This window comes from Hemiscyllium ocellatum, chromosome 3 (assembly GCF_020745735.1).
Source record: "Hemiscyllium ocellatum isolate sHemOce1 chromosome 3, sHemOce1.pat.X.cur, whole genome shotgun sequence".
In the NCBI taxonomy this organism is placed as follows: Eukaryota; Metazoa; Chordata; class Chondrichthyes; order Orectolobiformes; family Hemiscylliidae; genus Hemiscyllium; species Hemiscyllium ocellatum.
In genome coordinates this window covers 122,433,387-122,682,372 of record NC_083403.1, presented here as the reverse complement: position 1 = coordinate 122,682,372, position 248,986 = coordinate 122,433,387, and the positions used below count along the sequence as shown (strand labels likewise).

The window sequence follows — 248,986 nt, the reverse complement described above, 5'->3', positions numbered from 1 at the left end:
TTAAAAGTATATCTCTGTTTACAAAATTATGTTTACTCTGCTTGATTACCTTGAGTTTTTCTAAGTGCCCTGCAATAATTTCTTTAATCATAGCTTCAACGTTTTCACTCTGTTCAGATATTAAAATAACTGATCTGTAGTTTTCTGCTTTCTGTCTCCCTTCTCGAGAAAAAGAATGAAATGTTCACTATTTTCCAATTTAAATGAACCTTCCCTGAATCAAAGGAATTTTGAAAAATTAAAGCCAGTGCATTGACTATCCCATTCACAACCTCTTTTAAGTATAGTGTCTAGGATGAAGTCTGTCAGGATCCAAGAATATGCCAGCACATAGATACAATAATTTGCGCATTCTCACTTCCCTGGTAACTGCAATTTTCTTGGGTTCCTCCCTTCTACCTGATTTCCAGCTATTTTTAGGATGTTACTTATTCTCCTTTGTAGTCAAGATTTATACACAACACCTGTTCAATTAAATTGCCATTTCCTCATTTTCCATTATTAATTCCCCAGACTCACTTTCTATAAAACCAAAGCTGATTTGTTTTTTTTCCAACTTTATATATCCATTGAAACCCATTTTTTGTTGTTTTTCCAGTTGGCTTTTTTCTCATACTTTCCTCAATCTTTTGATCTTTCTTTGATTTTTAAAAAATATATATTCAACTCAATCTTCTGATCTGCCACCCATCTTTGTGATTGCTGGCAACGTTTGATACCATCTTCAACTTTTAGTTAGCCATGGATAGTGAGTTCACCCTTTAGAATTTTTTTTCTCTTTTTCATTGGAATGTATTCTGCAATATCCCCATAATTGTTTACCACAGTATTTGTACTGACTTATCTCAACTTAATTTGCCAGTTGACTTTGGCTAGCTCTGCTATTATGCCCTTATTAAAATTTAAAATACTAGTATTCAACCCACGCTGCTCCCTCTCAAGCTAAAACATAAAATTCCATCTTTTTGTTGCTGCTACCTAAGAACACTTTCATTCTGAGGTCATTGTACAATACTGGGTCTCATACAGACTGATATCTAGTTGGCTTCAGAATGTGCTGTTCTAAGAAACTGCCCTGGAAGCATTCTATCAACTCTTCATCTGTGCCAACTTGACTCATTTATTTTATCCAGTCTATATATTCTTACACTCATGAATAGCTGTTAATGGCCCCTTAATTTGAATCAGCAAATTGCATTTTAATTGAGTTATTAGAGAGCTGCAAACTAAAAAAAACGTTAAACATTGTTGCGGTCAATCAGGATCCTTAAAAATAGGGGAACTGATTTCCCCGTCTCATCTAGTTGCAAAACATCCCATAATTTTATCTGTGTTCAAGTGTAAAATGTTGGGTGGTAATTAACTGGACTAGGGATTGAACCTGCTTTGAGTGGATAGTCAGATCATACCTGCAAGGATCCTGCTCAATCAACTCCACTCAGCGGCTGAGGAACACCTAGATTCACAATGAGGTTCTCACCCATCAAAAGGCATGGGATGTCATCGTTGCTGTGCAGCAATTTCATGAAAAACCACAAGAACCAGGATCAATCGCTGTTTATCACCTTTTTCAACCCTACAAAACCCTTTGAATTTGTCAAACATTAATGCTTATATAATATCCTCATGTTGGCTGCCCTCAGAAAATTGTCACTGTCCCCCACAAAATCCGTGATGACATATATGATCCTTACCAATGGAACTACCAGAAACCCTATCTCATGGAAAACTGGTGTCAAGCATGGCTACCTTCAATCCAAAACCACTCAAACTTCAGTTATAAGGCTTGAGTATGCAGGTACACATCTACGTGTGTACTTGTTCAGACTCCAAACTCCAGGCCAATGTTGATTCCTTTTCTGAAGTACGTGAGAAAATGGAGTTTTCAGTAAACACCCAGAAAACTAAGGTCCTCTTCCAACCAACTTCCATAGCAAAACACCTGGACACTGTCAAAAAAGATCAATGACACAATCCTAGAAAATGGGACTATTTTCTACATCTTGGGAACCTCATCTTGAAGAAGACAGGCTACAAAAGTCATCATCACTTCCAATGTGCCAGTTTAGCCTTGAGCTGACTGACGGGGGAAAGAAAATAATTTGGGGTCAAGAAACTGAAATCCAAGTCTGAGGTTGCATTTTAACAAGCAGCAGTAAATTTGTATTTCTACAAGTTTCAGACAGTTGAGCAACTTACAGCAGGTACCTGATAACACCAGAGCAGTCCCATCAGCGGTACCTTCAAACGATCCTCCAACTTGATGGGGATAAAGGCAGTCCAATAACAGTATCCGCTTCCAAGCCAGCTTGCTCAGCATTAACAGTCCATTGGGAAGACATCTTGTTCATATGCCTGATGCTAGATTCCCAAAGTTTGTGCTCTTGTTATGAAGTTGAAGGTGTGTAATGCACATTTAAGAGAGAGTGAAAGCTGTTTTGGCAGTGAGAATTTGCAGGCAACTATCATGTGATTGACTAGAAGTCTCAGAGTATACTGGAAAATTGAAAATATGTAACATATGTCTGTAAACTACATACCTCAGTTGTTTAGACCAACATTTGAATTTAATCAGTTTGAATTATGCCCCAGGATACTAAAACACAATCAACTTTGAATTTTACTGTTGTGACAACATCGACCCAATGAGACAATACGATGTTTGGGGTATAAAGTAGCTGGCATTTTAAGAGTTAGTTCATGAGAGAGAGTAACCTGCTATCTAGAGAGAGACTGTCATCCAAAACGGTCTCTATCAAAGGTACCTTTTTCATATGAAACAATTTGCAGCCAAGGACCGAAGACAACCCAGGTAGATCTTCAGCCACAGGAAGATAGACACCAATGACAGTCGCTGCCTGGTTTTGAAAATAAAGTTGATGTAATTTTAATAGAGGCTTTTATTGGATCAATATATTGTTATAGAGTTGGAGGCAGATAACCAGCAGTTAGGATAAAGGAGGCTTAGAGTTGCAAATATTTGTTGCTTTATGTTCACTTTTAGAGTTAAAGAATAAATTGATCATTTTTTCTTTAAAATAGTAGTATTTGGGAGTTCTCTATTACTTATATTTTAGCAGATTATGAGGCGAGGTGAGCTTTTCTGTGTGTTTGGTTTAACTAGTGGAAGGATTCACTGCTTTGTCACAACACTTTACTTGAAACTTGGTTGTAGATGAAGACTCCCAGAAGGACATCAGAAATGCTCTAAGGTTTTCCTTAAAGCATTCCTGCTTATCAACCATCTCAGAATCCATTGAATCAAAGTCAAAGCCGGTCATCCTTGATCCTGAGGCACTGTTTGAGAAGGGTAATTCTCTACATTGTAGTGTAGATACCCGAGTTGAGGTTGTATTGAAACAACGTGGTGAGGACACAGATATCTGCAGTGACATGCTGGGTGTTGTCAGGGCCCATAGCCTTTGTTGCATTCAGTGCTTTCAGATGTTTCTAGATGTCAAGTGGAGCAAATCTTCTGTGGGGACCCCAAGATGTATCAACTATTCAGCACTTCTGGCTGCAGTTAGTTGAGAAAAGGCTCAGCCTTCTCTCTTTCATTGATATGCTGCGTTCCAATCTTATTGAGGATGGACCCTCTTCCTTCAATGAGTTGTCCACGACCATTCACAACAGGATGGAGCAGTTCTGCAGACCTTTGACCTGACCTACTCTTATGGGACTACTCTGTCTGTCAGATGCTGCTTCCATGTTTTGCATGCTAATAGTCCTATATTTTAGTCTCACCAGATTGGCACCTCATTTTTAGGTATGCCAGACACTCTTAGCATACCTTTCTGCACTCCTGATTGAACCAGGCTTAAACCCCTGGCTCAACAATAATAGTAGAGTGCAAGATTTGCCAAGCCACGAGGTTACAAATTGTAGTTGAATACAATTCTGCTGCTATTGTAGAAACACAGACCTGCATGAAAATCCAATTTCGATCTGCTAGATCTATTCTGGATCTGTTCTATTCAGCGCAGTGGTAGTGCCACAAAACATGATGGATAATATTCTCAGTGTGAACATGGACTGAAGAACTGATAGTCAAGATGCCTAATACCATCATGCACAGATGCCTCTTTTAAATGTGGAGTGGTGAGAGTGAAATTAAGTTGGATTTTCACTTGTTTCCCTCACCATCTGCTGCTGGCCCAGTCTGGCAGAACAGTCCTTCAGGACTCAGTAAGTAGTGGTGCCAACTTGTTGATTTTCTGTGTGGTATCTAAAAATATCATTACATTTGGATGAGGGTGGGTATTTTCACCCATGGGTTCAACCAGCTGCTGTTGTGTGAAAAATGTCAAGAATCTATGAGGGTGAAAGGGAGGGTCAGGACAGGGAAAGAGGAGAATCAGGGACTAAAGTGAGGGCTCAAAGGAAAATTGTGGAAAATGAGAGAAGACCGGCAGTAAATTTAGAAGTTGTGGATAGTGTCACTGAGGGGAAATGATGACCAAGGATTTTTTTTGTGTGTAAACCTCAGTCACCACACAAGGCACAAAGGGAAACTATTGAAGTAGTTCTACTGGGTGCACTCACATCTTTTAAGCATCTGTGTAATTGTTTTGGTGTTGCCAATTGTTTCTAATCCTATTCCACAGCTTAATTCAGAAAAGTTGAAACATAGCCAGATCATGTAATGCAGCACCTTGCACTGCACATACAGGAGAATTATAACAAATGCCCACATCTGTCCGGATTTCAGAGTGTGTCCATGTTTGTGGGGGTTCCACCAGCAGCCATGCGGAAAGGCAAGTGCTGAGGATAACACAAGAGTCTGCAGAGGACGACAGACAATTAAGTGAGTGGGCAAAAAATTGACAGATAGAATATAATGTGGGAAAATGTATAGTTTTGCACTTTGATAGAAAGAATAGAGGGGCTGCATTGTACTTAAATGGAGAAAGACTGCAGATAAGGGATTCAGGTACCCTTGTGCAAAAATCACAAAAAGCTAACATCCAAATTCAGCAGGTGACAGGGAAGGCAAACTGAATGTTGGCCTTTATTTCAAATGGAATGTAATACGAAGATTTGGGAAGCTTTGCCAAAACTACACAGAGCAAATAGGCCACAGCTGTGAACAGTTTTGTGTCCCCTACCTAAGGAAAGCTACACTGGCATTGGAGGCAGTCCAAAGAAGGTTCACGAGATGGGTACTAGGTATGGAAAGACTGTCTTATGATGAAAGTTGTTGGGTTTGCACTGGAATTTAGAAGAATGAAAGGCCACCTTATTGAAACAGACAAGACTCTTAGTGAACTTAACAGGGCAGATGTTTTCCCTTATGGGCAAAGTCTAGGGCCATTCAGACAGAGACGAGGAGTAATTTCTTCTCTCAGAAGTTAGTGAATCTGTTGAATTGTTCACCAGGAGGGCTGTCATGGGTGGGTGGTTATGTATGTTCAAGGAAGAGATAGATGTTTTTTTTTAAATCAGTAAGGGAATCCAGGATCATGGAGAAAAAGCAAGAAAGTGGAGTTGACGATAATTAGATCTGCCATGTTATCATTGAATGGTGGACTCAATAGTCTGAAGTGGACCAATAGTCAACCCAGAAGGGTAGTTCTTTAAACTTTCCCACCTGTTCTATGATGTCAATGTTGATGTTTACAGAATACCTTTGATTTCCACTCAGTCCTGCCCCCAGTTTTCCTCTTCACTTTCTGTGGATGCCCATCTTCCTCCACTCACTGGTGATCACCTGGATCCCGGATGATGATGGTGCGAAACAAAGAGCAAAAGTACTTGATTACAGAGAACCTAGTCATCAAATGGTAAACTCAACAATATTGTGGTGGTCATGTGAGCAGAATGCACACAGTCAAGCCCCTCAAGGCGACAATCTGAATTGTAAGAGGAATGTAAGGCTGCTTCGACAGCACTTTCCAAACCTGTGATTGCCATCACCTGGAAGGACAAGGGCAGGACATACATCGGAAGAACACCACCTCCAAGAAACTTACCCAGCCCACTTGGAACTATATTGCCCTTCCTTCACAGACACTGGATCAAAGATATCTGGTCATTCCCTATCTAGACTCACGGTGGATGTTCCTATATCGCACAATCTTCAGCAGTTTGAGGAGGCCCATTCGCGCCACCTTTCCAAGGGCAATTCAGGATGGGCAATAAATCTTTGCCAGCTACCGATTCCCACATCCCATGAACAAATGTTTATAAATAAGGAACGTGCTTGGAACAGTTCACCAGTAGAATTGTTTTTTTTATTCATTAATGGGATAAGGGGGTCAATGGTTAGATCAGCATTTATTGCCCATCCCTAATTGGCCAGACCCTGTTTTTCTTCAAATAGTGCCATTGAATCTTCTATAACAACCTGACAACAATGCTGCCACTAAGAATTTTTGGCATACAGATCTTGAATGGCGATATTTTAAAAAATATGTTCATTCATGGGATGTGGGTGTCACTAGCTAGGCCAAAATTGTTGTCCATCCCTAATTGCCAAAAGGTGGTTAAGAGTCAGTCACATTGGTCAGGAGACACTAGGCCAGATTGGTTAAGGTTGGGAAATTCCTTCCCTGAACATTAGTGAATCAGGTTTTTTTTTCTGACAATGGTTTCATGGTCATCATTAGACCCTTAATTCCAGATTTTTAGTGAATTCAAATCCCAACAGGGTGGGGTTTGAATCCTGGTCCCCAGAACATTAGGTTGGTCTCTGGATTGAACAGTTTAGTAATAACACCACTATGCCATTGTCAGATTATCACAGTGTCAGCCTTCAGTCTTTGTGAAAGAAGATTGTGGTTTCAGGACTCACTGTAAGCGCTGAGCACTAAAACTAAGGCTAACAGTGCAGTGCAGAGGGAGGGTGAGGGAATGCTAACTTTGAATGAGACACTAAACCAAGGCCCGGTCTGCCTTCACAAGTGGACGAAAACATCCCAAGGCACCATTTGAAAGAAGAGAAAGGAGTTATCCCTAACCAGCCTAATATTTTTCTCTCAAGCAACATCACCAAAACAGATTGTTGTTTATGGGAGCTCACTGTGCACAAAGTGACTACCACATCCCCAGACATAACATAAAAGGAGGTTTCTGTTCTACCATGGTGGCACAGTGGTTAGCACTGCTGCCTCACAGCGCCAGAGACCCCGGTTCAATTACCGCCTCAGGCGACTGACTGTGAGGAGTTTGCACATTCTCCCCGTGTTTGCGTGGGTTTCCTCCGGGTGCTCTGGTTTGCTCCAAAAATGTGCAGGTTAGGTGAATTGGCTATGATAAATTGCCTGTAGTGTTAGGTGAAGGGGTAAATGTAGGGGAATGGGTCTGGGTGTTGTGGCGCTTCGGCGGGTCAGTGTGGACTTGTTGGGCCGAAGGGCCTGTTTCCACACTGTAAGTAATCTAATCTATGGACTGGAAAATCCCAAGAGGGTTCTCCAGTCTCATCTCATCACAGATACGGCGTTTGACTCTCGGTTTTCATGACAAAGTTTGTGCGCGCACCATTTCGGGTTGCAGCAAAACCTTTTACAAAACAAAAACATTTCACCTGGCAAAATTGAAGGAAGGGAACCCCGAGCACGTTTTAATACAAAGCTTCATGCGTTGAAACTAACACAACGTCCAGAGTGAGTCAATGTCACCAGCACAGACTTACAGGATAGGTTGAAAAGTTTCAGCTCCCCCCTCCCCTCGCTTTGCGGAGTTGAGAGTTGGTTGGTGCCTGTGATCTCCGCGCAAACCCTTCGCTGCAAAAGCAAAATCGACTCCCCTCGAAGGGAAAAGGCCGTCCAAGGGAAGCCAGCCATGGGCATAGAGGCCTGGTACATGGACGACTCGGACGATGACCAGCGGAAGCTGCACAAGCGGCAGCCCAACACAGCCGTCACCCTGCAGGAACTGGAGAAACTCGGTGTGTTGTACTGGAAGGTAAGGTCGGGACTACAGGCCAGAGTGACAGTGCAGTGCTCAGCAAACCTCACCCTTCTCAGAGGGAGCTAAATACCCGGTCTCTCTCTCTCTCTTTACTGATGAGTCGACACAGATATCCCGAGCTGCACCTCTAGCGTCCGCTCTTAAATGTGTTTTTTTAAAAAGTCTAACACTACACAACGTGTTGAACAAGTTGGCGGAGTCCGCCACTACCAGACCACCCAGCTCCCCCACTCCCACTGAATTTTCTACACGTCCAGATGTTGAATTGTTCCACTTTTTTTCTCAATCACCCAGCCAGCCATCTGTCGCCTGGGTTTAGTAGGAGTGCTGAAGGTTCCCTGGGATAAATGCTTGTTTCTACCCAATCCAATACAGGTCCCTTTCGGTCAGGGCTGAAAATGTGTTGCTGGTTAAAGCACAGCAGGTCAGGCAGCATCCAAGGAACAGGAAATTCGACGTTTTGGTTCCTTGGATGTTGCCTGACCTGCTGTGCTTTAACCAGCAACACATTTTCAGCTCTGATCTCCAGCATCTGCAGACCTCACATTTTACCCTTTCGGTCAGGGCTGACCATGCGTTGCATCCAATCTCTTTGCTTCAGGGAAGCAGAAATTTAGAACAATGTTGCTTGTGACTGAAGAGACAATACTGGAGTGACAATCCTGGTCGCTGAGGTCACATCTGTATGTGGTCATTGATCTGCTGGAACTGCTGCACTCATCAGCTTCTTGTCCTCTGTGAGGTGTTGGCTCAAGGTGCTTCTCCACCTCGTGCGGTCAGCTACAAGCCTCTCCCAGGACTCTGTAACAATATCAAGCGCCTTCATGTCCCTCATGCAGACGTCCTTGAGGCGCATCTGGGGACACCCAGTGGGTCTCTTCCCAGACGCAAGCTCTCCAGAGAGGATATCCTTTGGGATGCAGCCATCCTCCATGCAGTGGACGTGGCCCAGACAGTGCAGTCTCCGCTGTCTGAGCAGAGTGTACAATACCGCTGTTATCCAAAACAAGGGGTCTTTTTCGTATATATTCCCTTAAAATATACTTTTTGTAAAATTTATAAAAGTAGATTGTATCATTATTCAAAATGGGCATTATGTGAAGGTGCGATTTCTTCCAATATATGTTATTCACTGGATGAATGAATTCCTGACTTTGTAGATACAATGAATAATTTACAGATTAATTACACAATGAAATACTCCCAACTTGCCTGAATGCATGCAGCTGCACCAACACTCAAGAAACTTGATACCATCTTCTATTTTTATACTTTGGATCTACCCAGAAAACCTCATTTGACAATCCTTCCACCTCTCCTTACTGCAATGACTGACTCTTTAATTAAAAATGTCACACCGTCACCTCTTTTACACACTCCCCATCTCACCTGAAGAACCTATACCCCTGTTAAAGTGGTGCTACACTGTTTAGCATGTATGTTGTTTCACCAGGTTGACATCTGATTTTCAGTGAGTTTTGCAGCTACTTCAGCCCTTCACTACTGCACTGCTTATTTGAACAAAAGTTGGCCATTAGGCTTTGTGGAAGAGTGGGGGAATATGCTAGCTCATAGGTTTACAAATGGTGCTTTGTGGTTCAATAGTTGTGATGGCTCACAGTGGTTTATGGATCTCCAGTTTCAAGCTGCTGAATCTATTCCTGTTCAAGTGGTGCTACACAATGGAAGTTGTGTTAGTGTGACGGTGGGACTTCATTTCCACAAGTACGATGCAGTGGGCATTTATACAAATGCCATTATAGTTATGTGCATCTACATCAGATAGATTGACAAGGATGAAGTGTAAGTGTATAGGTCCTGCTAAGTTTGCTTTCCCAAAATGCAGCACTTCATATTTATCTGAATTAAACTCCATCTGCCACTTCTCAGCCCATTGGCCCATCTGATCAAGATCCTGTTGTAATCTGAGGCAATTTTCTTCGCAGTCCACTACACCTCCAATTTTGGTGTCATCTGCAAACTTACAAATTATACCTCTTATGCTCACATCCAAATCATTTATAAAAATGTTGAAAAGTAGTGGACCCCACACTGATCCTTGTGGCACTCCATTGGTCACAGGCCTCCAGTCTGAAAAACAACTCTTATTCTTTCATCTCATGTTTCAAGTCCGATATGACCATTATGTCTTTCAGGGCCTGGGCACTCTTGGTGATGGACATTGAAGTCCTCCATGTATGGTACATTTAATGCCCATACAACCCTCAGTTATTCTTTAAGGTGATGTTCAACATTGTCATAAAGTTGTACGGCATGGAAACAGACCCTTTGGTCCAACAAATCCATGCTAAATATAATCCCAAACTAAACATCTGCCTGCCTGCTCCTGGCCCATATCCCTCCAAACCTTTCCTATTCATATACTTATCCAAATGTCTTTTAAGGAGAGAACTTCTGAACCTTTCTGAAGCAGAATCATACTGAATTTGAAATGTTAATTCTATTTCTCTCTCAACAGACACTGCCAGACCTACTGAATTTATCCAGCATTTTCTGTATTTTTTTCTGTTTTTCAGCATCTATTGTATTTTCCTTTTAATACAGAAGTACTGACTCATTAATGTGTGAGGTGGTAGCCCAGCAGCGAGTTTCCTTACCTACGTTTGATATGATACCGCTCTGTAACATTCTAAAAACAAGTGACTTTTACAGAAGGTGCATTTCCTCAGGCCTTGTACGTCTCTAGATCTGTAAATAAATTTGACAATCACAGATATTGACTTATTGTCACCATACTGCTGTGCCTTTGTTCCTGTGAACACAAAATTCAGAATATGGGAGCAGGGAACTAAGAAGATGAAGTGCTTGGGCAGAATATATCATGTACTCTGACCTCCTACATTCAACACGGTCTCCATTCCTATAACATGCCAATGAATGGTAATAGCAGATTTGTAGCACACTGACAGACACAAAGAGATGAAAAAATATACTGAAAAGCAAATGTGACATACCCAGGCTGTAATAAGTTGCTGGAAATATCAGCAGTGTAAGCAAAAACAAGCGTGGAGAAACATAATTGAGAACTGTTTAGTTCTAAGGATGTAATCCTAAGAAGATTGCCTTGATCTTTGTTCCACTGCCAACTAGGACACTGTAATATACTTTGGTCATAGTCATCGCTGCATAAAATGACATAATTGGCCAGGGAGTGTTTAAAGGATTTGTTTTTTCATATTTCCATGTGACGGCTTCTTTGAAGATCTGAAGCAAATTTATATCAGTGAAGAATGTTAAAATAATTGAAAATAAAGAATATAGAAAGTATAGACAGAAGTTTGCATTAAAATGATAGGAGATACGGTAGACTATACTGAAGGAAAAGTCTGAGATTTTGGAAATAAATCAAGATGCAGTTAATTTAAACTTAGATTAATTAGCGTAGGCTCAATTGGTGAGACTCTAGATTGTATTCTTCTGGACATGATACTTATAGTTTAGTTAATAATTGGAAAGATCCATGATACTGCTGACATTTCAGTACATAGAAGAAAATCCTACAAAAACACTCCCTTGCAAAAGGTTTCCTCAGGTAGGTTTTAGGCCATCATTTATTTTTAAGCTTTTAAGTGTTTTTTTAAAATATAGGGAGCCTTCCTACTGTGCAACACTTATGATACACTCTATGTTCTTGTTCTACAGTTGGATCCTGATAAATCGGAGGATGATTCGGAGCTGCAGAAAATCCGTAAAGAGCGGAATTACTCCTGGATGGATATAGTAAATCTACACAAAGATACAATGCCAAACTATGAGGAAAAGGTAGTTCTTTTATGGTTTTCATGATTGAGGTTTCTTTTTATATACAAGCAAATTGTCAGGCCTGTCATCCTTAATCAGAGGCTGTGGTTTACGTCTCAGTCCAGCGATTTGAATACAATCTCTGAACTGATCCTCTGGTGTAGTACTGTATACTGAAAGAGCATTGCAGTGTCAGAGATGTGATCTTTCCAATCAGTTCTTAAATTGTGAAGCCATCTGCCCTCCTGGCTGAATGTGTGGTTCCTATGAAGATGTTGCAAAGAAGAGCAGGGAATATCTCCCTAGTGTCTTGGTCAATAATTGTCCTTCAGCCTCCTTAAAAAAGGAACAGATTATCTGGGCATTATCTCATTCCTGTGCACAAATTATAGGCATGATTCTCCTTCAAAGGTACTGTGTTCATTGGCTGTAAAGCACTTTACAACATTCAATGGACAGGAATGTTGTTATATAACTGCATGTCTTTCTTTAAATGTCAGATGAGCTGAATTGGTGGTGCCCTTCCCTTTATGTGAGAAGCATAGTGGTTTAGCCCTACGACAGAATAAAACACATCATTTAAACTGACACTCCTGTGAAGTACTGAAGGAGTGCTGCTTATGCCTTTCGGTCGATGGTATTAAAGTCCATGTGCTCCAATAAATGTTAGACAGCGTAAACATGGGGTGCTATCTGGGTGATCCAACTCTTTTCACCTCTCAAATGCCACAATCTAATACAATAGCGAACCGTTTATTTTGTCAGTATTTAATGGCATTTTACGATGTACTGTGACAGTGGTGCCACATTGCCTGCATAACAGCTAGTACTTCAGAGTAATCGGTTATATGCCAATAACCAGTAAAATGGTATCAAACTGAACACTTTATTTTGTGAAATGTACAATATCCTAGTTTTGGAAATTGAGACTGTGTCTTGGAAGTGAAGAAGCCTGCTGTTTGATGGTGTAGCCAGCAGGAGTCAGCACTGTGCTGTGTGACCGCAATGCTGCGGCAGTTGATGATTGATTGGTTAAACCTTTTGGCACCCTCCGCTGTGCTTGATGAAAAAAGGTTCTCTCCCTTCAAAATTGAGTTAGCCCTGAACCGAATCAAACGGATTATTCCAGCACACTGAAACGTGTGGCGTCTGCATTTTGAAAGAAAATAATTAAAACAAAATGATAGAGCTGCAGAGCAGAGTGACCTCAGCCTGGCAACTGCAGCCTGTATTGTCAATATGTCTCTCACAAAATGCAGGAAAAGTATAATTGCAAATAATTCCGAGCTGAGCCTGAATCACTGCTTCACTGACATCTGAGCTGAACTCTCCTCAGTGAATCCTGAATGGGTTTGTAAGGTTGGCTCCACCATTGCTGTGTAGCAAACCAGCCATCCTGTAACAGAAACTAGAAACTTCTCCTCTGGGCCATTCTGCTGTGCATCCTGACAGCCATCAATGGAATAGTACAAGTTCAGACTGGCTCACTCTCCTTGCTTAAGCAGACACCAATCATGAGAGTTTGTTTATGACATCAGATCTCTGTGGAAAGGTAAAACACTCGCGAATGAATGGAAGTGAATTAAAAACTTACAATCAAACTGTCCCACGGTTTTACTTTTGACATCAATGGTGCATTTGTTTTGCTTTAGATCAAGTCCTTTTACCAGGAGCACATTCATCTGGATGAAGAGATTCGTTACATCCTAGCAGGGAGTGGATACTTCGATGTGCGAGATAAAGATGACAAATGGATCCGAATTGCCATGAAGAAGGGAGACATGATAACTCTTCCTGCGGGCATTTATCATCGATTCACGTTGGATGAGAATGTAAGCTCTAACAGACAGCATCGCTGAGTTTATTGATTACATTAAGAGTTTAAACAAGTGATGCTAATACCATTGATGGTGGCAGCTTCTCAAAAGCATCAAAACAAGCTTTGAAAATGTAGCATGTTGGCCCAGCTGACTAGTGTTCACCTGGAACCTTTCTCTGCTTCACTCTTCGATGGTCTCATTTGTATACGGTGTCTGCTACTGATACCAATATCTGCATGTGTTATATGATATGTAGGAAGGAGCTGCAAGGTAGTAATGAAATTCAGAAATGTTGATTTCCCAGCATGCATTGCAGCAGGTTATAGGATTCCAGTTGCCCGTGATATGGATCGAGATTGTTGTCCTACATGGTTTGCAACAGCAAAATGATTATTGAGAAGGCTGAAGTGTTCTCAGTTCTCATTCACAGAACTATCGGCTCTCATGCTCCTTTGTGCAGTTATTTGCAATCTGATCCCGATAATAGCCTGTTGTTAAGGTGTTGTAAACTCTCTGCAATAAGAGCTTCCACCTGGTTAAACAGAACCTTATTAAGTAGAGGATCAGAAAATAGAGAAGATGGATTGCTTTTGTTTATTTTCTTCCTCTTTCTCATTAATTTCTCCAATTCCATGCCCAAAGGTGGTTTCTCCTAATTGTGAAACAAGAACCAGTTTCCCCTCAGATACCTTACTGAACATCTCTTTCCTGGTGCAGAATGCTTGACAGAATTTTAACAGGCTGTGAGACAGAGATAGGACAACAGAGTTGAGACTAATCTCCTCCAAAATCCCTACCTTCACCAGGAGCCACTCAAAAATGAGAAGGAATGGAAGTTAAACTCCATTATATTCCTCCTCTTCCTCAGCTGCATCTCCAGTCTAGTGGTACTAAGTCCCATTTTACTAAATCACCATGAGGTTGTTTTTTATATTCATTTACAGGATGAGGGTGTTGCTGGCTAGCTCAGCATTTATTGCCCATCCCTAATTGCTCAGAGGGCAGTTAAGAGTCAACCACATTGCTGTAGGTCTGGAGTCATATGTAGGATGTCACATTCCTTCCCTAAGGGGCATTAGTGAACCAGATGGATTTTTCCACAATATTCCAGATTTTATAGAGTTCAAATTACACCATCTGCTGTGGTGGGATTTGAACCCAGTCCCCAGAAAGTTACCTGAGGCTCAGGATTAACAGTCTAGCAATAACCCCACTAGGCCATTGCCTCCCCCCTCAGCCAACTGTTTGGGTCAGAGATTACTTTGACATTTCTGGTCTGCATAGCCTTGCCATCCCCAAACACATTGAAACAAAGAAGGTGAAGAGAGAGAGTGCAGCTGATTCCATAATGATAACGTATAGCTTTGTTACAATTCCCTGGAAGAAACAAACTAAAATGGCCAAATTTACTCTGACTCTCAAATGAAGAAAATACCAAGAAGTTTCCCATTTTTATGGCTTTTGCTTTAACATGAATTGAAACCACTGAAAGTTACATATGAATGAGAAGCAAATAACATTTCATATCAAAAGTAAATTTCACTTTAAATAGTAAACACAACAAAGATGCTTAGAGTCAATAGAATTCTGCAGCATGGAAACAGACCCTTCGGTCTAACCTGTCCATGCCAAATGGATATTTTAAACTGATCTAGTCACATTTGCCAGTATTTGTTCATAACCTCTTTATGTGCCACATCACCCCCCCATACAAATATGCAACAGCATAAATGCACAGTTTTGCAGTATGATGTTGTTTATTCATGCAGAGTAATTCAGGAGCACTACCCAGCAACAGGTTTCCCCTTCAAGATTCCCTGAGTAGAGTTATCATCTGCAAGACGCCATTCTACAAACCCTCAATCCCTTGAGTCAACAACCACTGCTAGTGTAGCTTTCCAGAATTCCTTTTGAACTGACCAAGTAAGAACACCCCAGTTAACAGTTTGGCCATTTCTGGGAAAACATCTAGTTATTTTGCATTTCTAATCCACTCATACAGCTTTTCAGGTTTTAAACCTTTTGTAGAGAAAGTGAGGATTGCAGATGCTGGAGATCAGAATTGAGAGTTTGGTGCTAGAAAAGCACAGCAGGTCAGGCAGCATCCGAGGAGCAGGAGAATTGACTTTTCGGGCATAAGCCCTTCAACAGGAATGAAGGGCTTATGCCTGAAATGTCGATTCTCTTGCTCATCAGATGCCGCCTGACCTGCTGTGCTTTTCCAGCATCACATTCTCAACTTTAAACCTTTTGTGTTAGCTTGCACAGCACCTCTAAAGGTTCTGATTAACTTTAACCAGTAAAAATGACAGTGATTTTCTAGTATTCCTCACTAGAGTTCTATGTTCTTCTTTCTCTTTCTGTCTGGTTCCTCTTTTTGTCTGTTCCTGGGTAATTTAATTTTTTTTTATGCAAAGGAACAATGCTGGCAAGCACTTGTTGTCTGTTCTGTATCTGAGTGGTTTGCCACACCATTTCAGAGGCAATTAAGAGTCATTACTGTAGATCTGGGCAGCCAAATGGAGTCACATGTAGGCCAGACCAGATAAACATGGTATATTTCCACTTCCTAAAGAACATTAGTGAGCCAGACCATGTTTTTATGGCAATCGATGACGATCACGATGGTGACCTTGACAATCAGCTTTGTATTTGTATTTATTCATTGAAATTAAATTTCACCAGTGGCCGTCGTGGGATTTGTATGCATGCTCCAGGCAGTTAACCTGACTCTCTGGATTACTAGGTTTGTGACATTACCATGACACTATCACTTCCACAATAGTACCTCTTCCTCCAGCTTCTCTGATTGCAGCTCTCCTTTGTGTCTATGGCTTTACCTAGTGTCTGCCTGCTACACCAGCTTATTTCATAACCTCCTTCCTGCTGATTTTGTTCTCAGGTCAAGGTTAGCCAGATTTTATGCATCAGAATTTCTTATTCATAAATCATACAATTCCTGCAATATATAAACTATTCAACCCATTGTGTTTATGCTGACCTTCCTTGGGAGTAATTCACTTACGGCCCTTTCTCTTCAGATCAGTTTGTCTACATTTTCTATATATTCTAACTGTGTTACAGATGGAAACTACACTGCCTATTGTGTGTGTGCCCATTGCAAAATGAACCATTCAGACTAACTCAATTTTCTAACATTTGGTTGAATACCTTCTAAGTGAGTTCAGGGTTTCTGTTTCTTTTAACTTTCAGACAGTGAATGCCGGACTCTTGCCACATTGTGGGTGAAAAATATTTTCCATCTAATTGTTCTACCAATCACATTAAATCTATGCCGTCTATGTCCCTTTGGAGGGGGGAATGGCCTCTCAGGGGAAAGCCACAGCAGCATTCATGTACAGAGGGCTCTGTGGTACACCTGGGAGGGTCGCAGCACAGATGAGCAGTAGTGATAGGGGACTCTATAGTCAGAAACACAGAGAGGCATTTTTGTGGTCACAGTGAGACTTCAGGACAGACCCTGATGGTGAGGTCAAGGATATCTCTGAGCAGTCACAGGATATGCTGAAGGAGGGGGAAGAGTGAACAGCCAGAGGTTGGTGTCCATATTGGTACCAATGACATAGGCAGAAAGTGAGGTGAGATCCTGCAGAAGAGAATTTGGTGAGTTAGGTAGTAGGTTGAAAAGCAGGACCTCTGGGGATTGTAATCTGTGGATTACCTCCTGTGCATAGTGCCAGTGCCAGAAGTAGGAAGATAATATAGCTGAATGTATGACTGAAGAGCTGGTGTAGGAATGAGGGCTTCCAATATCTGGATCATTGGGATCTCTTCCACAACCTCTACAAGAAGGATAGGTTGCACCTCAACTGGAGGGATACCAATATCCGGGGAGGGAGGTTTACTCGTGCCACTCAGGAGGGCTTGAACTATCTTGACATATGGCTGGGAATGAGAACATTACGTTGGCCTGTAGTGATTGAGGAGAAGGTCAATGTTCAGTCAAGTAAGTCTGATTTGAAGAACAGTCAGGCCAGGTTGATAAACACAGTGGGAGTGGTGGTCTGAAGTGTATTTATTTTAATGCAAGGAATATCACAGGTAAGACAGATGAGCTTAGAGCGTGGATTATTACATACTATGATGTTGTAGCCATGACAGAAACTTGTTTGAGAGAAGGACAAGACTGGCAGCTCAATGTTCCATAGTTTAGATGTTTGAGATAGGAAAGGGAGGGATGTATAAGAGTTGGGGAGTTGCATTACTGATTTAGTCACAGCTGTGTTAAGAGTGAGGACATTTTGGAGGGCTCATGCAGTGAGGCCATATGGTTAGAACTCAGGAATAAGAGCTCTACAATCACTTTGATGGACTTGTACTTTTGGTCTCCCTACAGCCAGCAAGAGATAGAGGAACATATCTGTAAGCAGATTATGTAAAACAACAGGGTTGTTGTAATGGATGATAGTGACTGGGACTTGCTTAGTGCCAGGGACATAGATGGGGCAGAATTTGTACAGTGCATCCAGGAAGGTTTCTTGGAACAATTTGTCATTAGTCCAATTGGAAAAGGGGCTATACTAGACCTTGTACTGGGGTATGAGCCCGGCCAGGTGATCGAAGTTTCAGTGGAGGAGCATTTTGAGAACGGCGATTATAATTCTGTAAGTTTTAAGATAATTATGGTTAAGCATAAGAATGATCCTTGGGTGAAAGTGTTAAACTGGGGGAAGGCTAATCACAACAATATTTAAAAGGATCTGGAGAAATTAGATTGAGGGCAACTGTTTGAAGGTTAATCGACATCTGACATGGAAATTTTTAAAGGCCAGTTGATCAAAGTTCAAGACCAGCATGTTTCCTTTGAGGATGAAAGATGAGGATGGTAAGATTTGTGAACTTGTTTGCCGAGAGATATTGAAAGTTTAGTCAAAAGGGAACAAAAAACATATTTAAGATTTAGAGTACTGAAATCACACAAGGTCTTTGAGGAATATAAAGGGAGCAAGGATTTGGATGAGCAGAGAAATTTCAGATTTCCAGCACTCACGGTCTTTGTTTTATTTTCGTGTGGCCTAACTAGTTATTTCATGAAGCTCCAGCACAGTCTCCTGCTCTTATTTTCTGTGCCACAGCTTAGAAATGGAAAATATTCCTTATACCTTCTTAACCACATTGTCAACCTGCTTTGTCACTAACTTCAATGTTTCTCAGTTCCTCTACACCTCTCTGCATCCTTCCATTTATTGCATATTCCCTTACCTCATTTGACCTCCTCAGACACGTCACCTCAGAATTCACTGGGCGATGAATTCCATTTGTCCAAAATTATTGCTGAGATTACTCAAGAAAATGACAATTAATCCTTTTTAGAATTGATTCAGATGCTGAAGACATTCCAAAGATTTCTTAAAAATAATTGGATATTTCACCTACCCATTGAAAAATAATCTGATCTTTTCTCACTATACTACTTCTGGTTCAGAGTTCGTCATGCTTCAAATCCCTACGGCATGTAAGTCATTTGGACCATCAGGTTCACACCGACCCTTGGAAGAGCATCCCATCTAGATCCACCTCCATACCCTATCCGTGTAACTCTGCATTTCCCATGGCTAATCTACCTAGTCTGCACATCCCTGAACACTATGGGCAACTTAGCATGGCCAATCCACCTAACCTTCACATCTTTGGATTGTTGGGAGGAAACCAGAGCACCCAGAGGAAACTCACACAGACAGGGGAGAACGTGCAAACTTCACACGGACAGTCGCCCAAGGGTGGAATTGAACTTGGACCCCTGGTGCTATGAGGCAGCAGTGCTAACCACTGAGCCACTATGTCACCCATTAAAGGGTTAGATGCAGCCAAGATGTTTCCCCTTTTTGGAGAGTCTAGAAGCAGGGGGCAGAATTAAAAGTAAGTGGATATCACAAAACTTTGAGATGAGGCGAAATTATTTTATTCAGATTGATGTGAACCTTTGAAAGTCTCTACCTCTTAGGTCTGTGGACGCTCAATTCTTAGAGTATGTTTAAGATTGAAATTTATCGGTTTCCGATTTCCAGTAGTGTACAGGGTTATGAGGATGGAGTGTGTAAAAGGCATTGAAATATTCAACCAGCTGTGATAGTAGTGGACAGTGAGACAGAGTTGATGGGCCACTTTCCTGCTCCTATGTTCCACAGTATCTTTAAAGTAGGAAGTTATCCTAACACACTTCCCCAACATCTGTGGAGAAGATTTCATACTGAGCTGAAGCAGCAATGATTAGAATACAGAACAACCCTGATTATCCGAAGGACACTGGTGGGGAGTATTTTGTTCAAATAACTGATCTGATCTGATCGTAATCAAAGGAAGCATTCACAGGACTTTGAGAACTTGTTTGGATAATCTGAAATTCGGATTATTGATGTTTGGATAACCAAGCTTGACCTGTAATGTGATCTCCTTGGATAGATACATTTGTTAGAGGGCTCAGCAGTGTTGATTTTGTGAGGTTTTATCTCCTGTCCTGAAGAAGTGGTGGTAGCCTCAGGAGAAGGGTCAGTCATTTAGGACTGAGATAAAGATGAATCTGTGAATCATTTTAGTTGTCCACCTTAGCAGGCCCAGTGGATACTCAGTATTTGAGTGCATCGCCAGCTGTGATTAATGGACTTTGGAGCTCTAAGGAAATTGAAAAATTATATGGAGGTTGGGCAGCCAAATGGAGTTGCGATCAAAAATCTGTCATGATCTTAACAAATGATACAGGAGGCTTGAGGAGGCGGTGTGGCTCTCTCCTACTTATGTAGCTACAAAATAACCTAGAATTAGAGTCTGCTTCGCATGCTGGAGTTCCCGCTTGGTTGACATTGACATAATTCACCCAAAACTAGCGCAACTGGTACAAAAAAACCAAGGAATGTTTAGAACAAATTGTGCACAACGTAAATAAAGTTTCTGCTGACCTTTTGCACTCATTTATAAAGCATTGTGTGGAAGCAGTCCACACTCACCAAATTAATTAATCGCTGCTGACAGTTTTCTCTAATTGCATTGGTTGTGTGTCTTTCTCAGTAGTAACATTTAAAAAGCTTCTGCGTTTAATTTGAAAGAGGTACTAAAATCAACTATTGCACTTCAATATAGCTGCAGAATGGTTCTTTTTAAGATACATGCAGGAAGTAGTTGGACGCTATCATTAAAAATGCTATTCTGTTCATTTTCTGCTGCATTAACTAAATTGCGTAAAGTTACTGACTTTGTTTTGGAAGGCAGTTTGTAAAATATTACTTTTTTTTAACTCTTTTGAAAATAGTGCAATTTTGGGTGCAGGTTGTACACATTTTGTTGACTAGCCAAAGTGGAATCTTTTGGACCATTAACAAAGTTGTGACTTTTGTGATGTTTGATTAATTCTGTTTTAGTATAATGAAGCAAATATTGAGCAGAAATTTATCACGAAAAGAATTTCAAAGGCAACGAATCATTGAGTTTTGCAACAAGGAAAGCAGTCATTCATTTCAGCATGTCAATGCTAGTTTTTAATTGAGAGAGCTGTTCAAATGAAGCTGGTCGGCTTGCTCTTTGTTCACCTTTACTTCAAGTGTTTAATTTTCCATTAAAAGACAAAATGGCCTCCGCTATAACTGCTCACTGTGACACAGCATTGTCTGCTCTAATAAATCGGTGTAAAGAACATTTCCACTAACCTCTCCTTCAGTAGCACATTGAAAACCTCTCATTGCTGACTCCCCGGGAGAAGAAAATTGAATCATCAATTCTCTCTGTGCAAAAGTCTCTATAATTTGAAAAGCAAAAAGTCTAATTAGAATTCTGATGCAGTACAAACAATCCTAAAAGAGTAAATCCTCCATATCCGCAGAATCATGAATTGTGAATTCACCTAACTGCTGGAAAACATAGGTAATAATAAAGACCAGCGTTCATGGGGAAAAAAATCACATATCCATGACATTTTTAACAATTTTAACCTGTTTTTAAACCTATTTCTAATGAGTTCCGTATTTGCAAATTTAATCATTTACTTTTATTCTCAGGAGTTGAACTCTCATGAATTCGGAGGAATTACTGTATTTCCTGTGATTGTTTGTTCTTTCCCAGTGTAGGTGCTGATCCACAAAGCTGTAGCCTTCTTCCCTTTTGGAAAGGGGAATTAGAGAAATTAAAGCTGCCAGTCACAGGCAATGTCCACTTAGAACAACCTATCTAAAAAGCAATTATCTCCCTTCATTTTATAGATTAGCAAGGTTACTGGAAATTCTTTTTGGAATATTATTCCTGTTAACCTATTTATAGTTAGTTATTTTACTGACTTTAGGAATAAAAGAGTAACCTGCTGTAAATCAGACTTGACAGCTTGTTAGTTTTATAAAATTTGAAGAATTTAAGAATTTGGAGCTGAATCCTCAGATTTTTTTTTAAAAATGTGAATATTTCAGCAGCTGAAATTAATTGGTGGCTCGTTGGTTAGCACTGCTGCCTCACAGCATGAGAGACCCAGGTTTGATTCCAGCCTCGGGCGACTGTCTGGCCAGAGTTTGCACATTCTCTCCGTGTCTACGTGGGTTTACTCTGGGTGCTCCGGTTTCCTCCCACAATCCAAAGAGGTGCAGGTCAGGTGAATTGGCTATGCTAAATTGCCCATGGTGTTAGTTGTGTTAGTCAGGAGTGAATATGGGGTGGTGGAATGGGTGTGGGTGGGTTACTCTTCAGAGGATTGGTGTGGACTTGCTGGGCCGAAGGGCCTGTTTCCATACTGTAGGCAATCTAATCTAATCTTTGCCTAGTATTTAAAGTATGCGAGTTTGCTTAGTGCAATGTTAGCAAGTATTCTGAAATACAATGAATCGCAGTCAAGATGCAGGTTGAGCTGTAAAGGTCTACTCTGTGGTAACTGAATGTTGCTTTATGAGTATATACTACTCTTCCTGGACTGAAGTACAGTCTACTTTTACTTATGTTGTGAAGGTGCTTTTAATTAACAATTGCTGAGGACTTTGTTTGAAGGATTATGGAACTGTCCTGATTGTTTTAGTTTTCTAAAGTGTTGATAAAAAGACACATCAAAACCTTTTCTTAACACATTTCTGGAAACTACAAGGTTCCAAGTAATTACTCTTTTGTTCATTTGAACTTGCTTCAAGGAAAACACCTGACAGGGTTTTAAGCAGTGTTTTCAGGCATGGAATTTGTGTTTGCATTTTCTATTGAAGGAAGTCTGCAACAGAGCAACATTTTTGTGCTTTCAAGAGTAACCATCACTGGCCTGAATGCCATTTTTTTTCAAGTGGAGAGAATTTTGTTTATTTGAAGTATGCGTGTGTTTAGGTTATTTAGAGCAGGAATCATTTATAATTCAATCCTAACGGTTGTATGTTGTGGTTCTGTTCGCCGAGCTGGGAGTTCTTGTTGCAAACGTTTCGTCCCCTTTCTAGGTGACATCTTCAGTGCTTGGGCTCTTGAGGCTCCCAAGCACTGAAGATGTCACCTAGAAAGGGGACGAAACATTTGCAACAACAACTCTCAGCTCGGTGAACAGAACCACAACAACGAGCACCCGAGCTACAAATCTTCTCACAAACTTTGAACACCTACGGGCGAGAGACGCTAAGACAAGCCAGGAAATGGGAATCCTGTGCTAACCGCCTAAGCGCCACATATGAACAACTCCGATAAGAGGCTCCCAAGCACTGAAGATGTCACCTAGAAAGGGGACAAAATGTTTGCAACAAAAACTCCCAGCTCGGCGAACAGAACCACAATGAGCACCCGAGCTACAAACCTTCTCACAAACTTTTAACAGTTGTATGGATTATCAGAGCAGCCATGATCTCATTGAATGGTGAACCAGACTTGGTGGACCAAACAGCCTATTTCTCCTCCTACATCTATGACGTTTCTAAACAATTCTGGACTATATTGAATGGGATTTGTTTTATAATAAATTGGTTTTTTTTCTGTATAGTTAAAAACATATGATTGATGGATCTTTATATTCTAAGTCTAATACAAAGATATGAAATGATTGCCCATGCCAGAGATTGGGTAAAACATATTTTTATTCGATTTCTTTTGATTTGTGGAAAGTAGGAATAGAGTGAGACTGCAGTCCTCTCCTGTCAGATATGATGTGATGGTGCCGGTGTTGGACTGGGGTGGACAAAATCAAAAATCACACAACACTGGGTTATAATCTAAGGTACCTGAAGAAGGAATGAGGCTCCAAAGGCTTGTGGTTTCAAATAAACCTGTTATAACCCGGTATCGTGTGACTTTTGACCATGTAAGATGTAACCATTGAGACCAGAATAATGTAGTAACTAAAAGTTTACTCTTATGCAGGTGTCAGTGGCAGATCTGAAGACTTGCATAACCCTGTAAATTGTTTGATATAATGGAGGACTTAAAAAAAAATAGCTGTAGGGTAATTGAACACACATTTCAGCATTCTACCATCAATTTCTGGGCCTGCAGGTTAATGGTGGACCTTGATTTGAACTGTATCACAGTGAGAGACATTTGGTATGCATGGTGACAGCACTAACTCTCTGCACCTTCCAATATTTGCAGCCATTGTAGGTAGGAAGGTGTGAAATCTGTTCCTTCTTTTTTGAAAAGGCAAGTGAATACCTGTGTGTTGTCAAAGAACGCTTTGTTGCACTTCATAGTCTTTGAGGTTTGTTGCAAGTTCATTAAAAAGTGCTTTGGATTGTTACTGGGCTGTGTCATGGAGTCAGTCATTGGGCTGAAATGAACAGGTAGGCACATTGATCATCCCCTCCATTAATTAAAAAAAAAAGCCTGTTTGTAGTGTGCAAGTTGCCATTGGCCTTAGTGAGTGGGAATTCGTAATGTCCATTCTAGGTTGAGATAGACAGATATTAATCAGTAATGCAATCAAAGATGAGAGGGAAAAGACAGGAAAGAGGAGTGATGCGTTATCAGATCAGGCAAACTGAATGGCTACTCCTGCTACATCTTATGGCCTTGCATGCCTCATTGGGAGGGAGTCTTACCCTCGAGTGTTGTTAGTTAATCTGATTGGCAGGAGGCTCTAAGATTCCCAGCAATGTTGGGATATAGTCGTGTTGGGATACAGTCATGGGAGGCTCATTTCAAAAAGGGAGTAGATTCTAGACTGAGAAGTTCCAGGTTTTTAGGGCTGTACAGGTTTGAACCATCTAGGAAGGAGGGGCTGGGAGCCAAGGCAGTCGGAGGATGGTTTTGGCGGCCAGGTGGCAGCACCAAATGGGGTTTGATCTTGGGGGTGTGGGTGGGCATGTGTGGAGTCTATATGGGCCTGAAATGTGCAACATACACAACCCCTTGCTTCCTGCTTTTTCACTTCAGTTGGTGAAGTCCCTGCTGCGGTCAAGCCGAAAAGACATTTTGGCTATTACACAAATGAGTAATGAGCATTGACGTTCACCTCTAATATGATGCCAGACACATAGACCGTACATCTCAGACTGGTAGACTGTAGTGAACAGTACATTTCATTGACCAAACACAGCAGGCAGCAGAGCCACTCATGTTCAATCAGTCCAAGCTTGCATGTTTTAGAAAGGCATATTCACCTTGAGATGTGATTCTGCCATTTAAAATAATTTATTAAATAATCCATACTGTGCTAAGCGTTACCCCGGAAACCAATTTAAGATAAATGAGTCTTCCAGATGACAAGATGTGTTTACATATACTTGACACTATATATGTAAATACACAGAATCCTGATTTATGTGGATGTATATAATTTTTTACGTGCGCTGCATCTTTTTCAATAAAAGGAGCTATGAAGGCATCCAAAATTTGCTGCCTTCCCATAACAACATCCTGACCAATTACAATCTACCTACCAGGTTTGAGAATTAAGCTTGACGGTAAACTTTTTCCTGCTGGGTCTCTATGTCAGTTATGTTCTAACCAATCCATACCCTCTGTATAAAATTGTGTCTTTTCCTTTCCAAATGTTTCTCGTTCTTAGTTCTGATGAGCACAGGATGTAAGCATCTTAACTTCTACTTCTCACAATGTTTGAGCTGTGTACCCCTAAACATATATGTAATTTTGTTTTTATGTTGCAGAATTATGTGAAAGCTATGAGACTATTTGTTGGTGAACCAGTTTGGACTCCACATTATCGCCCAGCTGATGAATTTGAAGCTCGCAAGAAATATGTTCAATTTCTTAATGAAGGATTTTGAATTCTACATGGTAGCAGAGAAATACATGTTATTTTATAATTTGAAATCATGCAACTCAACGATAACTGAAGAACATGTTACCGGAACTCATTTTGATGCTTTTCAGGCATTGCTGACAAGTCCTTCAACACTAATGAGTTTAGAAATTTAAATTTCATGACAGAAGAAATAACTGGCTTTGTTAAAAATTAACTGTGGGGGGAACATCCTCATGATTTTTCACTGTGAGCCCAGATTGCTTAGTTTAATGTACTTCATATTTGCTTTGATTTTTATTTTGGGTGTTCCACATTGGTAAATGTCTTTTTCAATATATTGACTTAATATCAGCAACCACTACTTTTTCAATAATAATGGGTATCGTAGTATGACATTGATAGAACGTTAGTTCAAATCCCACCATGCCATCTGTGAATTTACATTCTGTTAATAGATCAAATAAATATTTATATAAGCGAAGCTATGAAGCTACTGGATTCTTGTTACAAGTATAACTGGTTCACCAATTGCTGTTGGGAAGGAAATCCATTGTCCTTACATGATCTGGCTTATATGTGAGTCCAGATGTGCAACATTATCCTCTGACATCCTCATAACTGCCATCTGGAATGCCGCAGCAAGCCAGTCAGTTGTATCAAATAGCTTTAAAAACTGGACAGATCACTGAGGATTGACAATGTCACACCATCCTCTGCCATTTTCACCACCTACCGTCAGACCCCACCACCAAATATATATTTCCTTCCCCACTCCTATCTGCTAATCGAAAGTGAGGACTGCAGATGCTAGAGATTAGGGTCGAGAGTGTGGTACTGGAAAATCACAGCAGGTCAGGCAGCATCCGAGGAGCAGGAGGATTGACATTTTGGGCATAAGTCTACCTGCGTTCCGTAGAGACGGTTCCCTCCACGATTCCCTCATTGGGTCCACGCTCCCCTCCAACCCCCACTCTCCACACCAGGCACCTACCCCTGCCACCACAAGAGATGCAAAACCTGAACCTGCCCCCTCACGTCAGTCCAAGCCCTCACATGATCATTCCAAGTCCAGTACGGATGTACTTGCATATCTTGAACCTCACTTACTGCATCCGATGCTTTCAATGTTGTCTCCTCAGAAAGACCGAGTGCAAACTCGTGGAACAGTTCAGGGAACATCTCTGATCCATACGCACCAACCAACCCCCACCTTCCTGTGGCCATCCACCTCAACCCCACCTTCCCATTCCCCCCATGACGTGTCCATTCTAGGCCTCCTCCACTGCCTAAACACGGCCACCGCAACCTGGAGGAGGAACACTTCATCTTCCACCTCAGGAGTCTACAACCACATGGCTTCAACATTGAATTCATCAGTTTCCAAATCTCCCCTCTCCCCACCCCAGATCCAAACACACCCAGGAGAAAGTGAGGTCTGCAGATGCTGGAGATCAGAGCTGAAAATGTGTTGCTGGAAAAGTGCAGCAGGTCAGGCAGCATCCAAGGAACAGGAAATTCAACATTTCGGGCATAAGCCCTTCTTCATTCCTGATGAAGGGCTTATGCCCAAAACGTCAAATTTCCTGTTCCTTGGACGCTGCCTGACCTGCTGCGCTTTTCCAGCAACACAATGACTGATTGATCGATGTCAAGCCTCTCCTGAGGCCCCAGCATCATAGAATCAATCAGTTTAATCCATTCCACGTGATACTAACGATGATTGAGCACATTGTACGAAGCAAAGGCTATACACCCCACAGATCGAGTGCTGAAGACATCTAACCTAAGCCAAGGTGTTCTAATACAGCTACAGTTCTGTCATCTACAGGGCATGTAGGGAAATCACCTAGCCCTGTCCAGAAAAGGCAGGAGAAATGCCTCATCAAATCATTCTTAGTCATCAGAATTAGTTGAAGTTGTTATTGACAGTGCTAGCACATAGCATGTACCACTCATCAGTCTGGGTTTTGCCCAAGCTCCGCAGCTCCACACATCACTCCAGTCATGGTCTGAATAGTTCCAAAGGTTATTCCACAGGTCATTGTTTCATTTTAAGTGAGTGATCACCCTTGACATCAAGGCAGCATCTTCCTGAATGTGTCATCATGTGCTCCTTGAAAAATTGAAGTCAATGGAGATCAGGGGAAATATTTCTGTTGGTTGGAGTTGTACCCAGCAGAAAGATGTGATGATCATTGCAGACCAATCAACCTGAGAATTGTTGCAGCAGTTTGATAAGTCAGTGACTGCTTCAATTACAGCACAGGAACAGGACTTCGGCCCTCCAAGCCTGCATCTCTATCTAAACCTGTCGCCTATTTCCCAAGGATCTGTATCCCTCTGCTCTGCCCATTCATGTATCTGCCTAGGTACATCTTAAATGACACTATCGTGCCCATCTCTACCACCTCTGCTAGCAATGCGTTCCAGGCACCCTTCACCCTCTGAGTAAAGAACTTTCCATGCATATCTCCCTTAAACTTTTCCCCTCTTGAGCTCATGACCCCTAGTAATCGAGACCACCACTCTGGAAAAAATCTTGCTATCCACCCTGTCTATCACTCTCATGATTTTGTAGACCTCAATCAGGTCCCCCCTCAACTTTCGTCTTTCTACTGAAAATAATCCTAATCTACTCAACCTCTCTTAATAGCTAGTACACTCCATACCAGGCAACATCCTGGTGAACCCCCTCTGCACCCTCTCCAAAGCATCCATATCCTTTTGGTAATGTGGTAACCAGAACTGTACACAGTATTCCAAATGTGGCTGAACCAAAGTCCTATACAATTGTAACATGACCTGCCAACTCTTGTAGTCAATACTCTGTCCTGTGAAGGAAAGCATGCTGTATGCCTTCTTGACCACTCTATTGACCTGCATTGCTACTTTCAGGGTACAATGGACCTGAACATGCAGATCTCACTGTATCGAAGAAAGTGAGGATTGAAGATGCTGGAGATCAGAGCTGAAAATGTGTTGCTGGAAAAGCGAGCAGGTCAGGTAGCATCCGAGGAGCAGGAAAATTGACGTTTCGGGCATGAGCCCTTCTTTAGGCTCATGCCCAAAACGTCAATTCTTCTGCTCGTCGGATGCTGCCTGACCTGCTGCGCTTTTCCAGCAACACATTTTCAGCTCAGATCTCACTGTATATCAATTATCCCCTAGGGCTTTTCCATTTACCGTATAGTTCACTCTTGAATTGGATCTTCCAAAATGCATCACCTCACATTTGCCCAGACTAAACTCTATCTGCCATTTCTCTGCCCAACCCTTCATTCTATCTATATTCTGCTGCATTCTCTGACAGTCCCCTTCACTGTCTGCTACTCCACCGATCTCAGTATCATTGGCAAACTTGCTAATCGGACCACCTATACTTTCCTCCAGATCATTTATGTATATCATAAGCAACAGCGATCCCAGCACGGATCCCTGTGGAACACCACCGATCACAGTTCTCCATTTTGAGAAATTCCCTTCCACTACTACTCATTGTCTCCTGCTGCCCAGCCAGTCTTTATCTATCTAGCTAGTATACCATGGACACCTTGCAACTTCACTTTCTCCATCAGTCTACCATAGGGAACCTTATCAAATGCCTTACTGAAGTCTATGTATATGACATCTATAGCCCTTCCCTCATCAATCAAATTTCTCAATCATTTCCGCAAAGAATTCTATTAAGTTGGTAAGACATGACCTTGCCTGCACAAAACCATGTTGGCTATCACTGATAAGCCCATTTTCTTCCAAACGTAAATAGATCCTATCCCTCAATATCTTCTCCATCAGCTTCCCTATCACTGACGTCAGGCTCACCGGTCCATAATTACCTGGATCATTCCTGCTACCCTTCTTAAACAAGGGGACAACATTAGCAATTCACCAGTCCTCCAGGACTTCACCCATGTTCAAGGATGCTGCAAAGATATCTGTTAAGGCCCCAGCTATTTCCTCTCTCACTACCCTCAGTGGCCAGGATAGATCCCATCTGGTCCTGGGGACTTGTCCACCTTAATGCCTTTTAGAATACACAATACTTCCTCCCTCCTTATGCCAACTTGACCTTGAGTAATCAAACATCTATCCCTAACCTCAACATCCATCATGTCCCTCTCCTTGGTGAATATCAATGCAAAGTACTCATTAAGAATCTCACCTATTTTCTCTGACTCCAAGCATAACTTTCCTCCTTTGTCCTTGATTGGATAACCTTGAAGGATAACCCTTTCTCTAGTTATCCTCTTAGTCTTTATATATGAATAAAGGCTTTGGGATTTTCCTTAAGCCTGTTTGTTAAAGATATTTCATGACCCCTTTTAGCCCTCTTAATTCCTTATTTTAGATTGGTCCTACATTCCTGATATTCTTCCAAAGCTTTGTCTGTTTTTAGTTGTCTGGACCTCATGTATGTTTCCTTTCTCCCCCTTAACTAGTGTCACAATTTTACCTATCATCCATGTTCCCTAATCTTGCCATTTCTATCCCTCATTTTCATAGGGACATGTCTATCCCACACTCTAATCAATCTCTCTTTAAAGTCCTGCCACACATTAAATGTAGATTTACCTTCAAACAACTGCCCCCAATCCACATTCCCCAGCTCTTGCCGAATTTTGCTATAGTTGGCCTTACCCCAATTTAGCATTCTTCCTTTAGGACCACTCTCATCTTTGTCGATGTGTATTCTAAAACTTACCAAATTGTGATCACCCTTCCCAAGGTCATCCCCTAATGAAACTTCAACCATCTGACTGGACTCATTTCCCAGCCCAAAACTTGAAAATGGATCCAGAGGTTTACTTGATGTGAAAAACAGGGATTGACACTTGGGGAAGCTTATCACAGAGAGCTTAACATACTGCACTTCAAATTCAGTTGTAAGAAGCATGTTGTATATGTCTCACAGTTAGTTTGTATTATACCTTAAACAGACATGCTCATGAGATCACTGTATGGTAGAATGTAATCTGAGGGTATAAACATATTAATCAAAGAGCTTAATATTGCATATTAATATTCAGTCCATACATTGAAGTGCATTTAATATGTGTATAAAACAAGAGATATAATAAATGTCTGCTGAATGCTTCAGGACTGTGTTACCCATGACAAGTTCATAATACTGGAACAAACATTAACATAGCCCCATCAGATACAAATGCATTACTTGAGGCAAATCCCACATCACAGTGGTAATTTGTAAAAGAGTCCAAATTCACAGTGGTAGACATTTGGAAACATTATTTCCCCCCACCTTGTCTCAGTCGATTCCCTTGAACTCAGCACTGCCCTACTAACCTGCAATCCTCTTCCTGACCTCTCCGCCCCCACCCCACTCCGGCCTATCACCCTCACCTTGACCTCCTTCCACCTATCACATCTCATCGCCCCTCCCCCAAGTCCCTCCTCCCTACCTTTTATCTTAGCCTGCTGGATACACTTTCCTCATTCCTGATGAAGGGCTTGTGCCCGAAACGTTGAATTTCCTATTCCTTGGATGCTGCCTAACCTGCTGTGCTTTAACCAGCAACACATTTTCAACATTATTGAACACCAGCCAAATGACAGCCTTGCACTCTCAGCATTTAGAAAGCTAACAGCATCAATTTCTCTGAGTAGAGATTGCTAAAGAAGACAGAGCTCCATTTTAAAGCATGTTTTACTGCTAAAAATGAGATTTTCAGTTGAGAAATGCTGTCGTTTCTCTTTAAAAAACTGAACTGAAACTATCATCCAATTTAAAAAAAAAGAACACAGTCAAAGTCTATTTATGGCATAAATATAGAGCTGTCCCAAACTAAACACAACTTTTAAAACAATAAAAAAAATTCTAAACTAAGAAAGCTCATCTGTTCAGAGGTCAATTGGTTCCACCATTTTGTCTTCCCATTTTGCTGCAAAAGCCGACGGAATCCCATGTGATGTCATCATTCCTTATTTGGCATGAATGTAATAGTGGGAATCTGCTACTACAGCCAACATCTCTGAAAGGAAGAGTCTAAAACTGGTTAAAACTTACAAAAGGAGCAGCAACAGTGAAACATGCACAGAATTGTTAAAACGCAGGAGGCAATTCGGCCCATTATGCCTAACTCTTCAAATGAGCATTGTTACCTAGTGCCAATTACTTGCTTTTTACCCGATACTCTTGCACACTACATATAATCATCCCATGCCCTGTTAAATACCTCAATTAAACCTGCCTCCAATCACATTTCCAGGTATTGCATACTCTAATTATTTTCTAAGTGGAAATGTTTTCACTGACATCACCCTTTTTTCTTTTGCAAATCGCTTTAAACATTTTGTTGAACAGAAACAGAAAAGAGAAAAAATAAATGGAAAGAAAAACAAAACAAGTCAAAGAAAGAAATGAACAAACATTGCACTTTAGTTCTAAAAAGACCTAAAAAGCTTTAACATGAAATGGAAGGCAAACACTTAATTATAGATTTGGACAGCCAATTAAAGCTTACAGAACTACAGCTACTTAAACAGTTTATACAGCTTTAGTCTATCACTCGAGTGATAAATGCTCTCAAGAAAAGATCTTTTTCACATTGGCTCTTTTCAAATGGTAATCTTGAGAATGCCTTAGAATGATTTTATTGTGCCTGGTGAGATCTGTTCCACCACAATGTGTACAGATTGAGTTTAATGAATTTAGATTTACTGAGACCTGTGCATTCCAGTAGGTTTTCCTGTGGTTAGGCTTCTTGAGTGAACAGGTAGAAAATTTCCTGCTTACCGTCAGGAAGAAAGAGTTTCACAAAACTAAAACATCTAGTTGTTCTATGGAAGATCTAAAAGATCCAGAAAAGACCAAAGGGGGATTTGAAGACCAGCTTAAGTCAGGATTCACATCAGGATTGATAGACTCCAACTCATGTCATATAGACAGGAACCTCAAGAGTTGAGATCAGTTTATCACAAAGTGCCACACAGCAAAGACAAATGGAGGTGTGGTTCTCTGAAGAAGAACTGTCAGACAGGCTCATAGAATTAGTGATCACCTTTACAATTACTAAAGGATCTTCTGGGCGAGGATGACAAAACCAACAAAATCTTTAACATAAATAGTTTGTCACACATAGCCAAAGGCTGTCCTGTGTTTTGTCACATCTGCTAAGCATGCAGCATCAAAGGACATTGGGTGTGCATACACAGGAAATCTAATTCCAAAGACCAAGCCAGATCCCAGAATAGAATACAAGAGGGCACTCACCACAACACTGGCAGCAAGCAAAGTGAACATGCACAAATGCAAACACAGTAATGTACAATCAACCAGGTGAAAGGCACATTTCAGAAGATGACTGAGCTTTCCATGTTGTTAATCTCTCACACTTTGATGGCAATCATACGTTTTTACAACCATTTATACGTCTTGAAAAGGAAGGATTGCACATACATACAGAAAGCTAAATTTGACATGGAAGCTAGTGCCACCTTATCTTCATACGAATTCTGGAGGACATTTACCTCATCTAGTGGCATTTCACAATACTATCTACAAGATACAGTTTCTCAGCATATAACAGATCATCAATTGCATAGATTGATACAATCATACTGCAGTGCCAATATGCATGTTTATCTTTACTTCCTGAAATCTTCTACCTGTTCACTAGAATAGCCTAGCCATGGAAAAACCTACTGGAATGCACAGGTCTCAGTTAATCTCAATTCATTACACTCAATCCGCACACATTGTGGTGGAACAGATCTCACAAGGCATGATAGAATCATTTTAAGGCATTCTCAAGATTACCATTTGAAAAGAGTCAATGTGTAAAGCAGCTGACAATTGCAAAGGTGGGCAACTACAAGAATTGCAAAAAGACCATGATCGTGGGACGGCCTGACAGTTTTAAAGTTAGAGGTCATAGAGACGTACAGCACAGGAAAAGGCCTTTTGGCCCAGTGAGGTTGCACCACTCAAAAATAACCACCTAACTATTCTAACTACATTTTCCAGCACTTGGCCCATGTCCCCATTACTTGTCCGGACTTGTCTTACCAGCCTATCTCCTTTTCCACCTATCCACTCCACCCTCTCCTCCCTGACCTATCACCTTCATCTGCAAATGTGTTGCTGGTCAAAGCACAGCAGGCCAGGCAGCATCTCAGGAATAGAGAATTCGACGTTTCGAGCATAAGCCCTTCATCAGGAATAAGCTTATTCCTGATGAAGGGCTTATGCTCGAAACGTCGAATTCTCTATTCCTGAGATGCTGCCTGGCCTGCTGTGCTTTGACCAGCAACACATTTGCAGCTGTGATCTCCAGCATCTGCAGACCTCATTTTTTACTATCACCTTCATCCCCTCCCTCACTCACCCATTGTACTCTATGCGACTTTCTCCCCACCCCCACCCTCCTCTGGCTTATTTCTCCACGCTTCAGGCTCACTGCCTTTATTCCTGATGAAGGGCTTTTGCCCGAAACGTCGATTTCACTGCTCCTTGGGTGCTGCCTGAACTGCTGTGCTCTTCCAGTACCACTGATCCATAGACCTGTGTGTCAGGGCATTACAAGTACACATCCAAATACTTCTTAGATGTTATGAGGTAGTTTGCTTCTACCAGCCTTATTCCCACCACCCTTTCCTCACAAGGCCTTTAAATCTCCTGTCCTTTAACATAAATCTATGCCCCTGGTCATTGATAACTCCATCATGGGGAAACATTCCTTCCTGTCTACGCCTCTCAAAACATTATACATCTCAATCATGGCCTCCCACAGTCTCCTCTGCTCTGAGGAAAATAACCTCAGTGCATGCATCCAATCTCTTCATAATTAAAACTCTCCAGCCCAGGTAACATTCTAGTAAACCTCCTCTACACACTCTCCAGTGCAATCACATCCCTCCTGTAATATGGAATGCAGGACTGCACACAATATCATCGCTGTGTCTTAACCAACATTTTATCTCGTTCCAGCATAATCTCCCTGCTTTTAAATGCTATGCCTCCACTAATAAATGTCCTCACTTTATCAACCTGCCCCATCATCTTCTGACCCTCGGTGCTCATTATGTATTCCCTTGCCTTGATTGTCCTACCTAAGCGCATCACCTCACATTCATCTGGACTGAAGTTCATTTGTCACTGATCAATCCATCTGAACAGCCCATCTATAGAATCATAGAATTCCTACCGTGGGGAAACAGGCCCATTAAGTCCACACCGACCCCCCCAAAGCGTAACCCACCCAGACCCATTTCCCTACCCTATTTCTTTACACTTAACCCCAACTAACACACTTAACCTTAACATCCTGAACACTATGGGCAATTTAATCAGGCCAATTCATCTAACCTGCACATCTTTGGTTTGTGGGAGGATACTGGAGAACCTAGAGGAAAACCACACAGACAGAGGGAAAATTTGCAAACTCCACATGGTCTATATGCTCTTAATGTTCCTGAGAATGTTCTATTTGTTCATTTTGGCCAAACACAGGCTAATTTGGTATACTATCAGATAAACGTTACTCACGTCTCATTCATATGTTTATGGAGCATACTTAAGCATTGCCCATCAGTACAAATACTCTGCTGGAACCAAAGCCCGCACCCTGGTGGCAGTTCAGAGTATTTCTCCATATTTTGACACTGAACAAATTATGCAATTTTTCCTCTGTCAAATGAGCGAAACATAATTTGTATTAAACAAGATTGCAGAAAAAAGTAGTTCTGTTTATGTCAGTTTTATTCTTCTCTGCGCTGGAGGGGTACAATTTATTTCACTTAGAAATTAAAGCAAGTAGTAGTGGATTTTCATTAAATGTCATTTTGTATTGTTCATGGAGCAATTACAGAACAATGCACACTGAAACTGAAATTTACAATTGTCACTGCACTAGTCACAGAATTACAACAGCACAGGAGGCCATTTAGCCCATCATGTCTGTGCCAGCCCTCCTAAGCTTCTCATCCAGTGCCATTTTCTTGACTTTTCTCTCAAACCTCTTTTCAACCCTTCACAGAATTCCTACAGCATAGAAGCAGGCCATTCAGCCCATTGAGTCCACACTGACCCTTTGCAGTGCATCCCACCCAGACCCTGTATTTCCATGGCCAATCCCATGATTAACCTGCATACAATAAGCAATTTAGCATGGTCAATTCACCTAACCTGCACACCTTTGGATTGTGGGAGAAAACCCACACAGAACTGGGGAGAATGTGAAAACTCCACACAGCAAAGTTAATGTAATGTGCAAAGTCCCATGCAAGGACTGCACAAAACACTACATAGGGCAAACAGGAAGACAGCTAACGATCCGCATCCATGAACACCAATTAACCATGAAACAACACAACTAGCTATCCTTAGTAGCCACACACGCAGATGACAAGCAACATGAATTCAGCTCGGACAACACTACTATTATAGGACAAGCCAAACAGAGAACAGCCAGGGAATTCCTAGAGGCATGGCACTCATCCACAGATTCAATCAATAAGCACATTGATCTGGACCCAATATACCGACCACTGCAGCGGACAGCTGGAACTGACAACCGGAAGCGGCAGATTCAAACCACTACAAATGGAGGAAACATCACAAAAGCGCTTCACAGGAGACTCCCAAGCACTGAGGATGTCACCTGGACATGGGACGAAACGTCTGCAACACAAATTCCCAGTTCGGCGAACAAAACCACAGTTACCTGAGGTTGAATCAAACCCAGCTTCCTCAAGCTGCAAGGAAACAGTGCTAACCACTGAGTTGCCCTTTTCTATTTCAAATAATCCTCTTGTTCAGTTTGAATGTATTCAGCAATGCTACGTTCACTACACTCTCAGGAAATGCATTCCAGACCGAGAAATCATGAGTGTTTTGAGATATTTTCTTCACAGGTTTCTTTCATTTATAAACTGCTTGGGGTCTGCACCCTCTCATTCTCAAGCTTTTCACAAATCAGGACATTTCCTCCAAATTAGCTCTATCCAGAACTTGCTGGATCCAGAGGCTTTTCAGGGCTGAAATAGATTTTTAATTAGTAAGGGGATCATGGGTTAGGATGAAAAGATAGAAAAGTGGAGTTCAGAATAATCTGATCAGCCATAATCTCAGTGAGGTGGAGCAGACTTGATGATTGAATGGCCTACTTATATCTTATAGGTAAAAACAATGACTGCAGATGCTGGAAACCAGATTCTGGATCAGTGGTGCTGGAAGAGCACAGCAGTTCAGGCAGCATCCAACGAGCAGCGAAATCTTATGGTCTTTTATCCAAGGAGAATAGTCCCATCTTCTCTAATCTATCTACATAACTGAAATTCCTCAATATTTCTGCTTGTCTTGCAAACTTCTACACTCCCATCATGCTTTCATATCCTTCCTATAGTGCAGCATTCAGAGCTGGATTCAATACACCAGCTGAGGCCGGACGAGTGTCTTATACAAGTTCAACATTACCTTACACTCTTGTACTTTATGGCAGCATCAAAAAAGCCAAGGAAGTCATATGCTTTGTTAACTTGTCCCTTAAGTCAATAAATACAGCAGGATAGGTTATGCACATGTATAGCCTCTCATGTGCACCCCTCTGCTCCTGGCACCACTGGAGTCTAAGGATAGTGATTAGTAAGTTAATTAATGGGGTCAGAGTGATAGTAATAAAGTTGAAAGTATGGTTATTGTGCATGAGCATGCAAGAGGTATAGTAAATACGATTGATGTAAAGGCTGTTGTGCACAATGGTAATGTCCCCATCTCTCAGTCAGGAAACATAGGTTCAAATCCTGAAATGTTGTAACTCTGAACAGGTTTTTAAAAATTTCTAAATATGTTCATTGACTTGCAGGCTCAGATTCCTAAGTGGAAATATAATGATGTGGATGACATTAATAACAGGCACCCAGCAGGATTGGGTGTTAAATATTCCTGGATAGAAGATGCTCCAGAAAAGAAGGGAATGTAATCAAACTGTCAGCCTCCTTACTTTTGAAAACAGCATTGTAATTCTGTAAAAAGATGTCTAAAAGGAGTAAAGAACAGAATTAATTTGTTTGAGCTAAGAAACAAAAATGGTGCTATTAAATTTCTTGGTGAAGATTTGGCCTCTTGACTAGAGGAAGGTATATCGAAGAACAAATTTGCAAGGATATTACATCAATACATAAAGATTATACAGTAATTATAATAGGGGGTTGTAATTATCTGACTGGGGTTGTTCTAGTGTAGGGTTTAGGAATTTGTGGCCTTTTGGAGTACTAGTTGCAGCCTTCTGCCTACTTGTCCACAAATACTAAATTCGCCTTTTTAAACTTGTCTAACATTTTAAAAAGACTTTTACTGATAACCCAGTCATGTCAAAAACTAAGAAAAGAATGTTGAAGGAAGAGAACATTCAATGAAGAATGGGACATCTTGCAAAATGTCCAGATTACAGAGGAAGTGCTGGATGTCTTGAAATGGGTAAAGGTGGATAAATCCCCAGGACCTGATCAGGTGTACCCTAGAACTCTGTGGGATGCTAGGGAAGTGATTGCTGGGCCCCTTGCTGAGATACTTGTATCATCGATAGTCACAGGTGAGGTGCTGGAAGACTGGAGGTTGGTTAACGTGGTACCACTATTCAAGAAGGGTGGTAAGGACAAGGCAGGGAACTATAGACTGGTGAGCCTGACGTCAGTGGTGGGCAAGTTGTTGGAGGGAATGCTGAGGGACAGGATATGCATGTATTTGGAAAGGCAAGGACTGATTAGGGATAGTCAACTTGGCTTTGTGCATGGGAAATCATGTCTCACAAACTTGATTGAGTCTTTTGAGGAAGAAACAAAGAGGATTGATGAGTGGTAGATGTGATCTATATGGACTTCAGTAAGGCGTTCGACAAGGTTCCACATGGGAGACTGATTAGCAACATTAGATCTCACGGAATACAGGGAGAACTAGCCATTTGGACACAGAACTGACTCAAAGGTAGAAGACAGAGGGTGGTGGTTGTTTTTCAGACAGGAGGCCTGTGACCAGTGGAGTGCCACAAGGATCAGTGCTGGGTCTTCTACTTGTTGTCATATACTCGCATCCAAATTGTTCATGTAAAAGAGGTATAGTTAGTAAGTTTGCAGATGACACCAAAATTGGAGGTGTATTGGACAGCGAAGAGGGTTACCTCAGATTACAACAGGATCTTGACCAGATGGGCCAATGGACTGAGAAGTGGCAGATGGAGTTTAATCCAGATAAATGCAAGATGCTGCATTTTGGGAAAGCAAATCTTAGCAGGACTTATACACTTAATGGTAAGGTCCTAGGGAGTGTTGCTGAACAAAGAGACCTTGGAATGCAGGTTCATAGCTCCTTGAAAGTGGAGTCGCAGGTAGATAGGAGAATGAAGGTAGTGTTTAGTATGCTTTCCTTTATTGGTATTATTGAGTACAGGAGTTGGGAGGTCATGTTGCAGCTGTACAGGACATTGGTTAGGTCACTGTTGGAATATTACATACAATTCTGGTCTCCTTTCTATCAGAAAGATGTTGTGAAACTTGAAAGAGTTCAGAAAAGATTCGCATGCATGTTGCCAGGGTTGGAGGCTTTGAGATATAGGGAGAGGCTGGGACTGTTTTCCCTGGAGCGTCAGAGGCTGAGGGGTGACCTTATAGAGGTTTACAAAATCATGAGGGGCATGGGGATAGGATAAATAGGCAAAGTCTTTTTCCTGGGGTTGGGGAGTCCAAGACTAGAGGGCATAGGTTTAGAAAGGGGAAAGATATAAAAGAGACCTAAGGGGCAACTTTTTCACACAGAGCGTGGTACGAGTATGGAACGTGCTGCCAGAGGGAGTGGTGCAGCCTGGTACAATTGTAACACTTAAAAAGGCATCCGGATAGGTATATGAATAGGAAGGGTTGGGAGGGATTTGGGCCAGGTGCTGGCAGGTGGGACTAGATTGGGTTGGAATACCTAGTCAGCATGGACGGGTTGGACCGTAGGGTCCGTTTCCATGCTGTACATCTCTATGACATATTTGCTCCGAGATGCCATAATTGCAACGATGAAGATGTACAATGCCTATCAGCATTATGCAACTGATAAGGACTACAAACATGCTATACTGGAAAGAGAACCCCGAAAGTCTACACTTAAGAAAATAAAAGATCAGAAACAGCAGCAAATATTTAAAACAATGTCAGGATAAGAGACTGATATCATGAAGCAACTTATAAATTAGCATATATACTTGGCAGAGGAGGTAAGCCAGTTAGCAGTGGAAATCATAAATTAACGTCCTACAACTTCAACAATGCATTTAGATTCAGATAAGGTTAATGAGAACAAACAATTATCTCTTTCAAGAAGGACCATAACCGATCGGCAACAATGAATTTTCCCTCAATGTGACAGAACAACTTCATACAATATGGAAAAATGAAGATATTTATTATTCGATTGTCATGGATGAATCACTGACATTACTGACTCAGCACAGGTGTTATTTTTGATTCATGTTATAACTGTGGATTTTCATTGCCACGAGGAGTTACTGGGTTTGGGTACCCTTACGGCAAGGACATGTGGAATTGACATCTTCAAAGAAAACTGCCGAAACTAAATTACACAAGTTCAGTTTCGCAAATGTATGAACAGACTATGCATCTTCCACAAGGAAACCATTTAAGATTTGTTGTGTTACTACGAAAATAATTGCCTGATCCGGACACTTGGTTTCCTTTCACTGCCTTTTGCATCAACAGAATCTCCTTACCAAATCTGTGTTTTAAGTGACACATCAAAAGAAAGTTATAGGTATTGTAAACTACATTCAAGCAAATGCATCACGGCATCGCCAATTTTGCAACATGCTTCAGTTTCATGATTCAGTGTGGATCTACCACATCATTCTAAAGTGCGCTGGTTGTCACAAGGACAAATACTTGCACAACTTTTATCTTTGTGAAAACAAATTGAGATTTTTCTTGAGGAGCTGACTGAACCATGTCAATCGTACAAAGAGAATTTCTGCAGAAATGCTGCATTTTTGTGATATAATGTCAAAGCAAAATGATCCATATCTTTGTTTTTTTTGCAAGGTAAAACTAAACCTATACGATATGTAGCCAAAATTCCAGACATTTTGGAAAAAGTTAACATTTTCAAAATGCTCTTTACCTGATCAGAACTTTCAGCTGAACACTTTCTTGAACTGGCAAAGGTAATTAATGAACAGGAGACGAGCAAATGCCATGTGAAAGAATACACAGCTGCTCTAGATTCCCTGATTGAAGAATACAATGAAAGGCTTGAGAAATTTTGAGAAATACTGAAACTAGCTTTTCAACCACAACTGGTTAATGCCTCCAAAGTACCGGATAACTTACGGATACAATTGGTTGGGCTCTCTGAAGTCTCTATTTAACGCTAAGGAGGATCCCAATGAAACATGGAAAAATGCCATTGAATACCCATGTCCATGTCGACATGCTCATTGATTTTGGCACAATGTACTGTTATTAATCAACATTTTCATATATGACATAAATTAAAACACACTTGAGGTCTCGGATGATGGATATTCACCTGGAGGACCAATTAAAGCAACCGTCAACGATGTTGGAAGCAAATATCCAAATCCTATGTCGCAATAAGCAATCATGAAGAAGTCATTTGTTGTCTCAGTTTTTCATTTATTATTAGGTCTTTGTCAACTTTGCCAAACAAATGAATGTGCCTTTACTGAATTTTTATTTTGTTTAAAGTCCTTATATAACATAAAGTAAGCACGTCCACACAAATACGACATCTTGTCGTAAATGTTAAATTCTCAGCATGTAGCTGAATAGCATCTTGGTTAAATAAAATATGGCCTTCCAAAAGAAAAGGGTTCCCACACCTGCTCTACCCTAGATAAATCTTCGCTCTCATCAAAATTTGGAAGGTAACAGTGGTTGGATAGCAGGGGATACCTTAACTTTCTTCCTTTTTGACTGCTTGGTCACTCATTCCTTTTCGATGCACTGCAGTAAAGCCAGCTACTGATTGAAGCATGGAGCTCAAATCACTAACTGACACGTCTGACACAGGATGTGGATTCTCAGGGTTGAAGCAGCCTCATGTCTTTATTTATCAATTAACCTTGTTCCTGCTTTAAAATCTTTTAGCAATTATAACAAACTTTGCAACTATTAATAAAATCTGACTAGTACGGTCAACTGTTTACATCAAACATTACTTAATACAGCTTTTGCCCATTGCATCAAATTTCCACTTCTACCCATATTGTTCTTGCAGTCCTTATGCCTCATTCTAATTTCCTGATTGCAAGTTCCTTACTGACCATGTGATTTCAAAAACCTGTCTCTGATATAAAACCTTTGATGATTCACTAGCTGGTTTAGCTTCATGCTCAATAATTAAGACCAATTCAACCAACTTTCAGCTGATTGACATAGATGCCACTACCAGTCCCGATTCAACATTCTTAAAGGTCGGTAGTGGTGTCAGAATTTGACTATTAATCTATATTTAAGACATATCAAACTACTAAATAAACCAGAATTGTTTTATTGCTTGGTTTGTCTCAATCAGATGGTCTCTTTGATTGCACACCCCTTAATCCTGATGAGACACTCCTGTTTTATCTAATTCCAGAGATTCTAGATATTTCACAACAAACTTAATCAGGATACCAAATAATTTTTTTTGCCCTGGACAATAGATTAACCTTCCTAAAATAAATCCTGCGAGATTGGATTTGGATATTGGTTCTAACATCGTTGACTGTTGCTTTAATTGCTCCTCCAAGTGAACATTCATCATCTGAGATCTCAAATGCGTTTTAATTTGTCACATAAGCTGTCTCTTATTTATTGAATAGATTGAAGTTGAGTTGATGCATAGATATTCTCTTTTCAGAAGGATGAAGCAGTGCTCGAACTGTCCACTAAGCAATGAATGGCCTGTAACTTGATTAATCTTGGTCCTGATGTCCATGTTTCTCGTGTAACATAGAAACCTACCTCTTGCAAGGAGCTTGTGGTGCAGTGATAGTGTCCTTACCTCAAGACTAGGGGGCTAGAGTTCAAGTCTCACCTACCCCAGAGGTGCGTCACAATTATCTAAACCTACTTGAAAACATCAAATCCACTGTGATCTTCTAAAAATCCCACTCATCAAGCAAGGTAAAACAGGGAGAAGTGTGTGAGGGAAAGACAATACCAATGAATGACAATTATAAATGAGATTTACATTTTTGGATTTATTTAAAATAACAGCATTATTCTCGTTCCTCTAACAACCAATTCGGAGCAGCACTGTCAGGATGCACAGTGATATGACACAGAGGTGGAGCAAACAAATACAAAATGGAGCAGGGATTTGAAATCTTAAGTGTTTCCTTATCTCTCCAAAAAGAGAAGCTGGTTGTTGCAAGGTATCTCATATATAGGTCATTTACTTGCAATATAGACAATAGAGCTGCAGTTAATTAAAATACCTGTAATTACATATTTACATCTTTAAAGTTACAATGGCTGAAAACAAACAGGAGAGAAAGCAGTTTCACAGTAACTTCAGACACTGAATATTAAAGCTATCTCCTTCACGAGAAGCCACCGACTCCAGCAAACTCTGTTTTTTCTGCATACTGCGAGATGATTCAAGCTCATACATAGTGGTCAGGTTAAACAGAACACTTTCATGCAGGTAGTGTTTGGGATCCTGCTGTACAAGTCCTTCCAGCTGCCTGAGGGAGTCCTTCAGTTTTCCCAAGTACAACAAGCAAACGGCTGCATTATTATTCGCCTAAAGAAAAACAACGTGTGAAAATGACAGGAACATGCCTGATGATTGATTTAATTAATGAGCACAGCCGCAGCTGGGTGCAACATCTATCACTTGCTCTATCATTCAGTCTCAAAAGTTATTTTGTTAGAACAGTCTCAGATTTTAGTTTCATAATTTCAGCAAAGAATGAAGCCTTTTATCCTCACACAGGGTTCACATTCTTTTGCCCTTCCCACATTCCATTGGATTTTTTTAAAAAAGCATTTAATTCTCTAAAATGTTGTAATTTTCATGGCTTCGGCAGCCATTTGCTGAAATGGACATCTCAGTCTAATAATGGGGTAGGGTGGGGGTTGAGCAATACTTTAATAATTTTAAGTTAATTCTACTGGTTCTTCTGCTATTGCAAGTATAAATTCAGTGAAAGACAGATTCCCAAAGTGACAAAAAAGTGTGCAATATAGCCAGATGATTAACAGACTGATATTACTTATCACGCCCAAGAGGATTTGGGGGAATTTGGGTATGAAACGTGCATAAATGGAACAGGAGTTTACTGTGTACAGAGATCTTGAAGTAACAAGCGACAATTTGTCCAACACCAAAAGGTAAAACGGCCTAACACGAGAGGAATAGGAGGCGGCAGTTGGGGGGAAAAAAACAAACTTGGGAATTTTTCTTCCTCCCTGAGGTGGGGTGGTGTGTTGAAAGAGGAGTTTGTGGCACTTGATCCAAAGAAGAGCAGGCATATTTGGCAATAAACAGAAATGAAGGAACTCTCAACTTGAAGACAGGCATGTTAGTTGAGGTTTAGCACTGGGTAAATGCACAGTTGAATACCAAGGAGCTCGAGGGTCACCATCTTTGGGCGCAATTTTAATTCAGTTATGTACTTTTGGTTCCATCGGCCGATAATGATTTTGTTTAAAAACACGGGTGGCATGGTGGCTCAGTGGTTAGCACTGCTGCCTCACAGCGCCAGGGATCATGGTTCAATTCCCGCCTCGGGCAACTGTCTGTGTGGAGTTCGCACATTCTCCCCGTGTCTGCGTGGGTTTCCTCTGGGTGGATTAGCTGTGGGGATTACAGCGGTAGGGTAGCAACCTCTGGGTGCTCCGATTTTCTCCCACAGTCCAAAGATGTGCAGGTTAGGTGAATTAGCCATGGTAAATTGTCCGTAGTGTTAGGTGCATTAATCAGGGGTAAATGTAGGGAAATGGGTCTGGGTGGGTTACTCTTCGGAGGGTTGGTGTGGACTAGTTGGGCCGAAGGGCCTGTTTCTACACTGGAGGGAATCCAATTTAATCTAATCTAATCCACAATCTGCAGCAGGGCATTTTGACTGAAAGGCATATATTTGGAAATTGAAATATCATAGATGATAGAATCCATACATTGTGGAAGCAGGCCATTTGGTCCATCAAATCCTGATCAACTCTCAAAAAGCATTCCACCCAACCCTGCCTTACCCCTGTAATCCCCACAGCTAGTCCATCCAACCTACACATCTCTGATCATTATGGGCGATTCAGTATGGCTAAGCCACCTAACCTGCACATTCCTGGACTGTGGGATGAAACCGGAGCACATGCAAACTCCACACAGACAGTCACCCGATGCTGTAATCAAACCCTGGTGCTGTGAGGCAGCAGTGCTAACCACTAGCCACTGTGCTGCGCTCGGAATTTAGATACAAACAAATAAACTAACTCAAAACACTTCATGTAAGATACAGCATTTCCTGTTACACAAACATTGTGGACTTGTAGCTGAGTTTCTAAAGCAGACTTTTTTGTGGAACATGCAAAAATAATCTCAAAATGCCAAAACACGTAACTGAATACTACTGAACGAAGTTACTACATTGATAAAATTTTAAACAGCACACCATCAACTCTTACCACTGGATTGCTTGGGTCCAATTTGGTAACTTCAGTGAAAAATTTGTGGGCTTCAGCAAAGTTATTTTGACCAAGATGGAGGAATGCCCTAAAAATAAATTAAAATCTTTAGTGCTTTTTGTTATTAATGCAATATGATGCAATAGAGGCAAGAAAGTCACAACAGTCAAATAATTAGGGACATTTAAACAACTCTTGGATAGGCACATGGAAGGTAGGTTAGTTTGGTCTTAGTGAATGATAAAAGGTCATCACAACATCGAAGGCCGAAGAGCCTATACTGTGCTGTATTGCTCTATGCTCTAACAAATTAAACCAGACAGAAGTGAAATACTCAAACAAGCATGTTTGCTAGGTGCACAGAAGGGTGGGACTGGGAGGAGCTGGGTTACTTCATAGTTTTCATTGTTGTTATATGAATAAAATCATAGCTGGATACTTTTTGCAACTCCCAAATACACTTCACTTTTGAGTGCATGTGCACGGTATACTATTTTCAACATATATAGTGCTACGTACAATCAATATAAATGCTATGGAAAATCAATACGTAGAGCAGAATTTAGTACAAAAATGCATTAAAACTTAAACACCCTTTGGGAATTGAAACATGCCAATGATTATCAGTAGCCATGTCCTGGTGTACATATCTGAGCTGTCACCATGCTTTAAATTGGAGTACAAAAATAGAAAATACACAAGGTAGTGGAAGATGATGCAAAAATGTGGTTTAGGGAAAGTTGACTCCTCTGGGATGGGTAGGTAGCCAAAAGTTGTTTACGTCATCATTTGGCCATCAATCCAGCCAATGCCTTTTGCAGGTTTCCATCCCGCTCCTTCAGAACTCCTAAACAACCAAAAGACAAACTTCTACCACACATCAAAAGTATGTTGGAGACAGCTTCTAAAACCCCTCAAAACATTCTAGTCTGTGGGAGCACAATTCTGTAATTATGCACCAAAGACCTGCATTAATTTGTAGACAGTCCTTGCCTATGCAGACAGCCAACTGATACACTACTACCATGTTATTCCACACAAAAAATTGATTGGAGATGTGTCAAACAGTCTGGACTCTGCCTGCCCCAGCCTACTGAGATTGGATTCTATAATTTTTACCTCACTGTAGTGAATCATTCAATATATACCAATAAACTATCTGGTCTCCCCATTTTGATGCATTTTAGTGAATTACTTGAATAAAATCTTCAACACTGTAGTTCTAGTTAATATGTACTTAAACTTTGAATATCTTCAAACTTGACTGCACATGTGTGTGTTGTTACAAGTGAGGGTTTAAAAAAAATGGAACAAAAAGCCAGTAAAACTGAAATATGTAACAAGAAGTACATTAACATTACAATATAACTACAGAAAACAAAATAGACTGCTTTCACTCAGGACTGCAATCAAATATATAAATCAATTGAATGAGCAAACAAGTTTGCTAAGGAGGTATTGAGATATAGTGGAAGACAATAACTGACAAGCTACTCCTTTTTAACAAGGTTATGCTGTCCTTGGTTTTTTTTTGAGAGGTCGTAAATGATACAGACACTGAAAAGTCTGAGGTGAGGCGTTTTAGGGCCAATTTGATAATAGCTAACAGAGACTGCCTGAGGCAGAAGGCTTTCATGTTTAAAAAAAACTTGTACAATGAAAGGGGTGTGGCTAGTTCTCCCAGTTCAGCTTGTCTCTGGTTTGGTTTGATTTGAGCAGGTAGTGAGAAGAAAGGCTGCTGGACGGGGAGAAGCCGGTCCAGGCTGGTACTCTCCCTCTGACCTCTATCATGTAAGATCATGGGTTTGATTTTACCTTTTGTGCCAAGGGGTGTTTATGGGGATTGTTGCAAGTATTTGGAACAGCATCATTACATTGGGATAGTCTGTTGGGTTTTTAGATTGGATAAGTATTCGGTATTCTGTTTTCTGTTCATTGCGTTTCATTCAGTAAGCTTGTAAATAAATTCTGTTTTGTTTAAGACTAGTGGTTTGACTAACTGCATCACTCCTGGAGTATCTGCATTACACCTGCTTAAAACTACTAACAACGTTAGGATCTGGGCTACCTTCTTGAAATGCTTTGAGGGGGTCTGGCCTGGTCCAGAACAACAAGCTTTAGTTATGATCAACTCCATCAAGGTTGTGACAAGCAAGCTCAGTTAGCAACTGATTAAGTCCCACTCAGGACAGTGGGATGCATCTCTTCCCTCTGTGAACCCCCAGGCTGCGTTATAATCTCTTATCTATGGTTACCTATAGACAGGTTACCAATGATCAGCAAATTAATGCCTCTGATTCTGCAGTCGTAAAAACAGCAAGGCTGTTAACAAGCATCATTTTGAAAGTTTTGGACAGCAACTTCTGGCATCTACATTAGTTAGGAGTGGAAATCAAGAGGTAGTTTCTCCACTTCTTGTGACTTCACAGACTCTGCTGTCATATCATTGTTCAATACATAGTCGTGGCTGAGCGGCAAAGGCAATGTATTAGAATCCATCGGGGTTTCCCTGCGCAGTTTCAAATCCTTCTAAGTTTCCTCAAATTGCAAATTTTGAATGACTTCCAGCGGGATGAATTATTCGTCAAACTTCAAAAACCCTTCAGGGGCAGCATGGTGGCTCAGCTATTAGCACTGCTGCCTCACGGCACCAGGGTCCTAGGTTCGATTCCCGCCTCGGGTGAATATCTGTATGGAGTTTGAACATTCTCCCCGTGTCTGTGTGGGTTCCCTCTGGGTGCTCCGGTTTCTTCCCACAGTCCAAGGATGCGCAGGCCAGGTGAATTGGCCATGCTAAGTTGCCCCTAGTGTCAGGTGCATTAGTCAGGAGTAAATATAGGGTAGGGGAATTGGTCAGGGTGAATTACTCTTCGGAGGGTTGGTGTGGACTTGTTGGGCCAAAGGGCCTGTTTTCATACTGTTGAGATTCTGATCTAATATTCAATGAATAAAGGATGCGAAATTGCAGCTTTCGCCCGTTAAAAATGCCAGAATTATAGCTCATGAATCCATTTTTTTCCTCTTGTGTATGGGGATTCTTAAATTACAAAGATCTGACTTACAACTCCTCACACTTATTGGTGCAATCCTATATTGGGATGGCATTTTCAAGATCGAACATACAAACATTTCATGTACTTACAAATGGCTACTTTACATTGCCCTGCATTGTGTTCCAACTTGCGTACAAATCAACTTGCAAATGAACTCAAGAACTGGATCTATTCACAACCTGGGACTGCTTGTACTTAGAATAATTTCCTCTCATACAACTTATGTAGTGCTGAAAATTAACTTTTAATTAGATTCCTCCACATTTAAAACAAAATAAAAATCATGTTTTGTCTCATTTTTCACAATACCATCTTGTTTCTCTTTCTGATGTTTTCTGTACATAATTTTATATTGGTTCGAATAGTCTAACACTCACTTGCGAGATTAGATTATATAATGTGGAAAAATTAATCAATCCACTTGGTTCAGCAGACTCAAAATTGCCTCACTTATTTAATCAACCTCTAATTCCTGTATCATACTTCCGATAACCAGGGCTTACAAACAAATAGCTTACACAAGTTCTGGTCCAGATGCAGTAATAATGAATAATACAAGCCACTCATTCGCCACTGACTGCCAAAGCCATTTTCCACGAGAGGTAGATTTTTACCCTGTGAACTGTGCCATCAGCAATTCTTGTTGAAGTACAGGAAGTTGTTTCACATGTCCTAAATACTTAACACAGGGGTGTGGAATATAAAATGATGGCTCCCCAGTAGGGTGAATTTGAATCTACATAGATGAAAGTATACCTTGTAGGACTTACCTGTTCATCTGAATGATTACATTCTGCTGCAATTCATTTCCTAACTTTGGAGAAATTTGCTCAACTTCTTGAAAATATTGCTCAGCTGTTTTGATGTCACCAATCTAAACACAAGGTAGAAATGTTAAAAGTACACAATTTAATTCACAAAACACACATACATACAGAGAGATTAAAAAATTTTGACAGTTCAGTGACTTACTACCCAGTACAAATAGCTATCCACATCTACTTTGCCACATTGGTTTATTCATGTAAAGGGCTTCCTGTCTGAAATTGGGCATGTACAAGACTGCTTGAAAATTGCTTTTGGTGGACCTTAATATTCCACTGATCAGATGATAATGGAAAAATAGCCCGGCTACCTCTTTGATCATTCTGCTCTCCAAGTTCAATGGCAGTGAACTGTCCACAGATAACCAAAATATGTCCCACAATATAATGATTTGTATGATATTCAAGTATCTCTGCTGGCTGTCTTAAATAGATAGGTTCTTGCTTGTTCAAAGGAGAGGTCTAGTGATAAAATAAGGACCCTTGCCTTGGAAAGTGGTCAGAAAGGGAGATGTTTTTCTCTGTAACTTAAAAAGGAGCTCTTAATAAAGCGTACCAGCCCAATGCAGGATTGGTGTCTGAGAGCGTGGAATGAACTGCGCAAATGACTTCCACGGTGTCAACTGAATCTTGATCACATTAAGAAATGTAATATTTCAGGCGATACATCTGATGCCTTGGTCAGGTGTTAGAAATTGATAGTGATTGACAGGGCTCGAAATATCCATCTTCCTATGTACTGCACTATCCAAAACACAAAACTGATGGGTTAATTACTAACTTGCCCATTGCTAGATGGCAGACATTTACAATATCCTATTCAAACAGTTTTATAATGAAATCAATGTTTTAATGCAATATTCCTTGCTTGCCGGCAACTTACGTTAAGAGAAAAAGAAATACTGTGATGTCACAACTTTGCACATGCACATATTGTTCTTTACTTAGCATTGGTGTTGGCCATAAGCACAGCCATCTCTTCAAGAGATTGCTGGAAGCTACCAATGCAAAAGGTAATTTTTAAACCTTCCATTTCATGGAGCCAGTCAGGGCTCAAGTGCTCAGGCTACATTAGCAGCACCACTGCCTGCTCCTACCATTTAATGCTGACCTGCCGACTACTCTTTCACCTTGAGCATTCACTTGCTTCTTAGAATAGACCCAAACCACTACCCTATCTTGAGAGGCATGTGCAACTTACTAGTGTGATACTGCAGAAGCTTGAGGCCAAATTTGAACAACTCTTGAGTTTCTGATGTGATGCCTAAACTAATTTTCCCCCATTTGCTTTGTCACCGTCACGTTTGTGCATCATCATCCAAACATACGCTACATCACACAAACATACCTAATCCATAATAACAGAGAAATGATTTATTGGCTTTTACCTAAGGAGGGTAGAGGTTCGATTTTATTTTGAACTCATGAATTCAATTGTTGTAATTCCAGTTACTCAGCAGTCTAAGCCAGCTCAGTGAGAAAACTGAATTGTTAGAAATTTTAAATGAACTCTCAATTAAGTAGTGAAGCAGAGTAATGACAATCAATTATCCATATCTTTCATGAGGTTATCAGTGGAAGGGTGTGAAACTAGTAAGAAACTCCGAGCTGATGTTCTTTCAAATACTCATTGAGATTGAGTAAAGACATTACTAAACCATCATTTTGTAATTCATGGATTTGTCAGTTGCCTTAATGATGATGCATCTTATATAAGCATAATCCCAAGAACACCAAAACCTTTTGTAATGAGCAGATATTACTGTAAAAGGATAATGAAAAATTATGCACTTCTCTTTCCGCCCCGTGCTCTAAAGAAACCAACAACACGGTTGCAACAAATTAATAATCAAGAATTTTTTTAAAAAGCTGGAAATAGGAGGAAATCAATGGAACTTGTTCCAAATATGTACCATAGTGCAACGTAAGTATGCTTGTGACCTCAATCTCTTTATTGCCCATACCAGCCATTCCTATGGCTGCTCTGTGTATGAATGTCTGTTTAGTGCAGAATTATTGGCAGTTTGGTGCTGTGGAACTGAACTCAAACTTCCTAAACCATTTCTGCTTAGAAACTTTACAGCTGTCAGGGAGCTGATTTTCATTATTCAGGGGTACATTCAAAGCCAGACCTCAGCGGTGAATCAAGAGCATTCCAACTCACGGCACCATTTTAAAAAAACACCAGCATAATTGTGTTTTTGCCAGTGTTTGCTTCTCTGATGCATTGTAGAAATGTTTTGGGGCTTTTAAAAATTTTGTTTTGATCCAATAAATCTGCAGCCTAGCTTTGTGCAGAAGCAATAACACTAAATTATTTAGTTACAGCTTCCTACATGGAGATCAATAACTCTCGTATTCACAGCTGCACCAGAATACAGCGTGCTTGCAAGGATGAAGCATGTTGATAAAAGAATGCTTCTAGGCATAACAGTTTCTTATCAACCCAGCTGCTGAAAATGCAAGACATTTAAGGTATATGTTCATAGTTTTAAGTGATCTCTTCAGGGAAAAAATATATATTTTAAACAAAAAGAAATCAAAAACAAGTTCACAAACTACTTTTACTAATTTTAGTTTAAAACTAAAGTGCCTATGTTTTTAATATGTACCAGTACATGCTTGGTTGGCTTAGAGTAAAAGGTGCTTCATTGCAACACAGTTCATGAAGGTGCAAAAAACAGGTTCACAAAGGTTAAAAACATATTGCAAAAAGAAAGAACTTGGTTTAAAACTGAAGGATTGAATTTTCTTGCCTAGACGGTTGCTCTGCTCTTTTATTTTGCACCACAAAATAGCTCTGCACGTCTGACAGGAGATTCTGATTAAGGCTTCTTCAGAAACGCAGGTCCCTCGAGGTGTTGAAGAGTCATGGGAAGGCAAACCATACTCAGCTTTATATTCTGGAATCTAAAAATCCAGTATTGCACAGACAGCTGCAGAAGCAGAAATAGAGCAAGTGAGGGGGTAGGGTACCAGGACACAGATGGATTTGTGCATGGTAGTGCAGGGTATGAGAGTGGGAAATCTAAGGTTCGGCACGGGTCAGAGATCCATTGGATCCAGCGACAGTGCAGGGAGTCTTGGGTTCAGCAGTGCAAGGTCATGTACCAGCACAGAATGAGTGCTGGGAGTTGGATATTGAGGATGACGTGAGTGCCAGGTCTATTGACAGGGCACGTCAGGCTCAGGAGGAAAAGATTTAGACCAGGCTCTTGATGGGAAAGGGGTCAACTGAATCGGAGTTAAACCAGGTATTTAATAGTCATAGGTTCAGAGACTGATTTGCAGCACATCATGTGAAGCAGCTGGTCTCCTCTATATTGGATCTAGATTGGTCAATCAATAAAAGTTGCAGAAAATCCAATAGCCAAGTTCACTTTCAAACTCACAAGAATGGAGGAGGGATTCTTCATTCTGATCTTGAGAATCAGCAATCCTATGGAATAAAAAGGAAATGGCAAGCAAAAGCCTCTTGTCATGGATGAATTGAATATCTTACACTATCACCACCTTGGGAGCAACAGAATTCTGGCAATCTCTTTGCTATTATGTCTTGTGGATGTTGAAGGAAGCTATGCAACCCATGGTGTCTGTGCTAGCCAACTAAGATCTAATTACACATTCTATTTTCCAATTGTGGCTCAGTGCCCTGGAGGTACTAGCTAGTTCCATTTGATTAAAAAAAAATAATTTTTCTTAGGTGAGGGTTCCATAGTGTGACGCTTCTAAAGCGATTGAGAATCAAAATGCCATAGTGCACTTATTACACGTAACTAGTATCAACACAAGACTTGAAACATCATAGTTCACAAAATGACTGGCCTGCCTAATATATTCAGTTTGCCATCTAGTCCGAGAGAAATCTGCAAGTATTAACTAAACCTGTGGAATTAAGGTGAGTTTTAGCATGATAAAGTTAACCAGCTGTAATTGAAAATTGAACTGGCACACAGCAAAGCTGATTTGTGATTGACAACTATGCCCCAGAATTATAAGAACAGAAACAAAATCAATAATTGGCTGAAGGCTTTTTTGACCGATTGGTGACGAGGGATTTCCAATTATCAAGTTTTATTGGTCTACCTACGCAATGTCGATTGATCAAAGCCAGTAGTCCCAAAGCTTGACTCCATAGCAGAGGCCTCAGCACACAAGATTTAAATAATGTTGACAAACTAGCCAGTGCTGCTTTTTTATGCATTATAAAGAATAGGTGAGGTTTGCAAATTGTGGAATTGCATCATCCAAGAATTTCTGGGAGATGTGCACTGTTGCAGCGAAGCATCCATGGCACTGTGTTGGAAGCATGCCATAAAAAATTGCAGGAAACCATGTTGTAGAATGAATCAGAAAACCTAAGTGGGATACATACTGCTCAAACATCAAACAACTGCAGGAGGGACTCCTATACAGATATTAACTCTCACAGTAGCATCTGCAAGATGTCTAATGCTCAAATATAGAAGCCATTAATAATACCTAAATATTGTCTGAGCCAAAACAGCATCAGAAATACTCCAGATAGCCCTGCGACTCAGGAAAAACCCTATTTTCAATCCAACCAATGCAAAGTGAAATAAAACACACTTCACCACAGTTTGTATAATTTGAAATGGAGTAATGCAGAATGTCAATCAAGGAATTTCTGGGCCATGGTACCGAATGTTGCTTAGATTACCATTTACTTGTTAGCTGTTAAATAAACTGTCTGAAGGCCCAAGCTTCAACCTAACAATACTGGCTTGTCAATCTATCAAAGATTGGGAAGATTCAATGATACATGACAATCTTTTTATAAACAGGTCCACCGACACATTATATAGACACAGGATTGAGAAGGCACATCATCCATTTAGGAAGTGGCAGTTAAAAAATTAAAGAACAATTGCTTTGAATTTGTTTGATTTTACTTTGAGTTTATTTCTGCTACATGACACCTCGTCTCTCCTCTCCAGACAAATTCCAGTGGGCAATTATCACCCAACAGAAAAGAATTCTCATCTCTTCAGTAAAGGAGACCCACTTAATTACACAGTCTCTCCTACAAAGGGGTACATCCTTTCAGCATCTGCTCGTCAAGTCCACTCAAGAATCTTAGATATTTCAAGATCACATTTCTTTCTTCTAAACACTAATGGATACATGCACAATCTTTCCAACCATTTCTCATAACTAGTTCCTAGGATGATGGTGTTATCTTAGGTTAACTTTTGCTGAATTGCTTCTAATGGCATTGTATCCTTTCTACAGTGGCACAGTGGTTAGCACTGCTGCCTCACAGTGCCAGAGACCCGGGTTCAATTCCCACCTCAGGCGACTGACTGGGTGGAGTTTGCAAATTCTCCCTGTGTCTGCGTGGGCTTCCTCCTGGTGCTCTGGTTTCCTCCCACAATCCAAAAATTTGCAGGTTAGGTGAATTGGCCATGCTAAATTGCCTGTAGTGTTCGGTGCAGGGGTAAATGTAGGGGAATGGGTCTGGGTGGGTGCGCTTCGGCGGGTCAGTGTGGACTTGTTGGGCTGAAGGGCCTGTTTCCACACTAAGTAATCTAATCTAACATAAAAAAAAAGGTGAACAGTACTCTAGATGTGGTCTCAACAACATCCTACACAACTGTAACAAAGCATCCTGACTTTAATTTTTTAGATTAGATTACTTACAGTGTGGAAACAGGCCCTTCGGCCCAACAAGTCCACACCGACCCGCCGAAGCGCAACCCACCCAATACCCCTACATTTACCCCTTACCTAACACTACGGGCAATTTAGCATGGCCAATTCACCTGACCCGCACATCTTTGGACTGTGGGAGGAAACCGGAGCACCCGGAGGAAACCCACGCAGACACGGGGAGAACGTGCAAACTCCACACAGTCAGTCGCCTGAGGCGGGAATCGAACCCAGGTCCCTGGCGCTGTGAGGCAGCAGTGCTAACCACTGTGCCACCGTGCCGCCTTTTCTATTCCCCTTGTTACAAACAATAACAATCCTTGTGCCTCTTTCTTCATTAGTTGTACCTGGATACTAATCCTTCATGATTCATGCACCAGAACACACAGACCCCTTTGTACCAAGATTGATTTACAACTTAAATATACTGCTTTCCTCATCTCTGTCAATCGGGATTACTTCACATTTTCCCCAGATTATACTCCAGTTGGTAATATTTTGTCCTCTCTTACCCGATCCAAACCTCTATGTAAACTCCATGTTTCCTCACTAACAATTTGACTCATGTTTGTCTTCTCTGCAAATGTAATGACCTTACATTCTCTCCCTGCATCCAAGTCATTTATACAGATTTCTGTCAGTGACCTACAGTTTCCTGCTAGGCCTGTTCACTATTGTGACCAGACCCTAGAAATATGATACAGATAGACTTTAATCCAAAAATGGCACTGGTTGAGAAGAGGTGAGAGATACAGAGGAACCTCGATTATCTGGTAGGTGACAAACCGATTTTTGGATTATCCAAACAAGATCGCAAGGTTCCCATGCTTGGCTAAACTGTTATCTGGCATTTGATTATCCAAACAAAATATTCCCTGCCTGTGTCATTCAGATAATTGAGGTTCCTCTGTAGATGTCAGTATGGGGAGGGTAAAAGGGAGAAATGAATAAAAGTAATGCCAAACAGTGAAAGAGAAGGGATAACACATTACCATCAAGATCAGCACAGAGGAACATAAGGCTACGAGACAAAAGAGAACAGAAATAGGAAAAGAATTGCATAGGAGATCAAGTATAATACTGCTACACAAAAAAAAAGATGAGGGACAGGGAGCAGGCTAACATTAAGGGTTGGAGAAAATACAGTTTCGTCTACATTTTCAAACGAAATGGGTGGACAAGAATAAGCCCAGAGGGATTAAAAGGTCACAAATCAAGGGAAATCAACACAGTTGGATTGTTCTAATGAAAAGTCATCTCTATCTGAAATGTTCACTTGGTGTCTGTTTATATATGCTGCCTGACCTGCTGAGTATTACCAGCAATTTGTTCGCTTCTTTTTCATTTGGAATAGAATGTGAGAAATTGACACAGGGTAAAAATATATACGAAAGTTTGGGAATTACATTATTATAGAGATATGTACAGACTCCAAGATCAAATATGCAGAGAATGAATGACACTAGCAGCAGAGAGAGAGAGATAGTTCTATAACTTTACAATAACAAAACAAGGTTGCTGTCATCAATTTAAGGTCTAGCCTGCTCTGGTCTCCTTTCATCTTTCCAGCTTATCTACTTTTTCCCTTGATCTTCATTCTCTACCTCAGTGACTTTTGTTTTTAAAATGGGCCTCTTTTGCCATCTTTCACTATCGTCTACCTTCCAAGCTTTCCTATAGAGAACTGAACAGAAATTTACCTTAAACTCCACTTTCTATGCTACTGAAAATTGCTCGGTCACCTTGCTCAAATCATTTTGTCTATTGGTCCCAATTTGACATCCAAAAATAGCTCTCATCACGTCTTTACCTCACACCCTAATTGCATTACTATCGCCTGCATAAACTGCCTGATATTCACCTCACTTTCAGTTTTCTCTGCTCTGCCCAAAAGCAAGGATCAAAACAAAATGTAGGTTAACAAGTGCACAGATGGAGTCGTAAAATCTACATGCTTCTGTATTAATTTATTGATTTGCTGCTGTCTGCTGGCGTATGAATTTATTCAGTGGCAGCAAGTGCAGTTAGATTATTAATTAATTCATGCCTGCCTTTGTAGTATTGCTTACACTGTCAGTGAATTGTCATATACTTGGCATGTATTTTTTGAGCACATTGGATTTTTTTTTCCTTCTCGAATTACATAATTCAAACAACTGCAATTAAACTTACCTTTTATGTTTTAACTTACATGCTGTTTTACAGCAACCTTCTCTCAATTATTTTACAGCTGACTGTCATTACATCGTTCAGGAACATTAATTTAAAACATTTTCAGAAGGTATAGTTCTCAACTTCCCTGTATTAGCCACAGAATATCAATTAGTGTGTTACAAAATTCCCTAAGTTATTGCTTCAATGAACAAGGCTAAAGGATAAAAACAATGGTGACTTCTTCCATTGACCATACCTGCAAAAGTAGCCTTCCAATGCCACTTAGAAGCTGAGGCTCTTGTTCTGGTTGGTACTGGATGACTGAGTGGTACATTTCAATTGCAAGTACATAATCCTGATATAGAAGGGGGGAAAACAAAGTTACCAACTTGCTCAGTTTAACATCTTAAAAACAATATATCAACTTTAATCTCTACGTAACTGCAATAAATGGTGAAAAGGAACCCATTGTAATTTACTGAAAGAATAGCCTGAACTAGCCTGGCATGAACAATATTTATGAGACAAAGGACCATTTGTGCATGGTGCATGAGTGTAACCACAGAATTATGCCCAGAAGTAGTGAGCACCTTTAGGAATATGGGAGAAAAGGAAAGACAATGAGAAATTTGATAGGTAGAAACAGAACTGAGACACACCATATTTGAAGAGGAAATCAGTGCAGCACAAGACAAAAGGTACTTGTGGAAACTATCTGAAATTAAATACCTAGTTTCAAATTTAATGGGAAGATTGAATAGTAGCTTCTGTTTAAAGCTTTAATAATGTGAACTACTCAATATAGTGCAGGATAGCTTTGCCTACTAAGATGATAGAGGAGGTCTTGACTCAATATTTCAATAGAAAATGACGTGGGAAGCCAAAAGTTCTACATACACAGGTTATTAGACGTGGAATAATTGAAACAAATGGTTAGGAGCATACACTATAACATCCTTTAATAAGGGTATTGCTTGAAGTGTATGGGAATCAAAGATATGAAGAAAAACATGGATGATAGATTGAGATCAGAGTATACAGCTTCTGATGAAGATTAGTACTGATGAACTTTGGCTCAAATTTCTTCCTTCTGTGCTGCAAATTCTATGGTCCTTTGCTTTGTTCACAAGGGCTGTCTTCAGACCCAACATTACATTTAACCTATGTACTGTATTCTACTTAAAAAGATTACACTCCCACTTGTTCTTTCTGGTTGAACATAATTTCCTTTTTATTTCTAATTTAACTGCTTAATCCAGATACTTTGGGGATTACATGTCCAAATTAAAATTTGCAAACAAAATATTTCAATTTTTGCCTCAAAAAGGAGCTTGCTCAGTAGAATATCACAATTCGTTATACCTCTGAAACTTACATTCCTGAAATTATATGCGCTGCTCTGGTGAACACACACTTGTGGTAAAATAATCTTAAATTCAATCACATTATAATTCATAGTGCCATAATCTATATTATGGATATTTTGTGATCAAAGTTTCATGTACAGTGTATGGTTACGCAATGATGTACCCAACCATTATCACCTTTAAGATGCCTCCATGAAATATTCCTAATTCGGTTATGTTGCCTGAAACCAATCCTACCACCCAACATGATCACATACTTATGTAGTTGATTAAACTGCTTATAGATATGCATAAATTACAGCCATAAACAGCATTAATTATATTTACTTTGCATTTTCCCATGCCACAATGTTCTTCACAGCCAATGAAATATTTCTGAATCTTATCCTTGTAATGATAAAGCTGGCACCTCGACCACATTAGTGTGCAATGACTAATGTTGGCTTAACCCAAGAGTCACCTCAAGCAAGGGGAGAGGCTTAGAAAGACAGACCTTCATGGTAACTTCAGCCAGTGCTGGAACTGAACCAGCTGTGTCAACAGCTACAATCATCTTCCTCTGTGCTAGCTATGATTTGAACCAGAGTTTTCTCTGATTCTCATAATCAAAGAGTGCAGAAACTGACCCTTCAGCCCTCCATGTCGATACCAACCAGCCCACACCAAAACTACACTAATCCCATTTACCTGCACTTGGTACATAGCCTACTATGCCCCCTGTCATTTTAAGTATTCATCCAGCTGCTTCTTATAATGTTGCAAGGATGTCTGCCTCACTATCCTCTCAGGCAGCACGTTCCATAAATCTACCACCCTCTGGGTGAACATGTTTTTCTCAGATCTCCTCTAAATCATTTGGTCCTCACGTCTGGTCTTAGACATGTCTGTTGTGGGAAAGGGATTACTTGACAATGCCTCTCGATTTTGTATATGTCAATCAGATCCCTCCTTAGCCTCCACTATTACAAAGAAAACAAACCCAGCCTATCCAGTGTCACCTCAAAACAAACTTTTCATCCCAACTCTGACTCCAGTTTTCTCAGGGCTCTATTCATCCTGATAGTTCTTTAGGGATTAAGTTAATCTCAGACTAACTAGCATAGGGGCGGTATAATGTGTCTCAAAGACCTTAAGCATTACCAGATGCACTGCTTTGAGAAATGTCCAGTATTAAGTTTGACTGAAAAGCTATCATTTCTTTTCTGCCAATAATCACATTAACTGTCTGCATCTAAAAGTTTCAACATCTTGATAATGCACAATTCCAGAGTCACAAGACCAGTAATCTAAGTAGCCATTCTTTGCATACAAATCTACACAAGTTTCACTAAGTTATTCAACCATTCAGGAATTACAAGTGCAGAGACAATTGTGATAACTCTGTCAATGTCCTATCCTGACCAAGATTAGTTGACACCACAAGCTTATATAAACTCTGACCTTCCAACTGAATATTATCACATTACTTGCGTAATAAGCTGAATCAAGATAAATGAATAACAAAGCTTCATATTGCATTAAAACCTTTCCAGATATGTCAAAATCTGCTTCAGCAGTGGCCATTATGACCTCAAACTATGGACAAAACTACAGAATCAACAGTATTTCCATGACCATTATTCACCTACAAAGTTTCAGAAGTTAGCCCAACATCATAAAGGTGCTTATACCTGTTAATCAAGACTTAAACTGCTGCTTTTTAGCCTCCAAATAAACTTATAACAATAAAATTCAGGCACAAAGTTTTTCTGATGCAGCCAGTCAGCTGCCAGTGTCCTGTTCATTTGTGTTCACGTCATGATATCAAAAGTGTTCCTTTGTGATTACTGAGTTTCTCCCAATTCACTTTACTAAAGTCAGACAAATACAGAAGCTCCCAAAAATATATGGAGTAAATATTCTCCAATGCCTCGTATTATGCAGGATGAAGCTCAGTGAACAGATCTGGTCTTGATCTCTAACTGTGCTGACTTCCAAATAGGGGCTGGAGTTTCATGGGGGAAAAAAAAACAGGTGGACATCATGAATCATTCTCACAGATCACTGTGCAGTAACTGCTATTGGGAAATATATTAAAACAAAGTCCAAATGAATTCATTGTGACAATGACAGTTGTGATGCTTTTATAAACAGCAGAGGGCGATATTCTGCACCATAATAAACTGACCTATATAAACCTCCACTGATTTCTCATGCTGAATACCACAGCTGGGTGGCCTGACACAGTACACATTCGTAGCATTTCTAATATGAAAACCTGAAATCTGGCAAAGAGGCACTTTAGAAAACATGCCCTTTCAACTGCATAATTGGACTGCTGGGTTCTGAGAAACCATTTCTTCTGTGCTAAAGTAGATTGATTTTATTTTCCTAAACCTAATTAGTCAGCAATGTTTGCTTATCTAGTTTTACAAATAAAATGTTTTGTTATTCTTCTCTGGTTATCTTTAAAATATTAGATAGCATCCCATAAACATTTATATCTTATGTATAGCTAAAAACAAAGAAGCTCATTAATTAAAACTGAAATACATCCAAGGGGTCTAGATATAGTAATTCAACCAAGGCTTTAAAAATGATCTGAACAGCAAGTGTTTCCATACCCTTCCCATGGTCCCCGACCTCCAAAATATTTAATTTTTTCAGTAAATAATTACGCATTTGGTCAGGCAATATACTTCTCACAATTGACTCTGGATCAGTCATCGTCGATCATCTATTGTGGTGCTGAATACTGGGTCCATGCATTTTCTCATTTTAAAACATGTATATTTCAAAGCAAGATATTTATGCATGAAAACAGATCCTGACTTCATCCTGAGAGTATGGTTTCAAGTCACTATACATCCCCAGTTCTTCTACCTCCTACAATTTACACTGACAGGAATTGATTAAACGGTTGCACTGTCAATAGTAGTGCTCAGATTATAAGGTACATACGGTAATTCTGCAGCTAACAGCCACCCACGTACCTTCATCATCAGCAGGCAGTTTGCCATGGAGTACATCACACGCCCCAGACGTGACCTCCACAACTGCATAGAAGCTGCAAGACACAGGAGCATCTCATGAAGATATGGCACACAAATAATTGCTTTTTGTTGCTGTTTTCATTGAAACACTAGCTAGTTGAAGCAGTCAATGGATGATATTAATTCACGATTAATTTACCATTATTACATCTAAGTGGTTTGGGGGGGGGGGGGGGGGGGGGGGGGGGGGGGGGAAAGAGTGGAATCCATGTTTCTTTCCTGCAAAAGAACAATAGATCAACAAACAGATTTATAATGGCAATGTTGTCTTCTGTGCAGTCCATGTAAAATTTCCTTTAAAAATCACTCGGTTGCCATCAGGCTGTCTGCAGAGTCATCAGAGCCAGAATAAAAGTGATTTAAATTTTGCGACTTGATTCATTTCATGAAAATAACTTATTTTGTTTTCAAATTCTATTGCTAATTGGTTAAGAATTGTATTTCAGAATATATTGTAAAAGTGAATTGGGAATGGATAACATAAACCCATACAACACCAGTGTGCAGAACCAAATTACATCCTTTGGTCACACTCTTAATATTGACATGAATGACACTGATAAATAATTAAACTTTCGCAGCTTACCAATCGTGTACTGATACAACTGTAGCCTCAAGGGTAGCTACAGTATTGTATTACTTACACGGATTACATGCTTGCCTCAATACTCACCTATTTATACACTGAGTCAGAATTCTGAATTCCAACTTCCCCCATTTTAGCTTTCTCCAGTTTGATTTTATTCCAATCCCATTTCTCCCAGTGTTCTTCAAGGGGCAATCTTTTTTGATGGCGATCACAACTCTTCCTAACATTCAGGCAACATTATATCATTGACCTGTTGAGCCCTGTTAAATAACAGGGATACTGGTTGGTTTCCTCTCTCTGGATTCAGAGATGCCAAGGACAGCTGTGGTCCCTCTATAATCACCACTAGCTGCTCTCCAAAGCAACCCTTTGGCTGGATTTTCCAGTAAGTAGCAATCCCAAACAGAGTGCCAATGTAGTCCTCCTTCTCCACAAAAGGAAGGGAGTTCCACATCTTGGACAGGGCTCCTTAAAAAATGTAGCTGTACTTCTATTCTGACAGTTCTTTTATAGCACAGAACTGTCAAATGAAGTGTTAAAGCCCCCACTGATTTTTTTTTCATAATTTTCTATCATTTTTAAAAAGAATTTGGTTTGGTGTTGGTGAACTAGGAACTGTAATCTAAAGATGGCTTTTGGACAGTGCATAACAGCTTGCATCACGAAGAAAACAGACCAAAACAAACTGATATTTAGGATGCCAGATCTGGAAATTAATAGCAGGTTGGCTACTGATCAAAGGTTTCTGTAGACATTTAGTCACCAGGGAAGAGCGTTATATTTAAACAGACAGAAGGTAGCTAATAACAGGTCTGTACCTGGGAATTGGTTCCAGCAAATCCAGAAAAGACCTTATGCTCAAACACATGTTGAATGGTAACTGGGACTTCATGGAGGAGTTGGTCAGTCTATTGTGGTGTGGTCAAAATTTATACTGAGTTTTGGATTGCGTTTTCTGTTAAAGAGGAATTGATTGTTGCGGCTACAGCACAAAGATCTGATAGGCTCTCTGCCTTATCTCCCATGTTAAAAATCACATGAGGTTTTCGTCCAGATCATAGTGTCATACACTGATGCAATATATTGAACAGGAATCTACGTTTTACTATAAATTCTCTGTCCAGGATTTTACTCCAGTAGTTACCTGACGAAATAGCAGTGCTCCGAAAGCTTTTATAACCAAATAAACCTGTTGGACTATAACCTGGCCTCAAGTGATGTTTTTAGCCCAACACTGGCACCTCCAATTCAATCCCCCAGGAGCAGCTCTCCGAAAGTCACAGAATAGAAAACTAAATATGAAACAGTGAATTTGATCAATATCTTCAGGAAACTAAGAAACAACCATCTATGCCAGGAAACAATGCATTGTGAAAACTGCTTATGTAATCTGGCCAATTTTGTTATCTTCTTTCATTTATCCTTTAAATGTACTTGTTTGTCTTTCCTTTGTGTGAATGAGGCTGAAAACAATGGCTACTGGGTTTAAAGCACAGACTAATTAGATTACTTTGTTGCTTAATTTTTGCTCTGCTAAAGTTACCACATTGTTAATAAATTGCTAAGATGCAAAATGGTATCTGGAATTGATTATTTACAAAATGTGGGATTAATTACACAAATGTTTGGTCAGGAACCACTGTGGTCAATTTTGAAGACCTTAATTTTACTATTTTGTGAATATATAGGTAGCAAGGTTGATTTGGTTCAGCTGTATGTGTGGCAACACAAGGCAACGCCCTTTTCACAGCAGTCGGCTGCCCTCTTGTCAAATGTAAAGCTCCTGACAGCTGCTGTAAAACCATCAGTGCAGGAGGTAAGTGAGACCTTAGGGTAAGCTGGAAAAGGTGGGCTGCTCGATGGTTAGGTGCCAACTAAGTAGGATTGCAGCTGAAAAAAGTGCCAGATGAGTATGGGTCAGGGTGCCAGTTAAGTTGGGTGACAGCTGGGTAGGGTGACAGGATGCAAAGATGGAAAGATGTACAATGCAATGCTCAGGATAGAAGAAATTAGTGTGCCAGAATGGGACAGGGATGGGTCTTCAGGTATGGTAATGGGGGTGATTTGGAGTCAATGGGTTGTGTCAAGGATGTGCAGAAGATGATCCCCTGGTTTACTGGGTCAGCACCTGTGGGTATGTGCGCACGTGTACACATGATTGGGTGGTGAGCTCAATATGTGGACTGTTGAACAGATACTCAGGAGTTAAGACGAGCAATTTAATAGTCTAACACTTCCTGAGTAACATTTTTGCTTAATTTCTTAGAACCACCTAAACTCTCTGATTTTTGAAGTGTTACAGGCATGGATAATAGTCGAACAAAAAATTAAATTTCTTGGGAACCTACTACAACCAGAATGCTGCAGGGTCAGTGCGTGGCTCCCATCTGACACAAGAACAACTGTCTGACAATGGAATATCTGAGTGATGTTTTAGGTCACAGGCCTTTCATTAGAAATAATGTATGCCTCTAAGCAGATGCTGTCTCACCCAAGTATTTGCAATATTGTCTGGTTTTATTCCAGATTTGCACTTCACCTCTACAAAGGGATACCTCAATCCAGGCCAAAGATTGTTCCAGCATTAACCTGAATTGAAAGGTCCACCCAATTTAATTGCTTCTTGGTGCTGCCACCTTATTTTATTTCTATTCACTTTTAATCTCACCTAATACTTCCATTTCATTACTTGGCTTCATTAAAGAGCTAACCCTGTCTTGAACCAATCCTCCAACATTTATCTTCAAAAGCAGAATTCTTGGGCCTGTCTCAACACAGCAACATTTGAAGACAAAGAACAGAAAATTCATACACCAGTCAAAAGTAGCTTATTCTTCTATAACATTATATCACGCCTTGCATCTTGCGCAACAAACAATAAGTGCGATGATAGGCAGAAAGAAAAAAAAATTGAAAGGACACTAAAATTAAACTTGAAGGCAATTATACATTAAGTTAAAATTAAATCTGAAGACAACAATTATGCATTAATTTAAAATTACATTTAAGTTACATGTGAATCCGACAGAACAAGGTCAAATAGTAACCTTTGTATTGGAAATAAATCAAATTGTCATTATACTAGGATCATTCTATTCTTTAAAACTCCACACATTTCTTCAGTGGCTTGCTGCAGAGTACAACTCCCACTTTTCAGTCACATTTCCATTGTTTAATCGGCTTGCCAAAAACAATACTAAAGTACGTTATTGCATACATTTTCTATCTGGTGTAGCTGACAAGTAACTCGAACAAGAAAAACAACAACCCAAGTCTCATGCACAAACTTCAATTTAGTCTTTAGGTGTCACTTATGAGGAGTGCATACATCAGTACTCTTGAATTACAAAAAACAATGAAGTTTTGAAAAAAAAACCTGTTACTTAAACAAGGGACACATCAACACCTTTACAACGCATCTAAACTTGGGTACACTTTAATATCAAAGTCTGAACATTTACAATTTGTTTCATTTTTAATACAAAATTAAATAAATTGCTTGTAATAAACTAGATACTGAACTTTTTTCTGTTCTTAATATCAAATAGATTTGCTGTTACACTAGGAATCGTCAATAATATAGTGCAGCATACATTTCAGATGGTCAAATCACTACATGTACTGGCTGCCATATTTACCTGTATGGTAGTTACTGCACATCAACATTACTCATTGTATATGAAGCTCAGAATTTTACGTCTACAAAGCATAGATTATTTGCTAAATAAGAATGACATATTTAAGAACTGGGTTTGGTTACATTTTCTTAACCACTTTGATGGGTACTACAATGCACATGGCATTGACTACTGAAAACAGGATCTGTAACAAAATAATACAAGTCCTTTTTTCAAGAATTGTTCAACAGATTGGTGTTCGCTGAACAGATACTTTAGTCAGACTTCCCATGTACAGAAGTTGTGGGGTGTTTCATTTTATCCCTTACACTGCTTTGCTTTAAAAACCTCAAAAAAGGTGCCACAAAAGGGCATTTACTACTACTGCTCCTGAAAATAGGAAACGCTCTGTGTTTGAAATTTATATCAGTAACCCCTCTGGATATAATTTTGCACAATCAAACCTAAAGATAAACAGGACCTAAATTTTGCTAAATAGCTTGTGTACAAGTTAGAGTACTGCATTTTCAAAACATTAGGAAGCTATTTTTAAGATTAGTAAAACCTAACAAATAATGTTTAAAGAGACATTACGTAACTTCACATTTCCAGAGAGATTCATTCCAAATTACAAAACCTTCAGCCTCCAGTGTTTCTTGTATTCACCACCTGTCTGCGGCAGGAAGACAAGACTGTAGCAGGCTAGGGATATGTCATGACAATAATAGCATACTTCAGCCAAATGAAATATGGTTCTTATGAGAAAGACTGAACCTCAACTTTTATTTCACATAATGAACAAGTTTTCCCTACAGTTCCAGAGGATCTACACCAACTGAAAATCTCATGCACTCCAACATCTCACCAAAATCAGCTCCACTGGCCTCCCGTTGACCTTGATCTCAACATTCGGATTCTATTTAGTTTTTGTGACTTTGCCCTTCGTTTTCTCTAACCTTCTGCAATCCCCAAACCCCAAGTATTCCTCCAATCCTGGCTTCTTACCACTTCAATTGCAGATGCGCTTTCAGCTGCCTGGACCCCAAAGCTCTCCCATTTCCTCCTAATTCCAGTCATTTTCTGCTCTTAAGGTATTTCTTAAAACACAAGTCTTTAACCCCCATCCTAGAATCAGCTAACTGTGGTGACATCTGGGAGGTAATGGTCTAGTGATATTATTGCTTGACTACTAATTCAGTTGAATCCTACCATAGCAAATGGTGCAACTTGAATTCAATAAAAAGTTCTGGAATTAAGAAACTGATGACCATGAAACCATTGCTGATGGTCGGGAAAAATCCATCTGGCTTTCTAATGTCCTTCAGAGAAAGAAATCCGTCAGCCTTACTTGGTATGGCCTACATGTGACTCCAGAGCCACAGCAATGTGTTGATACTAAACTGTTCTCTGAAATGGCCTGGCCAGTTGTATCAATTACTACAAGGTCTCAAAGAAATGAAACCTGATGGACTATTTGACCAATACTGGAAATGACAACAGCAAAAAAAAAGTCTTGTCAACCCTGCAAAGTCCTCCTTACAAACATCTGGGGCTAGTGCCAAAAATGAGACAGCTGTGTCACAGACAAGTTAAACAACATCCTGACACAGTCATAGCTTACAGACAATGTCCCAGACACCACTGTCACTATCCATGGACATGTTCAGTCCCAAGGGCAGGACAGACGCAGCAATACTAGTAACACAGCAGTACACAGTTGAGAGGGAGTTGCCCTGAGAGTCCTCAACATTGATTCTGGACCTCATGAAGTCTCATCACCACAGATTAAACATAGACAAGGAAACCACCTGGTGATTACTACAGTATTATGGCTCCATCTGACTGATGAATCAGAGTCTTAGAGATGTACAGCATGGAAACAGACCCTTCAGTCCAACTCATCCATGCTGACCAAATATCCCAACCCAATCCAGTCCCACCTGCCAGCACCTGGCCTATAGCCCTCCAAACACTTCCTATTCATACACCTATCTAGATGCCTTTTAAATGTTGTAATTGTACCATCCTCCACCACTTCCCCTGGCAGCTCATTCCATACAGGTACCACTCTCTGCGCGAAAAAGTTGCCCCTTAAGTCTCTTTTATATGTTTCCCCTCTCACCATAAACCTATGCCCTCTAGTTTTGGATTCCCCCACGTCAGGGAAAAGACTGTTTAATTATCCTATCCATGACCCTCATCATTTTATAAACCTCTATAAGGTCACTGCTCAGCCTCAGGCGCTCCAGGGAAAACAGGCCCAGCTTATTCAACCTCTCCCTGTAGCTCAAATCCTCTAACCCTGGCAACATCCTTGTAAATCTTTAGTCCTTCATGTTGAACACCACTTGGAGGAAGCACTGAGGGTGGCAAGGATGCAAAATGTACTTTGATTGGGGAATTTCAATGTCCATCATCAAAAGTAGCTCAGCAGTAGTCATAGAGATGTACAGCATAGAAACAGACCCTTCGGTCCAACCTGTCCATGCTGACCAGATATCCCATCTGCCAGCACCCAGGCCATATCCCTCCAAACCCTTCCTACTCACATACCCATCCTAATGCCTTTTAAATGTTGCAATTGTACCAGCCTCCACCACATCCTCTGGCAGCTCATTCCATACACGTACCACCTTCTGCGTGAAAAAGTTGCCCTGTAGGTCCCTTTTATATATTTCCGGTCTCACCCTAAACCTTTACCCTCTAGTTCTGGTCTCGCCCACCCCAGGGAAAAGACTTTGTCTATTTATCCTATCCATGCCACTCAATTTTTTAAACCTCTAAGGGGTTACCCCTCAGCCTCCGACGCTCCAGTGAAAACAGTCCCAGCCTGTTCAGCCTCTCTCTATAGCACTAATTGAGTTTGCTGGGTCCTTAAGGACACAGCTGCTAGACTAGGACTGTGTCAGGTGAAGAAGGAACCATGAAAAGAAAAATACTTGACCTCACCCTTACCAATCTGCTGATTGCAGATGCATCTGTACATAATAGTATCGTGAAGAGTGACCACCATCCAATCCTTGTAGAGGTGAAGTCCCACTTTCACATTGGGAATATTCTGCATCATGTTGTGTGGCATTACCACCATGCTAGTGGGACAAACTTCAAATACATCTAGAAACGCAAGATTGGGCATCCATGAGGTGGTATGGGCCATCAACAGCAGAAGAATTGTACTCCAACACAACCTGCAACTTTATGGCCTGGCATATCCCCTACTCAATCATTATCATCTAGCCATACAATCAATCCTGGCTCAATGGAGAATGCAGGAAAGTATGTCAGGAGCAGCATCAGTATGCCTACAAGTGACGTGTCAACCTAGTGAAGTTACCAAACAGGACTACTTGTGTACCAATTAGGATAAGCAACCAGGGACAGGCGGAGCTAAGTAATGGCAGAGCTAAGTAATCCCACAACCAATGGATGAGATCCAAACTTTACAGTCCTGCCACATCCGGTCATGAATGGTGGTAGACAATTAAACAACTCACTGGAAGAAGTGCTTTCACAAATCCTTCCACCCTCAATGATGGAGGAGCCCAACACATCAGTGCAAAATCTACTGCTGAAGCATTTTCAGCAATCTTCACCCAGAAACGCGAGGTCGACGACCCATCTCTGCCTCCTACAGTAGTCTCCAGCATCACTGATGCCAGTCTTCAGCCAATTCAATTCACTCCACATGATATCAAGCAGCAGTTAAGGTGTGTTGGATTGTGCAAAGGCTATGGACTCTGAAAACATTTCAGTAATAGCACTGAAGACATCTGCACAACTTGCCGCTCCCCTTGCCAAGTTGTTCCAGTACAGTTACAACAATGGCATCTTCCCAATGATGTGACAAATTGCCCAGCTATGTCCTATACATAAAAAGCAGGACAAATCTAAAGCAGCTAATTACCATCCCATCAGACGATTCACAATCATCAGTAAAGTGACAGTGTCATCAAGGGTGCTATCAAGCAGCATCTGCTCTAAAATAACCTACTCACTGACAAGGCCACTCAGCTCCTGACCTCATTACATCAGGGAGACCAAAGGTAAACTAAGGGAACAGTTCACTGAGCATCTCAGTCAGGCCCACAGGGGCCAACTGAACCTCCCTTCCCACTCCCTTTCCGACATCAGCATCCTTGGCCTCCTCTATTGCCACAACGAACCAAACCGCAAATTGGAGGAATACTATTTCATCTTCCGCCTGGGCAGCCTACAGCCCGGAGGGCTCAACAGAGTTTTCAAATTACAAATAACCTCCCTTTCCATCCCTTGTCTCCTACCATTCCGCCCAGCCATCGACCAGATTCATTCCTCCCATTGACCAATCAGGTTGTACCCTCTGCCGGTCTTCACCTACCCCCACTTCATGACCCTGCCCTCGCCACACCCTATATGTGCAGCTCCCCCTACACCCAACCCTAGTCCTGAAGATGTGTTACACCCGAAACATCTACTTCTCCACCTCCTGATGCTGCCTGGCTTGTTGTGTTCTTCCAGCCTCCTGCTGTCTACTCGTTTCAGCCTTGGTTGAAATATGGACAAAAGAGCTGAATTTCGGTGAGGTGAAAGGGACAGCCTTTGGGATCAAGGCGCCCTCGCAAAACTAGAATCAATGGGCTAACTCTCTGCTGATTGGCTGGCATGGTGGCACAGTGGTTAGCACTGCTGCCTCACAGCACCAGAGACTCAGGTTCAATTCCTGCCTCAGGCAACTGTCTGGGTGGAGTTTGCACATTCTCCCCATGTCTGCATGGGTTTCCTCCTACAGTCCAAAGATGTGCAGGTTAGGTGAATTGGCCAGGCTAAATTGCCTGTAGTGTAAGGTGACGGGGTAAATGGGGAATGGGTCTGGGTGGGGTGCTCTTCGGAGGGTTGGTATGGACTTGTTGGGCCGAAGGGCCTGTTTCCACACTAAGTAATCTAATCTAATCTAATCTAATACCAGGCACATAGGAAGATGGCTGTGGTTGTTGGGAGGTCAGTCATCTCAGCACCAAGATAGCTCTGCAAGAGTTTCCTAGGGTAGTGCCCTCAGCCCAATCATCTCTAGCTGCTTCATCAAAGACACTCCTTCTGTCAGAAATGGGGATGCTCACTGGTGATTGCACAACGCTGAGCATCATTCACAACTCCTCAGATACTGAAGCAGTCTGCATTCAAATGCAACAAGATCTGGACAATATCCAAGTCTGGGCTGACAAGAGCCATGTGGCAATATATCATTGTTTGCTTACTGCCATTGGGTCAAAATCTTGGAATTCTCTCCCAAAGAGCATTTTGAATCTCCATACAGAACATGTACTGCAACTGTTCAAGAAGGCAGTTCACTCTTACTTTCTTAAGGGCAACTAGGAATGGGCAAATAATGCTGGACAGCCAGTGACATCCATGTCCCATGAGTGAATTTTTTTTTAAAAAAAACTGAAATTTTGTTAGATAATTCTGTTTTGAAATGCCTATGTTTTAATACATTAAAAGGGACTATATATGTAGTACTGCAACTGTACTGAATTTAACATTAAAATGGTGTTATACAATTCAAGTAACATCACTGTCCAATTTAATCCTGCACATGTTCAGTGGTTGTTTTTCACTGATCAAAGCAGGAATTCTGACTGTATCCTTTTCCTCCTCAAGCACTGTTTCACTTACCTCCAATGAAGCTAAAATCAGCCAAACCAACGCAGACAGAGGACTGAGAGCAGTACTTTATTGAATTTAGATGGAGCTATGCACTGGATAAAAATCTTACTGTCTTAAAATCTAATATTGCAATTCAGTGATAACTGTTGGCAATGATTAAATTATCCTGACAAAACCTGTAAATAATCAATAAGACTGCTTTCACAAACAATGAGTGTCCAATTGAACTTGCATGAAGTAATTTTACTAGACTTCTAATCAGTCTAAACTTCAGGCAAGAATTTCTCATCCTGAAATAACAGATGGTCTATGATTGGGGTTAGTGCACTGGTTAGTTTGTGACAAGAAAAAGATATGTAGTATTTCAAAAGCAGTGCCAATTTGAGATAAATTTAGTTTGTTCTATATTATCTGCTGAATTTAAATTCTATTGCCTCTGGACACCTGCCCACTTTTCTGTCTCAATGTTCTGCTATTCTCTACTGGACCAGAATTATCACATTCTTTCTCTCCTGTCCAAATTCCCTCATCCCAATATAGAAATAAAAAGGAGATAAAGGAATAATGTAAATAGAGTCATAGAGATGTGACAGCATGGAAACAGACCCTTCAGTCCAACCCTTCCATGCCGACCAGATATCTCAACCCAATTTAGTCCCACCTGCCAACACACGGCTCATATCCCTCCAAACCATTCCTATTCATATATCCACCCAAATGCCTCTTAAATGTTGCAATTGTACCAGCCTCCATCACTTCCTCTGGCAGCTAATTCCATACCATACCACCCTCTCTGTGTGGAAAAAGTTGCCCCTTGGGTCTCTTTTATATCTTTCTCTTCACACCCTAAACTTAGGCCCTCTAGTGCTGGACACCCCAACCCCAGGGAAAAGACTTTGCTTATTTACCCTATGCATGCCCCTCATAATTTTGTAAACCTCTATAAGGTCACCCCTCAGCCTCCGACACTCCAAGGAAAACATCCCCAGCCTGTTCAGCCTCTCCCTGTAGCTCAAATCCTCCAACCCTGGCAACATCCTTGTAAATCTTTTCTGAAACCTTTCAAGTTTCACAGCATCTTTCTGATAGGAAGGAGACCAGAACTGCACGCAATATTCCAACAGTGACCTAACCAATGTCCTGTACAGCCCCAACATGACCTCCTAACTCCTGTACTCAACACTCTGACCAATAAAGGAAAGCATACCAAATGCCTTCTTCACTCCCCATCTACCTGTGACTCCACTTTCATGGAGCTATGAATCTGCACTCCAAGGTCTCTTTGTTCAGCAACACTCCCTCGGACCTTACCATTAAGCGTATAAGTCCTGCTAAGATTTGCTTTCCCAAAATGCAGCACCTCGCATTTATCTGAATTAAACTCCATCTGCTACTTCTCAGCCCATTGGTCCATCTGGTCAAGATCCTGTTGTAATCTGAGGTAACCCTCTTCGCTGTCCACTACACCTCCAATTTTGGTGTCATCTGCAAACCTACTAACTACACCTCTTATGCTCGCATCCAAATCATTTATGTAAATGACAAAAAGTAGAGGACCCAGCGCTAATTCTTGTGGCACTCCACTAGTCACAGGCCTCCAGTCTGAAAACAACCCTATGCCACCACCCTCTGTCTTCTACCTTTGAGCTAGTTCTGTATCCAAATGGCTAGTTCTCCCTGTATTCCATGAGATCTAACCTTGTTAATCAGTCTCCCATGGGGAACCTTGTCAAACGCTTTGTGAAGTCCATACAGATCACATCTACCACTCTACCCTCATCAATCCTCTGTTACTTTCTCAAAAAACTCAATCAAGTTTGTGAGACATGATTTCCCATGCACAAAGCCATGTTGACTATCCCTAATCAGTCCTTGCCTTTCCAAATAAATGCACTCCTTTTCCTCAGGATTCCTCTCCAACAACTTGCCCACCACTGAGGTCAGGCTCATTGGTCTATAGTTCCTGCACTGTCCTTACAACCCTTTTTTAACAATGGCACCATGTTTGCCAACCTCCAGTCTTCTGGCACCTCACCTGTGACAATCAACAATTCAAATATCTCAGCAAGAGGCCCAGCAATCACTTCTCTAGCTTCCCACAGAGTTCTCGGGTACACCTGATCAGATCCTGGGGATTTATCTACCTTTACTCATTTCAAAACATCCAGCACTTCCTCCTCTGTAATCTGGATATTTTGCAAGATGCCACCATCTATTTCCCTACAGTCTATATCTTCCACATCCTTTTCCACAGTAAATACTGATGCAAAATACTCATTTATTATCTCCCCCATTTTCTGCAGCTCCACACAAAGGCCGCCTTGCTGATCTTTGAGGGGCCCTATTCCCTCCCTTTTTACCCTTTTGTCCTTAATGTATTTGTAAAAACCCTTTGGATTTTCCTTAATTCTATTTGCCAAAGCTATCTCTTGTCCCATTTTTGCCCTCCTGATTTCCCTCAAGTATACTCCTACTTCCCTTATACTCTTTAAGGGTTCACTCGATCTATCCTGCCTATACTTACATATGCTTCCTTCTTTTTCTTAACTAAACCCTCAATTTCTTTAGTCATCCAGCATTCCCTATACCTACCAGCCTTTCCTTTCACCCTGACAGGAATATTCTTTTTCTGGATTCTCGTTGTCTCATTTCTGAAAGCTTGCCATTTTCCAGCTGCCTCTTTACCTGTGAACATCTGCTCCCAATCAGCTTTCGAAAGTTCTTGCCTAATACCGTCAAGTAAATATTAGAAATATTTTATTTTTACGTTGACATTTGGTGAGATTTCATTGGCCAAATGAGTGATGTAGCTTATATATAATCAGCTGGCTGAATGCGATCAAAGATCTTTCTTTAGTTCTTATTAGGAAAAGTATGCTGCTTGCAATCTACACAGTCTCAGATAAAGCAAGCAATTATTTATAATAAGAGTGGACTTCTCTCAATCATTCAGATCCAGTCCATTAATACCATCAGATTAAATTTCCTTTTCGAATGGGTGGAAGACATTTGTTTCCTTTTTCCTGTTTGAGCCCATTTATTTGCATGGATTCAAAACAAAATAAAAAAAGCACCTTGTTCATTTAATGGTGCACATTAATCCTACAAACAGGCATCAGAACCAACTTTTCTTGTCCACCTCCTAACAACTGATTCAGAGGTTCAATACTGCTCCAAAGAAATTGGCACAGATTATCAACAGCCTTGCACAATTTTTCTGAATCCCTACATTCCTAGAGGAGAATTTAATTCTAAAGGCTGCAATGAGTAATAAACTAAGTATTCTACCACTGATGATTTCTACCAGGAGAATTTCTACCAGGTACAAAAGTGAAAACATGCCCAATATTAGCATGGTAATGAATTTTAAATATTCTAACTCAAGCAATGAAAATCATATGCAAATGATGGCGATAAACAATTATCAGGTTTGCCATGAAGTCACATCAACAGGATTCAGACCTATAGTTGAGCGTCTCAGTTTTGTCAGTTTTCCAAGTTGCATAATTGGCTAAACTGCGTGCATACAGTATTTCACAGATATGCAACAGACTGTCAATTTTCACTCAGCCTAAGTTATCTCCTCTCTGCAGCTGTGGAATGTCTGCAAATCAAGATTGAGATTGATGTGCAATTGCAGATTTTATTGACAGGTGATAGGAAAGCCTTCAAATACATAGAAGTTTAAGGTTTTGTGATTTTGAATTTAGTTTTTAATATTACTTTTACGTGCAGAATTGTCTTAGGAAAGAACACTTAAAATCTTTATAACAATTACAAGTTGAAACGAAGCTCAATAATAAACCTCTATTTCAATTGCTCAAAAAGAATGTTATTTATGCAATGTTCTTATCCTTGAAATGGACACTACTCTCTAATCAAATAATATTAACAAAATTCACACCTTGCCTGTTTTCAGAGGATACGCTGATCATACTTCCATCTTCAGCTAGTCCATTTTCCAGGTTATCAATGATCTGTGCAAAAGGCAAGTAATACTTTTCAAAAAAATCACTAGTTGCAAACTGGATAATCATTACAATAAACGATTTTCAGTGACATCTCACAGCAGATTTTAGTAGGTATCCTTGCATGTGGCGAGCAATGAAGTTGCATTCCAAGGTTAAGCAGATAAAAGATACGAACTAGACAAAATAATCAATGTCTACAGATACATTGTTTTTGAAAATTTAAATTCAGGTGAAATAAATTTTAAAGCCTCTCTTGTTTTATTAAATTATAAACAATGATCAGGAATACAAAACACAACAAGAGTTTACACGAAGGAAAATAAACGACCAAATGAGTTTAAGTGAGATGAATAATTTAAGATAATGATATAAGGCAGACTGCTCATTTTAGCCTTTCCTTCAAAGCACTGGGAATTTTAAAAGTATAGGAAAAATATTTATCAAGTTTCATCACCATTTAAAACAAAAATGCATCCAGAATACATCCATGAATCTTTATTTCAAGTGTCAGGACTGTGCAGCTCCATTATTTATTTTGTAAAGGTGCTAATCTGTCTTTAAAATGGACATAATGCCACCAAATGACTCCCAAAAGTCACATGATACCCTTCTGGATTGAGCTTGTTTTGGAGCTACAAAGTGTTTATCTCCTCAAGAAATCATGTGTTCAAAACTGAAAGAATATTTCCACAGTAAGCAGAAATTCCCTGACAAAATGTTCTCCCACAGGTGTGAATAGCTCTTCTTAGCTCATTACAACCTGACAACGGGAACCATCCAAAAATGATGGATGAGACAGTTAAAAATCATCCTGGCTAAAAACAATGGACAGATTGACTACCTAATTTTGAAGGATGATACAGCAGATTTGGGATAGCAGACGTTAAATTTTGGTCTAGATAAGACAGGCTGAGAGACACCATTTTAACAGGACTCGAAGAAAATCTCAAACAGCATCAGAAAGAGCAGGTTCTCAACAGCGAGACGGAAGGAGACAATCCAGCTGAAGGATTGCTATCCTTAACCAGGCTACCATAAACCTGCAGTGTTACCAAGTAAATCTTTTTTAAAAAGGCTCCGTTTCCTTCTGGAACCTGTTCTGCTCAGTCTGCCAGTGGAAAAGAAAACCTCAACTGTTCAACTACAGAAACCTTCAGAGGGATGGGGGCAGAGCAGTAACATTTAAAATATGTGGTTAATCAATGATGATCAAATGTTACACTTGATGTCAACTGTGGAGAAACCACGCAAGAAACTTTACAAATGTACAATTGAGTAATAGGACTGCTCCAGCTGTAATTTCCTCTCAGGACTAATTTTCTGAGTTGTCTCTGGAAAGATATTAAGACAGACCAAGCCTTTCCCCATTCAAAGTCATGAATGATTTGGTGGTGATTAGGGTGGGGGAGCAGAGTGTCAATGTCAGCAAGCCCTCGTGATCTACATTTGTGACTTAAACATTAACTCAAAAGTAGCAATGGGACAGACCATCGACTTACTGTCAAATACAAGCTTTGACTTAAAAGAAAAAAAAAGTCTCAACAAAAATAAGTTCAAGATTCTGAAAATTTCACAGTAAGTATGGAGTATAATCAACTCAATAATGCAACAGCATAAAAAGGAGCTCTGTGACAACCATTCCAAACACGCCAATTGTTTTGACTTGTGAACATATTTCATATATGGTTCTCTCACATGATCATTTACAAGAAAAAATAAATAACTCCAATAAAATTTTTCACATGTCATATAACTTTGCAACATGTTCCACCTTGGATGTTTCTACAATGGCAAACCTTAACAAGCAGATGGCATTTCTAGGGAGGACTCAAATGGACAAACACACAAATGTCTTTAAAATCACAAGCTCCCACCTTTATACACGTTACTTTCATGGCGTGTAGCCTGTCCAGTGATTCCTGTGGCTTCCCTAAATACTGTGGAAGTTCTGCATGCAGGACTCTCATAGAAAATGGTATCATGGACCCTAAAAATGGCATGAAAACATGATTACACTACAACAAATTTTGCATTTACCTTTTCATGTTGTCAAATACAATTGTGAATGGATTCCTGATTTCTTTATTAGTCTGTTGCATTTAAGAATATTCGCTTGAAGATCAGCTCTGGTCATACCTCAAGCTTAGGCAAATTTCTCATTAAAGAAAATCTCTATGCTCACTTCCAATCAAATCATCTGCACAATCAATCAATCAATGATACTCATGGTCACGGATCTTTGGTTCATCTTTCTAATCCTCCGACAAATTCACTCCATGTACAGGAACTTTGAGGCGATAAACTACAAACATTGTCGAAAGCTTTTATAGGTTTGTTTGGTAGGAGAGGGTGGGGGGGTTGGGGGAAGAAAGGAGGAAGGGAGAGAAAAGCAGGAAGATATATTGAGTGGAAGACGGGTCACACTGTGGTGTGCACAGAAAGGGACTTGAGGATGGAGAGGGTGCAGGTAGTGTGTGCAGGGAAACAGATGGTGTGAAGGAGGGAGAAATGGAGGTGTTGAGAGGGTAGAATGGGGGGAGGAAAGGAGAGAAGTAAAAGGAAGAAATAGTGACAGCATATGGGTGAGAAAGAGAAAGAACAGCACAAAGATGACAAATGTTACTAAGAGCTGAACCTTCTCATTTCTGCACCTGTTCCCTGAAATACTCCTCTTCCAATGGAGGAGAAAACGCACAGTGGTACTATCACACTAACATTAAGTGCTTTAAGATCAAATCAGGCAGAAACTATCTACCAGATGTTGATATTTGGTGCTAGCTTTGTTTTTGGTGTCAAAACATAACGAATCGATATAATGGCAATGATGAAGTGTTTAGACATTACTTTTATGTTATTCCTATAGGAAAATGGCCATCTCCTGCAAAATTACATTAGCTACTAAATTTTCAAAACCTATCATCTGGTGTTTAGCACAGACTTCCACTCAGTTTGCACAGTCTCTTTTCTGCAATTATTCAGTTGCATCAAGAAATAGTTCACTCTTGATACCCTACAGTTGCGGTTTCAGACTGGATTTAAGTTATTTTAAATAGATAGTTACAGTACTCTTTAATTGTTCGTTATTACAGTTCATAGAATAACAGAAAGCTCATCCAAAGTTTCTTGGGACAAAACAGTCCCAACTTGGAGTGAATGTTTGCATTATTTTTACTTGCCACTTTCTTCTGCATAAGGTGTAAACATCTCAAGTGTCTCAAAACAACTGACAAGTTTGTAACACCAAATGGGAATGGCCAAAACTTAATTCTAAACTGGGACACTTAAATACAATTCAGATTATGATTATTTTGGCTCAAGAACTAATCACTTAAATAAAGATGAAAGCACAGCCCATGATAGAATTAATTACATGAGCACCCTGATGCATCCATGCCGAGAAAGGAGAGTACCCTCCTGACAGGAGATTGAGCTTTTTGTGTTGAACATCAGTAGTGGTGAAGTTCTTCAAGTACCAAAACAAGTCTCTACAATAGAATGAAGAAAATAATTTGAACCTTTTATTTGACAGGAAAAATTTTATTTCAAAATTCCTTTGATGAACTCAAGAACATTACATTTTTCCCATCTACATATTTCTATCAAAATATACAAAGTATGGGAAAGAGGTTTCTGATGTACAATAAAGTACATGAATAGGGCAGCTCCTGAATTCCAGTACGTGGCTGGGCATGCATGCATGCAATTTTTCTCATGACCCTAGATTATTGGTGGGGGGAGCAGTCAGGGAAAACATAGCAGCTCAGAAGTCAACTGTTCCTTACAGTAATTAGCTTTACAAATTTGATGGGACATAAAGCGATTTATTTTGTTGATTGGCCTCTACAAAGACTAAGAGGTCTGGTAGTTGGCAGCAGATACAAATCAATTCTAATAATTGATGACAGTGTTAATGAAAGAACAATCAGATAATCTGTTACTTTTAAGTTACACACTTATTTGTACATTTTCCTGCTGATTGTGAAATATTGTTCTTTTCAGTTCTAGTCAAATGACCTATCATCACAAGAGTACTGAACATTGAGATTGCACAGCACGACTACAGTAAATCACCCTTTATTACATTTTAACCATGTGCCTTGATGGGCCTGGAAAGTTAACAATTGTAACAGTTTGCCAAAGACATTGAATACATAAAACTCCTTACAAAAGAATTGCACCTTACATCTATCCTATAAGATAATTTGGCGGCACGGTGGCACAGTGGTTAGCACTGCTGCCTCACAGCGCCAGGGACCTGGGTTCAATTCCCACCTCAGGCGACTGACTGTGTGGAGTTTGCACGTTCTCCCCGTGTCTGCGTGGGTTTCCTCCGGGTGCTCCGGTTTCCTCCCACAGTCCAAAGATGTGCGGGTCAGGTGAATTGGCCATGCTAAATTGCCCATAGTGTTAGGTAAGGGGTATATGTATGGGTAGGGGTATGGGTGGGTTGCGCTTCGGCGGGTCGGTGTGGACTTGTTGGGCCGAAGGGCCTGTTTCCACACTGTAAGTAATCTAATCTAATCTAATCTAATCTAATAATGCATTCATGACTTTCCGCTTAACCATCTGGGATGGGCTATAGATAGTTGCTTATCTGTCATGAAAGCTTCTGTCTCGATGGTAATTGATTATTTCTCCTCCCCCCTGCCAAATACAGAACAAAAACACCTTTTAACCATTCAATTTTGAAATACCAGCTGGTTGATGGTAAAGATTGCTACATACTGACTGGCAGTAGCAAATCCCTACCTCCATACTGCAAATAAAGGGAAAACAAAGTCTGGCCTGTACAAGTGTGTATGAAATAATCCTTTCTCTTGTTACCTTTGAACTGTTGTTCCAGCCGTTACAAAGACAATTTAACTGAGGAATTTGAGGAAGTATACTGCCACTCTTAAAAAGACAGAAAAAGTCACTATCTGCTCAGAGATAGGTGGTGAGAATAAGGTAAAAGATATATGTTAAAAATTACATTGTCTTAAACAGGTTATACTCCAAGTCAGGAAGGTGTATTTCATGGAGCAGAATCTTAAAGATGGTGGTATTCTCATATTCATGCTGTCATTATTGTTATGAAACAGAGGGTGTGTATTGTACTTTTAAGAGAGTGTGAATGCTGTTCTGCACTGAGGGCTTATAAGAACAATCTCAGTATACTGAAAATTGGAAAATTGAAAATATGTAACATTTGACTGGGAAATAGATTTCCGAGTTGGTTGTTGCTTTGACAACAAGTTGAATTTAACCAATTTAAATTATGCCCTAAAATATGAAAATCCAATCAAGTTTGAATTTATTGTTTTATTGTTTTGCCAACATCAAACCAATGAGTTGATGCGATGTTGGGGATTAAAAAAAAGGCATTTTGAAAATCAGATAGAGCAACTGCCATCAAGAGAGACTCCAGACATTGAAACATATTTGCAGTAAAAGACAGAAGAAGAAAGATATCGAAGACAACAGGTGTTGTGTGGTTTTGAAATTAACTTTAATAAGGGTTTTATTGGAACAGTATATAGTGATAGAATTGGAGGCAGTTAATAAGCAGTAATGAGCAAGGGGGGCTCCGAGTTGTGAATAGTTGTTGCTTAATGTTCATTTTTAGAGTGTTTTTTTTTAAAGTTGTAGAATATAGGAGTTCTCTGTCACTCATTTTAACAGATTACGAGGTGAGGTGAGCTTTTCTGGGTGTTTAGTTTCATTAACAGAGTGGCTCACTGCTGTGTCAGAACATCATCCCTTGAGGGTTCATATTTGGAAGATGCTGTTGAAGGGGTTTTGATGAGTTGCCGCTGTACATTTTATGGATGTGCTCATTACTGCCATATTGCAAAGAGGTGGAAGGTTGAATGATAAAGATGGAGTGTCAATCAAACAAACCACTTTGTCCCAATGATGTCAAGGTCTCATATTGTTCCACTTGTCCAGACAAGAGTTTCTTTCATTTTCTTGAAATCATTGGTTGACAAAACTTTTGAGATGTCTTTTTCAAAGAGGAACTATTATTTGAAAGACATCCTTTTGATCTCAATACCATTGCAAAATTGTGGGAAAGACATTGGAATACAATTCAAATCTCTTTAGGGATAACATTATAGGACATTTCAAAAGTATTTGATTGGCTGCAAAGCACTTTGGGATGTCATGATATAATGGAAGGCACAATGTAAATTTCTTTCTTCCTCCCTAATTGAGTAGCCGCGTCACATGCATTTTAGAAGGCCTGCACCTTTGGAGAAGTCACTGACATTCTTTAAAGGCATAGAATAAATGGGATTAAACCGATCAGATAGGAATTGGCAAGGAGCTATTAAATAGTCACAGCTCATTATTCCTCGCGGATGTTGAAGACTGCTGATTAAGCATCTGAATTCATCTAGCATTTTTTGCTCCAAAATGATTTTCTTTCCAAAGTTTATCACCTTTCATAGTAAAGTAGTACCATATGAACCATGATTATGAATAAATAAAACATTTTAAAATGCCCAAATAATTGTCCTTATATGATAAAGGACAATCCTATATTTTCTTTTCGAAGAGACAAAGAGCCTTGAATTTTCTTGGTTGAACGACAAAAACATACACCTCGTGGTTTATGAAATGTTACAGAAGAGACAATGATTTCTGCCAAAGTACTGTTTAAAAATGGGCAATATTCTACCGTGGCCCTCTCGACTAATACTTGAATTACTAAAAATAAAAACCTCAGATATTCTAGCCAGGGTTAGAACCTGAGCTTCAGACGTTGATTGGATTAAAAATCTCACTTACCTTTTAATGACTGCTGTGTGGTACCACACACATCATAAGGAGATATTGCAAATATCACATGAAGGTCCTACAGCAGTATTAAACAAAAACTAAAATGTCGATAACCAAGCATTTTACCTGTCTCAGACTTTAAGGACATGTGCAGTACTGTAAAATATGCCATGCCTGTCAGGTAGGAGGAAAACCTCATTGTCAAAGCAGCATCTTCAATCCCCACACCAGTATTTGAAGAACCATTTCGTTAAGTGTTAATACATTGTGAAGGACCTTTAACCAAAATTAGAGCAGGGCACCGGTGTATCCTCAGTTATGGACATAGAACATGGAACATTACAGTGCAGAACAGGCCCTTCGGCCATCTATGTCATGACCTGCAAAATTAATCTAATGCCTACACCTCCCATTTTAATCCATATGTCTGCCCAATGCCCATTTAAATGCCCTTAACGCCCGCAAGTCTATTGTTGTAGCAATGTTGTTACACGCCCCTACTACTCTGAGTAAAGAAACTACCCCTGATATCTGTCCTAAATCTATCACCCCTCAATGTAAAGCCATGTCCCCTCATGTTAGCCTTCACCATCCGAGGAAAAATAATCTCACTGTTCATCCTATCTAACCCTCTGATTATCTTACACGTCTCTATTAAGTCACCTCTCAACCTTCTTTGCTCCAATGAAAACAGCCTCAGTTCCCTCAGCCTTTCCTCATAAGACCTTTCCTTCCATAGCAGGCAACATCCTAGTAAATCTCTGAACCTTTTCCAAAGATTCCACACCCTTCTTACAATGCAGTGACCAGAAGTGCACACAATACTCCAGGTACGGTTTTATCAGTGTCTTGTACAGCTGAAGCATGATCTTGTGGTTCTGAAACTCAATTCTCCTACCAATAAATTCCAACATACCATATGCCTTTTTAACGATCCTATCAACCTGGAGAGCAACTTTCAGGGACTTATGCACCTAGACACAAATCTCTTTGTTCATCTACACTGTCAAGAATTTTACCATTAGCCCAGTACTCTGCATTCCTGTTATTTCTTCCGAAGTGAACTACCTCACACGTTCCACATTAAACTCCATTTATCACTCTCAGTACAGCTCTGCGTCTTATCTATATCCCTCTGTCACCCACAACAACCTTCGGCACTATCCACAACTCTACCTATCTTACTGCCATCTGCAAATTTACTAACCCATCTCTCTAAACGCACCTCCACATCATTTATAAAAATGACAAACAGCAATGGCCCCAAAACAGATCCTTGCAGCACACCATTGGTAACTAAGCTCCAGGATGAACATTTCCCATCAACCACTTCCTCATGTCTTCTTTCAGTTAGCCAATTTCCGTTCCAAACTGCTAAATCACTTTCAATCCCCAAATTCCTTATTTTGTGCAATAGCCTTACTGAAGTCCATATACACCACATCAACTGTCTTACCTTCATCGACCTGTTTTGTCACCTTCTCGAAGAACTCAATAAGACACAACCTACCCATCATAAACTCTTGACTATCCCTAACCAGACAATTCCTTTCCAGATGATCATAAATCCTATCTGTTACAACTTTTTCCAACACCTTTCCTACAACCGAAGCAAGGATCACTGGCCTATAATTACAAGGGTTGTCCTGACTCCCCTTCTTAAACAAGGGAACAACATTTGTTATCCTCCAGTCTTCTGGCACTATTCCTGTTGACAAGGATGACAAAGATCAAAGCCAAAGTTCTGCAATCTCCTCCCTGGTTTCAGAGAATTAGAGGGTAAATCCCATCTGGCCCCAGGTCTTCTCTATTTTCAGATTTTCCAAAATTGCTAAAACTTCCTCTTTGTCAATTTCAATTTCATCTAATCTTGTAGCCTATATCTCTGTATTCTCACTAACATTGCCCTTTTCTAATGTGAATACTGACGAAAAGTATTCATTAAGCGCTTTCCCGATGTCCTCAGAATCCACACACAACCTTCCACTACTATATTTGATTCGCCCGAATCTTACTCTACTCATTTTTTTATTCCTGATATACCTATCAAAGGCCTTAGGGTTTTCCTTCATTCTATCCCCCAACAACTTCTCATATCCCCTCCTGGCTCTTCTTAGCCCTCTCTTTAGATCTTTTCTGGCTAACTTATAACTCTTAAGCCCCCTAACTGAGCCTTCATGCCTCATCCTCATATAAGCCTTTCTCCCCTTCTTGACAAGAGCTTCAACTTCTTTAGTAAACCATGGCTCCCTCTCTTGACAACTACCTCCCTGCCTGATAGGTATATACTTATCAAGGATCGCAGTAGATGTTCCTTGATAAGCTCAATATTTCAAGTTTGTCATCCCTTGCAGTTTCCTTCCCCATCCTATGCATCCTAAATCTTTCCTCATCACATCAAAATTGCCTTTTCCCCCACTTATACCGCTTTCCCTGTGGCATATACCTATCCCTGCTCAGTGCTATTGTAAACATAACCGAATTGTGGTCACTACTCCAAATCTAACATCCGGTTGGGTTCTTTCCCCATTACCAAATCCAATATGGCATCGCTCCTAGTTGGCCTGTCTACATACCATCAGAAAACCTTCTTGCACACACTTGAACAAAAACTGACTTACTTAAACTACTTGAACTATAGTATTTCCAGTCAATATTGGAGAAGTTAAAGTCCCCCATAACAACTACCCTGTTACGCTCGCTCCTATTGAGAATAATCTTTGCTACCATGACACCATCATTTGACATCACATTTTCAGAAGCAGTTATTTTAAGGATGATTACAGTAGTCGTAAGTATTTCTTTCTTGACAAAAATATAAATTGCTGGATAAATTGTTGGTCACGTAGCATCTGTGGAGAGAAGTCAGAGTTAATGTTTTGGGTTGAGTAACCCTTTCTTAGAACCAATGGTACCTAGGAAAATGTTAGTTTATATGCGGGAGGTGCAAGGAAAACACATCTCTCGTTCTCTCCTTACCCCCCTCCCTTCCACATATAAACCAACATTTTCTTGGGTATCATTAGTTCAAAGTAAGGTTTACTCAACCCAAAACATTAACTCTGATTTCTCTCCACAGATGCTGCCAGACCTGCTGAACTTATTGAGCAATTTCTAATTTTGTCTTTGATTTACAGCATCTGCAGTTCTTTCGGTTTTAAAAAAAAGTTCTTTACTTTTCTAATTCTTTTTTGTTTCCTAAGAACTTAATCTTAAATATCTGTGCCTGAGTACTTTTGAACCCAAGTGCTGTAATCTGGCAATTGTAAACTGTTCACCATATTCATTTACATACATGTGAATAGAACTAATTATACTGAATTGAAAAGTATTGGCTTTTCTTTCCAGACAGGTACTGTCCACCAGTTTACCAGATGTTATGAAACATCTCTGCAGCAGTTGGTACACAACAGATTTCCTGACTCAGATGTAGGGACACGACCACTGCACAATTTTCCAATCGATATTTCAAAGATGTTATGACACACATCTGGAGTAAGTGGGACTTGAAACTGATCTCCTGGCACGGAGGTAGGCACACTAATGTGCTACAAAATGCCTATTTTAAAAAAAACTCAGCTAATTTAGGTCAATTGGCATACCTTAATCATATTGCTACAATAAACCACCATTTCAGTCAAGATAAAGGGTGTTAGTTGACTCATGATGGATGTACTCACACAAGTAGATTAAGCAATTAATTTATTTATAAGATATGCAGCATTCAACAATAATCACCCTTAACACTTCCTGGGATTTGTACACCAAGATATACATGCTGTCCAAGTAGTGCCTCCTGAACCCATACCCCTCTGGTAAAAGGCAAGCCCCACTCCACAGACATGAACAGAAAAATCTCCAGTATATTACAGGGACAGTGCTATATGATCAAAGGCGTAATCCTTCAGATGCATTAAACCAAGGTTTGTCTGTTAGTTCTCCAAGATGGACATAATAGATTTATCGGATAATCTTGAAGAACAGTCAAGATTCTCCTTGCCACCCACACTTGCCAACATCCATCCCTCAGCTAACATCATTAAAAGACTAAAATAGATTACCTGGTAATTATCATGTTGTTGCTTGTGAGACCTAGCAATGTAGAAATTGACTGCTGCAGATTTTCTATTATATTAACTACATTTTGAAGAATACTTCATTGTCCGTACAATGCTTTAGAAAGTCCTGAGGGTGGGAAAGATACTATATAAACCCAATTCTTCCTTTCTTCTTTCTCCAGCACCACTGACACGCTATGTCAGAGCTGTCCTAATCTGCAGTTCCATTCCATCCATTGTCACCTTTATCCATTTTAACAATCTTTGAAATCTGAGAAAGATAAGTTTCAAATTCTGACATATGAACATATGAATCAGAAGTAAAGGGATGCCACTCAGCACCTTCAGCATTGTTCTTCCACTCAATAAAATCATAGCTGATCTGATTGTGGCGTCTACTTCACTTTCCTGTTGACCCGCTATATCCTTTGACTCCCTTATTTAGTTAAGACTTTGTCTACCTTTACTTAAAAACATTCAATGACCCTGCTTCCATGTGTTCTGGGAAGAGAATTCCACAGATTCTTTGAGAGAAAATAACAAATACACTAATTAGAAGTTCAAATGCCCCTCTAGCCTTTCATCTACCGTTGGTTCTCCCAATTATACCACCATCTGGTTTTCAACACCCTCTTTAGCCTTCTTCTCCCTGATCTTGAATGGTCTTCAAGAAAGGCCTCAGTGTCACTCTATTTCCCTACCCCAATGAATTTCAAGAGTGGCACAGTGGTTCTTCTCACACTTCTGCTTCCACATCTACTTCTTTGGATAGGTGTCTTTCTTTCACACAGCAGACCCATTTTATCAGTCTTCAAAATTCTCATTCCACCTAACTTTTACTACTTCTGGATCTTTTCACTGACATGTCACATCATCAGTTCCCAACTTCTTTGCTCTTCCTCACCCACTCTAACTTATCTCCCTCTGAACATCCCATGCTTCATTCTCTCAGGTCTAACTCTGATGCGGACATTACATTTGCTGATGGGTGGCATCATTATAGCTGTGCTCAGAGACTAAACGGTAACTCTCTTCAACATCTTTATCTCCACCTGGCTTGTGAACCCATCAAAAACATTAAGCTAGCATCTGACAGATCATCACTTACTTCATTCCTGCCGTAGTCTTCTCTTCCCAATTCCATCTCAACACATTCCCATCTCACTCCTACAAACTTTGAATCCACTTGATATTCCTGATGAAGGGCTTTTGCCCGAAACGTCGATTTTACTGCTCCTTGGATGTTGCCTGAACTGCTGTGCTTTTCCAGCACCACTCTAATCTAGACTCTGGTTTCCAGCATCTGCAGTCATTGTTTTTACCTTATATAGCTGCCTCTTCTTCAAGATTCCATAACAGAACAACCTGCTGAGACCCACGTTTCAGCACCCATCTTGCCTTATCTTACCATGTGTAATCTCTCATTCCATACATGCACAACTATTTAGAAATCCTTCGCCACTTTTAACAATTTTCAGCTTCCCAACCATCTCCTTTCTATCATGGATGCGGACATCAGGTCCATCCACCACAAGGATGGCATACAGTACCTCTGGTTCCTCCTTGAATACAAGCTTAGATTGGAGAAAAATTTGTTTTTCCAATTTGGGGAACGTTAACTTTCTTCACGGATGTTACAAGACCGCCTGAGCTTTTCCAAATTAGAACAAAAAGTTCAGTCAAGTAAAGTCAACGTTTCGGGTCCAGGGACCCTCCCTCAGAACAGGACCCAAAACATTAACTCCGGTTTCTCCTCACAGATGCTGCCAGACCTGCTGAGCTTTTCTAGCAACTTTTGTTTTTGTTCCTGATTTACAGCATCCACAGTTGTTTTAGTTTTTGTTCTTATTTGGGTTTTACTTCACTTGCATTCCACAAATAAAAGGGACTTTGAATCACTTTCAGCTTGCTCTGTATTTTGTGGGATATGTGCATCATTTATTTTGTCAGTCCTACTCAGGACCCCTCCCATATCCACCTTTCCAGTATATTGGTCGCCAATAGTTCTGCTTCTGCCTTGGCCCCAAATTGAAAAACAATTTTTCCTACAATTTGTCAGAGTCTTTCATTCCTCAATATGATTAGATTTGTTAATGATTTCTGCACCTCTGCTCTCCCTCCAAGATCTTTCATGATTTCTAATCATTAGCACCTTCCACATCACAAATACACAATAGATTATCCTCAATAATTGGGCTCTTCTGATTCAGTGATCATGCCCCTACCTCCGTCATTCTAACTTAAACCCTCTCCCACAGTATTAAAAATGAACACCCGAGAGGATATTGGGCCTAGTCACTAGTGGGATGCAATCTATTCAACTTGAACAGATCTCTTCTTCTACAGAATCAATCCCAATGTCTTAAGAAGCTAAATCACTCCTTTCTACACCATCTCTCCACCATACATTCAATCAGTCTATTCTCCTATTTCTGATATGGCCACCACGCGGTACTGGGTATTAACAAGTTGAGGTCACTATTCCTATTTTTCACACAGCAGTGACTGGGGGCGTTTCAGCGATTAACGTGCCACGCTCCTCTAAATCCTCTGACTGATCGGAGCCCATTATCATTCCCTTTTGTCTGTCAGCATCATCACATTTGATATTTAATCAATCAATCAGTTTTGCTTTCTATTCGATCACAGATCTTCCTTATTATTTACTCCTCCCTTGCCTGCCTCCTTACTTGCTTCAGAGCTATTACACCTTTAAGTGGTCAAAAAGTTAATCAAGCTGAAACATTAACTGTGTTTCTTCTTCCACAGATGTTGCCTGGTCTGTTAAGTATTTCCAGCACTTCGTTTTAAGTTGATATTCCTCGCTTGAATCAGCTAATTGATTTAATATTGAAAATCCAACAGTAACACAATCACTGAAGTTCAGAGCATGGAAAAAGACTCTCTTCCCCCGGGGACCCATGATTTTTACCTTAAAAGTATTAATCCAGTTCCTGTTAGGAAGTTCCTTTCAGGTACTTTAACTCACATTGTTATACTTCATGTAATTTGCTTTAAATATTATTTCATATTTCAAGGCCTGTTTTCTTGCATTATGTTCCCAATGTTGTTACCTCTCCATCTAATTGCACAATCCCCTTGAAAATGGCCTTTCCTCCCAGGGTAATCCCCCACTACCCTTGTTTTCCATTTGCACTGTCTCCCTATGTCCTTGCACTGACCCTGCATTCTCGTTTGCACATACACACCCTACCCAAGGCACACAATTAGCCAGGTTTCTTCTCCCTGCCTTTGGTCAGCTACTTTCTGTGTGAAAGCATTTTTCACTCATACTGAAAGACTCTATCTAGAGATAGCGGTAAGTGAGAACAGCAGCTCTGTAACTCTGTGTTGACTACCTTCTGCCTATGCAGGTGAGAAAGTATGTAAGGTATGATCAGATAGAGAAAGAGTTACATTTTGCGTTGTGTAACAAAGGCTCAGCTATCATGACTTTGACCAGATAAGAACTTGCAGTAAACAATGAGGTCCTTGAGGCAAGGGTAGTAGGTTAACAAGAACATCCATTGTATAATGCCAGATGGCTTAATCTTTACTGTTGATACTTTCATAGTCATCCTGCAGCAAATCAGGTTCGCTTGTGTGATCATCCCCGATACTGAAGCCTACACCTACATTGTGTGGGGAAACGGCGGAGCCAGAATACGTTTGCAAGGCAACCCCAAAGTGAGGACAGACCACACCTACATTGTCTTGGGGAATCAGTCACCTGAGGCGGGTATTGAACCTGGGTCTCTGGCTCTGTGAGGCAACAGTGCTAACCACTGAGCCACTGTGCTGCCCTACTATACTGTAATTACTGATTCCCAAATGCGATCAAAATATCCACTTCCTGTGCCAGAACTAGTATTAATCCATCAACACTACTTTCTTGTACTTCTAACTTTCTGAAATGTACATGCAAAGTTGCTTCTCCATCATCTTTCTACAATTTTACTGTAGTTAAAGATGGCCTATAGTGCATACTTACAATGTAGCAAGAACATTCAAGGAACCTTACTCCCCCCATATTAGCTTTTAATTCTCAAAAGCATTGTTCTTTTCCCAGTTGTTACATCATGCAAAGTTAACAATGATTTAATAATCTTTAAAGCTTCAATAATCCTTTGCACCATCCTTCTCTCTCTCCAAAACGCACTCTAAACATAATGCATGCATGCCAATATTTTTAGTTGTTGAGGCAATTTTAAAGATATAAATGCATTATCAATGGAAATATGAAAAGTTGGCATTGGCTATTTTTTCCACATTAAGAAAACTAGTAATTTAATGAATGATTTCTACCATTGGAATAAACCAAACACACGACATTAACTTTGAATGTAATAAAATGTAACCTCTGCGTCCTGGGTATACATGCGGATAGTACTCGTAGTACAAGTCTGGCTGGTCGAGATCCCCAAATGGCTCAAATTCCGTCTCAGCATTTTGGAACAAGCTTAGCTTCATCAGCAAGGCTAGTCTCACAAACCATAACTGTAAAAATAAAAATATTGCTGTCATTGAGCTTGCACTAATAAAGCAATATCATAAAAATGTTGAAAGTATGTGTAAATGTAACACATATTCAGTACCAAAGTGCTAATTGCATCATCATGGCACAGATTTAATCTGATAAACAACTGAACTATGCAAAAGAAATCTTGCAATGAATCCCATGTCGGAGTCAAATGATCAACTTGGATACAGTTAGATCAAAACAATTAATCTCAATCTTTCTGAATTAGCAAAGGTGGGGGAAATAAAAGAACGTCACCAGGGTCTCTACTGTTGAGCAACCTATCCTGCAAGTCTGCAGCATCAGGTTTGCTTCAAATGATCTTGGCATTGTCGATGACTTACCATTGGGTAAGCTTTTGGAAAATATCACCACCTATTTCACTATTCTGGATAAAGGCAAAATGCATTTGTCTAAAGATGGGAATAGAAAGAAAAATGACAAGAAAATATAGAAGAAAATATGTACTTAAAATGTTCATTTTCAACTATTCAAAACAAACAAATCCAGAATGCAAGCACAATTCTAAGCAATGTACAATAGTGAGGTATCAAATGTTATGCCATTTAGGTAAGCTTTGCTATTCTTTCATGGAAAAAGGGTTAGTAAAGAAAAACAAATTTCCTTCAAAGTCAGTAGGATTGTAATGGAAAGCAATGCAAGTGTTTCTTATATTTTAGTTTCTGACCTAACTCAGGCACAGGGCCTCAGCTTCAGCCTTCTCATGCAATGTTTAAGCAACACTATATGGTGAGCCCGACAGAACGATCTAATAGCTACAGTTAACATTGAACAGACGGGACATAGCCAATTGTTAATCTATCAAGAAATTGGCAATAGACGATCCCAAAGGGTAACTGGAAGTGATGACAAAATGATTTCTTCTATTGACCACTGCACCACTGGGAACAGAGTCAGAGAGTCATCCAGCATGGAGACAGACCCTTCAGTTCAACCAATCCACGCCAAATATAATCCCAACCTAAATTGTTCCTACCTGCCACTTCCTGGCCCATACCCTTCCAAGCCTTTCCTATTCAAATCTTCCTTAAATGTTTAACCATACCTGCTGCTACCACTTTACCTGGCAGTTCATTCCACATACAAAACATCCTGTGTGAAGAAGTTGCCCCTCAGGTTCATTTTAAATCTTTTAAATCTTCTCACCTTAAAAATATGGCCCCATATTTTGAACCCACCCACCCTAGAGAAAAGACCTTTGCTATTCACTTTATCTATGCCCCTCATGATTATATAAACTTCAACAAGGTCAACCTCAACCTCCTATGCTCCAGTGATAAAGGCCCCAGCCTACCATTATAACTCAAACCCTCCAGTTCTGGCAACATTGTGGTAAATCTTTTCTGACTCCTCTCCAATTTAATAATATCCTTCCCATGGCAGGGTGACTAGAACTGTGCACAGGACTCCAAAACTGGCCTCATCAACATCTGTACAACCTCCTATTTTTAGTGGTCTCAGCAACAAAGGCAAGTGCACTAAACTGCCTTCTTAACCACTGGCTTCCTGTGATGCAACTTTCAAAGAACTATGTACCCGAATCCCTAGATCTCTATTTAACAGCATTACCCAGGATTGTACAATTAATTGTATAAGTTGCTCTTGTTTGTTTTACATTTATTAATGATATCTTTTCGCATTGTTCATTTATATTGTTAAACTCGGGCAAACAGGAGTGCACAATACGAAATCCTGTACAAATCTGATAATGTAACCCTGTTTTACTCTGGACTAGATTTAAAAGGCAGACACATATAGTTACTTCCAGCAGTTCCACAAACAAATCACACAAAGCTGTCCCTCAATTCAGCTGCCTTTATTCCAAATTGTTTCTGGAGGTAACTTTTGTAAAATGTAAATTGGAATATCCTGCGTTTTTAAGGTTTCCAAACTTAAGGCCAGGTTATTACCTTTCTTTTAAAATTGAAGTCAAGCGACTTGTTTTTATGATAGAAACAATGCTTTGACGGAGAATTCCAAATGGGTCCCAATATTATTTATACAGAACGAATCAATTACCAAATGAAGCGTGTTGCTCAACATCTGATGCATATTCAGCTCTTCAGAAAATATGGATCAATATTTCTTTTCTTTTGTATTTTGAATGAAATTACTAACAGCAAAATGTCCTGAGCGTATTTCAATGAACATTTGAATTACTTCAGTACTGACAATCACGAGCTGTTATTTTTCCTGAACCTCCATTGCATTATTGTAAAATGAGACTAACGTAATGTAAATGTTAGCATAGCCTGGTTTACAAGATAATGTCTAAAGTAGACAGCAAATCAGATTCAGACTCAGGACAAGTGCCAGCCAGAGACACTGTCAAAGGATTCTGTCTAATGAAACTGAATTTCAGCTGGAGTGTCTATATTTGCCCAGGTTTTGGAATAGAGAGACAGCGAGCGCATGAGCACGCTTGGGCCATTATCTGGATAAAGCATGTGAGGACTGATTAAATTAAAGTTGGGTCAAGAGCCAGGACACTATGCTCCAGGATTGAGAATTCGAATTAGAGGAAAGAAAAGTGTGATGTAAAACTTCTTCTCTTGCTTCCTCAGTGACATGATTTAGTGCACTGAATCAGTTAGTAAAACGTTGTATTCATGCTTCCTTCGCATTTCAATTTTCTCCTCAATTCAACATGATGTACAACATGATGTACATGATTCAACAGTACCATATCAATACAGTACACGCATCTTTAAAAACTGCTCAAGGTAAAATGAACTTGCAACTTGATAACGTGAAATGTCTTTGGTCAGCTGACTATGAAGAAAGGAGAACCTCAGTCAAAGAAGACAGACGAGCCAAAACAGAAATTTCTGGAGAAATTCAGGAGGTCTGACAGCATTTGGCAACATTACAATAATAACAGTTATTATTTAGTGTCCAGTTACTCTTCTTCAGAATATATTCTTTGTTAATGTTAACTGTTTTCTCTCCAAGTGCCACCAGACCTCCCGAGTTTCTGCAATGATTTCAGAGTTTTTGTTTCAGATTTCCAGCATCTGTCATTGTTCGTTTTACATTAGAAAAGACCATCGAATACTCATCAAGATAACCATTAAGATTGGCTCTTCTGCAGAATAACTGTTATCCACTTTTTAAATTTGGCATTCCTGCAACTGTCCTGATGAGTGCAAGGTGAAAAGAATCAACAATATGTTGGTCTCTCAGAAATATTCAAGTTCTATACAAGCAAACAATTGTTTGTTCGCAAATTTATTGGTATAACTAATTTAAATACAAAAAAGAAAGCTGGTTGTGTTTCAGGAATCCATACCACTTTTCTTTCTGAAAAGAAACATGATCTGACCTGCACAGAATCTGTAGTGTGGTTAGTTGGCTGACCACTTTTGCCATAGCCTTGACCATGTGCTGTGAGTAATCTTCCACAAAGATCAACTGCAGCTCTCCAGTTTTTTGTATTCTGTTAATATAGAAAGAAAAGTATCCCAAAATCACCATCTAATCAGAATATTGCCATCAGGGGTACATATCACAGCAGTGAATTCTGCCTTACACAAAGGTTACTGTTAAGAAAAATTGAAGGTTTTTGTTGGGATAAATGTGCAAGTTATCCAATAGAGTAAAACACAAACTAACTTAAATGTCAGTCAGAAATGTCAGAGTCCTAGGTAAGGAAAAATCTGTTTTAATTCAGCCAGAAAAATTGAACAGAGCACAGATATACAAACAAATGACACGGAAAAGGGAGGCCATTTGACATCTTGAGCCACCCTTGCCATTCACTTAGACCATGGCTGATTGGTTTGTGTTAGACCATAGGATGTAGGGGCAGAAGTGAGCCGTTCAGCCTAAACAGTTGGTCGCATTATTCAACAAGAATATGGCTGATCTGATGATCTATAACACTGCTTTTGTCTTTCTGCTGTAACCCTCAATTCTCATACTGATTAAAAATCTGTCAACCTCAGGCATAACGATATTTAACGATCCAATGTCAACAGCCCCCTACAATAAAGAATGCCACAGATTCACTATCCACAGAAGTAATTCATCCTTAAATGGCTGATTCCCTTCCTCAGATTATGCTCTCTGGTCCCTGACTCCCTCACAAAGGAAAAGTAACACTCCACAGCACATCTACCCTGCCATGCCACCAAACTTTTTCATATTACAATTAGGTCACCTCTGATTCTTTATCTCCACAGACCCAAACGAACTTAAACTCTCCTCACATGGGATCGATCTAGTGAATCTGCTTTGGACTGTCTCCAACATCAGTATATCTTACCTCAGATAAGAGCAAAAACTATTCATAGCATTCCGGCTGTCGTCTGAACAATGCCTTGCATAATTTTTAGCAAGACTTCCACAATTTTATACTCCAATTCCTTGGAAATGGAAGTCAAAATCCCAGTTGCTTTCCCTATTACTGGCCAAAGTTATATGCTAGTTTTTTTTGTGATTTATGCACCAGGATTCCCAAATTTCTCTGTTTTGTAACTTTCTGCAGTGCTTTTCCTTTTGAAGAGAATTCAGTTCCTCTGTTTTTCCTGTTAAACTGCATAACTTCACATTTTCCTACATTATATTTGATGTCTTTGCCCATTGGTCTATATTTTGCTGCAACTCTTAGGTATCATCCTTACCATTTGCCTTCCCGCCTAATTCTGTGTCATTCACAAACTTAGCTAAAGTACTTTCATTTTTATTCAAGTCATAAATATATCTATATATATTGAGGTGCTAACACTGATCACTGTAACCCTGAAAATGCCACCCTGATCCCAACTCTGCCTTCGGCTAGTTAGCCAATCCTCTATCCATACTAAAACACAATGGGCTATTTGAATTCCACATTCTCACCCACCCTAGTTAACCTTCATTTCCACTGCCAACTGATGGACAAAGTTCCAAAGTGTCACAATTGTTATGAAGTTGAAGGCGTGCATTGCACCTTTAAGACAGAGAGAATGCTGTTCTGAACTGAGAGATTACAAGCACCTGTGTATATGACTAGAGGGCAGTCTCAGAGTGTAGTGGAAAATTGAAAATCTACACTTGGTTGTGAAATGGATACCAGAGTTTTGGCCGGTGTATTGACAACAACTCGAATTCAACCAATTTAAATTATGCCCCAGCAATACTAAAACCCAACTGTGATTGGTTTGACATTGGCAAACCAATAAATAAATGAGACGATCCAACGTTGGGGATTTAAAATGTGGACATTTGAAAACTGGAGACAGAGCAACTGCCATTGAGAGAAACCCAAGAAATTAGAAAACACTCCCTATCAAAGGCATTTTTACTGTGAACGTGTTTCATTTGTAAGAAGAAAGGAAGATCTTCAGCCGGAAGAAGATAGACATCGAAGACAACAGCCACTGTGTGGTATTGAAATGAAGTTGATGTAATTTTAATGAGGGTCTGATTGGAACAGCATTTTGTAATCGAGTTGGAGGCAGATAATGAGAAGGGGGGCTGAGAGTTGTGAATAGTTGTTGTTTAATGTTCACTGTTAGAGTTAAGTTAGGGGCAGTATGGTGGCTCAGTGGTTAGCACTGCTGCCTCAAAGCCAGAGACCTGGGTTCAATTCCCGCCTCAGGCAACTGTCTGTGTGGAGTTTGCACATTCTCCCTGTGCCTGCGTGGGTTTCCTCCGGATGCTCTGGTTTCCTCCCACAGTCCAAAAATGTGCAAGTTAGGTGAATTGGCCATGTTAAATTGCCCGTAGTGTTAGGTGAAGGGGTAAATGTAGAGGAATGGGTCTGGGTGGTTTGCTCTTCGGAGGGTCGGTGTGGACTTGTTGGGCTAAAGGGCCTGTTTCCGCACTGTAAGTAATCTAATCTAAATTGACATTATTTTCTTTTAAATAGTGGAATTTGGGAGTTTTCTGTCACTCATATTTTAACAGATTACGAGACAAGATGAGCTCTTCTGCACGCTTGGTTTAATTAACAGAGGGGTTCACCGCCATGTCATAACACAATTCTCAAAGAAAGGTCATCATATCCCCACCCACCAACCCCTCCCCCCGCCCCATCCCCAAATCCCTCTTCATTTAAAACAATGACCCCTAGCTCCAGACAAAGGGTAATATCATTTTCCTGTGCCCTTTGCCAAGACCATTCAATATCTTACATATTTCAAACAAGTCTTTTGAACGTCAGTGGAAACGAGTTCAGCTGTCCTGACAACTCAACCTACACATTCAAAGTAACAATATAGCAAACCTCAGAACTACCACCGCTGATGTTACATCCTGCTTTAAATATGGAGGCCAAAGCTAGACCCAGTACCGTACTTGAGATGTGATCTCAGCAATGCCATGTATAATTAGAGCATAACAACTTTATGTTTATGTTCAATTTTTCCCATAATACTGTATAGCATCCTATTAGTCTTCTTAATTACATGGTGTAAGTACACACTAACATTTTGTAACATACACACACCAGAACACCAAAATTCCTCTGCACATCAGAATTCTGCAGTTATTCACTATTTAATTATGATGTGGAGGTGCCAGCATTGGACTGGGGTAGACTAAGTCAGAAGTCACACCATACCAGGTTACACTCCAGGTTCATCTCAAATCATAAGCTTTGATTTCAAATAAACCTATTGGACCTTAATCTGGTATTGATTAGATTAGATTCCCTACGGTGGGGAAACAGGCCCTGCAGCCCAAGTCCACACCAACTCTCTGAAGAGCAACCCACTCAGACCCAATCCCCTACGTTTACCCCTGACTAATGCACCTAACACTGCGGGCAATTTAGCATGGCCAATTCACCTAACCTGCAAATTTTTGGACTGTGGGAGGAAACCGGAGCACCCGGAGGAAACCCACACAGGCATGGGGAGAATGTGCAAACTCCACACAGGCAGTTGCCTGAGGCGGGAATTGAACCCGGGTCCCTGGCTCTGTGAGGCAGCAGTGCTAACTGCTGAGTCACCATACCATCCCTAAGCTGGTATTGTATGACTTCTATTTACTTAAACTCTGCCAGAGAGAACTGCACATTTTACAGCATTATGTTTTACCTACCAGATTTTTGCCCACTCTCTCAAACTATAACTATTTGCAGACTTCAAGTTTTCTTCACAATGTACTTGCCTACTTAGCTAAATTCACAGAGGACATTAAGATATGCCTTCACTTCATCAAAGTATTTGTATCAAATGTCAAAAGTTAAAGCCCCCACTTAACTCCAATTGTCAAATCTTGCCAATCAGATAAAGCATCCTACAAAGTATACAATATGTTTTCCTAACAGAAAAATCCTTCAGGATAAGGAATAGATAAGCCAATAAGGACAATGCTATACGTTATTAAGAACTTAAGACAAAAATAACAAAGGATTCCTTCCTCTTCTATACAATCTCAAGTAACAAGTCATCCAATGCAATATCAAAGTGGAATACCTAAAAGCACGTTACCTTCCACGATAAAATTTTAAATAGAGTCCTTTACTTACTATTAATTGCTTGAGTCCCACAAAAGATTGCTCCACAGCACTTGCAGTCAAAGCTTGTCTCTTTGTTGCAGCCTGCTCTCCCAAAAACCGCAGCATTACTTCTTTGACTGCATCACCCTGAAAGGATCAGAAGGCATTGACGCAACTGATTAACCAGTTATTTGTGCCAGACAAAGCCGCTTTTAAAAAGTTATCTTAAGTCTGTCCTGGAACTTTGAATTACACATGCTATTGGGAATGGAGGAAAACAAGTCTTTTTTAAAAATTTGATATTGAATAATTTCTGCGCATTTACATTTAACTTGAGCAAATATGTAAGAATGATTCATAAACTGTAACAATGATAATAAGAATATTACACTAGATACATTTCCTTTGTTATAAATTCCATGTCAATACTTGAGACAAACTACCCATATAAATTTGTCATAATGCCAGGAGTAATAAATGCCAGCCACGCATTTCCTCAGCCTCAAATAACATTGGATTTTCAAATTGCCACCTGCCTTAATAATAATAAAATTCAAATAACAAAAACAACAAAATACCTAACTTCAAGATGTATAATGAATTACACCTGCAATATTTTTATTATAATTCTGTGTAACTACATTTAATCAAAAAATGAACTTGAACATGATCGTGTCTGTAATATTGCTTTTCAATCATCCATGGAACGTGACCATCATTGGCTAAGAGGTCAGCATTTGTTTTCCAACCCCAAATGTCTTCAAGAAAGTGATGGTGAGCTGTTTTCCAAACCAAAGCAGTCTTTGTGGTGTAAGTACACTCAATGTGCGGTTGTGGATTTGATCCAGTGACTGACAGAATGTTGGCATAATGATAAACAATGAACGGTTGACTTGTTGATGGCATACTATGTAATGGTGGAAGGAATTAACAAAGGGGATAGATAGATGTATTGATCCTGATTATGTTGAGTGTCAAAAAAGTTGCCCTGATCCAAACAAGTAGAGTGTATTACAGGACACTGCAGATTTGTACTTTGTTGATGGAGGGCAGGTTTTAGGGAGTCAGGGGACGAGTTGTCTGCCACAGATTTCCAGCCCCTGGGTAGTAGTTGTACCCACAGAATTTATGTGGTTGTTTCAGTTCAGTTTCTGGTCAATGGTAAACCCAAGATTAATAGTCAGGGATTCAGCTATAGAAATGCAACTGAATGCCATCAAGAGGGTGAGATGCTCTTTTGGAATTAATCACTGCATACCCTTTGCCACATATACTCAGCCCTAGCCTGGATGCCGTCCAGGTTCTTGCACAACATTCATGCACAAACTGCCCCGTATCTGAGGAGTTGTAAAAGGTATTGAGCACTGGGCAATCATAAGGGAACCTTCCCATTTCTAATATTAAGATGGAGGGAAGGTTCTTGCTGAAGATGGTTGGGCTGAGGATATGATCCTGAAGAGCGCTTGCAGTGACATTCTTGGGAAAACCTGATTGATCTCCACCTATATGTTAGGTATGACTCCACCAGAGGAGAGAGATTTTTTTTTCCTCATGCCATTGTAATTAAGTTTTGGTTGGAATCCCCAGTGACACATTAACTGTTACTTTGACATCAATGGCAATCAATCACTTTCAACCCACCTCCAGAATTCAGTTATTTTATCCAATTTATACTATGGCTGCAAAATGCTTTGCAATCAGTGCCAGTGATATCTTTCATTTCTCGGCTATGAACGCAGGAGCATTAGAATTTTCTTTTCCCAGATCACTGGCTACTTCTCAAGCATATCAAGTTCCATATGCTCCCAATCTTGTGCCTTACAAGATTCTCTGATATTTTGTACATCTATGACTTGAGGTGTATTTCTTCAGGTGTAAACTTACTACTGCTTTCTCAAGAAACCTAAAGAAATGGAACTTGCAGATTGCTCTCACTCACTAACATACTTCAAAAACAATTTCAGCAAGATGGTGTTAGGAAGTAATAAGCCCATTCTTACATCTCCCCATAATGCATATGCAATCGACATATTCATTTATATGTAATACACATGATGTACTCCAGTTGTTTCCCATGGATGTAGAGCAATTAAATTGCATGATTTTGTAGTTCATTCATTCCCATTTTTGAGCCACACATTTAAACTGTTTTAAGTCCGCTGTAAAATATTATTTTGTAACTATGTATTCAGAATCACTTAACCTCACCTAATTGTACTCAGAATTACCTCCTGTATGAACATTGATGAAGAAACTATTCAATTTTACTGCCAAGTCTTGATTATCTGCAATGGGCTTTAAAAGCTTATCCTTAAATGGACCAGCTGTTTGTTGCTGCAGCCAGTTTCACATTCTTGGTGGCTCTTCATCTCTGCTTAGAGATGAACATAGAAGTTCATCTCTGCTTATTAGGCTATGTTCAATCCTTCTCCAAATCTGAACATATTATGTGAGGCTGATGGCGTAATAATAATTTTCAGATGGCAAGTTTAAGGTCTAATCTACCCTTTCAGGTAGATATCTTGCATTCACAATTCTAAGTTTGATATATTAATTTAGTAGTTAAGACAGACAGGGTCATTGGCTTTTTTTTAAAAAAGATAATTTAGAAGACTGGGTGACCTCTTTGTGGAATGCCTATTTTCTGCCCATAAAAATGACCAAGCTTCCAGTTGCTCGCTATTTCAACCCAATACTATGTTCCCTAGCTAACATTTCTGTCTCAGGACAGTTACAATGCTCCAGCAAGGCTCAGCACAAGTTGGAAGAATAGCAACTCATTTTCCACTTGGGAACCATGTAGCCTTCAAGACTCAATGGTGTGTTCAATAATTTTAGAACCTGAACACCTCATTCCATGTTTTTTTATCCACAACATCATATCCCAGTTGTCATGACAAAAAGCTGCTTTCAGCATAAGCAATCCATTTTCATCTATTTATGGTCCCCATTATCAACTTTTCTGCTTCCTTGGCTTACCATTATCCATCCCTTTGTCTGACTAACAGTCTATTTCCCTAGGTTCCATTGCCACCTGTCCACCCACTCCTTTCTCCCCATCCTGTCTCATCTCTTTCCTGGCTAATACCAACCTTGAACAAGAATCACTGGACTCAAAATATTAACTCTTCTTTCTCTCCATAAATGTTCCTTATTCTCTAAGCCGCTCCGTCACTGGAAACAAGCTAATTTTAGATCTACAAAAAAAAGGCAAAGTCTCTGTAGAAGAATCAGCCACCTGATTTTGAGTTAAATATGATGACTTCAGAACTTCAATCTACTTTTCCTATCCTCAATTTTAAACACTTCTATCAATTAATCCCTTTGATTTATAGCCGTTGCTAGGGTCTGGCAGGACTCAATGCACCCGACAGGTCATGTATTAATTCTTAGAAATGTAATAAAGCTTCCATTGTGCTAGCCAAGTGACAAGGAAGGCAAAGACAACATTCTGCATGCAGATTTAAGTATCGAATTCTGAAAAGCAGCAAACTGAATTAGAAGAAACAAAAGAACAGCAGATTGTTTTATTTTAGAATGTCTTTTAAGCACAGCATAGCATTTACCTTCAAATAATTCATTTTTCCCCAATAAAATGCTAGTCTGGAACACATTGAGTGTGGTACAGGTAGTTCCTAGGGTATCATGTGTTTTGGCAGTGCAATTTGGCTGTAACATCACTGAAGAATGAGGGAAAGGTATTTTTGAGAATGCTCATCTCCTGTGGCAATAGCGCAGTTCCAGTGGGAATTGATTTGCGCACTTGGTTCTGCACATGCATTGACGTCTGCATCAAAATCTCCGCACTGTTCCACTTTGTGCCATTCTGCGAATGTCCGGACAGATGTCTGAGCCATTCTGCGGTTCAGTGATATCAGCACAAGTCCTCAAGCCAATCTGCACATGCGAGATGGCAGCACCAGTCTGTGTGTCGATCCGCACATGTGCTGTCAAAGACAGTCTTCGTGCCAATCTACGCATGCGCGATGTCAGCGCCTGTCTTCTTACTGATCTGTGCATGCGCAATGTCAGCTGTCGGCAGACCAGTTTTGAGAGATACTGTACAGAGAGCAACTCTTACATCTTTTAAATGTACTGTGTTAAGTTTACTTTTGTTTCATTAACAAATATGATTTCAACCTTCATTCAGGCTGTGCTATACTTTGTGTTCAACTTTTGGATAATTTTTGAACAATCGTGAGTGATATTTTATGCTGGTCTGCCACTAATTCCACTTTTCCAATAGATCCCATTGTTAATATTAAGTGATTTTCTATTAAGCAAGGTTTTGCTGGAATGCAACTATTGCATTGTAGGGTGTAAACAAAAACTGACTTACTTGCACATTGTCAAACTTCAGACCTGGCATGGTTAATTTCTCCTTGTCGATAAATACTGTGCTGTACTGCTGGGTAGCAACAGAAATGAGAATCTTCCTAGTCTCCGATGAAGGAAGCCAAGCATCATATCGCCTGTCTATCTCACTCATATTCAATGCTGTTGCAAAGGGATCATCACTTCCTGCAAATGCTGCTTGGAGCTGGGTAAAAGGCTTAGGTGACAGAGATATTTCCATAGATGAGGCTGAAGAAGGTGGGACATCACTTCCTATGATAAAAGATTGACTTGTACCATTGTGTTCATCAGCTATTCCCGAAGAAGAAAGCGATGACAGTCTGTCAGGTACTGAAGCACTAGCATTCGGATTACTAACAGAAATGAAAGAAGTCGAAGTAAAAGAGTCAAAAAATTCTGCTGCTGACGAACTTGAACTGGCATCATCTGTAAAAAATTTGCTGAGGCTTGGACTAGGGTGTACTCCAAATAATGCTGGTTTACTGGGAGTTTCAATAATTGTCCCAAAGCTAGGAGACTTCACCATCTGAGATTCATAACCATCTGCTTTCAAAGGAGCTCGAACCTGGGATTTAGACTGATTGTCCTGGCTAAAAATGGTGCACACCGGCAGATGCTCATCCTTGGACAATTGGGTGGTAACTGGTACTAGGGTCTGCTTCTCCTGCAATTCTGAATCAACTAGACTTTCAGACCCATTTTCATGGCTTTGACCTGTTGCTTGGTACTCTCCTTCTGACTCGATTGCTAGTTCCAGATTTTGCGGGGTAGACTTGGCATCTTGTGTTGGAGACCGATCATCAACATCATGTACGTCGGAAGGTGAGAGTTCACTGTCTTCACCAGAAGACTCTTTACAATCTTTATTCTCCGAATCCATTGTCTGAACATCACCACATCCCATCTCTAAAGCCTCTTCACAGTCATGCAGGATTGCTAGATCACCTGCATCACCCTCACTATTACTAGGTGAATCAGATATTATTACACTCTCCATCATCTGATCATTAAGCTTATCCATGAGATTCACTGAACATGGATCAGATATTTTGCTTGTTGGTTCAGAAATGTACGCATCTGGACCTAGATCAATATTTTCTGTTCCAAACAGCAATTGCTGTTGCTGAGTTTGAGATTCTTGCAGCATTGTGTTCACATGCTCCTCATTGTTAACCTCCTCATTAATGTTGAATGTTATCGTATCAGTAACTGGAGGGTCGAGTTGAAGATCTTCCATTTTTTCCTGCAACCAAAATGCACAAATTCAATAATTACCCATGAAATTTTGCTACAACTGTGAAAGGAAGTTATATTCAACAAACAAATTACATTGGCCCAGATGTTGTAGTCAGTGGGAAGGTGATTACACTGACCTTAAAGAAAGCTGCTCACAAAAGACCAGCAATATGTCGTCCCAATTGCAACTTTTCCAATATTAAATTGAATTCTAATGCCAGCTATCAGGAATCAGGAGCATTAATGATGCCATCAAACAGAGAAAGCAGTGCACTTCACACATCGGCCAGGTTTTAATTCTTCAATCTGGAAGTAAAATGATTACCGTTTATTTTAAATCCTTTCATAGTAGCAAATTGAAAATTGCAACATACAAAATTAACAAAACAAATATGAAACAAACTTTTAAAAATATTATTAACCTATGATTCTCACATTGTAATGAAGAAATTTGACATTCTCAAATATGAAATTAGAATTTGTGTAACAATAATTGAGACTTAATAAATTATCAAAATTTACTCACAGTAAAATCAACTCACCATAGTCTTACCAGACTGTGGTTCTAATCCCCCCTTACAGAGAGATGACTCGTGATGCTTTAACTTGCCACCTCAGTGAGGGAAAGAGGTTAAGAAGGAGAGTCCTTCATGGCAACCTCAGCCAGTATAGAATGTTTGTGTCACTCTGCATCTGCATTAACTGAATCTCTCTCACTGAACAGGGGAGAACTTTATTCATGATGGGATGGAGTGGGAGGTTACAGTCAAATGCAAAGTAAAAAAAGGGTATGTTCACATCAGTTCAAGCAATTGTCAAAGACCTCCATTTGCAGGCTTTCAATAAACATCAAATGAAAGACTGGAAAAGCATCAACAGCAATTTCTGGGTTTCTACATTTAAGAATGTTTGTGTTGAGAAATAACTGTTAGCTTCACAGTTGTAACAACAATGAACACTATCACCTTTGCTGTCATTGCAAATGCAAAATTTAGGCTATCAAAAGTGGTAGTATTCAAACATGGTATTTTTTGACTGACTAAAATCACAGCATTGTTCAAAGAAGCATTTGAGGGATTTTTCTAAAACATTTATAAAACATTGGTTAGACCATAACCAGAGTATTTATAGCATCTAGTTCCAGCAAACTGTTACAATTGGCACTCCACTCAATTCAAGGATGATATTTACTCAGGTCTTGAGTTTTTTCCGCAGTCTTCATGTCACTGAAAAGGTATTTGGGTCAGGCTGGCATATCTTTGGAAGAAAATGAGACTGTTTGACAGGATGAAGAGAGATTTTGCCAAAATGCTTTCAACATTTTAGTGACAAGATGAGGTCGAAGAAGATGGGGTTATTCTCTCTGCAGCAAAGAAGACCCGGCTGAGATTCTGTAGTGGTATACAAGATTATGACAGGTTTGGATAAGGCAGACAAAGACAAGCTGCTCCCTTGAGCAGCTAATACAAGGACTTGGGGTCAAAGATTTACGGAGTTGAAAGTGATGCAGGGTTACACTAAGAACATTCTTTGTGCACCAATTGCAATGATCTGAAACTTGTTATCTATAAGAATGGCAAAAGTAGAAATGATCAACAATTTCAAAAGGAAGTTGGAAATAAGCTTTCATGGCCTCAGGGATGTGAAGTTGATTGCATTGCTGTAGAGGGCTGAATGGCCTCCTTCTGCACTACAATCAGTCCATGACATGTTGGCTGGTTACTTTATAACCGAGAATTAACAATGAGTTAAACAATCAGACAAAGACAGACATTACATTTTAAAAGAAAGAGTGAATTACAGTTCCTCAAATATTTGGCATGGACAGAATTACTGTGTATAGTGGAATCGTGGAAACTAAATCAAACATACCGTGAAATTTAGTTACATACCTAATATTTCCATCTAAGGTTCCTTACATATTTTCCTTCAGTATTGGTTAATTCAAAATCAAACAACAAAATAATTGTCATGCATCATTCCCTGCCCAGTGTTTAAAAAACATTTTATCATCAAATGACAGCATGAAATGTCTATGAAATTTCATATGGTTTCATGGTCTATCATTGAACTTCGAGTAATTTTAAAAGATTTACGAACCTTGAAAGAGTGATCAATTTTTTTAAGAAATCTACAACATATAATCCTCCTCTTGAATCTAATATGAACAGTCTTTTGACTGGTCAGATCACACATATTGTATAAACCTTCACCTCACAACATTAAGAATGAATGGACTTCAATTTATCTCACACACCCTCAATTCAATCTTAGATGTTCACTGATGACTTTACCACAACATATAGAAAACAGGAAACCACAGATCTGTTAGCTTTCCAGGAGTAGCAGGGAAATTGCCAGAATCTATTTTAAAGGATGGGATAAAAAGACACTGGTTGATAATTTGATTGGGCACAGTCAACATTGATTTGTGAATATGATATCATGCTTGATGAACTTGGGGTTTTTGAATATGTTCCAACAAAATTGATCAACGTTGGTTAACAGCTGTAACCAACAGATTTTCAAAATGCTTTTGATAAACTCCTCCACAGAAAATTGGTTAGAAAAATTAAAGTACATGGGTTAGGAAATAATGTTTTGGCATGGATTCACAATTGGCCTAAAGACAGAAAAGAGAGCAGGAATAATTGGAATCATGTTGGCAGGCTCTGACCAGTGGGTTACTGCAAGGATCAGTTCTTGGGTCTCAGAAGTTCCAAATATATTTCAATGGTTTGGACTGGGGACCAGATGTAATCTTTCCAAACTTGTGGGTGATATAAGGCTAAGTGGGAATGTGTTGTGAGGAAGATGTAAGGTGGATTCAGGAGGATTTGGTCAGATTTAGTGCATAGGCAAGAACACAACAATTGGAAGTTAATGTGGAAAATGTGAGATTATCCACTTTGCAATGAGAAACAGTTACATAGTATTTCTTAAACACTAAGAGCTTGGAAAGTGTAAATGTACAAAGGGACCCAAGCGCCCTTGCAGATAAGTATTGAAGGCTAACATGCCAGTGCAGCAAGCTATTAGAAAGGCGAATTGAATGATTTGATTCTATTGAAACAGACTGGAGTACAGGAATAGTGATGTCTGGCTTCAATTGAACAGGAATTTGGTTAGACAGTACCTAGAATAAGTTGTGAAGTTTTGGTCCCTTTGTCTCAAAAGATATTATTACCAAAGAGGAAGTTCAATGAAGGGACTGTCCTACAGAAAAGGATTGGTCAAAATTGGTCTGAATTCCCTCATATTTTAAAGAATGTGAGTTGGTCTCATTTAAATTTATGAAGTATTTAAAGAGACAGACAAGGTATATGCTCCCCCTCATTGAACAATACATTTTTAAAAAGATGTCACTTAGGTCCAAGTCTTCTTCGTTAGACGTTTATGAACATTTGGAATTCTTTACCACAAAGAGCTGTGAAAGCTCTTTCAGTATATTGAAGATAGAGACCCATAGATTTCAAATTTCCAGAGGCATACTGAGTCATGGGGATTAGCTGGGTAAAAAGTACTGAAGTATTCAATTAGCTATGAACGCACTGATCAGCAAAGCAAGCCTGGACTGGATGCCTGGCCAATTCCTGTTCTTATTACTGTAATACCTCACTGTGATTCAGAATTAATATTAGCTTTGTTACTCATGTTTTTCATACCTTGTTTCCTATGTTTTGGGGAAAGTGAGAAGAGGGCAGGTCATTTTAAAAATGGAGCATATTTTAAACAACTTAAACACTCTCAATATTGATGTGGCTACCAGCTGCAAAAGGTAAAGAAGATACCAAATAAGGGAGAGTTGACAGTCCTGCTAGTCCAAACAAGACCTGAAACTAGCAGCTCAAAGTTAACAATTCAAAGGCTATGCCTAAGGAACCCAACAAAAAGCTAGATATAAAGCTAAATTTTGTCTTGTCTGAAGCATATGGATAACTCTAATTTCATCTCAAATATGATCTTGTAACAAAAGTTTTCTTCTGGGCTGAGAAACCTTAATGAACAGGTACTAGACTTTCCATAATTTCACATCAATAGGTTCTAATTTTTAGGTGCAATGACAACTAAATTTGATTCCAACTACCATTACTTCCATTTGTCAGAAACTCTGCAAAAATACAAACTTCCAGAATCAAACAAGCATTCTTAATTATTTCACTTCTGCTTTTAAACAACTACACTCCAATTTATATTTTTAATTTACTCACTTCCTGCTTGTACCTGACCTAGTAAACATAATAGATACTGCTGAACAATATGAACTGTTAAACAATATTTTGTACTTTAGAAATAACAGATATTGTTAATTCATCTGTTCAGACATGTTAATGACCCCCACTGGAACAGATGGAACTTGAAACAAGGGACCCTAGCTCAGAGATCCAGATACGACCACTGCATCACAGAGACTTTTACTTTAGAAAGTATACACTGAGTGCATTCACTCAACACACTGGTGCTTATTAACTTACACTGCCTTTTTGTCAAGCCATGTCTGGCTATCTAAACTGTCATCCTGGAGTCCAAATCCCTCCATCGCTTCAATTGTCATGACAACTATCATGATTTTTAAACTCCACCATTATTTTGTTAGAGCTTCGACAGCTGAAGGCAAGGGCAAGATCTAGAATAACTTCCCTAAACCTTCCAACTCAGCGAGCTAACTCACATCAACCTGAGCTATAAATCTTTAAAAAATCGCTAAACCTCTCTCTAGATTGAAGAAACTCTTTCTTTGAGCAAGTTTTTAGATTACTTACAGCGTGGAAACAGGCCCTTCGGCCCAACAAGTCCACACCGACCCGCCGAAGCGCAACCCCTACATTTACCCCTTACCTAACACTACGGGCAATTTAGCATGGCCAATTCACCTGACCCGCACATCTTTGTGACTGTGGAAGGAAACCCACGCAGACACGGGGAGAACGTGCAAACTCCACACAGTCAGTCGCCTGGGGCGGGAACTGAACCCGGGTCTCTGATACACTGATAGCTTGTTTTTTTTGGGTAGCTAACCATCACATTTTGCCTGGTAACCTACCTTGAGACGTTTCTATGATTTTAAAAGGTGTTAAGTAAATGAAAATTTCAGTCCTTCCATCTCAATCTTCAAGTGTCATAGAGTTATACAGCACAGAAACAGATCCTTCAGTCCAATTAGTCCACCTGCCTGCATTTCGTCAATGTCCTTCCAAACCATTCCTATTCATATACTTATCCAAATATCTTTTAAACATTGTAACTGTAATTCCTCTGGCAGTTCATTCCACACACTAACCACTGTGTAAAAGAGTTGCCTCTCATATCTTTTTAAAATCTTTCTCCTCTCATTTCAAAAATATAATGCCTAGTTTTGAACTCCCCCATGCCAGGGAATTCACCTTATCAATGCCCCTCATGACTTTATAAACCTCCATAAGGTAACCCCTCAATTTTCTACATTCCAGTGAAAAACATCCAGCCTATTTTCATAACCCAAACCCTCCAGTCTTGGCAGCATCTAGATAAGTCTTTTCTGAATCCTCCATAATTTAATAACATTCTTACTATGACAGGGTGACCAGAACTGCACACAGGGGGAGATGAATGAGAGTGGGGGAGAGGTTTGGGGCAGGAGAGAGCAATCGGGGTGGGGGAGATGAATGACAGGGGGTGCGAGGAATGTGGGGGTTAGAGGAATAGGGGAAAAATGGGGGAACAGAGAAATAGGGAGGACTGAGAAATGGTGGTGGGATGTGTGTGAGGGTACTGAGGGGGGTGGGGGATGTGAGAGAGAGTACAGGGGGTGGGTTGTGTGTGAGTGTACAGGTGTGGGGGGATTGGGGATGTGTGAGAGGGTTGAGGTACTGAGGGGGTGGAGGATTCATGTGGGGGTACAGAGGGTTGGGGTAGTGAGGGGGGGTGGGGGATCTGAGTGAGCGTACAGGAGGGTTGGGGTGGAGGTACTGAGGGGGTGGGATATATGTGTGTGGAGGGGGTTTGGGGTATTGAGGGGGTGGGGGGATTGGGTTATTGAGGGGGTGATGGGATTGGGGTATTAAGGGGGTGGGGGGATGGGGTGGTTGGTGTATTGAGGGGGTGGGGGGAGTTGGGGTATTGAGGAGGTGGGGGGAGTTGGGGTATTGGGGGGAGTTGGGGTATTGAGGGGGTGGGGGATGGGGGTAGTTGTGGTATTGAGGGGGTGGGGGGATGGGGTGGTTGGGGTATTGAGGGGGTGGGGGGATGGGGTGGTTGGGGTATTGAGGGGATGGGGTGGTTGGGGTATTGAGGGGGTGGGGGGTGGTTGGGGTATTGAGGGGGTGGGGGAATGGGGTGGTTGGGGTATTGAGGGGATGGGGTGGTTGGGGTATTGAGGGGGTGGTTGGGGTATTGAGGGGATGGGGTGGTTGGGGTATTGAGGGGATGGGGTGGTTGGGGTATTGAGGGGATGGGGTGGTTGGGGTATTGAGGGGGTGGTTGGGGTATTGAGGGGATGGGGTGGTTGGGGTATTGAGGGGGTGGTTGGGGTATTGAGGGGATGGGGTGGTTGGGGTATTGAGGGGGTGGTTGGGGTATTGAGGGGGTGGTTGGGGTATTGAGGGGATGGGGTGGTTGGGGTATTGAGGGGATGGGGTGGTTGGAGTATTGAGGGGATGGGGTGGTTGGGGTATTGAGGGGATGGGGTGGTTGGGGTATTGAGGGGATGGGGTGGTTGGGGTATTGAGGGGATGGGGTGGTTGGAGTATTGAGGGGATGGGGTGGTTGGGGTATTGAGGGGATGGGGTGGTTGGGGTATTGAGGGGGTGGTTGGGGTATTGAGGGGATGGGGTGGTTGGGGTATTGAGGGGGTGGTTGGGGTATTGAGGGGGTGGTTGGGGTATTGAGGGGGTGGTTGGGGTATTGAGGGGATGGGGTGGTTGGGGTATTGAGGGGGGGATGGGGTGGTTGGGGTATTGAGGGGGTGGTTGGGGTATTGAGGGGATGGGGTGGTTGGGGTATTGAGGGGATGGGGTGGTTGGGGTATTGAGGGGGTGGTTGGGGTATTGAGGGGATGGGGTGGTTGGGGTATTGAGGGGGTGGTTGGGGTATTGAGGGGATGGGGTGGTTGGGGTATTGAGGGGGTGGTTGGGGTATTGAGGGGGTGGGGTGGTTGGGGTATTGAGGGGGTGGTTGGGGTATTGAGGGGATGGGGTGGTTGGGGTATTGAGGGGGTGGTTGGGGTATTGAGGGGATGGTTGGGGTATTGAGGGGATGGGGTATTGAGGGGATGGTTGGGGTATTGAGGGGGTGGTTGGGGTATTGAGGGGGTGGTTGGGGTATTGAGGGGATGGGGTGGTTGGGGTATTGAGGGGGTGGTTGGGGTATTGAGGGGGTGGGGGGTGGTTGGGGTATTGAGGGGGTGGGGGTGGTTGGGGTGGGGGGAGTTGGGGTGGTTGGGGTGGGGGGATGGGGGTGGTGTCACTCCGCTCGCGTCCCTCACCTGACGTCGCTCCAACTGTTCCGTCACCGCCGAACCCTGCGCATGCGCGGATCAGACCGGAAACGCACGGACGGAAAGCGGCAGGACTCGGTGCGCGAGACTCAAAATAATTCCTGCCCCTCCCCCCAACCATAGACACACAGACACAGACACAGAGACAGAGCCCGTGTGTGAACAGAGACTGACAGCTCACCAGCTGAGAAACAAGAGAAGATGGAAGACGACGCGCCCGTCATCTATGGGCTGGAGTTTCAGGTAGGTGGTTTGTTTCGAAGGAGTGAAATGCCGGCGCGGGTGCAATGTCAGGAGTTGACCATGTCCATCACCAGCAGCAGGTTAAACATCTACCACCCCCTGGGGCCTGACCCCCAGCAGAAACCAGGAATCCCACTCATGACAAGACACAATACATCACTCTACTATTACTGCCAAAAAAACCCCCTCACACACACACACACACACACACACACACACAGTCAACTGAGGAGCTGTGATTCTGAAGGAAGAAGTCAAAACAAGGACATAACATCAGGCCCAACCAGATTTTCCTTTGATTCAAACCTGCAGCTCCTCACTTCATCCATAAAAACAATGGGTTGTGTCTTGAGTCCATGTGTACACAAAATTCCTACCTCAGTCATAGGTTCAAGTGTCAGAAAACATTCATCACTGCCTCTTGGATGCTAACCTAGAATCCGGGACCAGAGATTTGACAATGGGGGGATAGAAACATTTCAATGGGGAGCTGGACCATCCTTCAGTCATTGCTACGATAATATGGCAACTGAGCAGCAGTTAGTCTCTGTCTTGGTTCTGATGCCCTATTCAGGAATTGAATATTGAAGCTGATACTGAAGTGCAGTTCTGTGAATGTGGGAGCTGACTTTTTAAAAATCTGATGAGGTGTTAAACCAAGGTCATGTCTCCTCTCTCTCGAGTACAAGAACCCATAGTACTATTTTCAAAATGAACAAGGAGACTATCCAAGCTATTGTGGCCTTTATTTCTCCAGAATGAAAATAGAATATTTGCTATTTATGTCATTGCTTCCTGGGAAATCTTGTATATACTGGCTGCTTTGATTCCCACATTACATCAATGATCAAAAGTAACCCTTTGTTTGTAAAGTCCATAGATGTGCAGGATAGGTAGATTGGCTATATTAAATTGTTCTGTAGTGTCCAGATCTGTGCAGGCTAAGTGGATTAACCATGGGAAATATGGGGTTACAAGGATAATTCAAGGTTTGTGTGAAGATTTGCAGCTCGGGTGCCGGTTGTTGTGGTTGTGGATATGTTCTCTGAGCTGACACACAGATGACAAGGACCACAAATTTGACTGGGACAACACAATAATCGTAGGACAAGCTAAACATAAGACAGCTAGAGAATTTCTAGAAATATGGCACTCAGCCACAGATTCCATCAACAACACATTGACCTAGACCCAATATACTGGCCACTACAACGAACGACTGGAACCAGCAACCAGAAGCAGCAGAAATAGAACCAAATAAATTCCAGAAGACACAGTACAGCAGCGCTTCACAGGAGGCTCCAAAGCACTGATGATACCACTTAGACAGGGGACGAAACATCAGCAAACCAACTTCCCAGCTCAGCGAACATACCTACAACCACAATTGCAGGGATAGATTGTGCAGGTGGGTTCTGGGTGGGATGCTGTCCAGAGAGTCGGTGCGTACTCGATGGGCCAAATTGCCTCTTTCAGCACTGTATGGATTTTATGACAGTGATTTTTCTGTTGACTCGGTATGTTGTTTTGTTTTTTGATTCATGGGATGAGGGCATCACTGGCTCGGCCAGCATTTGTTGCCCATCCCTAATTGTCCACAGGGAAGATAGGAGTCAGCCACATTGCTGTGGATCTGGCGTCACAAGTAGACCGGACCAGTAAGCATGGCAGTTTCCTTCCTTAAAGGACATTAGTGACCCAGATGTGTTTTTCAGACAATCGTTAATGGACTCATGGTCATCATTAGGTGAGATATAACATAGTGTCATAGAGCTGTCCAGCATGGAAACAGACCTTTTGGTCCAACTTGTCCATACCAACCTGATATCCTGAATTAATTTAGTCTCATTTGCCAGCATTTGGCCCATATCCCTCTGAGCCCTACCTATTCATGACCTCATCAGGTTAAAAATCAAATTAAGAATTATCAGCCATTTAATTCCAGATTTTTTTCAGTGAATTCAGATTCTACCATTTGTCATGATAAGAATTGAACCCATGTCCCTCGAACATTACCTGGGTCATCCACTAGGCTGTTGACTCCCTGGAGCGATGTGTGTTGCAGAAAGCTTGGAGGGATGTAAGAGTGATTTTACATGAATCACAAAAAGCTAGCATCCAAGTTAATCATGAAATAGGGAAGGCCAATGGACTGTTGATCTTTACTTCAAAGGAAATTTTATTTTAAAATGGGAAGGTCTTACTTAAAGTGTACAAGTTGATAGTCAGACAATACCTTGACTATTGTGAACAATTTTGGTTCTTTTATCTAAGGAGAGACACAGTGATATTGGAGGTATTCCAGAAAATGTTCAGTAGGTTGATGGAGGGATTTTCTTATGATAAGAGATTGAGTAGATTGGGCCTGTACTCTTTGGAGTTTAGAACAATGAAAGGTACATTATTGAAATATATTCTGAGGTGGCTTGACAAGGTAAATGCCCTTTTATGAACATCTGGGACAAGAGGCCATAATTTCAGAACTAAGGGGTCACCCATTTAAGACAAATGAGGAGGAATCTCTTCTCAGAGAATTTTGAATCTGTTGAGTTTAATTGTAATCACAGAGGGGTGTAGAAGCTGTGTAGTTAATTGTGTTCAAGACTGAGGTAGACAGACTTTTAATCTGTAAAGGAACCAAGGGTTATGGGGAAAAGGCAGGAAAATCAGTTGAGTTATCAGATCAGTTGTGATCACATTGAACAGTGGAACAATGGATCTCGATGGATTAAATGGCCTATTGTTGCTCCTATTGCTTATAGTCTTAACTTTCTTGAGATAGAAATGCCCTTTGAATGATGACTGGCCAAATTTACCTTTCACCTGGGCTCTCCATCACACTAAATACCTATTCTATTTTCCAGTCAGTGTAAATTGAGCTGTCTTTTTCACTTGTGCAAAATCAATGTACCCGATTTGGAAGCTGCCTTCAGTGGACATGATTACTTAGTGTTACGGACCAGGCCAGACACCCCCCAAAAACTTTCAAGAAAGTAGTCTGGACCACTAAACAGGGTAGAGTGGATACTCCAGGAATGATGCAGCTGGTCCAACCACTTAGTTTTAAATGAAACAGAATTTATTTGCAAGATTACCAAATCAAACACAAACAGAAGAGAATACAGAATAACTTAACCTATCCAAAAACCCAACAGATTATCCCAACATAAAGATGCTGTTCCAAATACTTGCAACAATTATCATAAACATCCCTTTGCAACAAAAGGAAAAATCCAACATAGGTTCTTACAGGAGAGATGTCAGAGAGGGGAGGAACAGCACAAACCTGCTTCTTTGGGTCCAGCAGCTTCACAACTGAGTGCCTACTAAAACCAAACCAAACCAGAGTTAAACTGAGCTGGGAGAACTGGCCACTTCCCTTTCATTGTACGTGCTTTTTTTAACTTGAAAGCCTCTTTAAGTAGACCAACCCCTGACATTTCGGAATCACTGCTTGTATGACCTCCCTGAAAAAAAAGCCAAGGACAGCATAACCTGTTAAAGGAGCAGCATCGTCAAGTTTGCTATTCAAGATTGTGAGTGAGTGAGCATTATGACTCCTGTTGGATCATAATACTAGATCAAAATCTTCCATTGAATACTTTCATTCTTGGCAAACCCAAAATTCACCAAAGGTTGAAGTTATTTTAAATGATAATAAAGTACAAGCCTTTGGAAAATATCATGCATACTGAAGACTGCACTGAAAAGAAAATTGTGCTTGTGATGATTTTGTATTTTTGCCAGTAACACTCTGCAACTTGTTGAGAGTTGTGATAAAACGTGAAATCTCTATTCACTTGCATGTTACTGAAATGCATCCTGATTCAGAGTTCATTGATTTTGGAATTTTGTGCTGGTAATGCTTGTAATGTGATGCAGTCTGTAATAACCCTGGAAATATACTTCTGAATTAAGTATGTTAAATATAAATGTAACATTTGGAGCTGCTACATCTTGAAACTATTTTCTACGAATTTCTGCACAGCATAATGTTTTAATCCAGCTTTTATTTCAAACTTTTAGGAGAATCTTACAATCATAGTAAAGTTCTAAGAAAGAAGCTTTCTATCGAGCTAAATGAAAGTATTTTTCATCCACAATGGTCTTGCCTTTTAATAGAATCATACAGTTCAGAAGGCATCCATGCCATCTCTTTGAAAGAACTATTTAAGTAGTCCCATACTCCTGCTCTGCAGTCTTGTAAAATTTCCTTTTTAAATATATATATATCCAACTACATAGGAACAGGAGTAAGCTATTCAGTCCACCAAGTCTGTTCCACCAATCATTGAGCTCATGGCTGATCTATGGCCTAACACCATATACAAAGCAACCTCGATTATCCAAAGGACACAGGTGGACAGTATTTTGTTCGGTTAGTTGAATTCGCGATAATCGAATACTGGATAACATAGTTTTGCCGAGCATTGCGACCTTGCGAACTTGCCGGATAATCCAATATTTACATAATCTAATACCGGATAATCGAGGTTCCTCTGTACCTGCCTTTGGTCTGTTTCCCTTGGTATTGATGCTTAACGAAAAGTTACCAATCTCAGATTTCAAGCTTGCAACTGATTTAGTGTCAACTACCGTGTGTGAAAGAGTCTTCCAAATCTCTACCACCATTTGTATGTGTACGCGCTTCCTAACAACTATCCTGAATGTTGTGTTCCTAGTTGTAGAATCACCAACCAGTGGAAAAGGTTTATCTTGATCTACAATGTTAATATCTTGAAGACTTTGATCAGTTCAGTCCTTAACCTGTAAATTCTAGAGAAAACCAGCCTAATTTGTACAATCTCTCTTCATAATTTGACCCTGAAGTCCCTTTTTGAAAATTATTCTATTTTTGAAATAGTTGCCAGTTTGATATTCTTGTGGGTAATTGATATTTCTGTGAGGGAAGATAATGCACATGCTAGAAATATTACTGATATTTTAGGGAAAGCTTCCGTTGTCTTGGCAGCATGGAGACCATTAACTCTCTATCTTTTGATAATACAGTGGATTATTTTCCTAAATGAAGATGCAATAATATTGGCAGCTACCTAATTTTGTGTTCTGACTTGTCAGTTTCCAGGGAATTACAAAGTTATAATTTAAAGTATTTCATATGCAACATTACCATCACATAAATTCTCACTTGGTTCAAACATCATCCATCTATCACAACATTGGTAATCTACCATATCCCAATTTCCTGCCGTCACATTTCAATAAGTAAATATAAAAGATAAAAATTGATACCGAGGACTGAATGTTTTCTGTTGCTTTTAGATTCTAGCATAAAGCTATGATTGTTACTGTGAATAAACTTCAAGCTACAATTATATAGCACTTACAATATCCCAAGGCACATCATAGAAGCATATTGATCAAAGTACAGCACTAGTCCACACACAACCACATATTGGGACGAGTGACCAAAAATCAAATTAAAGATAGATTTCAGAAATATCTTAAAGGAGAGGGGGCCAGTGGGTTAATGTGGGAATTCCAAAGTTTAGGGCAATTGATGAAGCAGTTATAATCAGCGATGTGCAACACACCAGATTTGGAAGAACACACACCTTTGGATGGGAAGGGGATTTTATCTGACTGGATGAAGTTTTGGAGATGGGCTGCCTGAGGTTATGGAAGATTTTGAAACATTTCAATATCATTGTTGTTAAGTGTTACTACAGCAGATAAACAGAGGCATTTAGTGGAAAAAGGTTTATAATATTCCCTTGATTCAGGAAAGGTTCAATCAGACTGGAAAGAAGAAAATGTAACCACTCTATTCAAGGAAAGAACGAGACAGAAAATGAGAAACTATAAGCTAGTTGTAGGGAAATTGTTAGTATCAATATTAAGGAGAAAATAGCTGCAAACTTTGAAAAGCTCAAGGCAGTCGGGAATGGTCAGCATGGCTTCCTTAAATTAACCAATTTGTTAGAGGTCGCTGAAGGAATGATGTGCACTCTGAATAAAGAGGAGCCTACAGGCATACTATCCTCAAATTTCCAGAAGATATTTGATAAGTGCTAAATCAAAGGTTATTGTGGAAAACATAAGCTCATGGATTATGGATAACATATTAACAATGTAGTGGTTCAGTGGTTAGCAGTGCTGCCTCACAGCACCAGGGACCCAGGTTCAATTCCAGCGACTGTCTGTGTGGAGTTTGCACATTCTCTCGTGTCTGAGTGGGTTTCCTCCAGGTCCTCCAGTTTCCTCCCACAATCCAAAGATGTGCAGGTTAGGTGAACTGGCCATGCTAAATTGCCCATAGTTTTCAGGCATGTGTAGATTAGGTGTAATACTCAGAGGTAAATGTAGAGTAATGGGGAATAGGTTTGGGTGGGATATTCTTCAGACGCTCGGTGTGGATCTGTTGGGCCAAAAGGCCTGTTTCCACACTGTATATTAAAAAAAGAAGATTGGATGGTTGGTGAAAAACAGAGATCATGCATAAATGGGTCTTTGATTGGCAGGATATGATGAATGACGTTCTGCAGGGGTCTATGCTGAGGTCTCAACTTCTACAATTTGCATTAATGACTTATCTGAGAGGAATGAAGGCATGGTAGTTAAATTCATCAATGACAGCAAGATGTGTGAGAGAGTATGTTCCGAAGAAGATGTAAGGAGATTGCAAACAGAACTGGATAGTTTGAGTGAGTGGACAAAAATCTGGCAGATGGAAGATAATGTGGGAAAATGTGAAGTGATTCAATCTGGTAACAAGAATGAAAAACAATGTATTACTTCATAGAGAATGACTGGAATTCTGAGGTGCAGAGGGATTTAGGTGTTTTAATGCACGAGTCACAAAACATTAGTGTGCAGGTATAACACATAATCAAGAAGGCTAACAGAATGCTATTCTTCATTACTAGAAGGATTGAACGTCAGTGTAAGGATGTTATGCTTCATTTTTACATCATCTCTTATATTGTGTGCAGTTTTGGGCTCGTTATTGAAAGAAGTGGTGGTGGTTCACAGGAGGGGTTTACTTGATTGATACCTGTAATGAGTGTGTTGTCTCAAGGATAAGTTGGATAAGTTGAGCGTGTGTTGGAGTTTAAAAGAGTGACTTGATCGAATTACTTGAGACCAGAATTGTTTTGACGAGGTGGACATGGAATTTATGTTTTTAGTGTGGGTCAATCCAGAAGGAGGGGGCACTGTTTTATGATCAGGGATCATTTTGTTAGAACAGAGATGAGGAGAATCTTTTCTCTAAGGGTCATGCTAATTTGGAACTCTGCCTCATGTGGATTAATAAATATTTTCAAGGTGGTGGCAGATGAAGTTGCTGAAGGGAAGCAAGAATGTGAAAAATAGAAGGGGGCTGACGATAGATTGTAAGACGACACTGGAGTTAACAGTGAGGGAGCAGCAAGTTTTCGCATATGATTCTCTTGAACCTGGGTAATGGAAATGGACTGACAGGAGAGTGGTCATACCCATGTGGAAGATGGAGAAGTGCTGAACAAGTATGGCATGGTCAACTGCATTCAGATTTAAAATGGTAGTATAATGTCAGGACGGTAGTTTCATGTTTACGATATTGGATTAATAATCTAAGAACATGGACTAGAAATCCAGAAAATCAAAACCTAACATGGCAGATAGGGAATTTAAATCTGAAATAACTTATTAGTAATGATAATGGTGAAACAACAGGAAATATCGTCAAAACCGATCTGGTTAAGATGTCCTTCAGTCAAGAAAATCTGTCATCCTACCCAGTTTGACTGACGTATGTTTGACTCTTAGCTTGCCTCTGAAATCAAACCAACCTGAAAACGTCTAATAAAAATTCTAACAGAATTGTGAGAGTATCTATGTGGACTTTGGTGGTTGAAGAAGGTGGACCACCACCACCTCCAAAGCATAGTCAGGTATGGGCAATAAATGATAATCATGTCCAATGAGATTTTTTAAAAAAATGATTAGAGGGATAGTTCATGACTACCACAGTTAGATAAACTGGAATTTGTGGTTTTGTTGAGGATCCTCTTCGAATTGTAGAAGTATGGAAACCTGATTTGGAGGAGTTCAACCACAGAGTTGCAAGAAAATGGGCATTGATCATTGATCAAGCCTTTTGTCATATGGTCTAATATTTCCTGTTGTGTATTGGTGTCATGTTTTGTTCTGTAACACTACTGTGGAGTACTTTGGAGCATTTTGTTTCATTCAAGGTACTATTTACATATAACTTTACTGTTATGGAGATTAGTGAGTAAGCAGTAAAAGAGAATCAAAAGTAGGGACGGCACGGTGGCTCAATGGTTAGCACTACTACCTACTGGTTCAATTCCAACCTCGGGCGACTGTCTGTGTGGAGTTTGCACATTCTCCCCGTGTCTGCGTGGGTTTCCTCCAGGTGCTCTGGTTTCCTCCCACATTCCAAAGATGTGCAGGTCAGGTGCATTGGCCATGTTAAATTGCCTATAATGTTAGGTACATTAGTCAGAGGGAAATGGGTTTGGGTGGGTTACTCTTTGGAGAATCGATGTGGACTGGTTGGGCTGTAGGGCCTGTTTCCACGCTGTAGGGAATCTAACCTAATAGCCAGATGACTCCTAATGGTAGTATATTGATTGATAGACATAGAGAAGATTCACAGTGTAATTTATATTGAAAATAGATTTACATATTTTACTTGATATTTGTAGGTGAAATGTTTGTTTGAGGTGGATAAAAGCTCAAAAGCAAGTTAGCCAAATTATTTGACACTGGTGCCAAGCAAGTCCTCCTAGTGTTCTTATCAATATTTATCCTTCAACCATCACTACCAGAAAACATAAACTGATTGTTACTCTCATTGCTGATTGTGAGACCTTACAGAGCACACGTTGACCACTGTGTTTGCCAATACAATAATAGTCAATCCTCCAGAAGTAATTGAGAAGCTATGTAAAGCACTTGGGGATTTCCTGAAATAAGAAAGACAATATATAAATGCAAATATTTGATTTTTAAATAGGCCCAGAATCAAATAAATGCAAGTGTGTATGTCTCTTGCTTTGTCTATCATCACTCTCTCAGCAGATATGAATTCTGCTACTATTCATCTTTGCAAGGCTCATTCTGTCCAACATTTGGGTTCAAGAACTGGAGTGATGGTAGTAAAGTGATCAATTTTGCTCGTAGTTAAACATTTCTCCTGAATGTAAAATCAAATGTAATAATATCCAGTGGAATACTTTCAGGACAATTCCACATGTTGAGATTCTTCAATTGCTTGTATTTTATGCTTTGTCTCCAAAGGAGACTGCAGCATACACAGCAGTGTACATACCAGGTTCATTTTCCAACATTGTTATTTTCAATAATTGGCTTTGAACAGTTATTTTATGATAATATGTGTCTTGCTGAGATGATGATGTTTCTATATTTTGGGTTGTGGAAAATATGATTCCTAAATTTATAGTTGACAGAAAGCAAACCCATGACATAGATGTAAGGACAGAACACAATATTACAGATATATATTTGTTTATTTTGCAGGCACGTGCTTTAACACCACAAACTGCAGAAACTGATGCAGTCAGGTTCCTCGTAGGCACTCAATCTTTGAAGTATGATAATCAGGTAAATATCACTGGCTTTTTCTAGAATAACGTGTATTGTGTTTCTATGAAATTATTTAGACTTTTAAAAATAATGATTGAACAAAGTTTCCATGGCCCATGAATCCCAGCAATGGAAGGGAAGTGAGAATAACTTGATTCGTCAAGCATTTGCCTTTTCAGCATTGCCTGTGGGCCAAGAGGACCAAGAAAGCTTTTTCTGTTTGGCATACTGAAATAAACTTGCTTCTCCACTTCAGCTTATTCCAAAATGCCAACCACATAATCTCTTCCTTCCTTCCAAAATCTACAATGTGCACTAAATCCGTTTCCATCACACTCCATGCTTTCACTCTCTCACTGCTGTGCTCTTGTTCCCCCAATAAGCAGCATTCCTCCTACCAACTGATTGATACTTTTCATGATCTGCCGTCTCTTTCTGTCACCAAATCCACCTCTGAATTATGTCCTAGCCTTTAACTTGTCTCACTGCATCTTCTGTGCTTTTTCTGCAAGCTACTTTGTGTTTTCTGATCACACTCATTAATCTGTAATGGAGACCATCCACAGATCTGTGACGTTCGACTTCACAATCCCTATATTCTGATCTCTAATCCCTGCCCTTTCTCCTCCTTTGCTGCTTGGCTGTGTTCTTCCAGTGTTCATGTTCTTGCCTGACAGCTATTGAATGTTTCAGTTTAGCTGTTTGATGCCCAGGTAACAGAGAAAATAAGTATGTGAGAACTGTATAGTGACTGATCATAGAGAACAATACAGTGACAGTTGCACCAGGTTTAGTTATGAAAAATATTGAAAGCATTCTAAACTTCAAGCCAACTTACATGAGTTGTCAGGGTTTTTTTTCACTCTATTTGAATATGAGCCAATCATTTGGAGATGATACAATTAATCTTTTTTGCACTTTTTAGATCCTGAAGCATGAAATTCTATGTATGTCAATACTTCATCCATTAACTAGTTTGAACAAAGTAGCACACTCTGTCTGTATATGAAACTTTGTGTATGCCTCTCACATGCATCATGATAGAGCAAAAGGTTAGAATTTCCACGTGTTGGGGGCCTTCTGAATTATTAGTTTGTGAGTACCTAAATTTGCAATTTTCTTGTTTTTGATTCACAGACTATAGCTTCCTGCCTTCACTCACCCACATCCATACCTACCATTTCTCATTCCTCCAAAATACGTTAATAAAACAGTACAGTGTAAAATCAGCAATAAGCAGCAGTTTAAAAAAAATTACCCTATCATCACGTTTATGATAAATTTTGTCAATATCATAAGGCTCGTTTTGAAGAAGGTAGAAAGACAGAGAAGCCACGTGGCAGAGTTTGGCAAAACACAAAGGATGAGCTTGTGCAAGTGTTCATGGCTTACGTTTCCTATGGCTTAGTACATTTATCTTACAAATGGACAAAATTATTTAAGTCAAGAAGATCCCAGATTTGTATTGGTTCAGTTCAGCTGGGTGAGGTGGAGAAAGTATAACTTCAGTGACCCCCCAGCAAAGGAAAATTTGATCCAGCGTCCCACTTCTGATTGCTGTTTACTAATTCCTATTGGAAACACACGTTAGTAAATATTGGTTGAGGGAGGATAAAGCTCAGTGTAACTTACAACTATCATAATTTGGTGACCCATTTGCTGTCAGGCTCATGGTTGTGTAATGGACAGTTGAATGAGATGATGAAATGTAATTGGGTGTTGTGGAATTAGCAACGGTTCAAATCTCCTAATTGTGATTTATTGCTAAATTTTAGTGAGAGTCTTTATTTAACGTTTTATTTGGGAGGTGCACGGATTTCAGAAAAGCTAATGAACAAGTGGGAGCTTTTTTTAAGACTACCTATTTAGAGAGGCCATCATTGTATACATGTTTGGAACGGAAGGGACTTGAACCCAGGCCTCCTGTTTGAGGTAGGGACATGAGAGAGTTATAACTTGTTCTTTTGTAGTCCCTTCTGCATTTTAACTTTTATGCTTCCAATTTAATACTCTTCAAATTAAATGCAAAGCAGTTAATTTTTGTGAACACAGACGTTATTTATAGCTTATTTATGTGATTATCTGTTATTGCAAAATCCGTCTAGGATTCCCATTAATTAAAGTAGACATTCATAATTTACTAGTTCATTTTGGCTTCAAGATGAATGCTTTGCTTTGAGATTATAAATTCTTAATCTGAAAACAAGGATAAAAAATTGAATGACGGAGTCTGGGTAAAAAGTGTTAAATATGCTTTGATCACACCACTCCAGCCACTGTCTAATATGTTGCTAATTTTAAAGCTTTATATGGGATAAAGGGTTCTAATTTGGGACATACCCAGTAAAGTAATTTTGTCAGTGTAGTTTAGCAATGAATTTCAGTTTAGCTGGTACAATTTCTGATTTTACAACTAATCAGATGAAAAAGAATTGTTCTTTAATGTATCATACATTTACTTAGACATATAAAAATTTACATTATCAGACCATGGAAACAGACCTTCAGATCATAAAGGCTCCACTGATTTGTTTTACTCTACATAAAACATTTACTCTGACCTTACTGACCTGCTTAAAGCTTTTTTCTTTTCTTTGTTCTGGTGAAAATGGGCAGAATCTGGAATGGGGGCTCAAATCATAAAGTTGAGTTCTGTCTGTCATTTTTAAAGGATTCCTGAGTCCGTCTTAATTTTAGTCTGTTAGTTTTGGATTCTCCCAAGTCTCTCTCAAACAGTGTTAAATTCTATCATGATATCACTGCATGCAAGCTTTCTTCCAAGCCACACTTTATCCCTGTTGCAGAGTTTAAGGTCCTGAAACTCACTTCAGAGTAGCAATGTGCTACACCTTCTTGACTGAATTAGTCAAGAACTCAAAATGTGTTGCTGGTTAAAGCACAGCAGGTTAGGCAGCATCCAAGGAACAGGAAATTCGACGTTTCGGGCCAGAGCCTGATGAGGGGCTCTGGCCCGAAACGTCGAATTTCCTGTTCCTTGGATGCTGCCTAACCTGCTGTGCTTTAACCAGCAACACATTTTCAGCTCTGATCTCCAGCATCTGCAGACCTCAGTTTTTACTTGAGTTAGTCAAGAAGGCAGCTTACCGCCACATTCACAAGGGCAATTACGAATGGTGAATTAGCCAGTAACACCTACATTTCATTAAAATAATTTTAAAAATCTTGTATATATTTTGCTGACATCAGTGACCAGAAGGAATGGAATGCATTTAAAGCCAACCCCTGGCACTTCACAAAGATGAATGAATGTGAGGAAGTTCATCTAACCCTCCAGCATTTCTTCTTGTGTGGAGAAGAAACACACAATCTTCTCCAACACTATATATCTGGGAAGTCTTTGCATGGGTTAATCACTGTTTCTCAAATACTGTCTGATGTTAGTGCTGAATCTGCATTTTGCTAGTGTATCCATATGTCCCCTAGTTCTTCAATTACATTTTAGCTTGGGATTAATGTTTTCCATTCCACTTAATACATGCATACCCCTGTAAAGAAGCTTTATCTATATCGCTACCTCCAAACTGCGTTTTCCAAACTCTTCTTCATAACTTAGTTCTTTCAAATGACAGATGAGAAAGCTTCCACAGCTTGAATGTTCCCCATGTGTCTCACTGACTAGAATGAGGGCAGTACTCCAGGTATAACCTGTATGGCTCCTGCATAATTTTAATGGGGTTCTGGTAGTTAAGTTGAGTGGCAACACGTTATTGATCATACATTTTTCTTAGCTTAAATGTTTTACTTATGTACTTGCTCTTCAGAAATCCTGGGAGGGAAGATTTACATGGGTCTGCAAGCTGGATTTCTTGGGTAATGCAAGTATCAAAAAATGATGCTCATCTGAACACTTGACTTTAACTGAACCTGATTTCACGTTTGAAGGACAATTCATTGAGTTTCTTTGTAAGTGTGTGATGGAATCCATCCAATTTTTTGATAGTTGCTGTGAAGGTGTAATCAAATACACCTGGATCTAGATACTGGAAGTTATCCCTGCCAAAAGCCTGTTCTTTGGTTTGAAATTATCTTGAGGTTATCAATAAATGATGTCATAAATAAAAAAGTGAATCGCAAAATAGGAAGTTGTGAAATTATGCATGCAATGGACTGAAAATCACACTTTCCAAAATACTGTAAGCATGTAATGTCTGTTACTATATTATTGCCCATTCGATAATAATGTTAATTATGGATCATTCTCTCTGACCCATTCAAATTCACGTAGGCCAAGATTTTTACCACTGATCTCATCTGCAGCAAGAGCTAGACCACAGATGTTTATGGTGCCAAAGAGGTGGGGAATTGCAAAACAGCCTGTGATCCTAATCCTAAGTGCTCACCAAGAGATTCAGCTAGAAATGCATATCTGTGCAAGAACAAAAATAAATATCCAGCCAATGTCTGGAATTGTACATTACGTATAAGTAATTGCTATTGGGGGACACATGCAAGAGTGGTGATTGTGGTTGAGGAATTGAATCTCAGGAAAATATCATTGCCTTCAAAACAGGGGCAGAAAATATTAAAGAGGAAAGTAAGTTAAATAAGGATAGTCCCTCCTTTTAAAAAAAATGTACTCATCATTCATGTGAGTCTTTTAAAGAAAAGGAAAACGTATTCTCTTTATGGGTATGAAATGAAATTGCTTGATCAAAATGACAGCATCAGCTTATGAAGAACTCTTTAGTACCATGTAGATTGATGAAATTATCCTTGACCAGAACAATGACTTGCAGCTTCAGTGCACCACCCCATGAAACCATTCTTCTTTCCTTCAGACTCCTGATTGTGCTCTTGAAACAATCCCTGTCCTCCAAGGCTGCTATTGATCAAAGTGCATAATGCTCCAATCCTTAATTTAGAGTGTAATTTTTTTTCAATCTGACAGTCAGTATGTCATTACTAATTTATGGATGTGGATTATGTTTTTAGATACACATCATAGATTTTGATGATGAAAATAACATTATTAACAAGAACGTCCTTCTGCATCAAGTAGGAGAAATATGGCACATGAGTACCAGCCCTACAGATAAAGGAGTTCTGGCAACATGCTACAATAAAAGTATGTGTAGTAGATTGATTTGTCCTTTGATTTGTTGGATGAAATAAGCTACATTTTAAAATGGGGGACTGTGTTCCACAGCTTTTGCATTTCAGAAACATGGACTAAAAGAACTGAAGATATTATGAACTATTTTCCCTTACTAGATTTTGTAAGTTGTTTATGTCAAGTTCTTTATTTGACAAGTTTAACTCCTTTAACTTTTTAATTTCTGTAAACGCATTTGATTAACATTTCTGAATATCGATTGATGAGTGAAATGTTAGAAAACCATTGCTTTCCAAAAGAACTTCATATTGAATTGGAAGCAATTCTGGTATCCAAGAAAATATAATAAATTCAAAGTTATTTCAAATGGAACACATTTACAGAAAGCAAGGGAAAGATATAAAAGAGACCTATGGGGCAACCTTTTCACACAGAGAGTGGTACAAGTATGGAATGAGCTGCCAGAGGAAGTGGCGAAAGCTGATACAACTGCAACATTTAAAAGGCATTTGGATGGGTATATGAATAGGAATGGTTTGGAGGGAAATGGGCCGGGTGCTGGCAGGTGGGACGAGATTGGGTTGGGATATCTGGTCGGCATGGACGGGTTGGACCGAAGGGCCTGTTTCCATGCTGTACATCTCTATGACTCTAAAGCAACAACACTGTTTGTTTATAATCTTGTGTTTTAAGTTGTGACTGCAGTTGTTGAGGTTCGAGAGTTGTACAGGCAATATAATCAATATGTTAATTAATAATGAAGAGCAAAAAATCAAGTGACTAAATGTTGACATTGAAATGCTAGCTTGTTATCAGAAATTAACTAAGTACAATAACTGCAACTTACATCTTTTAAATTTTATTTTTAAAGAAAAAGTTTAGCAACTGCAGAGCTTCCTCATGTACTCCTGACATATTTAGTTGAAGATAGTGCCAAATGTAATTGAAATTTAATTGCCATTAAGTTTACATTTTATTCTTCCTCGTTTGCCTGGTGAAGATTGAAAATTCATCGCCACAAAAACTGTAGCCTATAGCTATAAACTCACAGGCAGCCATTCTGTGTTAGCTTGTACTATTTCGCCAGTTAACTGCAGTGTTTTGAAATGCATCTTCAGTAGATTGAAGAGATGAGATGTAATGTCATTTCAAAGCATTAGTTTCTTTTGGTAGCTTTATTAGCTAACGTGAATTCCAATGTTTTGTGCCATTGAATTAAATTAAAAGATTGGAGAAGGTTCCCAGAGATAGGACACTATAAAGAGATTTGAATATAGTCTGATCTGATATAATGCGATTGTTCTATTCCCCTGCGAGCCTGCATTACAAGAAATTTGCGTAATAGCAGCATCACTTAAACCATTGGGACCAAGATCACATTATAGCCTTTAAGGTAAGGAAAGTTCACGTTCTACAAATAATGGCCTAAATTCTTCAATCGCGTTATAGCCAATTCGCATTAAAGAAACACATCTAATAGCAGAGCTGACTATATATACATGTAAACATTTTATTTTGGAGGCCTTGGAGTCAGTTTCGGGCAACAAAAAATAGAAATGTGAGATTTACTATGTAAAAGAACACCAGAAGTGGAGCTAGAATGAGCTCAAGCAAGGAGGAACTGAAGCTGTCCACATTCACTTCAGAGTAGTCATGTCATTGATTAAATTTTTGTTGATGAGCTAAATCAAGGGCAGCAGGAGATAATGTCTCATAGGTGGAAATATATTGTCTTTGTGATTGTAGATAAGGGGTTAAATAGGACTGACATTACAAACAGTCTGGGTTATTCTGAGTCAGTGATTGTGAAGATAATAGCATCACTGGCAAAAGCACAAAGCTTGTCGCGGCCAAAGAAAATTACTTTCTTTGTTTTGAATGTTTCACTGTAGCAAAGTGCAACTATTGCAAGACTGGATGTTGTGCAAAACGTCGATATCACTGAGATTGTGGAGTTACCAAGACAGATTATAGAGAGGCATTATTGAATGTCATCAGCCTAGAAACTAACTGGTTACTGTGGCTGCTATCAACGAGGAGCGACATGTTGATGAGGATGAGGGAGATGAAGGATCTCAGAGTCATAGAGCATAGAAACTGTTTCTACAGCCTCAGCTAAGAAAAAAATACTACATAGAGTTCTGAACCTTGAAAGTATTGCTTGGATGTCACCTCCATTCGTCAGCCGGGATTCGGCATCAGTGACAGAGGGTTGTGTGGTGGCCTGATTGCGAACTCAAAGGTGTAGGTCAACATCTGTACAGTGACCTTATTGGACCCTTTAAGGAACATAGGCAGTTACCCACCATTTATAGGTGGGTTTCTGACAAATCTTCCCACTCACCATATTTCACATGGTTTAAACATTGCTTTGAAGTCTCAACATGCCATTAACTGGCACCATCTGGCAGTGAGAAATTGCAAGTTTGCCCTTTTCATTTCTGCCTCAGCAGCCCTTCCAAACTTCAGTCCAGTGGGTGCTTTATACCTTTCATTTGCACTTTATTAAACAAATGGTAGCAAATCCTGTAAATTCCTTCATATTAAGTTCCATTTCTTTTTCAACTCAATTGTAAAGTCTTTCCAAATCTCTTCCAAGAATTACCTCAAAGTACTCTTGCAATGAGCTGAACTGTTACCTAGTGAGGGTGAGTGGGTTCAGGTGCAGGCAGAGTTCAACACAACACCACACCAAACAGAGGGCTGACAGATCCAAAGGTATTTTCAATGATGTGCAGATTTGCTAATGCACATGCAGTTTGTGTGTTAATAGATTGCTCTTGGGCCTCCTCATGTAAGAGAAGCAGGCATGAATTTGATGATGTGCTTGGCTAAATTTGAAATGTTGTGGTAACCAAAATATTGAACTTTATGTGCGTAAAAGTTTCATATCTTACCTCTTGCTCATATGATTAAGGACCAAATTTGAATATTAAAAAAAACTGCATAAAAAGTAAATATCTTTTGGCAGACCTGGATCATCTGTACTGCTGTGATCATTAAAGATGTAGACAGCTCCCCATTCCAAAGAGCACAATTTTTGACAGCTCAGGAACAATGTAAACAGAAATCTACCCATAATCTTGAGGCTTTGAGTTAGTGCAGGAAATTAAGAATGCACTTGGATAATCAGGAGATTTGTAATTTATAAGAAATACACTTTGAAATATTTATTGAGTGATTTAAACTGATCTGTGTGTTTTGTACAATGCTGCAAACGTAAATATGATATTGATAACTGGAAATTCTCCATTTAAAGCACTAAGATGATGGGATGGGATACTCGTGAAATTATTTTGGAAACAGTTTCTGCTCTAAATATCCTACCGTTGTCTTTAATTTGTAACAGTTCAAAATATTCCTAGCAGAAACTGTACTGCCATACTTTGGGGTTATTCTCTGCATTCATTATTTATTGAAAAGGATGTCAGGCAGATGGGGCCAGAAGGAGCAACATGCCCCAAATGTCAGAATTCAGTGTAAAAATGTTAACAGTGAGGAGTGAGCTATTTTTTCTGAATAATCTTACAAGACAAATCTTATTTTATGCATGCCAGTAATACAACAATAAATACAAGTTGCATAAAAAAAATTCCTTTGGCCTCCCCATTTCTATCTCCTTTCCTTTCTTTGTTTTTTCTCTTTTATTTTACAGTTACTCTTTTCTATTCTTCCTCACATCCATTTGCTTCTTGCATTGGTTTTTCTTGCCTCAGATTTATACTTGTTCTTTGTCTTGCTTTCTGATTCCTCTCTGCCCTTCTTTCTGTGGCACTGAATGCATATTATCCCTGCAGCAGCATGGACTGTCTCTGATCAGCTCCATTGATTTTTTTCCTTGCTAATAATGATGAGGCAGGTTTTCTTACCACTAGACTATCCGTTCTAAATTGAGTACACAGGGGAATCTTTGAAATAAAAGCAAGGAATCTGATGGGTACAGAGTATAAAAGGTCGCAACAATGACAGATATGACTGGTAAATTGGCTGCTAAGATTATAGATAGCCAGGTTAGTAGATTTAATTTTGAAATTGTGTCTTCAAACAAATCATTAAATTTTAAAGAAATTAAAAAAAAACATTTGGGATGAAATGAGGCAAAGCATCACACCCCTAAGTATCAAATTAAATGGAATGAACTGCCTGTGTGTGGTTAATAGCTAAATTAAAATGTCGAGGACATTAGCTTCCTGCATCTGATAGGACAAAATGCAGATGCATTGTGCAAACAAACACAGGCAGTATCTTTAATGTTACCAAGGCCTTCATAGAAATACTTGAAATCTGTTTTTGTCTTCGAGATGGTATTCTTATTTATTGGCAAGTGGTCAGAAACAGCTAAAGCTCCTTGAAATCAAAAGCTAACCTGTCATAAAGTGTAAATACTTACAGCATATGCCACATCAAACCAAAATCTATCAGGTATAATCCTTCAAAAATCTTGTGGAAATAATAATTCTTGGTTTAAATTTAATGTACTATTTCAGATGTTGAAATATTTTTGTAAAATGTTTTCATATAAAATTAAAAGATGAACTCCTATACCTTTATAACTTCATTATGTCTTAAGCCTTGGCATCAGAAAATACTTTAACAATGTTCCACCATTTAACAACCATTTTTATTTTGGAATAGTATTAACCCGACAGTTGAATTTATTTCATGCTTTTAAAAATGCAATTTATAATGCATTTTCTAAGCAGTTTTATTTTTCCTTCATATCATTTCCCAATCAACAGTATAAAGGGTTCTGGCAGAGCCACTTCTGAGCTAATTGCTCATTACAATGTTTGGTTGTCCGAAACTCCCAATTACCTATTATCTTGTTGCAAAACAAAAAGGTTAACTAAAATGGGTTAGGTAATGTGAAACCCACAGATAAAGAATTCTAAAATTGGGCCCATTTTCTCCATTTTTTTTGTTTTTTTGTGGCACCAATTCTTTTTGCTCAATTCTACCCCACCCTCATCTTCACCTTCACCTGGTCCATCTCTGATTCCTCCCTTCCCGTCATCAACATCGTTGTTTCCATTTCTGGGGATAGACTGGCCTTTAAAATCCACTACAAACCAACCGATTCCAACGGTTACCTTGACCGTACAGCCACACACCCTGCTTCCTGTAAAAATTGTACTGCATTCTAGCAAGTTTGGAGAAGTCACATTCTCCCAGTTCCATCTCCATTGCATCTGTTCTGATAATGCTAACTTTGACAAGGGGGGCCTCCAAAATGTCTGTCTTTTTCCTCAAGCGAGGATTCCCCAGCATAATAGTTGACAGGGCCCTCAGCTGGTTCCAATCCTTCTCCCATACCTCAGACCTCATTCGCTCTTTCCCTTCCCATAGAGACGATAGGGTTCCCCTTGTCCTCACCTACATCTCACCAGCATCCACATTCAGATGCTAATTAGCCGCCACTTCCAGCAGAATGCCACCATCAAACATATATTCCCCTCCCCTCCCTTGTCAGCCTACTACAAGGACCATTTCCTTCAGGACACCCTTGTCCACTATTCCTCCACTTCCAGCATCTACTCACAGCCCTATGTCACTGCGTTGCAACTGCAGAAGGTGTAACACCTGCCTGTTTACTTCCTGCCTCCTCAGTATCCAAGGGCTCCGATATACCCTCCAGGTGAACCAGCTTCACAGAACACCTACTTTCTGTCCATCAAAAAGACCTTGAGCTTTCCATTACCTGCCACTTCAATACACCAACTTGTTCTCTGGCCAACATCTCTGTCTTAGGCTTGCTGCAGCATTCTAGTGATGCTCAACACGAGTTGGAAGAACAGCAACTCATTTTCCATTTGGGAACCCTGCAGCCTTCTGGACTCAATGTCGAGTTAAACAACGTTAGGCTTTGAGCACATTCCTTATGATTCCCCCACCCTCACATCCCAGGTTTTGTCATCACATGGTCTGCTATTACACACAACACATTGTCAGCCTCTAATAGTCCCCAATAGCAGCTATTCATTCTCTTAGGCTGACCATTATTCACTCTTTGGTCTGTCCAACTGATTTTCTCTCTGTTTGGGTTCTAACTCTACCAATCATTTACTCCTCTTCCCTACCACCCCTGCCCCTGCACTGTCTTCTACATGAAAAAACAACTGATCCCAGTTACCACCAGTTCTGAAGAAGGGTCACTGGAGAAGAAATGTTAACTGTGATTTCTGTCCACAGAAATTGCCAAATGTACTGAGTTTTTCCAGCACATTTCTGTATTGTTTCTGATTTCCAGCATGTGTAGTTCTTGCAATTTTTCACTGTGATGGTACCTATACCTAAATACTCTGCTCACTTTTACCATCAAAAAGTACTTATGGATGGAGTAATTTGGATATAGATTGATTGGACTCCAGGAGCCAAGGATTTGTACACAGAATCAACTACATTCAGGAGAGAATTGAGGTGGGGAGGGCAAAGCAACAAGTATCACAAGATTTTTATAAAAACATGAAAAGGAGACTAGAGCACATAAAATATTAAATTTGTCTTTAATAGTTTCAGAAGTACTTTCAGAAGCAACTTTATGAAATTTATAACACAAATACTTGTAGTTCCCTGTATAAAATTTGCAGTGCCTTTTTTTAGCTTACTAATTACAAGTTTGACTCAAAATTCAGAGTCAAGTGTGATGTCTGCAATTTAGTCAATTCAAAAGTTGGTCCATCAATAAATTCAAATCTGCAAAAATATTTACAAGAATAAATAATTTTACTAGGAATTCAAGTATATTGTTTACCATTGTACTAATTGCTCTACCAACATAAATTGTGAAATGTTAACTAATTTTATCAGTTGGAAGCTCAAGTTCAAGTTACCGTTGGCCTAATTTAGTACTATATTAAATAAGGAGTGAATACCTTTTATGAAATTATTTATATCAAGGCAGAGAAGCATATGGAGATAAATGTCCAAAACCAAATTTGGAATGACACAAAATGCATGAAACAACCAATCTATCTGTTTGAGATTTGGTAGTGAGTTTGAAAAAGCTATTCAGATCCAAGATGTTAAGCTTCTTTGTCCAAGATTAGATTGTTTCAGTATTATATAATATCCCATTCAAAAGCTAATTTCAGGCTATCAGATATCTAAGGCCAGTTTAACAGGGGATCCTGACTAGTTGAACACTCTGACTTGACACAGTTAATTTTCCTTTATCTGTCCCATATTCTTGACACATTTTTCTGCATAACACAATTGTTAAAGTAATTTCCTATGGCTCTTCTAAAGCTATATCATCTAAGATGATGGCAAAAACAAACTGAAAACGTAAGACGATCCATCAATAACTTTGATCAATTTTAATTTTTGTAAGTGATATCAGTATTTTAAAAATGTTTCTGAGGATTACTTCTTTAGCTTGTCAGCATTGGGGCTGATTGTTCAGTGATGATTGTGAAAATGGTGCCATAGCATCCTCCACGGTATTGCTTCATTTACCTATTTAATTGCAGTTTAAGTTAATATGCACACATTCATTAACAAAAGATTACAAATTTGTGCACAAGTCCAGAATTAAGCAGGTATCACTGTACAAATGAGAGCTACAAAATAGAATGTAAACCATTGGAGTTTGGGTTGAAAATTGTTCTATTCACTTCTAAGTAATATGCCAACTGAGGTGGTGATTAAATAACTGAGTCCTTGTATTTATGTTCAAACTTTTGCCTCTGAAAGTACGATGAGTTCTGCTTTCTCTACATTTACTAAAATATTTGTTGATAGTAAAATTTTGTTGTTGTTTTTATTTAGCTTCAGATAGTAAAGTCCTAACATGTGCTGCTATATGGCGCATGCCAAAGGAATTGGAATCAGGCAGTCATGAATCTCCTGACGATTCATCAAGCAACCCACAGACATTGGAACTGCTTTGTCACCTTGACAACACAACCTATGGCAACATGTCTTGGTAGGTTGTTCAGCATTGATTTAAAATATTTTGAATGCATTATTTGTTCTTCAACTAAGTAATTTCTTTTCCTGTTTAATTGTAGCATTAAAACAATAAATGTTCCTGTGAAAAATGCAAGTATTTATGCAGTGCTGACTAAACTGCCATTATTAATGTTTGTATACCTTTCACTATTAATCAAGGAGTTTTTATTATGTTGCATCAGTTTTCTACTTAGGATAAATTCAAGTTTGAAACTTGTTAAACTAATGTGTTGGTTATTGGAAATTGGTATTGAGAAAGTTGGCATCAAGATATGGAAAATGGAGAGAGTGAAATGTTTTCAAATTAATTACTAATTTTTGAGTCCTTGTCATTATACCTAAAATCTATTTACTACATGAATAAATCTGCAGCTTTGCAAAAATTGTAATATTTTGTTGATGGATATCTTCTTTGAATGCATTACATATCTTGAAGCTTCAGTTGGAAAGGAACATTTGTTTATCTAGTTATTTGAATATGATCTTTTAAAAAATTTTGTGTGCTTTCTTTATGTATGGTCTGTGGGGTGCACGTTTTATTTAAACAAAGTCAAAATTAATACCTCCTGTAATCATTACACCTACATATGGTACTGTAATAGGTATTTTCCATATTGTAAGTCCATATTTCCTTTTCATAAATTGAGGTTAAATTAATTATGAAATCTATTTTGTTTTCATTCTCCATTTAAGTTCTGTTACCTGACAACTGGTTGCAGGTCAAGGAAGAAGCCTGAAGACCAAAGTCTGAACAGGTGTTATTTTGAGGAAATTCAGAGGCTAAATTTTTAAAGTAAATATTTAATGTCCTATGCCATGGAAGCAAAGTTTGAGTCAGATTAACAATCATCTAAATACTGAGAAATTCATCAGATCTGACTTGACTGCATCTGCTGTTTGATGTGCTCTTGAGGGTGTTTGGCCACAGTTTGGCTGTTAACTGTATTTAATCCATGTTAATTCTGAATATTAGAGAACAGATTGTATACCTGTTTAGTAAATTGTTCTACTTTTCCAATTTTGTAAAGTTTATTTTTGTTCAAAACTGTGCACTCAAGTAGCTTTATTCTGAGTAAATACCTGGAATTTCAAACCTTCCCTACTTTGAGCAAAAAAAAAGTTGCTGATTCTGAACCAGATTCCAAGATAAATTGGGGAAATTTCATTTGGGATTATAAGAACCATGTGAAATCTATTATTTTAGTGTTTTGTAAACATGTATGAAATGGCATCTCAAATAGTTAATCAAATTATCATCCACGTGCAAGTAGACTAATATTTCTTTCCAGATAAAGCTTCAAAGGTATTCAAAGCATGTATCCATCTTGTAAATATTAAACAAATCATCAGCTACGATTGCTGCAGATTTTTGTATATAAGTAGATTTCAGGTATATTGATGAGGATCTCTCAAATGTGTTATTTATTTGGAAAGATGTGAGATAGAAAGTACACGGGATGCCACCCTGATAAAGAGAGTTGTGCACTTAGCCCAAAAGACCATTGTTAGCGTGTCAAGTAGGTAGCTGATGACAAGAGTGAATATGCAATGCTGATTTGAAACTACCACTGCCACAAAAGTGAGACAAACTACTACAAAGTGAAAGAGGATAAGGACACAGTCAGAGGTCATTTCACTTGAGAGCCCTTGGGGAATAATTTTCTTACCTGTTTCTCATTAAAAGACTAAAACTCAGGATGTTATTGCTTTACAAGTGTTGCAGCTTCAAAGCATGGCAAAAATAGCATTGTCTGGAGCTAACAATGTGACTGTAACTCTTTAATGTGCCGAACACCTTACAGGCTTTTGGTGGACATGCAAACAATATCTTGGAGTTTGCAATGCTTTACTCATTAGGGAAGTTTATTCATATTCTCTAAACATAGATACATCTTTTTATTACATTCTTTTTCCAGAAATGAACAGACAGAACAGGCATGTGATGGTTAATAAGTTATTAATCAAATGCACATTGTTCAGCATAGAACTGAGCTGGTAAACCTGGTCCCTCCATATATAGTTTTCTTTTCACTATAGGTGGTGCATTACACCATCACCCTAGAAATTTTTACAATTGCTTCACTCTGCACCAGTCCTCTGTACCACTGTATTTATATCTGCATAGTAAGTTACAGAGCATCACTGATATTCCCAAGTTATGCTTACATCACTTGTGCTGCTCTGCAGAAGGCTTGCAATATTCAGCGAAAGAAGTTTCAAGACTTGTGTAAATATCGTGAATGCTGCACAATCTTCCGGTTATGAGCTAACAGTCCTCGCACCATCTATCAGATGAGAAGCTGAGTTGCAAGGAAATGGGAGTGCAGCAAGATGAAGTATAACCATCTATAATTAAGACGTGTCAGGAAGGCTACAAGGCAGACAGCCCCCTTATGTCATTACCCTACAGGTTTTACATAATCACCACTGATTCCAGGTACTTCAACAATACTTTTCCATTCTTGATCTTTTCTCTATCACTGATTAATGCACTGACCTCTTTCCCATAACACAAAATAAAAAGATCCCAAAAGCATATGTTCAGAACTAATTTTAGTAATTCAGTCACTAAATAATGCATGCAAAATCAAACTAATCACTTTGTGTTCCGCTTGCCATCCTTCATGTCACTTTGTCTCTTTTACTGCTTTAGTTATTGATGCATGGATGGTGGAAGGCTGCAGATCTTCAATTCAGCAGATTGCAGGTGGCCTTGGAAGATGATCCCCAGCAGCTTTATGCCCATATGACTGGGCTTCAGACTGCACTATCGCTGTCTGAGCTGCACTGGTTGATAGTAAAGGTAGCAGAGTGGAAAGGGTGGAAAGAGGAATACTGCCACTCTTGGGGTAGGAGATTCATGCTTCAGGAAGCCATTTCCAAAATCCCAGGGTAGTACCTCCATAATCATCCACTCTGTAAGAGAACAAATCAATGGACTGCTGTGATACTCTGGTTGCCTCTTTGAACTAAAGCCATCAGGGCAGCAATTTGAGCTTGCAAGGCAACTGTCTTAGTTTCCATTAGAGTTTTCTTCTTTAAAATTAAGCTTTTTAATATGTTTGAATCACATTAATATTCAGGTGCTATATTCCTGTCACTATTATTTGGTTTATGACATACGATCTATGATCTGAAATTCCCTCTGTGCTGGAAAAAACTTTAATCCCTTTTCAGTTTTGCCACTTTGACCTCACGTACAGAATTCACTTTTCACGAAGATTTAAAGGTAGAGGCCCCTAAACATAAGTCGTCTGATGGACAGCCAATAGGTGCATCAGAATACAGAGGAACCTTGATTATCTGAAGGACGCAGGCGGGCAGTATTCTGTTTGGTTAATCCAAATCTAGATAATCGAATGCCAGATAACATGGTTTAGCTGAGCATTGGGACCTTGCAATCTTGTCGGACAATCCGATATTCGGATAATTGAATGCCGGATAATCGAGGTTCCTCTGTATAATGGAATGTATTTATCTTGGATTTGTCTTTTAAAATTGAGAAGTGCCAAGCTTTTCTGTATTAATGTTTCTCTGATTCCCAGTGCAAGATTTGGAACACACTGTCTGAAGAACTAAGTCATAAGGCTCTTGTAGTGCTTCAAATTAATACACAACAGGACAGAGTTGGTCAGAAGGACATCTTTTTTCTACACTTGCACCAGTCTTTGGCTCACTGTCTTATATTCCAATCTTGCAGAGCAACTGTTACTACTACAGTGTACTGTAAAACTGAATTGATGAATCATATTTATTAGTTTAGTTTGTTGAGATAGTCATTTGATGAATTTTGCTCTGTCTGTAGTGTTTTATGGGAGCCAATGGGATATGGTACAAAGATAGCATCACTGACTGATAATTATATTCTACTTTGGGATTTACAAGAAAGCTCAAGCAAGGCAGTGGTAAGTAATTTTACAATTTTGTTTTTTGATAGTTTGGGCATCCACCTGTTTGCTTTTTATATATAAATTTCTTTACCACATTGTTGCTGGATCCAGCTATCGTAAATTTCTCCCACAGTAATTATACTTTCTACTCATGTGGTTCCATAGTGTCATGATAATGATGAAATACAATGATAGGATGACGGCTGTGTTATTGGTATTTCCCATTAGAAATTTTGACATAGGAATTTCATTGAATTCAAATACAGAAATAAGGACAGGTTAAACTGGGCTGTGTGCATGTCATTTTCCAGTAGCAATCCTTCTCACGTGTCAAAAAAGGCAGGCAATAGATAAGGATTTATACCAAGTATGAAAGACAAGGCGTTAAGTAAAGACAAGGAAGGTGTTCTCTGGTGCCTGAAGTGGGTACTTACACATACAATTAATGGCAGAATTTTATGATGCTGGTAGGTTTGTGGGTAGATCTGTTTCTCACAAATGATTCTTCCCGTCCCATCCCTCCCCGCTGCCACTTCATAAAGATCCCCATCATCTTCACCCCAACCCCTTCACTGTTCGTAAAATCCCCTGCAGTCACTTGGTACTGGATTCCAGGGCTGAAAATCTGGGGACTACTAGTAATGTTAGTTCTCAGCACTACTGCCTCTGAGCAACTGAGCTGCAGGACAATCAGATTATCTGGTAACTCTCTAAGGACAGTCATCCACACATCTCCAGCCATTAACACTTTGGAGTGTTAAATAGCTGCAGGGTTGTTAAGAACAGGTGGCGACATAGGAAACCCTCACCATCCAAAAACTATGTCCAACAAATCTGATGCCTACTTTAGATCCCAGCTGGGTATCTTGAAGAAAACTATTAGACATAAATGTGAACAAGTCTTTTTAAAAATCAAGTATATTCCATAATAGCTCCTGGTTTCAAGATCCCACGAGACTTAAATTTCCCAATCCTCAATGCCATAACCCTTTATTTTGCATACATACTTCACAGTGCTACCTTGTCAAATTTTACAGAGGTGTCTGAGTCCTGTATTCAGTACACAAATCGATTATTATTTGGAGCTCATTTACCACACGTGGGAGGGGCCAGAATCTGTTGAGAATCTGGCTTTCATGTGGGGACCAGGTGCGCTCTTAATTACAGCTCAAATCAAAGGTCAGTGACACTTGACCTTTCCTAATAAAGTGCAGGATATTTATACATACTGTATTACAATGGTTACATGCAACATTGACATCAGTACTTGCCACATCCCCTCCGACCTACACGTCCAATCCTGTGAATACATGATCAGTAATGCACAACTCCATGGTCCACCTTTGATCCTCCCAATATCTCATGTTGTTTACCAGACTCCTATCACCTGCCCTTGGGCTCTTATGGTTATTGATCACAATCAAACACTGATTATTATCTCCCTTCATAGACACTCACCAGCCACATCATATACTTGCTCACTATAAATGACTTTTCAAATTCAGTCACACAGTTCATATCCCTTGCTAATCTAAGGACAGAAGATTAAAAAGGATGTAAATTTCTACCAATTGGTACAATATTTGTAATATCAGTTCTAATTTAAAATTACTTACTTACAAAGTTATTCGTAATTCAATCTAACACTACGATTCTGTGACAATTTTGGGAACACTTTCCTTTTTATCAGATTTTTAAAGTAGCAATTGTTTATTTTCTTGAGGTCATAGCGACCGTCTTTCTAAATTGTTACTGCCCCTGCAGTAACTTTATTTGTCTCTTGCAGAGACTTTATTTGTCTCTTGGCACTCTGATGAGGTTATCTTGTTTATATCTTTTTGTTCTCATCTTCTTGTGGATGGAGAAAGAAGTTTCATCAAGGGTATCTGTGCATCCAAGGCATCAGAAATGTAATTCCCCAATATATAATAAATGTAAACTTCTATTCTTGTGTAAATATGTATCTAATACATAATCATTTTAAAAGCCCTATCTCAGGTAGGCCAAGTTTTCCCTTTCTATTTTATCTGAGCTGCCTTTTCAGAACATAGAACATTACAGCGCAGTACAGACCCTTCGGCCCTCAATGTTGCACCGACCTGTGAACTCAGTCTGAAGCCCATTTAACCTACACTATTCCTTATCATCCATATATTTATCCAATGACACAGTCTTGTTGTTTGTATTAAGCATCATCTTTTGGTTCCATAATATATTTCTCCAGGAAACTGTCACAAATGCATTTTATAAACGTAACTCCCAGGCTCTGTAAAATTTGTCTTTTCTATTGTTGCTTACCTCTGGATGACCTAACTTGTAATGGGGCCCTCAGACCTAGATGAGATCCCTTATATTTTTCATAAACAAGGCTTAACAGTTAATACCTATCTTTTAATGTGACAGATGGCTTTGTTCCAGTCAGAATAGTCCATATGCTTCTTTCCCACAATATTTGAGGCTTAGTGAGTCAAGTAGTCACTTGCCCGAACGTCAATTCTCCTGCTCCTCAGATGCTCCCTGACCTGCTGTGCTTTTCCAGCACAACATTCTCAATTCTGAGCTTCAGCGTCTGCAATCCTCACTTTCTCTGAGCTGAATTTAATGTTTGATAGGTCTATGTGCACTTCATATGTCAATGTTTCCTATTAATAATTTATTTATCCACGCTTTGATTAGAAATTGCATTTGTAAACTTTTTATGCATCAATTATAAATGCAAAATATGTGTTCCTTTTGGTCCAGGCACTGTGATCATGGTAGTGACATTTTTGTAATGATAACGGTGAAATTTACCAAGCAATTATATTCTTGAAATATTGATGTGGTTGTGCTAAATACATCCTCCAAATTATATTAATCTTACAACAACAGGAATCCTTTAAGTCCTGGTAAATGTCTCAGGTTGACAAGATATTAGATTAGATTACATACAGTGTGGAAACAGGCCCTTCGGGCCAACAAGTCCTCACCGACCCGCCGAAGCGCAACTCACCAGACCCATTCCACTACATTTACCCCTTCACCTAACACTACGGGCAATTTAACATGGCCAATTCACCTGACCAGCACATTTTTGGATTGTGGGAGGAAACCGGAGCACCCAGAGGAAACCCACGCAGACACGGGGAGAATGTCCAAACTCCACACACAGAGTCACCAGAGGCGGGAATTGACCCTGGGTCTCTGGCGCTATGAAGCAGCGGTGCTAACCACTGTGCCACCGTGCCGCCCATACCACGGATGTACCATGGAGATCAGTTGCTGGGATCTCAACTGTTTACAATTTGTATGAACAACTTGAATGAAGGGACCAAAGCTAACACTGCCAGATTTCTTGATGACTGAAAGATAGATAGGAAATGAATTGTGAAGAAGACAGAAGGACACTCCAGAGGGCTATAGATAGGCCAAATGAGTGGGCAAATATCTAGGAAAGGGGACTGTGGGAACATTTTGGCAGGAAGGATATAAGTTACACATATTATCTAAATGATGTGAGATTGCAGAGCTCTGAGATGCAGATGAATCTGGGTGTCCCAATGCATGAATCACAAAAGCAGGTTAGCAAGTAATGTGGAAAATTGATGGTACCCTTCATTTAGCAAATGGGGAATTGAATACAAATGTAGAGAGACTTCACTTCATTTTTACGGGGTTTTATGAGATACTGGTAGAGAGTGTGAAATGACTCCACAGAGGCCAGTCTCCCATCACCAAATCAGCCTTTATTTACTTGTGGAATATCCTTGTCACTGATCCTTGTCAGAGCAGTTAGCTAAAACACATTAAAGATGATCGAAAAGCTTGAGAACCTTTGAATAAGAAATCCTACAAGCATTTTACCAATTTTACTAATACATTCTGGTGGTAAAATGCTTGTAGGATTTCTTATTCAATGGTCCTCAAGTTTTCCAATCATCTTTACCATGTTTTAGCAAAACTACTTGTGATTGAATTTAAACATTGCTGTTAGAAGTTAGGTATGAAAACATGCAAAGCTGAAAAACGAATGCAAGAAACAAAATCACTGTAAAGTTTGTGAGTTTTTTTGCACCAGATGAACAACTTTAAAGAAATACTTTAAAGAATACTAAAGCTGTGCCTCCACAAATGTAGGTTTGCAATCTTGTAAAAGAACCTTTGGAGCTGAGTGATCACCATGCAATCGAATTTTATACTATGTTTGAAAGTAAGGATGTTGTATTTCTATAAGGGAAGGCATGAGACAAATTGGCTGAGGCTGATGAGAAAATACATTAATAGACGTGACTGTACTTTGGCAATGGATAGTTTTTAAAGAACTATTACATGATTTACAATAACCATACGTTCCTTCAAGGTGCAAAAACCCAGAAAAAAGTTCAATCACCTGTGGCCAACAAAGATAGTTCAGGATTATATCAGATTAAATGAAAGGTCCTGTAAAGTTACCAGAAATACAGTAATTCTGAGATTTGGGAGACTTATGAAATGGAACAAAAGAGGACCCAGAAACTGATGAGGAAAGGGAGAATGGAATATGTGTGCTATCTAGCAACTAACATCAAGATGGACTGTTAAAATTTCTATGTGTATATGAAAAGGAAATGTTTAGTGAAAACATACGTGGGCCCATTATAGGCAGAGTAAGAAGAATTTATTATGGTGAATTAGGAAACGGCACAGAAACTAAATGATTACTTGTATCTGGTTTCACTGAGGGATATAGCAGAAATCTACCAGAATAGAGGTCCAAATGGATAGGGAGAATGAGGAATTGAAGAAAATGAACATTAGTGAGAAGATTATAATGAAGAAATTAATGGAACTGAATGTTGATAAATCCCCAGGATCTGATGGTTTATACCTCATAATGTTGAACAGGTTCCCAGTAGAGATAGTCAATGAATATATAATTACATTCCAAAATTCTGTTCATTCTGGGACGATTCCTGCAGACGGAAATGTAAAAAATGCAACCCTACTTTGAGAAGGAAGCAGGAAAGAAAACAGGAAAGTACAGATTTGTTAGTCTCACATCAATATTGGGGAAAGTACTGGAATTTATTGTCAAGGAAGGGTTAAATAGACAGTTGGTTGGTGATAATCTGATTGGGCATAATCAGCATAGATTTGCAAATGAGATATTGGGTTTGACAGACTTGTTGGAATTTTTTTGAAGGTATTACTCACAAAATTGATAAAGAAGTGCCAGTGGATGTAGCCTGCTGAGTTTTGCAAAAGACTTTTGATAAAGTCCTCTGCAGGTAGCTGCTGGAAAAATTAAAGCACATGGGATGGGACGTAATGTGCTAGCACAGATTAATGTTGGCCTACAGACAGAAAGCAAAGTGTAGGAATAAATGGATCATACATTTGTTGGCAGGTTATGTCTTGTGGGGTACAGCAAGGATCAGTACTTTAGGCCCTGGCTGTACACAATATGTATCAACAATTTGGAAGTGGGTCCAAATATAATGTTTCTACTTTATGGATGATACAGAGCTAAATTGGAGTGTGATAAAGATGTAAAGCAACTTCAGGAGGATTTGAACAGACTTGGACTGAGGAGTGGCAGATGGAGTTTAATTTAGATAAATGCGAGGTGCTGCATTTTGGGAAAGCAAATCTTAGCAGGACTTATACACTTAATGGTAAGGTTCTGGGGAGTGTTGCTGAACAAAGAGACCTTGAAGTGTAGGTTCATAGCTCCTTGAAAGTAGAGTCACAGGTAGATAGGATAGTGAAGAAGGCGTTTGGTATGCTTTACTTTACTGCTCAGAGTATTGAGTTCAGGAGTTGGGAAGTCATGTTGTGTCTGTATGAACATTGGTTTGGCCACTTTTGGAGTACTGCGTGCAATTCTAGTCTCCTTCCTATCGGAAGGATGTTGTGAAACTTGAAAGGGTTCAGAAAAGATTTACAAGGATGTTGCAAGGGTTGGAGGATTTGAGCTATAGGGAGTGGTTGGATAGGCTAGTGCTGTTTTCCCTGGATTGTCGGAGGCTGAGGGGTGACCTAATAGAGGTTTATAAAATCATGAGGGGCATGATTTCCCTGGGGTGGGGGAGTCCAGAGCTAGAAGGCATAGATTTAGGGTGAGAGGGGAAAGACATAAAAAAGATCTAAGGGGCAACTTTTTCATGCAGAGAGTGGTGTGTGTGTGGTATGGACGACAGGAGGAAGTAGTGGAGTCTAGTACAATTGCAACATTTAAAAGGCATCTGGATGAGTATATGAATAGGAAGGGTTTGGAGGGATATGGGCCAGGTGCTGGCAGGTGGGATATCTGGTTGGCATGGATAAGTCAAACTGAAGGGTCTATTTCCGTGCTGTACATCGCCATGACTCTATGACTGTATAGTAGCAGATGGAAAATAATGTGTAAAATTTGAGGTTCTTCACTTGAGTGTGAGAAACAGTTATCTGGAGTGTTTCTTAAATGGTAAGAGCTTAGAAAGTGTAGATGTAGAAAGGGACCTAGCTGTCCTTGTTGAGAAGTCAATAAAGGACAGCTAGGTCATGTTTGCCAGTACAGCAAACTATTAAAAAGACTAATGGAATATTAGCCATTACTACAAGAAGTTTTGAGTACAGGAGTAGTGAAGTCTTGCTTGAATTATATAGGAGCTTTGTTAGACTGCACCTGGATTACCATGTGCAACTTTGGTCTTCTTTTCTCAGAAAATATATTATTGCTACAGAGGGAATGTAACATAGGTTCACCAGCCTTGTCACAGGGATGAGAAAACTGAAGAGAGAATGGGCTTGTATGCCTATATTCTTAAGAGTTTCAAAGAATGAGAGGTGGTCTCATTGAAATTTAGAAAATATTTGAAAAAGGATAGACAGAGTAAAAGTAGATGACCTCTGTGCAAAAAATTAAAGATAAATGTTTCCCCGGTTGAGACCTAAGAACCAGAAGGCATAATTTAAAACTAAGGGCTATGTCACTTAGATCTGACATTAGGAGGCTTTTTTTTTTACTTAGAGGGTTGTGAACCTTTGGAATTTGCTACTGCAGAGGGTTGTGGAAGCTCACTTTTGAGTAGGTTTAAGGTGGAGATTGATAGGTTTCTGATTATCAGTGGCATACAGGTTTAGGGGGAGTGGTGGTAACATATGTTAAAGTGTTTAGCCAGCCACAATCATTTTGAATGGTGAGGCAGGTTCAGTGGGATGAATGGCCTACTTCTGTTTCTCTTGAATTACTTTTGGACTGTTTGTCTTACCTACCAAAAATTACATGAGTATGTGGATAAGGATGGTTAATTTTTAACCCTTGCATATTTTAAAATCAATTTTATAAGCAAATAATTCTTAATTGTCCACAATGTAACAGTTATAGTAAGCCAGTATGGAAAGCCTGAGTTTGTTTGTACTTCTCAAATGCCGTTAGTTGTTGACATTGTAGACTGTAGTTAACATCTTAAATCATTTTAATGAATTATAACTGACATAGTATCATAACTCAAGGATGGGATAGAGTCATGAATAACTTACTTGTGTTCAGAAACTTCATAAAATAACAAATGTAGCATTTGTGAAATAAATTTAAATGCTGTTATATCTGTTCTCCATCATGGTAGATTTATAATTGCATACTATCAAGAGCTCATAGTGATAGTAGTGGGGATAGCAACAGTAAAAATTATTGATGTGAAAATGTCTTGGCACTTCTGATATTTGTTGTGACTGAACACATCAAGGACTACCAGTTTTGAGTTTTAAAGATTGTCAATAGTCATTCTTATTGCTTTACCAAGATATGGTTGCAAGAACACTGTTCTTTATAGATTCCTAGATTGTTAGTTCATCTACCTGGTTTCTGAATTGTCATTCATCACCTTCCCATTTCTGTTTGCTTGTGCATTTGTCTTTTAGCTCTCAAGTTCTACAACCTTAAAAGGAAAAGGTCAGTTAAAGTTTACTTCGGGATGCTGGAGTCCTCATCACAACTGTACACAACTTGCCACAGCTAATGATACAGCTATTCGAGGTTGGGATACTAGAACTACTTGGTAAGCAGGAAATGGCTCCCATTCCAGAGTCGCTTGTGATGTTTGATTTTTGAAACTTATTGAAATCCAGTCTGCAAAATATGCACCTAAAGCAACATTTCATTTGGTGTTTATAGTTGAGCAATTCTTTGGTAATTGTTATTATCAGAATTTAAATCAATATAGATGAGTAATCTTTCTATATAGGTGCTTTTAAGGCTGATTTCATTATATGTGCAAATGTCTTCTGCATGGTTAAAGAAATCTTAGGTCACACAACACCAAGTGACAGTCCAACTGGATTATTTGAAATCACAAGCTTTCAGAGTTCTGCTCCTTTGAATTTTGTGATTTACTGTATGCAACGCAAAAGGACGTCCATTAGCTTACACTGTTTCTTTCAGATATTTACAGCCTTATAACTACTTGTTTTTCATTGATAATTGATACCATTATGTTAATCAGTGTGATTTGATTTAAGTGTCCCTTCTTATCTAATGTAGACTCTCTTCTCAAAGTACACATTCAATTTCAACAAATTAAACTGCTTAATGACATAATTCTAACCTTAAAATTAAATTCACTGTAAACTTTAATGATTAGATCAATTGCATCCCTCATCTCAATTTTGATAAAAAAAGACTTTCAGGTACATTGACAAGTAAAAGGAAGGAGCATCAAGATAAATGGATCAAGATCAAAATCTAATTTGGGAACATATGGTAGGAAATCTAGAGTGCCATGGAGAAAAGAAATTCCTTATTTGATACCCACTGAAAATGACCAATGTTGGAATTTTATCAAGCTAAGCTTGTAATACAAATTCCGAATGAGATTTGATTTCAAACTGTGCCAGACCATTTCACCTCTGGCCCTAATATTACAATTTGCAATCCTGAAGTACAATAAATTCTGCTGATCTTTCTCAGTCTTTTGTGATTTTGTAATGTGACAAGTATCAGGATAATGGTCGATTCATCCCCTGATTGTTGTTAGGAATGGCTATCATTGTTGTCGACACTCACCACACTTTAAAAGAAGCTCTTTGTGTGCGGCTCTTAATTATGATAAATTTAAACAGCATCAAAATATGATAAAGCAGTGGCAAAAGTGATTAAAACATGCTTAACATGGTCTTGTTACCTATTTAGGAAACTTACTTCGAATGCTAAAATGCAATTTGAGATGGAATAAACTGTTAATTTTAGATGATGAAATTTTATACTACTGTTTTAGAAAATACACAATCTTGCAGTTTCCCACAATTCATGGTATTTTCAGTATAAACTGTATGGCTCATAGGTAATTTGAAATGCTCCAAAAAAGTGCATTCACAAATAATCACAAAAAGAAAACCTCTCATTCTTTTGCAGAATATACAATGCATTTGTTTTACGGGGTACAGCAAATCTCTTTTTTAGGTACTCCTACAATATTTAAATCTATTGTTTTAGTCCTGAAAGTAAGAAAACCATTTGTAGCAAGAATCATATAATTGTTTCTGTTAGAGAAAAACTGCAGAAAGTCGCAACACAAATAGACTTGGGGGTACCTGTGCATGAAACACAGAAAACTAGCACACAGGTGTGGCAGGTAATCAGAAAGGCTGATGGAATGTTGGCCCTTATTTCAAGGAGGTTGGAAAAAAAGAACAGGGAAATCTTATTGAAACAGTACAAGGTGCTAGTGAGATCACTTCTGAAATACTGTGTGCAGTTTGGATCACTTATTTGGACCCCTTATATAAGGAAATATTTCATTCAGAGAGGGGTCACTAGGATGATCCTTGGTATGGAAGGATTGTCTTATGCGCAATGATTAAACAGGTTGGGAATCTAGATGGTCAGTGGCGTTTAGAAGTATGAGAGGTGAATTCATTGAAACAAATAGGATTCTTAAGGAGTTGACAGTGTACATATTGAGAGGATGGTTCCCTTCATGGAAGAGTCTAGGACCAGAGGACATAGTATCAGAATAAAGGGGTGCCAATTTAAGACTGAAATGAGCAGGAATTTCTTCTCAGGGAATTGTGAGTCTTTAAAACTGCTTGCCACAGACAGCTGTGGATGAAGAGTACTTGTGTGTACTTAAGGCTGAAATAGATATATTCTTGAACAGTAGAGGATCAAGGGTTATGGGGAAGGACATGAAAGTGTTCATTAGGAGTGTTGGATCAGCCACGATATTATTAAATGACAGAGCAGCCTACTCCTGTTTCTGATGATTAAAGAATCAGAGATATACAGCATGGAAACAGACCCTTCAGTACAACTCATCTATGCCGACCAGATATTCCCAACCGAATCTAGTCCCACCTGCCAGCAACTGACCCATATCTCTCCAAACCTTTCCAATTCATAGAACCATCCACATGCCTTTTAAATGCTGCAATTGTACTAGCCTCCACCACTTCCTCTAGCAGTTCATCCCATACATTTTCTCTGCGTGAAAATGTTGCCGCGGGGTCTCTTTTATATCTTTCTCCTCTCACCCTAAACCTATGCCCTCTAGTTCTGGACTCCCCCACCCAAGGGAAAAGACTGTCCATTTATCCTATCCATGCCCCTTGTGATTTTATAAACCTCTATAAAGTCACCCATCAGCCTCTGATGCTCCAGGGAAAACATCCCCAGCCTATTCAACCTCTCCCTGTAGCTCAAATCCTCCAGCCCTGGCAACATCCATGTAAATCTTTTCTGAACCCTTTCAAGTTTCACAACATTTTCTGATAGGAAGGAGACCAGAATTGCATGCAGCATTCTAAAAATGGCCTAACCAATGTCCTGTACAGCTGCAACATGACCTCCCAACTCCTGTACTCAATACTCTGACCAGTAAAGGAAAGCATACCGAACGCCTTCTTCACTATCCTATCTACCTACGACTCCACTTTCAAGGAGCTATGAACCTGCATTCAAAGGTCTCTCGGATCAGCAACACTCCCTAGGATCTTACCATTAACTGTATAAATCCTGCTAAGATTTGCTTTCCCGAAATGCAGCACCTCACATTTATCTAAATTAAACTCTTTCTGACACTCCTTAGCCAAACTGGCCTATGTGATCAAGATCCCTGTGTAATCCAAAGTAGCCTTCTCTGCTGTCCACTACAGCTCCAATTTTGGTGTCATCTGCAAACTTACTAATTATACCTCTTGTGCTCACATGCAAATCATTTATATGAATGATGGAAAGTAGTAGACCCACTCCACTGATCACTGGCCTTCAGTCTGAAAAACAACCCTTCACCACCACCCTCTGTCTTCTACCTTTGAGCCAGTTCTGTATCCAAATGGCTAGTTCTCACTTAATTCCATGAGATCTAACTTTGCTAACCAGTCTCCCATGGGGAACCTTGTTGAACACCTTATTGAAGTCCATATAGATCACATCCACCACTCTGCCCTCATCGATCCTCTTTGTTACTTCTTCAAAAAACTCAATCAAGTTTATGAGACATGATTTCCCACACACAAAGCCATGTTGACTATCGGTCCTTCCCTTGCCAAATACATGTACATCCTGTCCCTCAGGATTCACTCCAACAACTTGCCCACCACCAACTTTAGGCTCACCAGTCTATAGTTCCCTGGCTAGTCCTTACCACTTTTCTTAAATACTGGCACCATGTTAGCCAACCTCCTGTCTTCGAGCACCTCACCTGTGACTATCGATGATACAAGTATCTCAGCAAGGGGCCCAGCAATCACTTCCCTAGCTTCCCACAGAGTTCTAGGGTACACCTGATCAGGTCCTGGGGATTTATCCACCTTTACCCATTTCAAGACATCCAGCACTTCCTCCTCTGTATTTTGTACATTTTTCAAGATGTCACCATCTATTTCCCCACATTCTATATCTTCCATGTCCTTTTCCACAGTAAACACTGATGCAAAATTCTCATTTAGTATCTCCCCCATCTCCTGTGGTTCCACACAAAGGCTGCCTTGCTGATCTTTGAGGGATGGAAAAGTGTGGTGCTGGAAAAACACAGCAGGCCAGGCAGCATCCGAGGAGCAGGAGAATCAACATTTCAGGCATAAGCCCTTTTTCAGGAATGAGGCTGGTGTGCCAAGCGGGCTGAGATAAAAGGTAGGGGGGAGGGAATTTGGGGGAGGGGCACTAGGACTGCGATAGGTGGAAGGAGCTGAGGGTGAGGGTGATAGGACGGAGTGGGGGGTGGGGGCGGAGAGGTCAGGAAGAAGATTGCATGTCAAGAGGACGGTGCTGAATCCAGGGGCTGGGACTGAGATAAGGTGGGGGGAGGGGAAATGAGGAAGCTGGAGAAATCTACATTCATCCTGTGTGGTTGGAGGGTTCCTAGGCGATCCTAGTTGATCTTTGAGGGACCCTATTCTCTCCCTAATGCATTTGTCCTTCCTGTATTTGTAAAAACCCTTTGTATTCTCCTTAACTCTTTTTTCCAAAGCTATCTCATGTCTCCTTTTTGCCCTCCTGATTTCCCTCTTAAGTATACTCCTACTGCCTTTATATTCTTCCAAGGATTCACTCGATCTATCCTGTCTATACCTGACATATGCTTCCATCTTTTTCTTAACCAAACCCTCAATTTCTTTCGTCATCCAGCATTCCCTACACCTAGCCTTTCTTTTCACCCGAATAGGAATATACTGTCTCTGGACTCTCGTTATCTCATTTCTGAAGGCCTCCAATTTTCCAGCCGTCCCTTTACCTGTGAACATCTGTCCCCAATCAGCTTTTGTAGTTCTTGCCTAATACCATCAAAATTAGTCTTTCTCCAATTTAGAACTTCAACTTTTAGATCTGGTCTATCCTTTTCCATCACTATTTTAAAACTAGTAGAATTATGGTCGCTGGCCCCAAAGTGCTCCCCCACTGACACCTCAGTCACCTGCCAAACCTTATTTCCCAAGAGTAGGTCAAGTTTTACACCTTCTCTAGTAGATACATCCACATACTGAATCAGAAAATGTTCTTGTACACACTAAACAAATTCCTCTCCATCTAAACCCTGAACACTATGGCAGTCCCAGTCTATGTTTGGAAAGTTAAAATCCCCTACCATAACCACCCTATTATTCTTACAGATAGCTGAGATCTCCTTACAAATTTGTTTCTCAATTTCCCTCTGACTGTTAGGGGGACTATAATACAATCTCAGTGAGGTGATCATCCCTTTCTCATTTCTCAGTTCTACCCAAATAACTTCCCTGGACGCCTTCCAGGAATATCCTCTCTCAGTACAGCTGCAATGCTATTGCTTATCAAAAACACCACTCACCCTCCTGTCTTACCTCCCTTTCTATCCTTCCTGTAGCATTTGTATCCTGGAACATTAAGCTGCCAGTCCTGTCCATGCCTGAGCCATGTTTCTGTAATTGCTATGATATCCCAGTCCCATGTTCCAAACCATGCCCTGACTTCATCTGCCTTACCTGTTAGGCCTCTTGCATTGAAATAAATGCAGTTGAATTTATCAGTCCTACCTTGTTCTCTGCTTTGTCTCCTGCCTTCCCTGACAGTTTGACCCCCTTTTTTTTCTCAACACCAATCTCAGATTGATCTCTTTTCCTCACTATCTCTCAGTGTCTATTCTCTTCCCCCCCCCCCCCCCCCACACCTCCGCGTATTTGTTTAAATCCTCCCGGGCAGCTCGAGCAAATCTCCCTGCCAGCATATTCATCCCCTTCCAATTCAGGTGCAATCCGTTCTTCTTGTGCAGGTCACTTCTACCCCAGAAGAGATTCCAATGATCCAAAAATGTGAATCCTTCTCCCATACACCAGCTCCTCAGCCATGCATTCATCTGCTGTATCCTCTATTCCTACCCTCACTGACTCGTAATACCAGAAGTAATCCAGATATTACTACTCTGGAGGACCTCATTTTTAAATTCCTGCCTAACTCTATAATCTCCCTTTAGAATCTCATCCTTTTACCTTCCTGTGTCCGTGGTTCCACTGTGTACAATGACCTCCTGCTGGGCCCTCTCCCCCTTGAGAACATTCTGTACCCTCTCTGAGACATCCTTGATCCTGGCACCAGGGAAGCAACACACCATTCCCATTTTTTGCTGCTGGCTACAGTAACGTTTGTCTTCGCCTCGGACTAGAGAGTCCCCTATCACAATTGATCTCTTGGAATCCGATGTATTCCTCATTGCATGAGACTCAATCTCAATACCAGAGACTTGGCTGTTTGTGCTACATTCCTGAGAATCTATTACCCCCTACATTTTCCAAAACAGCATGCTTGTTTGAAATGGAAATAGTCACAGAAGACTCCTGCACTACCTTTCCTGGAGTTAATCCATCTGTGTGACTGTATCTGCGACTTTTCTCCCTTCCTACAACTGCCGTCCATCATACCCCCCCCCTGCTCTTGTAAATTGCTCATTGCCTCTCACTGTCGCTCCAACTGATGCATTCAATCTGATAGGATTCACAACCAATGGCATTTATTGCAGATATAATCCTCAGTAATACGTAAACTCTCCCTAAACTCACACATTTGACAAAAAAAGCATGTTATTCTACTAAGGGCCAGTTTTGCTTCTTCCAATCTGCAGACTCAGAAAATAACACCGTCTTATTCCTTTACAAAACACTGCTGCAGGCTAAGTTAATAATTATGGCTTATGTTTTTAAGTTTAATCAAGAGACATATCTCGATAAAACATATAATCAAGAAAGAACAGACTCTACTCACTACTGCAGACTTACAGCAAGGCCACACTTAAAAGTTTTCACTTATCTGTTTCTGTGCTGTGACCTCTCCTAAACAGGTTCTCCCAAGATGAGTTGTGAATTTCACTGTTTGTTAATTTTCCTGGATGAACTCCGATGTCCAGCAATACATTCAACAACAAAGGCAGTAATTGCGCAGGTTCACTGCTGTGTCAGTTAGCAGTGTGATTTTCTTTTCTCTCTCTCTATCTATCTCTCTCTCTCTCTCTCTCTCTCTCTCCCCTGCACTGACCTGACCATGCGCTGCCATAGTTTCTTCCTCTCCCTTTTAAAAGTGCCAACGTCTTGATTTTTTTTTCCCAAAGTTCAAAATAATGCAGCAGCATACAAAACAGCAATTGCTGCTCCTGGAATTCACGGAAATCACCTCCAATACCGAAAATACCTCAAAAAAGGAGCAGCCTGTTACAGCCAGAAATTTTTCTCATCCTCCATCTGGGATTATCTAGAATCCTTTCTTTTTCTTGTGGTATAAAACAACATATTGAGACCTGAATACAAAAACAGGGAAGTGATGTTCCATTTGAGCCACATCGGTTCCATCAGATAAACTACTGTATGCATTTCTATACATTTCATTATAGGGATATTAAGAGAACGAAAACTGAATAGAATTCCGTTAGGAATAAGTTATGTTTTTTTAAAATGGAGCTTATTCGTTGTAGCAAGTTAAAAAGAATTCAATCACGGTTTTCTAAACCATGAAAACTTCTGAAAAGAGCTGAAGAACATATCTGCTGGTTGATGAAGTCACATGGGCACATGAATCCTGAATCGATGCAAAAAGAATCATTGGGATGCGGTATATAGTTTCCAAAAACTAGTTTGTTTGTACGCAGAATGATTATCCATAAATATCTAAGTTAAAAGTAATTAGATAAAGACTTGAAAGTGAAATAAAACTGATTACTTGAAAGAACGGAGAAATAAGCTTAAATAGCTACAGTTGAAGAATGAGCACCAGTACAAGCATCAGGAACCAAGTAGCTTTCCATAGTGGCAAAAGTTTTATAATCTTATCATTTCTGAATTCTAATTTTAGGAAAATTAAATTAATTAAATTTAGCATTCTAAGAATCCTGTAGCATGGAAACAGACCATTTGGTCCAACTCGTCCATGCCAACCAGATATCCTGAACTGATCTAGTCTCAAAATGCCTTTTAAATGTTCGAATTGTACCTGCCTCCACCACTTGCTCTGGCAGCTCGTTCCATACGTACACAACCCTCTGCATGAAAAAGTTATCCCTTAGGTCCCTTTTAAATCTTTGCCCTCTCACCTTAAACTCTATAGTTTTAGACTCCCCTACTCTAGGAAAAATACTTTGGCTATTCACTTTATCCTTGTCTCTCATGATTTTTTAAGCATCTATAAGGTCACCCCTCAGCTTCCAACACTCTGAGAAAATAGGCCCTGTTCATTCACCCTCTCCCAATAGCTCAAACCCTCCAATCCCAGCAACATCTTTGTAAATCCTTTCTGAACCCCTTCAAGTTTCACAACATCTTTCCTCAAGCATGGAGACCAGAATTGAATGCAGTATTCTAAAAGTGGTCTAACCAATATCCTGTACAACTGCAAAAGGACCTCCCAACTCCTATACCGAATGCACTGACTAATGAAGACAAGCACGCCAATTACCTTCTCATCACCCTGTCTACTGCAACTTCACTTTCAAGGAACTATGCACCTGTACCCCCCTTGTTTCAGCAACACTCCGCAGGGCCCTATCATTAACTGTATAAGTCCTGCCCTGATTTGCCATACAAAATGCAACACCTCACATTTGTCTAAATTAAACTCTATCTGCCATTCCTTGGCCCATTGACACATCGGATCAAGGTCTTGTTTTTCTCTGAGATAATCTTCTGCACTGTCCATGGCACCATCAATTTTGATGCCACCTGCAAGCTTACTAACTGTACCTCCTACATTCACATCCAAATCATTTATATAAATGATGAAAAGCAGTGGACCCAGCACCAATCTTTGCAGCACACCACTGGTCACAGTCCTTGAGTCCAAAAAAAACCCTCCACCACCTCCCTCCGTCTCCTAGCTTCAAGCCAATTTTATATCCAATTGACTGGCTGCCCGGGGTTTTATATGATCCACCCTTGTCAACAAGTCTACCACGAGGAACCTTGTCAAACGTCTTGCTGAAATCCATATAGACAACAACTACAACTCTGCCTTCATCAGTGTCATTGTCACTTCTTCAAAAAACTCAATTAGGTTAGTGAGACATGATTTCACAAAGCCATGTTGACTCTCCCTAATTACTCTTTGCTTTTCCAAAAACATGCAAGTCCTGTCCCTCAGAATCCCCTCCAACAACTTAGTCACCACTGAAGTCAGCCTCACTGGTCTATAGTTCCCTGGATTTTTGTTACCACCTTTGTTAAATAATTAGCCAACTTCCAGTCTTCCGGCACCTCACTGTGGCTATTTCAGCTCGGGGCCCTTCATACTCTACCCTAGCTTCCCACAGTGTTCTGAGATATACTTGATCAGGTTCTGGGGATTTATCCACCTTTAATCGTTTTAAGATGTCCAGTACCCCCTCTTCTGTGCTGTGGAACCTTTTCAAATATCATTGTTTATTTCTTCATGTTCTATAGCTTCCATATCCTTCTCCACAGTAAATACTGATCCGAAGTACTCATTTAGTACCTCGCCCATCTCCTGTGGTCCCACACAAAGATGACCTTGTTGATCTTTATGGGGCTCTATTTTCTCTTTATCCTATAGCGTATTTTTAGAATCTCTTTGGATTTTCCTTAACCCTACTTGTCAAAGATTTCTCATGTCTGCTTTTTGCACTCCTGATTTCTCCTACTTCCCTTATTCACTTGATCCCTTGCTGTTAATACTTGACATATGTTACCTTTTTCTTGACCAGATCCTCGATTTTGATAGTTATCCAGCATTTTCTACACCTACCAGACTTGCCCTTCACACTAACAGGAATATATTAACTCTGAACTCATTATTTCATTTTAAATGCCTCCCACTTTCCAACCATCCCTTTGCCTCCAAATAGCCTCAAAATCAACTTTTGAAAGTTTTTGCCTGATGTCATCAAAATTGGCTTTACTCCAATTTAGAACTTTACTTTTAGATCAGGTCTATCCTTTTCCATAACTCATTTAAAACTACTTGAATTATGATCACTGGCCCCAAAAGTGCTTCCCCACTGACACCTTAGTTACTTGCCCCCCCCCTTATTTCCCAAGAGATGGTCAAGTTTTGCTCCCCTTCTAGTAGGTACATCCACATATTGAATAAGAAAATTTTCTTGTGCACACTTAGTAAATTCCTCTCCTTCCAAGCCTTTTACACTATGGCAGTCCCAATCTATGGGCAGAATGTTAAAATCCCCTACCATTACAACACTATTATTCTTACAGATATCTGAGATCTCCTTACATAGTTGCCTCTCAATTTCCCACTGACAATTGAGGGACCTATAGTACAATCCCAATGAAGTAATCATTCCTATTTCTCAGTTCCACCCATGTAACCTCACTGAAACAACAGAGTTCTCCCATGAATACCCTCCCTAGGTATAGCTGTAATCTTATCCTTAACCAAAGCTCCACTCCCCTTCCTTTCTTGCCTCCCCCTCTATCCTTCCAATAGCATCTATGCCCTGGAATATTAAGCTGCCAGTCCTGCCCTTCCCTGAGCCATGTTTCTGTAACAGCTATGATATCCCAGTCCCATGTTCCAACCATGCCCTGAGTTCATCTGCCTTACCTGTCAGACCTCTTGCATTGAAATGAATGCAGTTTAATTTCTCAGTCTTACCTTGTTCTCTGCATTGTTCTTGCATGCCATAATGTTTAACTTGCATTTCATTTCTAATGTGCCTGCCACAAAATAATCCCTTTTCTCACATCTTAAAACATATAAACATCCCAGGACCTGATCAGATATACCCAAGAACACTGTGGGAAGCGAGGAAAGAGATTGCTGGGCCCTTTGCTGAGATAGATGTGCCATCAATGGCCAAAGGTGAGGTGCTGGAAGCCTGGAGTTTGGCTAACACAGAGCCTGACATTGGTGGTGGGCAAGTTGTTGGATGGAGTCTGAGGGACAGTATTTACATATATTTGGAAAGGCAAGGAATTGTCGGCATGGTTTTGTGCATGGGAAATTGTGTCTCATAAACTTGATTGAGTTTCTTGAAGAAGAGGCAGGCATGGTAGTTTCACTTAAGGTGCGTTTGGACAGATGCATAGGTGGGGAGCAGAGGGATACAAGTCCTTAGGAATTGGACAACAGGTTTAGACAGTGGATATGGATTCGCATAGGCTTGGGGGGCCGAAACATCTGTTCCAGGGCTATAAATTTTCTTTGTTCTTTGTAAGTAAGGATCAAAGAGGATTGATGATGGCAGAGCAATGCACATGATCTTTATGGACTTCAATAAGGCGTTCCACAAAGTAGACTGGTTAGCAAGGTTAGATCTCACGGAATAGAGGGAGAACTAACTATTTGGATACAGAACTGACTCGAAGGTAGAAGACAGAGGGTGGTGGTGGAGGGTTGCTTTTCGCAATGGAGGCCTGTGACCAGTGGTGTGCCACAAGGATCGGTGCTGGGTCCACCGCTTTTCGTAATTTACATAAATGATTTGGATGTGAACATAGGAGGTATAGTTAGTAATTTTGCAGATGTCATCAGAATTAGAGATGGAGTGGATAGCAAGGAAGGTTACCTCAGAGTACAACGAGATCTTGATCAGATGAGCCACTGGGCTAAGGAGTGGTAGATAGAGTTTAATTTAGACAGGTGTGAGGTGCTGCATTTTGGAAAGGCAAATCAGAGCAGGACTTAATGGTAAGAACCTGAGGAGTGTTGCTGAACAAAGAGATTCTGGAGTGCAGGTTCATGGTTGCTTGAATATGAAGTCGCACGTAGATAGGATAGTGAAGAAGTCGTTTGGTATGCTTGCCTTTACTAGTCAGTGCATTGTATATAGGAGTTGGGAGTCACATTGCAGCTCTACAGGACATTGATTAGGCCACTATTGGAATGCTGCATGCAATTCTTGTCTCCCTCCTATTGGAAGGAAGTTGTGAAACTTGAAAGGGTTCAGAAAAGATTTATGAGGATGCTGCCAGGTTTGGAAGGTTTCAGCTATAGGGAGAGGCTGAATAGACTGGGACTATTTTCTTTGGAGCGCTGAGGCTGAGGGGTGACATTGTAGTGGTTTATAAAATCATGAGGAACATGGAAAGGGTAAATAGCCAAGGTCTTTTCCCTAGGATGGGGGAGTCGAAAACTGGAGGGCATAGGTTTAAAGTGAGGGGGAAAGGTTTAAAAGGGACTTAAGAGGCAACCTTTTCATGCAGGGGATGGTGCGCATGAGGAATAAGCTGCCAAAGGAAGTGGTGGAGGCTGGTAGAATTACAACATTTAAAAGGCATCTGGATGGGTATATGAATAGGAAGGTTTTAGAGGGATTATGGGCTAAATGCTGGCAAATACGACTAGATTAATTTAGGATATCATGTCAGCATGGACAAGTTGGACCAAAGGGTCTATTTCTGTACTGTACCTCATTTTGACTCCGTGACCCTATTTATAATTCGTGAAATCAAACACTAAGCTGATCAGGTTCTGAAATCACTGATCATTCCCAACTGCTGTGTTTAGTTCCAATAATGAGGTCTCCCAAGGTCAACTTTGAAATTGTACTACACTGCTTATTTCTCTTTGACCTATCTCCAGAGATGTTTGTAATTTCATAGTCAGTCAGCTGTGAAAGTTCACTGCTTAATTATTTTGATATATTATTGTTGGTCTCGAGAGCCCTTTTCCAACCTCTCCGCATGGTCACTGTCCCGAAACTTTGTCTGCTGCTCTTTTTCGTCTGCCCGATTAATGTATTGCTGTTTTAGATTTTTTTAAAAAGTTCCAAAAACAATGCAAAACTTATAAAAACAGTTTTTAATAGTTTCACGTGAATTGCTCGAATGTAGGTAAATGCCAAACCAGCAGTAAAAATTCCTGTCAATGACTAATATGAAAGTAAATCAAAAGGTTGTATCTGTGTAGCCTCATAAGAAGTGCTTTATTATAGAATAGTCGCTTTGATTAAGCATATTACTACAGGGATCAAGATATTGTCATAAAGTATACACTGTAAGTGTGCTGTTCACATTATCATGCACTGTTCTATGTAACACCTCAAGGAGATATTTCCGTTGCTATTTTTAATCCCACATATTTTGAAATTCTTAAATTTATTCTATAGTCAAATAAAATAAATAATGCCATTGTTTAGAAGGCAAGCATTCATCTTTTTCATTTTGGAGTTTTAAACTTTTAAACTATTTTAAACTTTATGAATTATTTACGGCCATTGGTTCATTCTCCAGCTGTAATTTCAGAAAATGAAAGGCATTGTAACATCATTGCCGAACAGATTATGGTGTTTACTTTAAAGTACAAACTATATCATCTAAACTTTAAAGTTCACCATGAAAGGTTTTTTTTCTCAATCTCTGATGCTATGTACATGCTATCAATAAGACATTCTCAAATTAGCCTAATTTGCAGAATAATCTTGCAAGAGTTTTTTGTAATGCTTTTCCAACTCAAGTTCTACTGTACACATTGATACAAATACAAATCACTAACTCATCTTTCTAATCATTGTCCAATCCAGAAACAAATGTTTTCAACAGTGACTAATACAAGGGTGTCTCTCCATTTGGCCTCATAGGATGTGCTTTCGGAGACTGTTCCATGCAGGTTTCTTAAAGGAGCATGTTTTATTCACAGTTCAATTAGGTCAAGGCTACCATATTTCAGTTACACTTCTTGTGAAAGGAAGGTATCTTGATGATTTTACTATCATTGCAGTGTTGGATAAATAAGTCAACCCTGTTCGTTTCAGCATGCTTTCCTAATCCTGCAAATTAGAACTTCAATGCATAGTAATACAATATTCTGATTCAAGCTCATTATGATCATGTAGATTTTCCGTTCAGTGGCAGAAAACCTGCTGCTATCCGAGGTAGCAAAAGAAGTTTTCTCCACGCAATATTTACTGTTTCCCTGTTGGTTAATGTTTATTGTCTGCATTTCAGCAACATAGTTCTTACCTAACTGTCGACGGAGCTTTTTCTAGTGAAGGTTTGGTGCATACCTGATTAAATAGGTTATTGAAATGTCTGGCCAGAGTATCCAAATTAGTAAAAGTAATCAGATTACCCTCCTGAAGTAAATTTTAAAAATAGGTTTGGAATGTCCTATCTACAGAATGCAGGAGACATCAAATCTAGCAAAATATTGTTCTTCAGTCTACTCTCAATTATCAGAGTGATCAAATAGATCATGAAAACCTGTGCAGTTAAGGGAAGAAACAACAGGAATGTTGTAAGAACACCATAACATCCAAATTTCTTTCCAAGTCAGATACCATCATAGCTTGAACATACATGACTATCCCTTCAGCAACGCTGATCTAATAATCAGGAATTCTCGAGAACACTATTATGGAAGCTCCATCAACAGTATATTTGTAGATGTTCAATTCTAAGGCCGACTACCAATACCTCAGTAACTATAGTTGACAATAAACACAGCCTTGTCAACTATATCCTAAGGATATGTAAGACAGCATAAGTAATTACAGGGTGTTTTGGTGGTATTCGTTGAGCAATGAATGTTGGGCAGGAAAGCTTTGCTCCTCTCTCACAAATGCTGTGGAAAAGTTTGCAACCACCTAATGCTGAGGATGGGATTTAAATCACTACACATACCAAAATGCAGAAGTCTCTACTACATGAATTAATAAATACTGTTTACTAATTTTCTCTGCATCTATAAACCAATGTAATTCTGCATATTAATATTTGTGATCAAGGACTACAGATTCAGAATCTTGCTGATTTTTAAAATAATATTTCCGAACAACTCACCACATATTTAAATTAAATTAAAGGTCAGAACTTTTCCCCAGACATCTGTCCATTTTACTTGATTACTGTAGAGGTGTATATAAAGACAGTTGCAACTTGTTTGTGGTCAGTTATCAGATTTCAGTTTTCTACCTGGCTCTTTGCTTTGATATCATAGGACATTATTTAAATCTTTGCAAATTAGAGATTATTCATTGAATTTATTTCCTTTGCTATGAAAATATTGTTAGCCAAATCATCATAACTGTGCTGTGCCATAATATTGATTTTGGAGTATACCACAGAGGCTTCACAGATTAATGTCAGTGTAAGCTGCCAAATGAGTAATTCCAATTTTAAAAAAAGACCATCTCCGTAACAACATAATGCTACAAGCTGGTTCTGTATCAAAAGGGAACATTCCAAGGTGCATTATCAAGCATCCAGGACTCTCCTCACACACAAATGTAAATTTTTGTGGCATTTTCAATATTACAAAATGGACCAATATTCCCCAGCAGAAACAATGAAAATGTTAATTCCAATTGTCAGAACAATGACCAAACTCATGTTATTGTATCATTTCAATTTAGCATTAATTATAATTAAAGACACAAATGGTATCCTGTCATGGATGCATTTAACTTTAAAATTTGATGATGTACAAAGCTGATAATTGAAGAACAGTTTATATAATGTACATAAGTTAAAGATGAAGCAACGCTAAGAGGTTTTTATTTTCTCCCATGGTTTATAACCTGACACAGTCCTCTCAAAATAATCTAATTATTACAGCACTTTAAACTGTTGCAAACTTGAAATGATTCCATAGATGTTCAATGTTATGAATTTTTAAAACTCATTTTGGGAATATGGGCTTTGAAAGTTGAGCCAGCATCCTTAGTTAGCCTTGAGAAGATTGTTTAGATCAGTGTGGTAGTGGAAAAGCACAGCATATTAGGCAGCATCCGAGGAGCAGGAAAATTGATGTTTCGGGCAAAAGCCCTTCATCAGGAACCCAACTTTTCCCCGAAACATCAATTTTCCTGCTCCTCAGATGCTACCTGACCTGCTGTGCTTTTCCAGCACCACTCTGACCTAAACTCTGGTTTCCAGCATCTGAGGTCCTCACTTTTGCCTTGAGACGATTGTGATGAGCTGCTTTCATGAACCCTGTCCTGTTGGTATACGCACAGTGGTGATAGGGATGTTGTTTCAGGATTTTGACATGGTAACTGTGAAGCAATAATTTCAAGTCAGGGTGGTGTGTGTCTTGGACTGGAACCTGTGGTGGTGTTCCCATCCATCTGCTGCCCTTGTCCTTCTATGTTGTAGAGGTTCAGGGTTTGCAAGATACTTTCTAAGGAGCTTTGGTGAGTTGTTGCAGTGCCTCTTGCAGATGGTACACATTTCTGCCACTATCTGTTTCTTGTGCAGGGATTGCATTTCGAAGATATTAGATGGGGTGCCATTCAACGGTGTTGAGATTCTTGAGTGTTGCTGGAACTGCACTTATATATGCAAGTGGGGAGTACTCCATACTCCATCACATTCATGACTTGTGATTTATAAATGCAGATTTTGAGGAGTTAGGACGTGGGTTACTTGCCACAGACTTCCAATTTTGATTTGCTCTGGAAACATTTATATATCTGGTCCAGTTCTGTTTCTGGTTAATGGTGACACCAGAATATTGTTAGTGGGAAATTCAACACTAGTAAGGTTGTTGGATGTGAAGGAATGATGATTGGGTTATTTGTTTCCAAGATGGTCATTGCTTAGCACTTGTGTGGTGCAAATGTTACTTGCCACTTACCGCATTTAATATGACTGTAGTTCCACACAATCCTCAAAGTGAACATAGAACATTAGAGTGCAGTACAGGCTCTTCGGCCCTCAATATTGTGCCAATCTGAAATCAATCTAAAGCCAAACTAACTTGCACTATTCCATTATCATTCCATTATCTATATGTTTATCCAATGAACATTTAAATGCCTTAAAGTTGGCGAGTCTACTGCTGTTGCAAGCAGGGCATTCCACGTCCTTACTACTACTCTCTTAAAGAACCTATCTCTGACATCTGCCCTATATCTTTCACCCCTCAATTTAAAGCTATGTCCCTTCATGCTAGCCATTACCATCCGAGGAAAAGGGCTCTTACAGTCCACCCTATCTAATCTTCTGATCCTCTTGTAAATCCTCTGACCATCTTAAAGGCAGGGCTTAGCATAACAAGGACAAGCAGAGGTCAACTTAGCTACAACAAGGACTATGCAGATGTCATTCCCACTGATACCATCATGGACAGGTATACCTGCTACAGGTAGTTTGTTCCTGCATCATCTGCTGCACACTCACTGTAGCAACTACGCCTTTTAGAACCTGGCCTGTTCTGTTAGTGATGGTGCTACTAAATCATGCTTAGTGATAAACATTGAAGACACCACTCAGAACGCATTCTATGTCTTTACCACTCTGTGCATCCGCCAAATAGCGTTCAACATGGTAGAGAACAGAGAACTGATATCAGTAGAGGGAGAGTGTGTCAGGTACTAATCAGCAGGGAGTTTCCTTGTCCGTGTTTGATCTGATGCCATGAGACATCATGGGGTCAGAGTTGATGTTAAAGATTTCCAGGTGAGCTCCTTCCCAACTGTTTGTCATTTTATCTCTATAATGTCCATTGGGTCTGTTTTGTTGGTAGGATAAGACATACCCAAGACATTATCAGTAAAGTATGATTCAATGTGAATGACTATATATTCAGTTGATGCTTGACTATTTTGTGTGCTAGCTCTTCCAAGTTTGGCATAATATGTGCAGATTGTTGTAATCTTTGGAGGGTTGACAGGACACAAATCATTTTCATTTCTGGTGCCTTGGTTGAAGTCGGGCCGTTCCTGTCATTTAATTCCTTTAATTACACTTTATAACCATGAGTTACAACCACATAGCTTGTCTTAGGACATTTAAGAATCAACCACATTGCTGTGGATTTGAAATCAGAGTGAGGCCAGACCAGGTGAGATGGCAGACTTCCTTCTCCAAAGGACTTCAGTGAACTAGGTAGGTTTTTACAACAAACAATTGGTCTTGTGGTTGCCAGTCGACCAGTTTTTAATTCCACATTTATAATTGAATTCACATTTCATCATCTGCCATCGTGAGTTTCAAACTCATTACTCCATGGATTTCTGGGTTACTCATCTCCAGAACCTCAAACTGTGCCTCAAACTGAGGATGTGTGAATTGGCTCCAGTCTGTTCAACCTCCTCCATTAGCTGCCACAAAGATAGATTTTTTTTAAGCATTAGGCAATAATCCTCTCTAATTCAAATAATCTTAATTAATTTCTGCCAGAGCAGAAAGGATTTACTAACCCTGGGCAAATAAACAAATGAAATGTGGCTTCAGCATATACACCCAAGTACAAAGTTAAAAAGGGATCATGTCCAGTATATTAGGAAGCTGAAAGAAATATACAATGTAAAACTCTTGGGGTGTCCCTGAATTATAAGTTTTTAACCTGAGACTGTGGTTGTTCAGTTGGTATTATCAATGGCAAGTGAATAATGCATAATTCCTTTTACACTCTGAGTCTGGATGCTTTCCTTCAATCAGTATTGTCACAGGGTAATTTGTTTTCTTCAGAGGGATGAAGAGTTTTTTTTCCCCAGCTAGTTTGAATTGTGTACTCAAAAATCTATCTTCTCTTTTTGCCCACAAGCAGATCCTTGAAATGTAAGCTCATTTCGTGCATTCTTTCTGTGGAAGTTTCATTTGAGGCTTACTAATTGTAGGCAAGGTTCCATCAGCAATATGTGAAAATTCTCATAATGTTGTAAATCACAATAGAAGATGAGGACCATTTAAAACCTGACTGAGTTGATTGGTTTCCATGCCATTTAATAAAAGGTTAATTTCAGTTCAGATTGGATTCATTTATTCCACATTGGTTTTGTGAAGTTTGGCTAACTTGTGTGGTCAAGTGATTACTAAGTCAGTGTTTGTGTCCTTTTGAAAGCTTTTTAGCACATCAGAGTCACAGGTGTTAAATTCAGTGGATGGAATTTGGAAATCAATAACCCATATTTTATCAGTATTGTGACAAAATTGATTTTAATTTCACAGATTTACAGAATTGTCATAGTGCAGGAGAAGGCCAATCAGACCAGCACAAATGCATCAACTGTCCAAAAGGGCACATCACCTGTGTCACTGTCTTGCTTTCTTTCACTAACCATGCTTCCTTTTCAGATAACAGTCTAATTCCCTTTCGAATGCCTCAATTGAACCTACCTTCACCACACTTCCAGACCTTAACCACTAGCTGCATAAAAACATTTTTCCTCCGTTTGTTTTTGCATCATTTGTTAGTTACTTAAAATGTGTGCCCTCTTGATCTCGAGGAGGAACAGTTTCTCCTTATCCACTTTCTAATTTCATTTATAAAAACTAATGTATAATTCATTTTCAAACAATTTTTAAAGCATCTTAGCCAATGCAGAACTCTGCAATTATTTAGGAAGAATCAGAGTTCTCATTGCAGGACCTTCTGCTACAATCTGGGTATAAGTGGATTGTTGACGTTTGACAGCAACACTCTGTCAGTATAACCAAATGGACTGTCAGCACTCCCAAAACAGACTCTCAGATACTGGGAAGAAAATGGGTACATTGGAACTGTATCGTGGTATGACACACTTTCTTCAGGACAATAAGCTGATGGAAAATATTTACATTGGTGAGAAAAGTCCTCCTCAACATCTGGCAAACTACCAAACATTGAGAATGTCTTGAATAGATCCCTACTGCACTGAAGTGGATGCGATTACAAACCAATTCTTTATCTAGGTTTTCATAAATATAATTGTGATAAAAGATTGAAAAATTCCCAGTCACGTAATATCTTGTCTCATCCATATTTGAAAATTGTTTCTATGATTTTTATTTATCCATTTACAGATACAGATGCTTGTTTAAGAGAATTGTGCAGTAGATTTGTTGTATAAGTTATCATGAGATGTCCTTATATTTTTATAATTAGCTCCTTACTGTTTAGAGGGATACTGTACAGAAGTTAATTTAATAAATAGCATCTTTCATTTTCATCAAGCATGACATATTACTGTATCAGAAATGAACCATTTTAGATATTTTCTTCTCATCTAGTCAAGTTTATTGCATTGAAAATGCCCATGGCCAACTGGTACGAGATCTTGACTTCAATCCCAACAAGCAGTACTACTTAGCAAGCTGTGGGGATGACTGTAAAGTCAAGTTCTGGGACACCAGAAATGTTCATGAACCAGTCAAGACTTTGGAAGAACATTCCCACTGGTAAGTGTGTCTTCACTTGATCAAGATGGCAATTCACTATTTTCTTTGTTGCTGAACAAAGCAACCTTGGAGTACAGGTTCATCGCTCCTTGAAAGTTGAGTCGCAGGTAGATGGGATAGTGCAGAAGGCGTTTGGTATGCTTTCTTTTATTGGTCAGAGTATTGAGTTACAGGAGTTGAGACGTCATGTTACGGCTGTTCAGGACATTGGTTAGGCCACTGTTGGAATATTGCGTGCAATTCTGGTCTTCTTCCTATCTGAAAGATGTTGTGAAACTTGAAAGGGTTCAGAAAAGATTTACAAGCTTGTTGCCAGGGTTGGAGGATTTTGAGCTATGGGCAGAGGCTAAACAGGCTGGGTCCTGTTAGGGTGAAAGGAAAGGCTAAGTGTAGGGAATGCTGGATGATGAAAGAAATTGAGGGTTTGGTTAAGAAAAAGAAGGATGCATTTGTAAGGTATAGACAGGATAAATCGAATGAATCCTTAAAAGACTATAAAGGAAGTAGGAGTATACTTAAAAGGGAAATCAGGAGGGCAAAAAGGAGACATGAGATAGTTTTGGCAAATAGAATTAAGAAGAATCCAAAGATTTTTATGCAAATATATTAAGGACAAAAGGGTAACTAGGGAGAGAATAGGGCGCCTCAAAGATCAGCAAGGCGGCCTTTGTGTGGAGCTGCAGAAAATAGCGGAGGTACTAAATGTGTATTTTGCATCAGTATTTACTGTGGAAAAGGATATGCAAGATATAGACTGTAGGGAAATAGATGGTGACATCTTGAAAAATGTCCATATTACAGAGGAGGAAGTGCTGGATGTCTTGAAATGGGTAAAGGTGGATAAATCCCCAGGACCTGATCAGGTGTACCCTAGAACTCTGGGAAGCAAGAGAAGTGATTGCTGGGCCTCTTGCTGAGATATTTGAATCATCAATCGTCACAGGTGAGGTGCCGGAAGACTGGAGGTTAACGTGGTGCCACTGTTTAAGAATGGTGGTAAGGACAAGCCAGGGAACCAGGCCCAGTGAGCCGGACCTCAGTGGTGGGCAAGTTGTTGGAGGGAATCCTGAGGTACAGGATGTACATGTATTTGGAAAGGCAAGGACTGATTAGGGATAGTCAACATGGCTTTGTGCGTGGGAAATCATGTCTCCCAAACTTGATTGAGTTTTTTGAGGAAGTAACAAAGAGGGATTGATGAGGGCAGAGAGGTAGATGTGATTGATATGAACTTCACTAAAACGTTCGACAAGGTTCCCCATGGGAGACTGATTAGCAAGGTTAGATCTCATGGAATACAGGGAGAACTAGCCATTTGGATACAGAACTGGCTCAAAGGTAGAAAACAGAGGGTGGTGGCATAGGGTTGTTTTCAGACTGGAGGCCTGTGACCAGTGGAGTGCCACAAGGACAGTGCAGGGTCCTCTACTTTTTGTCATTTCCATAAATGATTTGGATGCGAGCATAAGAGGTACAGTTTGTAAGTTTGCAGATGACACCAAAATTGGAGATGTAGTGGACAGTGAAAAGGGTGACCTCAAATTACAACAGGATCTGGACCAGATGGACCATGGGCTGAGAAGTGGCAGATGGAGTTGAATTCAGATAAATGCGAGATGCTGCATTTTGGGAAAGGAAATCTTAGCAGGACTTATATACACTTAATGGTAAGGTCCCAGGGAGTGTTGCTGAACAGAGACCTGGGAGTGCAGGTTCATAGCTCCTTGAAAGTGGAGTTGCAGGTAGATATGATAGTGAAGAAGGTGTTTGGTATGCTTACTTTTATTGGTCAGAGTATTGAGTACAGGAGTTGGGAGGTCATGTTGCAGCTGGACAGGACATTGGTTAGGCCACTGTTGGAATATTGCATGCAATTCTGGTCTCCTTCCTATTGGAAAGATGTTGTGAAACTTGCAAGGGTTCAGAGAAGATTTACAAGCGTGTTGCCAGGATTGGAGGATTTGAGCTATGGGGAGAAGCTGAACAGACTGAGGCTGTTTTCACTGGAGCGTAGGAGGCAGAGGGGTGACCTAATAGAGGTTTACAAAATTATGAGGGGCATGGATAGGATAAATAGACAAAGTCTTTTCCCTGGGGTGGGAGAGTCAGAACTAGAGGGCGTAGGTTTAGGGTGAGAGGGGAAAGATGTAAAAGGGACCTACAGGGTAACGTTTTCATGCAGAGTGTGGTATGTGTTGGGATGAGCTGCCAGAGGAAGTAGTGGAGGCTGGTACAATTGCAACATTTAAAAGGCATTTGGATGGGTATATGAATAGGAAGGGTTTGGAGGGTTATGGGCCGAGTGCTGGCAGATGGGACTAGATTGCGTCGGGATATCTGGTCAGCATGGACAAGTTGGACCGAAGGGTCTGTTTCCTTGTTGTACATCTCGATGACTCTATGACATTGCTGTTGTCTCTGAAGAAGGGCTTATGCCCGAAACGTCAATTCTCCTGCTCCTCGGATGCTGCCTGGCCTGCTGTGTTTTTCCAGTACCACATTTTTCAGCTCTGGTCTCCATCATCTGCAGTCCTCACTTTATCCCAGTGTTATTAGAAGTCAGTCCAAAGTGCAATTAATGCCATTCACAATTAGTTTCAGTGAAATAATTATGTTTTGTTTTCCCTTTTGCTATCAAGTGCAACACCTTCAATGTATCACCCAGTTACCTCGCCCTCCCCAACAAACACCCTCAACTACTTGTCATGCCCAAGAAGAATCATTAGGCTGAATTTTATATGATATTATTGGCTGTCTTTCTGGCCCAGCCCAGCATGTTCCCACACATCTTTGAGCTCACCAACATTATAGGCAGGGTAGGCAGGCACTGAAATCAGCAACCTGTCCACCATATGTAAATAATATTAAGGGACAGTTGAGGTTGCTCGAAGTGTTATGGTTGAGAGCTGGCCTGGTTCTTCCTGGCCTGCCAGCTGAAAATAAGCAAAACATACTGCAACTTCAATCTTAAAACAGGTACAGAAATATTAGCAACTTCAGTTTACTATTTTAGTACATAAAATTTTTCGATGATTAAGTGCTGGTGAATTTAAATGTATATCCAAATGAAAATTTAAAATATTATGTGTTGAGTAGTCTCCCAAAAAGTTCTTTCACCTTTTTTATCAATGTGGGCTTGATGTTATATCGAGCTCAAACTATATCAAATGATATATATATGTGGAGGAATTGTACAAGCCAGTGCTCCCTGCAGGGATCGATGCTTGCATTGATTGCATCTCAGGAATTAATAGATAGAAAATGATGAGCTGCAGCCCCATGAATCCCTCTCTACAAATGTAATCTCTGTGGAGAGTATTAGATGATGGAGTCGCCCTGTAGTGCATGTTACAATGTATATTTTTTATGCATTACATAATATTAAAAAAATGTTTAGGTTTGTTTAACCCATAATGTTTCAACGATATAGTCAGATTGTTCACATAATAGTTTTTGCATGGCTGTAAAGGTACTGAATTAACTTACACGCTCTAGTCCCACCACATTATCTAATCTCATCATCTAATATGTGAAAATGAGGACACATTTATATTTGCATTCCACAAAAAGTTACAAGATGGTAATTATAAAAGAAAACCCAGGCTCACTATTGTGCTGTTAGCTGAGATGCTGAGTTCATTGTTGCTGATCTATCACTAAATTAGCACAAGTCAGCATACACTCAGGCTGTGTATTTCGATACACTAGGAACAAAATCCATTTTAGTCATGAAGAAATCGACACAACTTAGCTCCATTTTTCTTTCCACAACCAAATGACTGTTCAAATCGAATGTAACACATTTTTGAAACAACATTTGTTCAAAATGTTAACTGTTTCTTTCTCCACAGATACTGTCAGACCTGGTGAGTTTGTTCAGCACTGCTTTTGTTTCAAATCTATAGCATCTGCAGTACTTAGCTTTTAACTTACAATTTTGTGTTCATGTGACTCTCTAAATAGCTGGATACACAATTTTGTTTTGCTCGTATTGTACATTTGAACCCAAAATAGTAACAGTGCCACAGGTCGCTGAACACCAACTAACTGATGGTTTGGTACACCATTGGACAAACAGTGATATAACTAAGGCTTATATTCCCATTTTAGATCAGAGTCTCAACAAATCCAGCAAACTAAGTTTTAACCAACAACAAAATATGCCTAAACGTTTTAGTGTCAGTTCTGGGCTCCAAGACATGCAGGAGAAAGTGAGGACTGCAGGTGCTAGAGGTCAGAGCTGAAAAATGTGTTGCTGGAAAAGTGCAGCAGGTGAGGCAGCATCCAAGGAGCAGGAGAATTGATGTTTCAGGCATAAGCCCTTCTTCAGGAATCCTGAAGAATCCAAGACATGCACCCAAATTAAAATTTGTGTCACAAATCACCTTTACATATTTCTAATGTGGAAATGAGAAAAAAAAAGCCTCTTTCCATTTGCATTTTTTAAACACAGCTCTTGAAGGGTACACCAAAAAACAATAGTAATGTCATAGAGTCATCGAGATGTACAGCATGGAAACAGACCCTTCAGTCCAACATGCCGACTAGATATCCCAACCCAGTCTAGTCCCACCTGCCAGCACCAGTCCATATCCCTCCAAACCCTTCCTATTCATATATCCATCCAAATGTCTTTTAAATGTTGCAATTGTACCAGTCTCCACCACTTCCTCTGGCAGCTCATTCCACACACGCACCACATTCTCTATGAAAAAGTTGCCCTGTAGGTCCCTTTTATATCTTTCCCCTCTTACCCTAAACCTATGCCCTCTAGTTCTGGACTCCCCGACCCCAGGGAAAAGACTTTGTCTATTTATCCTATCCATGCCCCTCATAATTTTGTAAACCTCTATTAGGTCACCCCTCAGCGTCCTACACTCCAGCGAAAACAGCCCCAGCCTGTTCAGCCTCTGCCCATAGCTCAAATCCTCCAACCCTGGCAACAAGCTTGTAAATCTTTTCTGAACCCTTTCAAGTTTCACAACATCCTTCAGATAGGAAGGAGACCAGAATTGCATGCAATATTCCAACAGTGGCCTAACCAATGTCCTGTACAGCCATAACATGACGTCTCAACTCCTGTACTCAATACTCTGACCAATAAAAGAAAGCATACCAAACACCTCCTTCACTATCCCATCTACCTGCGACTCCACTGTTGAATTATCTGTTATGGTTCCTTCCTTTTTTCAGTGATTGTAAATCTGCCTTTCTTTAACAGTGGAAGATATTCAACTCAAACAAATTTAGTTGAATGTTGAGACAAGTAATTTTCTAAGAGTCATGGAGCTGTACACCATAGAAACGGACCCTTCAGTCGAATTTGTCTATGCTTACCAGATATCCTAAATTAATCTGGTCCCATTTTTGCCAGCATTTGGCCCTTTCCTTCTAAGCCCTTCCTATTCATATACCAATCCAGATACCTTTTAAATATTGTAATTGTATCAGCCTCCACCACTTCCTCTGGCAACCCATTCCATACACACCACACTCTGTGTGAAAACGTTGCCCTGTAGGTCCCTTTTAAATCTTTTCCCTCTCATCTTAAACCGAAGCCCTCCAGTTCTAGACTTGCCCGTCCTGGAGACATGACTTGTCTGTTCATCCTCTTCGTGCCCCTTATGATTTTATAAACCTATAGAAAGTCACCCCTGAGTCTCTGATGCTCCAGGGAAAACAGCCCCAGCCTATTGAGCTTCTCCGTGTAGTTTTTACAGATTAGACTTACAGTGTGGAAACAGGCCCTTCGGCCCAACAAGTCCACACCGACCCGCCGAAGCGCAACCCACCCATACCCCTACATTTACCCCTTACCTAACACTACGGGCAATTTAGCTTGCCCAATTCACCTGACCCGCACATCTTTGTGACTGTGGGAGGAAACCGGAGCACCCGGAGGAAACCCACGCAGACACGGGGAGAACGTGCAAACTCCACACAGTCAGTCGCCTGAGCCGGGAATTGAACCCGGGTCTACAGGCGCTGTGAGGCAGCAGTGCTAACCACTGTGCCACCGTGCCGCCCACAAACCCTCCAAACCTGGCAGCATCCTTGTAAATCTTTTCTGAACCCTTTCAAGTTTCACAACATCCTTCAGATAGGAAGGAGACCAGAATTGCATGCAGAATTCCAAAAGAAGCCAAAGCAATGTTTTGTTGACAGAAATGTACATATTAATCATGTACAATTCAGGCAGAACTAATTGTTAACAATTAAGAGGGAGACAAAGACACAGAAAGTATTATGGAGATTTTTACTTCATTCTAATTTGATTTTTTTTCAACAAAAACATTCTTGAAAGGAATCAAAGTCTTTTTTTTAAGGAAGCAAATGGAAAGAAGTGTAGGGAGCATTTAAACACTGATTTAGGGTGGAGGGTAACTATCGGCAGCCATCCTTGGTAGGGGGATTTGTGGATAGACAGTTAAGGATGATGTAGGAGAAACAGTAGGAACAGCACTTCAGGGGAATAAGGGTGGAAGCATGAGTATTTGGAGGAAAGGATGAAAAGGAGTGTGTTGAAGGCCCCATTTTCTCTTATTGCATCACCTCAGGTGCAATCTGCAAGCATTTGTGGTATTAGATTAGATTACTTACAGTGTGGAAACAGGCCCTTCGGCCCAACAAGTCCACACCGACCCGCCGAAGCGCAACCCACCCATACCCCTACATTTACCCCTTACCTAACACTACGGGCAATTTAGCATGGCCAATTCACCTGACCTGCACATCTTTGGACTGTGGGAGGAAACCGGAGCACCCGGAGGAAACCCACGCAGACACGGGGAGAACGTGCAAACTCCACACAGTCAGTCACCTGAGTCGGGAATTGAACCCGGGTCTCTGGCGCTGTGAGGCAGCAGTGCTAACCACTGTGCCACCGTGCCGCCCACAGGGTATTCTTCCCTGCCAATTAAAACATATATCTCACCTAAACGGCAGGAGAAGTAGTATATTACAGATAAGGGCACAAGGAAAGATTAATTCAGTGACGTGGCACAGAAGAAAGTAAGAAAGGTGGATTTAGGAAAGGGACAACAGAAAGAGAATCAGTTAGCCGAAGACTTTAGGCCTTGGCTTTGGCCATGTTCTTTGGTTACGTTCTTGTGCCATAACAAATCAACCATTTGTATATAATTGTGTAAACAACTGGAAGGAGATAATTGAGAATGGGAATCAATTGGTAAAGGGTAGAAGAACAAAGTCAGTTGCTTAAGATATAATTACAGTTCTATTAGTACTTTGAAATTCCACCTGAGGGGATATATATCTTCACTGTGCCTGTTATTTGATATATTACTTCAATAAACTTGTTGCTTTTGAGTAATGGGAAAATGGTTGTAACGTTTAGGTTGGAATAGGACTTAGAAAAACATTAGAAACTACATACGGGTTCCCAGTGACAGATGAGTGATGAAATGGGAGATCTTCTGGCACTGAAAAATAAATTAAAATTAATAATGCAAAGTATGAGCAGAAATGTTTTTCTTTTTAAATCGCTGCCTTGCAAGTTATTGCAGGATTTGTAAGGTTACAGTGGACAAATAAGCAACAGCATAAAAGATATTGCTTACAAATAAACATAAAATTTTCTGATATGGAAAGATATCAGGAGAAAAGATGAGCCTGCTAGGTATTAAATGATTAATAGTATGATAAGTTTAAAATTGCATCCCTAATTCAGAGTGTGCTAAGTTCCAAATTGGAAGCTGGCTCTTTCAGAGAGTCTTTTTTACGTGCCCCAGTTGTAAATTTAACAATAAGTCAGCTAGTGATTACAATAAAGGACAATTTTTTTTTAAACTTGCTCCGATATAGGTACCAGTGAGCTGGACTGCTTCCCTTGACCTACAACAGTCCCTGCAGATGCTGTCAGCTTGGCTGCTGCCTGACTCAGCTTTTCAGAGCCTGTAAGCTAGCTCGGAGCCTGGGCCAGTCGATTATGTAATGCGCCAAACTAATGAGCTTCCCACTTGGCATCTCCAGCTCACAAGAATTATGTTAATAAGACATTCAGCCCAGTCTGGAGAAAGTCTTTTCAGGCATGCCAGCCAAAAAATAATTTCATGCTATAGTAACTGACTTTGATCAAAATAATGATTGATTTGTTGTGAGGGAACAGTGCAAACTAGGACCTAGATGGCTTTGGAACTATCTCTTTGTTTATCTGTATTCAGTGGCAGCACTTTGTTTAATTTGTACATGTGGATTGAAGGTTATATTATATTTGTATGCAGGGTATGGAGTGTCCGATATAACCATTCACACGATCAATTGGTGTTGACTGCCAGCAGTGACAGCAGAGTCATCCTTTCCAACATGGTTTCCATTTCATCAGAGCCCTTTGGCCATCTGGTGGATGATGATGACTTAAGTGACCACGAAGACAATCACAATGAAGACAAGTATGTAACCAGACACTGTCTTATAATTTTACAAACACATCAACATATACCAATATGAGAAACTCTGTATAGTACTGTTCATAGGTTGTTTCATGTCAATATCTAATCCTACATGCTAACCTAGTGGCCTTGGGACAGGACTGGAAACCCAGAGGAAATATTTCTCCTTTCCTAGTTTCATATTGTCATGTTTACTATTACTGGATTCAAGGCATCCAAGGTTGGGTAATCAACGCTAACAGATTTATAAAAAACAAGATCAGTATTAGCACAGTTTTTGTTCCACTGTTTACAGCAGGATTGTGGTTGTACTCAAACCACATGTACTGCAGTAGTTCAAGACTGCAGCTCACCATCACCCTCTAGAGGGTAATAAGGAAAGGTTAATTAATGTTGCCCTAGTTAAAAATCACACAACACCAGGTTATAGTCCAACAGGTTTAATTGGAAGCACACTAGCTTTTGGAGCGCCGCTCCTTCATCAGATGAAAGCTATTGTGCTTCCAATTAAACCTGTTGGACTATAATCTGGTGTTGTGTGATTTTTAACTTTGTACACCCCAGTCCAACACTGGCATCTCCAAATCATGACTAATGTCAACCTAAGTAGTGTTATAGTCCAACAGGTTTATTTGTAAGTACAGGCTTTCAGAGCACCGCTCCTTTGTCAGGTAGTGTTCCTCGTGTTCCGAAAGCTTGTACCTCCAAATAAACCTGTTAGAATATAACCCAGTGTTGTGTGATTTTTAACTTTGTCCACCCCAGTTCAACACTTGCACCTCCACATTATGACCTAGATAGTGACACTCCACCCTGTGAAAGAATTTTTTAAAATATCATGTAAAATTATAGCACCTGGCTTTAAATATCCAACACTTGGTTTAAAAAATTTAGGTTCACTGCTTTTTGGAAAACATGTTATAAAGTCCGTCACTTCAGCATTGAAATCAGAGGAATATATTACTAGACCTAAATGGCATGCCAGTTTTTTTTTGTTTCAATTGCTTTGCATTTCTATAAGAGCTTGGGGAGAGTGTAGTTATAGAAACAATAAAGTGACTTTAATAGACTCTACCTTCAATGAACGGCCTAGTTCGTGGCAAGTTTGAATTAGAAACTTGAGGAAATAATCTTATGGCTGTGTCACCACTTATCAAAATCACCCCAGGCTTGTCCACCAACTAGCCTGTGAACTATAAATTGATAACATTGCAAAGGTCTATTTTAGCTTTTTTGAGTATTCCAATTTAGAAATAATCATCTACAATGCTTTAGTCTTAAACAAGGTAAAGATTAATTAATTCCACAAGTATTGCTGAAAATTAGTAAGCTTTAAAAAAGAGAGATCATAGACATAGGAGCAGAAATTAGGCCATTTGGCCCCTTGAGTCCCTTCCGCCATTCAGTCATGGTTGATAAGGTTTTTCAACACCATTTTCCCACTTTCTCCCCATAACCTTGATCCTCTTGGCAATCAAGTACTTATCTGTCTCTCTTTTAAATATACTCAATGACCTGGTCTCCACAGCCTTCTGTGGCAATGAATTCCACAGTTTCACCACTCTCTGGCTAAAGAAGTTTCTCCTTATCTCCTTGCTAAAAGGTCTTCCCTTTATTCTAAGGTTGTGCCCTCGGGTCCTCATCTCTCTTGCCAAAGAAAACATCTTCCCAAAATCGACTCTGTCCGGGTGAGTAAGTATTCTGAAAGTTTCAATCAGATCCCCCCCCTCGTCCTTCTAAACTCCATTGAGTATCATGCCAGAGTCCTCAAATATTCCTCATATGTTAAGCCTTTCAATCCTGAGATCATTCTCATGAACCTCCTCTGGACCTGCTCCAGGACCAAAGTATCTTTCATAGAGTCATAGAGATGTACAGCATGGAAACAGACCCTTCGGTCCAACCCGTCCATGCTAACCAGATATCCCAACCCATTTTAGTCCCACCTGCCAGCACCCGCCCCATATCGCTCCAAACCCTTCCTATTCATATACCCATCCAAATGCCTCTTAAATGTTGCAATTCTACCAGCCTCCACCACTTCCTCTGGCAGATCATTCCATACACATACCACCCTCTGTGTGAAAAGGTTACCCCTTAGGTCCCTTTTATAATCTTTCCCCTCTCACTCTAAACATATGCCCTCTAGTTCTGGACTCCCTGAACCCGGGAAAAGACTTTGCCTATTTACCCTATCCATACCCCTCATAATTTTGTAAACCTCTATAAGGTCGCCCTCAGCCTCTGGGAAAACAATCCAAGACTATTCAGCCTCTCCCGATAGCTCAAATCGTCCAACCCTGGCAACATGCTTGTAAATCTTTTCTGAACCCTTTCAAGTTTCACAACATCTTTCCGATAGGAAGGAGACCAGAATTGCATGCAATATTCCAACAGTGGCCTAACCAATGTCCTGTACAGCCACAACATGACTTCCCAACTCCTATACTCAATACTCTGACCAATAAAGGAAAGCATACCAAATGCCTTCTTCACTATCCTATCTACCTGCGATTCCACTTTCAAGGAGCTATGAACGTGCACTCCAAGGTCTCTTTGTTCAGCAACACTCCCTAGGACCTGACCATTAAGTGTATAAGTCCTGAGATATGGGGTCCAAAATTGCTCACAAAGAGTTATTAGCTATAACACAAAAATTAAAAATAGATACAGATACATGATATTTATAAAGGTAAAAGTAAGATTGGTCTGCTATCATTGCTTTCTTAAATATGAGTTGAAGGGGTTGGAAACTTGATGTCATAATTCAGCCACTCCGAGGATTACTGTAGTTGAATAGTTTGAGGCACCTTGTACCTGTATGTAGAGTATGGAGTATCTGATCACATGAATGATTACATCAATTGGTATTGAGTGCCAGCAGTGGCAGGAGAGTTATCCTTGCCATGGTTTCCATTTCATAAGAGCCCTTTGGCCATCTGGTAGATGATGATGATGATTTAAATGACTATGAAGATAATCACAATGAAGACAATTATGTAACTAGTTAGTCTTATAATTTTATAAACACATCAGTAGGTAGAGCAAGAAATTCCAAGAGTGAGAAGTGTTTTTGTTCATTACCTGGAAATGGAAAGAACTATACTGGCCAAGGGACTCAAATACAACTACAGGGATGCCAACACAGCAGACTTCCTAGCAGCACTAGAATGCACACTCAGGAACAATGGACTGACAGAAGAGACACAACAAACAGTGGGACAAACGGTCGTACCTATGATGATAAGAAAACGACATACACATAACCTCAACACCAAGGAGAGGGAAGCACTGAAAAATGACAAGAACATAATCATACTACCGGCAGATAAAGGCAGAATGACGGTCATCTTAGATAAATCAGACTACATCAATAAAGCACAACAACTACTCGCAGACACCAACACCTACCAAATGAAGGATTCCGACCCCACACCACAACACACCAATAGAATAATCAACACACTAAGGAATCTGCAAAAAAATGGACAGATAACCAAAGCGGACCAGCAAAGAATGAAACCTGAAAGCAACAACACCCCCAGATTCTACGGACTACCCAAAGTACCAGGTAATGATCACAGATGTGTTTTTGTTCCTCAAGTCATATGGGGTTTCGGCAAATTGCCTGGATTCTTTGAAGCAGAATTGTAGTAGATACTGAAATCCCTCTTTTGTTTTCCTTTAGCTGAGAAATGTTGCTTTGAGAGTTCTGACTGATGGATTCTAATTAAAATGGTGTCTCATAGCCTGACGTAAACAGATCAAACTTAAAATGGCTATGATGTAACTTTGACTTTCCTTCCTGGATCAGTGCTGGTTCTCTCTGACGTCCTTCCAATCTCTGATATTTTTTCTCAAAGCTTTGCATTAATGCACTTTCAAAAGAACCTATTGTGTTTCCAAGGATTAATCAAATTCAAAATGTCATACTTTGCAGTTGACGGTGCAATAACAAATTTAACACATTCGCCAGCCTGCCTTTCTGGCTGAAGTGTATCAACAAAGACAGTCATGTGACTCCTGGAAGCCCCTTTGCTGGATTCTGTGTTCATTTTTAAGACAGATTAGCCTTCTGTAGAAAATATATAATAGCATAGTTCCATAGTCATGACAGCACTATTTTGGTTAGGAGGCCTTATGCGAGGAGTGGAACAACATAAATTACTCCCAGTGAACAAACTCCAAAAATATAATAACACTTACTTCAATTTCAGTTTGTAAAGTTAATAGAATAATTATTGTTCTTGTGAAAGTTGCAAAACTGCATCAGATTTACATATTTAGGATTGGATGAGCAGGACTTAAGATTCATAGAGTCATAGAGATATACAGCATGGAAACTAACCTTATGGTCCAACTCGTCCATGCCAACCAGATATCCCAATCTAATCTAGTCCTATTCACCAGCACTTGGTCCATATCCCTCTAAACCCTTTCTATTCATTTATCCATCCAGATGCCTTTTAAATGTTGCAATTGTACTAGCTTCGACCATTTCCTCTGGAAGCTTATTCCATACACACATGACTCTGCATGAAAGAGTTGGTGACGATTCGCCACGGCAGATTCGCCGCCGATGATTAGCCACTGCCAGTTCTCCACCAGCGTTTCTTCACTGGGGACGTTTGACCTCTGGAGACTATTTGCCACCAGAAATATATATATGTACTGATTGTTTTCCCTCCCGCCAGTTCTTTCATACTTCTCAATCCACTTTACTTATACAACCACATATTGATAAAAACGAGGTAAAGTAAATATCATTTTATTAGTTTATATATAAAAATGAGTTACAAACTTTAACAAGAAAAAGGAAATATATTTAAATTTTTTTTATAATGGCAGTAAAATCTCATTAATATTAAACAATGAAATTTTTTTAGTTCATTTGATAGTTATAAGCTATTCCTCTAAGATATTCCAAACAATCTCTTTCACCGTATTCAAGAACAATATTTGTTATTCTATCATCTGATTCTCGATTTTTTTAGCTTTATTTGTGGTGGGTAATTCGCTATCAGCTGTTCCACATATAAATCTCGCCTCTTTTGCACTTTCATTAACGTTCCAATAAATTATCATATGGTTGAGTGGTGAGCTCCGTGTTCAAAAGCAATTCTCCGATGAGCGGCTTCAGCGTGATTATTTGTGCGATTTTCATCATTTATTGTTGTCTCATAGACTGACCACATATCATGGGGAAACAAAGCATAGGGCAGTGGCTAATCGTCGGGGGCAAATCTGCTAATTTATGGAATCAACTTCAGTAGCCAATAGGTGCTGGCTCAGCGTCCTCGGCGGTCAAAGGGCAGTGGCTAATCGTTGGTGGCAAATCTGCTGTGGCGAATGGTCCCATCCTGGCATAAAAAAGTTGCCCCTTCGGTCCCTTTTATACCTTTCCCCTCTCACCCTAGACCTATGCCCTCTAGTTCTGGACGCCCCCACCCTAGTGAAAAGACTTTGACTAAGTATGCTATCCATGCCCCTCATGATTTCATAAACGTCTATAAGGTGACCCCTCAGCCTCCGATGCACTCCAAGGTCTCTTTGTTCAGCAACACTCTCCAGGACCTTACCATTAAGTGTCCAAGTCCTGCTAAGATTTGTTTTTCCAAAATGCAGCTTTTCACATTTATCTAAATTAAACTCCATCTGCCACTCCTCAGCCCATTGCCGTATCTGATCAATATTCCATTGTAATCTGAGGTGAAAATCTTCGCTGTCCACTACGTCTCCAATTTTGGTGTCATCTGCAAACTTACTAACTATGCCTCCTATGTTCATATCCAAATCATTTATATAAATGACAAAAAGCAGTGGACCAGCACTAATCCTTGTGGCACTCCACTGGCCACAGTCCTCCAATCTGAAAAACAAACCTCCACCACCATCCTCTGTCTTCTACCTTTGAGCCAGTTCTGTATCCAAATGGCTAGTTCTCCCTGTATTCCATGAGATCTAACCTTGCTAACCAATCTCCCATGGGGAACCTTGTCGAACGCCTTACTGAAATCCATATAGATCACGTTCACTGCTCTGCCCTCATCAATCCTCTTTTACTTTTTCAAAAAGCTCAATCAAGTTCGTGATACATGATTTCTCATGCACAAAGCCATGTTGACTATCCATAATCAGTCCATGCCTTTCCAAATACGTGTAAATCCTGTCCCTTAGGATTCCCTCCAACAACTTCCCCACCACTGACATCAGGCTCACTGGTCTATAGTTCCCTGGCTTGTCCTTACCACATTTCTTAAATACTGGCACCACTTTAGCCAATCTCCTGTCTTCCAGCACCTCACCTGTGACTATCGATGATACAAACATCTCAGCAAAGGGCCCTGCAATCACTTCCCTAGCTTCCCACAGTGTTCTAGGGTACACCTGATCAGGTCCTGGGGATTTATCCACCTTTATGCATTTCAAGACATCCATCACTTCCTCCTCTGTAATATGTACATTTTTCAAGATGTCACCATCTATTTCCCCACGTTCTATATCTTCCATGTCCTTTTCCACAGTAAATATTGATGAAAAATACTCGTTTAGTATCTCTCCCATTTTCTGCGGTTCCACACAGAGGCCGCCTTGCTGATCTTTGAGAAGCCCTATTCTCTCCTTGGTTACCCTTTTGTCCTTAATATATTTGTAAAAACCCTTTGGATTCTCCTTAATTCTATTTGCTAAAGCTATCTCATGTCCCCTTATTGCCCAATGATTTCCCTCTTAAGTATACTCCTACTGCCTTTCTACTCTTCTAAGGATTCAGTTGATCTATGCTGTCTATACCGGACATAAGCTTCCTTCTTTTTCTTAACCAAGCACTTAATTTCTTTAGTCATCCAGCATTCCCTATACCTACCAGCCTTTCCTTTCACCCTGACAGGAATATACTGTCTCTGGACTCTCGTTATCTCATTTCTGAAGTCTTCCCATTTTCTAGCCGTCCCTTTACCTGTGATCGTCTGCGCCCAATCAGTTTTTGAAAGTTCTTTTGAAAGTCAAAATTAGCCTTCCTCCAATTTAGAACTTCAACTGTTAGATTTGGTCTGTCCTTTTGTATCATTATTTTAAAACTAATAGAGTTGTTGTCGCTGGCCCCAAAGTGCTCCCCCACTGACACCTCAATCACCTGCCCTGCCTTATTTCACAAGTGTAGGTCAAATTTTGCACCTTCTCTAGTAGGTACATCCACATACTGACTCAGAAAACTTTCTTGTACCCTCTTTAGAAATTCCTCGTGGCTCAGTAGTTAACACCACTGCCTCACAGTGTCAGGGATCCGGGTTCAATTCCCACCTTGGGCAACTGCCTGTGTGGAGTTTGCACATTCTCCCCATGTCTGCGTGGGTTTCCTCCGGGTGCTCCGGTTTCCTCCTACAATCCAAAGATGTGCAGGTTAGGTGAATTGGCCATGCTAAATTGCCCATAGTGTTAGGTACATTAGTCAGGAATGAATGTAGGGGAATGGGTCTGGGTGGGTTGCTCTTCGGAGGAGTAGTGTGGACTTGTTGGGCCGAAGGGCCTGTTTCTACACTGTAGGGAATGTGATCTAAACTCTTAACTCTATGGCAGTCCCAATCTATGTTGCAAAGTTAAAATCTCTTACCATAACCACGCTATTATTCTTGCAGATAACTGAGATCTCCTTACAAATTTGTTTCTCAATTTTCCACCAGCTATTAGGGGGTCTATAATACAATCCCAATAAGGTGATCATCCCTTTCTTATTTCTCAGTTCCACCCAAATAACTTACCTGGTTGTATTTCCAGGAATATCCTCCCTCAGTACAACTGCAATGCTATCCTGAATCCAAAACACCACTGCCTCTCCTCTCTTGCCTTCCTTTCTGTCCTTTCTGCAGCATTTGTATCCTGGAATGTTAAGCTGCCAGTCCTGTCCATCCCTGAGCCATGTTTTTGTAATTGCTATAATATCCCAGTCCCATGTTTCTAACCATGCCATGAGTTCATCTGCTTTCCCTGTTAGGCCTCTTGCATTGAAATAACTGCAGTTTAATTTATCAGTCCTACCTTGTTCTCTGCTTTGTTCCTGCTTGCCCTGACTGTTTAACTCGCTTCGAGTCATAGAGATGTACAGCACAGGAACACACCCTTTGGTCCAACCCATCCATGCCGACCAGTTATCTCAATCCAATCTTGTCCAATCTGCCAGCACCCGGCCCATATCCCTCCAAACCCTTCCTATTCATATACCCATCCAGATGCCTTTTAAATGTTGCAATTGTACAGCCTCCACCATTTCCTCTGGCAGCTCATTCCATCAACTGCGTGAAAAAGTTGCCCCTTAAGTCTCTATTACATCTTTCCATTCTCACCCTAAACCTTTGCCCTCTAGTTCTGGACTCCCCCACCCCAGGGAAAAGACTTTGCCTATTTATCCTATCCATGCCCCTCATAATTTTTTAAACCTCTCTAAGGTCACCCCTCAGCCTCCGACACTCCAGGGAAAACAGCCCCAGCCTGTTCAGCCTTTCCCTTTAGCTTAAATCCTCCAGCCCTGGCAACATCCTTGTAAATCTTTTCTGAACCCTTTCAAGTTTCACAACATCTTTCCGATAGGAAGGAGACCAGAATTGCATGCAATATTCCAACAGTGGCCTAACCAATGTCCTGTACAGCCGCAGCATGATCTCCCAACACCTGTACTCAATAATCTGACCAATAAAGTAAAGCATACCAAACGCCTTCTTCACTATCCTATCTACCTGCGACTGCACTTTCAAGGAGCTATGAACCTGCACTCCAAGGTCTCTTTGTTCAGCAACACACCCTAGGACCTTACCATTAAGTGTATAAGTCCTCTTCCAATTCAGGTGCATTCCATTCTTCTTGTACAGGTCACTTCTACACCAGGAGAGAGTCCAATGATCCAAAAAAGTGAATCCTTCTCCCATACACCAGCTTTTAACCATACATTCATCTGATCTATTCTCCTATTTCTACCCTCACTAGCACATTGCAGTGGGAGTGATCCAGGTATTACTACCCTTAAGGACCTCCTTTTTAAATTCATGCCTAACTTAGTACTACACAGAAACAGACCCTTTCATCCAACTCGACCATACCGACCAGATGTCCCAACTTAATCTGTTCCCATTTGCCAGCATTTGACCCATACCCTTCTTAACCCTTCCTATTCACATACCCAGCCAAATGCCATTTAAATGTTGTAATTGTACCTGCCTCCATCACTTCCTCTGGCAGGTCATTCCATACACGTACCACCCTCTGTGGGCGGCACAATGGCACAGTGGTTAGCACTGCTGCCTCACAGCACCAGAGACCTGGCAATTCCCACCTCAGGCGACTGTGTGGAGTTTGCACATTCTGCCCGTGTCTGCGTGGGTTTCCTCCGGGTGCTCCGGTTTCCTCCCACAGTCCAAAGATGTGCAGGTCAGGTGAATTGGCCATGCTAAATTGCCCGTAGTGTTAGGTAAGGGGTAAATGTATGGGTGGGTGACAGGTCGGTGTGGACTTGTTGGGCCGAAGGGCCTGTTTCCACACTGTAAGTAATCTAATCTAATCTGTGTGGAAAAAGTCACCTTTAAGTCCTTTTTAAATCCTTCCCCTCCCACCTTAAACCTATGTCCTCTAGTTCTGGACTCAACTTCACTGCGGACAAGACATTGACTATTCATCCTATTCATTCCCCTTATGACTTTATAAACTTCTTCAGTGTATTGAATACTGTTCTCTGATGTTGTGTTGAACTTCAGTCTGACTGCTTCTATCTGGTTCTATCAGAACAATGTTAAATGAGTTGAGATTGTATCAATCCAGTTCTTAATGGATATGAGTACTTAGCACAAAATTGTAAATATCTTCTGGAAAAATTTCCACCACTGAACAAATCAGTTGTACTCATGATATTCCAAACAAAGTAACATCTGAATAAGAGAATTCAGCATATGGATTAATCTCAAGAAGCCCATTTCGCTTCTGTTAGCAACTAATGTGTATGGTATTACGCTGATGGGATGACCAGAAAACATTTGAGACATCTGAATATTTGGTGGCAGCAAGCATATCCAATGTCACAAAGTTAGTTTTGTCCAACTCTCAAAAAGTTTTAGTTTATTGGGTCAGAAATGTCTTCTGTATTAGATGTTCATTGATCTTCATATGCTTAGAAGATAAAAGGTGTCATCATATCTGGTGAGTTAACAGTTTGAAGTTTTTATGAACCAATTCTTGATGGTTCAACCTAAGTATATTTAACTACTATTAAATGAGTACGATTTTATTCATTCATGGGATGTGGCCATCACCGGCTCAACCTATATTTATTGCCATCCCTAATTGTCCAGATGGTGATAAAGAGTCAACCACAGATCTAGAATCACATATAGGCCAGACCAGGTAAGGATGACAGATTTCTTTACCTGAAAACATTAATTAAATTTTCTCAATTATATTAAGATGCAAAAATTGTAAATAAAATTCTTTTGCTAATAGTAATTAGTTCAATTCTGCTGATCATTGAGGATGACATCTATGATTAATGCTGAATGACGTCTTTGAAGGAGACAACCTCAACCAAAGTTTTACTGAACTGTTTAACATTTAACAATAATAATTAAATTAATTACAATACATTTTGGTCTTTGATCGAAATGCATGAATTCATCGTAAAATGTTTTGTATTTTGCATTGATTTCTATTAAATAGTGTCTGAATCATCTAGAAGACATGAAACTAGTGAATTATGTTTAACATTGTTACTAAAATGTATTTCCAGTATTAGTATTTTGTTTCTAATTATTTGAAGCTGCTTTCTGTATCACAACTTCAAAGTAATACTTGACAGATAGTTTAGAACATTAAAAAGTACTTTATGAACTGTAACTAAACACCAAAAAGGTAAAAATAACTTCTATTTAAGTAACCTCTTATATGTTTGTGGAGTGTCCCAGAACCCATACACTGAAAGCGTGTTCAGCGTTGTCAGCAAGGTTTAGCTATTTCATTTCAGCACCAAAGGAAAACATAGAAATGTAGAAAATAGGAGCAGGCCATTTGGCCTTTCAAGCCTGCTGGATCATTCAAAATGATCACGACTGATCATCAAACTCAGTTCCCAGTTCCCCAATCTTTTAACTCTAAGAACTATATCTCAGCACTTCTTGAAAAATATTCTGTTTTATCTTAAGCCACTTTCTGTGGATGGGAATTCCACAGGCTCATTATTCTCTGGGTGAAGAAATTTCTACGCATCTCAGTTTGAAATGGCCTACTCTGTAAATCTAACTGTGGGTCCTGGATTTTCTGGTCATCAGGAACATCCTTCCTTGTTTACTCTGTCTGGTCCTTTTAGAATTTGATAGGTTTCTGAGATTCCGTCTCATTCTTCTAAACTCCTGTGAATACAATCCTAACTGACTTAATTTCTCCTCCATAACATCATTACTGCCATCCCAGAAATCAATTCTGCACTCCCTCACAGAGTATCTTTCCTCTGATAAGGAGACCAAAAGTGCACAATACTCTGGGTGTTGTTTCACCAAGGCCCTCCACAATTGCAGCAAGATACCCCTGCTTCTGTATTCGAATCCTCTTGTGATGAAGGCCAATGTATCTTTTTCCTTCTTCAATGCCTGCTGCGCATGATGCATTCTTTCAGTGACTGGTGTACAAGGACACCCAGATCTCGTAACACCTCCCGATTTTCCGAATCTCTTGCCATTCAGACAATGTCTTCCTGTTTTTGTGATCACAGTGAAATACCTCACATTTATCCTTATTATTGTTCAACTGTCACGCATTTGCCCACTTACTCAATTTGTCTAAGTCACACTGAAGCATCTCTGCATCTTTCTTGCAGTTCACAGCTTGCAGAATTGGAGGTATTACATTTCGTTCAGTCATGTAAATCAATATTTATTGTGACTGTCTGTGCCCAAGCATTGATTCCTGTGGTACTCAACTAGTCACTGGCTGCCAACAGGAAAATGAGCCATTTATTCTTCATTTTGGTTTTCTGTCTGCCAACCAATTCTCTACCTATATCAGTACAGTACCCACAACCCCATGTGCTTTAACTGTATATGCTAATCTCTAATGTGGGAATGACCAGATAATGTGTTTTATGTTGATTGAGGGATAAATATTGATCAGAACACAACGGCAACTTTTCAATAGTGGCAGCTGCCTAAGCAGATAGTCCCGGCCTTGGTATAATATCTGATCTGAAAGTTATTATGGCACTGAGTGAGTACTGCACTGAAATGTCGCCATGTTTAAGCAGTCAGTTTCTGGATTGAAACTTGAAACTTACCCTTATGATTCAGAGGTGAAAGTGAGGTCTGCAGATGCTGGAGATCAAAGCTGAAAATGTGTTGCTGGAAAAGCGCAGCAGGTCAGGTAGCATCCAAGGAACAGGAAATTCGACGTTTCGGGCATAAGCCCTTCTTCAGGGCTTATGCCCGAAACGTCGAATTTCCTGTTCCTTGGATGCCGCCTGACCTGCTGCGCTTTTCCAGCAACACATTTACCGCCCTTATGATTCAGAACCTATGCTGAAGTACTCACCGGCATAAAAGGGGAAGAATTATTTTGTATCTAATGTGTCTTTGACTGAATCTGCCTTGATTTTGTTTCTGAAATACTAGAGTTATGTTTATAGAGTTGAATAGGCTAGGGCTGTTTTCCCTGGAGCGTCAAAGGCTGAGGGGTGACCTTATAGAGGTTTATAAAGTCATGAGGCATGGATACGATAAATAGATAAAGTCTTTTTTCCCTGGGGTGGAGGAGTCTAGTACTAGAGGGCATAGGTTTAGGGTGAGAGGGGAAAGATATAAAAGAGACCTAAGGGCCAACTTTTTCATGCAGATGGTGGTACGTGTATGGAATGAGCTGCCAGAGGAAGTGGTGGAGGCTGGTACAATTGCAACATTTAAGAGGCATTTGGATGGCCATATGAATAGGAAGGATTTAGAGGAATATGGGCCGGGTGCTGACAGGTGGGACTAGATTGGTTTGGGATATCTGGTCGGCATGGACGAGTTGGACTGAAGGGTCTGTTTCCATGCTGTACATCTCTATGATTCTAAACATCGTATTAACATTGTTGTACAGTCATTTTGTTCTTTACTTTGTAAAATATCCATACATAAGAGAAAAACTTAAATAAATTGGCCTCAGTTCTTTATTCTGAAGTGAAAACCTTGTGAATAAAATACTCTGAGGTAGTCAAAGACATTGAAGTGTCACTGAGAATGCTCGCTGTTACTGTCCACAGAAAACAGCACAGAATAGTAAGATAGCACTTTAGGTTTGATTTGTCTGAAAAGAAGTGAGACTAGTAGTTATTTTGCTATAAAACTAGAAATCAATGAATAGCTTTTTACAGGACACCAATAGGAGCCTGGAAGGTGGAAGAGAGGGCAATAGTCAACAGATAATAGGTGCAGGAGTAGGCCCTTCGAGCCTGCACCACCATTCATTATGATCATGGCTGATCATCCTCAATCAGTATCCTGTACCTGCCTTATCCCCATAACCCTTGATTCCACTATCCTTAAGAGCTCTATCCAACTCTTTCTTGAAAGTATCCAGAGACATAGCCTCCACAGCCTTCTGGGGCAGAGCATTCCACACACCCACCACTCTCTGGATGAAGAAGTTTCTCCTCAACTCTGTTTTAAATGGCCTACCCCTTATTTTTAAACTGTATCCTCTGATTCGGGACTGATCCATCAGCGGAAACATGCTTCCTGCCTCCAGAGTGTCCAATCGTTTAATAATCTTATACGTCTCAATCAGATCCCCTCTCAGCCTTTTAAACTCAAGGGTATACAAGCCCAGTCGCTCCAATCTTTCAGCGTAAGACAGTCCCGCCATTCCGGGAATTGACCTCGTGAACCTACACTGCACTCCCTCAATAGCCAGAATGTCCTCAAATTTGGAGACCAAAACTGCAAACAATATTCCAGGTGCAGTCTCACCAGGGCCCTGTACAGCTGCAGAAGAACCTCTTTGCTTCTATACTCAATTTCTCTTGTTATGAAGGCCAGCATGCTATTAGCTTTCTTCAATGTCTGCTGTACCTGCATGCTTGCTTTCATTGACTGATGTACAAGAACACCTCGATTTCGTTGTACTGCTCCTTTACCTAACTTGACTCCATTTAGGTAGTAATCTGTCTTCCTGTTCTTGCCACGAAAGTGGATAACCACACATTTATCCACATTAAACTGCATCTGCCATGCATCTATCCACTCACCTAGCCTGTCCAGGTCACCCTGTAATCTCCTAATATCTTCCTCACATTTCACCCTGCCACCCAGCTTTGTATCATCAGCAGATTTGCTAATATTACTTTTAATACCATCATCTATATCATTAATGTATATTGTAAAAAGGTGCTGTCCCAGCACTGATCCCTGCGGTACCCCACTGGTCACCGCCTGCCATTCCAAAAGGGAGCTGTTTATCACTACTCTTTGTTTCCTGTCAGTCAACCAATTTTCAGTCCAACTCAGTATTTTGTCCCCAATATCATGCACCCTAATTTTGCTCACTAACCTCCTATGTGGGACTTTATCAAAAGCTTTCTTAAAGTCCAGGTACACTACATCCACTGGATCTCCCTTGTCCATCTTCAGAGTTACATCCTCAAAAAATTTCAGAAGATTAGTCAAGCATGATTTCCTCTTTATAAATCCATGCTGACTCTGACCTATCCTGTTACTCCTGTCCAAATGAGTCATAATTTCATCCTTTATAATTGACTCCAGCATCTTTCCCACCACTGAGGTCAAACTAACTGGTCTATAATTCCCTCCTTTCTTAAAAAGTGGGACAATATTAGCCACCCTCCAATCCACAGGAACTGATCCTGAATCTATAGAACATTGGAAAATGATCACCAATGCATCCACGATTTCTGAACCACCTCCTTCAGTACCCTGGGATGGAGACCATCAGGTCCTGGGGACTTATCAACCTTCAGACCTAACAGTCTCTCCAACACCATTTCCTGGCAAGTATAAATTCCCATCAGTTCAGGTCCTTCAGCCATTATTACCTCTGGAAGATTGCTTGTGTCTTCCCAAGTGAAGACAGATCTGAAGTACCAATTCACCTCTCTGCCATTTCTTTGTTCCCCCTAATATATTCACCCGTTTCTGTCTTCAAGGGTCCAATTTTAGTCTTAACCATTTCTTTTCCTTTCACATACCTAAAAAAGCTTTTACTATCCTCCTTTATATTTTTGGCCAGTTTACCTTCGTACCTCATTTTTCTCTGTGTATTTCCTTCTTAGTTATCCTCTGTTGTTCTTTAAAAGCTTTCCAGTCCACTGTTTTCCCACTCATCTTTGCTATGTAATACTTTTTCTCTTTTGACTTTACATGTTTCTTAACTTCCCCTGTCAGCCACGGCCACCCCTGCCTCCTCTTAGGATCTTCAAATTGCAGATTAAAGCTTATTGTGTCATGGTCACTACCTCCTAATGGCTCCTTCACTTCGAGGTCCCTGATCAAATCCGGTTTGTTGCACAACACCAGATCCAGAATTGCCTTCTCCCTGGTTGGCTCCAGCACCAGCTGTTCTCAGAATCCATCTCGGAGGCACTCCACAAACTCCCTTTCTTGGGGTCCAATACCATCCTGATTCTCCCAGTCTACCTGCATTTTGAAATCCCCCATAACAACTGTAGTAATATCTTTGCGACAGGCTAATTTCAACTCCTTATTCAACTTACACCCTACATCCAGACTACTGTTTGTGGGCCTGTAGATAACTCCCATGAGGGTCATTCTACTCTTAGAATTTCTCAGCTCTATCCATACTGACTCTACATCCCTTGATTCTAGGTCCTCCTGCGCAAGGGACTGAATATCATTCCTTACCAACAGGGCCACCCCACCCCCTATGCCAGTCAGTCTGTCCTTATGATAGCACATATAGCCTTGAATATTCATTTCCCAGGCCCTGTCCACTTGAAGCCACGTCTCCGTTATCCCCACAATATCGTATCTGCCAATTTCCAAATGAGCCTTAAGCTCATCCATCTTATTTCTAATGCTTTGTGCATTCATATATAATATTTTTAATTTGGTACTGCCCTCACCCTTCCTATCAATCCCTATTTCACTCAACCTTATGGCATGATCCCTTTTTGAGTTTTCTGCTCCATTGATACTGTTGTCTTTTTTGACTTCTCTTGTTTTAACTTTCCCTTCAATTTCCTTCTTAAACTTCCAGTTTGCCCCCTCCCCCCTCCGCTATTTAGTTTAAACGCAGCTGAGTTGCAGTGGCAAACCTGCCTGCCAGAATGCTGGTCCCCCACCTATTAAGATGCAACCCGTCCCTTTTGTATAATATATCCTTACCGCAAAACATACCCCAGTGATCCAAGAATTTAAATCCTTGCTTCCTGCACCAGTTCCCCAGCCACACATTCAAGTCAATTATCTCCCTGTTCCTGGCCTTTCCAGCCCGAGGAACTGGAAGCAAACCGGAGATAACCGCTCTGGACGTCCTGCTTTTCAGCTTTCTTCCAAGTTCTCCGAAGTCCCGCTGTAGAATGTCCCTCCTCTTCTTCCCAACATCATTTGTGCCGACATGTACCACCACCTCTGGCTCTTCACCTTCACCCTTGAGGATTTCCTGCACTCTGTCTGCAATGTCCTTAATCCTGGCACCAGGAAAGCAACACACCATCCTCAAATCCCACCTGTTGCCACAGAAACCCCGTTCAGTTCCTCTCACTATGGAGTCCCCTATTACCACGGCTCTGTGCGATGTGCAATGTCTGACTCCTCGGCTCTGCCTCCACGTCAACTTTTGATTGGCAGACCTAACCACCTCGTGGACTAGCAGTGTCCAATCTACTGTTTCCAAAAGATTCAACCTGTTTCTGACAGGTTCTTCCACTGGGGTCTCTTGCACTTGTCTCCTCTCTGCCTTCCTCTTCGTCTTCTCCCTTCTATTCTCTAACGTCACTGAAGTTCCTGTCCAGAAAAATCTCGTTCTCTCGGATGAGCCTGAGGTCATCGAGTTCTTTCATCAGTGCTGCAATATGCTCTGTCAGAAGCTGAACGTGTACACACTTTCCACAGTTATACGAGCCAGATACACCAGAGTCCTTGACCTCCCACATCATGCACGTAGCACACTGAATCAGCTTGGCAGTCATGTCTTCACTCTCTTCAACTGTGGCGTAATCACTTTACTCAACCTCCTTGTCGAAGACTCCTGAGCTAAAGACTCGCTCTTTTCTCAACAGAAACTTCCCTGGACCCCTTTTTTTTGGTGCAAGTCTGCGGACTTCTAATTTAGGTTAGAGGAGGAGATTGGAAGGGAGGCCCTACTGTGTAGGACCTAGGGTTTAGAATGCACCTACTTAAATAACAGTCACTCACCTTCCCAACGGCCTCTGCACTGCAACTTCACTTCCACCCAGCTCCCGCCGCTCTCTGCTGCAAACAAAACAGGAGAAAAAAGGTGACAATAGTGTTATATGTGCCTACTGAAACCAAAAGTAGATTCCAGAATACACTATTTGAGAGTCTGAATTCAATTGTGGCTTTCAACTTTTCTCTTCTGATAACAGTTAGTTATCAGAAGAAAAAATAGCAGTGTAAAGAAGGTGAGACGGGGTGGAGGAGGAATTTGATTTTGAGGGAGCAGTCATTGACGCAGTAGGCCAGATAGCCTGCTTTCCTGCTTCAACCATTCTAGATTCTATAATAAACGGAAATGTTTAACTCCCTCCATAATATAATGAATGTAACACTTAGATTAGATTCCCTACAGTGTGGAAACAGGCCCTTCAGCCCAACAAGTCCACACCGACCCTCCGAAGAGTAACCCACCCAGACCCATTTCCCTCTGACTAATGCACCTAACCTATGGGCAATTTAGCATGGCCAATTCACCTGCACATCTTTGGACTGTGGGAGGAAACCGGAGCAAACCCACGCAGACAAGGGAAGAATGTGCAAACTCCACACAGACATTAGCCCGAGGCTGGAATCGAACCTGGGACCCTGGTGCTATGAGGTAGCAGTGCTAACCACTGAACCACTGTGCAGCCCCAAAACACTCTTGGGTGCTGTTTAGAAAAAGGTAGCATAATGGTTATTGTTAATGGGTTACTAATCTAGAAAGATGCATTAATAATCCAAAATCATGAATTAAACTTCCATTTGGCCCAACAAGTCCACATCAACCCCCTGAAGAATAAGCCACCCAGACCCATCAGTCATTTCCCTGACTGATGCACCTTCCACACTGTAGGGAATCTAACCTAATCTAAAATTCCACCACATCAGCTGGAAAACTTAAATTCCGTTCTCTAAATAAATCTGAATGTTTGGGAGAAAACGAGGGTATTAAAATAATGATGACCATGTAACTTTTGAAAGTATAGTAAAAATCCATGTGGTTCATGCCCTTTTGGGGAGGAAATTTGGCGTCCTTGTCAAATCTAGTGCAGATACAAAGCAATTTTTGGTTGACTCTTAATAGTCCTTAGCAATAATTGCTGTCTTTATCAGAGTTGCCCATGACCATAAATGAATGAAACAAAATTATCTCCCAAAGTGAAGGGTCCTCTTTTCTTGATACTGATATGCTATTTCAGGATTGTGTTGTGTTGTTTTGATAAAGTAATATGTATGAGTAAGCACATGTATTCAGCTAAAACTGTGTTATTTTGACTGAACGAATTTGAATATTTCTTCGAGCTGAGAAGAGAGGCCAGAACCTCTACAAAAGCCATAAAAACAGGAGGGCATCACCTAGGAACTTTGTTTGCATCTAAATATTTTCATCCTGTGGTTGGCCAAAACTCACCAAATATGTAGGTGCAACTAAAGGACAGATTTTGTTTGTGTTGTCATATACATGTGACTAGGCAGTTGAAATTATACGGTGATGTAGGTTGGCCTGAATTAATATGTCTTTTCATGTTAGCATTTTAGAGTCCCACAGTTCAGCAGAGCACTAACTTTATCTTAAACTAAGTAAATGGACTATAGCATTTAGCTTTTGTCAGGATGAAATATGTAACCAGAGAATATTCCCTTCACTACTGCTTTGCTCACAGAATAATACATATGTGAATCACAGTAATTATAACCAAAGAACAAATTGCATTTATTTAAATATACAAAACCATAAAGTCTGACATAATATTTTGGGTTTGGTAAATGTGAAAGATCCCTGTGCATGAGTTTGAAGAAGACCAGAGGAGTCATATCGGCTTCGAAACATTAACTTTGTTTTTCTTTACACAGATGCTGTGAGTTCTGTCAAGTTTCTCCAGCACTTTCTTTTCATTTTTTTATTGATCATTATTGCATTGTTGTTTGTGGGACCCTGCTATGTGTAAACTAGATTCCGTGTTTTCTTCATTATAACAGTGACTGCATTTCAAAAACACTTTGTTGGCAGTGGGCACCAGTAGCTAGACCAGCATATATTGCCCTCCTTAAACAAACACTGCTGTTAGAAAAACCACAGCTTCCCTAGTCACTCTGCAGATCTGAATTTTGTTTTGATTCTCATGCTAATCTGATAAATCTGCTCTGCACATTCGTCAGGATCTTGATATGCTCTTTAAATTGTGGTGGCCAGAATTGGAAGGAGGGGACCCAACCAATAATTTATAAATGCTAAACATAGCTTCTGTGCTTTTGTGCTTAATATCTCTTTTAATCAAATGCAAGCAGCTCCTATGTGAAACAACCTTCTGAAATTGTCCTGCCGCCTTCATAGATTTCTGTATGGAAACTTGTCTCTGTTCCTGCACCCCTTCAAAATTTTATTGCTTCATAATTTTCTGCATGTTTTTGTTTTGCCATCTCTCTGTTCATTTCACCAGTCTATACATTCCTGAAATCTCTTAAAATGTTTACATCCTCTGCTTTTCTCTGCTTCATAAGACCTGCAGTCTTTCAGTTATGCCCTGTTACCATGTATAGATCAAAAGGATCAGCTGATACCTGGGGATGTACCACTCCATATTTTACTCCAGTTTGAAAAACATACTATTGTCCCTAAGCCAATCTAAGGAGATGAGATAAATACTGTAAAAGTAGGATGAAATTGGGAGAAAGATTTGAGGAATTTGCATGATAAAGGTACCTTGTAGTATTGGACAGTACAGACTACTATTTTCTCTTTTAACTGCTGTAAGGCAGTAGAAGCAAATCATTTGGAAGTTTACAGTGGATAATGGTTGGCGCAAATGTGACCAAAAATTGTAGCAAGCACAATTGAAACAAGAACCTATCTTATGCAAGATGTTTAACGTGATGTAAGTTTATAAATGAATAAGAAAAACATAGTCATTAAAGTATTAGTACAAATGACATTTCTACAATACAGACGCAGTGGTGACAGATGTTGCACCAGTGGTTCTTGGCTGATATGAAGGTCACAAAAATGCTGCAGAATTTGTGCTACATTCCAAAGAGAAACCTAAATATTTGATCCTACACTTGTTGCCCTACTAAAACACAATTTGTTTGAATTGACTGCATTTGTGTAGCCTAGATTTTCTGTTATACTGTGTCATGTAATATTATGAACTTGAAGGAACTTTCCCATTGGTTTGTATTTCTAAATTGTATTGGAAACAGCTTATAAGGACTAAAAGAATTTGGCTATAATTTTTTTTATTTACAGGAAAGAACCACTACAGGACAGTATAATAGCTACATACGAAGAGCATGAAGATAGTGTCTATGCTGTTGAATGGTCCTCAGCCGATCCATGGTTATTTGCATCTTTAAGTTATGATGGAAGACTGGTGATAAACCGGGTACCACGAGCATTAAAATACAGCATTTTGTTGTAATTTTGCAGCAAAATAAACTCTTTTGGTGAAGGGGTATGGGGGCGCGGGAGGGGTGGAAGTTAAAATTCTGATTTGCTTTGGGCAGGGCAAAACCTTCAGCACATTGGTAGACCTAGAAGTCTGGGTTCCTCTGAGTGCTGTGAAATGTTAACACTACAGCATATGTCTTTGATGTTGACTTATTCCACATTTAGAAGTTAGGTCTAGCTTCCTACTGGGCAGGCTGCACTCTGGAGAAATCCAAATGGGCCAGGTGGATCCAGTCCAGGACCTTGAAGTGAGTAGGAGTCTGATTCATGACCCTTACAGAAGGGTCCAACCAAGACCACAGGGTTGCTAGCTCAGGTATGTGTTGGAGAAAGGACTCTTGTGAAGGTACTTGCCCTTTCCCTGAGGTGACTCTTCCTTTGCTGCTGATGCCACTGTTGCTCCTGCTTGGGAAACCTGGTTGGCAACAGTTAAATTTGCAAAGCAGAGTAGATACAGAGCTTCATAACTAAATGTCTGCAACACGCCAATCCATCTTCTGAGAGAGGGTTGACTGCCTGCCCCTTGACCCATGGTTGCCCACTCATTGTCTTACTTGAATAAAACTTAAATGTTGATGGGTAGGAACCAACTTCTCAACATGTTAGTGTTTTTTATCCATTTAATTCCCTACCTGTGACCAATCCAGCCTGCTCATCAATGTTGAAATTTCCACAATAGTTCCTTGATTTTGAATTACTCTTGTACAGTTTCTGTCATATGAAATTCTGAATAAAGATTTACATTAAAAGATTTCATTTGTCTTCCAGCGTATACAATAATTGTCTGAGGAAATGTGTTTGAAAAATTCCTATGATATCAGTAATTTAACCTAGTTAATAAAGATTTGATCATTTTTCTGGTACACTTTCAACGTCTTTTATAAACCATGCAAACTTTGTGCTTCCATGGGCTTTACACAACATATTTAATCTCCTGATAAATAGTATTGTATGTTTCTACCCATCCCCAGCAATGCTCAGGGTGTAGTCAGTCGATGTTTCAGGTACCACTTAAAGTACCATTATGCCAAGAACTTTCCCAAATGGTATAATAAACTGTCAAAGCCAAACATGAAATGAAGGATTGAGGAAGGAAGATGGAACTACAGATCAAAGGGATGCCATTATATCAGTTACAGGTTTCAGCCCAGTAATGACTGTATTACTGGGCACAGTTTTTCAATTGAGCAGCATTGGCCAATGAATGTACATCTATGTATCAAACAGACTGGCTAAAATGTTACCCAGATTGAGTTAAAAAAGTTAAGGAAGTTGAGAGTTCCACCAGTTTCAGTTTTGATGATGATCTAAAATTTTTGAAGAGTCATTATTCCCTCTATTATAGCTGCAATCAATTATTTTCTGACAGTGCTTATAGAATTCTGTGAAATACCCTGGTTATCATTAGACCAATGATGAAGAAAGTACAAATGAAGCTGGACATCGAAAATGACAAGTCTGTTGTATTCGGAATATTTATAAATTAGCAGTTTCCAAAATGTGGACATTATTGTATTTATTCAATGAAACATAATTTTTCCAGTGAACAAATTAAAGAAGTGTTACTGACACAGAGGATAAAACTTTAGAAGTCAATTGTATTCACATTCCATTGGCAATTTGCTCATCCATCTTCTAAAAAAAATCAAAACATTTAGTAAATGATGCATGCATATGGGATTAGTAAGAATGATAAACTTATAGAGGAGGTAAGTTATAAAGAAATCTTGAAGGACACCACAATTTATAGTCAGGCTGCTGTTCGCTAGAGATTTCAGTGAGGTGGTGGCCATGGGTTTAAAGGTATGGCATAAAGAAAAAACATTTTCATTTTTCACTTTTTAGATTTGACAAACAGATTTTGTCAGCCAACTGTAACACATAGTAAAAATAAGAAAGTAATTGTGCATAAGGTTAAGGAAATGTTGAGGGGAACTGGATTTGGACTAGTGGCAACATTTCTCTCTGAAAATGCCGGGAATTTGCTCATGATGAAATCAGAGGTGTATGTGTAAATATGAATATAATAGGTATGAATATCGCAGCAGAAAGCCTATTCGCACGAGAGTATGTTAAAAGAACTGTGCAGTGATAGTCAAAGTGTTTCATAAAATTTTGGCAGATCAGCTAAACGGTAAATTCTTTAGCTGCACAAGTGTATGCAGGACATACTAAGAATTTGTTGCAAATGTTGGAAGAAGATAGTCTCTATCAGTTTATGTTTGATGGGAATTCTAAAGTTCCATTGATCATAAGATCAGCCCAAAGCTTGGGAACGGGATACAATTAGTTCTACTTTTCAGAACATTTGAATGCATAGCGCACAGGCAGAAAGGCTTTCATTCTAGCTGAAGTCTCAAAGTATGCAGCTAATGTTGGTAATGTAAAGCTATTAGAAACCAGTTTCAATCCGGGAAACATAGTTTATTGCAAAAGAGGAACTTAAAAGAACAGACACTCCGGGGAAGGTTATTGGTAAAGATGGGAAAATACTAATTGCTCAGTTTGGGAATCAGACTGTTTAGCACATCCTTTTCAAGGTTTCATGGATTGCAAATTTGCAGATTGAGGGGGCTATGAAGAAAAAAAGAGGTGCCAGGTACTTCTCATACCCAAATGTTGCACAGCTATGAGGATGAAACTGCCACATTTGATAATTTGCCTGATAATGGACAGATCAGTTCTAATGGTCAATATGAGGTCTTTAGTTCTAAAGGTCAGCTGTCAAAAGTGGGTACCAAAGTCAAATATTTACCAGGAGAAAGTGAGGACTGCAGATGTTGGAGACCAGAGTCAAGAGTGTGGTGCTGGAAAAGCACAGTAGGTCAGGGAGCATCCGAGGAACAAGAGAATCAACGTTTCAGGCATAAGCCCTTCATCAGGAATGACCATCCAGTTTTTCTTCGAAACCTTGTGCCATGAGCCATGCTTTAGAATCCCTTGTTGGGCCTTCAGACCTTTTTAAGGTCTTCATCATTCCTGATGAAGGGCTTATGCCTGAAACGTTGATTCTCTTGTTCCTCGGATGCTCCCTGACCTACTGTGCTTTTCCAGCACCATACTGTTGACTCAATTATTTACCAGAAAGGATTGGTCAGTGGAGAAATGTGCTTTTCTAAATTAGAACAAGGAAAGTTACTGAAAAATATAAAAGCTGGATGAATATACAGAATGAAGAACAGGAAGTTGAGCTGATAAATTGGAAACATGAAATATAAAGGTGGAAGGCAAGAAAACAGTGGAAGGTCAGCTAGTAGGTCGGGGAGCAAACATACCCCCAGAAAGAGATCAGAAATCTCTGAAAGAAATCCTATTGGTAGGAGGGGAAGATCATACAGTAATAGTCCAGAATGAGATAGAAGGCAAGATACAGGGTTTAGTTTAACAAGAACAAAGGAATACTATCAGAGCAGAAGCCCAAGTAATCAGAAGTCTTAATGGCCACAAACTAGAAGACAGTTTATTTAAAAAGACCAAACATCAAGAATGACAAAACTGGGGGATCCAAGATGGCGGCGACCCAGCAAGACTGAGTCCACAGTGCTCTACCCAAAACTTGGGAAAAGTGGGCTATCCACCCCCACCACACTCACTAAACCATTTATAATAGTTGTTAACCTTAAATAGTTACCTATTAGTACATTTAAATAGTCTAATACTAGCTGGAAAATGAGTAAAGGGAAGGGAACAGGCGGCTCTAAGAAAGCAGGGACCCCTCCCCCACCCTCTCCCTCTTCAGCTGCAACAAAGCTGAACGGTGGCACGGTGGTTAGCACTGCTGCCTCACAGCGCCTGTAGACCCGGGTCAATTCCCGACTCAGGCGACTGACTGTGTGGAGTTTGCACGTTCTCCCTGTGTCTGCGTGGGTTTCCTCCGGGTGCTCCGGTTTCCTCCCACAGTCCAAAGATGTGCGGGTCAGGTGAATTGGCGAAGCTAAATTGTCCGTAGTGTTAGGTAAGGGGTAAATGTACGGCTATGGGTGGGTTGCGCTTCGGCGGGTCGGTGTGGACTTGTTGGGCCGAAGGGCCTGTTTCCACACTGTAAGTCTAATCTAAAAAAAAGGTGTCTTCAGCTACTTCAGGAGATTTACCAATGAAGATGAGCTTTGAGGAGATGTTTGCCAGGTGGGAGGCGAAGATTGATGCTTTTATCGATGAGTCTCGGCAGAGCAGAGAAGCACTATCAGCCGAGCTGCAGAAGCAGGGCAGAGACATTCAGGAATTGGAGTGCCGAGTCAGAGAGGTGGAGTCGAAGGCCGCAGCCTCAGAGACTGCGATAAAATCGGCAGCCGACCACATCCGTTTTCTCGAGAATCGAGTCCAGAACCTAGAAAACCACATTGATGACCTCGAAAATCGATGTCGTAGAAAAAATATTCGGTTGTTGGGCCTGCCCGAGCAGGAAGAGGGAGGTCAGCTGACAGCATTCTTAGAGCATTGGCTGCCACAACTTTTAAATCTGCATAATGGATCAGGCCAGGTAAGGGTAGAATGGGCCTACCGGGTCACAGTACGTGGGCCCGGCTCAACCCAGCGCCCACATCCGGTCCTGTTCCAGCTGCAGAGCTATAGGGAGAGGCAGATGCTCCTGGAAGCCTCAAGAAATCTGGGAAAAGATCCCCAAGCCATGACCCACAAAGGATCCAGGATCATGCTGTTCCAGGACTTCTCCCCAGCTTTGGTCCGAAAGAGGAAGGCATTCGATGAGGCGAAGAAGCGTTTAAGGGACTTAAATATCCAGTACTCCTTACGATATCCAGCAACGCTACGCCTTAGCCACGAAGGATCCATATATAACTTCGGATCACCGGAGAAGGCTAAGGAATTCTTGGACTCTCTTAAATAAACTGTAAGAGATTGTGGACGCTGGTCTGCCTTTCCCATTATTTTGGTTTACATCCCTTCATCTTTTCTTATCTTTCCCCCTATGTGTGTATGTATATATATATGTTGTGGCGTTTGGTTAATGTTGATGGGGAGAGGTGGTTACCTTATTCTATTTTACTTCTGTTTTTAGGAGCGGGGTTGTTTTTCTTTCCCCTGTTATTTTGTGGTATTATATTTAAGTATTACATGTTGAGATTGTAATCTTATAGTTATATATGGTATTAATATTCCCAAATATATTTAGATGTGGGTGTGGGTGGGGGTGGGGTGTTCACTGTTAACTCTAGCTTTATATTATATTTGAATTCTCCTCATTTTATTGAGGAACACCTGGGTCAAGGGTGGGGCACTGGTTGGAAGAGGGTAAGATGGACTGTGGGAGAGGAAGTGACGCTCCCTGGGAACAAGGGAGAAAATCTCCAATTCGGAATGTTTTATATTTTTTATACTTAGAAAGAGTTTTTTGTTATATTGTTTTGAGTGTATCAGAGAGTCTTTACTTTTGTAAATCTTGTATGCTCCATGCTCGGGATGTTCTACATAGGGTTTCCCCTCCCGAGGGGTCTCGGATCTGTCCAGATGATTATGGCTGAACAGTCGGTTAAGTGGTGCACCTGGAATGTCAGGGGGAGTAATTCGCCAGTTAAAAGGAAGAAAATATTATCAAATCTTAAGAAGGAGAGAGTTGATATAGCTCTCCTACAGGAGACCCACCTGTCGGATAAAGAACACTTAAAATTACGACAGGGCGGATTTGATCAGGCCTTTTTTTCCTCTTTTAATTCAAAAAGCAGGGGAGTCGTTATCCTTGTCCGGAAGAACTTCCCTTTGAAAATTCTAAATCAGATAAAAGACGAATCTGGACGATATATTTTGATTAAAGCCCTCATAAATGGAGAGGAATATGGGATCTTAAATGTGTACTGCCCCCCGGCACACCCCTTTAAATTCATAACGGAAGCTTTTTCAAAACTGATGGCCTTTGGTGCCCGTCATACAATTACAGGGGGAGACTTTAATTGTACTATGGATGCGGAAATAGACAGGATTCCCAAGAGTGCCGCTGGAGTATCTCCCAGATCTAGACAACTGGCGGACCTGAATAAAGAATTAGGATTGGTAGATGTATGGAGATGTCTCCATCCACAGGGTAGAGATTTTTCTTTCTACTCTAATCCACATAAATGTCACACAAGAATTGATATGTTTTTTGCCCCATCGATTTTTCTAAATTCTATAGCAACCTGTAAAATAGCAATCTCTGACCATGCTGCTGTATACATGGAAACTAAGGTAAAGAACAATGGGACATCCGCTCGGCATTGGCGTATGGACCCCTTCCTGATAAAAGATAGCAAATTTTTAAAGTACTTCTCCCAAGAACTTAAAACCTTTTTAGAAATTAATACTGGTACGGCTAGCAATCCGTCAATGATGTGGGAGACCATCAAAGCTTATGCACGAGGTTTGATCATCTCCTATTCAGCGACCCAGAGGAAAATGAAGGGAGAGCAACAGCGTCTGCTCGAAGCTCGCCTAAAAGCAGCCGAAACAGCATACGCTGATAGACCTTCTGTCACAAAATTGCAGAGGATTACAGCTCTTAGGACAGCTTTAAACACCGCGCTTACTCAAACGGCTAAAAGGGAAATATTATTTGCGAAACAAAGATTATATGAATATGGCGACAAACCGGGTAGATACTTAGCATTTCTTGCAAAGAAAAAGAAAGCCCCTCAAACTATTCCGACCATCAAGGAAAGTACAGGTACCCTGACTCATGATCATAAAAAGATCAATGCGACCTTTAAAGAATTTTATTCTGAACTATATAGATCGCAGGATTGTGAAGATAGGATTAGGAGGATGCAGTCATTTTTTAAAAATTTGACCTTCCCGGGCCTGACTCCGGAACAGGTGTCGGCCCTAAATACCCCTTTAACAGTCCAAGAAATACTTGAGGCAATTAGGCAACTTCAGAGCGGAAAAGCACCGGGCCCGGATGGTTTTCAAGCTGAATTCTATAAAGAATTTACATGAATATTGGTTGACCCACTTATGGATATGTATATTTTTGCGCATAGTCAGGTCTGTCTCCCGCCCATGCTGAAAGAAGCAAATATTTCTCTTATCCTCAAAAAAGGAAAAGACCCAGAAGATTGTGCATCTTACAGACCAATATCCTTACTAAATGTAGACTTTAAAATTCTCTCAAAAATGTTAGCACTAAGACTAGAAAGGGTACTGCCATATATTATAAAGGAGGACCAGACGGGATTTATTAAGGGCCGCAGATCATCCAATAATATCAGAAGGGTCTTGAATATGATCCAAGCCTGTCATCAGGGAAAGATACCAGGAGTAGTAATTTCATTGGATGCGGAAAAGGCATTTGATAGGGTTGAATGGTCATATTTATTTTACACATTGGAAAGGTTTGGCGTTGGACAGGTGTTTACCAAATGGGTTTCAACATTGTATAATGACCCCAAAGCAGCTGTTATTACTAATGGGTTAAGATCGGATGGCTTCAGTGTGGGTAGGGGCTGCCGTCAAGGATGTCCTCTCTCACCATTGTTGTTTACACTGATAATCGAACCATTAGCAGAAGCCATCCGGACTGATCCAAATATAACGGCCCCGAGGATTGGTACAGGTAAACACAAAATTACCCTCTATGCAGATGACGTTCTCTTATTCCTCAGTAATCCTTTAATGTCAGTGCCTCGTCTAATTCAAGTTATTAATACATTTAGTGCATTCTCAGGCTATAAAATTAATTTTTCAAAATCTGAAGCCATGCCAATGGGTGGTCTGGCTATGATACCCCACTTAATGGACGGATCCCCTTTTCCCTTCCGTTGGTCCCTGGAGGGCTTCTTATATTTAGGTATTTTTATCACGCCAGTATTTGATCAGCTGTATAGGGCTAATTTTGTACAATTAATGGAAAGGATAAGGCAGGACCTCCAGCGATGGAGAGACCTTCCGATTTCCTGGCTAGGGAGAATAGCATTAATTAAAATGAATGTTCTGCCCCGTCTCTTATATCCTATGAGAATGCTCCCGCTGATGCTGCCAAGGCTAGCCCTACGTAAATTATATGGCTGGTTGGGCTCCTTTATTTGGAACCATAGACGGCCCCTTATTAAGCTGAAGAAGCTACAGCTTCCACAGGCAAGGGGAGGACTGGACTTCCCAGACTTTAGGAAATATCAGTTAAGCTCCCTACTAAGTTACATAGCTGATTGGGTTTCATCTGATCCACAATCAATTTGGCTGGATATCGAAGCCTCCCAAGTAAAATACCCACTTATTAACCTTTTATTTTCAGATAAGAGGAAAATCATTACAGACCACTGTAAAAATCCCATAATATTAAACACAATTAAGGCCTGGAATATAATGCGGCAAAATGAGGGTAACTCACATAAAACATCCCCCCATGCACCAATAGTAGGCGCATGGGGATTCCAACCGGGGATTACAGATGCCACCTTTAAACTCTGGAGATCCAGGGGCATCTCATGCTTAGGGGACCTATTTAAAGATGGGATCCTGATGTCCTTTGAGCAGCTGCGTCTGAAATTCGGAATACCTAATGGGGATCTCTTTCGATACTTCCAAGTTCGAGATTATATACAGAGGAAGACTACATTAATAGATAGTCTTTATAAATCAGACAGAGGACGTAATGTCTTACGACCAGCGGGGGCATCCTCCGTTAGTACTATATACCATTTGCTACATGATGGAGTCTCAGGAGACATGGATGACCTGCTTAAAACATGGGAGCAGGACTTGGGGCTAGAAATCTCTGAGGATATGTGGAATGACATTTGGGAAAATGCTAGAAGAATTGCTATCTGTAACAGAACTCAGGCTATCCAACTAAAGATACTTCATAGGGCCCATATAGCTCCGGCTCGACTGGCAAAATTTAAGGCAGGAGCATCTCCAATGTGTCCCAAATGCAAAATAGAGGTGGGTACTCTTGCACATTGTCTGTGGACTTGTCAGAAAATCCGCAGATACTGGACTAAAGTGGCAAATATCCTGACAGAAATTTTAGGAACGGAAATTAGGGTGGACCCTGTATCTCTCCTTTTGGGCTTTTCGAACCTCTCATCTCTGGATATGCATGGGAAGAGACTATTTTCTATTCTCTCTTTCTGTGCAAGGAAAAATATTTTGGTGAACTGGGTGGCTGAGGGCCCCCCTGGACTTTCAAATTGGCACAGATTAATTATGGAATATATCCCCCTTGACTTCCTCACAAATATGGTGCACCGAAAGACTGAATTATTTTATAAAATATGGCAGCCCTTTTTGAATTATATAAATGCAGATATTTCGGCTATCCTAACAAGGGCTTTTATTTAGTGAAGATTTCAGACCGGGCTGCTCCGGGGCCCCTTGGGAGAGGAATCCTGCGCGAATACGGGTTTTATTATATTTGATGTTTATACATTCCGAGCATGTAAGAGACTTAGGTATACACTCTGGTTAGTTATAAGTTAGATTAGTAGAAAGTTGAGGTTTTTTTTCTTTCTTTTCTCGTATTTTTTTTTCTCTTTTTGTTTTCTTTCTTTCTCTTTTCTTTGTTAAATTATGACTATTGTATATATGATTTAATTGTACATCAATGTTTGTATTTGAGAGTTTTGTTTATTTTTGTAAATTTGCAAAAATGTTAAATTTCAATAAAAATATCTACAAAAAAAAAGAATGACAAAACTGGAGAAAATTTGAGGTGTACATAGATTAGCGACATCCAGCCCCATCACGTAGGTGGATGAACATAAAAAAATGTGTACAGAAAGTGAAGATTACCGATGCTGGAGATCAGAGTCGAGGGTGTGGTGCTGGAAAGGCACAGCAGGTCAGGCAGCATCCAAGGAGCAGGAGAATCGATGTTTCGGGCATCAGCCCTTAATCAGGAATGATGAAGACCTTAAAAAGGTCTGAAGGCCTAACAAGGGATTCTAAAGCACGGCTCATGGCACAAGGTTTCGAAGAAAAACTGGATGGTCAGCAAATAAGGGTAAATGTTTGGAGTGTAGATCAGTTGACATTAAAGCTCAATTTCTGCAGGGAAATCAGCATAAATGTTTCTTCAACCCCCTAAAGAGGTATCCAATGCATTGAGGACAATCAGGAAATTAAATAAATGTGTATATGACTTGATTTATTCTTCTAAGGTTTGGTAATTCTCACAGTAAGGTCTAATTTATTAAAAGCTGATCCTGCCTGATTTACTGGCATCATAAGAGGCAGTTTTCAGACATTCTTATGATGCACATAATTTTTTTATTGTGGGGTCAGAGCAGTGAGTTTATTGGGAGCTGTCAGGAGCATGAAAATTGTTATCTTTAATATGCAGACCTCTATGGTAGGCTCTCAATTGCATTTGGATTTATAATTTTTTTCTGTGGGAAAGAAAGACACACTGTGTGTGGAGTTTGCACGTTCTCACTGTGTCTGCGTGGGTTTCCGCCAGGTGCATCGGTTTCATCTCACAGTTAGGTGCAAGTTAGGTGGATTGACCATGCCTAATTACCCATACTGTTCAGTGTTGTGTAGACATGTGTATTAGCCAAGGGAAATGCAGGGCTATAGAGATAGGATAGGGGATGGGTCTGGGAGAGACGCTCTTTGGAAGGTCAGTGTGGACTTGTTGGGCCGCATGACTTGCTTATACACAGTAGGGTTTCTACTGAATGATAAATGTTGGACTCTAGCTTGAGAATCAAATAAAAAACAGCGTAGTCAAATGTTCCTTAGCAGTACAGTCTCACGCACTTGAAGAAGTGGTGGATACAGTATTTTTCTTAGTGAAGGAATTCAGCAATATCCATTGAGTGCTTCATCTATATTAAGCCACCATTGGATAATCGACTAGGAGAAAGTGAGGACTGTAGATCAGATTCAAAGAGTGTGGCACTGGAAAAGCACAGCAGGTCAGGCAGCATCCAAGGAGCAGGAGAGTCTACGTTTTGGGCATAAACCATTCATCAGGAATGCCTCATGAAATGTGTGAATGAAAATAGATTGAGGATTGACGTTGCAGTTCTAAAACAGGTGGTGGAGAATGGAGAGATCTCCAAATTGAATTGGGTGGATAGCAGCAGTCAGCTGTAATTGTTTTAAAAAGAAGAAAATAAGTTCTACGAAACTGTTGAACATATTTTATAAATAAGATGCTTGGAATTTTAATGTGGAAAAAAGAGAATGTAATCTGCAGTTATTTTGTCTTTGGGTTATGGAGAAATGCTCGAGATGTTATAGAACGATGAAACAGGTGGTGATATTCATTAATGGTTAATTGGGTTTGCATTGGTTGTACAAAAAAATGGAGAGTTAATAATGAAAGGGTGGAGTATTTTATGGAGTGTGGCTAACTGAAAGCTCTCGCATAAAAGTGTGAATTCTGTAACAATACTATTATCTTTGATTATAACAATTGTTTGGGGTAAAACATAGGCCTGGGTATTAACATGGGTGGATTGGGTTGAGAAGGGAGTGGAGCTTTGCAGAAGAACCCTGGCAGTCTGAGTGTCTCTGCACCACCTCGTTCATAGATCCCCTGGCTGGAAGCCATTCTGATTGACAGTTTTGGCTTCCAATTGTGTGAGGACAATTGTTAGGCAGTACATAGGAGTAGGCAGGTTTGATTCCTGAGGACAGTGAACGGAGTCTGAAATGACTGGATCCAAATCAAAGCTTGTTACTGGGATAATCAAACAAGACTACAGTGTGAGTGGGTAAGACAGCAACCAAAGCTTTTGATTGTGGTCTCGTTCTTCGATATCTGTGGAACATTGCTGGTGCCAAACCATAGCATCGGGAACAAATTTAATTATTCAAACTTCTGCCTTAAGGAATCCCTCTCCTTCATCAATGGTGTAAATCATTTCTAAGGGTTTCCTCCCTAATGGCATTGTGGGTCAACCCACAGCATGTGGACTGCAGTAGTTCAAGACAGCAGCCTTCTCAAAGGCAACTGTGAACAGGCAATAAACAGCTAGTGACATCCACATCTGGAAAATTTTGGGGAAATTGTATCCCTTGTTCGCTCAAAATGGTTCCTGGTTTACAGAAGCAGTCTTCCCTGCTAACCCATTCCAGTTCACAGGAATAGTTCACAATTGAAACCACCAAACCAAGAGATTCATTGATCTCTAAACCCAATCCACCAATTCTGATATGTCCTAGATTTATTAGTGCTCAAGGTTAAAGCTATTGAACAATCTAACAGACATCGAGGAAAGGCAAAACTTACTAATCTCTATTGAATTGGAGTCACAAATCACCTTAAAATACAAAGTTAAAAAATCACACAACACTAGGTTATAGTCCAACAGGTTTATTTGGAAGCACTAGCTTTTGGAGCGCTGGAATGTTTGGGGGAGCCAGGCACACATGCCAGCCTTGTCCACAACTTCTTTGTCATGGGCCATAGATATACCTCCAGCATAAAATTCAGCCCACAGTCTGCAATTCTTTTCTTTGATAGTAATCGACATTGTGGGTGAAATTTTGCATAATACATTGGGAACTAAGTGGATAATATCACTATAAATTTGACTGGACATGTATTGAATACTTAGAAAAACATCTCGTACTGTAGAAAGTACAATCGCCTGCAAATCTAATTCCTAAAACAGAAGATGAGGTAGAGCGAAGCTGATTCATTATCGATGCAAGTCCTAAACTTGATTTATGAAAGAGGCTGGTGTGAAACGTTCATCCAGAAATCTTGAGGGGAAAGACAACATAAATTAATCATGCACTGGTCTCAGCTCCTGCCTGTTCTGATGCTGTTGTTTCACTCAGTACAGACTGGTGAGCACAGAAATTAATGATCGAGCAAAATTATAGCAAGACAAGGAATTCACACTTGCAGCACATGACAGAAAATCAGTTTCAAGTTCAGAGGGGAGTGAGAGAGCAGAGCTGTAGTCCTGCGTAAGGCTGTGGTTAGACGAGAAGAATGCAGCAAAAGGCAATTACACTTGGGTCATGATATTTTGACTGTATGGCAGCAGAGCTTGAAGGGTGAGGGGAGAAAGATTTTGTGAAGCACAGCCTTATTTCAGGTAGGAGCAGAAGGGAGTAGAGAACAAGCAAATTGTCTATAGATATTTTCAAAGCAACTTTTTCGGAGAGGTTATTCCATACTTCCAGGAAGGAGGGTCTTCAACCCAAACCTTCTGGCCCAGAGGCTGCCCCACAAGAGTACTTAAAAAGTGCACCAGCTACAAATCACCTACATGAGTTTTCCAACTGTCCACACCATTTTTACCTATCGATTGGATAAGCCAATTTTTTTAGATATTTTAAACTGTTCAGAGGTATTGATTATGTTTTGAACCCAAAGGGGCACTATCACTAATTCCTTGCTACCATTTGAGGTGGCTTAGTGGGTAATTAATGTCTTTAAAGGCAGTCCCTGATTGACTTGGCATCAAGAAGAGAGTTCTCACCAAGAGCTGCCCCTGATGCCCTTTCTGATGACCTCTCTCCCCATCTGAGAACTGTCATCCTTAACATTTAGCTGTGCCTTGATCCATTCATGATCTTGTCCTTGAGTGGGTGTAGTACCGGCAGCCACCACCACTTCCCCAGTGGCACCAATGATCAGCAGTGAACATGGGATCTTCCACTGAAAGAGAAAATTGAGAAGGGATTCAACTGAGGTGTTAAAAAATCATAAAGGATTGAGATAGAGTGGATAGAGTAAATCATTGGCAGACAGCCGTGATCCAGAGGACCGATATTTAAACTGATTAGCAAAAGAATCAAAGGGGCCATGAATGCTCTTCAAATGCAGTGGCTATGATCTGAAATGGACTGCCTAACCTGGGAGAGGCACATTTCAGAAAAGTAGCAAACAAAATCTGCACTAGGGGGAAATGGGACTAGGTAAACTGCTTTTATGTGGCATGGGACTCAACGGACCAACTGGTCATCTGCACTGCAACGATTCTATCATAACAGACTCTTATGTTTGTTTGATGGGAGCCTGGTTTTCTCATCTCCGTTTTTGTTAGAACTAATAAAGCAGTATTTAAAAAAAAACAATTTTATTTAATACCTTATCCTGAAAATTAATCTTTAATCTTTTGGAAACTAATCTTTAATCTAGGAAGACTTGACAACTGTACTGGAAAAGGCTGAAGAAGCTATTGAATTCCTTCATTGTACAGCTGTTACACTGAATTTAATATTCTCTCTTTATGATTGTTACCATGTTATCTATTTTACTACCTTAAGCATCTCATTATTCATCCAATTCATTTACTCTACAATCTATTTTGTCATCTATTCATATACTAAGAGATATTTTTCTCTATCATTGTCTACCATTACTCACAGTTCAAACTGATAGGTCCTACAACTTAAAGTATTGATTCTCAACTACCATCCCCAGTTAAACAAGTATCCTAAAATATATATATTAAAGCATTATCTATAACAGAACCTGAACAAAATCAAGGAATAAATGTTCTAGAGCTATTATCAACAAACTACTCATGAATCACTATCACTTATCAGTCCTTGCCTTTTCAAATACATGTAAATCTTGTCCCTCAGAATCCCGTCCAACAACTTACCCACCACTGATGTCAAACTCATTGGTCTATAGTTCCCTGGTTTTTCCTTAGCACCTTTCTTAAATAATGGCAACACATTAGTCACTGTCCGGTCTTCCAGCACCTCACCCATAGCCATTGATGATACAAATATCTCAGCAATGTGTGGCTTGATGAAATAAATGACAAATAAAACAACTCACCTTATCTCATTTGATATATTTTCTAAAATTTCCCCAATTGGTTGGTACCACTATTTAAGAAAGGTGGTAAGGAAAAGCCAGGTGAGCCTGACGTTGGTGGTGGGCAGGTTGTTGAAGGGAATCCTGAGGGACAGGATTTACATGCAATTGGAAAGGCAAGGATTGATTAGGAATAGTCAATCATGTCTCACGAACTTGATTGAGTTTTTTGAAAAAATAACAAAGAGGATTGATGAGGGCAGAGCAGTGGACGTGATCTATATGGACTTCAGTAAGGCACTTGACAAGGTTCCCCATGGGAGACTGGTTAGCAAGGAGACTGGTTAGACAGGTTAGACCTCATGGAATACAAGAGAACTAGCCACTTGGATACAGAATTGGCTCAAAGGAAGAAGACAGAGGGTGGTGGTGGAAGGTTGTTTTCCAGACTGGAAGCCTGTGAGCCGTGGTGTGCCTCAAGGATTGGTGCTGGGTCCACTATTTTCCATCATTTACATAAATGACTTGGATGTGAACATAGGCGAAATAGTTAGCAAGTTTGCAGATGACAAAATTGGAGGTGTAGGGACAGCAAAGAAGCTTACCTAAGAGTACGGTGGGATCTTGTTCAGATGGGCGAATGGGCTGAGGAGTGGCAGGTGGAGTTTAAATTAGATAAATATGAAGCGCTGCATTTTGGAAAGGCAAATCTGAACAGGAATTATACAGGTCCTTGGGAGTGCAGTTCATACTTCCTTGAAAGTGGAGTTGCAGGTAGATAGGATAATGGAAAAGGCATTTGGTACGCTTTCCTTTATTGGGCAGAGCACTGAGTATAGGAGTTGAGAGGTCATGTTCCGGATATGCAGGACATTGGTTAGGCCACTTTTGGAATATTGTGTGCAGTTCTGGTCTTCTTCCTACTGGAAGGATATTGTGAAACTTGAAAGGGTTCAGAAAGGATTTACAAGGATACTGCCAAGGTTGAAGGTTTTGGGTTACAGAGAGAGGCTAAATAGGCTGGGCCTATTTTCCATTGAGCGTCAAAGACTGAGGGGTGACCACAGAGATTTATAAATTAATGAAGGGGCATGGATAGGATAAATAGACAAGGTGTTTTCCCTGGTGTAGGGGTGTCCAGAACTAGAGGACATAGGTTTAGGGTGAGAGGGAAAAAATTTAAAAGGGACCTAAGGGGCAACGTTTTAACACAGGAGGTGGTGCATTTATGGACAGAGCTGCCAGAGGACATGGTGGAGGCTGGTACAATTACAACATTTAAAAGGCATCTGGATGGGTATATGAATAGGAAGGGTTAAGAGGGATATGAGCCAAGTGCTGGCAAATGGGACTGGATTAAATTAAGACATCTGGTCAGCATGGACGAGTTGGACCAAAGGGTTTGTTTCCGTACTTCTCTACAGTCAATTTTCTGAAGTCATGCTGCCAGAGTATTGCCTATCAGGCACCTATTCAAGCCCAAACCAGGAAGTACAACAATAATTTCCTGATGTGTGCCGCAGACAAATGAGGATCCATTATAGCCAGCAGAGAAAACGGAGTTTAAGAGGTCTCCTAAACAACCAGAAATCCCAGAATCCTTTTCACTTGGATAGACAGGACAGAGTAATAAACAAACTCATCTCTTCGAAGATAACTACACTCAAATGTTGCATTGTGCCTTTTTCTCCCTGTACAGCCACAGGTGACAGTTTGATTCCAAAATTGTGTTTACAAAACAGAAACTATTCTGTTGTTGGCACTGCTATTTGTATGTCACACAACTCACTGGAATAATGCGCTAGAAATCAAGCCATGCTGTTCCCAATATTGTCACAAAAGTTAAAGATTTAAAAAAAAACAAAATCCCTAAACTATCTGATTTTCAGATCCAGGTTGACAGAAAACATGGACTATACTTAAAAAAAAATCACTCTGTATTACAGATAATTGGAGATTCTAACTACAGGTGAACAGTTAGACAAAATTAGGTAATGTCTACAAACTAAAACTAAGTCACTTATAAACTCCCCTTTTTACACATACATGCAGACAAACAGAAAAAATATTAAAATTTGGACAAAGGGGTAAACTGGGAGAGAGTTCCATAATCTTTGTTCAGAAACTCTATTGGGTCAGTTCTTCTTGATCCAGACCTTCCTAATTCTGAATGCTTCCACTGGTTTGCATGAGAGCGGGATGGCTATTTCACTTATGAAAGTTCTCTTATTTATCCAATTTGATGTCACAACTTGCAGCATCAGCTGATGGAAATATAAGTTGGTTTTCTTCAGGTTTAAAGTGGCTTATAGTTGAAAATGAGAGAGGGTGCGAGAGAAACAGAATTGCTCACAGCATGAATTGTTCAGCTAACAGATAACCAGTCATATAGTTATAGCAAACAGAGGACTTTTCTCATTGATAAATTGGTCCCTAGTCCACAAGTAAAAAATGAGGTCTGCAGATGCTGGAGCCCTAGTCCACAAAACAATCAGCGAAACTTGTAAACACGGCTCAATTCCAGTTCGTCTGCATGTTGCTACAACCTGGGCAGCAAGAGAGTCGACGTTTCGAGTATTATCTCTATAGTCCTAATATGAGCTTATGCCCAAAACATCGACTCTCCTGCTTCTCAGATGCTGCCTGACCTGCTGTGCTTTTCCAGGGCTTTTTGACTCTGATCTCCAGCAGCTGCAGTCTTCACTTTCTCCTGTTGCTAGAACCCCACAACTACACAAATAGAATTCGCAGTTGGTATTGAATTTCTTCCTTTCAAAACATGCAGCTATCCTTGTAAACCCTTTGTAAAACAGTTGTCTCTCCTCTTTCAATCCATAGTTTTCTTTTCAAAAATGGAACAAAAATAAAAACACAGTACCTTTACAGCTGAGGATGTCAGCAATTATACGAGGACCATCAGTCGGCAATTTGCAGAGTCAGTCGATCCTAGCATTAATTAGAATGTAATGCAGATTTGAGTTAGAGTTGCCATACTGAAGCTCAACACTATCTTCTAACACATTCTTCAATCTCTCCCAGCTCATTATATGTTCGGCAGTGATGAGAATTTGCCAACACTGCTATTAAACGAAATCATCCACTACCTTAAGGTTGATTGCTGATTTATTCTGGCTGTTGCTGAGTTGCAGATGGTTTTTGTGTTTTAACTGTTTTTAAAGTTACTTAAGTGTGATGACGCTGTCACTTTAAGAGGTAATTTTGTCCTTATTTTTGAGGAGTGGTTGTAAGGCAGAGGTACCGAGCTATCTCGAAGAAAATAAACAATTTGTGAGGCCTTGAGGTTTTTTTAAAGTTGGGACAATGGGAGCAACTGGGTGTGGCCAGCTCTCACAGACCAGGCTTTCTAGGTTTTTGTAATTTTTAGGTTTAGTTTTAAGCAGAAGCCTTTGGGGTCACAAAAGAGTGGGACCTTCAGTGAATATCTCCTACTTACTCTGAATTTTCTCTTGATGTTTTTGTCTTCCTGGATTGAGAACTGTACATGAGAATCTGTGTCTGAATTTGCCTTTTTGCCAAAGGGTCTGTGCATGGGATGTTACTATAGTGGAACAGTTAATTAAGAATAGTTACTGTATCTCTTAATTGGATGAGTTTTCCAATTGTTAAGTTAATGTAAATTCTTCCTTGTGTTTGTATTTTAATTATCGTGTTTAAATAAATTACGTTATGCTTAATGTTGAGTAGTTTGACCAGTTGCATCACATCTGGAACACAGCACTTCACATCTATATTTAAAATAAAAAAAAATGGGTCCAGGTTACTGTAAAATATATTGAGGGGTCCAGTCTGGTCCATAATACAAGTCTCCAAAGGGTGACCTGACAAGTTGGGAATGACTTGTCTGACTTTCTTCGGCTCTGTATGTAATATCTTCTGCCAGACATGAGAACAGTAGCTTGTATTCACACTGGAGTACAAGCTAACAGGGAGAATGAGCAGAGAACAGGACAAGCTTCTGGAAGAAGAAGATTTGATCTCTGCAAGGAAAACTTCTCCTACTGTAACCCCAGAGAGAAACAATGTTTCAGATATCTCCATTTTGCCAAGGAGGTACTCAAACCTGAAACCTGCTGCAGCCATACCTGAAACTCAGCAGGTTAGGGAAGGCATTCCCAATGCTTAGGAATGTGACAGTAGCCTAACAACTTTTTAAAAAATGTCAGATCTCTTCCAGGTTGGAACCAATATTGTCCTGTGCACTGTCCACTGCTGCATAAGGTAGGTGATGAGAGCTTAGTGTAGACATCATAACTGAATACATATTTTCATGCCAGAGAAGGATAGACAAAATGAACACACAGCTTTGCATGCAAGTATTGTAGGTTTCCCTGTAACACTGTGACTGTGCACCTGTCACACTGAAGACACAGTGTGCCATTTAAGTGTCTAGATCAGATTGAGAATACCCAACCCATCATGCAGGTTAATGGCTAGATTTCCAGAAAAAAAGTAATGCCATAGGTCCCTTCATTCTGAGGCAGCTCACTGTAGCATGTACATTTAAGTCACAACAACACACTGTGAAATTGAGGGACTGCTGTTTGAACAGCTCTGGAGGAACCCTGCAGGACTTGTAACAAGATTAACGGTGGTCTGCTGCATGCTGCAGAACCTCACATTGTCCTTGAGGGTGCGCCCTATTTGCCAGTTATATAGCAAAAGGTGAAAGAGGGAAGGAGGAGGAACGCAATGCAGTCTCTTTCTGAAACAAAAACTCAACAGGTCTGGCAGAAGAAATGAGGAAGAATCATATTATACTTGACATGTTCCCTCAGTTTCTCTCTCCACAGATGCTGATGAGTGTTTTTCCAGAAGTTTGTTATTATTTCATTAGCAGTATTTTCCTCTTACATCCCCTCTCTGGATGGGCTGTCTGTGTTCAACACAATTGATTGTGGTGACAGCAAACACAATCCAATTCCCCACTCACCAACAATCTGACCCCTTGCCTTTCCCATTACTGATAATCACAGCAGCTTCCTGGTTACGATTCAGAAATGCAGACCACCACAAAACAAACATTTCAAACTATATTTATAAACAAAGCCATCCACAATTCCATACAGAAGTCAACTGTGAGGGACATTTAGCTCTCTTGTGAAACTCTGCAAACCTGTCATAACACTATCACAGTTATGGGCAGCATGGTCACTCAGTAGTCAGCATTGCTGCTTCATAGTGCCAGGGACTTGGGTTTGAGTCAATCGTTAGGCAACTGCCTGTGTGGAGTTCGCATATTCTTCCTGTGTCTGTTTTCACTGAATGCTGTAGTTTCCTCCCATAGTCCAAAGATGTGCAGGTTAGTGGATTGGCAATGCTAAATTGACCATTGTGTCAGGAATGTGTAGGTCAGTGTGTTAGACATTGGAAATGCAGAGTTACAGGGATAGAGTAGGATGATGGGTTTGGAGGTATGTTCTTCAGAGGGTCGGTGTACACTCGATGGATCAAATGGCCTGCTTCCACATCATTAAAGAAGAAATCACCCAGGGCTGTGACAGAAACAATCTGATTTACATGGCGTCAAGCTTTACTAGCGCAAGTTCAGTCTGCAGTACTCAGAACCGGGTGGCTACTCTTTGTACTGTCTTGGAAGCTGAGACTCGAGTCATCAATTACTGCATCACACATGGATCAACAAGTGTTCTTATGACCACTACTTACATGACAGAGAAGATGAGCTTCAAACTCTGTGTAAAGCACTATGCAATGTTGATACCAGACTCCTCCATGCTCATTAACATTGACCTCAGGCTTTCTGGCAAACTTGCCAATTCACCAAGCATTTCAATGTACTTACCCAGGAGCTTGTGTCCATCACCATGGCTGAAACCTCATTTGAGTCCTTTCCTGACCAACCTGGAAGCTGTGCCACCCTTGTCCCCTGCCCTGTTTGCAGGCCACTCAAATTTGCTATTTTACCATGTGCAGATCTATGAGACCATCTATGCTGGTCTCATATTTGAGCTGGTGGTGTGAACACCATTTGAGTGATGGCATTTCTTCATCTTGGCTGTCTTCCTGCTCTTCCATCTTGAAAGGAAACAGAGGACAAGTGGTGCATACTTAGACCGTCAGCAGCTTGTAAATTAGAAACAAATTATGACTGAGAAATGGGATGTGACATGTAGAGTTTGGTACAAGCATACCATCATCTTTGATGGTTTCAGCCCCCACCTCTGTCTACAGCCTCAACCATGACCATAAGTATATAAGTAAATTTGTACCTATATTAATTAGATTCTGGATGTAGTTTTGCTCACTGAGCTGGAAGGTTCATTTTCAGACAGTTCATCACCATACTGGGTAACATCTTCAGTGAGCCTCTGAATAAAGCACTGGTAGTAGCCTGCTTTCTATTTATATGTTTGAGTTTCCTTGGGTTGGTGATGCTATTTCCTGTGGTGACATCATTTTCTTATGGTGATGCCATGTTTTGTTGTTTTTTTCTCTCAGGGGTGATAAATGGGATCCAAGTAAATGCATTTGTTGATAGAGTTCCGGTTGGAATGCCATTCCTCTAGGAATTCTCGTGTGTGTCTTTGTTTGGCTTGTCCTAGGATACATGTGTTGTCCCAGTCGAGACAAATCTTCTCAAAACTCATCAATTAGATGTTGCTGACTTCAATTGTGCATCACCTTGAACCAGAAAGAGAGGGAAGTGTGTCAGTGAATGTGCTGCAGTCTGTTTGACTGATGTAACAGTCAGGATTTAATAGTTTGTGCAGGCTGAGAGATGACAGAGAGACTTGAAGCAATGCTAAATGTGTGAGGGTGAGGTGTAGCTATGAATGTTTCATATGAATCTCAAATCGCAGAAATTGTTGGCAAGTGAGTGGTGGGAATGTGGTAAATTAAGCAAGGCATGAGGTCATTGATAGGATTTGATGATTCGTGGGAGGCAATTGAACGCCTTGCAGCACCATTGTCAAGCTATCAAAGTTTGACTTATGATGTTGATCATGATGGCTGCTGGTCATTCTTTTCAAATCTCTGAAATTCTCTATCCCAGACAACAGTGGAGATGAAGATGGACAGATTCTTCAACTTTGCCGTTCTGGAAAACAAACACAAAATGGAGTTGAGGCCAAGGTCTGTTCAGCCATGATCTGTCTGACTGGCACAGCAGACCAGAAGGGCCGAATGGCTTACTCCTGGTCCTATTTATTCAGTTCAGCTGCCCTATTCCTTTCTATGAGAAAACATGTATCACCCTCTCCATCCTCTGCACCAAAGCCTCCAATCTGTAGCACACCTTCCCTGTTGCACACTTAGTCACTCTACTTGCAGGTCTGACCCTCTAACCCAACCTTTGCAAGCACCTGCTTCAGCCAGATCCATCTCTCATTGAAGAAATGGAGGATAGTTTAATGTAATGCTAGCATCTAAGAAACCTTTTTGAGGGAGACAGCCATCCAACTGCATGTTTAGTGCTGGGCTGCAACCCACCACCATTTCAGTGAACAGGCAACATAATTCATGTTATCTTATTGGAAGCAGGTCCTGCACTGCAATTCTCAGGAGTCAATTTTTCTCAGGGTGTTTATGGCCTGCAATGAAAAGAAAATAGCATCTGTACTACCAGCAGATGTTACCATGCAGTTGGACAACTCATATGGTATAGATTTCTGGGAATGTACTGATCTGCTCAATACAGTGGAACCTCGATTTATCTGGCATCCAATTATCTGAATATCGAACTATCTGGCATGATTGCAAGGTTCCGATGCTGGGCTAAACTATGTTATCTGGCATTCGATTATCTAGAATTCCATTAACCAAATGAAATACATCCTGCCTGTGTCCTTAGGATAGTCGAGGTTCCTCTGTAGTTCGATCTGAACTTCCTGGACCTAGGCATTATCAATGCTTCAGCACAGATACAACTTTATCAAACTCGCATTGCATCAGGATGAAAATATTACACTCAAAACAGACCTATGAAGGAGTTATGCTTAAACAGGCACAGAGGAAAATAAAAGGGCAAAATAATTTGAGCCAATCAGAATTAATTATTGATCATGAAGGTTTAAAGTTCGAATTAGTAAATTCATGCTCCAATTTGATGCAACAATTATAAATTTTAAAAACAGCCAAATTCATTTAACTGCATTTACTGCAAGTATAAGGATAAGGTATTTCATAATACTTAAATCACGAAGTTATGAATCTAATTAGTTCTGATGTGAGATGTAAGAAAAATAACTTTTTGTACACCCCATCTCATCAACTTTCCAGTTACATCAAATGTTACAATGAACAGCCCTCTTTCAAAGAACAGATATGCCTGAACCTCCCATAGGAGGAAATAATCGCAGAAAAGAGCAGGTACTCTTAATCAAGGTTGGCAAAAACCTGACCAATGTAAAGGCTCTTATTACAAAAATACGTTGTGTAGTTAATTTCTCCTGAGTTTGAGTTAATGTGCCTTGGAGAAGGAAATGTGCTATCCTTACCTGGTCTGGCCTACACGTGACTCCAGATCCATAGAAAAGTGATCAACTCTTAACAGCCTTCTGAAATGATCTGGAGAACCAGTTTGGAAATAATTAGGGATGGGGAACAAATGGTGGCCTGGCCATTAACATGCACAGCCTATGTAAGAATAAGAAAAAGGAAAGAGATTGGATCATTTAAAACTCAACATGCGGCACGGTGGCACAGTGGTTAGCACTGCTGCCTCACAGCACCTGTAGACCCGGGTTCAATTCCCGACTCAGGTGACTGACTGTGTGGAGTTTGCACGTTCTCCCCGTGTCTGCGTGGGTTTCCTCCGGGTGCTCCGGTTTCCTCCCACAGTCCAAAGATGTGCAGGTCAGGTGAATTGGCCAAGCTAAATTGCCCGTAGTGTTAGGTAAGGGGTAAATGTAGGGGTATGGGTGGGTTGCGCTTCGGCGGGTCGGTGTGGACTTGTTGGGCCGAAGGGCCTGTTTCCACACTGTAAGTCTAATCTAATGCCAAGAAGGTAAGTGAATTGTAGGCTTTTTCAACCTTGTTATTTTATTCCTTCAGAAGTATTGTATATGCATTTGAAAAGGTCCAATAAGGATTCGTACTGAGGAGTGTCAGAAGTAGCATTCACTATGATAATAGAGAAACTATGGGCAGAACAGCTTAGAATCTCAAAGGACCTAACATTTAGTCCTTCTCAAAGTCCCTGTAAACAATGTCCATCATATCAATGTAACTTGTAACTAGTATATGTAACTATATATTGTAAATACACAAAACTCTACTAGTTAGAGTGGGAAATGGTTTTCCTTTACCTTGTAGGTCAAGTAGGCCCTATTCTTTTCTGCATATAAAGCATACGGTGGCAACAACATTTATTGTGAGCAACAACTCATACAGCTTAGTGAGCTGGCATAACTATAAAACACAAATGACTTACTATGCTCTACCTCTCAACGTTGTCCTCATAAGAATCAGTTTCAAGAGTGTCAGTCTCTGGCAGACCAACGGAACAATTAAAATGGTGGATGAGTATACTTGGACGTGACCTCAGATATTTTCATAAGAAAGCCACATATCAAGTCTGCTGATGACACAAAGATTGATAGTATAGCAAACAGTATAGAAAGCAACAAAGGGGCATTAATATGTGAAGTGAATTGGTAAAATAGCAGCACAATTAAGCTTAACGAGTGATTACTGGGGTGGCATGGTGGCTCATTGGTTCGCACTGCTGCCTTAGAGCACCAGGGTCCCAGGTTTGATTCCAGCCTTGTGGGGCTGTCTGTGTGGAGTTTGCATATTCTCTCGGTGTCTGTGTGGGTTTCCTCCCACAGTCCAAAGATGTGCAGGTCAGGTGAATTGGCCATGCTAAATTGATCATAGTGTTAGGTGAATTAGTCAGAGGGAAATGGATCTGGATGGCTTACTCTTCGGAGGGTCAGTGTGGACTGGTTAAGACAAAGGGCCTGTTTCCACACTGTAGGTAATCTAATCGTTATTTATTTTGGACAAATTATTTAAATGATGAAAATTTAGGAAGAGTGGAGGACCAAAGATATTTTAAGGACTGTATATATGCGCGCGTATATAATACATATATATCTATATATATATGAATATGTTACTGAAACGTAGTAGCCAGGGACAAGAAAGTATTCAAATATTAAATCTTTAGATTGAGAGAGATGGAAAATGAAGAGAAATAAGTTTTGCCATGGTTACACAATGCATTGATTGGCATACAGGGTTCTGGTGCTATACGTCAGATCAGTATATTAGCCTTGAGTGAAAAACAGCACAGATTTACCAGAACGTTACCATGGCTCCAATGATTAGATTATTAGTAGAGATTACATAAATTTTCCATTCCCTAGAATATAGAAGGTTAAGGGATGATTTGATGGAACTTTTTAGAATTGATAAGGTGAATCTTGTTCCACAGTTGCAAGAAAAAGGACAAGGGGACATAATTTTAAAATCAGAGACAGGCCATTCAGGAAAGATTCATTCAGGAGTGAGTACACTTATTCACTAGAAGGATGATTAAAATTTGGATCTTGATGTCACAAAAAAAAAATAGAGAAGACACTAGCTCAGATTGTAACTTTAAATCTGAATTTGATAGATTTTTGTACAGCTAAGGCTGTAGCAGGATATGGAGCCAAGGCAAGTTGATTGAGACTAGATTAGATTTCCTACAGTCTGGAAACAGGCCATTTGGCCCAACAAGTCCACACCGACCCTCTAAAGAGTAACCCACCCAGACCCATTCCCTATCTACCCTGACTAATGCACCTAACATTATGGACAATTTAGCTTGACCAATTCACCTGACCTGCACATCTTTGGATTGTGGGAGGAAATCCACGCAGACACGGGGAGAATGTGCAAACTCCACATAGACAGTCGTCTGAGGCGGGAATTGAATTCAGGTCCTGGCGCTGTGAGGCAGCCATGCTAACCACTGAGCCACCATGTCACCCAATATAAATCAGTGTGATCTCATTGAATAGCTGAACAGCTTCAAGGGTATGGAGCTCATGATCATGATCATCCGTTGATGTGTTTTGTTAGGATAAAAAATAGGTTAAACTACCCCAACCCCTCTACCACATCAAAAAAAAACCAAAACAAACCAGTAACTCATAATGCAAGAGAAGAGCCTTTGCAAAAATGGCAAGAACAGAATGCATGGAAACTCCCAATGGTCTTGCAATGTTAACTATAGCAGACAGACAGGCTGTGTGCTGGCTTATTTTCTTCCATTTTCTCACATACTGCTAATTTGGAACTTGATTCCACAAAATTTGTGGCATTCCTTGGCCCATTACGCTACAGCAGCACTTTATCTACTTGAGTTAAAGTTCCAATTTACCTCTCAATGGCAAGAACCACTCCTCGTTGAGCTTGCTGCTTTTAATCTGCCATCCATATTTAATTATCCCACAAAAAATCCCTGACAGAATCTTCTTTCAATTAATGTTCCTTCAAGTTACAGAAATAAAAACACAAAATGACCTAAATCAACTGTTTATCTTAGCCCAATCTAGTGTTTCTTTGACAGTAAGAAAGAAAAGGCCAATGCTTATCGGTGAAACCCATGGGATTAGGTGAACGTATAAGTAGAGGTGAACATGTGGGATAAGGGGGAAGACGATGAAGTGAGTAATGGGTATGAGACTGTTGCAGGAGGGAAAGGGGAAGGTGAGAATAGAAGGACGATGGGCTTCTATCAAATAAATAGAAGCTAAAACTTCTCCTCAAGTTCCATTCTAATTGTAACCTAAAGCTACTCCTTTTCTTTTCACACAATACCTCTCCAATGATCACTTCTCACCTGACAGGAAATTTTAAAAAAACACAGAACCAGGAAAGCTAAAGAAAGGGTACATATTCAGGAAAGAAAATAGAAGAAGTTAGGGACAAAAGCAGAATAGGAGGGTCAGATCTTCCTTTCCAATGTGTGGAAAACTCACTGAAATATTGATATAGTTCAGAAATAAATTAAAATATTTCAGTCTCCAAAACTCTCTTCCTCCGAAGGTGGTGGAAGGAGAGTCTGAAGATGTTTAGAACAGAGATCGTTAGATTTTTGATGAGCAAGTTAGTGAAAAGCTATCACAGGTAGGTGGGGATGTGGAGTAATCAGATCTGCCTCCTTTGTGAACATTGGGGGGTATGGTTCGTAAGTTTGCAGATAACACCAAAATTGAACATGTAGTGGACAGCAAAGAAGGTTACCTCAGAATACAATGGGACTTTGACCAGATGGGCCAATGGGCTGAAAAGTGGCAGATTAAGTTTAAATTTAGGTAAATGCTAGGTGCTGCATTTTGGAAAGGCGCATCAGGGCAGGACTTATACTCTTAATGGTAAGGTCTAGGGAGTGTTGCTGAACAAGGAGACCTTGGAGTGCAGGTTCATAGTTCGTTGAAAGTGACATTCCAGGTAGACAGGGTAGTGAAGAAGGTGTTTGGTATGCTTGCATTTATTGGTCTGTGCACTGAGTATAACAATTGGGAAGAAAATTTTCTGGCTGTATAGGACATAGGCCACTTTTAGAACATTGCGTGCAATTCTGGTCCCCGTCCTATGGGGAGGTTGTTGTGAAACTTGAAAGGATGTTGCTAGGGTTGGTACATTTATGCTATAGGGAAAGGTTGAATAGGTTGAAGCTACTTTCCCTGGAGTGTCGGAGGCTGAGCAATGACCTTATAGAAGTGTATAAAATCATGAGGGGCACGGATAGGGTGATTGGACAAGTTCTCTTCCCTGGGGTGGGGAAGTCCAGAACTAGAGGGCATAGGTTTAAGGTGAAAGGGGAAAGATTTAAAAGGGACCTAAGCAGCAACTTTTTCACACAAAGGGTGGTGCGTGTATGGAATGAGCTACCAGAGGAAGTGGCGGAGGCTGGTATAATTACAACATTTAAAAGGTGTCTGGATAGGTATAGGAATAGGAAGGGTTTAGAGGGATATGGGCCAAATGCTGGCAAATGGCTCTAGATTAACTTAGGATATCTGGTTGGCATGGACGAGTTGGACCGAAGGGTCAGTTTCTGTGGTGTACATCTCTATGACTATCTTTGGACTGTGGGATGAAACTGGAGCACCTGGTGACACATGTTGGTTGTAATGGGACCAAGAAAATTAATTTATTATTTCTGTGCAAGATTTAAATGTCTGTTGAAATGATGTAACAAGTTGTACAGCAGGAGAAGAGGTTGCTGATTAGTTACACTGTGGTGAACGTGGTTGCAGGAGTTATTCTTAAAGGCCTTAGTTAACTGAATATATTCAAACCAGGCAAATTGACTCTAATCACAGAGATGCAAAGAAAATACTAAGGATTAATGGAGTGACTCACATTTTAATGTGGAAGGGTAAATAAAATACATCCAAAAATGCAAGAATGAAAGTGCAAACATACTCTACCAGGAGGAAGAACAAGTACGGGAGAGGAAGTTGGAAATTAATGTGGACAACAAAAAAGTGAATGAAGGGGATAATGGATAAAAAAATTCAATTCATTTTTTAAAACAAACCTTAGGTTAGCTATAACATTGTCAATAAGGCAGTTACTGAAACAGTGAAAATGTTAAAGAAACTGATGAAAAGTGGTGAAATTAGGTCAATAAAGGTTTAGCACATACATGTGTGAAATGAATGACAACTGAAACAGTAAGATCTCTTTGTGATGACATCTAACTGGATATTTTAAGAGTGTTCCTGAAAGTGAATAAGCCTGTCAAGAACATGAGGGTAGCCAAATATGGTGTGAATGTATACTAAAAGAAAGATGATAGACAATTACACAAAAGCATAATACTGTGGACGTTGAAAATTGGAAATAAAATCAAGAAAATACTGAAAAAACTTGCAGGTCAGGCAGTATCCATGAGAGAAATAGAGTTAAAAGATTAACATCCTTTTATCTGAATGCTTAACATTGATATTAAAGAGAGATTATTGAGGCATCAGGAAAAATATAGCATGATAACAAGGAATAAAATTACCTTTACAGATGGTAGTCCTCACTCTAATAGAGCTTTTCAATAATTTTAGGTGTGAAAATGGTACTACTTTTGATTAATTCAGAAGATGTGAGCTTTGCTGATAGGATTCTCATTTATCCCCACTTGCCTTGTGAAAGTTATGGTCAGCTGCCTTTTTGACTGCTGCAGACCATTTGGTGTAGATAGATTAACAATGCTATTAGGGAGGGAATTCCAGGATTTTGACCTAGTGACATTGAAGGAACTTTGATATATTTCAAGTCAGGATGGTGTGTGGCTTGGAAGGGAACTTGCAGGTGGCATTGCACCCTTGTATCTGTTACCCTTGTCCTTTGAGATGATAATGATCTTGCATTTGGAGGGCAAAATTTTTGTAGATGGCATACATACTGCAACTTGAGCATCAGTGAGAGGGAGTGAATGCTTACGGACGTGATGCTGATAGAGTAAGTTGTTTCATCCAAATGGTGTCAAGCTTCTTAAATGTTGTTGGAGCTACACCCAGGCATTTGGGTATTAATCCAACTGACTCCTGCCTTGTAACTTGTGAACAGGCTCAGGGGAGTCAGGATGTGACTCACTGTTATACACCTAGCCTTGTCCTGTTCTTGTGGCCACTGTATTTATATGGCTAGTTCAGTTCAATTCCTGATCAATGGTGCCCTCAAGATGTTGGGAGTGAAGCAGTCATAATGCAAATGAATGTCAAGAGTGATGGTTAGATTCTGTTATTTGGGATAGGTCAAAAGCAGCCTTGATGGCAAGGGCTGTCACTTTCACCTCACCTCTGGAATTCAGCTCTTTTGTCCATGTTTGAACCAAAGCTGTAATGAGGTCAGGAGCTGACTGGCTCTGGGAGAATGAAGGCATCAGTTAGGAGGTTATTGCTGAGCAGGTGCTGCTTAATACCACTGTTGATGACACTTTCCAACACTTTACTGATGATTCAGAATAGACTGATGGAACACTTATTGACCATTAGATTTGTCCTGCTTTTATTGGCACGACATTCCTTGACAATTTTCCACATTGTTGGGTAGATGCCAATGTTGTAGTTGTAGTGGAATAGCTTATCTAGGGAAGCAACAAGTTCTGGTGCTCAAGTCTCAAGTACTATCACTGGGATGTTGTCAGGGCTTATAGCCTTCGCAGTAATAGTGCCTCTAACCATTTCTGAATATCAGGTTGAAGGCTGGTATCTATGAGGTTGAAGAGCTCAGGAGAAGTTCGAGACAGATTATTCGCTCAGCACTTCCAGCTAAAGATTGTTAAAAATGTTTCAGCCTTATGGTTTGCAGTGATGTGCTGGGCTCTCTCATCATTGAAGATGAGGAGTTTTGTGCATCCTCCTCCTCCTCCAGTGAGTTGTTTAATTGTCCTCCACAATTCAACATTGCTTAGCTCTGCGTAGTTCTTACTGCTAATGCTGTTGGGCATCCAAGTATCCCCATGTTGTTGCTTCATCAGGTCGACATCTCATTTTTAGTTTTACCTAATACCTGGCACGCCTTTTTGCACTATCCTTTGAAAATGTTGTGATTAGATTAGATTAGATTAGATCACGTACAGTGTGGAAACAGGCCCTTCGGCCCAACAAGTCCACACTGACCCGCCGAAGCACAACCCACCCATACCCCTACATTTACCCCTTACCTAACACTAGGGGCAATTTAGCATGGCCAATTCACCTGACCTGCACATCTTTGGACTGTGGGAGGAAACCGGAGCACTCGGAGAAAACCCACACAGACACGGAGAGAACGTGCAAACTCCACAGTCAGTTGCCTGAGGCGGGAATTGAACCTGGGTCTCTGGCCATTGGTCAGTTTTGGTATTGGTGCCATTGGTCATCAGTTTATACAATCAGTTTTTGGCTTGTGCTTATAGAGGTCGAGCTTGGCAAATGCATCACTGTAAGGTCTGACATCTATTGAAGAATTAATTGAGTAATTAGTCCCAAACAGAATGATTCAGCAACTCTGAAAGGAAGTAAGTGTTAAAAAAGACCCGCTGTGCAGTCAAAGGAATTGATAAGCTTCACCTTACTCCAGAGTTTGCCTGTGATCAATCCACCCCACCTATCCATGAGCATCGGTGCTAATGGCCATAACTGTGCATAGGTTTGAATACAATGGATGTAGAATGGCAGCAGCAGCTTGCTTTGAGTATGTAGACAACTTCCCATGCTCAATTTCTGGACTGGTTCAGGCTTCAATATCTGGGCACACGTCCCATATGGAGTTTCAGAACCTGGGTCAAAGGACAGATGCAGAATAATTTCTCTTTCAAAATGTAATTTATGATGACCGGTGCCCAATAGATTTAATATATTTTGGCCTTAGAAGAGCACAAGAGAAAGCATCAAATGAAAAGCATAAATAGATTGGGGATATCATAGTGATTAACTGGATGAGACAGAGGTTATAAAATGTAATTGATAAGAAAGTAACATCAAATATGATGCTCCGCAGAGTACGACAGGGAACAGTTGTGTGACTATTGTTTTTTTCTGGTGTTTATTAATGATTTTGAGGAAAGGATTGTATCAATGTTCTTCAAATTTGTTAATAACGATATTGGAGGAATGGAATCATTAATCACAAGCTTATTGTATAAAGAAGTAGACAGGTTGGAAGATTGGATCAAAACATGTCCTTAAAACTGTGAAAGAAAACAAATGGTGAAGTACAACAACAATCAGTAACACAATGTAGAAAAAAAGCAAGCTCTTGCGATGAATACTGAATAAGTTATCGCACAAATCTGAGCAATTGATAAATTGTACAAATTCATAAATGTGCACCCAGTTGAAGTATCAAGGAAGATACCCTGTTCATGATCAGATTACAAACAAAAACAAGAGAATTCATAACTGTGACAACAATGTGAGTAAGATTCAATGTCAATCCAAAAAGGGGATTATCAGTGTAAAAATTAGAATAACAATTTGGGCGAGAGCACATTTCATAAAAATAAAGAACAAGCGAGTGAAGGTGAGATGGAAGATGTTAAATATGCAAGGATGTAATGAAACTACGCATGAAAATAAAATGTTCAGAAGGATAGCCTCCTTCTGCTTTGTAAAAAATCCATGATTCAACCTGGGTGTATGTAATTGTGCTGCATTACTAGGGGCTCACTTCCTGTCAATGTACGGCTGCAGGGTTGTACCTTGTTGGGACTGCCTCTTCCGATGCAACCTTGCAAAACCACACATAATGCAGTGGTGAGGCCACCACTGATCCAGCCCCTGGAATGTACAGCCTGGATGTACAAGTCCTGTCCGGTGACAGGTGCTGATCAATGAGAGGCACAGTGGATCATTGCCACAGAGGCAGTCTTGTCTTTGTCTTCTTCAGTTTGCCTGGACTGTCGTGCCACTACTGAGATGGTTCTGTATTCCTTTTTACAGCTTCAGCGTGTTTCCATTAGGCTAACGGATCTGTAGTTGCCCACTTTCACTCTCCTTCTCTCCTTATTTAATTGGTGGAGTTACATTTGTTGCATGTCAATCTGTTGGGTCCATTCCAGACTCTGTAGAGTTTTGAAGATGACCATTAATGCACCTACAATCAAACTAGTCACCTCTTGCAACACTGGAATGTAGATTGTCAGTCCTAAGGGATTTATTTACTTTAAAGTCCTATTATTTTCGCTGTGGTAATACTTTTATCAAAAATAAACTGATATTAATATCATGTAGCTCCTTGCTCACACTCTTCCCAGATTCTTCAATATTTCTGGGAGGCTTTTCATATTTTTTCCCATCTCACGTACATACACTCCCTGGGTTGTGAATGAGTTCCATTCTTGAGTCAGTTTGCAAATTGATTTTTGTGCAAGTCAGATCACAACACAATACAGGACAATCTAAAGTAGCTGTTCGTAAGTTAGAAAATATTTGTATGTCAGATCTTTAAAATAAGTACGTGTGTTCATGAGTCAGGTGTTCATGAGTTGTACAAAGTATTTGTATAGTTCCTCTGCAGCTTCCTGATTTCAAATTTTAATTCTGACTCTGCTTGAAATTTAAAACAAAATTGCTAATGGCATTTTTTTTACACATCGAGAAAAGTGGGCGGCACGGTGGCACAGTGGTTAGCACTGCTGCCTCACAGCGCCTGTAGACCTGGGTTCAATTCCCGACTCAGGCGACTGACTGTGTGGAGTTTGCATGTTCTCCCTGTGTCTGCGTGGGTTTCCTCTGGGTGCTCCGGTTTCCTCCCACAGTCACAAAAGATGTGCGGGTCAGGTGAATTGGCCAAGCTAAATTGCCCGTAGTGTTAGGTAAGGGGTAAATGTAGGGGTATGGGTGGGTTGTGCTTCGGCGGGTCGGTGTGGACTTGTTGGGCCGAAGGGCCTGTTTCCACACTGTAAGTCTAATCTAATCTAAAAAGCTATACAGAGCATTTTTATGATTCTGCAACTTTGCATTCATATTCTACTTCTTCTTTCTTAATCTTTTTCCAGGGATAATTTTCATAACCCAGAGTGAAAGACCAGTAAAACAAATGGTCATTCTGGGGCTCTGTTGAATTACACAAGAAATGTCAGATCAGTTTGTATCATTGAAAAGTTTTGCTATTCTTCTCTCCTGGGAAATTTTACTGTACATTCATGAGATTGTTACATTCAAGTTGTTTTACAGTATGTTGCATTTTTATAAAATGCCATGTTAATCATTGTCAGTAAATTTAAAGATGGAATTTTTATGCTTATAATATATCTTAAATGTTAACAGCATTTGCGTTGTATTTGTTGCAACTGGGAACCAAAACGATGGCTTGTTCTGGTAAACAACTCAATTTTGGGAAGGTCTGCACCATTCTATACTTGGAAGAAATTCTGAACAAAAACCCGGAATTTCTCATAAAACGGACATTGATATGTTTATAAGTTTTAACATTAAGTTTATATATGTTGTCGTGAGGTGAGAATGGCGAGATCACAAAATTTGCACAGCAGCGGCATGACAAAAGCTTATTTTGAGTACCCCTGCTAATGAAGCTAAGAAATAAAACCAACGTGTCCTGGGCTAGATGATGCCTAGGGTTGGAGAAAGGGGCTCTTTCAAAAGATCTAAGGCAAGAAAGTATATGCAAGTCTTTGGGGTGCAGTTGGATGCTACAATTGACAGAAGATTAGCAGGAATGTGGTCTTTGATCAGGAATTAACTGCAAAGGTAATACACTGTCTCATCTACGAACAAAGGGCAAAGAAAATTTACAGCCCAGAAACAGGCCCTTCGGCCCTCCAAGCCTGAGCTGATCCAAATGCACTATCTAAACCAGTTGCACAATTCCTAAGCATCTGTATCCCTGTGCTCACCACCTACTCATGCATCTTAAATGAATCTACCGTGTCTGCCTCTACTACCTCTGCTGGCAACACGTTCCAGGAACTTACCACCTTCTGTGTGAAGTACTTACCGCGTGTATCCCCCTGAAACTTTTCACCTCTCACCTTGAAAGCGTGATCTCTCGTTATTGAATCCTTCAGCGAGTTTTGAGAAGATTTGTAGATCAGGTTGAGGTTCTGAATGTAGGCATGCTCGCTGAGATGGAAGGTCCATTTCCAGACGTTTCGTCACCCTACTAGGTAACATCTTCAGTGGGCTTCCGGACGAAGCACTGCTGCTGATTTCTATTTATATTCTGGATTTCTTTGGGTTGGTGATATCATTTCCTGTTCTTTTTCTCAGGGGGTGGTGGATGGGGTCTAACTCGATGTGTTTGTTCCATACACGTACCTCGCATTTATCTGAATTAAACTCCATCTGCCACTTCTCAGCCCATGGTCCATCTGGTCCAGATCCTGTTGTAATCTGAGGTAACCATCTTCGCTGTCCACTACACCTCCAATTTTGGTGTCATCTGCAAAATTACTAACTATACCTCTTATGCTCGCATCCAAATCATTTATGTAAATGACAAAAAGTAGAGGACCCTGCACTGATCCTTGTGGCACTCCACTGGCCACAGGCCTCCAGTCTGAAAACAACCCGACGCCACCACCCTCTGTTTTCTACCTTTGAGCCAGTTCTGTATCCAAATGGCTAGTTCTCCCTGTATTCCATGAGATCTAACCTTGCTAATCAGTCTCCCTTGGGGAACCTTGTCGAACGTTTTAGTGAAGTCCATATCAATCACATCTACCACTCTGCCCTCACCAATTCCTCTTTGTTACTTCCTCAAAAAACTCAATCAAGTTTGTGAGACATGATTTCTCACGCATAAAGCCATGTTGACTATCCCTAATCAGTCCTTGCCTTTCCAAATACATGTACATCCTGTACCTCAGGATTCCCTCCAACAACTTGCCCACCACTGCTGTCAGGCTCAGTGGTCTATAGTTCCCTGGCTTGTCCTTACTACCATTCTTAAACAGTGGCACCACATTAACCTCCAGTCTTCTGGCACCTCACCTGTGACTATCGATGATTCAAATATCTCAGCAAGAGGCCCAGCAATCACTTCTCTAGCTTCCCACAGAATTCTAGGGTACGTCTGATCAGGTCTTGGGGATTTATCCACCTTTACCCATTTCAAGACATCCAGCACTTCCTCCTCTGTAATATGGACATTTTCAAGATGTCACCATCTATTTCCCTACAGTCTATATCTTCCATATCCTTTTCCACAGTAAATACTGATGCAAAATACTCATTTAGTATCTCCCCCATTTTCTGCAGCTCCACACAAAGGCTGCCTTGCTGAGCTTTGAGGGGCCCTATTCTCTCCCTAGTTACCCTTTTGTCCTTAATGTATTTGTAAAAACTCTTTAGATTCTTCTTAAATCTATTTGCCAAAGCTATCTCATGTCCCCTTTTTGCCCTCCTGATTTCCCTTTTAAGTATACTCCTACTGCCTTTATAGTCTTTTAGGGATTCATTTGATTTATCCTGTCTATACCTTACATATGCATCCTTCTTTTTCTTAACCTCACCCTTAATTTCTTTCGTGATCCAGCATTCCCTACACCTAGCCTTTCCTTTCACCCTAACAGGAATATACTTTCTCTGGATTCACGTTATTTCATTCCTGAAGGCTTCCTATTTTCCAGCTTTCCCTTTACCTGTGAACATCTGCCCCCAATCAGCTTTCGAAAATTCTTGCCTAATACCGTCAAGATTGACCTTTCTCCAATTTAGAACTTCAACTTTTAGATCTAGTCTCTCCTTTTCCATCACTTTTTTAAATCTAATAGAATTGTGGTCACAGGCCCCAAAATGCTCCCCCACTGACACCTCAGTCACCTGCCCTGCCTTATTTCCCAAGAGTAGTCAAGTTTTACACCTTCACTTGTAGGTCCATCCACATACTGAATCAGAAAATTGTCTTGTACACACTTAATAAATTCCTGTCCAGCTAAACTCTTAACATTATGGCAGTCCCAGTCTATGTTTGGAAAGTTAAAATCCCCTACCAGAACCATCCTATTTTTCTGACAGATAGCTGAGATCTCCTTACAAGTTTGTTTCCCAATTTCCCTCTGACTATTAGGGGGTCAAAAGTGCAATCCCAATACAGTTTCATCCCTTTCTTATTTCTCAATTCCCCCCAAATAGCTTCCCTGGATGTATTTCCGGGAATATCCTCTCTCAGCACAGCTGTAACGCTATCCCTTATCAGAAATGACACCACCTCCCCCAACCCCTCCTCTCATGCCTCCCTTTCTATTCATCTTGGAGAATTTATATCCTGGTACATTAAGCTGCCAGTCCTGCCCTTCCCTGAGCCATGTTTCTGTAATTGCTATGATATCTCAGTCCCATCTTCCTAACCGCTGCCTTCCCCGTTAGGCCTCGAAATAAATGCAGTTTAATTTATTAGTACTACCTTGTCCCTGCCTGCCCTGACTGTTTGACTCACTTCTGTTCTCAACTGTACCAGTCTCAGATTGATCTCTTTCCTCACTATCTCCCTGGGTCCCACCTATCCACCTTACTAGTTTAAATCCTCCTGAGCAGCTCAAGCAATTTTCCCTGCTTGTACACTAGTTCCCTTCCAATTTAGGTGAAATCCATCCTTCTTGTTCCAGGTCATTTCTACCCCAAAAGAGATTCCAATGATCCAAAAATGTGGATCCTTCTCCCATACACCAGCTCCTCAGCCATGCATTCATTTGCTCTATCCTCCTGTTCCTGCTCGTAGTACCGGGAGTAATCCAGATATTACTACTCTCAAGGACATCCTTTTTAAATTTCTGCCTAATTCCCTGTCATCTCCCTTCAGAATCTCAACTTTTTCCCTTCCAATGTCATTGTGGACAATGTGGACAATGACCTCCTGCTGGCCCCTCTCCCCCGTGAGAACATTCTGCATCCTCTCTGAGACATCCTTGATCCTGGCACCAGGGAAGCAACACACCATTCTGCTTTTTCGCTGCTTGTCACAGAAATGTCTGTCTGTAACTCGGACCACAGAATCTCCTAAAACAATTGATCTCTTGGAACCCAAAGTACCCCTCGTTGCATTAGAGCCAGTCTCAATACCAGAAACTTGGCTGTTCGCGCTATGTTCCCCTGAGAATCCATCACCCCCTACATTTTCCAAAACAGCATACCTGTTTGAAATGGGTATATCCATAAAAGATTCCTGCACTAGCTGCCTACCTCTCTTACCTTGCCTGGAGTCAATCCATCTATGTGACTCTATCTGAGACTTCCCCCCCTTTCTATAACTGCTATCCATCACATACTGTTACTGTTGCAAATTCCTCATTGCTTCTAACTGATCTGATAAGATTCGCAGCCAACAGCATTTATGGCAGATATAATCCATAGTAACCCTTAAAATATCTTTAAACTCCCACATCTGACAAGAAGTACATAACACTATTAAAGGCCATCTTTGCCCCTTCACAATCTACAAACCCAGAAATTAACACCATCTTATTCCTCTACAAACACTGCCCCAGGTTAAATTAATAATTATGTCTTATATTTTAAGTGTAATTAAGTATATCGCCAAAACATAGAATCAAGAAAGAACCCACTCTGCTCACTACTGCAGATTCTCTGTAGGCCACACTTAAAACAATGATTAACTTATCTGATTCTGTGCTGTGAACTTCACCCAACAGTTCCTCCAAGAACAGTTGTGAATTGCTCTGTTTGTTAATTTTCCCAGATGCACTCCGATGTCCAACGATACATGAATTCAAACAGCAAAATAATCATTGCTATTTTTATTGACATTTGCTAACAGTGACTACAATTACAAAATGCAAACTTGGCTCTAAAGTACTTTGGGATGTATTAGGTTGTAAAAATAAATTGCTATACAGTTTATTTTCCCCAGAAGGATGATGATAGTAGAGGAATTCCAAAGTTCGTTGTTTTGTATTCCTGCCCTGAGTTCTGTGACAAAGACTTTTATTAAAGAAAGTCTTGTAGTATATAATCCATGCAGAGATTTTTATGTAATTCTGATATTTACTTTTAATTAGAGTCATATCGTGTCATACAGCATGGAAACAGACCCTTTGGTCCAACCATCCACACTGACCATGTTCCCAAACTAAACCATTCCCACCTGCCTGTGCTTGGCCCATATCTCTCCAAACCTTTCCTATTCACAAATTTATCTGAATATTTTTTAAACATGTTTCTGCAGCTACCACTTTCTCTGGCAGTTCATTTCGCACACAAACCACTCTGTGAAAACGTTGTCCTTCATGTTCCTTTTAAATTTCACGTTAAAAATATGTCCCTTATTTTTGAATCTGCTACCCTAGGCATTCATCTTATCGATGCCCCTGATGATTTTTTAATTTCAATAAGGTCACTCCTCAATCTCCTATGCACCGGTGAAAAAAATTCCAGTCTATTTTTATCTCTCAAATCCCCCATTTCCAGCAACATCCTGTTAAAACTTTTCTGAATCCTCTCCAATTTGTTAATACGGTTCCTATGGCAGGATGACCAGAACTGCACACAGTTCTCTCTAAGAGGCCTCATCAATGTCTTCTACAACCTCAAAATGATGTCCCAACTTCTATACTGGTAAAAAATGAGGTCTGCAGATGCTGGAGATCACAGTTGAAAATGTGTTGCTGGTTAAAGCACAGCAGGTCAGGCAGCATCCAAGGAATAGGAAATTTGACGTTTCGGGCATAAGCCCTTCATAAGCTCATTCCTGATGAAGGGCTTATGCCCGAAACGTCGAATTTCCTGTTCCTTGGATGCTGCCTGACCTGCTGTGCTTTAACCAGCAACACATTTCCAGCTTCCATACTCTCAGGTTTGAGTAATGAAGGTAAGCGCGCTAAGTGCCTTTTTAACTATCTTGTGTACTTGTCCACTAATTGTGGCAGTGGACGAGGAAAAGAGTATTTAATTTCTGAGAATCAATCGAAAAACACTCGTTTGCTGTTTCTTGGCAAGTTTCTTTCTTAATTGTTGTGGTTCTGCTCGCCGAGCTGGAAGTTTTTGCTGCAAACGTTTCGTTCCCTGGCTAGGGAACATCATCAGTGCTGTTGGAGCCTCGTATGAAGCGCTGCTTTGATGTTTCTTCCGGTATTTATAGTGGTTTGTTCTTGCCGCTTCCGGGTGTCAGTTTCAGCTGCAGTGATTTGTATGTGGGGTCCAGGTTGATGTGTCTGTTTTTTTTTAAGATATTTTTATTAGAAATTTAATATTTTGACAGATTTACAAAAATAAACAGAACTTTCAAGCACAAACATTAATATAAAAATAGATCTTAAATATATAATCATCAAAATTCAAAGGAATGATACTAAAGAAGAAAGAAAAACAATGAAACTCAGTTAACTACTAATCTAATCCACAATTATCCAGAGTGTATAGTTGAGTCACTTACATCCTTCAAACAAGAGAAAATGTTCTCTAATACACTCATAACAGTATAATAGAAAGGAAACTATTTCCAAACAATAAGAACAAAAAAAAACATGTTTGAATGGAGATCCTCCCCCTTGTTCTCAGGGGGCCTTACTTCCTTTCTAAAGGTCCACCATATCCTCTCCCAAACAGTGTCCCACCCTTGACCCGGGCGCTCCTTAATAGGATTTAGATATAATACCGAGCTAGAGTTAACAGTGAGCGCCCCACCCCCACCCCTCCCCACCCATACCTGAGTATATCTGATAGCATCAATGCCACGTACAAACACACATAACTATAAAATTACAACTCCAACAAATTACAGTTAAGTATAATAACATAAAATAGCAAAGGAAGACAACCCTGCTCCCAAAAGCAAAAGTAAAGTAGAGTAAAGTATCCACTTCTCCCCACGGAGTGTGGAAGAGGCAAGCCAACATAAATTGTCTCTTACGATTTATTTAAACGAGTCTAAAAGTTCCTTAGCCTCTTCTGGTGATCTAAAATTATACTCGGATCCTTCGTGGGTAAAGCATAACGTCGCTGGGTAGCGTAAGGTGTATTGAATATTTAAGTTCCTTAGACATTTCTTCACCTCATCAAACGCCTTCCTCCTTCGTGCCAAAGCTGGGGAGAAGTCCTGAAATAACATAATCTTGGATCCTTCATGAATCATAGCTTTAGGATCCTTTCCAAGATTTCTGGAGGCATCCAGGAGTATCTGCCTCTCCCTATAACTCTGCAGCCGGAACAGGACCGGGCGTGGGCGCTGGTTTGGGCCAGATCCGCGTGCTGCGACCAGGTAGGCCCACTCCACCCTTACCCGGTCAGTTTCAGCCCCCAGGTTTAAAAGCTGGGGCAACCATCGCTCCAGAAATACTGCTAACTGTCCCTTCTCTTCTTGTTCAGGGAGGCCCAGAAGACGGATATTCTTTCTCCGATTTCTATTATCCAGGTCATCCATGTAGATTTCAAAGGCCCGGACTCTCTGCTCCAGAGCTCGCACCTGTTCTGCAGCTGTTTGTGCTGCAGCCTCAGAGGTCGTGGCCTTTAGCTCCGCCCCCTTCACTCGGCCCTGTAATTCCTCGAGAGCCTGGCTGTGTTTCTGCAGCTTTTCTTCGAATGAGTTCCATCTCTGTCTGGATTCTGCAATGAAATTGACGAGTGTCGTTTCCAGCCTGGCAATCATCTCTTCAAGGCCTGTTTTTACATCAGCTGCAGCCGGAGGAGGAGAGGAGGGTGGGGGAGGGGTCTTTGTTTTCTGAGAGCTGCGGGGTCCCTTTGGTTTACTCATTATCCACTTAATATTAAACTGCTTAAATATAATAGTAAGCAGCTAATTAAGGTTAGAAAATTTTTTTGGGTGGTTTGGTAAGTGTGGTGGGGGTGAATAACTCACTTTACCCAGGTTTTGGGAAGAGCACTGTAAACTCAGACTTGCTGAGTCGCCGCCATCTTGGATCTCCCCGATGTGTCTGTTGATGGATGTTCTTGCCGTTTCCGGGTGTCAGTTTCAGCTGTAGTGGTTTGTATATGGTGTCCAGGTCAATGTGTCTGTTGATGGAGTTTGGGGATGAATGCCATGCTTCTAGGAATTCTCTGGCTGTTCTCTGTTTGGCTTGTCCTATGATAGTGGTGTGTTCCCAGTCAAATTCATGTTGCTGGTTGTCTGAGTGTATGGCTACTAGAGATAGCTGGTCGTGTCGTTTTGTGGCTAGCTGATGTTCATGGATGCGGAACCATCCATGAACATCAGCTAGCCACAAAACGACACGACCAGCTATCTCTAGTAGCCATACACTCAGACAACCAGCAACATGAATTTGACTGGGAAAACACCACTATCATAAGACAAGCCAGACAGAGAACAGCCAGAGAATTCCTAGAAGCATGGCATTCATCCCCAAACTCCATCAACAGACACATTGACCTGGACACCATATACAAACCACTACAGCTGAAACTGACACCCGGAAACAGCAAGAACATCCATCAACAGACACATCGACCTGGACCCCACATACAAATCACTGCAGCTGAAACTGACACCGGAAGCGGCAAGAACAAACCACTATAAATACCGGAAGAAACATCAAAGCAGCGCTTCACACGAGGCTCCAACAGCACTGATGATGTTCCCTAGCCAGGGAACGAAACGTTTGCAGCAAAAACTTCCAGCTCGGCGAGCAGAACCACAACAACGGATACCCGAGCTACAAATCTTCAATCAGATTCTTTCTTAATTATTTTTCTAAGATGGTAAAACTATTTCACACTTCCTTTCCACAGTAGCACCTTTGCAACAAAAATTCTGATCATTACAGGTAAAACATTGGAAGATGTATAAGATTATAAATTTAAATATATGTTTTACTCCTCATAATAGATGTGTCATGTTTCAAGTTCTAAGCCTTTCTGCGTCATTCTTGTGACTGACTGACTCAGGTTTCACACAACAGCAAAAAATTGGGACTGGACTATATTAGGAACATGGCAGTCAGCAAGCATGAATGAAAAAAAATCAAGAAACAATTGTGCCAGTCCTACAGCTAGAAGCCTTCATGTTTGCATATAAACCTTAGTCAGTTCCAGAGTAAAGAATTCTAACATACAAATTGTCTGTAATGACCCAAATCATTATTGCTGTTGTATCCACTGAATTGTCCTTTGGAAAGTGTCCTTTTCAAGCATTCAAAAAATATGCACATTTGCAACTAGTTGACATTAATATACACTAATATTTGAATCACCTATCTTCATAACAGTGTGATAGGGCAAAAAATTAATGGAAGTGATGGGGGTTTGGTCTGCTGACTGGAGAGACCTTGTCAGGTCCAATGCTTTAAGTAACTCAAGCTCTCAATTGGAACCTTCAAGCCCTCAACAGCAAGAAAAAAAATGGAAAACAAAACCACATTTCACTTGTTATCAGAATTACAACGTTTTGCTTGTTTGGTCCAACAATATGCAATTATTTAGAGTAAACAATAAATCTTTCACAACTACCAGGAGTTTGAGGAGATTTGTGCTTCTGTGCATAATTCACTTTTCTAAATGGAACATTGGCAGGTATGAAATGTCAGCTGTACAAATCATGGAGCCCATTGCACTTACCCTTAGTTTATCGGTGATAAGGTTATGAATTGGTTTTGCTCATTGAGTAAATGTAACATGTTCATTTCTGTACCTCCAAAACAGTTATGTTTATTTACTCAATTTGGATAGAATAAGAACTAGTTTTAACTTGGCAAATGAGGAGTTAAAAGAATACACACAATATTGAGCCAAAGATCAGACATGATTATCGATTAGGCGCCTTACTCAAACAACCAGTCTGCAGAGTGATGCTGACTCATCCCAGGGATGTGGGGAACCTAATGTCAGAATACTGCAGCTGACTATTATCTTTCATCATAAAGATTGTTCCCTGATGGAGAAGTGGGTGGATAGACAATGTGAGAAATAACTGAACCACATAGATTCAAAAGGCTTGTCTTTAATTTGCAATCTGTGTTGATTTAGCTGATCCATATACAGCTGATAGCTGGGGAGTAATGAAGTTGATGATGGTGGTGGTGGTGGGGGGTGTCTATGTGGTGGCAGTAAGGTATTTAGTAAGCATTCTTTTTCCAGTTCAAGTGCCCACTGCCAAACATGAAGGATAGAGGGTGAGAAAAGGTTAAGATTGAGCTGTAATACCAGCTATTCCAATTCATCTTTGGATGCTGGAGCCAAAAGAAATTCTGTTTGTATCCAAATCCTGAGACTTACCTAGTCAATAACCTCATGTTGTTAAATCCGCCAACATTTACAAAGTGAGGGGGTTGATTCTTTACAATGGAAAACATAAGTAGGGTGCTGCAGTCAAATACTTTTTGAAAAGAAAAACATGGTTGGGGAGGGTACCACCTAAGAGTCTGAGATTTGGAAATGCCGGTGGGAGTTTCTACTTCAATGGCTTTGACTGGGATGATTGACATGTTTCCACCAATGACCTATCCAGAAAACTTCCAGAGAAGACAGAAATTCAATTGGTAACCCTTTGACTGCAGTTAATGCAGAAAGTGTCACAGATTGTCAGCTGCATTCACTGAAAAGGCTAAGATACAAAGAGCAGACACCTGGTGAGTACCAGATGGTTGCCTGTACTCACTCAGCATAGAATAATCTGAAATCATACATTACCAAGGTAAGGAGACAGCATGAACAAATGATAGTAAGGACCCAAAATTCCAGTATTGCTGAATCGTGTGGCCAGATGGAATGAGTGCCTGTCACGATGTAACATTGATTCCTGCATCAGTTATTGAATCATGTAGTTGGAATGCTGCCTCTGCTGCTGTGTAAACCCAGCTTGTACTTACCTCTTATGACATTACAGATGGGCAGGAATATTGTAAAGTGGTGGGCATTAGGCCACAACTGCAGTGTGAATAGGTGTCATTTGATGAAAGGGATGGAAATTACTTGGAGGATACATGAAGAGACAAAAACCATGTCACCGCTTAAAATGGCAATGACAGCAGGATTATTTGATTGAAAAGAAGATGACAGTAAGATTGTCATACTTGAATATTTCCCTCATGGGGGTGCAGAGCTTTAGAGCTGTTTAGCATTCAAGGTTGAAGTCTTCTCTGGAATGTGGTACACACCATGAATGTTGATGACTGCAGCTTTGAGTGATACCTCATTAACCACAGGACTTCATTACAGTGTGTGTAGGAATGTAATAACATGACCTGAGTTACTGAGATAAGCAACTGCTCCTTTGACTTTTGTTTGCATTCCCAATACACTAAGCAGTACTCTGAACAATAAATTGTCCCTTCTTCTTTCTTGACTTTTAGGGCCCTTTCTGTACTTTGTGTTACACATGAGCAAACCAGCTTAATTTACTACATCTTTGCTTTCTGCCTTCTTATAACCTCATAAGCTAATTTATAACAGCACACTTCATTACAATTCTCACACTGGTGTTAATTTATGCAGATAATGTGATCATTTTATCTGCAAGCTGATCAGATGCAGTTCTGTGACAGGAAAATCTCTGGACAGCAGGTTTGGTTATTTTCATACATGTAAGGGCAGGGTAGATGACAGTCAGCTAGTGGCACCCAATTCGATTCCAATTACAAAATTGTTCTAAAATCCCAACTTAATCAGTAATGTCCTGATTAAGGGATAATACTGTTCTCGCTCAGTCCGGTCCATACTGACCCCAGGCACAAAGCAATAGTTTTGTCTCTTAACTGCTCTCTGATCCAGCAAGTGGTTCACGTACAGTGCAATAAACGCTAGCATTTTCCACATTTTTTCTAAACGTTCTGCAGAAGTATAAATTTCCTCAAACTAAATATTTGACTCTGTTCCTGCCACTAACTCCAACCTTCTTCCTTGCCTTTGTCTGAGCCTTGGAGTTATAGTTTTGGAACCCTATTTGACACTGAAATGATCTTGTGACCATGTATCCACCTCATTACCAAAATGGTCAACTTAATCAGCTATGGAAATCCTCACCAACAGATTTGTGACTTCTAGACTTGACGATTTCAACACATTCCTAGCTGGCCTCCCATCTTCCCCTCACCAAAAACTAAAATGCAGCCAGAAGTCTTCTTATTGTGTCTTAGTTTGCACCAGGTCCTAGTCATACATTACTTCTGGGCCTCCTGACCTGCATTCACGTCTGGAAACGTCTCACTTTTAACATTTTCATTTCTATTTTCACAACCCTCCATGACTTTTCCCTCTGTACTCCTCCCCAGCTCAATAAGCCACTGGGGATTGCTGCACTCACACAATTGTGGCCTTTTGAGCAACTCCATTTCTAATTGCTCCACAGTTGGAAGCCATGCCTTTAATAATCTTCAATACAATCAGAGTATTTTCTACATTTAGAATTCTTTTTTTTTAAAAGGTCGTCTGGCTTATACATATATTCACTGTGTAGCAAGGCACAGCTGCAAAATGATTCAGCTATCACAAACTTGACCTCGGCAGAACAAGAGTTGAATCAAGTCCACTGGGCTTTCAGTTTGAGGTTTTCAATAGTGTAATACATGCTACAACAGTCTTAGATGTGCAAGTGATGATTAACTATGCATTTGAACTTGTGCAGACTCGGGTTGGAGTTTCAGGTGATGACAGTCGTTTGGGGAAAAAGTTCCACAGGCAGGAAAAACACTGTCTGAAGTTTTAGAATTGATATTCTGTGCAGATAGCAGGATCAATACTGGAACATCAGAGCTCTACTGCAATAACCTTTCTATTCCACTGATAAGGAGGAAGTGAGGACTGCAGGTGCTGGAGATCAAAGTTGTAATGTGTGCTGGAAAAGCACAGCTGGTCAGGCAGTATACGAGGAGCAGGAGAGTTGACGTTTCAAGCATAAGCTCTTCATCAGGAATGGGGGGAGGGGGGTGCGGGGCCTAAGGCAGCTGAGAGATAAATGGGAGGAGGTGGGGATAGGGGGAAGGTAGATGGGAATGCGATAGGTAGATAAAGGTCAGGGGTGATGGTGATAGGTCGGAGAGGAGAGTGGAGCAGATAGGTGGGAAGGGAGATGGACAGGTAGGACAGTGCCGAGTTAGAGGGTTGGATCTAGGATAAGATGAGGGCAGGGAAAATATGGAAACTGATTAAATTAACATTGAGCCTGTGTGGTTGCAGAGTCCCAAGGCGGATGATAAGGCATTCTTCCTCCAGGTGTCGGGTGGCTAGAGTTTGGCAGTGGAGGAGGCCAAGGACTTGCATGTCTTTGGCGCAGTGGGAAAAGGAGTTGAAGTGTTTGGCCACAGAGCGGTGGGGTTGCTTAGTGCGTGTGTCCCAGAAATAGTCTCTGAATTGTTCTGCAAATTGGAGTTTCAGTTAGGGATTACTTTGGGAGTAGTGATCATAATTCTGTAAGTTTTAGAGTACTCGTGGACAAAGGCAAAAGTGGTCCTAAAAGAAGAGTGCTAAATTAGGGGAAGGCCAACTAAACCAAAATTCGGCAGGAACTGGGGAATGTGGATTGGGAGCAGTTGTTTGAGGATAAATCCATGTTTAATATTTGAGATACTTTTAAAGAGAGATTTATTAGAGTGCAGGACACACATCTCCCTGTGAAAATGAGGAATAGAAATGGCAAGACTAGGGAACCATGGATGCCAGGTGAAATTGAGAGACTAGCTAAGAGGAAAAAGGGAGCATAATAAGGTCTAGGTGACTGAAAACAGATGAAGCTTTGGAAGAATGTTGGGAAAGTAGGACCAATCTGAAATGAGGAATTAAGAGGGCTAAAAGAGGTCATGAAATATCTTTCGCAAACAGGCTTAAGGAAAATCTGAAAGTCTTTTATTTGTATATAAGGAACAAGAAGGTAACTAGAGAAAGGGTTGGCCCACTCAAGGACAAAGAAGGAAAGTTATGCGTGGAATCAGAGAAAACGGGTGAGATCATTAATGAGTACTTTGCTTCGGTATTTTCCAAAGAGAGGAACATGAGGGATGTTGAGGTTAGGGATAGATGCTTGATTACTCTAGGTCACTTCGGCATAAGGAGGGAGGAAATGTTGGGTATTCTAAAAGGTAATAAGGTGGACAAGTCCGCAGGTCCGGATGGGATCCATCCCAGGTTACTGAGGAAAGCAAGAGAGGAAATAGCTAGGGACTTAACAGATATCTTTTCAGCATCCTTGAACACGGAGAAGATACTGAGGGATAGGATCTATTTACATTTGGAAAAAAATAGGCTTTTTAGTGATAGGCAGCAGGTTTTGTGCAGGGAAGGTAATGTCTTACCAACATAATAGAATTCTTTGAGGATGTGACCAAGTTCATTAATGAGGGAAGATGTCCCATTGTATAGATGCAGTGTGGGTTTTCTTTGGTTTCCTACAGCGTAGAAACAGGCCATTTGGCCCAACAAGTCCACACCAACCCTCTGAAAAGCAACCCACCCATACCTATTTCCCTCTGACTAATGAACCTCGTACTATAGACAATTTAACATGGCCAATTCACCTGACCTGCACATGTTTGGATTGTGAGAGGTAACTGGAGCCCCTGGAGGAACCCCCCGCACACACAAGGAGAATGTGCAAACTCCTCACAGGCAGTCACCCAAGGCAGGAATCGCACCATTCATGAAGGGCAGGTCATGCTTCACAAATCGTTTGGAATTTTATGAAGACATTTCAAGCAAGATGGACAACGGGGACCTTGAATTCGAAAAGGCCTTTGACAAGGTGCCACACATGAGGCTGCTGCATAAGATAAGGGGTGTTAGAGGTAGAGTATTAATGTGGATAGAGGATTGGTTGACTGACAAGAAGTAAAGAGTGAGGGTAAATGAGTTTGGAATTGGGGACCACGTTTACGATTTCAAAATTTGCCAATAACACAAAGATGAGTGGCAGAGCAAAGTGTGCAGAGGATTGTGAAACTTTGCAGAGGAACATAGATACACTGAGTGAGTGGGCAAAGGTCTGGCAGATGGAATACAATGTTAGTAAATGTGAAGTCATACATTTTGGTAGGAATAACAGCAAATAGATTAATACTTGAATGGTAAAAGGTTGCAGGATGCCGATTTGCAAAGGGACCTGTGTATCCTTGTGCATGAATCACAGAAGGTTGGTCTGCAGATACAACAAATAATTAGGAAGGCAAATGGAATTTTGTCCTTCATTGCTAAAGGGGTTGAGTTTAAAAGTGGAGAGGTAATGTTCCAGCTGTACAAGATGCTGGTGAGACCGCACCTGGAGTACTGTATGCAGATTTGGTCTCCTTACTTAAGAAAGGATGTACTGGCACTAAAGGGGGTGCAGAGGAGGTTCACTAGGTCGAGTAGACTGGAATTATATTCATTGGAATTCAGAAGAATGAGGGGGGAATCTTATCGAAACATAAAATTTTGAAGGGAATAGATAAGAGAAAAGTAGAGAGGATATTTCCTCTGGCAGGTGAAACTAGTACAAGAGGGCATGGCCTCAAGATAGAGGAAACAGGGTTAGAACTAAACTGAGAAGGAACTTCTTCACCCAGAGGGTTGTTAATCTATGGATTTCCTTGCCCAGGAAAATAGTTGATGCTACTTCAGTAATCACTTTTAAAGCTAAGGTAGATACTTTTTTGAAAAGTAAAGCAATTAAGGGATATGGTGAAAATGTGGGTAAGTGGAGCTGAGTCCATGAAAAGATCAGACATGATCTTATTGAGTGGCAGAGCAGACTCGAAGGGCCAGAGAGCAAACTCCTGTTCCTAGTTCTTATGTTCTATCCATGGACTTCAGTAAGGCTTTTGATAAGGTTCCCCATCGTAGGTTGATGGAGAAAATGAAGTCGCATGGAGTCCAGGGTGTACTAGCTAGATGGATAGAGAACTGGCTGTGTAGCAGGAGACAGAGAGAAGTAGTGGAAGGGAGTTTCTCAAAATGGAGAAATATGACCAGTGATATTCCACAGGGATCTGTGCTGGGACCACTGTTGTTTGTAATATACGTAGATGATCTGGAGGAAGGAATAGGTGGTCTGATTAGCAAGTTTGCAGATGACACTAAGATTGGTGGAGTAGCAGATAGTGAAGGGGACTGTCAGAGAATGCAGCAGAATGTAGATAGAATGAAGAGTTGTGCAGAAAAATGGCAGATGGAATTCGCTCTGGGCAAATGCGAGGTAAAGCATTTTGGAAGATCCAATTCAAGAGTGAACTATAAGAGCCAGATGCCATATCACTTGCCCTTCACTCCTCCCTAGAATATCTTGACACTAAGAACAGCTACGTAAGAATCTTACTCATTGCATACAGTTTAGCCTATTAGCCCCTCGAGACTGATTACTAAATTTAGTGATCTCGCACTAAGCCCCACTCTCTGCAACTGGTTCCTCAGTTTCCTGATCTATAGGCCACAATCAGTGAAGATTGGGGACAATATTTCATTCTCACTAACATTCAACACTGGAGCCTCCCAGGGGTGCATACTCAGCCCCCTGCTGTGCTCACTTTAAACCCATGACCTGCGTCGTCAAATATCAGACTAATGCCATTTACAAGTTCGCTGATGACACCACCAAAGTTGGTCAAATCTCAGATGGCGACGAAACAGACCTACAAATGAGAGATGGAAGCCTGGAAAAATGGTGCACTGAGAACAACCTAGCTCTCAATGCCAGCAAAACCAAAGAAATCATTATTGACTTTCGGCGAGATGTTACTCATGCCCCCCTACACATTAACAGCACAGAGGTGGAACGAGTGGAGAATGTCAAGCTCCTGGGAGTGGTCATAGACAACAAATATTTTTGGACTCTTCATGTGCATGCACTGGTTACAAAGGCCCAACAATGTCTCTTCTTCCTCAGGCAGCTGAGGAAATTTGGCATGATGGCGAATACCCTTGCCAACTTTCATAGGTGCGCCATCAAGAGCATTCTGTCTGGATGTATCACTACCTGGAATTGCAACTGTACCATTCAAGGTTGGAGAGAGTTACAGAGAGTGGTGAACCTGGCTTGCACAATCACAAAGGCCAACCTCCCATCTATAGAATCCATCTACCAGGCCCACTGTCAAGGAAAGGCCGCCAGCATTCTTAAAGTTCCATTCCATCCTGGCAATGTTTTTCTACAACCTCTACCATCAGGGAGAAGGTTTTGCAACAGTTTCTACCCTACTGTTGCTTGAATATTGAATGGACTCACAAACTCTTAATATTCGCCTGTACTGTGTTTTTGTTTTTGCCGCTGTTTACCTATTATTTACTATCAAAGCTACTTAACTATGTGATCTGCCTGTATTGCTCAAAAGACAAAGCTTTTCACTGTGCCTTGGCACACATGACAATAAATTCAATTCAATTCAATTCAATTCAGTTCAATTCAAGTATATGGTGAATGGAAAAGCCCTGGCGAAAATATACAGAGAGATCTGGGTGTTCAGATCCATTGTACCCAGAAGATGGTAACGCAGGTCGATAGAGTGGTCAAGAAGGCATAAGGCATGCTTTCCTTCATTGGACGGGGTATTGAGTACAAGAGTTGGTAGGTCATGTTACATTTGTATAGGACTTTGAGTCAGTCACATTTGGAGTACTGTGTACAGTTCTGACCGCCACATGACCAGAAGAGTGTGGATGCTTTAGAGAGGGTGCAGAACAGGTTCACCAGGATGTTGCCTGGCATGGATGCACTAGCTATGAAGAGAGGTTGAGCCGAGTCATAGAGTCATAGAGATGTGCAGCATGAGAACAGACCCTTCAGTCCAACCTGTCTAGGCTGACCAGATATCCCAATCCAATCTAGTCCCACCTGCCAGCACCCGGCCCATATCCCTCCAAACCCTTCCTATTCATATACCCATCCAAATGCCTCTTAAATGTTGCAATTGTACCAGCCTCCACCATTTCCTCTGGCAGCTCATTCCATACACGTACCACCCTCTGAGTGAAAAGGTTCCCCCGTAAGTCTCTTTTATATCTTTTCCTAAACCTATGTCCTCTAGTTCTAGACTCCCCGACCCCAAGGAAAAGACTTTGCCTATTTACCCGATCCATGTCCCTCATAATTTTGTAAACCTCTACAAGATCACCGCTCAGCCTCTCCCTATAGCTCAAATCCTCCAACCCTGGCAACATCCTTGTAAATCTTCTCTGAACCCTTTCAGGTTTCACAACATCTTTCCAGTAGGAAGGAGACCAGAATTGCACTCAATATTCCAACAGTGGCCTAACCAATGTCCTGCACAGCCACAACATGACCTCCCAACTCTATACTCAATACTCTGATCAATAAAGGAAATCATACCAAACGCCTTCTTCACTATCCTATCTACCTGCGACTCCACTTTCAAGGAGCTATGAACCTGCACTCCAAGGTCTCTTTGTTCAGCAACACTCCCTAGGACCTTACCATTAAGTGTATAAATTCTGCTAAAATTTGCTTTCCCAAAATGCAGCACATCTGAATTAAATTCCGTCTGCCCATTGGCCCATCTGGTCAAGATCCTGTTGTAATCTGAGGTAGCTTTGCGCTGTCCACTACACCTCCAAATTTGGTGTCATCTGCAAACTTACTAACTACCTCTTATGCTTATTTTCATGAGAAAGATAAAGGTTGAGAGGGGACCTGATTGAGGTCTACAAAATCATAAAACGTATAGACAGGGTGGATAGCAAGAAGCTTTTTTCTGGAATGGGGGACTCAATTACTATGGGTCATGAGTTCAAGGTGAGAGAGGAAAAAATTAAGAGAAATATGCATGGTAAATTCTTTATGCAGAGGATGGTGGGTGCCAGGAACGTCGTAGAAGTGGGCACGACAGCGTCATTTAAGATATATCTAGATAGATACATGAATGGACAGGGAGCAGAGGGATACAGATCCTTAGAAAATAGGTGACAGGTTTAGATTGAGGATCTGGATCAGCACAGGCTTGGAGGGCCAGAGGGCCTGTTCCTGTGATGTAATTTGCTTTGTTCTTTGATATATTAATAGCTAATCATTCTCCTAGCCAAATCTTTATCAACTCATTTGTCTGTCCAAATGTTGTTCTCCCCCTTTGGGTTTTATCTCCACCTATCGTTTACTCCTTATTCTCTCCTCCACCTGTCTTCTGCACAAAAAAAAACTTTTTCCTACCTTTGATCAGTTCTGAGGAAGGGTCACTCACTCAAAATGATAATTCTGATTTTCTCTTCACAGACGCTGCCAGACTTACTGAGCTTTTCCAGCAATTTCTACATTTGTTTCTGATTTTCAGCATCTATAGTTCTTTCGGTTTTTATGAAATAATGAAAGGATTGCCATGAAAATCAATTAAGCAGCATCCTGGAGACACCGTGTAACACAGCAAAAGCAGATAAAGGAAGGATATTAATAATAATACTGAAGTTCTCACTGTAAAGGATTTGTCCTACAGTGTCTCGGTAAATACAATCCATCCCTAAGGCTCCCAGCCTCATTCCTGATTAAGGGCCTTTGCCCGAAGCGTCGATTTTCCTGCTCCTTAGATGCTGCTTGACCTGATGTGCTTTTGCAGCACCACTCTGATCTAAACTCTATTTTGGCTGTTAGCCAATTGACATTTTTTTGAGACTACGCAAGAGCAAATTAATTAACGTTAAACCCAAGGAAAATAATAAAAGAACCATTAAGCACATGGCTTTCATGCAGTCACTTGGGCTCTGACACATAACAGACATGTACAATGTTAAAACAGAATAGTGTTGGATAGAAGGGATGAGGGTAGAGCAATGGATGTAGTGTACACGGATTTTAGTAAGGCATTTGATAAGGTTCCACATGGTAGGCTTATGCGGAAAGTCAGGAGGCATGGGATAGTGGGAAATTTGGCCAGTTGGATAGAGAACTGGCTAACCGGTCGAAGTCAGAGAGTGGTGGTAGATGGTAAATATTCAGCCTGGAGCCCAGTTACAAGTGGAATTCCGCAGGGATCAGTTCTGGGTCCTTTGCTGTTTGTAATTTTAATAATGACTTGGAAGAGGGGGTCGAAGGGTGGGTCAGTAAATTTGCAGACGGTACGAAGATAGGTGGAGTTGTGGATAGTGATGAGGGCTGTTGTCAGCTGCAAAAGGACTTAGATATGATGCAGAGCTGGGCTGAGGAGTGGCAGATGGAAGTCAACCCTGTCAAGTGTGAGGTTGTCCATTTTGGAAGGACAAATAAGAATGTGGAATAAAGGGTTAACGATAGGGTTCTTAGTAAGGTGGAGGAGCAGAGGGATCTTGGGGTCTATGTCCATAGCTCTTTGAAAGTTGCCACTCAGGTGGATAGAGCTTGTAAGAAGGCCTATAGTGTATTAGTGTTCATTAGCAGAGGGATTGAATTCAAGAGTCATGAGGTGATGTTGCAGCTTTACAGGACGTTAGTAAGGCCACATTTGGAGTACTGTGTGTAGTTCCGGTCGCCTCACTTTAGGAAAGATGTGGAAGCTTTGGAGAGGGTGCAGAGGAGATTTACCAGGCTGTTGCCTGGAATGGAGAATAGGTCGTACGAGGATAGGTTGAGAGTCCTCAGCCTTTTCTCATTGGAACGGTGAAGGATGAGGGGTGACTTGATAGAGGTTTACAAAATGATCAGGGGAATAGATAGAATAGACAGTCAGAGACTTTTTCCCCGGGTACGTAAATTTAAGGTGAAGGGTGGAAGATATAGGGGGGATGTCAGGGATAGGTTCCTTACTCAGACAGTGTTGAGGACATGGAATGCGCTGCCTGTGGGAGTGGCAGAGTCAGAATCATTGGTGACCTTTAAGCGGCAATTGGATAGGTACATGGATAGGTGCTTAAGCTAGGACAAATGTTCGGCACAACATCGTGGGCCGAAGGGCCATTCTGTGCTGTATTGTTCTATGTTCTATGTTCAAGGGAAAATAAACAAATGTACAGTTTCGAGTCTTCTGATTGTCTTTGAGGAGCAATGTTTGAAGCCATGCCGATGAACTAGTTTCTTG

General features: G+C 40.3%; 3 protein-coding genes across 5 annotated transcripts; 2 read left to right on the top strand and 1 right to left on the bottom strand.

The window, feature by feature from the left end:
* Window positions 1-7,661: 7,661 nt before the first annotated feature.
* Window positions 7,662-26,125, top strand: adi1 (acireductone dioxygenase 1). The gene is made up of 4 exons (XM_060853156.1): window positions 7,662-7,902; window positions 11,572-11,691; window positions 13,323-13,502; window positions 25,547-26,125. The coding sequence occupies exons 1-4, from the start codon at window positions 7,780-7,782 to the stop codon at window positions 25,664-25,666; spliced, it is 543 nt and encodes a 180-aa protein (XP_060709139.1). The 5' UTR covers window positions 7,662-7,779; the 3' UTR covers window positions 25,667-26,125.
* A 16,718-nt stretch (window positions 26,126-42,843) lies between these two features.
* On the bottom strand, window positions 42,844-111,088 carry trappc12 (trafficking protein particle complex subunit 12). Its single transcript, XM_060853145.1, has 13 exons — window positions 111,052-111,088; window positions 103,727-103,895; window positions 102,337-103,596; window positions 98,028-98,144; window positions 93,894-94,007; window positions 90,390-90,528; window positions 77,086-77,198; window positions 75,145-75,217; window positions 61,332-61,405; window positions 57,249-57,347; window positions 49,115-49,218; window positions 45,292-45,379; window positions 42,844-43,408 (listed from the first exon to the last, which is right to left on the bottom strand). Exons 3-13 carry the CDS (start codon window positions 103,588-103,590, stop codon window positions 43,166-43,168), a joined length of 2,418 nt encoding a protein of 805 aa, XP_060709128.1. The 5' UTR covers window positions 103,591-103,596; window positions 103,727-103,895; window positions 111,052-111,088; the 3' UTR covers window positions 42,844-43,165.
* Window positions 111,089-111,125: 37 nt separating this feature from the next.
* On the top strand, window positions 111,126-195,786 carry eipr1 (EARP complex and GARP complex interacting protein 1). Of its 3 annotated transcripts, XM_060821668.1 has the most exons (10): window positions 111,126-111,306; window positions 120,817-120,900; window positions 125,836-125,968; window positions 133,724-133,880; window positions 137,712-137,811; window positions 145,660-145,796; window positions 165,595-165,762; window positions 174,003-174,170; window positions 175,793-175,858; window positions 194,835-195,786. In XM_060821668.1, the coding sequence occupies exons 1-10, from the start codon at window positions 111,265-111,267 to the stop codon at window positions 195,004-195,006; spliced, it is 1,227 nt and encodes a 408-aa protein (XP_060677651.1). In that variant the 5' UTR covers window positions 111,126-111,264; the 3' UTR covers window positions 195,007-195,786. The 3 variants fall into 3 exon arrangements, with proteins under 3 accessions (XP_060677651.1, XP_060677662.1, XP_060677659.1); XM_060821679.1 differs by lacking the exon at window positions 165,595-165,762; XM_060821676.1 differs by lacking the exon at window positions 175,793-175,858.
* Window positions 195,787-248,986: the final 53,200 nt, after the last annotated feature.

Excerpts from the sequence above, each read along its gene's own strand:
- adi1 (XM_060853156.1), top strand. The coding sequence starts at position 7,780 with ATGGGCATAGAGGCCTGGTACATGGACGACTCGGACGATGACCAGCGG. Across the intron at positions 11,692-13,322 it reads TGCCAAACTATGAGGAAAAG|ATCAAGTCCTTTTACCAGGA; the intron begins GTAGTTCTTTTA and ends GTTTTGCTTTAG. Across the intron at positions 13,503-25,546 it reads GATTCACGTTGGATGAGAAT|AATTATGTGAAAGCTATGAG; the intron begins GTAAGCTCTAAC and ends TTTATGTTGCAG.
- eipr1 (XM_060821668.1), top strand. The coding sequence starts at position 111,265 with ATGGAAGACGACGCGCCCGTCATCTATGGGCTGGAGTTTCAG. Across the intron at positions 137,812-145,659 it reads AAAGCTCAAGCAAGGCAGTG|CTCTCAAGTTCTACAACCTT; the intron begins GTAAGTAATTTT and ends TTTGTCTTTTAG. Across the intron at positions 145,797-165,594 it reads TGGGATACTAGAACTACTTG|TCAAGTTTATTGCATTGAAA; the intron begins GTAAGCAGGAAA and ends CTTCTCATCTAG.
- trappc12 (XM_060853145.1), bottom strand. The coding sequence starts at position 103,590 with ATGGAAGATCTTCAACTCGACCCTCCAGTTACTGATACGATAACATTC. Across the intron at positions 98,145-102,336 it reads TGAAGTTTGACAATGTGCAA|GGTGATGCAGTCAAAGAAGT; the intron begins GTAAGTCAGTTT and ends TGATCCTTTCAG. Across the intron at positions 75,218-77,085 it reads TGAAAGTAACGTGTATAAAG|ATCATTGATAACCTGGAAAA; the intron begins GTGGGAGCTTGT and ends CCTTTTGCACAG.